Below are 242500 nucleotides of genomic sequence, written 5' to 3' on the forward strand. Positions count from 1 at the left end.
GGCCCAAAGGTAGCCAGTGCTTATAAGCCCAGAGCTGGAGGTATATGGAAATCAGCAAATCCTTAAAGCTCACTGGCTAACCAGTCTTGCCTTTTAGTAAGTTGCAGTGTCAGTGAGAGACTGTCTCAAAAAATAAGGTGAAAGGCTGGCAAGATATTTCAACAGGTAAAGCCATCTGCTGACAAGTTTGAAGAACTCGCTTCTATATTTTGTTCCCTGACCTCCACATGTATGGGCCATGGCATGCATTCATGCATGTGCACTTGCATGGGTACACACACACACACACACACACACACACACACACACACACAAAGCTAAAGACCAATTTTCCCAATGAACAGAGACTCTTTCAGCAAAATGTACATATATTATTATACTCATAAATATTTAAAAGCAAGATATACTGCAACCTGGTATTGTTTATTTAAACAATGTAAAGATGATTCAATATTTGAAAGTCAACCAATGTTATCTGAAAATTTGACAAGTTAAAAAAAATGATCATATTAGTTGTATGCTGAAAAAAAGCACATGACTGCATCCAATAGCCATTCACAGTAATAACTTTCAGCAAACTGGAGATAGAAGGGACCCCACTATCAAAACTGAGGCAAATGTGTCAATTCTCCTTTGGATTCATAAAATATGACCTGGGCTGACGAGATGGTTCAGCAAGTAAAGACACCTGCCACCAAGCATGATGATTTGAATTTGATGTCCAGGACCACAAGGAGAAAACTGACTCCTGTAAGTTGTCCTGTGGCAAGCGTGTGTGTGTGTGTGTGTGTGTGTGTGTGTGTGTGTGTGTGTGTGTGTGTGTGTACACTAGATATAAAGTCTTTTAAAATCAAAGACCTAAATAAATGGAAAGATATACTATGTTCACAGGTCAGAAGATTCACTATGACTCATACGGCAGTATTTGTAGAAAGGGATGCTTTTGTTTCCTTCATTTGAAAAGTAGCTTCTGGCTTGCTACTGAGTCCAGACAGAGACTAAATTTCTGAACATGGAACAGCAAGGGATTATGTGAACCAAACATCACAAACTCTGTGAATCAAGCATTGGATAATAGCGACTGGATCAGTTGGTAAAGTGCTTGCATAATGTGCACAAAGCCAGCACCGAATGAAACAGATGTGGTAGCAAAGTCTTGTAATCCAAACAGGTGGTAAAGGTGGGAGGATCATAGGTTCAAAGTCATCCTCCACTATGAAGTTCATGGCTAACCTAGGATCTGCAAGAGCCTTTCTCAATAAAAAAAAAAAAAAAAAAAAAAAAAAAAATGGATTATACAATGTTATCTCTGTGTTAAATGTAACAATTAATAAGATAAACCAAGGACTCAAAGGTACAAGTGAATTGTATACACAAGTAGTTCATTCGAATGGAATTTACCCATCTTGCTTCCACACATAATCATCAGCAGACCTCCCAGCTGCAGGGAGAGTCGCTTGAGAGCAGGGAGAAGAAGCAGCTGAGTAGTTAATAAATACACTTGAAAGTGTGGAATGTTACCTGAAAGCAAGGGATTGCTGTATCACAGCCCTCTTCAGGGAAAGAGGACCCTGAGAGGCTGTGATTTAAAAAAAAAAAAAAAAAAATGTATTCTAGGAGGCAGAAGGGGGCACATTCTTGTTTTCTTCACCTGAATATAAATATAACAAATGGCTCAGTGAGCCAATTGATAATCCAGGTCTAGGAAGAATATAATTGGAAAGTTAGCAAGGAGTTAACATGAATTATAAGGACTATAGGGTGTAGCTCAGTTGGCTGAATGCCTGCCTAGCATGGATGAAGGTCTGGGTTTAGCCTCTGGCACCCCATAAAGCAGGTGTACTGGTACACACCTGTCATCTGAGTATGACAGAACAGGAGAGTATGAATGTTCACAAGGGGATAGGGTATCACATGTAACCCAAACACAAAGTTTGCACTATTTATCCCTTTGACAGTCTATGTTGATCCATGAGCCTTCCATCACAAGGTTCTTCATAAACACATAGCTATTTGGGGTTTTTGAAAGGTCTTAGATATGGGCTTCAAGGGAAATACTGAGAGAGACAGTCTTTTAGGGATAAGAAGTTTGTTAGAAGAGTTGTTAATGCCATGGACCAAAAAGTAAGTAACAACGTAGTAAGACTCAAAGGAGTTCAGGCTCCAGTGCCAAACATAGACAGCATGTCAGCAGCTTGGGGAGAATTCAGGCCCAGAAAGAAAATGGGAGTTGCTTCTTGTAGATCTCAGAGGATACTATAGAAAGGCTGTCTCTGACTCCCCAGCAGGCATCAGAGAAAGTATGTGCATGTGTGATGTGTGAATGGTGTACTAGTTTCTTTTTGATTGCTGTGATAAAATATCAAAAACAACTTAAGAAAGAAATTCCAGATGGATAAAGTCCATCATGGCAGGGAAGACATAGCATAATGGCAGGCGCATAAAGGGGGCTGATCACATTTTTACCCAAATACAGGAAGCAGTGAGAGAGCAGGAAGCGGGTAAGACTGTAAATGCTCAAATCTGAACCCTATTGGTGTACTTCCTTCAGTAAGGCTCTGCCTCCTAAAGGTTCCTCCTCCAAACAGCACCACCAACTAGAAACCAAATGTTTAAATACATAATCCTGTAGGGGACATTTCTCATCTAAACCATCGCAGGTGTTGTAAAATGGCAGGAAAGAGAGACCATGGTGGGTTGGAGCCAATGGGCATGGGAGAAAGTCATTCACACCATGCAGGCAGCACGTGGAAAGTTTTATTAAGGGGGGGGGGTAGAGAGAGAAAATGGGCAGGGTCTGAGGAGAGAAGAAGAGAAAGGGAAAAGGAAGGGAGGAGGTACATGCTACCTCAGGGGAATAGAGGAGCGGGGGAGGGGTTTTCTCTTAAAGAGGACTTTACATACAGTCAGTACTCTGGGCAGGTCCCCAAGGGGTAGGTCTGAATGCTAACATTCTTCCCTTTTTAATTATTATAAAAGGGTGAGTTATGGATAGTAAGTGGGGCGGGGAGTGAGGGTGCCGAATTCTCGAGACTACTTCCTACTGATTTTGGGATGAAGTGGGGAGGGGAAATTTGGGAGTCGGGGTCACACACACTGGGAGGTGTGAGTGAAGAAGCATTCAGTTAGCTGTCATCATGAAGACCTCAGACATCTGTTCCTTGAGGGAGTTTAGAAGGCAGGTTGCTGGGGAAAAAATAGATTGTTATCATTGGCCTCAGGAGCAGGGCTAGCCATGGGAAGAGTGATAACTGCCAGAAAGAATGGAATGAAGAAGTGCCCTGGTTGTGCAGAGCAGGCAAGGGTGAATAAGGAAGACATGAGAGCAGATACGTCCTTCAACAGGTCTGCCAGTAGCCCTTTTTTAATGTGTTTAATGTGTCCCATATGTTTGTACACTCACTTGGGAAAGTAAGAAATCTGAGTGCCTGGGAGCTAGAGATTCAAGACAATGTAGGGTACAGATGTTAGTTCTTTGGCGGCGCTCTTACCCTTCGAGGAAATGTCACAAAACACGACAGAATCCACTAACAAGAGTTTTATTAAGATAGAAAAGGGACAGATGTGAACAGGCCTGAGGAAAGACACGTGAATCAAAAGAGAGAAGCCGGGAATATGGCACCGGCTTATAAAGGCTGGGCCACACCCGTGTACATGGGCCCATGTGGCAATTCCACGCATGTGCATAGATCACATGGTTGCACTGCATGCTTGATGCAACCACTCCAAGCCACGGGGTCCTGGTAACAGGAGATGTTTGGACCCAGAAATGGCTATTTTGCCCCGGAGATGGCTAGGCAGAAGTGTCTAGGTCTGCCGGACACACCTAACCGTGGGGGCATGTTGCAAATTTCTATCAACAGGTACAGGTGTAGGAATAAGAAAGGAATAGAGGAATAAGATAGGGTTATAGGAATAAAATAGGAATATAGGAATAAGCTTAAATGATGGAAACTGACAGCCATCAGCTTGGCCAGCAAAAAGAGATTAACCTTTAACTGGGCCCTTCCGTGTTTTATGATGGGCAGCTCTGTCAACAACCCAAATGTGAGTTGTTTTTTTTGTTTTTTTTTTTTAACTAAAGATTGCCTTTTGTAGTCCTTTGTGTAGTGGTATGGGGTTAGCTATTCTTCAATAACCCCATACCACTCACTACCAAAACCAAAGTTAACTTTTAATGAGTCTACATGACAACCTGCCTTGCATTGTTTTGTATCCTTCCCCGCCCCCATTTGAGCAAACATTAATCAACTGAGTCAGGGAGAGCTGCAGGGATGTACAAATATCATTTAGCTGAAACCCTCTAAAACCTTGTTAATGAGAAATTGTAAAAAACTAAAAACAACTTGTCTCTAAAAGTTTAACTTCAAAATTGTAAAAATTCCTTTGTCCATGCCTAATGCTTTCCTCTAACTAGAAAGAGGGGCTCATAAGCCCCCTCCAGCTGCCACAGCCTCAGAATCCCAGACACTGGCTGTGGTCTCAACTAGCTGGTAAGTTTTTGTGCCCCGTGGTGATATTTCCTTTTTTTTTTTTAATTGGTTTTTGGAATAAAGTCTGCTTCTGGTTTAATAGACTTTTGGTGGTCTGCCCCCCATTATTTCAACCCCAGACCCAACAGCAATCCTCTGAGAAGGGTGCTTGCCGGTCTCTGTGAGACAGTGAGGAAAGGGAAAGGCTGCTGCTGTGGATGTGCCAGGTTCTAGTGATTTTCTATTCTCCTTAAGTAAAGCCTGATGGTGACAAAAGACCCCTCGGCCACCTGGCATGATGGACACTCTACCAACTGAGCTATACCTCCAGCCCTAACTTCTGTACTCTACCCCTCCCCCCTCTTCCATGTGAGTTAGGATACAAAATGTAAATTTGTTATTTTATAAAAGAAATAACTAGTGTTAATATTGGCTAGTACGTTTTCTGTACACCAATAATAGGTTTCTCCACTGACCCAGTAAGCCAGATCAAGCCCAATTGAAAAAGTATAACAGGTTTATTTGAGCAAAGCAACTCCTGAGCGAATTTTCCAGTCCCAGAGATCGAAGCCAGAGAAGCTGCAAGACTTAACTAAAGCAGGGAAATATAGTTTGTGGGCAAGGGGCGATGATGTGTCCTCCACAAGCTGGGTTTGTACCCAAGTATGGTCAAAGCTGACCACTTTAGGCACGGACTTGGGCTGCTGGCAACTCCAGGGGAGGAGCTGCCTTAGTAGCCAAGAATGTGGACCTGGGCTTTTGGGTGCCTTTTCTTTATTGGAGATTCTCTGAGAGGGAGGGGTTTGGAAAGAGAGATACAGCGATGAGCTAGAGGTTCCAACCGAACATTAGCCAATGTTTCACGTATCTGTATTATGCCCATGTGCCCCTAATTTAAGAAAAACAACCAAAAAACACAAGGATGTTCCCTCAATGTCTCAGGTTTAAACACAGCAGCTCTGAGAGATGCATGATCTATTTAGTAACTATTATGCGTTGTATTTTCCCATTTTATTTATTTTTAAAAGGTTGGCTTTTTGTTTTGTTTTGTTTTATTTATTTATTTATTTTTTTACAGGGAAAGGGTTCTTGAAATAAATTCTGTTGTTTCCAAATACTTTTATGGTACTGTTGTACTCCATGTTTAAGTAACTTTAACGTTCCCATGATGTTTATTTAGGTTTCTCTGAATTTAAAGGGCACATTAATGGAGAGAGAATCCTTATCTCTTTTTGCCTTTAAACTGCAAAAATTCAAGCACACAAAACAGTAAAAACTGACAAAGTGAATATTCATCTGTAGCCATGTTCTTGGTATAAGAAAACATACTTTTGCCGGGCAGTGGTGGTACACGCCTTTAATCCCAGCACTCGGGAGGCAGAGGCAGGCGGATCTCTGTGAGTTCAAGGCCAGCCTGGGCTACCAAGTGAGTTCCAGGAAAGGCGCAAAGCTACACAGAGAAACCCTGTCTCGAAAAACCAAAAAAAAAAAAAAAGAAAGAAAAAGAAAAAGAAAAAAGAAAAGAAAACATACTTTTGCTGGGCAATGGTGGTGCACACGGAAAAACTAAGGAAAAAAAAGAAAGAAAACATTTTTTTTGTGTGTGGTTTTCTTTGAATAGTTTTTGAGGAAATAAATTGTAAAGTGAATTAGCAAAGATAATTCTAATGTCAAGTACTTTGTTGTGTATTCTTTTATAAGGATAAATATTGTTCAATATAATTCAGTTTAATATAAGTGTAATGTTTCTTTAATTCGTTTTATTTTATTTTATGAGGCAGAGGCTCACTCTGTAGCCCTGGCTAGCCTGGGCTGTGTGGGTCAGACTGGCCTAGACTTTGTGGCAACCCTCTTGTTTCAATCTCCCAAAATGTTGGGATTAAAACGTGCATGCCATCACCCTAAGCTGATTCCGTAAATTTCTAATTGCCAGCCCACATTCAGATTATTCCCGATGTTTTTGACAGCTGGTTTTCAGTCGGGATTTTGTGAACGACCAAGAGTTGTTTGGGGCTGCAGAACTGAAGTTTAGCCCTCAAATATAGTCTGGGGGTATGGATCCAGCTACAGAACCTTCCAACCAGCGGTGAAGGGTGAAAGTCTGTAACGTCACCTCCACAAGGCGAGGAGATTTATGGGAAGTGTAGTCTGGAATGCGCCTGGCTTAACTCCACTCCCAACCCCCATAGCTGCACTCCTGGACTGAGTTTCCTGGCCTCCGGCTCTTCTGTCCTAAGCTGTAACAGAGTGTGAGCGACCCCGAGGATGTGCAACTGCGGTGGGATGGAGTCCGGGGACAGTTTCCTTGAAACCCGGCCAAGTCCACAATGTCCTACAGCGCCGGGACGGGAAGCCTGGGGGCCCAAGCTTCAGCCACCTAGTGTGGGAGCGCTGGGGTGCTGGTGGGACTGAGTGCTCCGGCGGTCAGTGCAGCCTGGTGTGCAGGACCCAAAGCCTGCCCGACTTCGTGCTAGGAAGCGGGTCGGCCGGCAGACCCCGAGCTCCAGAGTTTAAAATCCCAGCAAATTCCATCTCTGTCCTAGGTAAGAATCCATTGCCCAGCTGGACGCGAGGATTTTAATCATTGACTGCATGGTCTTGTTTCGAAACAGATCACCTGCATCGGGAGACAAACAACCTTGTGCAGTTTCCAAAGTCCTGACTGACAGCTTCTGTTCTGTTTAGAAAACACGATGTTGTTTGCATTGGCAGTCTTACATAAACTTCCTAGCACTGTGAGGTCAGCATAGCTGTGCTCATCAAGGATAACAAGGTAGGCTCAGGTGGGTGGAAGGATGTGTGCAGGCTACAAGCTAGTGTTGAGGAAGCCCTGATTCAAGGGTAGGTATGATTCGCTTCCTGTCTCTGGCACGAAAGTCAGCATCTGGGCCTCCACAGTGACCTGTCAACATGTAGGTCCATGGAGGAAAATGGACCTCATGTCAGATGTTTTCTAAGAATCCTGGTGTGTCCTGTCAGGTCCTTAGCTGAGGCAAGTTCCTACCTCTCTAGTCAGTGCGTTGCAAGGCTGCATTTTGATATAGGAAGTTACAGAGGGTCAGTTTTGTGATACTAAAATGAGTTAGTTTTCTAGGCCCAGGTTTTAGTGTCTGGTAACCATTGTTGTTGAGCTTTGTGAGCTGTGAATTAGGAAGCAGGGAGCCACAGGAATCAGACTTTTCTCCAGAAGAGAGAGCAACCTCTTATTCTCTCTGACGAACAAGAGCAAGTCAGAGTGCCAGAGTTAGTTTGCTTTGCTTTGTTTTTTGATGGTCTTGCTCTGCATCCCAGGTTGGCTTCAAGCTTGCAATCCTTCTACCTCAGCTTCCAAGTGCTTAGATTACAAGTGTGTGCCATCACGCCTGGCTTCCATGGTCATTACTTCTGATTCATTTCAAACTTTGCTGAATGTCCCAGAAATCAAACACTCATTGCCTTGAGTCTGCCACAGGCATGATGTTCATATTTTAGTTCATCGTTTTTGATGAGAGGTAATCATGACATGGCTAATTCACATTTATTCATATGTATGCGGATGATTATTTCCAGTCTCAGAGTAATGGGGAAAGCTTATCTGAAGTTCTGCTAGAGTGGTGTAAGATGGTGGACCTTCTCAGCTGGCCACCTTGGAACTGTTCTGAGCAGTTTGCAGTCCAAGGCCGATCTTTGAGTGGTGTTGATCGGCTCAATGGCATTATTATGGACGTGGTAGAATCAATGTTGTGGAGGCCCCATCATCCTTCTGGAGACTTCAGAGATCACTGTTAGGAAAATTTATGGATCACTGTGGAAAATTTAATATCATTAATATCAAGACAGAAAGTTTAAATTTTAAGATAGTAATATATCTAAGGAAAGGTTCAAAAGATTCAAAAATAAGTATGGGGAGAAAGAGAATTGTGACAATAGATTTTGGTTTTCTTCTGTCCCACACCAGGTGGCTCTTCTGATAGGAGACAGAAACTCTAAATTTGTCTTTTGATAACACACTTGGATTTAGAGACCATGTCCATCAGGCCAGATAGCCCAAAGGTCATTGGCTGATCTGAATGAATTTCCACAACATATTGTTATTATTATTAATTGTGTGTGTGTGTGTTTGTGTGTGTGTGTGTGTGTGTGTGTGTGTGTGTGTGTGTACATGTACATGCTTGGGTGCACACGGACAGGCTTGTAGATGTCAGAGAACAACTTTTAGGAGTAGGTTTTCTCCAACCATAGGTTCCAGGGATCCAAAACCCAGGTTGTGCCACAAGCACCTTTATCCATTAAGCCTCCTGCTGACCCAAGCCCTACACCTTTACTAGATTCAATAACATCATTATTACCTCCTTTACATTTGATCCATTACATTAGGCTTTTAACAGTTTTTCAACTTGGTTTAAATTTGTCTTCTAATGTTTAATAATGAGCATTTGTTTGTTTGTTTGCTTGCTTGCTTGGGAGAAGTGCCCATTCAGCCCCCCCCCCTCCTGCCCCCCTATTTATTATTGATTTAAAGAGTTCTACATTCTATAAAATATTCCTCTGGAGATTTGTGACTGTTTTCCCACATGTTTTTTGAAGGAACCCTGGCCAGCTCTAGCCTGACAACATGGCTCTGACAGGCCTGCCCTTCTCCCCCATGCCCTCTGCCTTGATAAAAACAAAACAAAACAACAACAAAAAAAAAAACTGTTAGATTACATTCCTAAAGCCAGCTGCCAAGGTCTGTTCCCTTATTTCCCCTCCTCAGAATGACTACCAAGGTCCAGCTATCAAAGTATTAGAGTGCAGCAATCAAAAGCCCCCTTTGACTTACCTAATTAACTTGCCCAATCAAAATATACCACTGTATCCTAGCCCATTCTAAAACAAACCTTCCCTTTTTCTCGTCTTAAAAATTACACTTGCTGGGAGGCAGAGGCAGGCGGATCTCTGTGAGTTCGAGGCCAGCCTGGTCTACAAAGCGAGTTCCAGGAAAGGCGCAAAGCTACACAGAGAAACCCTTTCTCGAAAAACAAAAACAAAAACAAAAAATACACTTGCAAGGTCATTTGCTGTTGTTTTTTCCTGCTTGAGTCAGAAAGCAGCCACTTTAACTTTTCTTACCCACTTAATAAGGGATCTCTCTGTGAAAACAGGTATTTGGGTGTGGTTTGTGCCTAATCGGGGTCCTCCACTGTGTGGTGGTGGTGGTGGTGAGGTCTCCTTTATTTATCTTCATTAGACTTCCTTTCTTCCTTAGATAGGATCTCACTATGTTCCCCTGATATCAAACATACTGTCCTTCCACCTCATCCGCCTGAGTCCAAAGGCGTATAGGTATGTGCTATTGTACCCAGCTTTTTCTATTCTTTGTTTGTTTGTTTGTTTGTTTTGAGACAAGGTCTCACTGTATAGCCCTGGATGGCCTGGAACTTACCAAGTAGACCAGTCTGGCCTTGAACAGAGATATGCAAAGATATGCCTGCCTTTGCCTCCAAAGTGCTGGGATTAAAGGCATGTGCTACCAAGCTGGGCACCTTTTCTAGTCAGAGCAAGAGGTTTTGTGTGGATTAATTTTTCATAATTGTTTCCTCTTATGTTATTTTGCTCAGGTCACCATAACAAAATACCACAGACAGGTGACTTAAATAACAGAAACTTACATTCTTTAGTTTTGGTGGCTGGAAATCCAGAATTAAGTTTTGCAAGATTGGTTTCTGGTGGCCTCTCTCCTGGCTTCCAGACAGCTGCCTTCTCCCTGTGTCCTCACATGACCCTTCCTTTGTACTCACAGGGAAGGAGGAGGGGAAGGAGACAGAAAAGGAGGGCACTCTCTCTTATCTCTTTCTCTTCCTAGAAGGACACTAGTCCCTTCAGCTAACTTGTGGCTTCATTAGCCTTAATTATTCATAAACCTATCTACAGATAGAGTCACACAAGGGATTAGGGTTTCAAAATATAAATCTTACGAACACCTGTAATAAGAACCCATTCAAAAATAGGCAAGAGTTTTGTTGTTTCCACAAGTGACTAATCAGCTCACTAAAAATGCTCAGAACTGCTAAACTTTAAAGGACTATAACCCAAGTCACATTGAGATGCCACCTCACATCACTAGGATTGCTTATATGAAGAAGTACAACAGAAGCACTGTGGAGATGAGAAGAAATGGAAACCTCTCTGCACTGTTGGGAATATAAAACAGCAGCTGCTGTGGGCGCCATGAGTCAGTCCCTGTGTAAAAGGAAGCCTTCATCTACAGTAAAAGCAGCTCCACTCCTAAATACAGATGGTCTCCATCTTAGTGTTTCTAATTACATTTAAAAAAATTTTTATAGTGCTTCAAAGTGATGCACATTCAATAGGAACTGTACTTTGTATGCAGTGGTGGTGGTGTGTGCATATGTACATGTTTGTGTGGTGTGTGCATATGTACATGTTTGGGTGGTGTGTGCATTTGGTAGCCAGAAGTTGACATCAGCACTGGGACACTCAACTTTTTATTTTTTATTTTATTCATTTATTTTTGTTTTTTAGAGATAGGGTTTCTTTGTGTAGCTTTGGAGCCTGTCCTGGAACTCGCTTTGTAGACCAGGCTGGCCTCGAACTCATAGAGATCCACAGCCTCTGCCTAGGATTAAAGGCGTGTGCCACCACTGCCTGGCAACTTTTTAAAAAAAAAAAAAACATGAATTCTGGGGATCCAAAGTTAGGTCTTCACACTTTACTGACTGAGCCAACTTCTCAGTCCCAGAAACTACACTTTGAATTTGAAATTTGGTTCTTGTCCTGAGCTAACCATATGGGGAACAATACTCTCTTGTGATGATGGGAAAAGGCAGTATTTCCTAGTAAGCCACGGAATCATGACGATAAACATACTAGGTGGTGATGGCATACACTTTTAACCCCAGCACTCTTGGGGGCAGAGACAGGGATCTCTGTGAGTTCAAGGCCACCCTGTCTCAAAAAACAAACAAAAAGAAAAATCACTGTACTGCAGTGGAGTGTATCTAATAAATGATATGAGATACTTGTCGCCTTATTATAGTTTGTATTTGATTGTGTTACTCCTCTGTCAGGTAATATACATATTCTGAAGTATCTTTCAAGTAGGCCAGGACCAATGAGATGGTTCAGCGTGTAAGGGCACTTGCTGCCAAGAATGATTATCTGAGTTTTATTCCCAGGACCCATTTGGCAGAAGGAGAAAACTGACTCCTGAAAGTTGGCCTCTAACCTCCAAATGCATGCTGTGGTATGTTAAGTTAGATCTTGACATACAGTATTTCAAAGTCTGATGGGTTTTTTTCAGGACATAAACACAAGTCAATGAGCATCTGTGGGTACCCAAAGGAACTGAAAGCAAGGGCTGAAATATTTGTACCATGCCCATAACAGCATTGCTTATAGACGAGAGATGGAGGGTACAATACAAATGATCATCAACACATAAATAGATTTGTTTTGTTTTGTTTTTTCAAGATAAGGTTTCTCTGTGTAGCTTTGGCTGTTCTGGAACTCACTCTATAGACTGGGCTGGCTTCAAACCCACAGGGATCCACCCACCTCTGCCTCCTGAGTGCTCGGATTATAGCTGTATACCACCAGTGCCTGGCTTATAAATAGATTTTTTAAAGTGACACATACATTTTATGGTGTGTCATTGACCCTTAAAAGAAACGAAATTCTGACACATTCTACAATTCTGAAGACATGCTAAGTGAAATAAGCCAGACACAAACAGACAAGCATTGTATGATTCATTGATATGAAGTACCTAGATTATACAAATACACAGTCAAAAAGGAATAGACAGGTCATGGGAACTGGAGGAATTATTGTTTGGTATAATGTTCCTGTTATGGGAGATTAAAAATATATATATATGGAAATGGAACTAGAAAGACAGCTCAGCTGGGCAGTGGTGGCGCATGCCTTTAATCCCAGCACTTGGGAGGCAGAGCCAGGTGGATCTCTGTGAGTTTGAGGCCAGCCTGGTCTACAGAGTGAGATCCAGGACAGGCACCAAGACAACACAGAGAAACCCTGTCTCAGGAAAGAAAGAAAGAAAGAAAGAAAGAAAGAAAGAAAGAAAGAAAGAAAGAAAGAAAGAAAGAAAGAAAGAAAGAAAGAAAGAAAGAAAGAAAGCTTAAGAGCACTGGCTGCTCCTCCAGAGGACCTAGGTTCAATCCCCAGCACCACTTTTGGCCTCCATATTCACCAGGCCAGTCAGATGGTGCATATACATATATGCTATCAAATACACACATAAATAATAAACCTTACAAATAAAACAACCCAGAGTTATAATATGACCTAGAACATGGATCTATGCATAGAGAATTAAAGCAGACTCACAAAGAACATTGTGCACCCAATGTACCCAGCAGCTTTACTCACAGTAGCTGGAAGGTGGAAGCAAATGTCTTTTGATGGACAGATAAGCATATTGTGTTTGGACAGACACTGGAATGCTATTTAGCCTATAAGAGGAAGGAGATTCTGAGGGACTTTCAGAACCTTCCCCAGATGAAATAAGCCAGTAACAGATGAAACCTGTGTGGTTACACTGATACAACATTCCCACATTCAGAGTCAAGAAAGCTGAACAGTGGGTGGCATGAGGTTGGGGGCAAGGAGCAAGGAATAACTGTGGGTGGTCATCTTGTGCCTGTGCATATAACAGCAAAACTTTGCATTTCAGAGAATTGCGTTATTACTCTGTGTGCTGACAAATCTGCTTCAAGTTCAGTACCAGCTTAGATTTTTAGCATAAGCTTGATAATATTCATGGACTGTAAGACAAGTTGTAATTACACAGGTACATTTTTTTTAAGACAATGTCTTGTGTGTCCTAGGCTCATCTTGAACTTGCTATGTGACCAAGGATAAGTTTTAACTTCTGATCCTCTGTAGATGTAACCAACCGTCTTATTAAATAAGAAACACAGAAACAATGTAAAAGAGAAAGCCAAGAGGTCAGAGCTCAGAGCTAAATCTCACCCTTCCTTCTGCTGTCCCAGCTTCGCGAAAAGAGACCTACTTCCTGTCGGTTAGTTTTTTTAAAGTATGTTGTTCTGCCTTCTCATTGGTTGTAAACCCAAACACATGACTGCCTCGTCACCGTCTGAATGTACAGCCCCCTAGGTCTTAAAGGTATATGTCTCCAATGCTGACTGTATCCCTGAACACACAGAGATCTTATGGGATTAAGGGCGTGTGCCACCACCGCCACACTCTTGCTATGGCTCTAATAGCTCTGACCCTGAACACACAGAGATCTTGTGGGATTAAAGGCGTGTGCCACCACCGCCACACTCTTGCTATGGCTCTAATAGCTCTGACCCCCAGACAACTTTATTTATTAACATACAATCAAAATAATATTTCAGTACAATTAGATTACCACCACATTTCCCCTTTTCTATTTTAATAAAAAGAAAAAAAGCAAAAGGTTATAACTAACAAAAAAAAAACTATATACAAAAGTACAATAACTATATACAATATATACAAGTAATAAATACCTAAACAGGTATTTGACAAATCAGAGAAAATAATTCCATTTTCTATCCTATTTTGGTAAATCCAAGATGTATCTAATGCATTTTCTATCCTAATTAATTTTCAACTATAACTAACTAATCTTCAACCATAACTAACTAATCTTCAACTCCCTCAGAGACCCAAGAAGGGAATAATATTAGCTAACAAAAATAAAAACAGGAAGTGCATCCAAGCAACTTCCAAAAAATTTTGTGAGTTGACAGAAACAGCCAGCTGCCTGGGCAGTCACCTGAGGTTTCTCCGCAGTGTTGGGGCATCATCTTCAGCCTATAGGCTCAGTGTATCTGACAGACTCATTTGGAAGTAGGATGTACACAAGGTCAACAGTTCAACCTCACATTGGGTGAGAGCAGTCCACGTACCAGAAACACCTGAATTCCACTAGTGTTCTGTCATGATTCAGGATTTTAAATTCTGGAAATTGTTGACAGTTTTTAAATTCAACTGTCCATTCTTCTTGGCTGTGTATATATGGCTTCATCTCAGCATCCCCTTCTTCTCCACATCCCTCTATTAAATGCCAGTCTACTTTTGAGAGGCATGAGCTTTCAGCTGCTGTTCCATTGTACAACAGAATCCATCGGCCCTCTGCCTGTTAAGCTGCTTTGAAGAAAAGGGCACCGTACCTTTTCCGGATGCGAAGGCCATTTCAGGGATGGGGCCGTATTGTCCTGGCCTCAGAAGATGCCTTTTGATAAAGCCATAACCACACTTGTTTTGGCAAGAATCAGTAGTCCCTTGTTTCGTGTTCTGTCTGTCCATTTTGTCCTGTTGATTTGAGGATACTTTGTTGTCCAGTGGCTAACTTTTGCCACAAGGAAAGTTGACTCCATATGCAGTTTCTTCAATGCCCATATTTTCCCTGAAGTAGATTAGTACTGCCAGGAGCTGACATGTCTCAAAAAAGAAAATTTTTCTAAGTTATTAAAACATTTTAAATGCCATATTCTGTAGATCTCTGAAGGGTTTGAAGATGACCTGTCTAAAACATCTCTGCTTAATTTTTAAAACATATCTAATATGACTACAAGTTCTATGATAATGTCTAACTACTAGCTTTCATTTCTTTATATCCTAATAGTTGATAATAATAACATTCAAGGATCAGAAATTTGCATTACATTGTTAAATGGATGGAATAAATACAATTAGAAATATACATATAGCATTTTCTAACAATATCAGTTTCAAATTTGTATACAATATAAAACAATCCAATCCAATGTAAAGTATTTAAAATTAGTAATTGTCTTTTTCTTTTCTTTTCTTTTTTTTTTTTTAAACAAGAACCTTAAATCTAATCTCCTTTGCTTAGCCTTTTTCCTAACCCTTGACAATAACTTGTAACCAACCCCCTAAATACTGAAAATTATCCCAGACCCAAAACCCATTAAAAAGACCAAAAAACCACCCGCCCCACACCACCTCTTTGGGAATGTGGGCGTCGTATTCTTAAAATTGCTTCCTGCTGGGTATGGGCGAAGTTTTCTTTATCCTGAAAGAAAAATTTTAGGTTAATTGTCAAATTCTAGGAGAGGTAACTATATCCTTCATTATCCAGTCTGTATATAATGCCAAAGTTCAGGGTTTATCTCAAATCCTTATTCAAGTAGTCTTTGAGACTGGATCATCTCAGCTAGTCATCTCAAATTTGCTCTGAGCACCTTGTAGTTCAAAGCTGATCTATGGATGATGTTTGTCAGCTTAATGATATTATTATTGTCCACGTGGAATTGTTGTTGTTGTGGGGCCCCATCTTCTTTCTGGAGACTTCAGTTGATGTTAGGCCTGGCCGTGATTTCCTGCAGAAAACTGGTAAGAGACTCGAGCACAAAAACATATATATGCAGCTAGCCTTTTTTCTAGAATTAGTTAGTACTCTATGTGACCATTCATATCTTAACAAGTTTAAAATGTATATATATATTAATCTTGTAAATTTTGATATAAAATTTATACTTTGAGAAAAGTTTAAAGAATCAGAATAGAATCAGAGAGTTGAGATTAGTAATAGAATAGTCCCTTAATTAATTTTGCTTTTGTCCTGTACCATAGCAGAAGATGGCTCTTATTCTGGCATGATACAGGGAGTTTGCATTTTCCTTTTAACAACATGCTTGAGTTTAAAGAAGAAGAGAGCCATTCTCCAACTCCAAAGTCAGCTTTAAATTTTAATTGAACTGGGACTGTTAGAAGACCAATAGTGTTAAATCTTTAGAGAAAAGCAGAAACAAACATTTAGGAAGACATAAAATTTTTTAGATAATATATACCCATACACTGTTTCATTCTGTTTCTTGGGATAGATGATTTGTCACTTTTCTTCAGTTGTCTCATTTGTCCAGTGTTCTTCAGATTCCTTAACCTTCATTTTCCTAAAAGACAAAAACAAAAACCTTTCCCCAAGACTAATTTTGGGGATGTTTCCTTTTGACAAGTTATTATCTGATTAAATGAAAAGGCATGTGTTATTGATACAAGTTAGTTTAAATTGGATGTTCATGCTGGTTGATGAACTATCACCTCCTCAATTAAGAGGTCTCTCTTGTTCAAATCGAACCTTTATCAATTTTGATGGTACCCACAGCTTATCTTCTCCTGTGGAAACAAAAGCAAAACCACGTCCCCAATGTAATACATACCCTGGTTTCCATTCTGAGGTCAGCACATCCTTAAAGTATATAGGCTGATTTAATTCTGTAGTTTTTTCTATTATCCAATGTCTCTCTGCAGCTGTTGTTCCTTTCTCATTGGCATTCAGAAAATTCAAAGTTAGAAGAGCATTATGTAGTCTATTTCTGGGGGTTTTTGTTACCCATTTCTGTTTATTTAGCATATCCTTTAGAGTTCTGTTTGATCTTTCTATAACTGCTTGACCTGTAGGATTATGTGGTATGCCTGTAATATGCTTTATATTGTAATAAGCAAAAAACTGTTTCATTTTAACAGAGACATATGATGGAGCATTGTCAGTTTTGATTTGTGCAGGTATACCCATGATGGCCATAACTTCTAGCAAATGAGTGATTGCAGAATCAGCCTTTTCAGAACTCAAAGCAGTTGCCCATTGAAATCCTGAATAAGTATCGATAGTGTGGTGTACATATTTCAATTTTCCAAATTCTGCAAAGTGAAACACGTCCATCTGCCAGATTTCATTTCTCTGAGTACCCTTTGGGTTACATCCTGCTGGTAATGGCGTTTGATTGTAGACGGAACAAGTAGGACATTTCTTTACTATTTCTTTGGCTTGTTGCCAGGTTATGGAAAAATCCTTTTTTAAACCTTTACTATTGACGTGATGTTTTTTATGAAATTCTGAGGCTTCCAGCACATTTCCTATCAATAATTTATCAATCTCATCATTGCCTTGTGCCAGAGGGCCTGGCAGACCAGTATGGGATCGAATGTGAGTTATATATAAAGGATGATCCCTTTTCCTGATTGTATCTTGTAATTGAATAAATAGTGAAGTTAATTCTGAAGCATCAGGGATAAATTCTGCAGTCTCAATATGTAACACCACTCTTTCAGCATACTGAGAGTCAGTTACTATGTTGAGAGGTTCTGAAAAATCCATTAATACCAACAGAATAGCATACAATTCTGATTTTTGAACTGAATTATACGGACTTTGAACCACTTTACTTAAATTTTCTGATTTGTAACCAGCCTTTCCTTCTTTGTTGGCATCTGTATAAAATGTACGAACTCCAGATATGGGTTTTTGCCGTACAATTTGAGGCAAGATCCATTCAGCTCTCTTTATAAGATTAATTCTATTGCTTTTGGATATTTGCTGTTAATTTCTCCCAAAAAATTACTGCAAGCTCTTTGCCAAGGTTCACTTTCTGTCCATAATTTTTCAATGTCCTCCTTAGTTAATGGTACGACAATTTCTGCTGGGTCTATGCCTGCTAATTGACGAAGTCTCAATTTTCCTTTGTAAATCAAGTCAGAGATTTTTTCCACGTAAGTTTTTAATTTTTTATTTGGTTTATTTGGTAAAAATATCCATTCCAAGATAATATCTTCCCTCTGCATTAATATTCCAGTAGGAGAACGCCTAGAAGGTAAAATAACTAAAATGCAATCCAGCTTTGGATCAATACGATTCACGTGTCCTTCATGCACTTTCTTTTCTACCAAGGCTAATTCTTTCTCAGCTTCAGGTGATAATTCTCTTGGACTATTTAAGTCCTTGTCACCTTCTAAGGTTTTGAACAAATTAGTCAGTTCATCATTTTTTACCCCAACAATAGTTCGTAGATGAGAAATGTCTCCAAATAATCTTTGAAAGTCATTAAGAGTCTGTAGTCTATCTCTCCGAATTTGCACCTTTTGGGGTCTAATTTTTTGTAGCTCTATTTTATATCCTAAATAATTAATAGAATCTCCTCTTTGTATCTTTTCAGGAGCAATTTGTAATTCCCAGCAAGGCAAAATTTTCTTTACTTCTTCAAACATTATTTCTAAAGTATCTGCATTTGAGTCAGCTAGTAAAATATCGTCCATATAATGATAAATTATAGATTTAGAAAATTTTTTACGTATCACTTCCAATGGCTGTTGCACAAAATATTGGCACAGAGTTGGGCTATTCAACATTCCCTGTGGGAGGACCCTCCATTGAAATCTTTTAACCGGTTGAGAATTATTATAAGTAGGCACTGTAAAAGCAAATCTTTCTTTGTCTTTTTCTTGTAAGGGTATTGAAAAGAAACAGTCTTTTAAATCAATAACTATGAGAGGCCATCCTTTTGGTAACAGAGTAGGCAAAGGCATCCCAGATTGTAGAGAGCCCATTGGCTGAATTACTTTGTTAATTGCTCTAAGGTCTGTTACCATTCTCCATTTACCAGATTTCTTTTTAATAACAAATACAGGAGAATTCCAAGGGCTGGTTGATTCTTCAATATGCTGAGCGTTTAACTGTTCTTCTACCAGCTCTTCTAAAGCCTGGAGTTTCTCTGTTGTTAAAGGCCATTGCTGGACCCATACAGGCTTGTCTGTTAACCATTTTAAAGGTAGAGCTGTTGGTGTCTTTGGAAGATCATCAGTTATTGTGCCCTGTTCTTGTATAATATGGATGGCTGGTGACCACTCATTAGAACAATATCTTCTAATATTTCTCTCAGTAACATGTGCTAATTTATGATTTGTTTCTGAGATTGGAGGGATGTTAATCTGAGTATTCCATTGTTGCAACAAGTCTCGACCCCACAGGTTCATAGTTATGTTAGCCACATATGGTTTTAATTTTCCTCTCTGTCCTTCTGGACCTATACATTCGAGCCATCTTGCACTCTGTTTCACCTGAGATAATGTCCCAATTCCTAACAGTTGAACGTTTACCTCCTGAAGAGGCCAAGTTGGATGCCAAAATTCTGGTGCAATTATGGTAACGTCCGCACCTGTGTCTACCAGACCAGACAACAAAACACCATTTATTTTTATTGTTAATTTTGGTCTTTGTTCATTAATAGAAGTTTGCCAAAAAATTTTCTTTATGTTTTCTCCTGAATTTTTTATTCTCTCTGTTTCATCATCCTGACCAGCATGATTTATTCCAATAGGCATTTGGTTATTTAATCGCTCTCCAGAGCAGGCATTTCCTCTATGGCTGCAGGAAAGGTTTGAACTGGATTTGCACTGGGGGCCTGCGCGAGGCCCCTCTGGGAGTTTCCCGAAGACTGAGGCAAAGGATTACCCTGTCTGTCCTTTGTTGATCTACATTCGTTGGTCCAGTGTTTTCCCTTACCACACCTTCTGCATACTCCAGAAGGAAGGGGCCTTCTGTTGCCATTGTTCCTTGAATAAACATTGTTTCTGGGAATGACCTGTCTACAGTCCCTTTTCAAATGTCCTTGCTTTCCACATCCAAAACATCTAACACTCCTCAAACCTTTTGAAATTACTTCTCCTACCCATGTATCATCATGCTCATCAGCTTCAACATTAATTGTTTCTCTAATCCAATCTTCCATAGGTGCAGATCTTGCCCTTAATGGCCTGATTATTGTTTTGCATGCTGCATTCGCATTCTCAAAGGCCAAAGATTCAATTATTGCCTTACTAGCTTCTGAATCCGAGACCATTCTCTTTACTGCTGAAGCCAGTCTTTGTAAAAAATCTGTAAAAGACTCTTTTGGGCCTTGCTTCACCTTTGTAAATGACTCAGATTTTTTTCCTGGTTCCTCAACTCTGTCCCATGCATTCAAGGCTGCCGTTCGACATAAAATTAGGGTTTGGACATCATATAAACATTGTGTTTGTGCTGAAGCATATTGGCCTTCGCCCATAAGCTGATCCTGGCAAACTTGTATTCCTTTATCCCTCCATTGTTTTTCTATGTTTTTAGCCTCCTCCTTAAACCAAGTCAGAAATTGAAGTCTCTGGCTGGGTTCCAGAACACCTTGTGCCAGGTCCCGCCAGTCCTGTGGTACTATCCTATTATATGTTGACCAAGAGTTTAACATTTGCTTTACATATGGGGAATGCATGCCATAAGATACTATTGCCTCCTTAAACCTTTTTAAATCCAACATTTCAATTGGAGCCCAATTATTTTGTGTAGCCATTTGATCAGGCATCTGCTGTACGGTTACAGGATAAATTAAGGGTGACTGTGTGAAAACAGGCTTTCTTTCTGCAACCTTATGATCCCGACTTGAAACAACTTCACTGTTAATTTCTTCTGTCTGAATTTTTACAGGTTTAGCAAGTTCTTCTAAAGCTGTTATCCTGGCACTTAAATTGACTATCTTTTTAAATATTAAAATGTGGATTATTATAGTGATAAGGTGCATAATTCCACCAATACTAATATTATATAGTTGTTCCATTGCCAGACTGCCTAAAATTTCGAACAAAAACCAATTTTCTTCCAATGTACACATAAAACCCATTTTTTTTTAATGTGGAAAAAATTCTCTTTTAGATAGTTTCCTTTAAAATATCTGATATGTTATGACTTACCAAATCTGCGTAGAACAGTAGAAATCCGAGGGGATTTTCAAAGCAGCCACCTAGTGTCCCAGGTGTAAATCCAAAGAGAAAGAGAGAGAGAGAGAGAGAGAGAGAGAGAGAGAGAGAGAGAGAGAGAGAGCAAGAAAGCGTAGCTGGCTAAAGTTTAAATGCAGCCACGTGTTCCCTCTTGTGCCGAATCAAGGCTTGGGTCTGGCTTCCTTAAGCTCCGACCACGTGCGTTGGCTTTACAGGCAGGGCCCTGTTCGGCAGGGCGACTCTGAGTTGTTTGTAGCACCGGCTTTAAGCAAGCAGGATTTAAGCAAGCAGCTCACCGATAGTCCAGCCTGAGGTCAAGCAGAACTAGACCCAGGCTAAGGACTAAGAAGCCGATCGCCGCCGACCGCCACGTGCCGCCGCCGCTGCCACCGCCGCCGCGGGCCGCCTGCCGCCCTTGCGGGAAAGCGGACCTGCCGCCAAGCCAAGCAGTTTTTAATGGATTCTTGTCACGTTGGGCGCCAGATGTAGATGTAACCAACCGTCTTATTAAATAAGAAACACAGAAACAATGTAAAAGAGAAAGCCAAGAGGTCAGAGCTCAGAGCTAAATCTCACCCTTCCTTCTGCTGTCCCAGCTTCGCGAAAAGAGACCTACTTCCTGTCGGTTAGTTTTTTTAAAGTATGTTGTTCTGCCTTCTCATTGGTTGTAAACCCAAACACATGACTGCCTCGTCACCGTCTGAATGTACAGCCCCCTAGGTCTTAAAGGTATATGTCTCCAATGCTGACTGTATCCCTGAACACACAGAGATCTTATGGGATTAAGGGCGTGTGCCACCACCGCCACACTCTTGCTATGGCTCTAATAGCTCTGACCCTGAACACACAGAGATCTTGTGGGATTAAAGGCGTGTGCCACCACCGCCACACTCTTGCTATGGCTCTAATAGCTCTGACCCCCAGACAACTTTATTTATTAACATACAATCAAAATAATATTTCAGTACAATTAGATTACCACCACAATCCTCCCACTTCTACCACTGGCAAGCTGGGATTACAGATAATGCACTACCACACTTGATTTCTTTAGTATTGGGGATGAAACCCAGGCTTTTATGTATGTCAGGCAAGCACTCTACCAACTGAGCTGCCTCCACAGCCCTAGATATAAGATATTTACAATGAATGACTCTAAAGGTTTCTTGAGCAGGATAAAATTTATAAACCTTAATCTTCTCACATAGATAATAAAAACCTATATAATTGAAATCTAGGAACAGCTATGGATTGGACAGAAGCAAGGCAGCTTTGGGAAAATGGAAAAGCACTTTAAAAATGAGGAAACAAGCCAGGCAGTGGTGCCACATGCCCTTAATCCCAACACTTCAGAGGCAGAGGCAGGTGGACCTCTAAGTCTGAGGCCAGCCTGGTCTACAGAGCAAGTTCCAGGGCAGCCAGGGCTATGCAGAGAAACCCTGTCTCAAAAAACAAACAAACAGAAAAGGAAACAAAGAGACTGAAGCAGGAAGATAGAAATGAATTTAAGAGCAGCCTTAGCTGCATAGTGTGTTCCAGGCCAGCATGGAATACACAGAGAATTAGAGAGATGGCCCGGGGATTAATAAGAACACATACTATTTTTTTTTTACAAAAGACCCAATTTCAGTTTTCTTGTTTTTTTAATATTTATTTTTAATTGTGCGTTGGTGTTTTGCCTGCATGTATGTCTGTGTGATGGTGTGGGATTCCCAGGAACTGGAGTTAAAGACAGTTGTGATCTGCCATGTGGGTGCTGGGAACTGAACAAGGGTCCTCTAGATGAGCAGCCAGTGCTCTTAACCACTGATCCATCTCTCCAGTCCATGCATACATAATTTAAAATAATAAAAACTAAAATTAAAAAAAATAACAAGAGTAAAAGAGAATTAAAAAGGTTGAGACTGGGCTGGAGAGATGGCTCAGAGCACTGGCTATTCTTCCAGAGGTCCTAAGTTCAATTCCCAGCAACCACATAGTGGCTCACAACCATCAATAATGAGATCTAGTGCCCTCTTCTGGCATACAGTATACATAATAAATAAATCTTAAAAAAAAAAAAAAAAAAAAAAAAAAAAAAAAAAAAAAAAAAAAAGCTCTGTGGTACAGCACTTGCCTAGCACATAATGGGTTATGAGTTTAATTCTCAGTATTTAAAAAAAAAAAAAAAAAAAGCTAGGTGGTGGTAGCACATGCCTTTAATCCCAGCACTCAGGAGGCAGAGACAGATCACTGGAGTTCAAGGCCAGCCTGATCTACAGAGCTAGTTCCAGGACAGCCAGGGCAACACAAAGGAACGTGGAAGATCATTTGTCTATAATTGACAGGAACATCACCTCCCATGAATTTTGCAATGGTGGGGCTCTTGAGAAGAGATTGAGTGTGGGGCTGCTGAGTAGCTCAGCAGATGGAGGCTCCTGCCAATTTCTAGCCTGACAATGTACATTCCTTCCTAGTACACACATGCCAGCAGTGGACAGCCAATTCCCAAAGCTGTCTTCTGACTTCTGTGTTAGTGCTATGGTACACACACTCACGACAAAAGACATAATAAAATTAATAAAATATTTTTAGAAGCAATCAAGTATGATCTTCACTTTCCACAAGACATCCATGAGTTTAACCCAGGCCTCAGTCAATAATGCATTATTTTGCATATGTGTATTTTATTAGTACCTTCTAATAACTATAATGACTTCTAGTTGACCTTTAAGTACATAGAATTGTCTTGACCCACAATGTCTCTCAATGATTGAATCTGACAAACAGTGTAGTTTCTTTTCTTTTCTTTCCTGTCTGTTTTTAGATTGGGCTTGTTGTCCATCCTCTTCCTGCATTTGTATAACTTTCGTAAATCTTGCAGTTCTGGAAAAAGTTAATTTCAAATGAGCCATCATTTCGGAAGTGTCTAAATGTCCTTACTGTAGCAGTTCTAAGAATGAAAATGGGAACTATTGTTTTTTTCTTGGGTCTTTTGGGGGATCCCAAATAAATCACACACAGAGGTTTATTCTTAATTATCAATTATCAATGCCCGGCCTTAGCTTGGATTAATTTCTAGCCAGCTTTCCTTAACTTGAATTATCCCATCTACCTTTGCCTTGGGGCTTTCCAGTTCTCTTACTTCTGTAAGTCCTACTCTTACTCTGTGGCATGCTGGGTAACTGGGTGACTCCCCCCTGGCTCCTTCCTTTTTCTCCTCCCAGATTTCACCCTCTACATATTATCTCTGCCTGCCAGCCCTGCCTGTCCTTTCTCCTGCCTCACTATTGGCCAGTTCTTTATCAGACCATCTGGTGTTGTACACAGGCACAGTAACACAGCCTCACAGAGTTAAACAAACAAAACATAAACAAAAGTAACACATCTTAAAATAATATTCTACTACAGGGAACTATTAAGCAGCCTGACCAAGACCCAATGGGTCTTGTATTCTTTGCTGTTCATGGCCCAAATGCAGGGGACAGGCATATGGGGAGGGGGGAGCACATCATAGTCTGACTTCATGCCCAACAGGCTCAGGTCTTTGGTTTGATAGGGTCCTCTCTATCTTCTGTGAGAGAGGGAGGGAAGAGCCCAGGTTGCAGAGTTGAGATAGGGTTTGAGGGTGATCTGGCTGTGACATGTCACCCCATGGATTGCCAGGCTGTCTAGGTGGTGTCCTCAGGTGCCTCCCTCCAGAAACTGCAGTCAGTGGAAGAGAATTGCCTTTCACTAATAGAAAAGGACCTGTCTTTGGCCAAGGGTATACAAGTAATTGCTCTCCCCTGCACCAAACATGCTCTCAAGTAAATAAATAGATGTTTAAAAAAACAAGACAACAACAAAAACCTTCCTTATGTAACTTCACTTTTCACATACTTCCCAATACAGTAGTAATTTTCCAGTTGTTTCCAAAGTTCTGGGTCAGAAATGCTGTTATTCCATTCAGGACCCCATCAAAAGACTCCTTTGCTTTTGGTAACTGAGTGCAATTATTCAACCACTTCCATCTCCTACACAGCCTTTCAGAACTTTATCCTGAAGCAAACCTAAAGGCAGAAAGTGCTGAAAAGCACGGAAGTTTAGAGGAAATGTAGTTTTGAAACTTTGGAGGTTTTTGTTGTTTTGTCGTCGTCGTGTGTGTCGCCCCCCTTCACCCCCCCTCCCCCTCCCCCCTCCTCCCCCTCCCCCACCCACCCCCCATCTCACACCCCCGCCAGACTTCCTACTCCTCTGGCTTCTGGACTGGGCAAAAGTAGCTTGGCAGCCTCTTCCCGTGGTGGGTGCTGAAACAGAGGGTCTTCACCTGGGGTGAGTGCGCGGACTGCTGCTGGGAAGAGCATAAGAAGTTCCTGGGTCTCCTCCTAGCACCGCCAACATCCTTAAATACTGGTGGGCTTTAGGCGGTGGAAGGCTAGCGAGGAGGAGGCTCTTGGGTTGGTGCTGGATGTGGGTGGAGACCCTGAGCCAGGTCCAGCGGACGCAGACAAATTTGTAACCTCAACAACTAATGTGCAGGCAGGAGCAGTAGCTAGGTCTCTCAGATCTCTGGAGCCAGAAAGAGTCACTTCAGTCCCAGCTGCCACTGCAAGCCCGAGTGACCTGAGTAAGATTTCTGGTTTCTCATCTGAACATGAGGATGTCAATTGATGCCTCATGTGTTTGGAAATTTCTAGAGAAGTCAGCACCTGTAAAGCCAACAGCCAAGTGCAGGTTGCTGAGCCCTGAGTAAGACAGGTTGCTACCGTGTTTAGAAGACACCAGGTTCTTTTAAAACTGGAAGCAAACTTGACATCACTCTGAAGAGGTCAGCAGAACCATTGACATTAAAAAACAATGGAGGCACTATGGCTATAGCTTAGTGGGTAGGGTCTTTGCCTATCACACTAAAGGCCCTGGGTTTGATTTCCCACCACCTTCCAACCCAGGCACTGGCACACAGCCCAACAGAAGGATCAGCCAGCTTCTGGTCTCCCTGGGTTACCTAAGAATCTGTCTGAAATCAACCATCTGACAGAGAAGTTAGATCTTTCCTCATTCATCTTGTATACCTATGAAGATGTCAAAGAACAATACAAAACCTGAGGTTCAGGTTGTTGGAGGTAAGAGAGCTGGTTCAGGTTTTAAAAAAACGTGATGGGACTTCAAGGACAGGTGTGATCTATTTCTTGTTATCTAATGGAGCACCTGCCTAAGCCAGCATTTCAGTGGCTGTCCCCAGCAGACAGGGGCTGTAGGTAGAATCTTACCCTGTGTCAGGTATGTTCTGGGGCTTCTGATGCTCTTCACGCGAGTCCACTGGCTCAGGCTTCTGGCCCTTTCTTCAGTGTTCTCTCGCTCTTGTGGGGCTAATGTTATAATGAATACCAACAGTCAGATACTTGTCCCTAAAATGAATTTGTTTTACAGATCTGTGTCTTTGAAACAACAGCTCTTGGGGAGTAGGAAGCAGAAGGCCTCGGTGTATAGGCATTTCACCTGGAAGAGAAAACTCTCAGGATTCCTCTCAGACTCCTCTCAGAGCAGGAAAATAAGAGCCTGGAGAGAAGCACTTCCTGGATCAGAAGCCATTCTTGGTCGTCCAGCTCCATAAGACCCAGGCATGATGGCAGTGCTACCCCAGAGCTGCTGCAGTCTCTAGATGTAGGTCAGCTTTGAGAACAGCAGGGTGAGCTAAGGAGGTCCAGCGAAGGCTACCTGGGAAAGGCCAGGCCATTGCAGAGCTGGTGGTGGTCTACAGAAATGGGCAAACAGTCAGAGTTTTACCCCACTGTGCCTAGATAGCCCAGTCCCTTCTACACTCCTTAGGAACCCCACTTCTCTCACACAATGTCACATGTGACACTCATGATTTTACCCTGATATCAGAAAAACATTACAGGTCAAACTTTCCAAAGTTGCCTGTTTGACTCTGGGAAACTTAAAAAAAATAAAATAAAATAAACTTTTTTTCAGATGTAAAAGGTTTGCTGACTTTGCAAGGGTTTACTCAGTTACAACAGGAGGAAGGCACAGCAGTTCACTGCCTGTGAGCCACCGAAGGCATCTATCTAAAGATTTTACAATTCATCCTGTTAAAACAGAAAGTTAAAAATCCTTGCCTTAAAACATTTCATCTCAGTGTGTGTGTGTGTGTGTGTGTGTGTGTGTGTGTGTGTGTGTGTGTAAGTCAGAAAAAAAAATTCATCTCTGCCAGCAAAGTAACTCAGTGGGTAGAGGTGCTTGCTGCCAGTCCTGACAAACTGACTTCCTGGGACATGTGGTGGGAGAGGCCTGACTTTCACAGGTTACACTGTTATGTATACACACACATAATATGTAATAAATGAATAAATGTAAAATTGTTTTGTTTTAGTTTTGGTTTTTCAAGTCAGGGTTTCACTGTAGCTTTGGCTGTCCTGGAACTTGCTCTGTAGACCAGGCTGACCTCAAACTTGGAGATCGGCCTTCCTCTGCCTCCCAACCGCTGGGATTAAAGGTGTGCACCACCACCACCACCACCACCACCACCACCACCACCACCACCACCACCACCACCACCACCTGGCTTGAATAAATGTAATTTTTAAAAAACCATTAGGAGGCAGGCTGATCCAAGGCTTTCCCTGAAGCCCTGATGAATAGAAAAGGAGTATACTTCCACGTCTAAAACCAGGAACATGCTGCAATTCAGATCCTGGGTACCTAACTCTTCCATAGTAAAGGGTTATGGTTATCAGTCCCAAGGCACTTGGTATGTGACTAACTTGAGATACCCTGTGTTGCTTTTTGTACAACATTGCTTGACTAGCTTCCTGCTAACTCTGTCCCATTTCCCGCCCCCCCCCCCTGCAAATAGTATATAAGATACTGTACTTAATACATTTGCTGACACCAGTCATCAGGTCATAGAGACCTCCTGATTCCAGCTTTCTGACTTATTTTCTCATCCCTGGCCATCCCCGCGCCCCAACAGTATGATATTCTGGACCCTTATTCCTTCAAGTTCAGGTAACAAAAAAAAAAAAAAAAAAAAAAAAAACTCATCTCTTTTTGTAGGTTTTCTATGGATTATCTATGTCAAGGATGAATGACTCACACAAAGTATCTTTTTACGTTAATTTTGGATCAGACAAGATCAGGTACATTCAGAGTAGTTCAGCCTTATAGTTGGTTGGTTAATTTTTTTTTTTTTTTTTTTTTCGAGACAGGGTTTCTCTGTGTAGTTTTGGTGTCTGTCCTGGATCTCACTCTGTAGACCAAGTTGGTCTTAAACTCACAGAGATCCACCTGGCTCTGTCTCCCAAGTGCTGGGATTAAAGGCATGTGCCACCACCGCCCAGCTAGTTAGTTAATTTTTTAAAGATTTATTTTTATCGTTTTTTCTAAAATTATGTCTAGATGTGTGCATGCATGTGGGTATGAGCACATGAGTTCAAGTGTCCTTGGAGGCCAGAGGCATCAGATCCCCTGGAGTTGGAGCCAACTCATGTGGATGCTGGGAACTGAACCCAGATTCTCTGGAAGAGCAACAAGTGCTTTTAGCTTCCAAGCCATCTCTCCAGCCCCCACTAAGCTAACTTTAATGAACAGACAGTGTTTGATCATTCGGTATTCGTTAACTGAAATAGTCTTTATTTCATTATCTAGGAAGACATGTGCATCTTTGTTAATTCAATCTAGAAAAGTTTAGTTTTTCTCATTAAAGTAAGTGTGTCCCACAATCATTTCCAAGTTGCATAGAGATAATGCAACCTGCACATGATTCTTCTTACTGCCTTTTCAAGGCCTAAGGGTTCTATGTCTTTAGGGCTGCCTTGCATCCAGTTCTATAACATTTGGGAGAGTGAAGCTAGGAGCAGTGGTAAGCTGACTTGTGACTCCCTCCACTTTGTCTCTCCAACTGGGCTTTCACAGCTCTGTATAAGATCATGAGCCACAGACAATGAACCCACCTCAGGCGAGATCTTTGTTCATTCCCTACCTTGTGATGTATTGAACGTGTGAAGTTTAGAAGGGTTCATGCGATAAGTGGAAAAGGAAAAGTGGAGACTGAGTCAGTCTTCAGGGAAGATACAGGTTCCCTGTGAATTCTAAGGTTTGCTCTTTACCCTCTGTTAGGGAAAGTGGTTCTCTCTTGCTGTGGGATGGTCTGTATGTCAAATCTGTTGCTCTGATTGGTCAATAAATAAAACACTGATTGGCCAGTGGCCAGGCAGGAAGTAGGTGGGACAAGGAGAGAGGAGAATACTGGAAAACAGAAGACTGAGGCAGAGACACTGCTAACTGCCACCATGACCAACAGTATGTAAAAATGCCGGTAAGCCACCAGCCACGTGGCAAGGTATAGATTTATGGAAATGGATTATTTTAAGCTATAAAAACAGTTAGCAAGAAGCCTGCCACGGCCATACAGTTTGTATGCAATATAAGTCTCTGTGTTTACTTGGTTGGGTCTGAGCGGCTGTGGGACTGGAGGGTGACAAAGATTTGTCCTGATTGTGGGCAAGGCAGGAAAACTCTAGCTACACACTCTGGTTACACTTTTCTGAGAGTTCATGTTACTCATAAATGTGCCTCCAATTATGTAGAATGTGTTCTATATAGTTACTGAAGCAGAGTAGCTGTATCCTTTAATCTGTACATACAATCTATACATGTATATTAATCTATACATATACTATGATACAATATACTTTCTAATGATGTCTTGAAATGCTATAGACCCTAAACACTAATAAATGTGGTAAATTGTTTTTGACGTATTTCCCAAGCCTTTTTTCTAATACTTTATCTATTTTTATTTCTATATTCACAACTTTCAGTAGGCAGTCTTACAAAAAGAAAAAGAAACTGGACATGGTGTTGAAGGCCTTCCTTTAATTTCAGCCTCGAGAGTGGCAGGTGGATCTTTGGGTTAGAGACCAGCCTGGTCAACAGAACAAGTCCCAGGACAGCCAAGACTCCACAAAACAAAACAAAACAAAACAAAACAAAACAAAACCCTTTCTTGAAAAGCCAAAAGAAAAAAAAAGGGTTTTTTCTCCTTTCCTTTCTTTTCCTAATAATTTTTAAAGTAAATTTTGTTATATGTAGGTTCCTTGAAATTTGAATATAAATTTGGAGCTTGTAAGGACTTTCATTTTCTGATAAAAGATCTCATTTAACTCAAACTAGCCTAAATGCACTATCTAATTTAGCTTGGCCTTGAACTCCTAATCATCCTGCCTTCAGGCTTCCAAGTTTTCAGATTATGGACATGAGCCAACACTCCTATGTAGATTTTGATTGTTGAATCAATTTACTGTTTGATTTATTATTTGACTTATTATCATAAGCCTATATTAGAGTTATAGTTTTTCCATGTAATTTTTGTCATACTTTATAGAAAAGCATTTATTATTATTATTATTATTATTATTTATTTTAAATGTAGTACCATGATTTTTTTGTTTTGTTTTGTTTTTTGAAAATTCAAGCTTTATTGCTTTTTTGGGCACTGTAGTCAACAATTGAACCACTTAGGCCATTCAAGAGAAACAATAAACACCCACCACACAAGGCCCTCTGCAGTACACAAAGAGAGTCAATCTATTCCTAAAACAAATACCAACTTCCATCTGATATAGTCAGCTCCTCCTAATGACCAATGCATTTACTGCTAATGATCTTCAGCCCACATCTAATGCTGCAAGCCATATCTCAGGCCATCTTCATTTCTGTGAGAAAAACAAGGTACCTGATCTCATACAACATCTCCAGCTATCTATCCAGGGACCAAATTCCAGATCAAGAAGACGGAGAGCACTCTATAGTTGCATGTTCCTAGTCCTGATCCACATACCTGCTAACTTGATGCACTCTGAGATTCACTCCATGCCTCCATCATATATGTCCTCTGAATATAAAAGTAGTTTACAAGCCATAAAGTATAAAGTATTTTACCTCATACCCAGACTGCACAGAAGAGATTGGCCTCAAACATCACATGATACTTTAAGGGAATCTTAAGAGATTAACTCTCTGAGTATGTGTTTGAAAAGGGATGGGGCAGAGGGTGGACGTGAAAACAGTGGGCTCGCTCCAGGTCAGAGGGAAACAGATAAATTATCACCAACTTTCTGAAAGATCCTAGAGACAGAGGATGCAGCCAATTGCCCCTTCTTACATTTCCTATAACTTATGAAAGTAAGAAAGGCCAGCTCTGTTGCTCTGTCCATGACATCTACAGGAACTACCAACTCTGACAAGAGACTGGCAAAAGGCTGTGAACTATGACAATCTTAGTCATATGGTACAAATATCTATTAAAACACCCTTGCCGGGGCTGGAGAGATGGCTCAGCGGTTAAGAGCACTGACTGCTCTTCCAGAGGTCCTGAGTTCAATTCCCAGCAACCACATGGTGGCTTACAACCATCTGTAATGAGATCTGGTGCCCTTTTCTGGCCTACAGTCATACATGCTGTATACATAATAAATAAATAAATCTTAAAAAATAAAAAATAAAAAAATAAAATACCCTTGCCACGCTTGCACGGCAATTGGGCCCGAAACCTGGGAAGTCGGGATGAACACAGCACACACCAGTCAAGTTGCAAGCATCAGGACCCTTTTATTCTTTCTTTCCCATCTTATATACCCTTTCAGGAGGAACAAACAAAATTGTTTACCAAGCACCCAGGGTCAAGGAATGGTCAGCATGCCCCAGGAAGCCACAGCTGCCAAACCACGAGATATACCAAACACAAAACATCGGCAGAACAGCCTGACCTCAGCGCACTCAGAACAGGGGAGGTGGGGGCAATCTTAGAGGGTCAGAGCCATTCTGATCCCAACATCTCCTCCCTTTTTATTTATTTAAGCGGCACCTGTCTTAGGTTGACCCGGTAGCATGAACTTAACTGTCATAGGAAAGTGCCCTCCATACTTCCTGTCTTAGGCGCCCATGCTATCCTAGGAAGTTACCCGTCTCTGGTTACCGCTTATCAAGCTTCTGAATCCACACCTGAGTGGATTCAGTGTGTGCTGAGACAGCTAGTGGGGCCTGTTGGGTGACACCTGCATGAGTGGTGAATCGTGTTTTAAGTTGGCAGAGGGCCCAGAAGCAAACCCTGATTCCAAGATGTCCTAGGATTGCCTTAGCAAGCGATCCTGACCATTTTTGAAACCAGCCTCCAACCTGGGCCTCCCAACCCCACCATCCAATATCTGAAATTGGAACAACTCCGGCATCTTCAATGGCCTGTATGGCATGAAAAAGCTGCACAGTAAAATTTACAAATGTCATATTCCAGGACCCTGAAACATACCCACTCAGCCTCCAAACTTCATGAGAGGCATTAACAACCTTCCCCACACATAGATATCTAGGTGACCCCACACAGGGCCACACACATAGATATACATCTGAGAGCAGGTCGAATGTTGTTAAGTCCATAACAAATCAAATTGTTCTTGTGCCAACACCATCTGTTGATTAAGTGTTGGCAGTCCAGAATGTACATGTCCATTTATCTGATTTTGAATGTCCAAAGCATTAGAGACTCTTTTCACCACATCAGCTTGCTGGGTCTGTTGAGAAAGGGCAATTCCTGCAGTAGCAGCAGCAACAGCAGAAACAGCAACAGTAACAACGGCAGCCGTGATTCCAAAACCTCTCTTTGTTCTATGCAATCGTACAGGAAACTGGGAAGATGCTTCCATCGGCATCAGCAGGAATTCTTCATAACTAACGCATTATCTTCATCAAGCCAGCAACTGCTAAGGCTGCAATTCTGAACAGAACAATTTTAATAAAGCACCTCCTCCCGCCCCAGTATAATAAACAGGGAAAGGAGGAAATGCTAAAAATTTTCCCAGAATAATTGACTTTAACAGACTCCTCAAAAGTCAGGATGAGATGGAATAGAATCATTAAAGTTTTATCCATAGGTATACGAGCCAATGGACGGCCCATAGTCCAATTACTAGCACAAATAGAAGGAAAATAGGGCTATGTATCCCTACAGGCATCAGCACTGGGGAATTTTTTACCAGACTCCAATACACCGTCTCCGGCTTCACTTAACACATCAGAAGCAGCATTTCCATCAGCCATAGACATTTCCACACGACGAACACACCTGTCTGGAACCCACACTGGTGACTCAGCATCTCTAGGATAAACACACACTGCTCCCCTTACCCTAGCCAGAATCAGGGCAGGGTCTTTCCAAATACCTTTAGACAGATCTTTCCACCTGACCTGTGCCTGTACCATAGGCCAGCCCTGAAAATGTCGGGTCATGGCAGTAAGGCCCTGTTTATCAACCATTAAAAAAATTAAAATGTATAAAACAGATGGTAGTTTTACATTTGGTCCTGATTCTGGCCCCACAATCTCCCCCTCTTTTATTTTAATTAAATACTGCTTGATAGTAGCATGTGCTCATTCGACTAAAGCTTGTCCTTGAGGATTATAAGAAATGCCAGTAACATGATGAATAGACCAGGCAGCACAAAATTGTGCAAACCCTTTGCTGGTATAAGCTGGGCCATTATCTGTTTTTACTTGTTTGGGAACTCCGAGGTGAGTGAAAGCTTGAATACAATGGTTTTATATATCTTTTTGGCATTCTCCTCAATGTAAGGAAGCAAAGATAGCTCCTGAACATGTATCTACTGAAACATGCATATACTTAAGCACACCAAAGGAGGGCATATGTGTAACGTCCATCTGCCAAATATCATTGGGACAGACACCTCGAGGATTCACTCCCAGCACTGGAGAATTTAAAAAGGGGGCGCAAGTGGGGCAGGTGGATGTAATTTTTTGAGCTTCTTGACGAGAACATTTAGTATGGAACTGTAAGGATTGTGCATTTAGATGACATTTTTTATGCAATTGCAAGGCTTGATCATATACAGTGGCAATCATAATAGCTTGGATTAAGAAATCAGCTAAGGCATTTCCTTGAGCTAAGGGGCCAGGCAAGCCTGTATGGCCACATATGTGAGCCACAAACACAAAATGCTTGCAAGCCCACAATAGGGATTGTAATTGTAGTAAACATTCATGAATCCTAGAAATAGAGGCAACATAAGGAGAAGTCTCAAGGGGTCCTACTATTTGACTTGCATAAATACTATCATTATAAATATTAAGATCTTCATTGGGCATCCCTTCATGATAAAGGTCTTAGAGAGATCAGGAATACAGGGAACATACCTAAACATAATAAAGGCAATTTACAGCCAGCCAACAGCCAACATCAAATTAAATGGAGAGAAACTCAAAGCGATTCCACTAAAATCAGGAACAAGGCAAGGCTGTCTGCCCTACCCATATTTATTCAATATAGTACTAGAAGTCCTAGCTAGAGCAATAAGACAACAAAAGGAGATCAAAGGGATACAAAGTGGAAAAGAAGTCAAACTTTCACTATTTGCAGATGATATGATAGTATACATAAGTGAGCCCAAAATTCTACCAGGGAACTCCTACAGCTGATAAACTCCTTCAGTAAAGTGGCAGGATACAAGATCAACTCAAAAAAATCAGTAGCTCTCCTATACACAAATGATAAAAGGGCTCAGAAAGAAGTCAGAGAAACATCACCCTTTACAATAGCCAAAAATAATATAAAATTCCTTGGGATAACACTAACTAAACAAGTGAAGGACCTTTTTGATAAGAACTTTACATCTCTAAAGAAAGAAATTGAAGAAGATATCAGAAAATGGAAGGATCTCCCATGCTCATGGATAGGTAGGATTAACAGTAAAAATGGCAATCTTATCAAAAGCAATCTACAGATTCAATGCAATCCCCATCAAAATCCCGACACAATTCTTCACAGACTTGGAAAGAAAAATACTCAACTTCATATGGAAAAACAAAAGACCCAGGGTAGATAAAAGAATCCTGTATGATAAAGCAACCTCTGGAGGCATCACCATCCCTGACCTCAAGCTCTACTATAGAGCTATAGTAACAAAAACAGCTTGGTACTGGTATAAAAACCAACATACAGACCAATGGAATCGAATTGAAGACCCTGACATTAATTCATGCACATATGTACACCTGATTTTTGACAAAGAAGCCAAAACTATATAATGGGAAAAAAAGATCTTTGTTGGGAAACTGTTGAAGGGCCATTATTAAGGCAATAATCTCAGCCTGCTGAGCAGAAGAATGTAACACAGGTTGCCGAAAAATTTGTTAACCTGAGACAACCACAGCATAGCCATTATTAGAGGCATCTGTAAAAACTAATCAAGCCTCTTTGATGGGCTTATTCTTAACAACTTTAGGAAAAATAACAAGTTGATTTCGAAAAACATCCATGAATTGACTAGCAGGATAATGGCAATCAATATGACTAGCAGTGGCGCTAAGAAACCAGCACCACATATCATGTGTAATCTGTAAATATTGTATCTGTTGATTATTATATGGAAGAATAATTACATCTGGTTCTTTACTAAATATCCTAATACTCATAAGCTTGGCTTTACATAATAGTTGTGTTAGAGTCGGCGCTGATAACAGAAGCTTCCCTCCGATATCGAGTCACTCAGAAGCAGTTTATTGTACGTGTGCACACGGGTCAACAGTCAAGCTGAGGACTGCAGACCCCGAAGCTCAAGCTTGCAGGCTTATTATAGGTCAGTTTTACACGGGTGGGGTGGAGGGGTTACTCAGGGTTCAGCCACCTGGCTGAGTCTTGGGGGTTTTGGGTGGCTTTGGGTGGGTAAGCAGTTTCTGGGAAATCTTGGGTACATCTCGTGGTTTTTGAAAAACAGCTTATTTTTGCAAGGGCTGTGGGCAAGCTTCGCACCATGGAAGCTTTTGCAAGAGCTGTAGTTTTAGCTTAAGCAGAAACATTTTTTAAGTAAGAATATAGTTCCCTATTAACTCTTCATTCCCTCCTCTTCTTGTACTGACCTTTAATCCTAAAGGTCGGTTTCTGGTATAGGCTGATATCTTTGTCTCAGGACCATCATTTTAACCCCGTCTACCTGGGACCGAACGAAGCCTGAAATCCGATTCAGGACGCATGGTCCAATCATTAGTACTAGGAGCAGGACAATTAGGGACCCTGTGAGGGCTGAGAGCAGGGTGGTCATCCAGGGTGATTTTTCATACAATTCCTCTAACCAGCTCTGGAAGCCTCGTAGGGCCTTTTCCCTTGCATCTAGTCTTTCCCTGAGTTTTGTCATGGACTCCCTTACCACCCCCGTGTGGTCAGTATAGAAGCAACAGTTTTCCTTTAGGGCAGCGCAAAGTCCTCCTTCCCTTAAAAACAGTAAGTCCAGACCGCGCCTATTTTGCAAGGCCACCTCTGACAGGGAGGTTAAGGACTTTTCCAAAGCAGTTATAGATGTTTCTATTGCCCTCAGATCTTGTTGTATTGCGGCTTCTAAGATCCCTAGCTGTCTAGGACCTTCCACCAAAGCTGCAGTTTCAGTCCCAACCCCCGCCAATATACCAGCCCCTAATAGGACTGCCAGGGTGATACTGACAGGCTCTCGCGTGAACCGAGTTCTGCCCAGAAAGTGTCCCTCAAATTCTTCTGTTGAATAGTGAACTAACCTTGGGTAAATCTGAACTAATACACAGAAATCCTTAGAGATGTTAAAACTAGCAACTGAGGTGTGATCCCAGTATTGCATGCCCAGTATAGACCTGATGAGGGGACTATGTACTGGGATGTGTCAGATGAGGACACTGTCACTTTGCGTGCACAGAGCTGGCTTTCTAGCCCAGGGGAGTGTCCTAGGCATGTTCCTGACCCAGTCACCTCAGGCAAAGTTAGCATGTGCCTTGTTCCCCAGTTGCAGCTGTTGGAGGTGGTATAGGTGAAACTCCCATTAACAGCTATCCCTTCATAGTATGGGGGGCTTGCTTGGAAGCAAATCCAGCAGGATTCAGTGAGGTTGGGCTGAGTAGAGTTGAGGGCTTGATATCCCCCCTCAACTATCAATCGTTCTCCTGACTCTGGTAGGGTGGGATTTGCGACAGCCGGAGTGGTCAGTGGGGGAGTGGAGGGGTTCTGGTGGGTTGAGTTAGGTGGGGGGATCCCTCTTGGGGACACCTGTTTGTTTTTCTTGGGAGGAGGAGCCTTCTGGTCCTGCAAGACTTTATTAGGGCCTATTGGTTGAGGGTCGGCATTTATTACTAACTTAATTTTGAATAGGACTCCTGGATCATAGGCCGTCTGGTGATACACCCTCAGGCCCCATTGTCTACCCTTTATCCAGTCCCTTGATGCCTTTCCTGTCTGGGTGAAGGTGATATTCAAGGGGTTGCAGGCAAACGCTGTGCACGGTCCAGACCCGTACCATAGGGTTGTGACCGTCCTAGGTTTGCTCCGGCAGTAATCTTCAGAGAGTGAGGGTTCATCCCCACCTGCCTCCCTCTTTACTTGTATTAGATCCCAGGATGAGCTCGGCTTCCACCAAGCATCCCCCGTAGTTTCACATCCCCATGATTTACAATAATAACTTTCATGTTGCCCACAAGTGCGCGCCTGTGCCCTGCTCCTCCCATCCCTAGGGCATACATAGAACGGTCTCTTTCTCAGGGCTGCTCGGGCCCTTGGGTCCCGGCACCCTGCCGGGTAACGTGAACAGGGGCAGCGTCCACTTTGGGTGCACACTTCTGGCTCACCTGGGTTGGCCGGGTCAGTGGTGGGGATGTCAAAGTCTTTTGCTCCGGCCAACATGTGGCAAAGGTCAGGTTCTAGGGCAGGCCACCAAGTCCAAAGGGGGTGCCTACCAGTTTTTTCCCAGACCACATCCCCTTCCCCCGACAGTACTTGCAACGTTTGGCTCACAGGTTGGTGTGGGTTAGTCCGGCCGGTCTTTACGTCGGATCCGAAGCTTGAGAGGATTGTCAGTCCGCTCCACAGTCCAGTCCAAATCCACGTCCGGAGCAGGAGCAGGCTTGAGATGGGAGCCATGGATCCACGCAGCGACTCCGTCCACCTTAACTGCCGTCGGGGTGGTCAACAGGACTTGATAGGGACCCTTCCACCGAGGTTCCAAGGTCTGATGCTGGTGCCGGCGGACATACACGAAGTCCCCTACATGGAACCGGTGGGCAGGGCCATCTCCACTGGGCTGGTACGCGGCAGACAACTGTCTCCACAGGGTGTGCTGGATGACCGCCAAGGCTTGCAGTCTTCTGGAGTGTTCGGGTCCAGGTCGGACGTCTCAGGGGGAAGCGCTCATCAATGAGATTGGGGAGCTGGGTTGGCCGTCTGTCCAAGGGGAAGATTTAGGCGAGTCAGAGGTTTTGGTTAGAAGGAGGGGGGGTTGGTCAGTTGGTGGTGCAGACGGGCCAACCTGAAACGACCGGACCCACTTAGGTGGGTCCAGCACCAAGTCCTCCCAGACCCAGATGTAGGCTTGCTGGTCCGGATGTCCATGGGAGCCTGGAATAAAGATTTTCTGTTTAACTTCTCTAACAAGATTCAGATCGAAAGTGCCATCAGCGGGCCACTCCACGCCAAAGGTGGGCCATTCAGATGAGCAGAAAGTCTGCCACTTTCCCGTCTTCACTCGAGCCGCCAGGTTCGAGGCTCGAGCCGCCACTTCTGACCAATGGGTGAGGGTGAGAGAGAGTGGTGGAGAGGCAGTTTGCCCCATACCGAACAGATAAAATAAGACACCGAAGGACACGAACAAACTCACAGCACACAGAGACAGGACAAGCCGGCAAAATGGTACAGAAAATGAAACCAAAAGATTATCTAGCGGCCCAGGCCTTTTAAAAAGTTTCCTAGGCAAGAGGGTATCCGAAGGGGTCCCTCTTACAGGATCCCCACACTCTAGAGCGTCCTCCAGAGTTGCAGCCTGTGGGTTCTGGACACGTCTGTCCCCCACTGTTCGGGGAGTGCTCACGGGCAGCCCGGACAGCCGCTCACCCTCCCAAGCCGACTCACCACCAGACGTGAAGAGTATCTCGGTGGAACCTCCAAAATGTTAGAGTCGGCGCTGATAACAGAAGCTTCCCTCCGATATCGAGTCACTCAGAAGCAGTTTATTGTACGTGTGCACACGGGTCAACAGTCAAGCTGAGGACTGCAGACCCCGAAGCTCAAGCTTGCAGGCTTATTATAGGGCAGTTTCACACGGGTGGGGTGGAGGGGTTACTCAGGGCTCAGCCACCTGGCTGAGTCTTGGGGGTTTTGGGTGACTTTGGGTGGGTAAGCAGTTTCTGGGAAATCTTGGGTACATCTCGTGGTTTTTGAAAAACAGCTTATTTTTGCAAGGGCTGTGGGCAAGCTTCGCACCATGGAAGCTTTTGCAAGAGCTGTAGTTTTAGCTTAAGCAGAAATATTTTTTAAGTAAGAATATAGTTCCCTATTAACTCTTCAGTTGTAAAATTAAATCATAATATGGAGTAACTGTTCGATTTGGTGAAGCCAACCCATGAACCCAAAAGAGGGGGGCCTCTTGCCAAAAAACTCCTGTGGGACTAAATTGAGAAGGAAAAACTACAAAGGAAAATGGCAAATCATAATTAATGCACTGTGAATGAGCATTTTCCAAGGCTTCTTCTACTAGCTGAAGGGCCCTTTTGGCTTCAGCTATTTGAGCATAACCCCAGGATCATAAACAAGTTGTGCCGCTAAGGCAGCATACACTCCTGAGCCGGTCAGCATGTCTAAATTCCTCTGAGGAAACCTGACTTGTGCATTTAAACGGGCAATTTGTATACACTTTTCCTGATACTCTCCTCTCCACAGTAAGTAATCACCTCCAGACAAACAGCACGGCACAGCTGCTGCCAGTCGCTGGGTGTTAGGTTAGATGCCTGGTAAGGTTCTACCAAAGATAAAGTAAAAGGAGCCAAGGCACCGTAGCTGGATACAGCTTCCTTCATCTGCCTCATTTCCTTGAAGGTGAGGGCAACATGTTGTCTGATTCTCTGACCAGGGTTAGCAGGATCATCTGTCTCTATGACGGGGAATGCATGGGCACCTGAATTTTGGAAGGCTACTCCTCGATACTCTTTTACATTTGGCCATTTCCAATCCTCCTAGACCGGAGGTAGAGCATCCTCTTTGCCTGAACTGTCCTTTGGTTTCACTTTACATTGTTTTATTTTTTTTCTTTAACTCCTTGATTTCTTGCTTTAATCTCTCCTCCTCCAAGTCTTCTCCTTCTGATTCTGACAACTCGGTCTCCATGCCCCATAATACGTCTGATTTCTCATCAACAGCGCTTACAGATTTCTTAGTTTCTTCCTCTTGAACCTTATTTAAAAAGTCTAGTAGCCTCAGCTAATTGTTCTTGTACTTTAACTTTCTCTGTTAGCAAGGTATCTTTAACTAATCTCCATAAGGAAAATGTAGCTATAGGTAAGTTATCTGGGCCCCTCTCATAAAGGGCCCTTTGTAAGTCCTGTTTCACTTGTTCCCAATCAGGGATATTCAATCCCCCTCCAGTTAAAAACCAAGGACTGACTTCTGCAACAATTGTAACAAATGCGGCTGCGGTACTTTGCTTAATTTCTGTTCCTTGCTGTTTTAAAACCTTAGTGATCTCAGTGGCCATCTGAGATTTACTTGTAGTGTTCCCCATGGTACGTACCTTAATTACTCATATCCCCAGTTCACTCCGTTTGCTAGCCCAGGAGCGACCCCATCCTTCAAAACCCTCTTTCCAGGTCTCGGTGAGACCTCCACTTGCCATGCCTGCATGGCTATTGGGCCCAAAACCTGGCGAGGGAAGTCGGGATGAACACAGCACACACCAGTCAAGTTGCAAGCATCAGGACCCTTTTATTCTTTCTTCCCCATCTTATATACCCTTTCAGGAGGAACAAACAAAATTGTTTACCAAGCACCCAGGGTCAAGGAATGGTCAGCATGCCCCAGGAAGCCACAGCTGCCAAACCACGAGATATACCAAACAGCAAAACATCGGCAGAACAGCCTGACCTCAGCGCACTCAGAACAGGGGAGGTGGGGTCAATCCTAGAGGGGTCAGAGCCATTCTGATCCCAACACACCCTGGGGAAGTTCTAAATCTGACATGATTTCTTCCAAACCCACTGTCTCAGTTGCTTTATTGTTCCCCCTCCTGCAACACGATATGATGACTGATGAGAGAGGACATCAGGAGCGCCAGAAGGAGGAGGTCAGAAAGCCTTTGGGGACAGGAATCTCCCTGCGTTGCAAACATTTTTCCAAGAACTGCTTCAGACGTATGAAAGAACCCATCTGTCCTGAGCTTGTGATGGCTTCAATTCTGGGGAGGTAGTCCTCTTTGATGAGAAGTATCATCTTCCAGAACTGGACCTGGTACTGCTTCATGAGGGCATTCCCACACACCTCCAAGAAGTCAAACAGGAGAGTGGCTGTCACGTCTGGCAGAGGTTCCATGTTTAAGATCTGTGCCAACCAGCGCCAGCCATGATTTAAGCCATGAGGATGAGCCTCTTGCCGCTTTCCATAGGGCCACTGGAGCTGGATGATGGCAGCATACAGACGGATCATCCCAGACATTCGTTTTAGAAAGTGGTCCTGTTGCTCTACCTTTGAATCTGCCACTTGGTAGCCAAGCATCCGTTGATAGTCTTCCAAAGCCATCCCTTCCTTAAAAGCTGGGTAGAAAGGAACGGAGTAGGGACACTTCTTGTGGAGATGAGCAAGGATGAGGTCTCCCACTTTGGGGTGGAGCTCCCAGATACCAGATGCCACCACTGCAATGGGGAATGCTGCCTCATGGTGAGAGGCCACTTCCTCCTCACCTTGTTTCACAAATTTCTCTGCCAGTTTGTACTGGACGAAGTCCAGCCCCTGTGGGTTAAGAGTGACAGACACAGAGCGCCCACCAGACTCAACAGGCTTTCCAGAGAGCAGGCTATGGATCTTTTCAAAGACCTCCTTCAGCTTTGAACCTGCAATGGTAGAGATCTGGCTCACGGGGATGGTGGCTGCCTTTTGCAAGTCCATCTTTATCTTTTGGGCCTGACTGTCCTTACTGCTGGTCAGGCCCTCAAAGGCCAACACACATTTGGCAGACGCATCCTGAAGTTGCTGATACCACTGCATCGTACTGTCTTGTACCTTCACGGGCAGGTCTTCATTCTGTGTTCCTGCTGGGCCTGGGCTGGGCACAGGGGGTTGGGTGGGAGCCCCTGGCCCCTGCTGCACCTGTGATTCTTGCAGCTTGACCTGGGCCTCCTCTTCATCCTGCTGCTTCTTGACTTCATAGGCTCTGGTGATCTCCTGCTCCAAATTTGATAGGGGGTCCCGCATTTCCTGCAAGGTTCGCTCGGCCTCAGCTTGGTTCTCTGCTGTGGGATAACCACTCTCCAAGGTGGTGCGAATGATTCCGGAGATGAGGCTATACAGCTGGTTGCCCTGGGTCTGGAAGGCAGCCAGATCGACATTCAGCAGATCCTTGTGCTGATTGGAGGCAGCCAGCTGCTGGTTAAGCTGAAGGACCTCCTCTTGCAGGGTGTACAAGTTGCGTAGACGAACTTGGCCTTCCTCCTTCCGACGCTGCTCCTGCTCTGCCTGCTTCACACGCTGTTGCTCTGCCTCTCGAAGCTTCAGGTTGAGAATCTTGGCTCTGTGGCGATGCTCAGCTTTTAGCTTCTCCTGGTGGCCCAGGGCTTCTCTGGTACTCTTCTCCATCACTTCCTGTAAGTCCTGGAATTCCTTATGCAGCTTCAGTTCCTTCAGCTCATCAAACCTCTTCAGTTGTTCAGATGCCATCTCTGAGAGGGCTCGCACCTTCCTCTCCTGCTCCTCCTGCCTCTGCCTCAGGCCCTCTGTTCCTCTCATTCTGTGCGCCAATTCGTACATTCGGATGCAGCCTTCCACTTTGATTGCTCGGGAGGACAGAAGTGCAATAGGTTCTGTGCGCTGGCACTCATGTGTGATCTTGGTTCCATTTGGTGAAGGTGAGGAGGATTCTGGAGTGCTTCTGACAGGAGACTTAAGGAGTGAGGATTGGCCCAGGCCTGAAGTAGATCCAGAGGATGGTGAACATTCAGAGGAAGGAGAGTTCTCTTGCATGTAGGGTGAGGTGTTGGGTAGGATGTGATCTACCACCCATCCAGAGTAAGAAGATAGTTTTGGGAGAGATGTGCATTCTTCCAAAACATCCTCGTAGTGCACCAGCCACTCGCGGTGGTAAGGCAGGCGGCCTTTGCTGGAATTGCGCAGCGCCCTTAGAGTTTCCCAGCAGCGTCCCTCCGACGTCATGGCGGGCCACCTGCAGCGCCACAGAAAACTCTACTGACAAAACCAATAGAAAAGCATATATTATTATTATTATTATTATTATTATTATTATTTTAAATGTAGTACCATGTTTTTTTATTTTCATAATTGATTTCTAAATACATGAAAGTTTTGACAAGTTGTCAAACTTAACCTCAAAGATATAAGGGGAGATACATTAATTTAAGGAAGTTTACAAATAATAGCACTTTCTAGAAATTTTGTATCTAAAAAGCTCTTTCATCTGTAATATGAAAAGAATGAAACACAATATTGATTCACAGATATTCACTATGATAAAATGCATAAAAACAAATTTAGACTGAATGATGCTGAATGTGAATACTTTGAGTTGTCTTAAGGATATAAGCATGTCATTTGCATGTGGGGCATACATGGGCTGCAAAGAGGGTGCTGAAAGAAATTTAGATAAACAGAGCTTAAGCTTTAAGCTGTTTGTGCAGAGAGTGGATACAAATGGTACCAGAGAAGTTAGTTTAAGCTGTTTGTACAGAGAATAGATACAAAGGATGGCTAAAAGGAAGTTAGCTTGGGTTGTTTGTATGGAGATTAAAGACAAATAGTGAGAAAGGAAGTTAGCTCAAGTTATTTATGCTAAAAACAGGAGATGATGTCAGGACATAAACAACTTGTAAATAGGGTGACCTTTAAAATGATTGGTTGGTTCCTTCATCCCCCTCCTAGGGTTCTGAGGTGTTCTGGTATAAAAGTGGCTTACTGCCCATCAATAAACAAGTTCTTGCTTCTCCACTGTGTCTGATTGTCTCGGGGTAAGAGGGAGGCTGGGGAACGGGCGAGCGGCATGCACTTGCCTTTCCTCAGTTCCAGGCCACCTCTTCACAGGTGACCTAAGTTCCCAGTGGGGCAGGTTCCCACACTTGCAGATGTTCATTTTATATATGTTAGAACTCATAGATGTAAACAAATTATGTACCCCTTGCTTAATAAGTAATTCTGACATTAGTTGCAACTTTCCACATACATAATAATGACAAAATTTTCACAGGAAATATGAAATTCATAGTGCCCTACTTGTCCTGATGCCTTCTGATCTATGCACTTCAGATGGACAAATTACACTGCTTCTTTTCAAAGGAGCCAGTGTTTTCTGTATACTTTTATATTATTTTGGGATAACTAATGCATAGTCAGACCCTGTCTTTTCCCTTAGCAGTGTTGGGTGTACTAGTATCCCCTGGGAAGCAGTCCTTCATTTGTGACACTGTACTTTATATCCAGCATTTTAACTTATATGATCATTTCAGTTACCTAGCAATCGTGTTCTGTAGTGTTTGGCACTCTCTTACTCTACATTGTAGCATGAATCTTAAAGGTTCTTATTAATGAAAATAAAACCCGGAGCCAGGTATTGGGGTGAACACTGGAAGATCAGAGAAGCAGAACAAGCCACAGCTACCTCACCTTGCCAATTCCTCAGCTGATCCTGTTTCCTCAGACTGGAAGCCTCTGTGTCTTCATCCAAATGAACCTCAGCTGAACTGTTTCTCGAAAGCCTGAAAGCTTAACCTACTAAAAGCTTCTAGTTTCTGGTCGTCACGCTTTATATATCTTTCTGCTTTCTGCCGTCACTTCCTGAGATTAAAGGCTCACTTTCTGGGATTAAAGGCGTGAGTCATGCCTGGCTGTATCCTTGAACACACAGAGATCCAGGTAGATCTCTGCCTCTGGAATGCTAGGATTAAAGGTGTGTGCTACCAGCCGGGCGGTGGTGGCGCACGCCTTTAATCCCAGCACTCGGGAGGCAGAGGCAGGCGGATCTCTGTGAGTTCGAGGCCAGCCTGGGCTACCAAGTGAGTTCCAGGAAAGGCGCAAAGCTACACAAAGAAACCCTGTCTCGAAAAACCCAAAAAAAAAAAAAAGAAGGTGTGTGCTACCACTGCCTATCCTCTGTGTTTAATATTGTGGCTGTTCTGTTCTGTGACCCCAGATAAGTTTATTATCGTGCACAATATTTCGGGGAACACAATACCGCCATACTACATTCTGGTCAGCTTTTGCCCTGTGACTCACATACCTCAGTATTCAAGAAAAGCAGTAATCTACCCATCCCTTATCTTGCTTTATGTGAAAGAGTATGGTCCTTCCTTCTTCACACCCTCTGTGATACACCTGAAAGTCATCATTTGTCCCAGGGTAACTGGATAGGCAAAGAATAATTTTCAAAACTGGTGCTAAGATAACCAGATATTCATATATGTTTGTACACCTTGATCTTTAATATATAAAATTTAGCCAGGCAGTGGTGGTGCATGCCTTTAATCCCAGCACTCGGGAGGCAGAGGCAGGCGGATCTCTGTGAGTTTGAAGCCTGCCTGGTCTCCAAAGCGAGTTCCAGAAAAGACACAAAGCTACACAGAGAAACCCTGTCTTGAAAAAACCAAATATAAATAAAATTTATTCAGGGCTGAAGAAATGGATCAGAGGTTAAGCATATTTGATGCTCTTTGAGAGGACCTGGTTTCAATTCCCAGCACCCACATGGAAGCTTACAACCATCTCTAACTTCAGTTCCAGGGGATCCAACACCCTCTTCCTGACCTCCATGGGCACCAGGCATGCAAATAGTACACATATACACATGCAGGCAAAACATACATAAAAATTGAGTAACTCTAACTAAAAATTATTCAAGGTAAATTATATATGTTAGCAAAATTAAGTACAAAATTTGTTTTATAAAAAACTAAAACTAGTTTTGCTTTGTGGTATGCTGAATTTTTAAAAACAGAACACACCAAAAAAAGCATGAAATTAAATACAATGTTATTTAAATTTTTCTAGAATAAAACTACTTTTTAAAGTTATTATTGTTGTCCTATTTGTTTTCAGCAGAGTCTCATGTAGTCCAGACCACCCTTGAACTCACTATGTAGATAAAAATGATATTGCAGATCTAATCCTCTAGACACCACTTCTCAGGTGCTAGGATTACATGTGTGTGCCACTGAACTTGGTTGATGAGGTACTGGGATCAAACCCATGGCTTTGTGCTGCTACTCAAGCATTCACCAACTGAACTTCATCTCTAGCCTCCAGATTTATTTTTCCCCCCCGGAAAAAAAACCAGAGATCAGAAGAGTATATCTCTAGTGGGTATATCTGACAAAGGAGTAACATTTACATAGAAATAACATTTATGATAATACAAACTCAATTAATTGGGTATAAAAGGAAAATATTAAAATACATTTCATAGAAGTTGTCCAAATGCTCAGTAAATACTAGAGAAGATTCCCAGCCCAACTAGGCTAGTGGCATAGCATAGAAGCATTGACTTGGAGAGGAGCTGTATAGTCATGGTTTTAAAAAGACATTTTACAAGCCGGGCCATGGTGGTGCATACTTTAATCCCAGCACTCTGGAGGCAGAGGCAGGTGGCAGAAGGCAGAGGGCAGAGACAGGTCGATCTCTGAGTTCAAGGCCAGCCTGATCTACAGATCAAGTTCCAGAATAGCCAGGGCTACACAGAGAAACTGTCTTTAAAAAAAAAAAAAAAAAGGCATTTGATGTAGCATGAATCTTAAAAGTTCTTATTAATAAAATGAAACCTGAGGCCAATTATTGGGGTGAAATGCTGGGAGATCAGAGAGACAGAACAGGCCACAGCTACCTCACCTCGCCAGATCCTCAGCTGGTCTTGTTTCCTCAGACTGGAGGCCTCTGAGTCCTCATCCAGAATGGGTCTCAGCTGAACTGCTGCTCAAAACCTAAAAGCTTAACCAGGCCAAATGCTTAACCAGGCCAAATGCTTCTAGTTTCTGTTCCTCATGCCTTATATACCTTTCTGCTTTCTACCATCACTCCCTGGGATTAAAGGCGTGAGTCACCATGCTTGGCTGTATCCTTGAACAGATGGATTTCTGCCTCTGGAATGCTAGGATTAAAGGTGTGTGCTACCACTGCCTAACCTCTGTTTAATAAGCATTTGGCTGGTTAAGCTTTCAGGCTTTGGAGCAACAGTTCAGCTGAGAACCATTCTGGATGAGGACTCAGAGGCATCCAGTCTGAGGAAACAGATCAACTGAGAAGTTGGCCAGGTGAGGTTAGCTATGGCTTGTTCTGTCTCTCTGATCTTCCAGTGTTCACCCCAATAACTGGCCTCAGGTTTGGTTTAATTAATAAGACCTTTTAAGATGCCTGCTACATCTTACAACCTGTGTTTACTTTAAGAACTTAGCTCTGGGCATAGTGGTGCACACCTTTAAACCCAGTACTTGGGAGGGAGGGGCAGAAAGATCTCTGTGAGTTTAAAGCCATCCTGGCTATATAGTGAGAATCTGTCATTAAAAAAAGTAAAGTAAGCCGGGCGGTGGTGGCACACGCCTTTAATCCCAGTACTCGGGAGGCAGAGGCAGGCGGATCTCTGTGAGTTCAAGGCCAGCCTGGTCTAGAGAGCGAGATCCAGGAAAGGCACAAAGAGAAACCCTGTCTCGGAAAAAAAAAAAAAAATTAGGAATGATAGCAATTTTAGACTGTAAATTGTCTTCAATTTGCTTGTAGCTTGAATCCCTATGAAAATGATTTGTTGTAATATTACTGCAATGCCTGCCTGTTGTTCTGTGGACACTAGAGCTCCCTCTGGTGCCTGCTGTGTTCTGCCTTTCTCCTCTTCCTGGATTGGAGCTTTTGCTGCAGTCACTTTTGAAATATTCACCAATAGCAAACAAGTCAATATAGATATGCTTTTAGTTATTATCTGATCATTACTACAGTTTTTTATTCAAATAAAACTTGGAATAGTTCCTTTAGGTCAAGAAACAATTCCCCCCCCCAAAAAAATGCACAAAGAAATTTTAGGTGGCTGGTTGGAATTTTGTTGAATTAGATTGTTAGGCAGTTGAGATGGCTCAGCAGGTAAAAGCACTAGTCATGAAAGTCTGACAACCCAAGTTCCCATCCCTGGAACCCAGGCAAAAAGCCTGATGTGGCAGTATCTATAATCCCATCATTCCTACAGTGAGGTGGGAAATGAAGACAGGAGGGCTTCCTGGATGCTCTCAAGCCAGCTAGCCTGGACTGAACAGTGCTGCAGCAGAAACAAGAGACCCCTGCTTCAACAAGATGGAAGGTGAGAACTAAGCCCTGAGACTTGTCCTATGACCCCCTCGCACATGCTATGGCATGTAGGAGCCTGCACAAACAAGCACACATACAAAGTATGCTTTAAAAAAAGAAATTAGCCAGGCATGGTGGCACATGTCTTTAATCCTAGAATTCAGGAGTCAGAGGCAGGTGGATCTCTGTGAATTTGAGGCTAGCCTGGTCTACAAAGGGAGCTCCAGGACAACAGGGCTACATAGTGAGACTGTCTCAAAACAAAAACCAAAAATTAATTAATTAAAGCAATGATAGCCTTTTCTAATATGTTTAATGTTTTCCTTAGGACCCACATTAAGATTGTATTATTCTTACAATTTATTCACATAAATTGCACTAACTGGTCAGAATAATTGCTCCTTTTCTTGCTAATTGAACTCATTCCCTCACTGCCATTTAAAACACCTGACATAAAACGAAAGTATGTGTCTGCCTATGTGTGTTATGAGTGGTGAGGTTGTCATCAGACCTGCTCAGAGGTTTCCGATGCAGTTCCCAACTTTAGAAGGATGAGAGTGTTAGAGTTTGGAACAGCTGTACCTCCAAAAAGGCACAGTTTGCAGTGAGTCTTCTTATTTGAGGTTAAGAATGCTTTCAGGTATTTTTGTAGTATTAGATAACTTTCACTGCTGGGTGGTGGTGGCTCACAACTTTAATCCCAGCAATCAGAAGGCAGAGGCAGGCAGAGGCAGGCAGACATCTGAATTCCAGGACAGCCAGGGCTACACAGAGGTATCCTGTCTCAAAAAACAAAACAACAACAAAAAAGAGCTTTTATTATTTTTCCAGAGACAGGATCACAGGTGTTGTATGATAATAGTGAACTCAGTCTTCAAAATTTTGTTTCAATGTACAGTTTGTTCTCAATAGCTGTTCATGTATGTCTTCTCTTGGCCACTCTGAATTTAAGGACACTTAGGAACTGTGTTGCATGACTTCTTGGAGAGACCTGAACAAATGTCTATTCACCCCAGACAAAGCATCAACCACAGGCCAAAAGAGGATTCAGTTCTAGTTTGATGAATCAATAGAATTATTGGGATTACTTGCAGGAGCAAGAGTGACTCACCAGTTTCTACGTCACTGAAGAACCCCTTACACCAACATGGATGACAGCTCAAAAGCTGACATTCCTGGTGCAACATGCAAACAGACATGAAATAACCTTCCTTCCTCAAACAATTTTTGCTCTGAAGTTTTGTAGATCTCTTGAATCCTGGCAAGAGAAAATATTTCAATCTGTAGGAAATAGCTATGCAAAAAAATCACAGTCCAGAGTTTTCCCTGTATAGGCTTCATATTAAAATATTTTGGCCAAGGCCAGCAAAATGGGGCAAGATGGCTCAGAGGGTAAAGGTATTTTTAAAAATTTATTTAATGTACATTGGTGTGAGGTTGTCAGATCCCCCTGAAACTGGAGTTACAGACAATTATGAGCTACTGTGAAACCTCAGTAAACCCCCCTACCTATAGACAAAAAGAAGCTTAACCAGGATTCCCAAGTGTAGATCAGCTACAGGGACTTTAAAAAACACAGTCAGGATATTCAACCAAAAGACTAAAAAAGAAAGGCGGGTTATAAGGCGGGTTATGGAAAATAAATTATATGGTCTGTGCCTTTAAGAACTAGCCTCACAAAGAAAGGGGGGGGCGCTCCTTTCAACCTCCCTGCTGTGCCTGAGAGATTTGGAAGGAGCCTCCCTGCCAAGGGAGGCTTGTAAATTTAGAATACATCTTGCTTTTGCATTCTGTACCTAAAGTCTCCAGTGGCTTCTTTGGGGATGTGATCTGGGCATAACACAGGCCAGTTTGGGCTATAGAGATCCTGTCTCAAAACCAAATGGGATGGAAATATGGTGGCCTTTAATCTCAGCACTGGAGATAAAAGACCCAGACACAGTTTCCCCAGAAACCCAAAAGAGCTGAGGAAAGAGATATCTTAAAAATGAGTCAGTTCCCCCTTCCTGGAAAGGGTAAAGACAGGTGTTTTCAAAAGAACAAAGTCAGGATGTCTGGTGGTAACTATTTAACTACGAGATGCCCCTCTCCAGAGGGCCAGACCCCGGAGATGAGTTGTAAAACTCTCGACATGGCAAACAGATAAGGTAAAATAAGACAAAGTCCAGGCCCGGGAAAAACTGGACCAATCAAGGATGGACCTGTACTAACCCCTTCCCCTCTAAGAAATTTTATGGGTTTTGCCTATAAAAACTAACTTCCCCAAGAAAGAGTAACTCTTCCCTGCCTCACTGCGCTGAGGCCAATGAATGCTTGAGATGAGTTCCCTGTCGCAACTTGTAACAGATAAACCTTGCTTTTGCATTCTGGTATGCTCGTCCTTGGTGGTCTCTCTGGGGGTCACGATCTGAGCACAACACTACCATGTGGGTGCTAGGAATTGAACCTGGGTCCCTTGGAGGAGCAGCCAGTGCTCTTAACTGCTGAACCATTTCTCTAGCACCAGGTAAAGGTATTTGCTGCCAACTCTGACATCCTGAGGTGCATTCCAGCACCCACATAGTGGAAGAAGAGAACCCCATTACAGAGCTCCACTGGCAGGCACACACACACACACACAACCACACAAGTGCTTTACAATTTTCTTCACACAAAATGTGGAAAACAAGAAAAATGCCTATTCAATAGGTAGACGTGTATGTAATATCTATCCCAAAGGCATATATAGTGTGCTTGAAATAATTTAATATGCATCTCTAAGAAGTGACCCCAATTACCTACATAATCCCAGTACAATTACAAGTAACAAAAGTCAGGGTAACTTTCCTTAATATAAGTGGTGTAATATCCAGTCCATATACAAGCTTTCCTTATTGATCCTGGATGCATTTTGCAGCTTGGTCCTCTGTAACCAAGATGCTCTCCAGGACACACATTGCATTTGCTCCTGAGTTATAAAATCTAACCCATAGTCTCTGGGGCTCGGCAGACTTGGGCTTCAGGTATCAAGATAGACTTTCCATAGTACATTATTATTCCCTAAACCTTCCAAAAACACACACCAGGATGAGACGGCTTAGTAGACGTGGAGCATTCTGGGAGATGTAGTCTACGATAGCTAGGGTTATTGCGCAGCCTTCTGGGAATCGCATTCTCTCTTAGCTACGCAGAGGTGCAGGTTGCCATAGCCAGACCTCTTGTCTTGCCTGAGGTGAGGGCAGAGTGCTGCTGTGGGCTCCAAGGTTATGGGAGCTGCAAAGAGAGCCACGCCTCAGGGTGGGGCTGGCCAGGCCAGCTTAGTCACCAGAGGACTAATCCTGGTGGGAAGATGCTCCCCGAGGGTGGGAGGCAGAAACCGCAGGACCAGAGCACACAGTGCTGTGGAGGACAGCATAGTTGTAGCGTTGATTCGTAAACCTGCCACAATTGCGAGTGGGTCCCTTAAAGGCCCAGGCTCAGGATCTTTTTTATAGCTGTTTCATCACTAAAGAATGGGTGTTGGGGGCTGGAGAAATGGCTCAGGGGTTGAGCGCTGGCTGCTCTTCCAGAGGTCCTGAGTTCATTTCCCAGCAGCCACATGGTGGCTCCCAACCATCTGGTGCCCTCTTCTGGCCTGCAGGCATACATGCAGACAGAACACTGTATACATAATAAATAAAGTAAATAAATTAAAATAAAGTGTTGGATGAAGTCCCAAAGGGCAAGGGACTCAATTACACACACACTTCACTCCCCATGAACTTTCTAAACTCATACTCCTCAGGAAGCAAAGCAGCCAGCCCTCACGACACTAAACTGGTTGAGAAGTACGTGTGGACAAGACTCTCACTGGAGGGGAGCATTTTTGTTCTGGGCTTTCTGGAATGTCCCCAGAGCCTGCAATACACCGGACAGAGCTCTATTGCCAAAGAACTTTTCCATCCAAAAGAAGTACACCGTGGGGAACACACCTCTCAATTTGATTCCCAGGCCTGAATCAGCTTCTCCTGGGCAAAGGGGACTGTGTGTGGCAGAAGGAAGGAGCCGCAGGGAAGGAGTTCCACCCCAAAGAGAAGTCATTCCCCAAACAAGCAGTAAATGGTCCCCTTGCCCAGAGAGGTGGCAGACTTGGTGATGTCACACCTAGAGCAAATAGGTGCTGTGATGTGAATACTGCCGATGAACCTATAGAAGGAAGTAGAGAAAGATGGTGATTGTCAGGGTGCATAAGATAAGCCACTTCCCTGGAGGGCTTTCCCCTCGATATCTGGGGATGCAGTAATCAGCTACACATAGGAAATTTGCAGTCCTCATTACACCTCTTTCTTTATTCAATTATGGTTTCTACATTCTCAACTACTCTTGCATATCTGCCATAGTATATTTAGAGATATGCCAAGTTCCCTCTATGGTAAACATATTGTCACAGAACTACAACACAGAAAATATTATTTCTACTTTGAAACCTTAAAAATAATGCAGAATGAGGTGACAGTTTATCCACGGTCTGGGACTCAGCTAGGAGCAGGGCTCAGTGCTGTTCCCTCTCACAGCTGAGCTGCCAGAATTGTCTTCACACAGTGTTTTTGAGAAACTGTAGCAAAATGAAACATAAAAAGTTTTAAAAGCCTGACATGTTGATCCCAGCACTCAGGAAGCAGTGGCAGGAAGATCTCTGTGAGTTTGGGGCCAGCCTAGTCTACAGAGTGAGTTCCAGGACAGCCAGGGCTACACAGAGAAATCCTGCCTCAAACAACAATATTTATTTATTGCCTATGTGTGTCTCTGTGTATGTGTATATGTGTGTGAGTACAGGTGCCCTTGAGGGCTAGAAGAGGTTATCAAATCCTCTGGAACTGGAGTTACAGGTGGCTGTAAGCCGCCATGTGGGTACTGGAAACTGATCCCAGGTCCTCTACAAGAGCAGCAAGTGCTCTTAACCACTGAACTGTTTCTCCAGCCCCTGTACAGCTCAACAAATTCATGATTCATTCTTTAATACTAAATAAAAAATTAAAAGTGAACATTACCGTCTTTGTGTTGATCTCAAAAAGGTTCTCTTACTCTGCTTTCTGTCTTGTTCTGGAAGTAAGGATGACAGAAACCCAGATGTGCCTATAAACTGGGCCAACCAGTGTTTGAGAAAGGAAGAAAGAAATGTCTTGAGAGAGATCAGCTCTCTCATTTTCAGCTCACACTGTAGAGGAGAGGTCTCTACTCTTCCTCCTGGAACCATACTTACCAAAGAGAACTGCATGTCTGCCCCACCACCCAGGGAACCCTTGTTGGACAGCTCTACCTGTAGTTTCCAACTCTAAAAGGTAGGGGAGGGGCAAAACGGGCATGATTTTCTATCTTACTGCTGGGAAGGTCTTACCCAGACAAGAGGATGCCAGTGTATTCTCAGTTACACTAGCAGTAGCCAAAACCACCCCCAGAGATTTGGCCTTGTCTCCAAAGTCCCAGAATATTCATGGGAGCACATCTGTGCTCTACATGGAGCCAACTCTCACATACTCTCCCTGAGTCTTAGAATTTTGGAGTTCTCCTTTCCCACCTCCTTTCTCAGGAAGATTTCCTGGGGAGGCTTAACCCTTGCCCAGGGGGTAAGCCCCAAGCACAGCTGTCAGCACTTCCCATAGAAGCTGTGAAAGGCCAACTATGGCTCAGCATATATGTTCAATGTTCTTAGCAAGGTCTTCCTGTAACTGAATGAGTCCACTGTCTGCTAAGAAAAGTTTATTGCTAGAATATGGTGGGGTGGCCAAGGCCCAGGGGTCTAGGAACGACAGTCTACCAACATTCTATGTCATTTTGCTGCCAGGTCTATGTGAATATTTTTGACACTGCAATTTCCAAAATGAGAATGGTTAACAAATAAGGAACTAGGTCCCCAAAAGACTATTTTTAGCTAAGAGTTTCCTAAAGCAAAATGCAAATGAACAAATGTGCATTTATTAGTCTTCCACGTATAAATGTAAACAGTGCCATCTATTGGATATTTCCAGTAACTCCAACAAAATTCATTGTGAAACATTTCTTAACATACACACACACACCTTCCACAGCACCTGTTAGAGGTCAGAGGACAATTGGGAGTTCTTTTTCTCCTCCCATGTGCATCTTTATCAGCTCAGACACCTTGCCAGCCCCTTTGCAAAATATTGTATCTGGCAGTTGTAGGTAAAAACTGGTTCTTCTATGGAAGGTGGTGGCACACACCATTAATTCCAGCACTTGGGAGGCAGAGGCAGGTGCATCTCTGTGGGTTAGAAGCCCCCCTGATCAACAGAGCAAATTCCAGAACAGCCAAGGCTACATAGAGAAACCCTGTCTTGAAAAAAAAAAAAAAAAAAAAAAAAAAAGGCAAACAAACCAAAACTGGTTCTTCATACTATGTTGGCTTTTATCGTTTTATTTAGTGAATCACCCTGATATGTGAAATATAACATTAATTCTGATTCATGTTATATTTCATATATTCATATATATATATTTCTACCATGCAGGATTAATTCACAGAAATACATATACATAGCCGGGTGGTGGTGGTGGTGGTGGCGGCGGCGGTGGGCGGCGGCGGCGGCGGCGGTGGCGCACTGCTGCACTCCCAGCACTTGGGAGGCAGAGGCAAACGGATCAGTGAGTTCAAGGCCAGCCTGGTCTACAGAGTGAGATCCAGGACAGGAACCAAAACTACACAGAGAAACCCTGTCTCGAAAAACCAAAAAAAAAAAAAAAAAAAGAAAAAGAAAGAAAAAAAGAAAGAAAGAAAGAAAGAAAAAAGAAAGAGAAAAAGAAAGAAAGAAAGAAAGGAATATACTAGTATATTTTATGTGACTTCCGCACGATGAGCTGTGATTTTACTTTGTCCTAACATATCAGCTATCCTCTGAAGCTGGGCTTCAGGAGCTGGGGTTATAGAGAATGAAATACAGGTCAAGCTCTCCTTCAGAGTTATTGCACCCAGGTCACCAGCACTCAGAATCCAATTTCTATTCTACAGTTAGAGTGTTTTATTAAAAAGAGAGCATGCTAGCAAGATAGCTCAATGGATGATAGCGATCAAGAGATAGCTCAGCTCATCAGTTGCCAAGCCTAACAACCAGCCTGCAATCCCAGGTGTCCCCACATGATGGAAGGGCAGAACTGACTCCTACAAGTTGTCCTCTGGTCTCTAAGCAGGCACACATACAATAAATGCAATACTTTTTTTGTGTTTTTGTTTTGTTTTGAAAGATTTATTTTATGTATGAGTGCTCTGTCTGCATGTATGACTTTATGCCAGAAGAGGGCATCAGATCCCACCATAGATGGATATGAACCACTATGAGGTTGCTGGGAATTGAATTCAGAACCTCCGTAAGAGCAGCCAGTGCTCCTAACTGCTAAGCCATCTCTCCAGCCCCACAATCAGTTTTTCAAACAGAGGAACACGGAACTGATTGGAATAAAAAAAAAGCAAACTTTATTACCAAGATCCAAAGTTAACTCAAATAGAACCCACATGCAGCCCGGGCTCATCGAGAAATTAGGATATAAGCCTTAACTGCATTAGGAATTCTTTCTCTTTTATGTACTATTTTCTGTGTTTTACTTTCTCAGCACATTTATTTCTGTGGTTTCTGTGGTCTCCTTTCAAGCAGTAGGCAGAAGGGAGTTACTGCTCTGCCTGTGATGACTGGTCCTGATTACAAAGGAAAACTAACTGCGCTGCCACTCCACAATGGAGTAAGGAAGAGTGTCTGGATACAAGCTGTCCCACAGAGTGTATGTATTTAATGTCAATGGAAATGACTTTGGCCTCTGTATCAGGTGAAGACCCACACCAGCTGAAGTGGTTCCTGTGGGAAAGGGAAGGAGATAAACAAACACCAGGTGCTGAGCCTGGAAAACCGGCACAGTAGATAAAGGCATTTGCCACCAAGCCTGATGATCTGAATTCAATCCTTGGGATCTACCTGATGGAAGCAGAGAGCCAACTCCCAAAAGTCCTCTGACTTCCACACACAGACAACACACACATGAATACAGAATAAATAAAATGAAATTTAAATTTTATTTATTTATTCTTTCAAGACAGGGTTTTTCTATGTAGCTCTGGCTGTCCTGCAACTCGCTCTGTAGACTAGGCTGGCCTCAAACTCAGAGACTGGCCTGCCTTTGCCTCCCGAGTGCTGGGATTAAAGGTGTGCACCACCACCGCCTGTCTATTAATTTAAATTTATTAATGAATTGTTCTATTTTTAATTCCCTTCCTCCCTCTCCCTCTCTGAGTGCAGATGCCTGCATCCCCAAAGAGGGTGTCAGAAGTTACAGGCAATTGTGAACATCTGGTGTGGGTACTAAAAATCTAACTCTGGGTCTCTGCAAGAGCAGTAGGCATTGTGAACGGTGCCTATGGAGGCCAGAATAGGGTATCAGATACCCTGGAACTGGAGTTACAATTGTGAGCTGCTATGTGGATGCTGGAAACCGAATCCTGGTTCTCTACAAAAGAAGCCAGAGCTCTTAATCACTGATCTATCTTTCCAGACCCTTTTTAGTTAGGAAGTTTGGTAGGCAGTAAAAGAGGGACTAACACAGCCTCACCTCCCACAATCACACTCCTCTCCCTTGGCCACACCCACACCCCGCCTCCCGTAGCTCCGCCCCAACCCCCGTAGCCACGCCTCCTAAGGATCGCTCCAGCCCTGCGTAGCTCCGCCTCCTGAAAAACCAGCCCCTCTCCACCCTTGTGACCCCGCCTCCGCCGGTGTGGCCCAGCTTCGAACCTCAGCTCGACCTCGGCCCCCTCGGCCCCGCCTCCCGCGGCCCCTGGTGGACCTGAGCGGTCGCCCGCCTCCGCTATGGCCGCGCCGGTGACGCGGCAGGTCAGCGGCTGCGCAGGTCGAGTCCTGAGCCCGAGCGGCTCGGACACAGAGCGCGGGCAGCCACTGGCAGATGCCGTGGCGGAGCTGCCGGTGCTGGACGCGTCCGGGAGACGGGTGACGTTCGGCGCGCTGTTCCGGGAGCGGCGGGCCTTGGTGGTGTTCGTGAGGGTGAGCACCGGTGGGGCGGGACGGGAAGGGCCTCCCGGAGGCTGCCCAGCGCCTGGGTCAGTGTGAGTGCAGCACTTCGCCCGGAATCAAGCGCCTGAACCTTGTGAAACCTGGCTGCTGCCTTGCTGACGTGCTCTTATGCGTTGTTGCCTTTCAGCATTTCTTGTGTTACGTCTGTAAAGAATACGTCGAGGATCTGGCCAAAATCCCCAAGAGCTTCCTCCAAGTAAGTTTCTTGAGTGAGCGGCAGTGGCCAGTGCGATGGGGTGACCTGTGAGTGGGTGTCCCCTCCTCCATGCCCTAGTGGGGCGGAGACCTAATGCGCTCCTTTGCGCCCTCCTGAGAACGTACTATCATAATTTTTGTTACCTGTAAGCTGCCTGTGTCAAACCCAAATGTTGCATAAGAATGCAGGCACAGGCCTTTAGTCCCAGCACTTGGGAGGCAGAGCCAGGCGAATCTCTGTGAATTCGAGGCCAGCCTGGGCTACAGAGTGAGTTTCAGAACAGGCTCCAAAGCTACAAAATACAAAAACACAGTAACAACAACAAAAAAAGAAAAAACAAAAACAAAACAAAAAAATGCAAAATCAAAACAAAACACAGGCTTCAACTGCCTGATATTTTTGACCCTTTAATTTTATAACCCAAATAGTTATTCATTATAGGAAAATGTTGACATATCTTAGAAGTACGGATTTGTATTTGCCCATAAGTTGCAAGTTCCTTGACCCTGTTTTTCCTCAGTCCCCAGATATGGATGGAAGATGTGAGTGGAAGACATCCAGATATGGATGTGATGTGGATGTGGGAAGATGTGAAAAATGTAGATGTGAAGATGTGAGTGGAAGACATCCAGATATGGATGTGATGTGGATGTGGGAAGATGTGAAAAATGTAGATGTGAAGATGTGAGTGGAAGACATCCAGATATGGATGTGAAAAATGTAGATGTGAAGATGTGAGTGGAAGACATCCAGATGTGGATGGAAGATCTGAGTGGAAGACACTGGGCATTTGTAAAACAGATTTATTTTCACCACACATTTATTAATTAGGATGTATGAGAACAAAATTACCTCTTCTGCCTGTCCTTCTATTCCTTTTGTTTACAGTATTCTGAAACATCTTTACAATGTAAAGGCATTACATCAACCTAACTTTTTTTTTTTTTTTTTTTTGGTTTTTTCGAGACAGGGTTTCTCTGTGTAGCTTTGCGCCTTTCCTGGAACTCACTTGGTAGCCCAGGCTGGCCTGGAACTCACAGAGATCTGCCTGGCTCTGCCTCCCGAGTGCTGGGATTAAAGGCATGCGCCACCACTGCCCGGCTCAACCTAACATTTTTAATATTATTGACATTGTTGATTTACTTAACATACAATGGGTCTTGTGATATTTTCATACATGAATACTTTGTTCTTATTTGCTGCCACCCCTTCTTGCTTCTCTCCTCCTCCAGAGCCACACTGATCTTTTCCTTTGCTTTCTTGAAACATGTCTTTATATTCCTTTACCCTCTCATTCCCTCCTACCCCTAGACCTATCCTCTTAGCCTCCTCTTTACTTTCATACCCTACATAAATACATTCATATAAATCTAAACCTAGATTCTGCATGTGAGAAAAACACCACATTTGTCTTATGTGGCTCCTTTGAATTGGCATGATGATGTCCATTTCCACCCATTTCCTACAGTTATCATGACCTCATTCTTTATGGCTGATTGCATTTCCATTCTGTGTGTGTATGTGGTGTTTTCATTGGTGATGGTTTTTTGGGTTGTTGGGGTTTTGTTTGGTTGGTTTGGTTTTTCGAGACAGGGTTTCTCTGTGTAGTTTTGGTGCCTGTCCTGGATCTCACTCTGTAGACCAGGTTGACCTCGAACTCACAGATCCGCCTGCTTCTGCCTCCCAAGTGCTGGGATTCAAGGTGGATTCAAGCTACCACACCAGGCTATCAAAATACAAAGAAATTTTAAAGTAGATGTATTTTTGGTGATTTTGAAATAGACAGCACATTACTAGTCACTATGTCATTGTGCTGGACAGTAAATTTCTAAAATGATCCCTCTTCCTCATGTCTAGCTGAAATTGTACCCTTTGAACAATTTTCTGTATGCTCCACCCTCTTTCTCCCAGCCTGTGATAACCAGTGTTTTGTTCTCTACTTCCATGAGTTAGACTGTTTGAATCCATAGGTATCATAAGTAGAATGGTCTAGTACTTGTCTTTCTGTTCCTGGCTTATTTCACTTAGCATAATGTCCTCTGTGTTTTCACAAATGACAAAAACAACAACAACAACAAAAAACAAAACCAACTCCTTTTCCATGGTTGGATACCACACTTATCTTTATGCATTTCCTTGTCTTAGGTGCTGTTGATAGTGCTGCTGTGAACATGGAAGTGTGGGGTCTCTTTGCATGCGCATTTCCTTTCCTTTTGATGTATAACAACAGTGGCATTTCTGGATAATGTAGTAGCTCTGTCTTTAATTTTTTGAAGAGCCTCTGTACTGGCTGTACTAATTTATTCTCATCAACCCCATGCAAGGGTTGTCTTTGTTCCATGCCCTCATTTTTATCTCTTTTTGATTAGTAGCATCTCTCCTGGGGTGAAGAGATATTTCATTGCTGTTTTCATTTCCATTTCTCTAATGATTAGTGATGATCAATTTTTTTGTGTTGAGAGTATACAAATTTGTATGCATGTGTGTACAAGTTCATGTACATGGAGGCCAGAGGTCAACCACAGGTATTGTTCCTCAGGTGCCATTCACCTTATTTTTTATTTATTTGTTTACTTATTTATTTATTTGTTGGGGGTTTTTTTTTGTTTTGTTTTTTTGAGACAGGGTTTCTCTGTGTAGCTTTGAGCCTTTCCTGGAATCACCTTGTTTTTTATATAGCATCTCTCATTGGCCTGGAGCTTGCTGATTTGAATGGGCTGACTGTTTTGGAAGCCCCAGATCCACCTGTCTCCACCTCCCCATTGCTGGGATTACAACACATGCAGCTGCACTGGCTTTTTTGCATGAATTCTGAGGATAGAACTCAAATCCCCATGTAAGCACTGAGCCATCTCCCCAGCCCAAGAATTTTTCATATAGCTACTGACTGTTTGTATGTCTTCTGTCCTTTGAGAACTGACTATTTAAGTCTTAGCCCCCTCATTACTGGAGATCAAATCCAGACCCTGTGCATACTAGACAAGTCCTGATTCCCTAGCCCATTTTTGTCCATTTTTGAAACCAGGTTGTATTCTTGCTATATTTGAATTCATAGCATAGATTTAAATCTCTTGACAAGTGCATAATTCACATGGGTTTTCTTAGTCCAGTCAGTAGGTTGTGTCCTTTCTCTGTTGTTTCCTTTGCTGTATAGAATAGCACAATCTTCTTTGTATGTTTATTTTCGTTGCTATGCTTTATTGATTTATATGTACATGGTGGAGGTCAGGCAGCTTGCAGGAGTCAGTTCTCTCCTACCATGTGGGTCCCTGAGATGGAACTCAGGTCATCAGGCATGGTAGCATCTTTACTGTCTGAGCCAAATCATTGCCCAACAGTGATATACTGAGTTTCTCCCTATGTTTTCTTCTAGTAGTTTTTTTTTTTAAAGATTTATTTTATTTATCATGTACACAGTGTTCTGTCTGCATGTACCCCTGCCAGCCAGAAGAGGGCACTAGATCTCATTCTAGATGGTTGTGAGCCATGTGGTTGCTGGGAATTGAACTCAGGACCTCCGGAAGAGCAGCCAGTGCTCTTAACCTCTGAGCCATCTCTCCAGCCCCCTTCTAGTAGTTTTATGTTTAATGTTTAAGTCTTGAAATTCTTACATAGAGAAAATAAATCATCTGAATTACTCACATATTGTACCATATATTTCTTTCTACACATGCAATTTTGTTGTTTTCTATTCTTCTAGAAGCCTATAGGTGGCATTAGAACAAAACAAAAGAACTGCTTTAGGGAAAGTTCTTGAGACATACTTTCTGATAATATGTACTTGTCCCTCTTTCTCCCAAAGGAAGCAGATGTAACCCTCATAGTGATTGGACAGTCATCATACCATCATATTGAGGTAACTATCTAGCAAACTGAGGCACCAGCATGTTAAATATGTTTCAGATACAAAAATTGAATTTGTTGAGCCCATTGGCATAGTGTTTGTTGGAGGAAAGCTGGATTGCCATTACTTTTCTCTCCATTGTTCTTATAGAAATTCCAATTATTCTTTTTTTAGCCTTTCTGCAAACTAACTGGATATTCTCATGAAATCTATGTTGATCCTGAGAGAGAAATTTATAAAAGATTGGGAATGAAAAGAGGTGAAGAAATTTCCTCCTCAGGTAAGATGTTTCACATACAATTGTCTCAAACACTTGTGTGTTCTCACACTAGGGCATATGTGACTAGTGAAGCTGTGTTTGATACTTTTCCTGTTGCTGTGACAAAAAAGGCATCAGAGGGGCTGGTGAGATAGCTCAGTGGTTAAGGACACTTGCTGCGTTTGTAGAGGACCTAGGTTCAGGTCCCAGCACCAACATATTAGCTCACAACAACCTGTAACTCCAGTTCTGAGGAATCTGACATCCTCTTCTGGCATCCAAGGGCTCCTGCACATGCATACACACACACAGACACAGACCCCTACATATTATTTTTTAAATAATAATAACAATAAAAATAAATCTTAAAAAAAATTCTTAGCAAAGGGAATTTAAGGTATCAACACTGTTCAGAAGCCCAAAGGCCAGGGCTGGAGGGATGGCTCAGTGGTTAAGAGCACTGGCTGTTCTTCCAGAGGTCCTGAGTTCAAACCCAGCAACCACATGGTGGCTCTCAACCACCTGTAATGAGATCTGGTGCCCTTTTCTGGCCCGCAGGGACATATGTAGGCAGAGCACTGTATACATAATAAACAAATAAATCTTTAAAAAGAAGGAGAAGAAGAAGAAGAAGAAGCCCAAAGGCTCTTCTGAGATTCAGACCCTTAACTGTGAGCTCCCTGTAAAATTTTTTTTAATTTTACATATTTTATTAATTTTAGAATATACAATGGTACAGAGTAAACACTCCCAGAAAGAAAGAAAGGAAAGCTAATAGACAGCCTAGGATCACCTACCCAGGGGTGGCATACTACCCACAGTGCGATGGACCCTCCCACATCAATCATTAATTAAGAAAATTCCCCACAGACTTTCCTACAGGCCATTTTATGAAGGCATTTTCTCAGTTGAGATTCCCTCTTCCCAGATATGTCTGAGTTTGTATCAAGGTGACAAAAAACTAACAGGACAGCAAGGAAAGACCAGAACCCAGCAGGACTAGCACCAAATCCTGCAATTCCGTGTCTCAGATCTGGAATTCTTGGTGGAATCCTCTGTGTTCCAACAAGCATAGGCAGCCCCACCCATCCGGTTCTACTGTCTGCACACTTGTTGCCTTTCTGTTGAGCTGACTCCACCCCATGCCTGAGACTTGCTTTTTATCTATCTATCTATCTATCTATCTTAATTAATTAATTAATTAATTAAATGTATTCATTTATTTGCCTAAGGCTTTCCTTCTTTTTGGTTTTGCGAGACAGGGTTTCTCTGTGTAGTTTTGGTGCCTGTCCTGGATCTCACTCTGTAGACCAGGCTGGCCTCGAACTCACAGAGATCCACCTGGCTCTGCCTCATGAGTGCTGGGATTAAAGGCGTGCACTACCACTTGAGGCCTTCTTTAGCAGATGTCCCACAGTCCTGGCATCTTTAGTATTCTGGGATTCCCCTTGCAACTTAAGTTTCACCTTCATAACTCTATGCAATGGCCTCTCAAGCTACTTGCAGGAAATGTGACACTGCCACACATTGCCTGGCCCCAGTGGCTCTGTGGGACATTGGTGCAAGCTATCACAGCCTCATAACTTCTGCATTTCTTGTGTCCACAAAACCACATAGACAGTGCTGTGTAACTCTACCAGCTCAAATTGCAGAGTGGCTCCCTTCTACAACAGTGATGATGACTTGAATCTTAGTAGTTAACCTGGGCAGACACCTGAGCAGTTGTTTTTAGACAGAGAACCCTTCAGTAGTACTGTCAGTTCAGGCTCTTCTTTGAGATGGATTTACATTTTCACAAGTCTGAGGCTCTAGTTTTGGGGTCCTACCCTCAAAGCAGCATTCCTCTGTCTGTGAAGAGCCAGAGGTTCTATTTAGTGACCCCAATATCCTTAACAGTCATAGCTTTCTTCTTGCACTGGCCTTGTGTCTTTGAACTTACTCACATCCCCTTCTTGCTGTATCATATCTCTGCCCTCCCCCTCTCACTACAGAGCTGACTACGAGTAGTGAACGGTAGCCATGCCACTGCCTGGACATTACACTGTCATGAGATGACCTCTGCCAAACAACCTAGTCCATTACTTTTAAGATTGGGTCTCCTCTGTAGTCCCAGTCTGACCTTGAACTTGTGGTCCTGCTGTGTGCCTCCTGAGTGCAGGGATGATGGATTCATCATCAAGCCCAGCTGAATCGACCTGTTTGTCTTTTTGTAGGCTAGACTTGGTTTCTGAAATACTAGATATGAGAAGTCAGATTCCAGTCAGTCATTCTCAACAATTATTGTGTTCTTATTGTGACACCCATGTGTTGGATACTGCTTGAGGAAAGATGATAAAGGACAGCCTCTGCCTTCCAGGGATTTCAGTGCAGCTTAGAGGCCTGTGATGGAGGAGATGTGTGGTGATACATTTGTTCCCCAATATATTGTGTACCCTAATAAAACTTATCTGGGATCAGAGAACAGAACAGCCACTAGATTAGACATAGAGGCCAGACAGTGATGGCACAGGCCTTTAATCCTATCACTCGGGAGGCAGAGATTCATCTGGATCTCTGAGTTCAAGGCCACACTGGGAACAGATCCAAGCATGGGTGGTGCATACCTTTAATCCCAGCACTAACCATAAAGGTCTGGAGGTCTGTACAGACAGACAGGAAGTGACAGAGCTGGGCAGGAAGAGGAAGTGATGTAGCTGGGTGAAGAGAGGAAATGAGATGGCAGAACAGAAAGGCATATAGACATGGGTATACAGGAAGTAGGTCTCTTTGGCTGATGATCTCCAAGTGGTGAGAATATAGCTGACTTTTTCTCTGATCCTTAGATAAACTTTATTGGGCTACACAGATCAAATGTCACCACAGAGATGCAGGAGGGACAAATGCCTGTTTTGAGAATGTGAAAGAGAAAGGTCTAGAGGCAGTTGACTTTGGAGGTGAAATCCCAGCTCACCATGAAAGCTGCTGGTGGAGTGAGGATGGGAAGGGGTGCTCTAGACAAAGGCAGATGTCCAAAGCTTCAGAAGTTACACTCATTTGAAGACATGCAGGTACTTGTCTCTGGCCGAACTAGTATGAGTGACTGGATAGGCTGGGCTGGTTCACACTGAATTCAGGTTGACTCAGAGTTTGGATTTATCTTTGGGTAATCCTCTGGTGTTTTGTGGCAGCTAAGTGAAGGAGTCACAGAATGTGTGGAGGAGGAACTAGACCTGGCTAAGCCAAAGCCAGTGATGGTGACAAAGATGTACTCAGCCAAGGAGGCTTTACTAGAGATGGGGCTAGGAGCTGCTTGAGAAGCAGATGTGCCATGATATTATTATTACTATTACTATTATTATTATTAATGCATAAGAGTGTTTTGCCAGCAAGTATGTCACATGGGTGCCTAGTGCCCACAGAAGCCAGAAGAGGGTATCAGATCCCCTAGGTGGTTATGAACAACCATGTGGGTGTTGGGAATCTAGCCCTGGATCCTCTGGAATAGCAACCAGTGCTCTTATCATGAGCAGTCTCTCCAGCACCTATCCCCTGATTGACATGTTCTTTTGCTGGCGGTTTTATTTTAGTATACTTCTTATTTTGAGACAGTCTCACAATGTAGCCCTGGCTGGCCCAGAACTTTCTGTGTACACCAGGCTGGCCGCAAACTCACAGATATCCTCTTGCCTCTGCTTCCCCTAATGCTGGGAGTAAAAGTGTGTGACACCATGTTCCATCTTACTGCTGATGTAAGACTGCAACCTAAACTCAACTAAAACTGATGAGCCAGCACTCAGTTTTCACCTACTAGTGTAGGATCACAGGCCTCGGGGTTGGGCTCACGGTTTTCATGTGCGTTAACAGTCTAACCACGTGTAAAATGTGTTTGTAAACCAGGCATGGTGGTGTACACCTTTAATTCCAGCTCTTGGGAGGCAGAGGCAGGGGAATCTCTGTGAGTTTAAGGCCAACCTGGTCTACAAAACTAGTTCCAGGACAGCCAAGGCTACACAGAGAAATCCTGTCTTGTAAAACAAAACAAGCCAGATGATGGTGGCACATACCTTAAATCCCAGCGCTTGAAAGGCAGAGACAGGTGGATCTCTGAGTTTGAGGTCCCAGCCTGGTCTACAGAGTTCCAGGATAGCTGAGGCTACACAGATAAACCTGTAAGGCGAATTGCTAAAAGGTCTTATTAATTAAAAACAAAACAAACAAAAAAACAAACAAACAAAAAAAAAAACAAAAACAAAACCCAGAGCCAAATATTGGGGTAAAAACTGAGATCACAGGAATAGGACAAGCCACAGCCAGCCTCACGTCACCGACTCCTCAGCCTCCAGAGAGAGCCACATCCCGTATACCCAGGCCTATGTCCTTTCTTTCCCTGCCATCTCACTCCCTCTCTCTGCCCAGCTACATCACTTCCTCTATATGCCCAGCTCTGTCACTTTCTGTCTGTCTGTACAAACTTCCAGACCTTTATGGTTAACTAAGGCATGTGTTACCATGTCTGGGGCTGTTCCCAGTGTGGCCTTGAACTCACGTAGATCCAGATGAATCTCTGCCTCCCAAATGTTAGGATTAAAGGCATATGCTACCGTTGCCTGGCTCCCATGTTTAATATAGTGGCTGGGTTTTTCTTCGGATCTCCAAGTAAGCTTTATTTATTAGAGCACAGATAAAATATCACCACAGAAACCTCTATCAAAAAAAAAAAAAAACCAACAACAACAACAAAAAAGATACAAAACAAAACAAAAGGTCTGTGAGTTTCACTTATGTGACACTACATTTCTTGTCTCAAGACAGGAAATGTAAAGAAAATAAGTTAATTCCAAACCAAATGTATTTTATAATTATGAGAGAATACCTGCAACTTGTTTTCCACTCCCTTTATTTAAATATATTTCATATAGCATACAGTATGTATCATTTTATATAGCTTTGTCTGTGATACTGTTATATAATATGCATTATGTCAAAACAGATTTATATTAAGACTTTTACAATCTACAGTATATAAATATGAGCTATGCCAAATAAATACATATGCCTATGCATAATTATATAGTATAATGTATATATCTTTGGGTTTATAGTTAAGATATCATATTCTCAAATAGAAAATATTAGATTTGGGGTCATCAAAATGTCTCAGTGGGTAAAGAAACTTACAGCAAAGCTTACACTCGGAATTTGATTTCTGAAACCCACATAGTAGAAAGAAAGAACTGGTTCCCACAAGTTTTCCTCCACCTTCCATACTCACTTCATTGCACATATATGTATGCACACTCACACATATGCTCTCTCTCTATACATACACACTAAATAAATAAATGTTGCTGGAGAGCTGCTCTCCAGGTCCCACCAAGCCCTGCAGTCCCACAACCCATGTATACAATAATCACTCAAACGCTTATATTACTTATAAACTGTATGGCCATGAAAGGCTTCTTGCTAACTGTTCTTATATCTTAAATTAACCCATTTCTATAAATCTATACCTTGCCATGTGGCTCGTGGCTTACCGGCATCTTTACATGCTGCTTGTTCTGGCGATGGCTGGCAGTGTCTCCCCCTCCTTCTTCCTGTTCCCCCAATTCTCCTCTCTCCTTGTCCCACCTATACTTCCTGCCTGGTCACTGGCCAATCAGTGTTTTATTTATATAGAGTGATATCCACAGCAAATAAATATATACTTTTGTGTTTGTTATTGTTGATAGAGCTTCTCTGTATAGTTTTGACTGTCCTGGAACTCATTCTGTAGACTAGGCTGACCTCGAACTCACAGATCCACCTGCCGCTGCCTACCAAGTGCTGGGATTAAAGGAGTTCACCACCACCACCTGGCAAATACACACATTTTTAATAAAAAATATTGGATTCTATAAAGTAGGCCGGGCGGTGGTGGCGCACGCCTTTAATCCCAGCACTCGGGAGGCAGAGCCAGGCGGATCTCTGTGAGTTCGAGGCCAGCCTGGGCTACCAAGTGAGCTCCAGGAAAGGCGCAAAGCTACACAGAGAAACCCTGTCTCGAAAAACCAAAAAAAAAAAAAAAAAAAATATTGGATTCTATAAAGTAAATTTTTTTTTTTTTGAGAGAGACAGGGTTTATCTGTGTAGCCCTGGCTATCGTCGAACTTACTCTGTAGACCAGGTTGGCCTTAAACTCACAGAAATACACCTGCCCCTGCCTTCTGAGTGCTGGGATTAAAGGTGTGTGTGTAGACTGCCTGGCAAGATTTTATAAAGTAATTTTTAAAGATGTATGAGTATTTTGCCTATATGTACCATGTGCAGCATTGTAGAATGAATATTAAAAGTACTTATTAATAAAATCAAACCTGAGGCCAGTTATTGGGGTGAATATCAGAGAATTCCAGAGAATATCTGCTGGAAGATCAGAGAAGCAGAACAAGCTACAGCTACCTCACCTTGCCAGTTCCTCAGTTGATCCTGTTTCCTCAGACTGAAAGCCTCTCAGTCCTCATCCAGAATGAATCTCAGCTGAACTGTGCTGCTCAAAGCCTAAAAGCTTAACCAGCTAAAAGCTTCTAGTTTCTGGTCTTCATGCCTTATATATCTTTCTGCTTTCTGCCACCACTCCCTGGGATTAAAGGCTCACTTTCTGGGATTAAAGGCTGAGTCACCATGCTTGGCTGTATCCTTGAACACACAGAGATCCAGGTAGATCTCTGCCTCTGGAATGCTAGGATTAAAGGCATGTGCTACCACTGCCTATCCTCTATGTTTAATATTGTGGCTATTCTGTCTGACCCAAAATAAGTTTATTAGCGTGCACAATATTTTGGGGAACACAGTACCACCACACAGCATTTATGGAGACTGGAAGAGGAAATTGGATCCCTTGGAGCTGGAGTTTCAGACTATTGTGAATTACTTGGGGTGCGGGGAACTGAGCCATCTCTTCACTTCATAAAATGCTTTGAAAGGTTCTTCCTTGTAAGGAAAGCATAACTCTGAGAGTCATTCTTAGGATATTAAAAAACTAAACCAATTAGGGTGGGGAAATGGCTCAGTGGTTAAGATATTGGCTGCTCTTCCAAAGGACAGAGGTTCATTCATTCATCCACTTGGTGTCTCACAACCATCTGTAATTCTGGTTCTGGGGCCCTGATGCCCTCTTCTGGCCTCTGTGGGCACTGCATGTACCTGGTGCACAGATGTACATGCAGGCAAAATGACCATCCAAGTAAAGTAAAATTTAAAAAATTAAACCACTAAGATTATATTTTATGCTAAATGTCATGGCTTCATTTCTGTTGCTGTGGTAAAACATCCTGCCAAATGTGATTTAAGGGAGGAAGGGTTTACTTGGCTCACAATTCTAGATTGTGGGCTATCACTACAGGAAGGCAGTCAAGGCAGCAGGAACTTGAAGCAGCCAGTCACATAACATCCACAGTCAAGAGCAGAAAGCTTTGAGTTAATGCATGCATGCTAATGCTCATCCTCCTTTCTCTATTCATACATAATCCATGCTCCCCTAATCAGAGAATGGTACTACCCACAGTGGGTACACTAATCATGATAATTTCCCACAAACAGGTCTACAGGTCAATTTAATCTAGACAATTCTTCACTGAGATTCCCTTCCCAGATGATTCTAGATCATATCAAATTGAAAATTAAAATTAACCATCATAGACTACTTGAATTCTGTGAGTCACTCAAGAAAATTCATTATATTCCAAAAGGGCTTATGGGAATCCCACTTTATAGCCAGTTACAGTCTTCTGGTATGCAGACATATGTAACACCCATGATACATAAAATAAATACAATTTTAAAAAATTAAACAACCCAGGCTTGCAGTTAGCATCTGTATTAAGTATTAAGATCATCTTGAAACTTAGCCTTTCACCTGTCTGATCTGATATTATCTTCAGGTAGATTTTGTCACCACTGAGTTACTGCTTGTTTGGCATGTAGATAAAGGTGCCTACATGTAGCTGGAGTCAAACTGATCTGGGTCAGAAGAAAGCCGTAGGGGAAAGTAAGTTTGAGTCTGGGTGTTTTTTCTGTACAGTCATCAAAGTTTAAAGCTTAAAGTCAGACATAAACAAGGCAAGAATAAGAGAAAAATAGTTATAAGATGAGCAGAGACTGAGTTTCTCAGCTCAATGGGAGCAGGAATGTTAGTCACAGAGCAGACATATCAGTCACTGTGAAAACAGAAGTAGATGACAGGCATCAAGCAGCACTTCTGAGACCCAGCCCCTGCCTTCCTGGGCTCTGTCATTTCCAATCCAAGTTTTCCAAGAACTTGGAGGTTTTGGGAGCGTGGCCCAGAAGCAACACTTCACCCACTAACTAGAACATTACCACAGCTAATGTGAGGGAAACTGGAAAGGGTAACCTAGTCCTGGGCCCAGGAAGAAGAAACGGTGTTGACCATCATTTAACAACCTGTGCAAAGTGTGTCCTGGGGAAGAGCATGATTGCCTGTTAGCAAGGACCAAGCAAGTACACATGGGAATTAAGATAGAGGTAGTACAAATCTGAGACGTTCCTCATGATGTTCTCTGTAGCAGATGGTCCAGGCCCATCATCACTTCTTCCTTTAAGACAATGTCCTCAGCAGAGACATCACCCCCTCCCAGCATGTTTGTCCTTTGCTGGAGATATTTTCGGTTGTCCAGCTCAGTGACTAGTGTTACTAGCATTTAGCAGGTGCAGAAAACAAGGATGTTAGCCAGGCGGTGGTGGCACACACCTTTAATCGCAGCACTTGGGAGGCAGAGGCAGGCAGATCTCTGAGTCCAAAGCCAGCCTGGTCTACAGAGTGAGTTCCAGGACATCTAGGACTACACAAAGAAACCCCCGTCTTGGAAAAAAAAGAAAAAGAAAAAAAGAAAAGAAAAGAAAACAAGGATGTTGCCAAATGTTTTAAAAACTGTCCTAAAAAAGACTCCCTGAGCAAGTGTCAGTGGCAGGTTAAGCCATTGTTTCAAGGAAGAAAAAAGATAAATGAAAAGTCCAGGGCTATGCTTTCCTTTGAAGAGTAAGGAAAGGATGATGGGGCCCAATACAGAATCATTCTGGGGCTGGAGAGATGATGGCCCAGCCATTAAGAGCTCACACTGCTCTTGCAAAGGACCCAAGTTCAGTTGCCAGTCCTCACCCTGGGTACTCACAACAACCTATAACTCAACCTCCAGGGGATACAATGCCCTCTTCTAGCCTCCAATGGGCACAGCATGCACATGGGCAATCACACATGGATACAGACGCACACATAATTTAAAGTAAGTCTTTATTTTTAAAGAATGTTTTATTTAAGAACTGACATCTTGGGGATTTAGCTTAGTGGTAGAGCGCTTAAGGCCCTGGGTTCAGTCCTTAGCTCTGGAAAAAAAAAAAAAAAAAAACCTGACATCTTTTTTTTCTTTTCATTTATTTTACATACCAACCACAGTTTCCCCTCCCTCCTCACCTCCCTACAACCCCCCCCCTCCACCACTCCTCCATCTCCATTCAGAAAGGGGCAGGGCTCCCATGAGAGGCACATCAAGTCGAGGCAGGGTTGAGCTCCTTCCCCTGCATCAAGGTTGGGCAAGGCAACCCAGCATGGGGATTGGGTTCCCAAAAGCTAGCTCAAGTGCCAGGGATCTTGAGATCCTGATCCAAGAACAGGTCCTGATTCCACTGCTAAGAGCCCCATAAACAGACCAAGCTACACAACTGTCACACACATGCAAAGGGCCTAGGTTGGTCCCATGAAGGCTCCCTAGCTGTTGGTCCAGAGTCGGTAAGCTCCCATGAGCTCAGGTCAGCTGACTCTGTGGGTTCCCCTGTCATGACTTTGACCTACCCCCCCCCCACCCCCCGGCTTGTACAATCCTTCCTCTCTCTTCAACAAAACTCCCTGTAAATGGATGTTTCCTGTCCTGACCGCCCAATCCCAAATAAACACACAGAGGTTTATATGAGTTATAAGTGCTCAGCCAATAGCTCAGACTTACTACTAACTAGCTCTTACATTTTAAGTTAACCCATATTCCTTATTTATGCTCTGCCACATGGTGGTAGCTTTATTAGCACAACACATTCATCTGCTCCCTCTGCATCTGGCTGGCGACTCTTGACACCACCCTTCTCCTTCCCAGCATTCTGTTTGGCTTTCCCAACTAACTTCCTGCCTAGTTACCAGCCCACCAGCTTTTAATTAACCAATGAAAGTAATACATATTTATAGTGTAAAAAAGGATTATTCCACAGCAACTCCAGGAGCTCAGCCCAATGCTTGGCTATGGATCTCTGCATCTACTTCCATCAGTTACTGGATGAAGACTCTCCAAGACAATTAGGATAGTCACCAACCTGATTACAGAAGAAGGCCAGTTCAGGCACCCTCTCCACTATTTCTAGGACTGACATCATATCTTATTGGAATATAAAATGATAATACCTAAAGACAGTTTTCAATATTTCAGGACAGAGCCCCCACATAAAGTCCAGCCTGCTCTCGGGAAGCCTTCAGAGCCTGTGGCGAGCAGTCACTGGCCCACTTTTTGACTTCCAAGGAGACCCAGCTCAGCAAGGCGGAACCCTCATTTTAGGTCCAGGTGAGCATCAAGGATGGGTTGTGTCTCAGTGCCCTCCACAGTCTCAGAGCCACCCACTTTTCTTATGTGACAGACACTGAAAATGCCTGGCCTAATGCGGTGGCGTGCTTTGGTAAGGAGCATCTTTCATTTTCAGAGGTGTCTGTGTTTGATGAGGGTCCTCATCACTACAGAGTGAGGGCAGGGATTTGAGACACATAATTAAAAATAAAATAAATCTTAAAGGAGTTCAGTGCTCACTTTGGCAGCACATATTCTAAAATTGGAACAAAGATTAGCATGGCCCCTGCACAAAGGATGACATGCAAATTTGCAAAGTATTCCATATTTTTCCTTGGGCACTCAAAGAAATCTGGAAATCTACCATGAAGGAAATGGGGGATCCAGATGTGCACAGTGATACCAGGCTCAACAAAGCCGTCTGGCCCAAAGGAATAGGAATGCTCCAGAGTGGGTCTTTCTACATTTGACCAGAAAATGTAATGAGAATGAGGATTCACCAAACAAGCTCTACACTTTGATAATCTGCATCCTTATTAACACATTAAAAAAAATTACTGGCAGGAAAACAAACAGACAAAAAAGCAGAGTGGTGGTGGTACACACCTAATCCCAGCACTTGGGAGGCAGAGGCAGGTGGATCTCTGATTTCAAGGCCACCCTGGTCTACAGAATGAGTTCCAAGACAGCCAGGGCTAAAAAAGAAAGAAAGGAAGGAAGGAAGGAAGGAAGGAAGGAAGGAAGGAAGGAAGGAAGGAAGGAAGGAAGGGAAAGAAAGGAAGGAAGGAAGGAAGAAGGAAGGAAGGAAGGAAGGAAGGAAGGAAGGAAGGAAGGAAGAAAGAAAGACCCATACAGACAGTTAATATGGATGAGAATATGAATAAAGTTATGGAACTAAGTTCGATAGTGGCCCAGCCAGATAGCTCCCCAGGTAAAGACACTTGTTGCTCAAGCTTGGAGAGCTCAATTTTTTTTTAAATAAAAGAATCTTTTTTTTTTTTTTGGTTTTTCGAGACAGGGTTTCTCTGTGTAGCTTTGCACCTTTCCTGGGACTCACTTGGTAGCCCAGGCTGGCCTTGAACTCACAGAGATCCGCCTGCCTCTGCCTCCCGAGTGCTGGGATTAAAGGCGTGCGCCACCACCGCCCGGCAAAATAAAAGAATCTTTATTTTTACTAAGTAAACTGGGAGCCCCACACAGTGTTGGAAAGCAAGCCAGTACTGGGGTTAGCCCATTCCGAAGTAAGACCTGCTGTACGCCACAGCCTTCAACAACTGCGGTGACTGTGTCTGGGCCAGAGATGCCTCTGGCTGCACCCTCGTCAGTGTGGAAAGCTAGCTTTCTCCACATTCAAGTTCTGCAATAACAGACCAAAAAGTCACTGTGGCATAGGCAGGTGGTTCTTCATTCTTCTGCCTCTTTAAAATTAGACCTGCTAGTGACTTATTAAATTAACACTTGTATAAACCCCAGACTCTTGAAAGGACTGCTTTTGACTGAGTGTTTGGTTTTTTACAGCAGGCACTATTTTACGCATCTCTCACAAATTTAGATCAATTTTTTTTAAGCCTTTTGGGGCTGGAGTTGTAACTCGGTGGCAGGTGCATTGCTTCCTGGGCTCAGTAGTAATAAATAAATAAATAAGTAAATAAATGAGCCCATTTTGAGTTCTATAAGTTTACCCAGAATGCTACTGAACCACTTGGAAGCTTGTTTCTGGTGCTGGGGACTGAGCCCACTAGGGCAGGGCTGTACCTCAGCTTGGAGCTCCCCACTTTCCATCACTTCCCTTCTTTGCTGCTTTTTTTTTTTCTTTTTTTGAGATAGGGTCTCCCTAGGGATCTCTAGCTGTTCTGGAACTCACTATGTAGACCAGGCTGGCCCCAAACTCACAGAGATTCATCTGCCTCTGCCTTTTCAAAATTTTGTTTTAAGACAAGTTCTCGATGTGCAGCCCTAGTTAATGTAGAGCTGACTCTGCAAAGCAGACTGGCCTCAGACTCCCAGAGATCTGCTGTCCTTGCCTCCTGAGTGCTGGGATTAATCAATCATTTTGCATTTCTTTGTTTAGTATGTGCATGTGTTTGTGTGAGCATGCATGCATAGGGAGCAGGACACATGTGTCTTGTTGGTACATGTAAAAGTCAGAGGACAACTTAAGTCTGTTCTCTCACTCTGTGATGTGGGGTCCTGGGGATCAAACACAGGTTGTTAGGCTTGGTGGCAAGTGCCTTTACCCCCTGAGCCGTCTCACTAGCCCATATTCTTTCTCCGTGGTGTTGGGTATTTCACCCAGGGCCTTGTGTATTGTGTCGATGCTCCTGTCACTGAGCTGTACCCCAGTCTTCCAGACCCATATTTTTGAATAACTAATTTGCATTCAAGACCTGGAAGAGGTTGTTGGTTTTTACCTGGTTCCTCAGTTCATGTCACTGAGTCACTTGGCCATTGTCTTAGGGTTTGTATTGCTGTAGAGATATCATGTCCACGGCAACTCTTATTTAGGAAAACATTTAATTGGGGCTGGCTTACATTTCAAGTCTAGTCCATTATCAACATGACAGGAAGCATGGTGGCCTGCAGGCAGACATGGTGCTGGAGACCAGGTAGCTGAGAGTTCTACAGCTGGTGTGGCAGGCAGCAAGAAAAGAGAGCCACTGGGCCTAGGTTGAGCTTCTGAAACCTCAAAGCCCACCCTTGTTGACATATTTCCTCCAATAAGTCCACACCTACTCCAACAAGGCCACAGTTCCTAATCCTTTCAAATAATGTCACTCCCTATAAGAGAGATCCTGTCTTAAAACAAACAAAAATTCTGTTTTTTAGTTCAAGGTGGAACAAACAGGACGTATATGATAAATTAACTTGAGTGGATAGGATTGTGGATGTCTAGGTGTACTGTAGCTAGTTGGCTTTCTGCCTTCTCTTCTAACATCTTAGCTTAGTTATAAAACATCCTATGAAATCAGTGTTTTTCTTTCCTTCTATTTTTTTTATTTTGGCAGTGCTAGGGATGACCTAGATCCTCATGAATACTGCACCCCCCCCACCAGCCCCAGAAGCGAATTTTTGAAGCAAATAATTTATTAGTTCATGTGCTTAGGAAATAGAAGTAATTTCCCAGCTGATACCTATGTTAGTTCCAGATTCTGCTTGTCTGGTTGGTTGTTTTATTTAATTATACTTGATGAAACTGAATAGAAGGGTATAATTTAGGATGCTGTCCCCTCGGAGCTCATAACGTGTTAAGTAACACTCTTATTCAACCATTGCCTTGTCGTGGTTAATTGCCATAATGCAGAATTATGGTGGCATTACATAGGGAATATAATGGACTCCAGGTAATTAATTTTTCCCTTTGGACTAATTAGGAGCTGAAAGGCTTCCTTGATCCTGATAAGCAGTAAATCTAAAGACTAGTGCGTCATTTGCCCTCAGCATTTTTGTCCTTGTTCTCTTCTAGGTAACAGCATCCACTTTGTGCACCGAGACAGGAATAGGTTGGATCACAAACCCATAAACTCTGTTTTACAGCTTGTGGGAGTTCAGCCTGTGAACTTCATGAGCAGACCTACAGTTATCCATGTGTGACTTCACGTAGGATCTTCTACTTGTGAATGGGCCCTTGAAACGTGAGCCAAAATGCCAGGCATCATGGCTTCACGAGGTCATGAAAACACAAAGCTCATGTGCCTATAGAACTCTATGCTGAGAGGCATCAGTTGTCAAACATGGGATAGGCATTTTAAATTGTATAGCCTCTATAATTATCCATTCAATAAAATATTTTTGGCAACTAAATAATTAGAAGGAGGACTGGAAAAATTGTTCAGTGGTTAAGAGCACTTGCTTCTCCTGCAGAAGACCCAGGTTTGGTTCCCAAAACGCACAGGATGGCTCACAATTATCTGTAACTTCAGTTCCAAGGAATCCAACACCCTCTTCTGGCCTTGGGGACCAGGTACACATGTAGTAAACAGGCATAAATGTAGGGAAACACTCTTGCACATAAAATAATAAATAAATCACCGGGCAGTGGTGGCAGATGCCTTTGATCCTAGCACTTGGAAGGCAGAGGTAAGTGGATCTCTGTGAGTTTGAGGCCAGCCTGTTCTACAGAGTAAGTTCCAGGATGGCTAGGGCTGTTACAGAGAAACCCTGTCTCAAAAAAACATTAAAAAAAAAAAAAGGAAAAAATAAATCTTATAAAACTACATACATATATGCATGTGTGTCTGAAGGGAAGGTAAGAATGGGCCAGGTATGATAGTACAGGCTTGTAATCCTAACACTGAGAAGTGGGAACAGGAGTGCATCCTGAGCTGTATGGGGAAGAGCCTTAGAAAAATGGTCAGTTAATGGAAGGGGGAAGGCAACTCACCACAGTTTTACTTAGTAGGTGAAAAAAATAAAAATAAGAACAGATTGTCAAATTCTGTAAACATTGTAACCACATATATGTGTGGTTTTTTTATGTTCTTGGAGAAAAGATAGCAAGCACAGCACAACACTGCTAGTAGGGGTGTGTGTGTGTCTGTGTGGTAAGGTTATAGGTGTTTCTGCTCGCTTTCCAAGTTCTGTATTTCCCATGTTTTCTTATAAGCTCGGCTGATTTGGGGGTGGGGCAGGCATGAAAGGACAAATGCCTGCCTGCATCAAACTCCAACACCATGCAGGTGACAGTGGTCGCCTCCCATGTGAGGAGTCATTGGTCAATGAAAATAAGACCTCAGAGATAGCAGAGGGCCTGGTCAGCACACACTCACATCTATTGCACTAGGATTGTTTTGGTGGAATTAAGTGAGTTGAGGGAAATACTTGATTTGGCCTAGGGGCTGCGCTTGGGGATCAAAACCAAAGTTTTCATGCATGTGAACACATATTCTTGTATCACTGAGCTGTATCCCAGTGCTGACCATATTTTAAATATTTAAATATCTATAACAAGGCACCTAGAATGTGTGCAGCTCTAGATTTTATCCCTAGCACTGCGTGTACACACACACATACACACACACACACACACACACACACATATAAATACCACTCAGCTAAGAAATTGTCCCAGAAATTTTCATGCAAACTATCACAAAATCAAAATGTTGGTAATCCATAGCAACTGTAATACTACTATGACCTTATACTTTCATATAAAGCATATTAAGTCACAAAACTATTTTAATGTATTTTCACATGAGTATATATGAACAGTCATGTTAAATCAATAAAAATGAGAATTTTCAGAATTCAAAATTAAATTTTTTTTTTGCTGTTTTTTGTTTGGGATATTTTGTGTGTTGTGGGGTTCTTTGGGGGTGAAGGAAAACAGTGCCTCACCATGTAGTAGGCTGACTTAGAACTCTCTAGCCCATGGAGAGATGGCTCAGATGTAAAGAGCCTATGTTCCTTTTATAGAGGTCTGGGTTTGTTTTTCTGCACCCATATCAGGCTCCTCACAAATGCCTATCTGGCCTCATCAGCACATGCATACACATGGTGAACATGTACTCTGATACATACACATATACACATCAAATGTAAGGAATAAATCTTAAAACATCAGCCCTCTTTAGGCTGGTCTTAAACTCAATCCTCCTGTCACAACCTGTAAGTGCTGGGATTACAGGTATGTGCTGTCACACCCAGCCTGTTCTAATATGAACATAAAGAGTAATAACCAGATCCCTTTTTGCCAGTTTTAACAAAAATTTATATATTTGCAAATATAAAATGTTATTTACATGGCTTTAGGGAGGTAAAATTCCAGATGGTTGCCACCCAAACAAATACATGTACTACCAAGGCAATAGCTGGGTGTGGTGGTGTCTTAATCACTATTTTGATGTGAAGCAACCTCATGACCAAGGCAACTCTTTGTTGTTGTTGTTGTTGTTGTTGAGACAGCCTTGGCTGTCCTGAAACTCGCTTTGTAGACCAGGCTGGCTCTACCTCTACTTCCCAAGTGCTGGGATTAAAGATGTGAGCCATCACTGCCCAAGGCAACTCTTAAAAAAAAAAAAAAAAAAGTATTTAAGTGCTTGAATTGGCAGCATATGTACTAAAATTTGATGGAGAAGATTAGCATGGCCCCTTCACAAGGATAACACACAAATTTGTAAAGCATTCCATATTTTTGGTAGAATTCTGCACTTAAAAAAAGGCATTTAATTGGGGGCTTGCTTACAGTTTCAGAGGCTCAGGAGATCATGGCAGGGAGCATGGTGGCACATAGGTGTTGTGAGAACTTTACATCCGGATCTTCAGGCACAGAGAGACAGAGAGACTGGGCTTATGTGCTTTTGAAACCTCAGAGCCCACCCCCAGTTATACACTTCTTCCAATAAGGCCACACCTCCTAACCCTTTTAATCCTTTCAGTCCCATTCCCTGGTGACTAAGCATTCAAATATATGAGCCTATAGGGGACTATTGTTATTCAATCACTGGAGCCCAGGACCAGCCTAGTTTGTGTGTGTGTGTGTGTGTGTGTGTGTGTGTGTGTGTGTGTGTGTGTGTGTTATAAAATTATCTGCTGGCCGGGCGGTGGTGGCACACGCCTTTAATCCCAGTGCTCGCTCGGGAGGCAGAGCCAGGCGGATCTCTGTGAGTTCGAGGCCAGCCTGGGCTACCAAGTAAGTTCCAGGAAAGGCGCAAAGCTACACAGAGAAACCCTGTCTTTAAAAAAAAAAAATTATCTGCAATGCACACTGAACTATATAAACATACTCCCAGGTCCAAGTCATGATTATACTAGGACTGAAATCCCTTTCTGTGAAAGCCATGGAAATTGTAGATAAAACAGTAATATTGGGCTGGGGGAGTGTAGCTCAGTACTTGCCTAGCGTGTTCAAGGCATTGGGTTCATACACAGCACCACTGAAAAGCGAAACAAAAACGCATTTTGTGGTGCTGTGTTCACCAGGTGTTACCTATACACTCTGCATGCTGTATGGAATTACTGTTATAACCATCATCCATAAAACACATTTCACAGGGAAGACAATGTGTGAAGCCGTGGATCACCCAGGAAGCAGGAATTCATTCCCAGCTTAGGAGAAAACTGTTCTTCAGCCAGTTCAAACACCAGGCAGTAGAGTTCAACTACAACCCTTGCATGAAACCCTCTGAAGACACACGTGGGGCATGAGACCCATGGGCTGCACCTTCTCAGAACAGTCAGCTCTCTCCATGGGCCTAGACCCTAGGAAGGAATTCACTGGGAGCCTTCTGCAGTGAACTGCTGTGGAAACAAAAACCTTGATGAGATGACTACAAATTTTGAAAATCATGACTGAAAGCAAGGAACAGTCAAGTAAACTGCAGTTCCAGCTACTCAGAAAACTGAAGCAAGGTCTATTAAGCCCACAAGCCCTGGCAACAGCAGCATCCAGCTAATAAAGGAAAACAAAACAAATCAGGCTGGCCTGTAGCTCAACGACAACAGTATTTGTTTAGCATGTGTAAGACCCTAGGTTCTATCCACAGCACTAGGGAAAAAAATCATGCTCAGATTTTTCTTTTAGGAGATGGGTATGTATGTAGTTCCATGATAGAATGCTGGCCTAACATGTCCATCCCTAGAGGCAAAGTGAATCTTGTTTGTTTTGTTTTGAAATGGTTGAGGACATTGTGTTTACCATGTACACCCGTGAAAAACAAACCAAAAGTGTGCATATCTGAGAGGCTGTGTCTTAGTTTCTTTTTTATTGCTGTGAAGAGACTTCATGACCAAGAACTTAGAGGAAAGTATTTAATGGGGCTCACAGGTTCAGAGGGTTAGAATCTGTGACTGCCATGGCAGGGGAGCACAGTGGCAGTCGGCAGGCATGTGCTGTAGCTATAGCTGAGAGGTCACTGTGTTAAGACAGTGAGACAGAGCTGGGCGGTGGTGGCTCACGCCTTTAATCCCAGCTCTCGGAAGGCAGAGGCAGGCAGATCTCTATGAGTTCGAGGCCAGCCTGGTCTACAGAGTGAGTTCCAGGACAGTCTCCAAAGCTACACAGAGAAACCCTGTCTCAAAAAACAAAAACAAAAACAAACAAACAAAAAGACAGTGAGACAGAGAGCCAACTGGAATGACATGTGCTTTTGAAACCTCAAAGCCCTCGCCTGTGACATACCTCCTCCAACAAGGTCACACCCCCTACTCCCCAAACAGTTCCACCAACTGAGGACCAAGTATTTAAATATATGAACCTATAGGGGCCATTCTCATTCATACCACCACACAACATGATCCCAGAAAACAAAGCAGTTGTAGAAAAAAATCCTTTATATACATACACACATTTAAGTATATATATTTATATAAAATATAAATAGAAAATTATAAAATATATATATATTTAAGTGTGTGTGTGTGTGTGTGTGTGTGTGTGTGTGTGTAGTTTTTGCTTTTTTGTCTTGTGAGACAGGATCTCACTGTGTAGCCCTGTTTGGCTTGGAGCTCACTATGTGGATTAGACTAGCTTAAAATTTACATAGCTCTACCTACTTTGGCTTCCCAAGTGCTAAGATTAAATCATGATGAACTGAGTTTGATACCTGGGACCTGTTTGGTGGAATGAGAGAACTAAGTAGTGCAAGTTGTTCTCTGACAGTCCCCCAACATACACACACACACACACACACACACACATGCTGAGGCACACATATGTGACTACACACTGATATATACTCACACACAAAAACAAATAAATGTGATTTTTAAAAAGAGGGCTGGGGAACACAGTTCTGTTGGTAGAGTGGCTAACGTCCATGAAGCTCAGATCCCCAGTGCTGCATAGGCCCAGGCATGGTGGCACAGCCCTGTAGTTCAACCACTGGAAGATGGAGGCAGAAGGATCAGAAGTTCAAGGTCATCCTCAGCTACATAGTGAGTATGAGACCAGGCTGGGCTACATAAGACCCTGATTCAAAAAGAAAGTACGAAAGAGGACAATAAATGAATGACAAGTGTCCCTTTGCACAGTGTAAACTGTTTCACAGGAACTGGAAAGTCCTGGGACTGCAGTCAGTTGAAGCAGTGCAGAGGTCTGCTCTAGAGTTCTCCACAGCAGCTCCAGAAAGTACAGACTAGTCTTGTTCATCACAATGAGAGTTAACGAAAGCACCTACAGAAGCCAAACTTGTTTCTAGAAAATCATTTTAAATATGCCAATCATTGTATAATGACTTAAAAGTATAGGGAGGTAGTCAGGATATTTCAAAAGGTTCTTTGTTGATTGTTACAATTTGCTGTTATTTAGTTTTATTCAACTAGCAATCTGGAATCGGTGAGTCACTGACATTTCCAAACTTCAACCCTTAAGGACTTACAGTGCCATACGTGAACATGTTTACTGACTCGATGTAAATAGAGAACAGCTTTTTATTTCCAAGCAGTGTGTGGGGACATAGGCCTGCGTTCTCACCTATGCAGTACAGAATGTAAGACAGACTAGCAATGTGATACCAGTCCAGGCAGCTTAATGAAACCATCTTGACTGACGAGAGGACTAGGGTGCAGCTCATGGCTGTGCAGCTCATGGCTGGGCTCTTGCCTAGATCGCCTGTAACTATCACTTTGCTCCTCAGAACCTCAAACATGTCTGCCCACACAAATGACCCATATTTGTTAGAATTTTAGGAAATTAAAATTTAGCCCCAGAAACATGTCTTCCTGGTAGGAGACATGTCACCACATTTAAACACCATAAGAGTATGGAGACATGTCACCACATTTAAACACCGTAAGCATCTGACACTTTTGGAGGAGAGAAGAAAAAATGTGTCATTTCCCTACACTAAAAACTGAGTTTGTGAATGGAGAACCCACGCTTTCAATTAAATCACACAAAATCCATTAAAATCCCAGCACTCAGGAGGCAGAGGCAGGGCTCTATGAGTTCAGGCCATCCAGGGTTACTTAGTAAGACCCTGTCTCAAACAAAATAACAACAACATACCCAAAAAATCCAGTAGGGATGGGGATGTAGGTTAGTGGTTGGATATTTTGCTGGCATAAGAGAAAACATGGGGCTGGACAATGCTAGCACATTCTGAGTTAGAGGCCAGCCTGGTCTACAGAGTGAGGTCCAGGACAGCCAGGGCTACACAGAGAAACTCTGTCTCAAAAACAAAACAAAACAAAACAAAACAAAAAAAAAAAAAAAAAAGAGAGCACAAATGAGAACATGGGTTCAGCTCCTAGCATCAACATCCCCCAATAATATGTATCAAATGTATTATATATACATATATATAATTTCTACTTGTATGCTTTTTTAGGTTATTTTGTCCTAGAATTGAAAAATAGACCAGAGTTGAGTGTGGTAGTATACATCCTTAGTCCCAGCAGTCAGGAGCCCGAGTCAGGTGGATCTTTGAGAGTGGAGAAATAGTAGGAATCATCTGCAGAAGGCAATATATGTCCTAGAAGGGATGTAAGGGTGGGGGCAGGCGGATCCCCAAAGCTCATTAGCCAGCCAGCCACTGAATCAGATGAACTTCAAATTCAATGAGAGACCCTGCCTCAAAAAATACAGCTGGAGAAGCTAGAGAGATGACTCAGAACACTGGCTGTTCTTCCAAAGGACGAGGGTTCTCTTCTACACGATAGTTCACAGCTGTCTGTAACTCCAGTTCCAGAGGATCTAATGCCCTCTTTGACCTCCACAGGCACCAGGCATGCAAGAGGTGCCCAGACATACATGCAGGCAAAACACCCACACACATAAAATTAAAAATTTAAAAATTAGTATAAAAAAAGATGATTGGTTGGGGAAAGACACTTGTCAACCTCTGGCCACCACACACACTGGCATAACAGCATGTGTACGGTACACACACACACACACACACACACACACACACACATACACACAAGCATGCACTCACAAACTCACTCAAACATAGGCATGCACAAGACATGATTCACTTTCACTAATTTTCAGAATTAGATTGCCTATGTTATGGGTTCTTTAATCTTTGGATATTTTCCTCTTCCATGGCCTCTAACTTTGGATTAAAGGATTCCCTGTTCATGTGATTGCATTTAAAAATAGAATGGGGGCTGAAGAGGTGGCTCAGCAGTTTTAAGTGTGACTGCTCTTGCAGAGGACCAGAGTTCATTTTCCAGAACATATATGTATTGGATTACTCCTGAAACTCAGGTTCCATGAGAACTGAAGCCCTCTTCTGGCCTTTGTGGGGAAAATGAGACCAAAGGGTGTGCTAGGATTCCCTCTCCATGAGAGGGCTTGAATAAAAAATACACAGAGAAAATCAACATATTAGAGTTGGTAGTTAATTCTCTTCTCAAATCGGAAAATCTTGGAGAATGTTCTTCCTAGCCCCAACAGGAGAAGAAGAATAAATTGCTTTTGCATTTTTACAGCCTTGGAAGAGACTTTATATTGTTGCCTTTCAATTACTTCTGCATCAATAAGGGGAGAGTTAGATAAGAATCTTTCTTGTTGTGTAATAGTTGGCAAGAAAAATGTGTGTAGTGTGAGTAAAGGAGGTGGTTAGCTATCTCCAATTACCTGATTATCTTTGCCGATTATGACTGTGAAGCTTGCTGTGTCCTGCCCTGGGAGGAGGCCTGGTTTGGCAGCTGTGCCCACAGGCAGAGTCAACTTGGATCTGCAGCCACTTCTGAAGTGTCCAGGAGAGATTGTTCAAGCCCTGTGAGTCTAAGAATACCTGGATTCAGCCAGAAGAGCTGGTCCAACTCGGTCAGGATGAGAGAGCCTGAAATAAATTTCAGAATCCAAAATATTGTGCCAGAAGATGTATCTGACATGGAGAGCAGAAAACAAAGCCAGGAGAGGGAGTTGGAGGCAGGGGAATGGCTACAGGACACGGTCTGGATAGAGGGAATCATGCTCATGTCTGTGTGAGGGTTAGCTCATGGCCTGTTGCTGTGTTTTACAGAATACCAGAGGCTAGGTACTTCAGAACAGAGGTTTGTTTCACTCGCAGTGTTGGAAGTTCACTAGTATAGCACCAAGCCAAGAGTGGTGGCACATACTTTTAATCCAAGCACTGCGGGCTTGGCACCAGTATACACTGGATAAGTGGTGGCTGACCTCATGGTGGACAGCTTAACAATGGCAGCAGTGTGACAGTAACAAGTGATACACACACAGAAGAGAGATTCAAGGGAAGTGCCAATCTCTCCTAACCCATGTTCTTAGGGGCTAACTTCTATCCAGGAGACCTGTACTAATTCTTTCTGAGGGTGGTGCCCCCGAGACCTACTGACTTCCTACTAATTCCTTTTCTTAAAGGTTCTATCACATCAATACCCCATTTTGAATACCAAGCCCTAACACAAACTTTGGAGATATGCTCAAATCATATTTAAACTACAGGAGTTGGTATTTAAAAAGACTCACTGGGAGCCAGGCATGGTATCCCATGCTTCTAATACCAGCACTCAGCAGGCAGAGGCACAGTGGTTATCTGCCATATATAATTTTCTAGCTCACTGAACTAATACCTACTATTTTAGCTTTCCATTTCTGTAAGAAAATACCTGAGATAATCAACTTAAAAAGAAGAAATGTTATTTTCGCTTACAGTTTCAGAGGCTTAAGCTCAGTTGGCCCATTGCTTTGTGGCCACTGGTGAGACAACAGATCATGGCAAAAGTACCATGCAGAATAAAGCTGCTTACTTCATAGTCAAGAACTGAAAGAACAAGGAATCCCCATGTCTCACAGTTCCCTATGATGGCATGCCTCCAATGACTGAAAACCTCTCACTAGGCCCTACCTCTTTGGTTCCTACCATTTCCCATAGTCCTTAGGGGGGGACCAAACCTTTAACACATGAGCCTTTGAAGTCCACTCAAAGTCCTTGTGTAATCTTTGTTTTTAATCATTTGCTAATTGTAGCTGGAAAGTTTCTCTCCAGCTCCTGCCAAACCCCAGCAGTCCCGCAGCCCACTTATAAAATAAACACACAGACTCTTATATTATTTAAACTGTTTGGCCTAGTGGCTCAGGCTTTTAGCTATCTAGTTCTTACATCTTAAATTAACCCATTTCGATTAAATCTATACCTTGCCACATGGCTCGTGGCTTACCAGTATCTTACATGTTGGTACTCATGGTGGCAGCTGGCAGCGTCTCCTGACTCAGCCTTCCTGTTCCCAGAATTCTCTTCTCTGCTTGTCCTGCCTATACTTCCTCCTTGGCTACTGGCCAATCAGCATTTTATTTATACAGAGCAATATCCACAACACTTCCCCTTTTCTTTTTTTTTTTTTTCAAAAAGGAAGGTTTTAACTTTCACATAGTAAAATTACATATAACAAAACAAAACAATTATCAAGCAAGAATTACAGTTACAATATCTAGTCTATTTATAATATCTAGTCTATTTGTATTTGGCAAAATTAAAGAAGATATCCTATCTATCCTATATTTGTGAGTCTAAAGTTTCATATCTAACTTATATTTTATCATAACTAAGGAAAATTAAAACTATCTAGTCTTCAACTACATCAAAGACCGCAGAAGGATATAATATTACCTGAGAAACAGGAGGGCGCAAGCAACTTTCAGGAGTCTTGTGAGAGTAGACAGAGACAGCTGGCAGCCTGGACAGTCATCCAAAGTTCCTCTGTAAAGTTGGGGCATCTCTCTTCAGCCCACAGGCCTAGAGTCTTTCAATCACTTTTCTCTGTGTCCTGCAGAATATCTGGCAGTTTCCTCTGTGAAGCAGGAACCTGAAGGACCATTTTGCCAAGCAAAGTTCAGTGGTCACCTTCCTATGTGCCCTGCATGTCCAGACAATCAAGCAGTCCAGGCAAGAACAGTTTCTTGCCCAAATGGCTATTTTTGCCAAGGTAAAGATAAACTCTATATAGAGTGTTTTCAATGCCCATCCTCCTCTCTGAAGTAAATCCGGTGCTGCCAGGAGCAGACATGTCTCGCTGTCCAGAAAGTCTAAATTTTTCAAACATTTTAAATGCCATATTCTGTAGGTCTTTGAAGTGTTTGAAGATTACCTATCTATCTGAAATATATCTATGTATATCTAGAAAACTTAACTAACATGACTATGAGTTTGACTATCAAAGAAGACTAATTATTAATCTGTATTTCTTAATTATCCATTGCAATCTAAATGAGTTACATAAACATAATACCTCGAAGGAGAGTAGAAATATATATATACACAGTATAACAAAATTAAGTTTAAACTTGTATCAATAAACTAAAATCCATAGCAATGTAAAACATTTCTAAACAAGTTGTTACTCTTTAAAAGTAGGTTCATTAATCTACCCTTTCATCCTATCATATCTAAACTATCCCTTTTCTTCTTTAGAAAGAGATTGCATTTATAATCAACCTGCTTTAAATAAAAATATTGGTTTTACTCTGTCCCACATCAGAGGGCTCTTCTGATATGGGACACAAGAATCTCTCAACCTTTTCTTTTAGCAATGTGCTTGGGTTTAGAGAAGGAGTGAGCCAATTCCATCTCCAAAACCAGCTTGGTATATTTGGGAATTTGAGTGTAGCTTCTCTTACTACTTCCTGCTGGAGGGGGGTACTGTATCCTATGGGGACACAAAGAACCTGCCTGGCTACTGGCCAATCAGTATTTTATTTATACAGAGCAATATCCACAGCAGCTAATCGTACTTTTGTTTTTGTTTGTTTGTTTTGAGACAGGGTTTCTCTGTGTAGCTTTGGAGCCTGTCCTGGAACTTACTCTGTAGACCTGGCTGGCCTTGAACTCAATGAGATCTGCCTGCCTCTGCCTCCCAAGTGCTAGGATTAAAGGCATGCACCACCACTGCCTGGCAAGCCTTATGTTATTAAAACATTTTAAATGCTAAAATTCCATAACTCTTTGAAGTGTTTGGAGACCATCTATCTAAAATATATTTCTGTATGACCTTGTAAACATACCTAATATGAGTGTAAGTTTGATTGTCATAGATGACTTAACTATTAACCTGTATTCTTTTTAATATTCTAAATAGCCTTTAAAGACTAAAACTTTACATAACCTTTTTAAATGAGCTGCATGGGTATAATACCTTAAGCAAGAGTAGAAACATATAGAGTATAACAAAAATAACCTTAACTTTGTATCAATATGCAAAAATCCATACCAATGTAAAATATTTGAGACTAGTTGGTTAAAAGTAGACTTAACAATCCACCCTTTATTTCAACATTTTCATACTATATCTCCTTTTTTAGTTCAGAAAAAGACCCTTGAATCTAACTCCTTTGTTTAGCTTTTTTCCTGACCATGAATAATAACAACTTGGAAACAACCCCCCTAAATGATGACAAACATCTATAACCCATCGAATAGCCAAAAGCCACCCAACCCATCTCTTGGGAATGTGGGCATTGTGTTCTCTAGAATGCCTCCTGTTGTTTGGGGGCGCTGGCGTCTTTAGGAAACCCTGGGAAAATTGGGATAATGGTCAAGTCCTGGGAGAGCTAGCTATATTATTTGTTGTTCAGTCTCTGTGTAATGGGAAAGTGCAGGACTTATCTGAAGTCCTGGAGTAATCTGTGAGGCTGGACCATCTCAGCCAGCATCCTTGAAGCTGTTCTGGATACAGAACTCTGAAGAAACTGCAACAGTTACTCTGAGATGTTGGATCATCTGGGCCACCTATTTTCATTGGTGTTTGGTCCCCATGCTGTGAAAATACATAAACTTTCAAAGATAACATACATATCTGCATTAACACAAGTATGGAATGTGCAGTGCACACAAGTAGTTAAAAGATGATTTTTTATTTTCCGTATGAGCAGGTAAAAGACATCTGTTAACTTTATAAGTCTGTTTGGACTGTATAATCAAACTGTAATATAGATCTCTATGCATGCCAATGAAAGGATGGCATGTAATAATAAGTCATGAGGACTCTGTAGCCAATAAGATTTATCATGTCTCATCTCAGAGCTGTTCCCATGTCAAACGATCAGCTTACACATCACTTATCCTGTAGTTTTTTTGGCTCACTCCCATATGTCTGTAGCCAAGATATTCAGGAGGTTTCCCCCAGTCAAATCTGATCTCTAGTAATCTGGAAGGAATCCACAGCCTTTCGTTTTCTGTGGAAACAAAAGCATAACCTCTCCCCCAATGAAACACATTATCTGACTTCCATTTTGAAGTTAAGACATTTTTAAAATATATAGGTTGGTTTAATTTAGCAGTTTCCATAATCCAATGTCTCTCAGAAGCTATTGTTTTTTGTACATTAGCATTTAAAAAATTTAAAGTTAACAAGACACCATATAGGGTCCAGACTCCCTGTGTATTATTTCATTTTTATGTGGCTTATTTTTTTTAGTACTTTACTCTCTTTAAAGACTATTATTTTTAAGCAATTTATTTTTTCTATGACTGTCTATACCCATTTTTTCTTAAGCCTACATATATTGTTAAACACACTGTAACCTGTTTCGATTTTTTTTTCTGTCTGAATCTACTTTACTGCATATCTGTAACCTTTTCTGTAAACTTGCCATGAGACTTATTTCAGGGTGCACTGGTGACTCAAGAATGCAGTGTGTCTCTATACTGCGGCTGGCATGAGAGACAAGAGACTAGGAAGCTGCATTGGGCTCTATTTTTCTGTGTTTAGAACTTTTTTTAAGGCTTTCTCAGGTCTTATGTGGATATATGTGGCTGGATGTTGGGCACCATTAGTAGTGAGTCTTTCTCTGTAGTGCCAGCCAGCTCTCAAATAACTACACAGAGCCTTCTTAATTATGAAAGCCTGGCTGATAGCTTAGGCTTGTTTCTAACTAGCTCCTATAACTTAAGTTAAACCTATTTCTATTAATTTACTTTCTGACTCATGGCTTTATTACCTCATCTTCATAGTGCCCATCCTGCTCACTCTGCATCTCCTGGCATCTCCATCCTTTTTCTTCCCAGTGCCCTCTCTGTCCCCAAAATCCTCCCTAGCTATTGGCTATTCAGCTTTTTTTCTTTTTTAAAGATTTATTTATTTATTATGTATACAGAAGAGGGCACCAGATCTCATTACAGATGGTTGTGAGCCACCATGTGGTTGCTGGGAATTGAACTCTTAACCTCTGAGCCATCTCTCCAGCCCCTCAGCTTTTTATTAAACCAATCCAAGTGACATATTCACAGGGTACAAGAAGACTTCTCCATGACAGGCTGAGGCAGGCAGATCTCTGTGACTTTGAAGCCATTCTCATCTACAGAGTGAGTTCCAGGACAACCAGAGCTACATAGTAAGACTGTCTCAGAAAAACAAAAACAATCAAAATTTACTTTGGATTTGGGAGATAATGTCTCACTCTGTATTCCAGCTGACCTGACGTTCACTAGGTGGCCCAGGCTGGCCTTAACCTCGCCGTACTTCTCATGCCTCAACCTCCCAAGGACTGGGGTTAAAGGTGTGTCATGCCCAGTAGGAATCAGTTTATTTATTTAAAAAAGTTTGATTTTATGTGCATTGCTGTTTTGTCTGCATGCATGTCTGTGTGAGGGTGTCAGAGTCCCTGGAACTGGAGCCAAATTCTCAGAACCTAGTAGACAGTAGTGAGCCGCCAAATGGGCACAATTTAACCCGGGTCCTCTGGAAGAGCAGCCAGTGCTCTTAACCACTGAGCCATCTCTCCAGCCCCATGGGACCAGTTTATTTTTAAAAGATACAAAACATCGTTAGCCCTTGATAATATTTCTATATAAAAGAAATGCATTCTCCAATTTGAACCTTTACAACAAATATTGTGCTGGAATTCTCTTGTGTGTGTTCATGTGGGTGCACAAGCACATGTATGTGTATGTAGAGGCTAGAGGTCCATGTCATGTGTCTTCCACAGATTCAGATAGACTGGCCACTGAGCCCAAGAAATCCTCCTGTATTTGCCTCCTCAATGCTGGGATTATAGATACTTACTTATCCATGGGTTTTTTATTTACATGGGTGCTGGGGATCCAAACTCAGGTCCTCATTGTTACAGGGCAGATACTTTACACTGAGCCATCTCCCAGTTTGGAGCTCTTTTGTTAAAACAAACAAAAAGATTTATTTGTGTGCATCATTGGGTAGGTGCATAGAGTGCAGGTGCCTAGCCAGATCCTCTGGAGATGGAGTTACTAGTTGTGAGCAGCCTGACCTGGGTGCTGGAAACCAAACTGAGGTACTCTGCAAGAGCAGTGTTCAGTGACCTCTCCAGTCCTAACCTGAATTTCCTGAGTCTCAGCTGTTGACACACTTCAGTCATACTCCCGAGCAAGGGGCTTCTTCTCCTTCCCAGGTCCCCATAATGTTCCCTTTCTATCTTGACTGACCACTACTGTGTTCCCTGTCCTCACTGTCAAAGAAGAGGTGCTTTCAAATTCTACAATTCTATGACCAGTGATCAAACAATGAACAATAATGTACTCATGCAAGCAAATTCAGACACTTTCCTGTAGCCAAATTCTCAGAACCTAGAAGTCAGCTCATTGATTAGAGAAATTAGACAATTCAAAGGAAATGTCACACAACAAAGATCAGCTAAGGTATTTTCTAAACATGACAGAAAAACAAAATATAAAGAGTTTGAGGTTACATTTACTTATTTCTTTAGTATGTGTGGAGGGGGTATGTGTCAGAAGATGGCTTGTGGAACTGGTTCTCTTTTAATGAATGGGTTCCCAGGGATTGAACTCAGGTTGTTATACTTGCTGGCAAGTGCCTTTACACTGTGCTTGCAGTCTGACTGGCCTTGAATCTTTTTATTTGGAGACAGAATCTGGTTGTAGCCTTGGCTGCTGGCTTCCAACCCCTTATAGAAGAGGATGACCTTGAACTCCTTATCCTCCAGCTTTCATCTTCCAAGGGCTTATATTACAGGCCTGTGTGGCCACACCCAAGTGATGAACATATTTGTAACACATGGACTTCTAGTTCCCAAGAATGAAAGACATGTCTGAATAATTAGAAGGTATAATCAAAGCCAGGTGGTGGTGGCGCACGCCTGTAATCCCAGCACTTGGGAGGCAGAGGCAGGCGGATCTCTGTGAGTTCAAGGCCAGCCTGGGCTACAGAGTGAGTTCCAGGAAAGGAGCAAAGCTACACAGAGAAATCCTGTCTCGAAAAACCAAAAAAAAAAAAAAAAAAAAAAAAAAAAAAGGTATAATCAAAAGCCTCAATTTTAAAAATACTATTTCAGCAAGATCACAAAATTATGAATTGGCAAAATCTGAAAATGCTTACATGGTATAATTATGTATATGTAAGCTTTCCCCCCTTTATTTAAACCATATGCATTTTGTTAGAATTTCTAGCAGCCAGAATCTAGCCCAAACATTCTATTTGTTTTTGTTTTTTCAAGACAGGGTTTCTCTGTGTTACAGCTCTGGTTGTCCTGGAACTCACTCTGTAGACCAGGCTGGCCTTGAACTCACAGAGATCCGATTGCCTCTGCCTCATGAGTGCTGGGATTAAAGGTGTGCACCACCACCACCTAGCTCAATCTTTCTATTTGAAGGTGAGAGAAAATGGGAACTACTTGGCTCTTAAAACGTTTAACTAAGCCAGTCTCAAAAACCAACGAGAGCCAGGGATTCGGCCTACTAAGAGATCATTTGTCCTGCACCTGCAAGGCCCAGATCCTCAAAAAGCAGAACACACTAGACACATGCACAGAGAAAACCCGGCAAGGTGCCTGTGGTGGCCCACACTTGTGATCCCAGCACTGGAGAGGCAGATGCCATTTTGAGGCCAGTCTGGGCTGTGTAGTCAGACACAACAAACAATCTCTTAGAACACTTTCTTCTCTGTAATCCTAGGGACCCACTGGAGTAACCCTCATGTAATGATTAAAAAAAAAAACCTTAAAATTTCTGATTGTGACACGTGGTGGCCTTTCTACTATGAGCCCTGGAACAGTGTGGAAAATTTCCTCCTCCAGGTCAAATGTTTTTGCTACCACTGCAAACATGTAGAACATTTTAAAGGTAAGGCCTTCGTTGGTATCCTTATGGAAAATCGAAAGATGAATACGAAACCAAGCTAGTTCTTAAGCGGTTCCTGGCTAAGGAAAAGCTGTCCTACACCCTTTCTTTTCCTACTTAGCTGGCTTAATGGAACTCTTTAAAACAAAAGCCAAAACAACCCTAGGACGAGGAACTCTGTGAAATCTGCATTTCTGAGAGGTTTCTGGGGGGAGGGGCAGAAATTCATCCCTGACTCTGGCTTCCCTTGCAGAGTAGAAGTTAAATCGCTGTTGACAACAGGAATTGGCCTGCAGATGGAGAATTTGGGACCACGACTCTAAAGACTGTTTCCAGTTTCCTCGCTCATTGAGATGCCACGGTGGAGCTAGGCCCTTCAAAATGGCAGCTGTGGTCAAGTTCCAAGAAGGTCTGACATCTTTTTAACACACTAGCAAAATATGGGGCTGTATCCCGGCAGAACTGAAAGAGAAAAGTCCGAGGGCTCAGCTGGCCACGTGCTGCTACACTTCGTGTTACATCGGACCGTGTTAAGTCGGCACCCGGGCTATGCACAGCAAGAGTTAGCGCAGCTCCAGGGTCCCGGGGTGAGATGCCAAAGGAGCAAACCAACATGGTAAATCGCGTCTCCAGGTGGTTTTTACCGACTCCAAGATGCCTTCATTGCTCTGCTCCGATAGGTGGAAAAAACAGCGGTGGTCTGAACTTCTAAGTTCTTAGGTCCACTCGGCCTTGTGTCCACAGAGCTGCGGACCATTTCAGCAGGCTATACTCCCCCAGTAGGCGGCCATGACAAGGCTCCCTTGGCGCGAATTACAAGGAAACCCACGAAACACTTAAAAAAGAAAATTCCATCCCAAAGACCCGGAGTGGAGTTACTGGGGAAGGGCTATACAGGAACTTGGGGACTCACTCGAGGAACTGGGGACTGGGGCGTCGCACCTGGACACAGGAGACAAAAGTTAGGGGGGTCCCACCAAGGGGTCGCCAGCACGCTTTCTGCCCGATTGGCGGAAGCGCTCAGACTTTTCTTTATGGCGTCACCGAGTACCTGCCTGTAGGAAGGCCTCAGCTGCGTGACGTCACGCCGCACTGACCAATGAACGGCCCGAGCCGGCGGGCCCCGAGGAGGGTTGTGGGCCCTTCTTTTTGTGAATGAAGCTCCACGGAACATCCCTCCTGGGGGTCCCCGGGAGCCGCGGCCCGCTAAGCTCGGACGCCCAGGCAGCAGCGTCCCAGGGCGCGCGCGCTTTGCCCCAGCCGCCGGCCAGCGCTGTGTGGCCCCCGGGGCGCGGGCAGCGGGAAACGCAGCTCGAGGACTCGGGCCGGGCTGCCGGGCCATGGTCGCGGTCCCCTGACGGGCCGCGGCCGCCTCCATGAAGCGCAAGAGCGAGCGGCGCTCGGCTTGGGCTACCGCGCCCCCCTGCTCGCGCCGCAGCTCGTCCGCCTCTCCTGGCGTGAAGAAGAGCCGCAGCTCCACGCCGCAGGAGCTGCACCGCCTGGAGCAGCAGGACGACCTGTACCTGGACATCACGGGTGAGCCCCCGCCACACCCCCACGAGGTTCGCGGCTCCTCGCGCCTCCCGCCGCCCGCGCGCCCGCGGCTGCAACTTTACCCGCGATGGGCCGAGGGGTCACCTCTGTAAATGCACCCAGCCTCCGGAGGCGGCGGAGGGCTCTGCCCTCGAACCCACCTCTTTCCGGGATAGCTGGCGCGGTTGTTCTCACGCCAATCCGAGCCTCTGCTGAGCTCCGAAGGCGCTGGTCTTGGCTGGCCCGAGGGCCCAAGCCCCGCTGCGCCTTAGTCACGCGTGGGATCCCTCCTGAGCTTGCCCCCCTCTTGCCCACGCCCTCCTCAGGCTTCCTCAGGGATCCTTTGCCCTCCCTCGCGCCTCCAGAAAAGTGTCACGGTGATGGCGTTTGAACCACCTAGCATTCTAAGAGCCCAGAGGTGTCACTTTTGAGAAATCCCCGCCAGCCCGAATAGGTAGAAAAGCAGCTTTCGAGGGTGATTTTTCTTAGTGCTTCAGTTCTTGAAGACCAAAGAAATTAATTTGGCAGCTGCTGGGTTTGCCGGGATTGGTGTCGAAGCCAGAGCTTGCCTTCGGTGTGCTGCTGTACATGGAAACGTATTGTCAGCTGCATAGCTGTCTGCGCGGTTGACGGATTGTGCCGCGTTTTCTGGGGCGGACTGTGTCCACCTCTGCGTGGGGTTTTAAGAAACGGTTTCCAGGCCCTGGACTTGGACTTTCCTAGGTGGGCTCGATTGGTGACAACATTTATTGATTTAGGAAGTGTTTAGACAAACATAGAAATTTAGTATAAAGTGTATTTCTAGATTGATGGGCATTTAGAAAATAAAACCGATTTTAAAGGAAGCTGAGAGGAGGGGGAAGGTTTCTTAGTGTTTGAAGGAGGAAGAGGAAGGAGCTGCTTTAAGTACAGCCCCTGGCTGGCTTCTTCCCAGATCTACGGGTGACCCTGCAGGAGGATATGCCAGCTTGCCCACGTTCCTTCCAAAGAGACTTTGTGCTGGTGGGATCTGCACATTCCTTCTGTTCTCTCTTACACGTCTTAAAATGATTTTTGGTTAGGGCTGTTTAATATGGGGAAAAGTTAATCCTTGTATAGCGCTGAATTGTAGAGGTACACAGGAGTATATTGAGAAAAGTTGGTGGCAAAGACACAGGAGTGTCCTCTAAGTGTAACTGATGTTGCCAATTTCTCGTGAATCTTTCCAGAAATATCCTGGACCGGCACACATATGTCTGTTCTTTGCAAACCCATGCAGGATGGCTCACAGTTGATTTTTGCATTGCTTTGCACAGTACTTCAAGGCAGAGTGCTAGCCTCCAATTGGTGTGTTCAAAACCTCATTTGATTTTAATTACTACCTAGGCCAAAGGATGTGTGGCTTTAAAGGATAGAACCATAAAAAAGGTTTATGGAATTTAAACACACTTATAGATTTAAATGTTTTATGAATTTAGACAGTTCTCTGTTGAATATTTAGGTGGCCTTTAATAAAAGTGGTAAGGCTGGGTATGGTGGCACATGCCTTTAACCCTAGTAGCACTCTGTAAGCAGAGTCAGGTGGATCTTTGTGAGTTCAAGTTCAGCCTCATCTATATAGTGAGTTCCAGGACAGCCAGGTATATGTAGAGAGATCATCCTGTCTCAAAAAAAAAAAAAAAAAAAAAAAAAAGGAAAGAAAAAAGTTATAAGATTTAGGTAGTTGTTTTCATAAGAAAAATTGTTAGTGGCCTCAAAGCTGGCATTCAGGGCCTTGTGCATGCCAGGCCAGGTCTCCAACACTGAGCTACAACCCACCAAAAGATTTTTGACAACAGTAATTGGAGGAAATTTTTCTCATTTTTTGGGGATAAAGTGTAACTTGGCAAGCCTTCCAGAGGAAGCCATCAAAAAATTAACCTTAGAAGATGTCAACAATTCTGAGAGAGCTGGTGCAAATATGCACAAAATCAAAATACTGTCCAGTTACAAGCTCTGGAAGTGGGTTGGTCCAGCCACAGTGTAAGATACTAACTAGCTCTAGGGGAACAAGGATTGCAGCCCTTCAGTGATAGCCTCAGCTTCATGAAAGAAAAGAGAAAAGAAAAAAGACAATAAAACAGTCTGTTTCTGTGTTATCTGCAAGACAGTTGAAGTACTAAAAAATTTTAATCTAAATTATTTAATTTTGTGTGTATGTGTGTGTGCCTTAATGCATATATGTACACCACAGGGTGCAGTGCCTGAAGAGGGGGCTGGTGGCCACCTGAAGAGGCCCCGGTGGTGGGTGCTGGGAATTGAATCTGTAGAGCCGTTTCTTCAGCACCCCCTCATAGGGTCTCATATAGTCTAGGTTAGCCTGCAACTCGGCAACAACCCACACCAGCCTCAAACTCAATAGCCTACTTACTGTCTTAGCCTCCTCAGTGCCGAGGCTATAGGCATCAGCTACTATGCTGTGCTGATCTTAAAATTGTAGAGTTCAGGCCAGGTGGTTGTGGCAAACACCTTTAATCCCAGCACTCAGGAATCAGAGGCAAGCAGATCTCATGAGTTCCAGGACAGCCAAAGCTACACAGAGAAGCATTGTTTCAAACAAACAAACAAATAAACAAACAAAAACAACCAAAAAATAAAATAAAAACAGAACCAAAAAAAAAAATTGGAGCGTTCAGATTACTTTTAATTTTATTTCTTCTTTTGTGTGAGGTGGTGATGGAAGGGGGGAGGGAGGAAGGTATAAGGCTTTGTGCTTAGCAGATGGCAGCTGGTCCTTTCATTCCCAAATTGTTTTCCCCTCAGTCATTGTTTTGTTATAATTTGCTTTTTGAGATAGGGTCTCACTCTGTAGCAGGCTGGTCTGGGGCTCTGTAGATAAGGGTGGCCTTGAACTCACAGAGATCTTTCTGCCTCTACTTCCCCAAGTGCTAGGATTAAAGGGATGTGCCACCATACCCGATACCTGATAGTTTTCTTAATTGTTTTAAAGAAAATCAAACATTATTACAGAAAGTTTGGTCCTGTTTTTTATTCTTCACTTTTCTTTTAAAATTTTCTTTTTTACTTTATTTGTGTTGGGAGAAGGGGGGGAGGAGAGGGAGGTGGGTTTAATTGATTTCATTCTTAACAGGTCCGTGTGCACGAAGTCAGGACGGCTTATGGGAGTTGGTTCACGTCTTCCACCATGTGGGTTTCCAAAATGGAACTCAGGTCATCAGTCTTGGCTGTAGGTTCTCTTTGCAGCTGAGCCATCAGGATGCTCTCTTTTTAACTGCCCAGTGCTATCGTGTTGTATGGCTGAATCATGATTTCTTTAGCAATAGGAAGTGGGAATTTGAGAATGTATTAGTTTCTATTGCAAATGGCAGCAGAACCCATGAGGATGGAGTCTGTGTACATGTGTGACTGCATTTATAGAGTGAGTTCTGGAAGTAAAAATGTTGGGCCAGCATTATACAACTTCAGTGGACTATCCACATTCATGTGCAGGACATGCTTTCAGCTCCTTTGGATACATAGCTGGAAGTATACTTTTTGGGTTGTGTGGTAGCTACATATTTTTACCTCTCAGGCAGCTGCCACACTCTTGAAAAGTGCTTTGGCTGTCAGCTTTTTACCCTTGAAGTGCCACTCTTTTCTGTATCTTTACCAATACCTGTTACTGAACAGGAAGACTCATAGCAGACTTGGTTTGGAAAAATTAAGGCTGTTGTCTGTTTGCCTGCTCTGCCCCTAAAGCTTTTTTTTCTTAGCCTGTTTGCCTCAAGCTTGCTGTGTGCTGAGGATGACCTTGAACATCTGACTGAGCCTTCTGCTCCCATCTGAGTTCTGGGATTACAGGAATCACTACCTGGTTTTATATGGTACTGGGATAAACACAGGGTTTTATGCATCCTAGGCAGGCACTGAGCTACATCTCTAGACCCCAAACTTTTTACCCCCAAAGACCACACACACACACACACACTTTTTTTTTTTGACACAGGTTTTCTCTGTGTAGCCCTGGCTGGCCTTGTAGACCAGGCTGGCCTCGAATTTACAGAGGTTTGCCTGCCTCTGCTTTTCAAGTGCTGGGATTAAAGGTGTGTGCCACCACTGCAGGGCGACCCTTGATACTTTTATAGCAGCCTATTCAATCTGTAAATTGAATTCCTGCCAGGGTGTTTCATTGTGTGCTGTTCATACTGGGTGTTTGTGTGATCACTCTTGTTTGGTCTAGAGGCTGGTTAACCTCACTGTTGTGCTGGGGGGGTTACTCTTAACCAGGAGCTGACCAACTCAATAGCGGCTTAATTCTCACCCCAACCCAATCAGTATGTTTTGTTGTTATTGATTTTTTTTTTTTTAAACTTGAACTGTATTTCTGGTGTACTATGAAAACCAAATCTCCTAAAGACAGGTGAACTGTGTAGCTGATACCCTGAGATACTAAAGCTCCTGTTGAACGAAACAGGGAGGAAAGAGGACTTGAGTTTTCAGTGGGTTGAAAACTGTAAGACTCAAAATTGGGGAAATACATGAGAAAAAAATGATTGGATGAAGGCAGGAATTTTATTTTTCTATGAACCTCCTTGGTACCAGAGTTCCAAAGCTTTTTTCAACTATCAAATCATTAAATATTGCCTTCCATTAAATGACCATGCAAAGCTTCCTTTTTTGCTAATAACAAGGACAGTCTCCCCTGCCCCAAAATGACTGTTTTGTGTTGGGATGGGTGTTGATGACAGTCTCACTGTACAAGCCTTGAGCTCCATATGTAGACCAGCCTTGAACTCCTAGAGATTTGCCTGTCTCTGAGAGCTGGGAGTAAAGGTGTGTGCCTGAGCCACCACTGCCGCCACCACTTAGCTGATGGGAGACTTTTTTAAGCATTCCAACACAGCTGCAAAATAGGATCATTTTCAGGATCTAATAGTTGATGCAGACCTTTAACTTATTTCACTATTTTATCTTTTAAGTTTCTAATTATTGAAGAAAATTAGTAATAGTTGCTATTGACAGAAAGTACTTTGTTTTATTTGTTTGTTTTTTAGAGACAGAATCTCATTCATGTATTTCAGTATAGCCTTGAAGTTGGTATGTAGCCAAGGTTGACTTGGAACTTCTGATTCTTCTGCCTTACCTCCCTAGTGCTGTGATTAAGGGCCTGGTTTATCAGTGTTGGGGATCGAGCCCAGGGCCTTCCGCATGGTAGGCAAGCACTCTAATGACTGAGCTACATCTACAGCCCCTGTTTGAAGTTTCTTTATTCTCCCTCTGTTTAAGTTTCCCAGTGTCTATATCATAATAGGATTTATTGGAGAAACTCTAGCTGAGGTCAGGCTAGTCACTTCCAAGCACTAGTTAGCAGCAGCACAGGCTACTCACCAAATGAAATCAACAGAAGCAGCACTTACCCCCTCCCCTTTCCCTGTAGGATCTTTAAAATTCACAGCAGATGTCATTAGGCTAGAGAAATTTATTCATTAATTCAAGAAGTGTTTATTGAATGCTTACTATGTAAAATCCTCATGCATATTCATTGTTTGCCCTGATGGGAGTGTATTTTTCGGGATAGAAGAGGAAATACTGTGACACAGAACACTGAGCCAGAGGGCAAAATAAATCCATTTTCATGGCTTCTGTTGTAGTTGAGGTGGCTGAGTTTCAGGAACTGAAGCTCTGTGAAATGTTCACTTGTCTTTCCACCCGCGACGAGTTTCTGCACTTTTGCCTTTGTCTTGTTTGCTCTGCTTCCTACCTCTTCTGCTGATTTGCTTCTGATCAGTCACGGCACTTGTCTTTAAAACCTGCCAGCTCAAGCATTTACATCCCCCCACAGGTGAAAAGTTAAGCCTCAAATGTTATCCATTTATGGCCTTAGAGTGGCAAGGCATATAGGTGAGGGGAAAGTGGGTAACTGCTGCAGGACCAGTCCTAAAGCTAGGGAATCACCAGTCAGTGATCATTGCTGGTTCTCTGTGTTAATAAATGGGGTTGGAGCCGGCAGGGCCAAAATCACACTGTGGTTTCTTAGGATGTAGATAGAAGACAATGGTACATGCAGATAACAGTTCTTGAAAAATTCTGATGACCTGTGCATTATAGGAAAGGTGCTGTGTGAGTGCAGTTTTAACATTTTAAATTATGTTGTTACTGGTGTGTGTGTGTGTGTGTGTGTGTGTGTGTGTGTGTGTGTGTTTGTTTGGGATGGGTGGACATACAGCAGTCAAAGGACAGCTTGCAGGAGCTGGTTCTTTCCCTCCACTGTATGAGTCCTGGGGATTGAACGCAGGTCTTCAGGCTTGTGCAACAAGCACTTTTACTCATGGATCCATCTTCCCAGCCATATGTGTGGTTTTAAATAATTTCAAGTGGTCATCTAGAGATAATGCAACTCTCTACTCACCCCTTGAGGATGCCAGCCAATGCCAGAGATTGGTGATTGGCCCAGTGAATGGTTTCTGTTTGGTAAAGCCATGACTGCCTGACTTTTCCTTTTTCCAACAGATAAAACTATTCCATAGTTGTACAAAAATTATTTGTCATGTTGAACATTTAGTAGCTCATCCTGTGCCACTTAGGCAAGTAGACTTGTCATGATGGGCACTCGGTGACCCTTACCTGCAAGGTTAGTGAACTTTGACACATGCACAAAACAACGCAATATGCGGGTCCTCCCCAGTGCATGCTGTTTCCCAAATTGACCACCAACATAGCCCCAACTTTTCAGACATGTCATTCATTCAGCAATACCTCAGGTGCTACAATTAAAGACACATTACCAGGACACCTCTGGGGTGTGTGTGTGTGTGTGTTAATTGAGAAAACAGAACTTGGAGGGTGAAGGTGAGAGAGAGGATGGCAAGTGTGTGCTGAGCTTGAAATCTGTGGGTCAGTTTTTGAAGAGTGAGGTCTGTGAGGCCAAGGTTTTGGAAGGCGTAAGGACTCAGGAGAAACCTTACTTGGCCCTGCTACCACCTACTGGGACTGAGTGCAGGCTGATTTTGTTCAAAATTTTTTGGAACCTCAATTCTCTGGTGTGTCAGAGATGAAGTGAAAGGGATGCCTGGGAACACCATGGCCTGTTGCCCAAATGCTGAGGCTCCAGGCTGCACCATGCTCCAGGGTTTCCCGGGTGACAGTGGTGGAGTGTCAGGGGAAGAAGGTCATTATGTTTGAAGGCTCCTCCCAGCTTAGAAGCATGCAGTCCCCTATCTGAATCAGCACGGAGGTAGCGCTGTTGGCTGAGAGCTCCCAGCTGCTGCACGGCTGTCACAGGATGCATCAGAGCCAGCGGTGAGGCCAGCCTTCAGAGACGCTGAGGAGTGTTACAGACGTCAGAGAGTAGCACTACACCAGCTCTGATTTCATGTCTGAGCTATTATCCCGGAGAGCTTATAGGTTGCTAAGTTTACATGTGTCTTCATGTGGGAGCCACAGGCAGAAGGTTTTAGAAAGCAAAACAAACACATACTGAGCCAACAACCATTTTTCAGGATGGTTAATTGCAAGCATGATTGAGTCCTATCCTATCTGTATGTTTAGTATTCCACAGATGGCCTCTCAAGGGTTTGATCTGGGATTGCCAGTTTACTGGGAGCCTAGTCTTAGTTTGCTCTTTTATTTTGTAAAGCAGTTGCCTTTCAGAGGCCCTTCCATTACTTCATGCATAGCAGAGACATGTTATATGGAAGGGTCAAAAGCCAGAAAAAGATTTTTAAAAAATTATCATGAATTACAATTTTTTTTTGTTTTTTGTTTTTTTTTTTTTTTTGGTTTTTCGAGACGGGGGTTTCTCTGTGTCCCTTTGAAGCCTGTCCTGCAACTCACTCTGTAGACCAGGATGGCCTTGAACTCACAGAGATCCGCCTGCCTCTGCCTCCCGAGTGCTGGGATTAAAGGCGCCACCACCGTCTGGCTACAATTTTTTTCTTTACATTTATCTGTGTGTGCCTGCATGCACATGCCCCCAACATGTCTTGAGGTTAGAGGACAACTTGTGTGAATCTGTTCTCTCCTTCTACTTAGTAGAATCTACTGTCTGGGTTTTGAGGATTGAACTTAGATCACAGGCACCTTTATCTGCTAAGTCATCTTCCCAGATCCCAAATTAATGTCTTTATTTTTATATTTATTTATTTGAGACAGGGTCTCCCTGTGTATCCCTGGTTGGCCAGGAGCTTGCTATGTGGACCAAGCTGACCTCAAACTCAGAGTTCCACTTGCCTCTGCCTCCTGAGTGTTGGAATTAAAGATGTGCTTTATTATGCCTAACTAAAATTTTAAAATTAATATTAAGTTAATTTTAGTAGACAGCATTTTATTTTCATTTGTACCTTAGCTACAGAATATTTTTCACCCAAGTCCTCTGTCCTCTAAGATTTTTATATTGGAATCATCTTTTTTATTTTGGGAGCAAAGAACTGAACAGATTTGTTTATGTGAGCATTTCAAAGCCATTTGTCACCTGGAAGGTACCTTTACCAGTTGCATGCGCAACTGTTGTGAGGAAACTGTACTAGACATAGAAAATTGGAGTCTGAGAAGGTGACCAGTCATTCAATCTGACTTTTTTAACATCCTTATTTTTTTAAGCTTCCAAAGTTAGTTATTTAGCTTTTAGGTTTTGTTGTTTGTTTGCTTGTTTGTTTCTTGAGACAGGGTTTCTATGTGTAAACAGTTCTGGCTGTCCTGAAACGTTCTCTATAGACTAGGCTGGCCTTGAACTCACAGGGATCCACTTGCCTTTGTTCCCCAAGCGCTGGGATTAAAGGCATGAGCCACCAACACCCAGCTGTAGTTTGATTTTAATTATTTTTTATGTGTAGGAGTGTTTTGTCTGCATGTGTGTCCACGCACCACCTGTGTGCTTGGTGCCTGCAGGACCAGAAGTGGGGATCAGATCCCAGATCTGGAGTTGTGGGTGCTGGGAGTGAAACCTGGGTCCTCTGCAAGAGCAGCCCCTCCTGGTGGTTTTCGTTTGTTTGTTTTTAGATGATCTGGCTTACACTACAATATTATTGGTGGATTGTTGTAGAAAACATTTTCAAAAATAAATTGATTAAAAACAAGGCAGGCGAGACGGCTCAGCGGCTAAGATTGTGCAGTGAGTGTCCTTACAGACGGGGCTCCAGCTCTGGGGGTCCAGTGCCCTCTCCACACACGGTGTACACACAGACACACATACAGTGTACACACAGACACACACACACGGTGTACACACAGACACACACAGTACACAGACACACACACACACAGACACACACACACACAGACACACACACACACGGTACACAGACACACACACGGTGTACACAGACACACACACACGGTGTACACACAGACACACACACGGTGTACGTACACACACACACACACACACACACACACGGTGTACACACAGACACACACATAGTTAAAAATTAAAAATAAATTTTAAAAACCAATTTTAACTATCTCAAAGTTGAAGATATATATTTAAATTTTTAAATTTATTTTTCTTTAGTGTGTGTGTGTGTGTGTGTGTGTGTGTGTGTGTGTGTGTGTACACATAAACAAGCATAGGTGCTGGAGAATTGGTTTTCTCCCTTAACAACATGTGCCCCAGGGATTGACCTGTCACGCCTGGTGGCATCAGGCCTGGTGGCCTTTACAAGTTACTGAAGAGTGATATGTACATCTCATCTAGACCCTGTTTCGATGGAAGTTTTATGCCCTTTTCTCTCTTTTTTCTATAGCTTTTCATGGATACTGCACCAACAAAGGTATTCAGATCCTTGCCTACTTTGTGGTTCTTTCTGATACTTTGAAACAGTAAAATCTCACCTGTGAGTTGTGATTCTTGGTTGTGTCTGATTCTGCTTGTCTGTCCTTGGTTTAATTTGAGTGGCAGATTCAGCTCTGACTACGGATTACTGTCTTTACAACTGAATCTGAAACTGGTCTTATGAGAAGAGTTGATTTCTGTGTATGATAACACCAAATGTGATTCCAGGTATTTTATTAATTATGAATGCTAAGTGGTGAATATTTTTGGTAGTACTAAAATTTGTCTTTTGTAATTGAAATACCTTTGAATGTGCTTTCTGAAAAATGTTTATAATTAACTGTTATAACAGCTATTCTTTTTTATTTGTTTGTTTTGAGAGAGGGTCTTTAATCTTTCCATTTTCTAGGTATTTCTGAGCCTACTGGGCAGATTTATATATTTTTGTTGCTAATTTTGTTTTTTGTTTCTTTCATGAAGCAGTAGGAAAATTTCATGAAATACTCATTTCAATTTGGGAATGAATTGAAGCTCAGGGAAGGGCTTTTATGTTATGTTTTGGGTTCAGACAGGGAATCAAGCTGAGTGCCAGGGATCAGTCCCAGGGCCTCATGTTTGATTGGCAAGTGCTTTACCACAGACAGAGCTGCAGAGCTCCAGCATTAGTCACTCTGTTTTATTTTAAAAATTTTAAAGTATTCTAATTTATTTTGAGTTTTGAGTTGCTCAGAAAAGGAGCGAGTGATCCCATACATATAATAGTATATATTTCAAGTATTCACTTTTTCTTTTTATATGTATTTTTTTATTTTATATGTATGAGCATTTTGCCTGCATGTAAGTGGACCATATGTGTGCGATGACCAAGGAGGCAAGAAAGGGCCATCAGATCCCCTCACCTGAAGTTACAGATGGTTGTGAGCTGCCATGTGGGTGCTAGGAATTGAACACAGGTTCTCTGCAAGAGCAGCAAGTGATCTTAACCACTGAGCCATCTCTCTAGCCCTGTACAGTTCTTAGTATCATTTATATTCCAGAGGAGCAGTTCTCTTAGAGGATGTTTTGTTCGCCAGTCATATTTTGTCCATTTGTCTGGAAAGCAGAGGAAGCTGGGCTGGAATTAATTCTAGACCCCCATCACTAACTGATTCCATTTCCAAGGTAGTTCACTTTTATCCCATTAGAATTCTGTTGGCAGCCTACTTTTCACAAAAGCAAAACATCTTGTTCCTGATGTCACTGGAATTTGTTGTTCCTTCAGGTTCTCATTTGAAAGTGAAATTATTCTCAGCTCTGCTGTGCAGTTTATGACATTGATCTTTTTATACCCAATCCATAATTCTTTAATATCATTTACGAATTTCAAATTCTGCAAAGCTCTCTATTTTAGGACTGTCTCCGCTGAATCATTCTCTCCATTTTGCTCATCTGTATGAATTATTCTATGGAATTAATTAAAATATCTATTTAATAAGGATTTATCGTACAATTGCTATGAGTAAGGAATTGGACTAAGTGTTACTGAGGGAGGAGGGCAGAGGACTGGAAGATTTATAATAGCATGTCCCTTGTCTCTGAACACAAGAGCTGTAGATTCTTAGTTATCTCAGTGAAGACAGGTAACAAGGACTTAACCATGTGGCTTTGTTCTTTAACGTATCAGCTTGAGACAGTTTTATGTTGGAAGTGTCATTTGACTGTTCCTACATGGTGTCAGTTATTTTTCCAGTGTCTGGTAAAAAAGACCTATTTTATGGTGTATCTTCATGTGTGTTTCTTTGTGTGTGTTTTACTTTAAAAATTATTCTTTTTTGCTTTACTTTTGTCCTTGTTAGACACAAACTAGAGTCATTTGAAAGAGGGAATCTTAATTGAGGAATTGTTTTCATCAGAGTGGCCTGTAGGCTTGCTTGACTGTGGGGCATTTTCTTCATTAAAGATAGATGTGGAAGAACGTGTCCCTTATCTCTGAACACTGAGAGCAGTAGATTCTTAGTCGTCTCACTGACGACAGGTAACCAGTACTCAACTGTGTGGCTTCAGATTTTCCATCAGGTTTTTGCCTTGAGTTCCTCATCTGGAAATGTAAGATGAAATAAACCTTTTCCTCCCCAAGTTGCTTTTGGTCTCTAAATATTAAGTTGCTAAATATTTCAGTAGCTGAGCAGAAAAATACCCTAAGTTTCACATTCTTTAGGGCGCTGAGGGAGAATTGCTTTGACAAGCATGTGTGATGGAATTAAAGTTATATTCTTAACTTTATGGAAGATGTTCTTAAACTGCATTTGGAATTTATTGTTGAAATACTTTCTAAGTGGCTTGTTGGAAGTGAGTGCCTCATACATGGAGCTGAAGCATCTTAACATGCTTTTCTTCTCTTTTTGATAGTGAAATATCAGCAAAGCTTAGTTTATAAAGCTAGGAACACAGCTGAGCGTGGATTTTTAACTCCACTGTTAATGTGTTCTCATTTTAAATCATTGAAACTGAAAGGGCTTAAAGCACAAATTCAATCAAGACACATTTGAATGCATTTTCAGTTTGATCCTTGCAATGGCTGCAGGGAGAGCTGCAGCAGAGACTGAGCAAGGGAGCTGGGAAAGACTTGGTGTGGCCTGGTGCTGCTCTTGCTGTCTGCAAGGGGAGGGGTCTCAGAAATGGATGCCTTGGGATGATGGGATACCTGGAAGTTTGAGCTGGAGTTTCCTTCCTTCCTTTTTTAATTTTCTTTCTTTATAATTAAAAAAGGTTTTTTGAGACAGGGTCTCACTATGTAGCCCTGGCTGGCCTGGAACTTGCTTTGTAGACCAGGCTAGCCTCAAATTCACAGTTCTGCCTGCCTCTGACTCCTGAGTGCTAGGATTAAAGGCATATGCCACCACACCCAGCTAGACATTTTTATTACAGTGATTTAGTGTGTGACCATGTGCAAGCATATACACACATGCAGAAGTCAGCTGTCTCCTGCCCCGAGGGTCTTGGGTCAGACTCAGGTTGCCAGGCTTGGCAGCTGCCTCTACAGATTTTCTTACTATCCCTCTAGAGCTAGCAGGAACTGATTTTATTTTTTTCACTCATTTAACTTTGAGACACGTTTTGTGTGCCCATGCTAGCTTCAAATTGAATAGATAGTCTAGGATGATCTTGAATTTCTGATCCTCCTGCCTCCACCTGAGTGCTGGGACTGCAGATGTATCTCCCCAGGAATTTTCCTTAATCAGAAAATTTTGATAATTTCCAAAATGAAAGTGAGATATTTTGAAAAGTAACATACACTTGGATCCATTTATTCATTATTGTAATAATTATTATTACAGTTATTATTATTTTGGGCATTACTTTATAGCCCAGACTGGCTTCAAAATCATAATCCTCCTGCCTCAGCCTTTCTAGTGCTGGGGTTACAGGCATGCTTCTTTAAATTTTTAATTGAAGTTTTACGTTAAGAACTCCATTTTTAAATGATAATGGGTGCTGAGAGTGTAACCTGTAGATGGTATTTGCCTAGCAGCATACTTGAGTCCCCAGGGTCAATACCCAGCACCCCTCTAATAGGAATGCTGTTTTTGTTACTTTGCTTTCAAGTTGGTTGACTTTGTGTAGGAGCTGTTCTTAATCTTGTATATCAGTCTAATTTTAGTTTATGAGCTAGTGAAACAAGCATGAAATATGAGATTTATGCTTTGAGTAATTCTTAATAAGGCCATTTTTGTAAACACAAAACCCTAGGCAGTGTTGCTTTGTTGCAATTACATTGTCTTTGAAGAAGTCTACTGAAAATAACAGGCATGTATGGAACTGTACCCAGTGCCATTGTCTAGCAAGTTGTTGCTGTAGAGACCTGGAATCCAGCTTTGGTTGGAGCCTGCAGTTACCAGAGTGTCCAGGGGCCTCTTATGTTTATACTCCAGTAACTCAGTCGTCTGAGGGCTACTGGTGACAGAGTTTTCAGGGACTGTCACATTGGGCCAAGCAGTCTCCTAGGTAGAGAAAGCCTTGAAAGGAATGTTGATGCAGTTGAATTGTGCTGGAAATGGGAAGGGGATTAGGTTTTTCTTTTTTAGACAAGGCCTTATGTAGCTCAGGCTAGCCTTGAACTCACTATGTAGCTCAATGTAGCTGAGGTTGGCCTTGATTATTCTTTTACTTGTGGAAACTCACTCTATGACTAAGGCTGCTGGCCTTGAATTCAGAAATATCCAACTGCCTCTGCTTCCCAAGTGCTGGGATTAAAGGCCTGTTCTACCACTCCTGGCTTTTTTGGGGGGAGGGTAGTACTAGGAATTGACTCAAGTTTTTATATATGCTAAGCTTGTACTCTACAGCTGAGCCAAAATGCCAGCCCCTGAATGAGGTTCTTAAAGTACTTGCTGCAGTTATGTAGTTAGGTTTTCTCTCCCTGTTTTTTATTGTGATACTTTAACTTCTTATTGCATGTACCCTCTGCCCCCAGTAAATGTGATATCGTCATTGTGTTGGGTCTTGGTAGTAGGCTTTTTCTTTTTTTCTTTTTCTTTTTGTTTTGTTTTTTTTCCAGACAGGGTTTCTCTGTGTAGCTTTGCGCCTTTCCTGGAACTCGCTCTGTAGACCAGGCTGGCCTCGAACTCACAGAGATCTGCCTGACTCTGCCTCCTGAGTGCTGGGATTAAAGGCGTGCGCCATCACCGCCCAGTGCTAGTTGGCATTTTGGACCAATGGGAGAATACCAGGCTGGATGTTGACAGTGCAAACCTGACAAGGCTCTTTTTCAAGTATGCATGTGTGCTGGTTTGTTTTTGTTTTTCCATCAACTTGACACAAGCTAGAGTCTTCTGAGAAGAGGGAACCCCAGCTGAGAAAAATGCCTCCATTAGATTGTCATGCAGGCAAGTCTGATGAATGATTGATGATGGATATGGGAGGGCACAGGCCACTGTGGTGCCACCCTGCTCAGGTAATCCTGGTAGGTATAAGAAAGGTAGCTGAATGTGAGCCTGGAGAGTAAACCATAGTGGTGTTCTTCCACATTCTTCCATGGTCTCTGTCTAGTTCCTGCCTCCAGATCCTGCCTTGACAACCCTCTGTGATAATCTGTAAGTTGAAATAAAGCCTTTTCTCTCCAAGTTGCTTTTGGTCATGATGTTTATGTTATGTGATGTTTATCATAGCAAGAGAGAAAACTAGGAGAGATGATCAGTGCTGTTTATGTGATAAATTGAATTAAGAATCTGTGAATAGGGGCTGGAGAGATGGCTCAGAGGTTAAGAACACTGACTGCTCTTCCAGAGGTCCTGAGTTCAATTCCCAGCAACCACATGGTGGCTCAGGGCCATCTGTGGTGAGATCTGGTGCCCTCTTCTGGCCTGCAGACATACATGCAGACAGAACATTGTATGCATAATGAATAGATAAATCTTTTTAAAAAAAAAAAGAATCTGTGAATGTTGTGTGACAAAACTTTTCCTAGGGAGATACAACACACAAGTCTACTCACCCTGGATAGGGAACTCATGACAGACTAGAGTATGGAGTCTTTAGTTCAATTTGATGAACCAATGAGTTTTATTGGGGTTATTTACAAGAATATGGGTATAAGTGTTGCAGCACTGAGGAGAAAGGTTTCCTAGCAGTTGGGAGCCAAGGAATACCATAAAATCACACTGTGCAACAAACCTCACACAGGAAGTTTATTGGGAAAAACTCAAGAGGATGGCTGCCTCTCTTCAGCAGAGAAGCAGAAGCGAACTGAGTGGAAGGCAGGCTTTATATTGGGTTGTTTGGGGAGGGAGGTTCCGGGGTGGGAATGGTGGGATTTTTGAGCTGGGGGTTGGTGGATTTCCAAATCCAGAAGTGAAGTCAGATCTTTTACCCTATATTATTACCCTTTTTTCTTTACTGTTAATAAACAATCAGGGGTTAGCAAAGGCAATGGCATTATCATTAGACTACTTCCTGTTGATTGGGGGGCATCAAAGTACTTGAGAAGAAATGACTTAAGATCAGAGCCTCACCAAAGCCCCTACCCTAACGTGGGTAATCACATAAGCATGGCAGCTCAACAGGTTGGAGATTGCCCTTTCTAGGTGCCTCAGTTGGTCTAAACCTCTTTCAGGCAGCCAGGCTAGTTTGTGCTTGTTCTGGGCAGCTTATCTGGTTTCAGTCTTCTTTGCAACTTGACTTCACTTTGTCTGAGAGGGTCACTCAGCTTTTGTTTACTCTAGCAGAGAGGGTCCTAGTTAATCTGATCAGTTTTAGGGACTTCCTGAAGTTATTTTGAGTTGATTACCTTCCTGTGTTTGTTTTTGGTTCTCTGTTTAAGTCTGGAATCTGGAACTCACTCTGTAGACCATGCTGGCTTCGAACTCACAGAGATGTTCCTGGCTCTGCCTCCCTAGTGCTGGGACTAAAGGCCTGTGCCCAGCTTTTGCCTTCCTGTTTTTAAAGCTTCCCTGCAGGATCAGATGTTTCAATCTGGGAGGATATGTTACACAACAGTGAATCAAGAGGTTAGGAGGGCAGGGAAAACAGAATCTGTGGGTTCTAGTCCATTGGGGCTGGACAATCAGCTGTGATTAACAAAAGACCGCAGTTGGTTGAAGCGAAACCTTTGGTTTACTGAAATAATCAATGTTGTTTGCTGGGGCTGAAGAATCAGCTGCCATGAATGAGACCTGCATCGATGAGGTAAAGTCTTCTGTGAAGTGTGTAAGGAATCAAGGTAATAAGGACTTAAAGGTGTCTTTTTACAGAAGGTCTTGTAAACATTACTGTGGCTTGAAGGTTCTGTTAGCAGTTGTGTGAGGCATCCAGAAGGTTGATGAGCAGGCAGATCTTGACTGTGGTGAATGTGGTAGGACTGGAAGAATCAAACCATTGCCAAGGTGCAGTGCCAGGAATGGATCTCCATGGAGACTCAGTGGATTCAGAGTCAAGTTCCATTTCCAGGAACTCTTTGTTCTCAGCTAAATGGAGTGTGTGCAAGTGTATGAAGCCAACCTTAAATCTGTTTTCTAACAAGCGAGATAACAACTGTTAGGCATTCTTGGAACTGTTGCAAGATATACACCCTCCAGGTTTAGCTGCTCAGGACTTTGATGGGCTGTGTGACAGGTATGTATGAAGTTATACAGCTAGGAAGCAGGACTGTCATGGGTTACAGGATGTTAGTAACTAAACATGGCCTTCCACTGGTACCATTTTGGTTGCATTCTCTTACCAAAGCCTTGCATGATACCTTGTTTCCTTTGGGAAAAATTCATTCTTTTCTTAGTACAAGGAAAATAAACTTACTGCACACCCTGTCAGACATGTAATTGAACAAAACTGAAGCTCTCTCCTGGGGTCCAGATTCAGAGACTGAAGTCTTGACTTTGGAAGCATGAGAGATAATTTTTCCTTAGTCTACTGAATATCAGTTGGCAGTTTTAGAATTATTATATTAATTAGTGCTTCTCATCATACCCAGCCCTTTAAGCCTGTCCCTGAACTAAGGGTGCAATTATTATTCTGGGTTCTTAACACATTATGTGTGTGAGTTCATGGTGACTTCTGGTTACACTTGAAGGTACTGCCTGGCAACTATTAAAAGAGACAAAATCGGGCTGGAGAGATGGCTCAGCTGTTAAAGGCTAGGCTCACAACCAAAAATATAAAAGAGACAAAATCGCCCCTAATAATTTAGAAATATTTAGGGGGTTTTCAGGGACAAGTTTGGAAGCAATAATGGGAACAGGAGGGTTGCAAGTTAACCACGTGAGACCCTATCTCAGAATAAAGAGGCATGTGGATAGCTCAGTGGTAGAGCACTTGTCTAGCATGCACATGGCTCTGGGTTCAATCCCCAGTACCATACACACACATTTTTCATGCTTGTTCTTTTTAAAAATTAATTACATTTATTTGTTGTGTATTGGTGTGTGGGTGAGTATATCATGGCATCCTCAGCAATGAAGTCTAGTACTATTATTTGAAAAATGGTCTCTTGGGGATTGTTGGGAGCCAGGGGATCGTCACAACTTAGATGTCAGAGATGTTTCACATGGGCTACCTCTGCATTGTCACATCAACTTGAAAAATATATACAGAGCTGTTTGCCCTCAAAAAATCAAAGCATGCACACAGCTCGTCTTAAGAGCCGTTGGCTTCCCATTCTTGTGGAGCTGATGCCAGGCCTGTGCAGCACAGCGGCTGTGGCAGGGAGCTAAACGACACCACAGGGAAATCAGTTGTAATTAAGTGACCTGTAAGTAAAGGTGGGGACGCCTGACAGAGCAGCATGGCTTGGCTGTCTGGGTTGATGATATAGGGCTCTTGGTGGGCACCCCATCTGCTTCCTTCTGCCTTCACTCTACTGGAGTCACGGTTTCCTCAAGACACAGAGAACTTGGGGAAAGCTCACATGCATGGATTTCATTGCATCTATCACACTGTCTTTAAAAAAAAAAAAAAAAAAAAATCTTGCATGCCATCTGATCCAAAATAGGCAGTTTGGTGTGGGATTTGCTTCCCTGAGCTACTTAATTACTTACCACCAGGCATTCACAGAAGTCATGCTGTGATGCAATAATCAGAAATGAGCTGAGGACAAGGCATAGTCAGTAATGCATGCACAAAGCCTGGAATTCTACCCTTAGCACTGTGTCAACCAGTCAAGGTGGTACCTGCTTGTACTCAGCACTGGGAAGGTGGAGACAGGAACATCAGAAATCAGAAATCCAAAGGTCGGGCTGAGCTACATAAGACTGTGCCAAAAAAGAGAAGAAGCCTTTTTCCTTAGCCCTAGCTGCGTCTGCACATGCCCCTCCCCCTGAGTTAGTTCTGACCACCTAGGGTGGTTCTGTGGGGTCACAGCTTTGATTTACCTACCCAGATTTCACAAGCCAAATGATGTTGCACAGTTACTTTGTCTCCCTCGATGATTTCTTCTGTTACCTTATTTATTAGGTTCAGTGTCTGGGTCCTGGCAGCCCTGAGAAGTCAGCCTTGGCCACCTGTTCTCAGCAGGCCAGTTAAACAAATGAGTCATAGTGAAAAGCAGAAAAAGAAATTCATTCAGTATGGCCACATTGAGAAGAGGAATAAATAAAGAGGTCACTGGGGCCCCCCAAGTCCATGTCCTAGGGTTCTGATGTGAAATTTAGGTTTAAATAGAGGTCCAAGTTTGAGAGGTACACACCTTTAATTCCAGCACTCTGGAGGCAGTGGCAGGTGCTCTGTGAGTTCCAGGCCAGCTTGATGTATGTAGTAAGTTCTACTAGGCCAGCCAGGGCTACATAGTGAGGCCAGGCCCAAGATATGCTTAACTAAGCAAGACTGGTTGAGATATGGTCCACCTCTAGACTGGAGTTTCTCCGTCTTCCCAGGAAGCAGCCATTTTTGATAAAATAATCACCCAGAGGCTTAATATTAATTACAAACTGTTTGGTCTATGGCTCAGACTTATTGCTGACTAGCTATTACATCTTAAATTAACCCATTTCTATTAATCTATATATTGCCACATGGTGTTACCACTGGTCTGCTGGCATCTTGCTCCTTGGGTGGCTTGATGACATCTGCCCCTGACTCTGCCAAAGCAGCTTTATTTATTAACCAATGGGAGCAACACATACGGGGTTGGGGATTTAGCTCAGTGGTAGAGCGATTGCTTAGGAAGCAAAAGGCCCTGGGTTCAGTCCTCAGCTCAAAAAAAAAAAAAAATCACATTATACAGAAAGACCATCCCACAGCACCCACCCATCATCATTCTCTATGAAGGCACAAGACACCCCAAGACCAAATTCTCCACACAAAGGAGATTTGCCCCAGAGGAACAAAGGGCAGGGAATAAGAGACAAAGACAGGAGATAGAGGATGAGGGGGAAGGGGAAAAGGACAGGAAGTGGGGGAAGGGATGTTTTTCCTGGGTGGGGGTGGCAAAGGACTGCCTCTGAGTAGAGAGGAGACAAACACCGCCCACAGACAAATGGCAGTTTATAAAGGTAAAAGGGAAATTCCATGTTAGGATGAGGTACTAAATTTTGATTGGGCATGTTAATTAGGGCAGCCAAAGGGGCCTTTTGATTGCTGGACTTCAATACTTTGATAGCTGGACACTGGTGGTCAGCCACAGGAGGAGGAAGTGGCCAAATAAGGGAATAGACCTTGGTGACTAGCTTCAGGAATGTAATCTGTTTTTAGCAAGGCAGAGGGAATGGAGAAGGGCAAAGCCTTCCAGAGCCATGTTTGCTGTGCTCAAGCTGGCTAAGAGTCCCTTCAGTCTAGTTCAGTTATCAGAAAGTTTCTCCTGGCTAGCTCCAGACTTCAGTTTCTCCCTTTTCTCAACATGGAATTTCTAGGGAAATCCCAATTTCTTGGAGTGTATAGTCTGATAGCCAAAGGGAGGGGCATGGTGTCTCTTTATTTTCACTCCTGCCAGGATGGTGACAGTCCCTGTGTGAAGTGGGGGTGACTGTGCCTTTATCATTAGACTGCTGGATGCTGAGGTGACCGCGGTTAGTGCTTAGACCAGGGTGGACTCCATTAGGGTTTCTTTTTGTTCAGCTTTACTTGTCTTTCCATCTGGTCACTAAACCGGTGTTGGTTAAGTGCCTGTTGTGTGCTAGGTAGGGGATCCCTAAGGCTGAGAAGCTTAGTGTTAGGGGCTCAAAACTCATGTTGGTTAAGTGCCTGTTGTGTGCTAGGTAGGGGATCCCTAAGGCTGAGAAGCTTAGTGTTAGGGGCTCAAAACTCATGCCCCAGAGGCCTTCAGAGTGGCAGGAAAGCCCAGCTCCTTGTGTTTGCTTTGCTGACCAGGGAGGCTGTGGGCTTCTCACTTCTCGTCGGTTATAAATTAGAACTGAGAGACCAGTTGCCTGCTGTGCACTAGAGCGGCAGACAGGCAGAATAGGCACAGGCACCATCTCTGCAGAGGGCTGTGCTGGACCCTGCAGGTGTGGGGTTCTAGTGCACAGCTAGACGCCGAGGAGTGAGGCTAGAACATATGAAGCCACATGTATGTCCTCAGCAGAGCCACTGTCTCCTTATTCTTAATCTAGTTCACCTTTTAAATAATAAATATATAGATAAAATGTGGTTAGCATGTAAGGAAGGGCAGATAATCCTAAGGAAAAATAGTTTAGAAGTCCTGGGCTGTAGCTCAGTGGTAGCCTACTTGCCTAGCATGTACAAGGTCCTGACTCAGTCCCTACCATTCACTGCCCCTCTCCACAAAGAACACCTTCGTGAAGACCACAGCACTCTAGTCTCTACTTTTTAAATTTTTCTATTCCTATTATTGTTATTTAGAACAAGCAGTTTTGACTGAAAATAGATAAAAAATAATATTTTTATTATTTTAATTTGAGACAGTTCTCTCTATTATGTTGGTCTGGTTGTCCTGGAACTAGGCTGGCCTCAAACTCAGAGATTCACCTGCCTCTGCCTCCCAAGTACTGGGATTAATGACGTGTGCCACCATGTCCTGCAGATAAAAATACTATTTGAGCAGTGCGGTGGTGCATGCCTTTAATCCTAACACTCTGGGAGGCAGAGGCAGGTGGATCTCTGTGAGTTCGAGGCCAGCCTGGCCTACAAAGTGAGTTCCAGGAGAGGCACCAAAACTACACGGAGAAACCCTATCTCAAAAAGACCACCACCACAACAAAACTATTTGAAGAATCTTAAATTATTTTTCTACTATCCTTAATGTGTCTTCTGGCAAATCTTTATGGGGTCTCTGTAGCCTAGGCTAGCCTTGGAATTCAGCTGAGGATACCCCTAACTTCTGGTCATCCTACCACCATTGCCCAGTGCTGGGTTCCCAGGTTTACATTCCACGCTGGTGTCAGACAGTGCTGAGAAGCCAGCCCCAGGCTTCCTGCATACTAAACAAGTGCTCTTCAATTGAGCCTCATTCCCAGATAATTTCCTTTTCTAGTTTTAGGCTGCAATATAAATTATTATTTATGATGTTAATTAGGTTAAGATTATCCTTCATTGTGTTCAGTATAGAATACTTTGTTAGTACTTTTTTCACAAATCCATAGTAGTCAAGATTCTTTATTTTTTAAATGTAATTTTTCAGTTTATGTGTAATGTATGTATATTTGTTTGGTGTTTCCATATGCATGTGGCTACCCTTGGAGGCCAGAAGAGGACACTGGACCCCCTGGAACTGGGGTTGCAGATGGTTGTGTACCACCTGATGTGGGTGCTGGGAACCAAACTCAGTTTTAACTGCTGAGCTGTCTCTCTAGCCTCTGAGATTCTTTCTTAAGCTATTCTCACCTCCTGCCTCTTGACCTTATAAAATACAGCTTACATACAGTCAAATGTGTGAGTGTTTTCAGGGTTACACTCAGGAGCCACTGCTGTCAACTTTCCCCACATCCACCTCTGGTAACTGTCGATTTCTGTCTCTGTGGGCCAGTTTTACCTGTGGTTGAACTTTGTGTGTACAGAGTCCTGAAGTGTGAGCTTCTCTGTGCTTGAGGCTAGAGATGTGGGTGTTGGTGGAGCATTGTGCACTTGCTCTTGGGTTGTTGCTGGAGTAGTGTTCCATTGGAGGAGTCCCTGCTCTCTTACAGATGGTCTCTGGGTTGCTTCTAGTTGTTGTCTATGGCGAAGCTGCTGTGAATATTTGTGTGCCTGTTCTTTTGTAGACACTTGGAACTTCTCTTGAGAGTTTACATAGAGATAGAGTGGCGAGGTCAAAGGGAAAATTAAGTAACTTGCAGGAGACAGCTAAACATTTCCAGTGAGGTTCTATGTATCTGTGTGTACACATGTGTACAGGTGAGCATGCAGGTGTGTACAGGTGGGTGCAGAGGCCCGAGGCCAATGTTGGGTGTCTGCTTTACTCTTTCTCCTCCAGTTTACATACCCCACACTGTCAGATGGGAGTTCTAACAGGAAGTTTTCTTTTTTCCTGTGTCTTCCTTTCTGTTACTAGGATTAGGGAAAAGTGAGGTTAGGTTTGAGTGTTTTAGTTTGCTTCTTTGTTGCTGTGATAACATCACAACCAAAATCAACTTGGGGAGGAAAGGGTTTATTTCAGCTGACAGGTCCATCATCCAGGATAACCTAGGGCAGGAGCTGAAATAGGAACTGAAGTAGAAACCATGGAGGGGCTTGCTTAGTTACCCTTCTTACACAGCCCAAGCTCCTTGACCCTTCCAGTGGGCCTGGCCCTTCCACAGCAGTTAGCAGTTAAGAAAATGTCTCAGATAACACAGGCCAACCTGATGGGGACAATTCTTCAGTTGAGGTTCCTCTTCCCAAGTGATTCTAGGTTTATTTCAAGTTGACAGCTGAAGCTAACAGACAAAGGGCACAGAATTGGATTGTCCTTCTGGCAAAAGGAACTTGGGAGGACTGAAGTAAAACTTAAGCCAGTTCGGGGAAAACAAAGGATGTTCTAGGGAAAACAAAGGATGTTCTTTTAAGGTCTTTTTGGGGGTAGGTTGTGTGTGTGTATGTTGTGTGTGTTGTGCCATAAGATGTGTAAGATGTGTGTATGTGTGTGTGTGTATGTGTGTGTGTTGTGCCATAAGGAGGAAGTGGGTCCAAGGTCAGTTGACATTATCAAGTTAGACTAAGAGACACTGTGTTCTTTGTGGTTTGGGTTACAACAGGTGTTTGGAAAGTCCCAAGGACATTGTTGGATAAGGGGCTTCTTACATTCCACAGAATATTGAACCTGATTAGTATATGACTTATGGGACATGACAGTAGTCAGGCAGCCCTGGGCCTGAACACAGGGAAGCTGGATGTGTTTTTTCACTGCCCTCAGCTTTTCCTTTGAGACCTTTGTTACCTGGAAGGCTTGTTTGCAGGAGGGTCAGGCTCCCACTTTGATACTTTTCTGTATTAATAGACATTACTATTATATTATGGTTCTTAGCAGTATAGGACTATGATGATGACTCTACATCTTTTTCAACAAGTAGTGTTGTTATTTCCAATTTCAGCGTTTCTAAGTGGATGTGCTTCTTCATTGTGAGTTTAATTTGCATTTCTCTTTTTTTCGTATTTATTTATTTGGTTTTTCGAGACAGGATTTCTCTGTGTAGCTTTTGTGCCTTTTCCTGGAACTCACTTGGTAGCCCAGGCTGGTCTCGAACTCACAGAGATCCGCCTGCCTCTGCCTCCCGAGTGCTGGGATTAAAGGTGTGCGCTGCCGCCGCCGCCGCCGCCACCACCACCACCACCACCACCACCCACCACCCACCACCCCCCCACTCTGTATTTCTTTTTTATGATCTATAGGCCATTTATTTTCTTTGGCCAACTATCTTCAAGTATTTTGCCCTTGATTCCATTTTTTAAAATTAGGGTGGTAGTGGTGGTGATGCATGGATGCAGAGGCAAGCAGATCTCTGAGTTCAAGGCCAGCTTTTTTTTTAAAAAAAAAAAAAAAAAAAAAACCAAAAAGACCTTGTTTCTTATAAAGAAAGGCTCAGCTTTCTTTTTTGGGTTTTGTTTTTTTTGTTTGTTTGTTTGTTTGTTTGTTTGTTTTTGGTTTTTCCAGATAGGGTTTCTCTGTGTAGCTTTGGAGTCTGTCTTGGAACTCCTTTTGTAGACCAGGTTGGCCTTGAACTCAGAAATCTGCCTGCCTCTGCCTCCCGATTGCTGGGATTAAAGGTGTGTGCCACCACTGCCTGGCAAGGCTCAGCTCTCTAATCCGTGGGGTTCAGCCTCATGTAGAGCTGGGTGGCTGAACGTCAAGGTAGCTAAAAAATAGTAATGGTAAAACGTTTCTAAAGTGTACAGTGAGCAAATATTGATTCAGAATCAAGCCAGGCTGACTGAGGTGTTCCTGGCGGCCCTTGCTTGCGCTGTGTAGCCCCACTGCATCTTTGGTTTACAGCAGAGTGGTTTCCACTGTGCATGCCTCTCTCTATGCAGTAGAACCAGCTGCCTGGAGCACCTCTCGGATTGCAGGGTTTTGCTGCACATACCGTTCTCTTCTCTCCCAGACATTCTGTTAAATTATAGAAAACAAGGACTTTAGAAGTATTCCGCTGCCATCCTCTGCACAATCTTTGGATTGTGTTGTGGTAAAATAACTTGATTTTAAAAATTGCTGACTTGTGTTTGTTTAAACAAACAAACAAAATCTTTGAATGAGTTTTGCCTTGAGATTAGGACAGAATTGACAGTTTCTGAAATGACTTTAAGCATATTTATGCCATTTTGTACTACATATATATGTAAAATGGCATGTGTACTCAGGAATGATGACTGTAAAATCAAAATGTTGATGAGCTCTGAAAAAATCTTGAAGATGCTTTATGTCCTGCATTAACAGAGATCCACCCAAAAATTCATTCTTTATGTGAAAGTAAGCAAGCACATCCATCTGATAGGCAACCATGGCTTAGCCTTTAATGGAAAGTGTATATACATGCCAAATAACTGCTTAAAAATCATTTCCTCCTGATTCACCAGCACATATTTGATTTGCATGCCTATTTATACACCCATGACTGATGTAGGTTAATATAAAAAATTCTGTGGGCAAAGAGGTCTCAGGTGGAAAAAGTTTAACAAGGTGTGAAGTAAAGTTTGTTGAATATGCTCCTTTGGGCAAGTGTTTGTCTTAGAATGAGGCAAATATTGAGGCAAATCCCTTCTGAAATTACTTAAATAGAAAAATAAGAATTGTTAAAATTCCTGGCTTGTAACCCTAGATGAGTATCCATCTGCCTAAAGTGCCTGTTCTGTAGCTTCTCCCTGGGTCAGCACTGACCATTGGGCCTGCTGGGCATGGGACCTTCTAGTGATATAATCTGACCACACTGCCCTGTCCTACTATGTCTGACCTGAGTCAGTGTTATAGTGAGAGTTTTATTGCTGTGATTAATACCATGACCAAAAACAACTTGGGGAGAAAAGGGTTTCTTTAGCTGAAAACTCAGGTTAAATTATATCACTGAGAGAAGTCAGGACAGGAACCTGGAGGCAGGAACTGAGACAGAGACCATGGAGGAGCTCTGCTTGTAGCTTGCTCCTGTGGTTTATTCAGCCTGCTTTCTTATACAACTGAGGACCATATGCCTAGGGATGGCACCACCCACAGTGAGGTAGGCCTTCTGCATTAATCCTCAATCAAGAAAATGCCTCCACAGACTTGCCTACAGGCCAGTCTGAATAAGGCAACTCCTCAGTGGAGATTGTCTTTCCAGATAAGTCTACATTTATATCAGTTAAAAACCAACCAACATATTCATCTTTTAGGATGTTCTTTTTTTTTTTTTTTAAACAATCATTTCTAGCCGGGCGGTGGTGGCGCACGCCTTTAATCCCAGCACTCGGGAGGAAGAGGCAGGCGGATCTTTGTGAGTTCGAGGCCAGCCTGGGCTACCAAGTGAGTTCCAGGAAAGGAGCAAAGCTACACAGAGAAACCCTGTCTCGAAAAACCAAAAAAAAAAAAAAAAAAAAAATCATTTCTGAAAAATCTTGAATAGAGGAAGTTTTAAGTTTAACACACCCTCACCCTTGCTTTGGTTATTGATAGTTAAAATCGGTGCTGGTTACTGTGTGGAAAGGTCACAGTCACGATAGAATCCAGTGGTACTTTTAGAGCCTTATTAGGAGGGAAAGGTGGCGGGGGGTGGGGGTTGGGGGGGGGTAGCCAGGCCTGGTGGGGGAGGAAAGCGTGCAGAGCAGAGAGCAAAAGACACACAGAGAGAGTGGGGGAGAGTGGGGGTCCACATTCGGCTTTTTAAGGCACAGATTGTGTGACCACGTAGTTGCCAGCACCCGCTGATGATGTAAGAGGTAAGACACAGGACCCCGAGCTGCGCATGTACAGGATCCTAATAGTTATACTCAGAGATCAGGTTCTCTTTGGGTAGACTCCACAATATTTCATGTATAGGATTGTTACTCTTAGGACTAGTACCACTCAACTGGTACTTCATAGCCAGGAGCTTGATGGGAGGGGACTGACTGCATGGGTAACCAGGCTTAAGTCCCAGACATGCTCCCTAAAATAACAGTCTAACTGGACTGTGTGTGTGTTGGTAATGGAGCCACAGGCATTTTGCTGCTCAGTAGCACTGGACTATACCTTACCTGAAACTAAGGTCTTGTTTGCTTTTGAGACAAGGTCTTTGTCTCCCAGACTGGCCTTGGACCTATGTAGCTAAGGATAACTTTGAACTACTGTTCTTCCTGATTCCACTTTTCTGGTTTTCAAAACAAGGATTTTCTGTGTAACAGCCCTAGCTATTCTAGAACTCAAACTGCGTAGACTAGTCTGGCCTCTGATTTACAGGTCCGCCTGCCTCTGCTTCCCAAGTGCTGGGATTAAAGGCATGGACCACCACTACGCAGCAGATTCCACTTTTCAAGTGTTGATATCACAGGTGTGGGACACCATGCCTAACTTTATGTGGTGCTGGAGATCAAACATGTGCACAGGCAGTGTGTCACTGAACTGCATCTCCAGCTGAAACTAGAATATGAACTGGAATTTTTCACATAGCCAGAGAGCATGTGAGACATGCTGGGCAGATCCCCCCAGTGAAGTTTCAGGGTTCCTTGCTTTAAAGGATAGGGGTCATCATTTTCTCTCTCTTTGTCAGTGGGCATAAACTTCACAGGAGTCACAGAAGCCTGAAGGAGTGGTAGCAAAGGCAACTGGCTAGAGGTATAAACACATTTCCCATTGAGAGACTGAGTGTTTGGTGCTTTATTTATCCTTGAGGCTGCATGGATAGATCTTGGTCAGCTGTAAGTGCTGCCAGAGCATACATTAATGGGGGAGTTGAGCACACTCAGGCAGATGGGGAAGAAAGCTTCTTTTCTATCCTCACTCACCCTAAAGGAGTATGTTTTTCCATGGTAAACTAATTCCAAGATGTTCCTTAATAAGTCTGGACATGGAGCTGGTGGTAGGGCACTCACTTGATAATGCTTGCAACCAAGATAACTGGTTTAATTCTTAGCTCCAAAGAAACCAGCAAATACAAAAAAACCAAGACTTTTTGTTGTTGCTGGAGACAGAATCTAGATTCTCAACCATATTAGGTGAGTGCTCTGTACACCCCTAGACTCCAAGACTTTTTTATTAAATGGTTGTATGTGCATGTGCCTGCATGCCTGTGCATGCTTGTAGAGGTCAGAAGGTGACTTTCAGGAGTTAGTTCTTTCCTTCTACAATGTAGATCTCAGGAATTGAACTCAGGTTGTCAGGCTTGGTAGCAGGTGCCTTTACCTGCTAATCCATTGTTTAATGGATAGGTGGTGGTGTCACATGCTTTTAATCCCAGCACTTGGGAAGCAGAGGCAGCAAATCTCTGTGAGTTCGAGGCCAGCCTGGCTTGGAGCTAGAATAGTCTATGAGGCTGGATCATCTCAGCTAGCTATCTCAAAATTGTCCTGAGCAGTTTGTAGTCCAAAGCTGATCTTTGGGTGATGTTTGTCAGCTTAGTGGTATTATTATTGTCCATGTGGAATCGTTGTTGTGGGACCCCATCATCTTTCTGGAGACTTCACATTCACTGTTAGGCCTGGTCATGATTCCCTGCAAAAAACTGATAGAGACTCCAGCACAAAAACATGTATAGGCAGCTAAATGAAACCTTTTTTTTTTTTTTTTTAAAGAATTAGTTAGTACTCTATATGACCATTAATTTCAAGACAAAAGTTTAAAAATATATATATCATATATATCTTATAAATTTTGATATAAATTCATACCTTAAGAAAAGCTTAAAGAATCAAAATAGAATCAAAGAATTGAGATTAGTGGCAATCTGACATGATACTGAGATTTTGCATTTTCCTTTTAAGAAACATGCTTGGATTTAGAGAAGGAGAGAGGCATACTCAAACTCCAAAGCCAGCTTTAATTTTTAATTGAACTGGGACTACATAAAGACCATTTGTGTTAAGTGTTTGTAGAAAAGAGCAGAAACAAATATTTAGGAAGACTTATGAAATTTTATATGTGATACACCAGTAGGCCAATTTACTTGTTTTCTTGGAACATTTCTTTCTGGATGATTTTTCTCTTTTCTTCAGATGTCTCATTTCTCCAGTGTTCTTCAGATTCCTTAGCCTTCATTCTCCTGAAAAACAAAAGCAAAAACCTTTCCCCAAGACTAACTTTGGGGAGGTTCCCTTTTGGCAAGCTATATCTGATTAAATGAAAAGCATTTGTTAGTTGTATAAGTTAATTTAAATTGGATGATCATGCTGGTTGATGAACTATCACCTCCTCTAATTAAGAGGTCTCTCTTGTTTAAATTGAACCTTTATCAATTTTGATTGTATTCATAGCTTTATTTCTCCTGCAGAAACAAAAGCAAAACCTCATCCCCAATGTAACACATACCCTGGTTTCCATTCTGAGGTCAGCATATCTTTAAAGTATATAGGCTGATTTAATTCTGTAGTTTTTTTCTATTATCCAATGTCTCTCTGCAGCTGCTGTTGTTCCTCATTAGGACTGAAAAAATTCAAAGTTAATAGAGCATTATGTAATCTCTTTCTGGGGGGTTTTGTTGCCCCTTTCTGTTTATTTAGCATATCCTTTAGAGTTCGATTTGATCTTTCTATGTCTATAATTTTCCTTGGTTATGATAAAAGATAAATTAGATATGAAACTTTAGATTCACAAATATAGGATAGAATATTTTCTTTAATTTTGCCAAATACAAATAGACTAGATATTGTAACTGTAATCCTTACTTGATAATTGTTCTAGTATATGTCATTTTACTGTGTTAAAGTTAAAACCTTCCTTTTTGATTAGATAGAAAAGGGGAGGTGCTGTAGAATGTTCTGTATGTTGTGAATGTGTGTTGCTCTGATTGGTTGCTGATTGGCCAGTAGCCAGGCAGAAAGTATAGGCAGAGTAAGCAGACAAGGAGAATTCTGGGAAGAGGAAAAGCAGAGTCAAGAGTCTTCAGCCAGACACAGAGGAAGCAAAACAACAAGGCAGAACTGAGAAAAGGTACCAAGCCATGTGGCTAAATGTAGCTACTGTTTTCCTGGTCCTGCCTGACCCACGATCAGGACAAATCTCTCTAACCCGCCAGTCCCACAGCCACTCAGACCCAACCAAGTAAACACACAGAGACTTTTATTACTTATAAACTGTATTGCCATGGCAGGCTTCTTGCTAGCTGTTATTATATTTTAAATTAACCCATTTCTGTTAGTCTATAAGTTGCCATGTGGCTCGTGGTTTACCAGTACCTTACATCTTGCTAGTCATTGCGGCGGCTGGCAGCGTCTCTCTGCCTCAGCCTTTCACCTCCCAGAATTCTTCTCCTTGTCCCGCCTACCCTATCCTTCCTACCTGGCTACTGGCCAATCAGAGTTTTATTTATCAATCAATCATCCACAGCAGCTGAACATAAATAAGAATTATGGGTTAATTTAAGTGTAAGAGCTAGTCAGTAACAAACCTGAGCTAATGGCAAAGCAGTTATAATTAATATAAGCTTCTGCAGGGGGCCTGGCAGACCAGAGAAAAACTTCCAGCTACACAAAAAAATTTGCAATTTCCAAAGATTAGAAAGTACACACAGGTTTCAGTGTGTGGAAAGGGCCCCTTTCAGGCATCTTCATAAAGTGTTTCACATCTTAGTAGGGATTTAGCTTTGAATAAACATTGTTAGCCTGCAAGCTTGTTTTTCAAAATGTTGCTCTTTTGAATATATAATATGTAACCCAAAGTTCAAAAGCTATAAAAAGGCATAAATCTCTCTCTCTCTTTTTTTTTTTTTTTTTTTTTTTTTTGGTTTTTTTCGAGAGAGAGTTTCTCTGTGTAGCTTTGCGCCTTTCCTGGAACTCGCTTTGTAGACCAGGCTGGCCTCGAACTCACAGAGATCCACCTGCCTCTGCCTCCCGAGTGCCGCCCGGCTGCATAAATCTCTCTTACTCATTTTTGTTTCGTGTCCAGTCGCCTGCTCTAAAGGTGTCCACTGCTGACTAGATTTTTGACTTTAAAGATATCAGTAGTTGCATGTAGTTTGATCCCTGGAACCCACAAGGTGGCAGGGGAGAATGGACTCCAGAGAGAAGTTCTCTGCCACACATACAAAACAAAGAAATGAATAAAAAGTCTCAAACTTTAAAATGGCATTTCTGTAATTTTTACAATAACATAATTGAAATTGGGTATGCTTGATGAATTTAGAGTATTCTTTTTTTTTTAAAGATTTATTTATTTATTATGGTCACAGTGTTCTGCCTGCATGAGTCCCTGCAGGCCAGAAGAGGATGCCAGATCTCATTACAGGTGGTTGTGAGCCACCATGTGGTAGTTGGGAATTGAACTCAGGACCTCTAGAAGAGCAATCAGTGCTCTTAACCGCTGAACCATCTCTCCAGCCAATAGAGTATTCTCAACAGCTTATTCCCTTGACTTGTTTGTGTTTATTGCTGCAAAAACTGTTTTAAAGTATATTAATTTACGGGTTGATTTTTCTGATGGTGCTTTGATCTGAGAAAAGTCTTCCCCAGGTCCAAGTATGAAAGGAATCCACCCCACTGGTGTGTGTGTGTGTGTGTGTGTGTGTGTGTGTGTGTGTGTATCTGCGTCTCTGTCTCAATCTGATCCATCTGAAATTCTACAATAAGGTTAAGGACTATGCAGGTCTTTAGGAATTATAAATAATGTGTCATTTTTTTCCTAAAAAATTATTTTCTAGACTTGCTGTTTTTCTTTCTTCCTTTCTTTCTTTCTTTCTTTCTTTCTTTCTTTCTTTCTTTCTTTCTTTCTTTCTTTCTTTCTTTCTTTCTTTTTTTTCAAGGGAAGGGCATTGACAATTTTTCACTCCTTGGTGCTTTTCTGTAGAAAACTTGGAAAAACTTGGGAAGAAATAAAAAAGATCCACAAGACATAGATAGCATCATATGACATACTTACAAAAGTGCGAGCACACTCCTGTACGTTAACTTGTTCTCTTGAGATTAAGGACATAGACTGAAACTGTTGAATGGTTGCTAAGAAGCATATTAAACATTTTGCTTTTAGACTATTCCCATACCTTTAAAATAGCAAGTGACCTGAGTATTAGGTTTATTTTTAATTTGAAAAATAATAGTGTTTGTGCACGGACATGCGTGCATATGATGTGTGGGGAGGTCAGAGGTCCAGTTGGTTCTTACCTTTCCACCACTATGTGTGTTCTGGGCATTTAACTGGTAATCAGGCTGCATCCTCGAGGGGTAAACACCTCTACCTGCTAAGCCATCTTAACCCCTATTTATTGAGAGACTCTCAGCTTAGGTTGGCCTTGAATTTTCTTTAGGTGAGACTGACCTTGAACACTTGATTTTCCTTCCACCTCTGCCTCCCAAGTGTTGGGAGTCTGCTCATGCCCAACTCTAGCAGGCTAAACTCACCTTGCAGTTAGTTCTAAAGTTTCTTGCAAAACCCAGCGCGACCTGTCTGGTCCAAGCTGTGACGCTCAGCGGTGTGGGCCGCGCAGCGCCCCCTGGTGGTGGGTGGCGGCGGGGGAGGCGGGAGTTCCCAGCCTGTGGTGGAGGCTGGCGCCGGCCTGTCCCCAATTCCTTCATCATGCGCGCCTGGGTCGTGCGGGCTGGTGGGTTTTGAGCTGGCCCTGTGTACTCTGAGCTAGCTGAATCGCCGCATTTGTAAAACAGCTGGCCACGAGTGCCTGTATGTCTGGTTGCTTCCTTTGCCGGACAGCTGGCCCTAGTTGCGTGTGCTCGTGGGCCAGGTCTCTCTTTTTGCAGGGCATCTGACCCCTGGTCGCGCGTGCCCGTGGGTCTGGCCTCTTTTAAAGGACACTGGCCCCTGGCCACCCCGGGGACGGCCCAGAGTTTGAACTTCCGGGGCTGGCTCTCAGTCTGCTGCTTGTCACCCGCCAGGGCGTCTCCGTGCCCATGCATGGGCGAGGCTCTTTAAACTTCACTGTTTTTTAAACTTAGGGGGTGTGGCCGCCCTTGCATTCTTCTTCCCGTGGCCGGTCATCCCGGACCCGCTGGGTCCTTCTCTTGCCCTGCCTTCCAGATGCTTTGGAGTCATGAGCCGGGAGGGCGCGGGGACCCCTCGGGTGGCCGAGGTGATCCGAGGTGAGTGCTCAGGGCAGGGTAGGACTCGGGCTGGCTGGAGTAGCGATTTGCTGCCCAAGGATCCCAACTGACCTCCCCGCTGGGGCTAGTGGCTTTGGGGCGAACCGACATCTTAGTGTGCTTATGACCTCTGTGCCCTACACCCTCTCCACCCACGCTTGGAAGCTAGTGAAATGCACAGGCACTGAACACCACGGATCAAAGGTCATTTGTGGTTGGAAAGGACTAGCCGTGTCACCCATTTGAATGTGGCTGCTAGAAGTTTGTAGTTGCCTTTACTAGGACATACATGCAGGGACTGTGAGAGTGGAGGAACAGATAGAAAAGTCTAAATTACCATTTGGGGAAAAGGATGTACCAGCTTGTGTTGTTTCTTAGCCCTAACAAGTTGGTCTGAAAAAATATATATATTTCAAAGGCTGTCCTTGATTTTTGCCATGTTTTGAGTGTAGGCATCTAATTACTATTAGATATTGCCCTTTCTGGGGTTGGGGAATAAGAGTAGAGCCTTAGAATATTACTACCCTTCTTGCTAAACTCCACAGCACCCTGACTGCATTCATGCAGCAGATTCCATCCTTGTTGGGCCTCCCATTGCTTTGGTTCTAACAGTAATCTGTGAGAAACTCAAAGCCATGGCCATCTGCGAAAAGAATTGTATAAACACACCTTCTTGTGTTCTATAGCTGTAATCAGCAATATTGAAAGCATTCTTTGTTTTTACTTAAAAAGGTTGTTTCCTGCAGCATGTCTTTTCAGAGTGTCCTCATAAACTTGATGCATAGCTACAGGCTAGCCCTCTGATGCATGCTGTGTGTTCCCTGCGATTTCTTAGTTGCCTCAGAAGTCAAAACAGTATCACTGCATGAAATATCACCTACCACTGTAGAAGCTTACAGATTAAGGTGATTTCTTCTTTAAGACTTTTGCCTATTTATTGTTATTCACCAAAAGAGGCTGTTTTGAAATTATATATTGTCACCTTTTCAATCTGAAGGAGGAGGGGGTGCACACGGACACAAAATCAATTAAAAATTTATACATTGTTATCTTTGCCATCTGAAACATGGGGTGGGCGGCATGGACACACAAAGTCGATTAAAAAAAAAACCTTCCATATTTGAATTCATCAGGAAAGAATTGGGTCTTGACTTGGGACATATTTTTTAATAGCTTGAAGGAAGGAACATTGCAATTTTTCCATTTCAGATCGCCTTTGTTTTGCCATTCTCTACAGCAGACCAAAGAGTGCGTCAAACGAACATTATTTCAGCATAGATAATGAACTTGAGTATGAGAAGTAAGTATTGCCTCTTAAAAGACTGAGACTTTTAAACTGTCTTCTGAAGAATCTCTTGGTATGAGTACAGATGGCATAGCCTTGAGAAATCATATATCTGATCACTTACAGCTGGGTACTGTTTCAGATTCTTGGTAATAAAATAGATCTTTGAGGATACAAAGAACCTCCGTTTAAGCACTGAGATTTGATATTGTAATAGTTTGCACTGCAGATCTGTGTGAAAATAAGAACCTGTAAGATACTGGTTTTGCTAGTGGGCAATATATGCAAAAACAATTTCTTAATTGAGGTTAGAGTCAGTCTACACCTCTGGGGTGTGTGTGTTGTGTGTTAGGGGAGGGCAGCAAGGTCTGTCTGGTGCATGCTAGCTGAGCTCTCTCCACCAATGAGGTACAACTCTGTCCCATTTGTTGCGTATTTAAATGGGTGTTGATTACCAGAATATTTCTGTTAGTATTAATAGGACAGGACCTTAGAATTGTGTGGCCTGTGTTAATTTGGTTGGTGGATGCTCGCTTGCCATAATTTGATTTTAGGAGCATTTACATTCAGCTAATTCATACTTGTTTCTATTCATCTTTTAAAGCTTCTACGCTGATTTTGGACCACTCAATCTGGCAATGGTTTACAGATATTGTTGCAAGATAAATAAGAAGCTCAAGGTAATTTTTTTTTCATTTTATATACCAACCACGGTTCCCCCTCTCTCCCCTCCTCCTGCTCCCCCCTACCTCTTCTTCACCCCACCCACCATCTACTCATCAGAGAGGATAAGGCCTCTCTTGGGAAGTCAACAAAGCCTAGTATATCAAGTTGAGGCAGCACCAAGCCCCTCACCCTGCATCAAGGCTGAACAAGGTTTCCTACCATAGGGAATGGGCTCAAAAAGCCAGTTTATGCACCAGGGATAAAGCCATAAGACTATCAGAGGGCCAGTTCGGTCCCATGCTCCCCAGATGTCAGTCCAGAGTCCCTGAGCTCCCACTGTCTTAGGTCATCTGTCTCTATGGATTTCCCTATCATGATCTTGACACACACACACACCCTCATATAATCCCTCCTCCTTCTCTTCGGCTGGACTCTAGGAGCTCAGCTCAGTGCTTAGCTGTGGATCTCTGTATTTGCTTCCATCAGTTACTAGATGAAGGTTCTATGACAATTAGGGTAGTCACCCATCCGATTACAGGAAAAGACCAGTTCAGGCACCCACTCCTCTATTGCTAGGAGTCTTAGCTGGGGTCGTCCTTGTGGATTCATGGAATTTCCCTAGTACCAGGTTTCTCCCTAGACCCACAATGGCTCCCTCTATCAAGATATCTCTCTCATTGCTCTCCTTCTCCATCCTTCCCCCAACTCAACTATACTGTTCCCTCATGTTCTCAACCTTCTAAGGTGATCCATGCTTGTCCCTCTTAGGGTCCTTTCAAGGTTAATCTTTTCATTCAAGGTTTGACTGAAGTGATCACTCAGCAACATTTTAGAGAGTAAAGCAAAGGAGACCTACCTCCTTTTAAAAAGTATTTAAAAAATTCAGATTTGAAAGAATGCTTTCTCTTACAAAACAAAACAGTTTCAGACCAGGCATGCTGGTGCTAGTGCACATCTGAGCATTCAGGTGGGGATCCCAAGTTCAAGGCAAGCCTGTGCTAGACAGAAAGGTCTTATTTTTAAAAAACAGAAAAGGCTTACTAAGAAACTAGTTTCCTACTGAAGCGTGTCTTGAAAACATACCAAGAGTTTTAATGGTGTAGTGGAATGCACCTGTAATCTCAGTGCTTGGAGGAGGGTTGTGAATTCATTGCTGTACATGACTGTATAGCCTGACCTACATTGTGAAAGTTTGTCTCAAAAACAGGGTAGGATCTTGTTTCTCATTGTAGCAGTATTTAAAATATATATTTTTATTTTTCTGAGTCTGGAGAAATGGCTTAGCAGTCAAGAGCACTGGATGCTCTTTCAGAGACCCACATGGTGACTCATAACTGTCACAGGAGTTCTAGAGGATATGGCACCCTCTTCTGGTCTTTGTGCACCAGGCAAACACATAGTACACATACATAACGTAAGCAGGAAAAAACACTTGTATATTAAAAAATAAAATAAAATAAAATATTTTTTTTTTCTAAACTTACACTGCATACATTTTATCCCTGGAGGTTTTTCTGGGCTTTGAGATGCACTTATGTGTAACCCATACTGGCCTCGAAGTGTGCATCCCCTCATGGATATGATATGCCAACACACGTAACTTGTTTTCTATTCTAGTTTTAATGGAATGGGTTATATTTGGGTTATTTGATTCTGGTTTGGATTGAAGATACTCAGAGTGAAAGGCAGTTAGTTAACTAGGTCCCTTCTTATCTGACCTAATGGGAACTGAAGCTAGGCTTTGGCCATCATTCTTCCTACCTCACTTTTATTTTTTATTTTTATTTTTGGTTTTTCAAGACAGGGTTTCTCTGTTTAGCTTTGCTCCTTTCCTGGAACTCACTCTGTAGCCCAGGCTGGCCTCGAACTCACAGAGATCCACCTGCCTCTGCCTCCCGAGTGCTGGGATTAAAGGTGTGCACCACCACCCAGCCCTGCCTCCCTTTTAAAGAGGAGCACTGATGAGTGGAAAGCAGACTCTACTTTGTTCTCTTAGCTGGAAACTCACATAGTGTTGCATGAGTTGCTCTTCAACTTGGACCCTTTATACATCTGACTGGGGAGTGAGAGAGCCAAGGGTCATTGGCGTGTCCCTGAGGCCGCCTCACTGAGAGCACACCGTGTGAACACAAATCCCATTTTTTTATTTAGAAACTGAATTACTGATCAGACACTTAAGGAGTAACTAGCTGGGCGTGATGGTATATGCCTTTGATCTCAGCACTGGGGAGACAAAGGCAGGTAGATCTCTGCAAATTTGTGACCAGTCTGATCTACATAGTGAGTTTCACGCCAGCAAGGATTACTTAGTGAGACCATGTCTCAAGTTTTAAAAAAGTAACTAGTCATCATAAACTATCAAGTAGAAAATACTGAATTTGTTGGCAGGAATTAAAGACAAACAAAAACTTATTGATGGGTTACTTACCAGAGAACTATGCAAAACAAAAATTTAACTTACTGGCTTTTATTTTTGCTTAACATCATTAAAAGTTTATGAGTAAGGGAGTTATTTTCCCCTCCATCCAGAGCGTCAACTCTGTTCACTTAGACATGAGAGCAGACTTCTTCCCAGGCCCTCTTAAATAGCAGAGTCAACATCTGTGGCCTATCTTTGGGTCCCTCTCCCTTTCCACTTGTCAGTGGCTCTTTTGTTCCCACAGGGCCAAGAGACTAAATATAATTCCCTTTCCTCTCAACTATTGTTTCTTTGCTTTAGTTTTGAAAGAGTAAGTCTATGTGTGTGTGCACCTGTGCATGCACCTTCATGCCTAGCCTGTTAGAGACTTTTATTCTTTGTGTCACCAGAAATGAGTGCATTCCTTTCTAATGACTTGCTAGAAGCACTGACAAGTTGAACACCAGCCTGTCTGAAACCTCACTGCCCATATAACTAGTGAGATTCAGAGTGCCTTGGGTGAAAAGGGTGCCTGTGCTGCCAATGGCTGGTTAGTTTTTGTTTCTATTTTTCATTGATTTAGGTCTCTCAGTCCATGTGAATCATTAAAGGAAAAATAGTACACATTGATGGTAGAGACACTGGGACATGCAGTGCTTTCATTGAGCTAGAACATCCTCTGTTCCAGCCTTGATGCATTTCACATTAGTGAAGTACCACTGGGGAAGTGCTGGGTGATGATGGCTTCCTTTTTTTTTTTTTAACTTCCTGTTGAAATATAACATACATAGAGAAACATACACAGATTCCCCACTATACACTTAATTTTCATAATTAAGAAGAGGCCATTCAGCTGCTGGCTCATGGATTGTCTTTGTTCTGTATATCCTTTTAACTTACTGGCTATATGTATGAGTATTTTTCATGCATGTGTATACAGTGCCCTCGGATATCAGAGGATATTGGATCCCATGGAACTGGAGTTACAGACAGACATGAACTATCATGTGGGTGCTGGGAATCAAATCCAGGCCTTCTTCAAAAGCAGCAAGTGCTCTTAATCACTGAACCATCTCTCCAGTCCAGGATTGGAGATTTTTTTAGAAAGCAAATAGATCAGGATTGTTGGTTAACGCCTTTAATCCTAGCAATTAGGAGGCCAGTGGGTTGCTGTGACTTCAAGGCCAGCCTGATCTACATAATGAGCTCAGACCAGCCAGGGCTAATAGTGAGACACTGTCTCAAGCAAACAGGAGGGGTTCTTCAGCCAACCTTTCCAGCTTCTTATATCTCCTGTTATAGGAAGCCCTGCTTTGTTGATGATTTTTCACATTGGGACCTTTATTCAGTTTCCTACGCCTGTCACTAGTTGTGGATAATGCCATAATCTTATGTCTCAGACAAACATGGCACTGTTGAGTGACAGTGGCCTTCAGGGAGAACTTTAGTCCCCATAGACTCTGGATACATCAGTTTCTATTCTTAGTGTTGCAAGTTCTTGGCTTTGTCCATAGCTTTCCGAAATGACCGGGAAGTTGGCCCATCTTTAGGAATATAGCTATTCACATTTCCCTTTCTTCCTTTAATTTTAAGTCATTCTAATGTCACAATATGTCTCATGGGAAGGCACCTGATATTTCAGGGCATCAGTGTTATTCTGAGAGGTTTTGATATCTAGATGCTTATGCATGTGAGATATAGAATTTGTCACAAAATAGAATTTTAGGAAACTTGAAGTGGTCAAGATAACTAACAACAGTTTGTTTTGCTGTAGTCCATTACAATGCTGAGGAAGAAAATTATACATTTTACCGGCACTGATCAGAGAAAACAAGCAAATGCCGCCTTCCTTGTTGGGTGTTACATGGTAAGTGTTGCTGGGTCTGAAGATTGGTCAGTGTGCTCCACTGTGCTGTTTTACAGTCAGAGTTGAAACTGCTCTTTCCTAAGATACTGTCTTGGTTTGTTTCCAGAGGGGATGTGTTGATTTGCTTTTTGAAAACGGTTCACCTCAGGGAGACTTGCTCATGTTACTGGGTAGTGTGTATGAGTCTCTGTCTACTCAGTTTTACTGTGAACCTAGAACGTTAAAAATTTTTTAATTAAAGTTTTTTTTGTTTTTTTACTGATTACAATGAAAAAGTTGATACCTTTTAGCCTTTAAGGTTAATGAATAATGTTTCCATAGCTGTTTTTCTTAATTCATGAACCAGTTAGAGAGTTGTAAAGTCATTTTACTGGGGTCAGTTCCAATGTAGATTTTGTGTGTGTGTGTGTGTGTGTGTGTGTGTTAGAAGATGACTTTCAGGAATTGTTCCTCTCTTTCCACCTTGTGGGTTTCAGGTTGTCAAGCTTGGTGATGAGTACCCCTACATGCTAAGCCATCTCTCCAGATACCTCTGCCCCCCTTAAAGACTTACTTATTTGTGGGACCATTTCTTTGTGAGTGTATGAGCATGTGTGTGTAGCTTTGTGCACACTGTGGGGCATTAGATCAGGCATTTTGCGTTTACACACACACACACACACACACACACACACACACACACCCTGTGTATTACCTGAATGCTGGGATCCGAACTCAGGGCCACATGGTTGTGCAGCAATGCAGCAAACGCTCTTAATCAGAGCTATTGCTCCTGCTTTGATAGGTTTGTTTGCTTGCATCTGTGATGTTGATCCCAGGCCCTTTTCTCAGGCTAGGTATCTCTTTTTCACTGCGCTGCATCCCCAACTTTTTACCACCTCACACTCCTTTAAAATTATCTCCGGTTACACAGTTTGGTAATCTGCAATTTACAAAGATTGGGTCAAAAAAAATGTGGAGCTAGTTGAAATTGCACCTCAAAATTTGATTTCTTTTACATGTTTAGTGTGTCTTGTTACCAGTTGCTTAGGTCTTTCAGTTTGTTGTCTTTTCTTGGGAAAAGTATTGTAGAGAAATATATCAGAGGAAACTTCAAGCTTTAGTATCTTCATCCTAGAAGTTATAAGATGCAGGAGGTGGATTGTGTCTGTTGAAGTCTGAATTCTTCAGCCGAGTTGTTTGTTTAGTATTTGCTCTTCTTTCTTTTTATTGTTTGGTTTTTATTTTGTTTTGTTTTGAGACAGGGTTTCTCTGTTGCCCTGGCTGTCCTGGGACTCACTCTGTAGACCAGGCTGGCCTCAAACTCAGCCTCTGCCTCTTGAGTGCTGGGATTAAAGGTGTGCACCTCTGCCACCACCCATCTATTTATTTATTTTTATTTCACGTGTAATGGTGTTTTGTCTGCAAGTGTATCTGTGTAAGGGTGTTAGATACCTTGGAACTGGAGCTATAGATAGTTGTGAGCTGTCATGTGGTTGCTGGGAATTGAACTCAGGTCCTCTGAAAGGGCAGCCAGTGCTCCTAACCACTGAACCATCTTTCCAGCCCCAAGCTGGGTTGTTCTTATCTCTTGGTGTTTCTTGTGCTGGCAGCAAGTCTTTAAACAAAAGAAAAAAGAAAAAAAGAAAAAGAAAGGCCAGAGAGCTTGTTGCTCTTGCAAAGGACCCTAGTTTGAGTCCAGAACCCATGATGGTTGGCTCATAACTGCCTATAACTCCAGCTTAAGGGGACCAACATCCTCTTTTGGCCTATCGGGGCACCTGCATGCACATGTATATGTGCATAATTAAAAATAAAATAAACTTCTCTCTTTTGAGACAGAGTCTTACTGTGTAGCCCTGTCTGGCCTGGAATTCACTGTATAGACTAGACTCAAACTCACAGAGATTCCCTGCTTCTTTCTCTCTCTCAATAACTAAAACTTTATTATTATTATAAAGAATTTGCAGATAAAAATTTATGCAGCAAAATTAGCCATTTTTAAAGAGTGTGTGTGTGTGTGTGTGTGTGTGTGTGTGTGTGCCGGAGAGAACAATTGAGCATATGTGCCATTGCACATGTGTAGAGATCAGAAGACATCTTGCTGGAGTCAGTTCTTTCTTTCTACCATGCAGGTCCTGGGAATTGAACTCAGGTGGCAAGTGCCTTTAGCTGCTGAGCCATCTTCATGGCTTGGCAGGTGGATACTTTAACTATGAGTTTTGGTTCCGTCATTTGGTCAACTTATCTGGGGAGGAGAACCTTGACTAAATGACACCTTTACAGAGAAAGTGACACAAATTAGTGTTATCAGGGTTTGTGAAACATTAATGGCAACCTGAAGAATCAGTCCTTGGTGTGACAGCCAAACTTCTAAACTGTTTGTGGGGTCTTCCCTATATATTGTCCAAGCGAAAGTCTGGATGGCCAGGGCAGTTCCACCTCAGGGACGGGGCCCTTGCACATGAATTCTCAACCAAGGTTGCCTCTGGATTGATCTCTTGTCCACTGTCAGATAAAGCACTAATGGCCATGTTATGTGGAGCCAGCTGCTGTAATTTCAGGGTGGAGAATTGCTCAGAAAAATGGTCCAGAAAGAAAGTACTGGATAATTTTATAAACATGAAGCTATTCTTGCTATGGTGGGTTTTTATTTTTGTTTTGGTTTCATTTTAGTTTTTTGAGACAGGGTTTCTCTGTGTAGCAGTCCTGGCTGTCCTGAAATTCACTCTGTAGACCAGGCTGGCCTTGAATTTACAGAGATTCTTTCCTGCCCAAGCCTCCCCGAGTACTGGGATTAAAGGTATGAGCCACCAAACCTGGCTCATTCTTGTTTTTATTTGGTAGTTCTTCTGATTAAACACAGGGCCTCCAGTATCTAAGGTGTTCTAGCATCAAGCTGTACATGGGTTGGTATTTTTCCACAGAGAGAAAGATAACTTCTTGTATTTATGGACAATGTCTTGATGGATTTGATCACAATCCGATGCACTGTTGACTTTGCAAATGGTTGTATTAGCAACCTGTATGGACACACAGGCCTGGTTTATCTTTATGTTTTCATAGTTAATATATCTGGTTTTAGAATTCCTCTGAGAGGTTTACCCTTGCACGTCAATGCTGATTCCATGGTTAAGAATTTGCTAGGGAAAGCTGGATAGATTTGGATATTCACCGAGTTTATTACTCCGCTCAGATAAAAGCTAGTTTGTGGGAGGATTAGTGTGTGGCTGTGACGGGTGCCTTTGAGGCCATGGTGGGTGGGCGAATAGGGGAGCTTGGAGTGGTTATAATACTTGGTGGGGAAGCAAGAGAAAGACTTCCAAGAAAAGAAAGTTATTCATAGAAGGAAAGAGTGTTGACATGTGATAAAGACACTTCAGAAGATAAAACACCTCAGTGATCAAGGCCTCTTTTGCTTAAAGCCAATTTAGTTCTCTGGTTAAAGTACTATAGAGATGAGTGCTAACCCCTGTGAACTGAAGTCTTGATAACTTTTTCTAGAGTTGTTGAAATTTGGAGGTAGTAAAGCTTGAGCAGTAATGTTGAAACAAAACCAAAAATATGGAAAGAATTTCCAGCTCAGTGGTAGATTGAACACGTGGCCTAGTATGCAAGGGACCCTGAGTTCCATCCCCAGCACTGCAGGAAAGAAAATCAACAACTAACAAGAAACAGAACAAAGAAGAACTGAGGAGATGGAGCAGTAGATAAAAATGCTTACTGTCCAAGCCTGAGGATCTGCACTCACATCTTCAGTACCCATATAAACAAACTGAGCATAGCTGCCTGTCCTGATCGTGTGCCTGTAGATAGCCCTGACACTGAGAAATGGAGACAAATGAGTTTCCAGTTTAGTGAGAGACCCTGTCTCAAGGAAGTAAGTTAGAGAGCAATACAGGAGACACATGATGTCTTCCTCTGTCCTCTGCATATATGTGCACAGGTGTGGTGTTGGTATTTTATTCTTTTGGGGGGCCCTCCACCCAGCTCCCAAATAAATTGTACACGGAGGCTTAGTCTTACTCTTACTCTGTGGCTTGCTGTGTAGCGGGGTGGCTGGCCCCTGGAGTCCTCATTCTCTGGCTCCTAGATCTCTTTCTTCTTATTCCTCCCAGATTTCTCCCTCTATATATTCTGCCTGCCAGCCCCACCTATCCTTTCTCCTGCATCAGTATTGGCCATTCAGTTCTTTATTAGACCATTAGGTATGTTAACAGCTTCACAGAGTTAAACAAATGCAACATAAACAAAAATAACACATCTTAAAATAATAGTCTACTACACAAGTGTATACTCACACACTCATGTGGATAATACATACACATATATACATTTGCACACATAGGCACCTATATATGTATACATATACAAACACATAAACATGCACATATATACACACAAGCACACATACACATATAAACACACACACATTTATACACAGCAATACTTCCATTTATTTTTTTATCTTTTTAAAAACCTTTATCCATCTAAGACTCTTTGGTCAGCTGGAAGCCAAATTTCCTAAGGAAAAGGCAAAGTGAATAGCATTTTCCCTTTAATTGCTGGTTGTACAAATAAAATATTTTTTTAGGCCAGGCAGTGGTGATACACACATTCAATCCCAGCACTTGGGAGATAGAGGAAGGTGGATCTCCCAAGTTCAAGGCCAGCCAGGGCTATACAAAGAAACCCTGTCTCAGAAAACAAAACAAATATGTTTTTTAGTAGCTACAAAACAATTTTAAAACAGTTTCCTGTTTTAAAATTATTAAACAAGGATCAGTGGTTTTGAACATATTTGCTCAACATTTTACAAAATGCCCATCAACTTCCTATTTTTTAAAAAAGATTTATTTATGTATATGGATGTTTGCCTGCAGGTATGTATTTTGTTCCATGTGTATGCCTGGTACCTTCAGAAACCAGAAGATCTCCTGGAACTGGAATTATAGGTGGTCGTGAGCTGCCCATTGTGGGTGCTGGGACCTGAATTTGGGTCCTTTGGAAGAGCAACAAGGTTTCTTGACCACTGAGCCATCTTCCCAGTCCCCAAGCTTCCTTCCTCTCAACCCCCCTTAATTTGGGATTGAACCTAGGATTTAATGCATGCTGGTTAAGTGTCTACCATTGAGCTACATTTATTTATCTTATTTGTGTACTTACGTGCTTTTGCATACCATGGTACACGTTTGGAGGTCAGAGGACCACGTTATTTCTCTTCTTCTACCACCCAGAACCCAGGGATCAAGCTGAGACTCTCAGCCTTGGTGGCAAGCGCCTTTACCCACTGAGCCATCCTGCTGTCTTTAAATGAAACAGTTACCGTTCTGTCCTGCACAGCTTTTCTACAGGCTGTGTCATCTCCTAGGCCACACATACTTCTGAGGGCAAGACTTCTTTTTGTTTGTGTGTTGGCTTTTCAATACAGGGTTTCATTGTGTTGTGCAGTCCTGGCTGTCCTGGATCTCACTTTGTAGACCAGGCTGGCCTTGAACTCAGAGATCCTCTTGCTTCTGCCTCCTGAGTGCTGAGATTAAAGGCCTGGCCACCACCTCCCGGCTATTCTAACATTTTTCTCTGTAAAAAATAAATTCAAAGCCTCCGAGTGTAGACTCCATGACACAGCAGACTTCTTACCCTGTAGCTTGCAAATTTTTCTCCTCTGTGGTTAATAAATTACTCTGGAAGAACTAATTGTGATAACTTGTAGGTTCCTGGTAAATATTTGTCACTATATTTTTTAAATGGTCTTTACAGTCTTACAGTCTTTAAAATAACTTACCTAAGCATTCACATGGAAAATTATGGTCCTAATTAATTCCTGAGAATATTAGCTTAGAAGTCTGTGAGTAGAATCCCACACAGTCTGAGATTGCCTTAGCGGTCAAACTGAGAACTTTTAGGACTTTATTTAGTGGTGGACTTTTGGACCCTCTGGTCCACTTTTTAAGGGATTTCATTATTTTGGACTCTCAGTACCCAGTTAAGGTGGCTGCCCGGCAGAGGGATTGGACAGGATAGGTGGAGGCTGAGGGTCAGGTTGCAGTTCAGCCAGCAGTGCAGACCATGGGGTGGAACCAGATGGGATGGTAACAGGCTCTGTAAACACTCCTGGGTAAACCTCCTTCTTGGGTATTAAAAACGGCAGAGAGAGCAACCAGGCAACTGTAAACATAGCAGCCAGCCCTCAGCAGTGCCAGGGTGGAGGCACTTGCTGCTCCCAGCTCATGAGGCTTTCTCTGTCCTTTCTAGTAAGCACCCCAGACACTGTGGCCCCTAGGATACTGGCTGAGTGGTATTAACTTTGACCCTTTGAGCATGTGTGATGGTTTCTTGTCTGTAAATAAGGGCTGAGCAGTGGCCTCCTGTCAGTTACAAGCAGAGTGACCCAGGATGAGCAGTTAATGCCACCTTTGGAGAAGAGCAGCCTTCGAGGGTTATGTAACTTACAGAATATTGTTAAATGGTTGTAGCCCTCCACCCTCACCTGTGTTTAAAAATTGAGTTCACAGGGCTGGGGATATAGTTCAGTTGGCAGAGTTCTTGACTAGCTTGCAGCAAGCCTTGGGTCCCTAATCGGAATAAACCTGATGTGATGGTACTTGCTTATAATCCTTAACACTTGGGAATTGGAGGCAGAAGGATCAAGAGTTCACGATCATTCTTAGTTACATAGGGGACTTGGAGTCTAGCCTAGGCTACATGAGACTTTATGTTAAAAAGACCTTATGGAGTCTTTCTTTTAAAGAAATTAAATGTGCTGGGCATGGTGGCACATGCCTTTAATCAAAGAGCTGGGAAAGGCAGAGGCAGGCGGATCTTTTAACTTTTTTAGAGGCCAGCCTGGTATACATAGCAAGTTCCAGGTGAGGTAACATAGTGAGATCCTGTCTCAAAAAAACAAACAAACAAACAAACAAACAAACAAAAAAACGAAGCCAAAATGACTAAAAAATTTTATTTACATGTATGAAACTTCAGGAAAAAAATGGAAAAAGAATTTTTTTTTCCTTTTTTTTTTAAATAGTACCAGTGTGCAGGTCTTACACACAATGCCAGTTCACTTATTTTTGTGAACTGGCATTGATAGAGGCATATATACATACATACACATACACACATATACACATGCATACATTCATTCATTCATCCATCTGTCTATCTACCTATCTATCTATCTATCTACTTATATATTGGGTGGGGAGGGTTTCTTGGTGTAACAGCCCTGACTGTTCTAGAACACACCTTGTAGACCAGGCTGGCCTCTGGTATGTGCCACTACATCTGGCTAGTAGAGAGCTTTTGATATTCTAGACTTAGAGTTCCTATACCTAAACTAAGGACCTTAATGTCAGCTATATGAATATAAGTAAAAGTAATTTACAAGCTAAGGCTATTTAAATGTAAGGGCAGCTGATGTTTTTATTTTTTGTTTCCTTTTGAAGCAGGGCAGAGCTTTGTAGCTCAGGTTGATTTCAGACTCTGAATCCTCTTGCTTCTGCTTCCCTAGTGGTGAGATAACAGGCCTGTGCCACCATACCTGGCTACCATCTGATTAGTTTTTAAAAAGCAAGTTAGTGCCTGGACTCAATTGCTAAAGTACTTCAGGATTTGAGTTTTGATTCCCAGAACCTGTAAAAATATTGGGCATGGTGTTAGGCTTGGAGACAGGATTACTAATCACCACTCTAGCCTAATGGGTAAGCTACAGGACAGTGTCTCAAAGGAGGTGGAAAGCCTGGGGGAGGGTGACACACATGAGATTGTCTGCCAGCTTCCACATGCACATACACATAAAAAGAAAAAAATAATTGGGACATTTTTCTCTTGTTAGTATTTATGTAGGTCTGTGAATTACATATATTCTATGTACCTTTTTGCAGCTAAATATGAACCTTTATTGATTTTGTACACATATTGTGGTAATTTGGAGTTGTTTTTTTTTTTTTTTTTAAATTCAGTCAAATTCTTGGCACATGAAGGACTGTGTCATCTGGCTGACATGTGAAAATAGTTACAGGAGCCTTTAAAGGCTGCAAACATTGTGACATTTTCTGCATAAAGAATATTTGCAAATAGTTTATTGGTTTCTCCTGTGGCTGTGTTTGTTGTTGGGATCCAAATGCCTTTTGCTGTTCTTAACTCTGACTGGTGTGATGTTTGGCTTGACACATTATCAGAGCCTCTCTAAGTGTGCAGATGAAGCTTCAAAGTGTATATAAGAACAGAAATAAGAAGCACATGCTCAGCTGGGTTTTTGTTGCCAGAGGCTGGGCTTGTCAGAATTAAAACCATACCTAATAGAGTAGGGATGCCTTTTCTAGGTCACTGAGTCTTTCTGTCACTTAGGGGCACCTTCCAGTATTCCAGTGTCACAGGTCCTCACAGGACTCAGAACTTGTAATCAAAGTCTTAAAAAAAAAAAAAAAAAAAAAGACGTAGTGAGGTGGTCTAGAAGGAACCCCCATCTTTTTTTTTTTGTCTGTATCAGAGACAGAGTCTTATCATGCCACTCAAGCTGGCCTTGTGCTCCTGTCCTTAGGCTTCCTGCTTCCAAGTAGTTGGGACCACACACACACACACACACACACACACACACACACACACACACACACACACACACACACACACACACACGCTCTTGAGCACACACCACCCCACCATTCTTGGCTGGCTGTGGTTTGACTTAAAAAGGACCTTACACAAGGACCTTGAAAAACCCTACTGTCTTTCTTAAGCATTTCCTACAATACTTTATTATGTATATTTTACACACACACACACACACACACACACACACACACACATGGAGGTACTGGGGATCAAAATCAGATTGTCAGGCTTTGTGGCAAGCACCTTGACCTTCAGTACCATCTTGCTACAAGTACTCAATTCTTTCTTTGGGACTTCTGTTGCTGCATAAAAATTACTGATCATATCATATCTCTGCAATGGTCATGTAATTTTGCAGTTGTTTTGTTTATCTAGTCTTATAAACTGAGTTATTTCCTTACTACTGGGTTTGCTACTGTATAACCTACTTTTGCCTAAGTTGCCTCTAGAGTTGGTGACTTAAAACAATAGTAAATGATCTGGTGTTTGTTTGTTTGTTTGTTTGCTTTGATAAAGGGTGTCATGTAACCCGGTTTACCTTGAATTTGCCATGCCCTGTTTTGTGTGGTGCTGGAGACAAAGGTCAGGACTTGGTGCATGCTAGACAAGCACTCTTTGCTGAGCTACATTCCCAGCAAGTATTCTCTGAAGTTTCCTTAGGTTAGGAGTTGGGAGTGGTTTCTCTTGGGTGTGTCTGGTTCTCAAGCTCCTAGTCTTCAGTTATCTCGAGGATCTTCTCCAGTAATAGCTCATTCACATCCCCAGCAAGTCACTGTTGAACTTTGGCAGGAGGCACTGTTCACTATGTGATCTGGTGAGACACTCTCAGAATGACAGTTTGCTTTACCCAGCATGAGGGATCCAAAGAAAAGCAAGGCAGAGCTGCATTTTCTGTGACCTCACCTCAGAAGTCTTACTCTGCTATTCTTTTTTCCCTCCATTTTAGACACTTGTATTTATTTATTTGTTCATGTGTATGAGTGTTTTTTTCTGCATGCGTCTGCATGACATGTGTGCTGTGCCTCGGAGTCCAGAAGACAGCATCTGATCCCTTGGAACTGGAGTTACAGGCCATTTTGAATCACAAAGTAGATGTTGGGAATAAAACCTAGGTCCTCTGGAAGAGCAGCTGGTGCTAACCACTGAGCCCTCTCTCCAGCCCCACACTCTCGTCATTTCTGTAATTTGTGATGGTTACTGTGAGAGAGGGCAGGTTAAAGGTGGAAATACAAGGAGCTGAAGTTCTTTGGGACTGTCTTGGAATCTGGCTGTCACAGTGTAATCTTTCTTTTGGTAATCATCTGTTTCTTGGCTTCAGAATAGCATCATGACATTTGAGTGGACATTCTGTATACACAGCTTCTGATATAAATATCCTGGAAGAATTTGCCAATGCATTCCTTGTGTCCAAATAACCAACAGTGATATATTATGAAATTATGTTGATATTTGATAATTTTTGCTGGTCTGAGCATTTGTGTTAATATAGAAACCACTTAGGGTTCCTCCTAACAGCCACATTGAGAATAGCTTCACGTGGTAAGGTCTTCTGATCGGAAACACAAGTAGGTATGAAAGCAAAAACTGCAGATGTTAACAGATTTTTTTTTAAAGATTTGTTTTTATTTTATGTGAATAAGTGCTTGCCCGAATCTAATTATGTACACCATGTGCGCACAGTGTTTGTGGTGGCTATAAGAGGGTGTCAGATCCCCTGGATCTAGAGTTATAAGTGGTTGTGAGCCACCAACTGGGAACTGACCTGAGTTCTCTGCAAGAGCAGCCAGTGCTCTTAACTGCTGAGCCATCTCTCCAGCCTGCTAGCAAATATTTAATAGTTATGTACAGAGGTTTAGATTAAACCTCTAAGTTTCTTTCAGCTTATCTGATTAAGTCTTACATTATCTATTTCTGTATAGTCATTTCCCAAACAGATTTTAAAATTACAGTTTTTTAAAGTTCATCATTGGGAATCTGGAGTTTTCCCTTACCCCCACAGGGAAAAAATGCATTGTTCTTCTATTCTTTGAATTGAACTTGTGTTCCAATACTAACCCACAGTTTTTTTAATGAATTAAAGGCTGTTTTTCTTTTGAAGTTTAGAAGGAAATCAGGGCATTACTATTTTGGTATTTAAAGAAACCATGAAGCTACAGTCTGGCAGAATAAAAATTACCTTAAATTGATGTTTAAGAAAAAATGTATATAGTTTTATATAAAGAAGGTCTTGGAAAGCTAGAGAAATTCTGAAAGAAGGTTCTCAGGATTTTGTTTAGCTTGTTTGAATTATGTGTATATGCACATGTGCACATGGATACACAGCAAATCCAGCTCTCTCATCCCACTGACTTATGGGTACTTTAGTTTTATATATTTGTTCGAGTGATTCATTAAGGAATACAATGTCTTAGTTTTTTTTTCTTGATAGTTCTGTTTATTATAATTCTTGTAACCTTCAGGAGATCTCTTCTGAAGTGTCTTATGTATTCAGGAGTTTTATAGCATGAGGTCTAATTTGATCACTAATAAAAGTTGCAGTGAAGGGCTGGAGAGATGGCTCAGAGGTTAAGAGCACTGACTGCTCTTCCAGAGGTCCCGAGTTCAATTCCCAGCAACCACATGGTGGCTCACAACCATCTGTAACGAGATCTGGTGCCCTCTTCTGGCCTGCAGTCATACATGCTGTATACATAATAAATAAATAAATCTTTAAAAAAAAAAAAAAAGTTGCAGTGAGCCAGGAGCCTTTAATCCCAGCAGTCAGGAGGCAGAGGACAGGAGGATCTCTGAGTTTGAGGCCAGGCTGGTCTATATAGAGAGTTCCAGGCCAACCACCAGGCTACATGGTGAACTTTTATCTATGAATGAATGAATGATGAACGAACAGATAGTTACAATAAAATAGTAGCTATGATTGTCACCCTCTTGTTACATGAAAAGGGGATAACTGTCCTATCTGAAAGAAGAATGTTGCCTTATCCTAGGTTAGTCAGAATGTCCATGAGTCTCTGCTATGACTCAGAAGGTGGGTGGCATCACCAGTTTCCCATTGCTTTGGGCTCTTCACACATATCCACCAAGGCTTTTTACCACAAAGAGAGAACAAAAGGACCCAGAGACTATGGGCTAAACCTCCCCAAATTGAACCAAAGTAACCCCACCCCCACCCTACCCCATATAGGATGATTAAAACACATTTCCTGTGACACAAACTTAGGGGGCATTGCAGGGTTTGAAGATGTGGGCTGGAGAGACGGCTCAGTGGTTAAGAGCACTGGCTGTTCTTCCAGAAGTCCTGAGTTCAATTCCCAGTGAGAGTTCCAGGCCAACCACCTGTTGGATGGAACGCTAACTAACACAGTTGCAAAGCCTAGCACAGAATTGTATTTTTCAACCATAAATCGATGGCCTACCACCCCATAGTCAAAATCATCTGACTTCTAGAAGGCCACTGGGAAGTTGCAATTCATGGGTTGAAGAGGCTCCAAGAATGCATTGACAGTTTCTAGTTCTCATATGTTGCAGCCAACAGGCTCTGTATCCAAAACAGTGACAAGGCCCTGTTTTGAGGGCAACGATAACCTGATTTTGATTTTAAAAAAAATTTAAGAAAACGAGCATATAGGGGACCCCTGGGTTTTATTTTGTTTTGGAGGCAAGTAGTTAAGGATTTCATGTGGCAGCCCAGCTTAATGCTTGCATCTTTTTTTTTTTAATCGTACATTTTTAAAAAAGATTATTTGTTTATGTATTTATTATGTATACAGTGTTCTGCCTGCATGTATGCATGGACGCCAGAAGAGAACACCAGATCTCTCTACAGATGGTTGTGGGCCACCATGTGGTTACTGGGAATTGAACTCAGGACTTCTGGAAGAACAGCCAGTGCTCTTAACCACTGAGCCATCTCTCCAGCCCACATCTTCAAACCCTGCAATGCCCCCTAAGTTTGTGTCACAGGAAATGTGTTTTAAAGTCACTTTTCCCTTGTTCAGTTGGTACTTGCCGTTTTGTCTGTACCAATGAGCAGATGATCCATAGGAAGCAGTCATTGTGGCGGGGTTTTTAAATTGAGTTTGGGGTTTTGGTTTAAGGGACTTTTTTTTTTTTTTTTTTTTTTTTTAAGTAGAATAGAGAAAAGATAAAACTTTATTAGAATTATCTGGTGTTAGTCAACTTTCCAGTACTGAAACATACCTGAGACTGTACCTTGTAATGAGGAGAGTTTCACTGTGGGTTGTGGCTTTGCCTTTATGCCTATGGTCAGTTGGTGCTGGAGCTTTGGGGCCTGTGATGAGGGGACGGTTGTTAGGACAGTGAAACAAGGTGCTACCTCGTGTCTGTTCAGAACTAAAGAAGACACTGCCAAGTCCCAAAGTCTCCTTAAAGGCTGTACCCTCAATGACATAAACCCTTTTGCCTCCTTCTCTATGGCAGCAAGCTGAGAACCCAACTTTTGTTTTGTTTGTTTGAGACAGAGGTTCTCTGTGTAACAGTCCTGGCTCTCCTGGCATCTGCTTTGTAGACCAGGCTGGCCTCGAACTCAGAGATCCATCTGCCTCTGCCTCCTGAGTGCTGGCACTAAAGGTGTGTGTCACTATTGCCAGGCTTGAGAACCAAACTTTAATATGATGCAGGCCTGTGGAAGCCATCCCAGGTCCACATTAAAGGACTGGTTAATCTTAGCAAGAGACAGGAGACACCTTGGAGATCGTAAGAGTTTCATGTCTGTTGTAATAAAATATCTCAACAAGCAAATTAGAAGAGATTTGACTTAAAATTGCAAGTTACAGTCCATTATTGAGGGGAGGTCAAGGCAGGAACTTAAATCGCATCCACAATTAAGAGAAAAACAAATGCATATATTCTTGCTTATCTGCTTGCTCTCAGCTAGCTTTCTTCCTTTCACTGTTCAGGATCCTCTGCCTAGGGAATTGGTGTCATCCATAATGGGCTAGGTCTTGCTGTAAGTTAATAATTGGAATAATCCCACATAGACATGCCCTTAGCAAGGCTCTCTTCACAGGCAATTCCAGGTCCTGTAAGCTAACAGAACAAAGCAGCACAACAGGAATGAGATGTCTTTTTAACATATGCTGGAGTTGTTTTTTTTTTTTTTTAATTTATAGTTTTTATGAAGTAGTGATATCTTGTTTTCCTAAATAAATAGAATAAATAGTTATTATCTGCTTAAAAGATGTATGTGTAAGAATGAGTCAGTGAGTGAGTGAAAGCCTAGATAATATCCCTGAGATTGGTTGTTGTACTTGAAAACTTGATGATGTATGGGTAAGATTTAAGAAACATTTCTGCTGGGCGGTGGTGGCACACACCTTTAATCCCAGCACTTGGGAGGCAGAGGCAGGCAGATCTCTGAGTTCGAGGCCAGCCCAATCTACAGAACTAGTTCCAGGATAGCTAGGGCTGTTACACAGAGAAACCCTGTTTCGAAAAACCAACGCCCCCCCCATACACAAAAGAATACATTTCTTTGTTCTTGGGATTGATTGATGTTATGTTAGACTTTTTCATAATGCTACTGAAGATAAGTAAATGTTTGAACATTCTGTTAGTGTATGATTTTCCCATTGCTGCGACTAATTACATAACAAAAACAATAATAGAAGGATTTATTTTGGCTCATGGTTGAAGAGAGTTCAGTCCATCGAGGTGTATGTAGTTCATGATGGGGTGTGGCTGGGATTCTTCACTTCTCAGCTGACAAGGACTCAGGGCAGGGAATCCTGTCTAGTCCCCACTTTGCCCTTTTTATTTACTCAAAAACCTCAGCCCATGGAGGGCAAGTCTTTTATCTTAGTTAAACCTCTCTAGAAATGCTTTCAGATACAGAGGTGATGTGTCTTCTAGATGATTCCAAACCCAGTCAAGTTGATAGTGAAGATTTACCATTACAGTTATAGTATGTGGTCTTTTGAGAGTAAATGGAATAAAATTCTAGCAAGAAACAGTTCAGACATTGGGAAGACAGTCCATTTATAACTGTTAAAACAGAAAATAGTTAAAGTGTCCTCTGGAAGCTATCAAATCTTTATCATTAGTTCTAAGATATAGGTTTATGCTTAAAAGATTCTTGCTAGATTTATTCATTTGTTGTTGACTTTGTGTGCGTGCGTGTGTGTGTGTGTGTGTGTGTGTGTGCGTGCGTGCGTGCGTGCGTGCGTGCGTTTGTGCGTGTGTGTGTGTGTGTGTGTGTGTGTGTGTGTGTGTGTGTGTGTGTGTAGAGACCAGAGGTAGACATGTGTGCCTTCCTCCATCATTTTCCACCTCATTGTTTGAGGCAGGATCTTTCACTGAACCTGAGCCTCATCAGTTTGGCCAGTCTATTGTGGCCACTGGACTTCAGAAATCCTGTCTTCTGCTCCCCAGCATTGCAGTTACAGAACTGCACTGCCTGCTGTGTTCTTCTTTCACATGGATCCTGGGGATCTGACTTGGAGTTCTCATACTTGCATAGTAATCACTTTACCTAATGAATCCCTTTCCCAGCTTTGGTCTTTTAATCCTTTTTTGTCTTGTTTTATTTATTTCTCTATGGAGGCCTGGCTGTCCTGGAACTCTCTCTATAGACCAGGCTGGTCTTGAGCTCAAGAGATCCAACTCTCTGCCTCCTGAGTACAGGGACTGAAATCATGCACTACCATGTCTGGCTTTGTTACTATTTTTTCTTAAATAATTGCTTTTAATCCAGTGGTAGACTTACATTTAAATTAATGACTTATGAACTATTGTAAGTGTTCCTTACTATCATAAATACATTGAGTTCAACACAACAGAGCTTCAAAGTCCATTCATTTATGTTTGAACCAGGAATTAAGTGATGGAAGATAAGACCTTCACTTCAGAGTGCCTCCAGCCTTGAAAACAACTTCCACATGTAGTATTAAGTGCTGGAGATAAGAAGCTTGTAATTAGGGGCTGGAAAGATGGCTCAGAGGTTAAGAGCACTGTGTGTGTGTGTGTGTGTGTGTGTGTGTGTGTGTGTGTGTGTGTGTGTGTGTGTGTATTATAATGAAGTGGGAGAACTAGAGAGGTGGCTCATTAGCTGATTTTACAGGTGATCTGGGTTCAATTCCCAGCACCTATGTGGCGGCTCACAATTTTATGTAACTCCAACACCCTCTTCTGGCTTCCTCAGTACTGCATGTACATGGTGCACACATATACTCAAAGGCAAAACACTTATAGCATAAAAATAAATTAATTAATTTAAAAAATAGTTTGGGACCAGCAAGGCATAAGTCTTTGGATCTGAGTTTGATCTTTGGTTTTCTCCTTTCTACCATGTCAGTTCCAAAGGTAGTAGTACTGATGGGGATATTCACACACAATGATAATGATGATAATAATAACAAGTAAATAAGATTTGTCAGTCCGGCTTTTGGATTACCACCTCCTCCCACTCCTCTCCCCAGCTCCACTTTCACTTTTGAGGATATTCAGGAAGGAGAATTAAAACATGTTACTCAAACACCTAGATCTGGAAAATGTGTCTTTAAAGCGCTACACTTCTTAGCACAGGTTGTTTGAAGTGTTGGTGCACTCAGCGTTCATGTGGCGGCGGGGAGCACTCTCTGGCAGGTTGAAACAATTAACTCACTGATAGGATCCTGGAGCCTGAGAACTTGGTTCTGCTAATTGGCTAGAGCTTGTGTAAAAATTGCTTCTTGGTGACAGAACTGTGTCATTTAGAAGTAAATTGCCCTTTTCTTTTCTTTCCAAATATAGGTTATATATTTGGGAAGGACTCCAGAAGACGCATATAGAACACTAATCTTTGGAGATACAGCCTATATCCCTTTCAGGTAAATGTATAGGTAATGATCAGACCCTTACCAGGAGCTTTTTGGTGATAATTCTTTTTCTTTATTTTTCTTAAATGATTTTTTAATTAATTAATTATTTACATCCCAACCACAGTTTCCTTTCCCTCCTCTTCTCCCAGTCCCCCTACCACCTCTCATCCCCCTCATCCACTCCTCCATTTCAATTCAGAAAAGGACAGGCCTCCCGTGGATATCAACCAAATATGGCATATCAAGTTAAAGTAAAACTAGGAACTTCTCCTCATATTAAGGCTGGATAAGGCAACCCAGTGGGAGGAATAGGGTCCCAAAGTCTGTCAAAAGAGTTAGAGACAGCCGCTGCTCCCGCTGTTAGGAGTCCCACAGGAAGACAAAGCTACACAACTGTAACAAATATGCAGAGGGCCTAGGTCAGTCCCATGCAGACTCCCTGGTTGTCAGTTGAGTCTTAGTAAGCCCTGGTGAGCCCTGGTTAGTCGATTCTGTGGGTTTTCTTGACCCCCCTCCTATAATCCCCCCTCCACTTCTGCAGGATTCCCCGCCTAATGTTCGGCTGTGGGTCTCTGTATCTGTTTCTACCAGTTGCAGGATAAAGCCTCTCTGATGTTAATTGGGCTAGGCACCAATCTATAAGTATAGCTGAATATCATTAGGCATCATTACATTGACTCTCCCCCCTTCCCCCCATTCGTGTTTGGTTCTATTCTAGGTCTATCAGTTATCCAGCCTCTGAATCCTGGTGCTCCAGTGTCAAGTGTGGGCTTCTCCTGGCATGGGTCTCAGGCTGGACCAGTCATTGGTTGACCATTCTCACAATTTCTGCTCCTTCTTTACTCTAGCACATCTTGTAGGCAGGACAAATTGTAGTTCGAAGGTTATGTTGCTGGGTTGATATTCCAATCCCTCCACTGGAAGTGTTGCCTGCTTATAGGAGATGATCAGTTCAGGCTACTTATCTACTGTTGCTAGGAGTCTTAGGGTCAACCCTTGTAGATTCTTGGGAGTTTACATTGCACTAGGTTTCTACCTCACCCTGAAATGCTCACCCCGTTTTCTAGTCGTCTCTTCCAGTACTCTTCCCCTCCCCCTCCCCTCCCCCTCCACCTCCATCCTTACCCCCATACCCTAACCTGATCCTCCTATTCCCATCCCTACCTGCCCCTAGACCATCTGCAAAATCTATTCTATTTCCCCTTCCCAGGGAGATCAAGCATCCCCACTTGAGCCCTCCTTGTTATTTAGCTTCTCTGAGTTGGGTCTGTGGATTGTAGCATGGTTATCCTTTACTTTACAGCTGATATCACTTATACAGTGAGTACAACTATGTTTGTCTTTCTGGGTTCAAGATAACTCCGGATGATTTTTTTTCTAGTTCCATCCATTTGCCTGCAAATTTCATGATGCCATTGTTTTTAACAGCTGAGTAATACTCTATCATGTAAATGTATCACATTTTCTTTATCCATTCTTCGCTTGAGGGGCATCTAGGTTGTTTCCAGTTTCTGGCTATGCTGCTGTGAACATAGTTGAGCAAGTGTCTTTGTGGTAAGATGGAGCATCCTTTGGGTATATTCTCAAGAGTGGTATAGCTGGGTCTTGACGTAGATCGATTCCCAGTTTTCTAAGAAACTGCCATATTGATTTCCAAAGTAGCTGTACAAGTTTGGACTCCCACCAGTAGTTCCCTTTGCTCCATATCCTCACCAGCATGAGCTATCACTTGTATTTTTTATCTTAGCCATTCTGACAAGTGTAAGATGGAATCTTAGAGTCATTTTGATTTGCATTTCCCTGATGGCTAAAGATGTTGAACATTTCTTTAAATGTTTGTCGGTCATTTGAGATTCTTCTGTTGAGAGTTCTCTGTTTAAATCTGTACCTCATTTTTTTTTCTTTCTTTCTTTTATTTTATTTTACAATACCATTCAGTTCTACATATCAGCCACGGGTTCCCCTATTCTCCCCCCTCCCACCCCCTCCTCTTACCCCCAGTCCACCCCCCCACCTCCACCCCCCATTCCCACCTCCTCCAGGGCAAATCCTGCCCCCCCCCCCCAGGACTGCGATCAACCTGGTAGACTCAGTCCAGGCAGGTCCAGTCCCTTCCTCCCAGACTGAGCCAAGTGTCCCTGTATAAGTTCCAGGCTTCAAACAGCTAATTCATGCAGTCAGCACAGGACTTGGTCCCACTGCCTAGTTGCCTCCCAAACTGATCAAGCCAATCAACTGTCTCACCTATTCAGAGGGCCTGATCCAGTTGGGGGTCCCTCAGCCTTTGGTTCATAGTTCATGTGTTTCCATTCATTTGGCTATTTTTTTTCAATAATTGAGTAAAACTGAAATTTATTATAAGCCACAGTCGTCCTAGGGACCTCCATGCTATATATATAGCCTCCATGGTTCTATGGGTTGTGGTCTGATTGTTCTTTATTTTATATCTAGAATCCACTTATGAGTGAGTACATACCATGACTGTCTTTCTGGGTTTGGGTTACCTCACTCAGGATGATTTTTTTCTAGTTCCATCTATTTGCCTGCAAATTTCATGCTTTCATTGTTTTTCTCTGCTGAGTAGTACTCCATTGTGTATATGTACCACATTTTTGTCATCCATTCTTCCGTTGATGGGCATCTAGGTTGTTTCCAGGTTCTGGCTATTACAAATAGTGCTGCTATGAACATAGCTGAGTATGTATCTTTATGGTATGAATCAGCATTCCTTGGGTATATGCCCAAGAGTGGGATGGCTGGGTCTTGAGGTAGTTCGATTCCTAATTTTCTGAGAAACCGCCATACTGATTTCCACAGTGGTTGTACAAGTTTACATTCCCACCAACAGTGGAGGAGTGTTCCCTTTGCTCCACATCCTCTCCAACATTGACTGTCATTGATCGTAGCCATTCTGACAGGTGTAAGGTGGTATCTCAGAGTCGTTTTGATTTGCATTTCTCTGATGATTAAGGATGTTGAGCATTTCTTTAAATGTCTTTCAGCCATTTGTGATTCTTGTTTTGTGAATTCTGTTTAGCTCTTTAGCCCATTTTTTAATTGGACTGTTCAGTATTTTGATGTCTAGTTTCTTGAGTTCTTTATATACTGTGGAGATCAATCCTCTGTCAGATGTGGGGTTGGCGAAGATCTTTTCTCATTCTGTTGGCTGTCTTTTTGTCCTGTTGACAATATCCTTTGTTTTACAGAAGCTTTTCAGTTTCTTGAGGTCCCATTTATTAATTGTTGAGCCTGGTGCCTACTCTGTTTGTGTTCTGTTCAGGAAGTTGTCTCCTGTGCCAATGCATTCAAGGCTATTTTCCACTTTCTTTTCTCTCAGGCCCAGTGTGTCTTGAGGTCTTTTATCCCCTTAGACTTGAGGTTTTATGCAGGGTGATAGATGTGGATCTATTTGCATTCTTCTACAGGCTGACATCCAGTTATTCCAGCACCAGTTGTTGAAAATACTTTCTTTTTTCCATTGTATAATTTTGGCTTCTTTGTGAAAAATCGAGTGTCCATAGGTGTGTGGATTTAAGTCTGGGTCTTTGATTTGATTCCCTTGGTCAACCTGTTTTTACACCAATATGCAGTTTTTATTACCATTACTATAAGTGTACAGGTAATGTGGTAGATCTATTTAATCATACCCTTACCAGGAACTTTTTGGTGGTAATTCTTGGGGGGGGGGGGAGTAAGTCCTGACAGGAAGGTATGTTACGTGGCATGACACCATAGATCCAGGAGTCCTGGCAGTGACACCTTTGGAATGTTGTCACTTCTGACCTCTTTGCTGGATGCCAGTGACTTCCCTATCCCCACTCCTGTTCTCAGAGTCTCAAATGTCTCCTGACTTTACCTTCTTTCTGACCCTAGAAATGATAGCGGTGGAGCAGGACTTTCTTGGCTGAGAAACAAGCTGTGATGTAGCCAGGGGAGAATCCTAATGGTACTGTGCCCAGTAACCCAGGCTCCCATGCAACCCACCTGGGAGTTCCCCTACTTCACAGGAGGAACTTTCTGGGGCAGCACTTGACCCCTTTCCCCAGGAGTATGGCCAGCAGAGGTGCAGGTGTGGCTGCTGATGTAGACCCACCGCAGACTGTCAGGCAGCTGTGTGTGAGGGTGGCAGGTGGCAATGCTCCTCCTCTGAGTGGACAGCAGCCTCACCTCCAACCTACAGTGTGATTGTCTTGAAAGAATTTTAAAGAAAAAAATGTTTAAAAAGCTGTAAGCTGATGAATATGGCATCTTGTAGATAAACTCTAGAGTGTCTCCCTAACTGAAGGCAGTTTCTTCCTCAGGTTTCTCTGTGGAACCCTCTCTACTCCTTGAAACAGGGCTTCCATTGTTTTGGCATTGTTCAGAATTCAGTGATATAGTGGTGGAGAGCCATGGCTGAGCTAGAATGCCCCTTCCTTGTTGCCTCACGGACTATCCCAAATGTTCTGTGATTTGAGGTGGGTAGGAACTGTAGCAGGAATCTTAAAAGTTCTTATTAATAAAATCAAACCTGAGCCAGGTATTGGGGTGAACTGGAAGATCAGAGAACCAGAACAAGCCACAGCTACCTCACCTCGTTGGATCCTCAGCTGGTCTTGTTTCCTCAGACTGGAGGCCCCTCAGTCCTCATCCAGAATGGTCCTCAGCTCAACTGTTGCTCAAAAGCCTGAATGCTTAACCAGGCCAAATGCTTCTAGTTTCTGATCCCTCACACCTTATATACCTTTCTGCCTTCTACCATCACCCCCTGGGATTAAAGGCGTGAGTCACCATGCCTGGCTGTATCCTTGAACACATGGATTTCTGCCTAGCTCTGCCTCCCAAGTGCTGGGATTAAAGGCATGTGTTACCACTGCCTATCCTCTATGTTTAATATTGTGGCTGACCCCAGATAAGTTTATTAGGGTGCACAATATTTCGGGGAACACAATACCACCACAAGGAAGAGAGAAAGGCACTGAGCTGAAGTAAGTCACTCATCTTCTTAACTTGTAAGAGCAACTGTTTGTGTCTGTTAGAAGCATTTCTTCTATCTGTGATCCCTGAGAGGCAAACATTTAGATCTGCTGCTGTTGCACAATGGTGACCTTGCTCCCCAGAATTCTCCAAAGTGTTAATCACTTGTTGCTATTCTCACAGCTTACAACACAAGGACCCAAAATGCAAATGGGCTTACTTCCTTGCTAGACTGTAGCACAAACAGCCTCAACTCCAGTTCCTACTGTGGCCTCCCTAGGTAGTTCTAATTTGCTTTTCTCTCATTATATCTTTATTTTATTTATTTATTTTCTGAGATAGGCTCTTACTATGTATGTCTTGCTGACCTGGAACTTTCTATGTAGACGAGGCTGGCCTCAAACTCAAGAGATCTGCTCACCTCTGCCTCCTGAATGCTGGAACTAAAGGTGTGTGCCACCATGCCTGGCCTATGATTATTTCTCCTCCTCCTCTTCCTCCTCCTCCCAGTCCTCTTCTTCCTCTTCCTTCCTCCTCCTCTTTCTTCTTCTTTCTTCTTTCTTCTTCTTCTTCCTCCTCCTCCTCCTCTTCCTCCTTCTGCTTCTTCTTTCTTTCTTTTTTTGAGACAGGGTCTCTACAGCTCTAGCTGTCCTGGACCAGACCACCTCAAACTCACAAAGTTCCTCCAGCCTCTGCCTCTCAAGTGCTGGAATTAAAGGTGTGTGACACCACACCTAGTAGCCTATGATTTCTTCTTAAATTATGTCATTTTTTCTCTGTCTTAGTGAGAAAAAGCAGTCTAAAGGAGTATACTTGTCTTACTCTAGTCTATAGAAATACTCTGCCTTCTTAGTTTTTGTTGTACTTTTTGTAAGTGTGTCTCTCTCTTCTCTTTGTTTGGGATAAAGTTTGCATTCTTCCCTGATCCTTTTTGTTTGCACTTCCCAAATGCTAGGGTTCTAGGAATGCACTACTATGCCTGTCTTGTGGTCATTAATAGCATGCTTTGGTTATCAGAGAACTGACTCTCAGCTTTGCTTGTTGCTGTCTCCTTTACAGACTTAAGTTTGTACTCTGAAGATAGAAACTATAGTACTAACTACTTGCAGAGGTTATACACATAAAAACAAACAAACCATAGTGCTTTCCCTCATTCAGTGTTTGCTCAGTATTCATAGCCCTTTCTCCTTTTTAAAAGTTGATACATACAATTTGGAAAGACAGCACTAATGTTAGAAAACCAAACATTGCATACATATGTGTGCATGTGCACATGGATGTGTGCCATGCTTAGGAATTGAACTCAAGCATTACGCAAGTACACATCACTGAGCCTGCACCCCAGCCCAAAACACTAATCTGAATTGTACAGCTAAGTATTACACATGTAGTGTGACGGCCACACTTTGGGATATAGAACATGGCTCTTACCCCTGAAGAATCCCTCCTGCCCTCCGCAGTCAGTTACCATCCTCTCAGAGATCTCTCTTGTTACCTTTCTGCTGTCACTTAGGCCTGTTTGCTTTTGAACTTCATGTGTCTGGGATCATCTAGTATGCATCTTGAGGGGATGGCTCAGTAGTTATAGCACTTGCTACACAGGCCTGGGGACCAGAGTTTAGATTCTACACAGCCCATACACAAATGCTGGGTGGAAATGACAGCCTGCCTGTAATTCCTGCCTTAGAAAGCAAAGACAGACAGTGTATCTATCCCTAGAGCAAGCTAGGCTAGCAAGGTCAGTCATATTGGTGGCCTCTGGGTTTGCTGAGAGATCTTGTCTCAATGAATAAAGTGGAAGAGCAATTGAGGATGGTTCCTAATGACTTAGGTCAGGGTATTCATGAAGCAAGCATGTGTGTTCAGATAGTGTGAGGTGGGACTTAAGTAGGGCATGCCTTGAGCCATGATAATTCTTAAAGAAATTATTTGAGAATTCTTTGCAAGGTTGAATCAGTATGCCTTTAGCTGGGTTGAAGAATTGTCAGTCACATTAGGAGGTCAGTGGTAGTAGTCAACGGTTGCCATCAGAGTCCTTACACTGCTGCACTTTGAGAGTTCAGCTCTTTGCATTGATGAATACAGCTGGTATGATACTTGAGTGGCACCACCTGTTGGCTAATTATGCTTTTGTTCAGGTGTGGAGTGGTTTTACCAAAGGTTTAGATGCTTTTGCTCTTGTGATTTTATTGGAATTTTGACCCTTAAGAATTAGAAAGGGGGCTGGAGTGTTGGCTCAATGGTTAAGAGCACTGGCTGCTCTCCAGAGGACCCCGGTTCAGTTCCCAGCAACCACATGGCAGCTCACAACTGTCTGGAACTCCAGTTCCAGGGGATCTGACACTAATGTACATAAAATAAAGCTAAATAAATAAATAAATAAATAAATAAATAAATAAATAAATAAATAAAAGAATTAGAAAAAAGTTATCCAGTTAAATTTGAATATTCTTGTATAACTGTGCTATAGAGATCATTGGACATTGAATTCTAGTCAGCTTTGTCTTGGGGTGAGTATGCTGTAGAGCATTAACAGAATAACACTTTGGGAATTTCAGAGACGCTGCCTACGGAAGCTGCAGTTTCTATATTACACTCCTGGACTGTTTTCATGCAGTAAAGAAGGTGAGTGTCTGGAGAAGATAAGGTGTTGTTCTACACAGCTCTGTTAGAATTTCTTCAGAAGAGATGTGTAAGGTCAGAAGTACTCCATTTCCAGTTAACATTAAAGTGACCCCAAACCAATAAACAGCTCATTCTGAATTTCTCATTGCTTCTGTGCATGAACAGGATGGAAAAGGCACAGACAGGAGACAGGAACAGGCTGGGGTTGTCAGTCAGTTGATTGAGAACTTGTTTAGCATGGGAGAGGCCAAGGGTTCAACCCCAGCATCACAAAAATAAGACACAAGTAAGAGAGTTAAGTAATTTGGTTCTAGATACAGTATTAGTTATGAGTGTGTCTGATTTAAAAGAAAAAGTTGAGTTCTTTTTTTCCTCCAAGTTTTGTTTATATATCTACAATACAGTAACTGTAGGGCTGGGATGCTACTCTGGCAGTGTCCGCTTAGCACATGCAGGTCCAAGTTCCCATCCTGTACCAACAGTACAGTAACTTCCTTCCAGGCACCGGACTTTGAGTTCAGCAGGGTAATTTGGACAGCAATTAATTTGTTACAAAGTTTTATATAAAAATAAGTGGGTCACAATTGCTTTGTTACACAGTTTTAGGGCTGAGAGTGTGGTATAGGGGCCCAGCAACAAATAGGTGAACAAAACTCCCACATCCTTAGAAAATGCTCAACATGAGTACAGTAATACTTGCTAGGACATTTCCTGGTGCTTAGTAGAAAATTGGGTAGGAAACTGGCCTTTTATTTACACCTTTGTTCTTAAAAGTTTTCTTTGGTATTTTAGGCAATGCAGTTCGGCTTCTTTAATTTCAACGCATTTAATCTCGTTGAATATGAACACTATGAGGTAAGTTCCAGGTTCCTCTTTTCAGTCTCCCCACTCCACACTTTACTGAGGTGTCATTGACCAACATTATCTATATTAGATACAAAATTAGGTACGAAATAATGCTTTTAATTTGTTATTATTGTTACTGTTGTTATTCCTTGTATGTGTATGATGTGTATCGGTGAGCTTGTGAGGTCAGAGGATATCTTAGCAGAATCAGCTTTCTCCTTTCACATCTACATGGGTTCTGGAGCTCAAACTCTGGTCATCAGGCTTGTGTGGCAAGTGCTTGACTGTTAAGTTACCCTGCTGGCCCAGATAATGTTTTGTTGAACATGTGCTTGTGAAATGGTTCCCAGAGTCAAGCTCATTCACATGTATCTCTGCAGTGTGTGTACTGGGGACAGGTAAGATGCAGGAACCGCTGGGTGGTGGTGGCCGGTGGTGGCTGATGGTGGCCCAACCTTTAATCCCAGCACTCAGGAGGCAGAGGCAAGTGGATCTCTGTGAGTTCTAGGACAAACAAAGCTACACAAAGAAACCCTGTCACCAAAAAAAAAGGGAAAGAAAGAAACACAAAACAAACAAACAAAAAAAGATGCAGGATTAGCCTGATTAGAACTTATTAGTGGAAATTTGAGTTATAACCAGAATTCTACTATTTGCCCACACAATTTCCCTCTTTTATCCTATCTAAAAGAATAAGAAGTTTTTTTTTTTTGTTTTGTTTTTTTTTTGGTTTTTTCGAGACAGGGTTTCTCTGTGTAGCTTTGCGCTTTTCCTGGAACTCACTTGGTAGCCCAGGCTGGCCTCGAACTCACAGAGATCTGCCTGGCTCTGCCTCCCGAGTGCTGGGATTAAAGGCGTGTACCACCACCGCCCGGCAATGTGTAGCCCAGGCTGGCCTCGAACTCGTGATCCTCCTGCTTCCGCCTCCTTCAGCAAATCCTACCGGCGTGTGCCACCACCACCGGCTTTTATTTTTTTTTATTTTATTTTATTTTTTAATATTAAGTAATATATATAGCTGGGGAGATGCTTCAGTGAGAAATGGAGTTTGAATGCCCAGAATCCACAGAAATACTTAGTGGGCATGGTGCCCTGTCTGTGTATCAAGCTCTTGGTTCAGCTGAGAGACCCTCCCGTAATATGTGAGCAATCAAGGAAGACAACTGATGTCAGTCTTCTGTTTTCACATGCTTGTACCACACATTGTCACACATACATGCGCCCAACATACAAACATGCACAGACATGCATGCACATAAGGAAAAAAAACAAAATGAAATTGAAAGGTAAGAAACATCACTTCTTTAACCCTTACCTTGGTTCTTCATTCATGATTATTTTTTTTTTTTTTTTTTGGTTTTTTCAAGACAGAGTTTCTCTGTGTAGCTTTGCGCCTTTCCTTTGTGGAATATTATTCTAAGGTGTGTTACATCTCTTTATGCTGTGGAACACTTGTTTAATGATGCAAAGATGTGTTGCATTCCTTTATATTGCATTTGTTTAACTCTGTGAAGATGTGTTACTTTGTGTAAAACACCTAATGGTCTAATAAAGAGCTAAATGGCCAGTAGCAAGGCAGGAAAAGGGATGGGCAGGGCTGGCAAGCAGAGAGAATAAATAGGAGAAACCTGGAAGGATAAGAAGAAAGAGGAAGAGAACAAGGAGAGGAGGATGGTAGAGGCCAGCCTTCTAGCCACACAGCCAGCCATGGGTGAGAGTAAGATATACAGAAGAAAAGGAAAAAGTCCAGAGACAAAAAGTAGGTGGGGTAATTTAAGATAAGAAATACTGGCTAGAAATAAGCCAAGCTAAGACCAGGCATTTATAAGTAAGATTAAGCCTCCGTGTGTATTTATTTGGGAGCTGGGTGGTGGGTCCCCCAAAAGATCAAAGAGCAAAACCACTAACAACAGTTTTTAGTCTTGGTGACCTTCTGTAGTGATGAGGATACAGGTTTGGAGTCCTCGGTGTGGGCACAGAAAGGTGATTAGTTGCAGTGTCTAGTGTCTACCAAGGTATACTCAGCTGTTGTTATAGCCTGTTTGTATTGTCTGAACACTTCTGTTTCAAGTTATGAAAACTAAGTACAAATAGCCAGGCCTGGTAGCAAACACCTTTAATCCTAGCACTCAGGCAGCAGCAGTAGGTGGATCTCTGCAAGTTTGAGGCCAGCTGTCTACATAGTGAGTTTCAGGCCAACCAGGGCTACATAGTAACACCCTATCTAAAAACAAAGAGTCCCAAATGTTTTAAATAAAAGTGAACATTTTACTGGAATCTGCAGATTAAAAATCCAGGAGCTGAGCTGGGGAGATGACTCAGATAAAATGCTTACTGTGCAACAACAAGAATCTGGTTTTAGATCCCAGCACCCAGGAAAAGAGATCTATAATGCCAACACTGGGGAGGTGTAGAGAGCAGTGTCCCTGGGCTCACTGGTCAGCTATTTTAGCTGAAATCAGTAAGCTTCAGATTCAATGAGAAAACTTGTCTCAAAAAATAAGGTGGAAAAGAAGCTGACCTTTGGCACATGCACACATGCATGCGGACACTCATGTGGGAATGTGGATTATTATTGCCTGACTGAATTCTCTGGCCCTGTCTGGCCTACCTACCCTATCAGAAGAAGCTGACGGGGCAGGAGAATGTGTCCAGGCAGGCAAATTCACAGATATCCTCTTATATTTTTTTATCTTAAAGATTAAGAAAAACAAAAAATCCTTGACTCGAGGTGCCCTCCTCTGAACAGATGAGTAAGATACTGTTTTGAAGGCCCTTTGCAGGCAGGAAAACTTATAGACTCTTGCCTTTGTGTCCTGTTGTAGTTATTTTGAGCGAACTTCCTCAAAAGGAGAGGAGGCTCTTCAGACAGCACTCCATACATTCATATCCCAAGTCCACAGATAATTAGCTTTTGCTATCAATTTCTAAAGAACTTTTTATTTAGAAGTCTGAAGTATAATTGAAGTGTTTTGATGATCTGGGCTGTTTTTGTGGCAAAGATAAAGCATATCCTGAGATTCACTCGTGACAACTGTATACTTCTTATAATGCCAATCTGTTTCTGAAGTGCAGTCTCTCGCTACGCCCTTCGGTGACTATATAACTAAATTACATAAAACTAAATGTGTAAAATAAAATATACTTTCTTGGGGCTGGGGAGAGGGCTCAGTGGATAAAGTACTTGCTGTACAGAGTTTGGATCCCTTGAAGCCACATACAAGCCAGGCAGGTAGGCATATATGTCTGAGACCTGTAATCCCAGCACTTAAAGAGACAGATGATCCCTGAGGGGTTGAGCCAGATCAGCCTAGTAGCATCTGCAAGCTCTGACTTTAGCAAGAGACCGTGTTCCAATAAATGAAGTGGAAAGTGATTGAGCATCAGATGCCAATGTTAGGCCTTCACACATATGAACATGTACACACAGATGTACACCATGCACACTTAAAAAATACTTTTTCTGGGTATATGAAATACTAAAAATAGCAGTTGGCACATGAAGCACTGTGTGTTTCTATTACCGAAATTGTTAAGTGATTTTTCTCTTTTGGCACTGATTCTCTCCGCCACGGTCAATTGCCTTTTATTTCTTAAAGGTTTTGTTATACAGGCATGATGGCTCATGCTTGTAATCCCAGCACTTGGAAAGCAGTGGCAGACAGAGCTCTGTTGAGTTAAAGGGCATCCTCGTCTACATAGCATGCTAGTTCAGACAAGCCAGGGTTACATAGTGAGACCCTGAGTCAAAATTATTTTACATCAGAAGTTACTTTGTCTGTTTAGGATACTGGGTGGGGGACCTTCTAGAGTCCTCACACACACTGGAAAAGCTTGCTCGCTCTCGCTCTCTCTCTCTCTCTCTCTCTCTCTCTCCCTCTCCTTCCTTGTTTGTTCATTTGTTCGTTTGTTTGTTTATATATGGTTTTTCGAGGCAGGGTTTCTCTGAGTAACAGCTCTGGCTCTCCTGGAACTCCCTATGTAGACCAGGCTGGCCTCAAACTCACAGAGATCTGCCTTCCTCTGCCTCCTGAGTACTGGGATTAAAGGCATGTGCCACCACCACCTGGTGAGCTTGCTATCTTAATAGGAATTAATATCCTATAATAAGAATTTATTCAGGGGGCTGGAGAGATGGCTCAGTGGTGAAGGGCACCAACTGTTCTTCCAGAGGACCCGGGTTCAATTCCCAGCACCCACGTGGCAGCTCACAACTGTCTCTAACTCCAAGATCTGACACCCTCACATAGACATGCATGCAGTCAGAACACCAATGCAAATAAAATAAAAATAAATTATTTAAAAAAAAAAAAGAATTTATTCAGATAACCAGGTAATTGAAATATAATAATTGAGTACAGAATATTGGGTACAGAGTATGTTTTCTAGGCTGATGACCTAAGCAAAGAAACACTATGTATTTATTTATTTATTTATTTATTTATTTACTCATTCATTCATTCATTTTATTATTATTATTTTTGTTTTGTTTTATTTTGTTTTCGAGACATGGTTTCTCTGTGTAGCTTTGGAGCCTGTCCTGGAACTCACTCTGTAGCCCGGCTGGCCTCGAACTCACAGAGGTCCGCTTGCCTCTGCCTCCCAAGTGCTGGGATTAAAGGCGTGCACCACCACCGCCCAGCGAAACACTTTTAAAACAAAGTGATTGACAATAGGAAGGTTAGCAATCCTTTGGAAATTCATTAGTAAACAGCTGACATGCGAAAGCCAATGGCTTTGAACTCAGAGTATTGAGAAGGGAGGTAGAGAGAGATGTGGTTCAAAGGTTAATTGTGCTGGTTTTCATTGGCAGAAAGCAGAAAATGGAGATTTCAACTGGATAATACCAGAGCGGTTTCTTGCCTTCTGTGGACCTCATTCAAGATCCAGGCTTGAAAGTGGTATGCAAAACTGTGGAACCATTATAGCCTTGTCTTTTTCCTTTTGAACTAGAATGGCAAGCTGGGTACAGTAGTGTGAGTCTGAGTGAGGCAGGAGGATACTTCAAGTTCTGAGTTCTGGTGTGCTATACGGTTGGGTGTCTGTGATGGGCTCAGCATTGCTATGGTCACCTCCTGGGAGTGGGGCTCCTGAGTTACCTTTGGAGGGGTGACCCAGCCCAGGTTAGAAAGACACCAAAGAATTCAGAAAAGCTTGACTCTGTCTTTATGATTTAACCACTCTTGGTTATTTGAGCATGTTGTTTTGCCTGGGTGTTAACTTTTTAAACTTTTGTTTTTTACAGTTATAATCAAATTGGTATTCAGTCCCCAATCCAGACACTGTTTCCACCCACTTTCAGGTGAAACTATTTTCCATTATTTTCCTCCTGCATTTTACAAGATGTGGTACATTTCTTTATGTAGGTTACCACCAACATTCTCCTGAGACTTACATTCCATACTTTAAGAATCACAATGTAACTACCATTATTCGTCTGAATAAAAGGATGTATGATGCTAAGCGCTTTACGGATGCTGGTTTCGATCACCATGATCTTTTCTTTCCGGATGGCAGCACCCCTGCTGAGGCAATTGTCCAAGAATTCCTGGAAATTTGTGAAAATGTTGAGGGTGCCATTGCAGTGCATTGCAAAGGTAAGCGGCTAGGTTTAGTTACAGGCAGTGCACATGTGTGAGGATATGTGTAGATACGTGTTGTCTCTGTTTGTGTTACATGGAAAGACGTGACTGTAGCTAGAGTTTTCCTGCCTGGCCCACAGTCAGGACAGATCTCTGTCACCCGTCAGTCCCACAGCCGCTCAGATCCAACCAAGTAAACACAGAGACTTATATTGCTTATAAACTGTATGGCCGTGGCAGGCTTCTTGCTAACTGTTTTTATATCTTAAATTAATCCATTTCCATAAATCTATACCTTGCCACATGGCTCATGGCTTACCAGCATCTTCACATGCTTCTTGTCATGGCGGCGGCTGGCAGTGTCTCCCTGACTCAGCCTTCCACTTCCCAGAATTCTCCTCTCTCCTTGTCCTGCCTATACTTTCTGCCTGGCCACTGGCCAGTCAGTGTTTTATTTATACAGAACGATATCCACAGCACATAACCCTGTATTTTTGAAAGAATGATTTAAAGTTTTTCTATGACATTATCGTGTGTGTGTGTGTGTGTGTGTGTGTGTGTGTGTGTGTGTGTGTGTGTGTTAGAAGAAGATTTGTGAGAGTCCATTCTCTTACCATGTAGTTCCTGGGGATGGAACGCACGTCATCAGACTTGGCAACAAGTGCTTTTCCCAGTTGACCTATCTCAGTGGCCAGAAAGAATGATTTTAAAACCCTAAAATCATATGAAAAGCATAGTAAATTATTTTCATGAGGAAGCCTACAAAGGCTTATTGCCTTTGTGTGTATTTATTCAGATGTCTGTCATGTGCCTATGTGGTAAGTCCTTTGGTTGTCAATGACAGAACAAGGTCTTACTGCAGCTTGCTATATGGAGAATAAGATCTGACAAGATGTATTTCAGCAGCTGTAACAATTTCTGATACTAAATGTTCCATGAATGACTAAATGATGCATATATGAATATAGTAGAGTTTATTTAACTTAAATGTGAGCTAGTCTAGTTAATTAATGGGACAAGGGATATAATCACTAAGAAAAATTTAATAGTAAGATAAAGGAAAAAATTAATTTCTAGAGTTAGGAATGTAGCTATAATCACAACATCCAAATGTTCATTTTGCAGTGGAAGATGACAAGGCATACCAAAAAGTAAAGTGGGAGGGGATCCAGGAGAGTATAAAAAAAAATCCACAAAAATTATCCTTGAGCCAGGCAGTGGTGGCACACGCCTTCAATCCCAGCATTTGGGAGGCAGAGGCAGGCAGATCTCAGTGAGTTTGAGGTCAGCCTGGTTTACAAAGAGAGTTCCAGGATAGCCAGGACTGTTAGACAGAGAAACCCTGTCTGAGGGGAGATAGGATGGACATGGACTATCCTTGACAAGGATCAGATAGATTTAAAACAGCTACCTCAACTGTGCTCATGTTGAAAAAAAAAGTGGGGGGAAAGAAGAAAAAAAGTGTGTGAGCAAAATCCAAGTATCAGTAGAAGACAAAAACCATAAAAAGTGAACCCAAAAAGCAATTCTGGAAATAAATTAAAAAAATTATTGGCAGGGTTCCAAAGCAGACCTGCTCAAGCAGAAGGAATAAGCAGTGACTGTAAAGAGCAGAGCCATTAAAAAGTCACCAGGTCTGAAGAATAAGGAAAAAGGAGTCAGGAAGAGAAAGGAGAAAAATCTGGCAGAAGACCGGCAGACCAGATATGCCTGGTGGAGAAAGGAGGTAGACTGTTTTCCTGGAAGATTTTCCCACTTTGATGAAAGACACGATTGTAAACATTCTCCAAACTCAGCAAACTCCAAACAAAACAAACTCAGGAAACTCACATGAAGATATTTTATAATGAGAATGTCTAAATACAGAGATACTGAAAGAATCAAGAGAGGAAACTCTAATTACCAGATCTTTCATCAGAAACCGTGGAGGCCAGAGGCAGCGAATTGATAATAATTCAATTATTGAAGGAAAAACCCTACAACCAAGAGTCCATTAAGTCTTCAAAACTTTCTCAAAAACAAGGAGAAATTAAACTACCCTCAGATGGTCATGTGCTGGGGGAGTTGTTACAACTTGACCTGTGCTGTGTTAGGTGAAGTGGAAGGACCCCAGACAGTGGCTCAAAGCCTTATGAAGAAGCAAGTATTTCTGGTAGAGGTAAATATGCACACAGACAGGTTAAAGACTAGTAATAGCTTTTTAAGTATTGTTGCTATTGCAATACAAATACTATAACACACAAAAAAATAGGAAACCAGTAAGAAATCAACAAAATCCAGGATTGGTTCTTCACAAAATCTAACAGAAATCACAAACATTTTTTTTACATTGGTGAAGATAAAAGAGAAAATTATTACAAATTATTACAATGAGAAGTGACAATGGAAAGTGTGGAAATGATAAGAGGACCTGATCTTGGATCCACATGTAAAAAGTTAGGCATGGCTGTATGTACCCATAACCTCTGCATTGGGGAAGTGGGGGATGGTGTTGGGGCAGACAGAAAGATTGCCGGGCTTAGTGGCCTGTCAGCCTAGCTGAAACCAGCAATCTCTAGGTTCTTTGAGAGACTCTGTGTCAAGGGGATAAGGTAGAAAGTGATGAAGCTGGACACCTGTGTGTGTGAACACATGTGAACAACCAGTAAGAGATTGCGGTGAACAGTTGCAGAACAAAAGGTTGGATAATGGAAATGAAGTGGAAAGTTCCTGGAAACACAAAACTACCAATGCAGAGTCACCATGAAATGTAGAAGGTGGGTTTAAAGTTCAAAACACTGAGAAGGTAGAATTGAAGTTCCTGATGAAGGAAAACGCTGGACCAGATCATCACCCGTGACTAACACCAGCTCTCAGAGACGTACTCAAAACTTAATAGAACAAAGACCTCATAAGCTGTATGAGGCCAGGATTCCCTTGCTACCAAACCAACCGAAGCAAAGAAACTGTCAGTGTCGTAAGCGTGATTAACAAAGTGTTTACCAGCTGAATTCAGTAGCACAGTAAATGGGTTCCAGGAAGCTGGGTCTCCATGGCAGAGGGCTGGCTTTGCAAACGAGACGCCCTGGGTTTGGTTGCAGCACTGCATAGCCCGAGTGCCATGTGTACACCTGCAGTCCTGGCGCTGGGTTCAAGATTACCCTCATCCACATAGTGAGTTTGATGCCAGTCTGGGGTACAGGAGACCTGTCTGAGATAATACAATATAGTAAAATAGTATTCACTCTCTGAAGCACTTGCCCTGGAGTTACAGAAGTAATACAACATAGAAAAAGTCAGTGTGAATCTCCACGGTAACAGTGAAGTCCAAAAGCCACATTGTCTCTGCTGATATAGGAATGGCGTTTGGCAGAATTTGGCATCTCCCTTTTGTGATAAAACCACTGAGAACAAAGTAGGGCTAGAAGGGAACTATCTCCACATAATAAAAACCATGTATAAAAAGCCCACAGCCACTGTCACACTGTGGGTGGCAGGAGACTGAAACTGTTTGTTGCTTACTCTCGTCTGGGGTGATTTTTCCTAGCAGCTGCCTCAGTTCTTTCCCATACATTTCCAGTTCCAAAGCCACTGCCACAGTTTTATGTATTTGCTTCAGTGGCACCCCTTTTCTAAATTGTGTGCATCAGGGAGGGTCCTCTAGCAGTCGAAAGTAATAGCATGTTTATATATAGAATGGTTTATTAAAAGAAATTGTGGAGTCAGTGAATCCATCATCTGTGCTATGAGCTGCCTGCCTAGAGGCATGAAGGCAGACCTGCTTTTGGATGGAAAGCTAGTCCTTTTTTTTTTTCTGTTCAGACTTTGAATGGATTGGGAGAGGACTGCCCACATTATGGAAAGCAGTGTGCTTACTAAAAATGGCACCAGTTGAAGTGCTGATCTTAACCAAAAATTCCTTCCAAGTTGACACAACATATTAACCATCATAGGAGTTAATTATAATGGTCTCTATAAGAGGAGAAAAGGGGGCTTAGGAGATGTTTCAGCATCTAAACTGCTTGTCACGCCAACTGTGAGACTGGAGTTCAGATCTCCAGAAGACACATAAATGCTAGGTGGTCATGTAGCCCATTGATAGTTACAGGGAAGGAAGAGACAGGATTTCCAGACCAGACTAGCTAGCCAGACCAGCCATGTGGGTGAGATCTTTCAGGTTCAATTCAGAAACCCTGCCTTAGTGAATAAGGTGGAGAGCAGTTAAGAAAGACTCTTAGACTTCTGCTTAGGGCTTCTTCGTGCTCCCTCAAATACAGCCATATGTACACACCACATACAGAGACACATACAAAACAGAAGGAAGAGTTCCAGAAAAGGGAAAAGGTTGAGGCTGTAGTTAGGCAGAGTGCTTGTCTAACATGTCCTCCCCTAAAACAGAGCGTGAGCAGGTTCAGACAGACGTTGAGTAGGAAATACTGTTGGATTTGATAGCAAATGTAAGGCTTGAGCAGAAAACACTTTAAAACTTTTTATTTTTATTTTTTGGTTTTTTGAGACAGGGTTTCTCTGTGTAGTTTTGGTGCCTGTCCTGGATCTTGCTCTGTAGACCAGGTTGGCTTCGAACTCACAGAGATCCGCCTGCCTCCCGAGTGCTGGGATTAAAGGCATGCACTACTGCTGCCTGGCTAAAAATTATTTTTATTTATGTGCATGTGTGGTGTGTGTGCCTGAGTGAATATGTGTACCACATGCATGTAGGTGCCTTTGAGACAGAGGATGTCTGATCTCCTATAGAAATGGAGTTACAGGCAGTTATGAGCCACCTGATAGTGGGTGCTGGGAACTGAACCTGGGTCCTCTGTAAGAGCAATAAGTGCTCTTAACTGTTAAGTCTCCTCTCCAGCTCCAAACACCACATTTCTTAAGAATCCCTGTTCAGAACATGATTCTCAGTCTTTGGCTTCACATCGAATCCTCGGGGAATTTTAGAAGGATTGAGTCTCTGCTCCTGGGCTGCATCCCACTTAGGTCTTGAGGGTGAGCCTTCATGCTGGCCTTCTTACACCTCTTCAGACTCACTGATGTAGAGAGCCTCTGCAGAGGGAACCAAAGCCCTGGGGAGGCTTTAATTTTTTTGTTTTTTCTTCCTCTTGTTCAGAAAATTCTGGAGAATGTGCAACCAGGTTTCATTGATTGGTTTGTTTTTCTAGCTGGCCTTGGTCGAACAGGTACTCTGATAGGCTGCTACCTCATGAAGCATTATAGGATGACGGCAGCCGAGAGCATTGCCTGGCTTAGAATCTGCAGACCGGGTTCAGTGATTGGGCCCCAGCAGCAGTTTCTGGTCATGTAAGTACACCGGAAGCTTGTCTCCTGTAACCACAGGAGTGTGGGGTAAAGATAGGGGAAGAGGGACGTCCTTATGGAAAGTTGTGTTTTGATGTTGCTTAAACACTCTAGGAAACAGTCAAGCCTCTGGCTGGAAGGCGAATATTTCCGTCAAAAGTTGAGAGGGCAGGAGAATGGACCCCTCAGAGCAGCCTTCTCCAAACAACTCTCAGATGTTGATGACATTTCAATAGATGGGCTTGAGAATCAAGACAAGCAAGAGCCTGAGCCGGTAATGGAACCGTCCCGATCACGCTGTTGTTATTGCTGTAAATGCTGTTGAGATCCTTGTAGGGCATGGAGAAAATTATAGGTAAAGATAATAAAGTGGTTTTGAAGGGGCTATCACCACACAGTTGTGTTTAGATACAATCCTCTAAAAATGTTTGACTGAAAAGAAAGTTGTGTGCTTGTAGAATGTTTACTTCCTAAACACAGATGGAAATTAGCAGTAGGGAGTAAGCTCTTCGCACGGGTCTTTCTACTCCTCTGCCTCACTGCCCCATCCTCATCTCAGCCACTTTAGTAGTTCAAATGGAGAACTTCCAAAGAACCACAGTTTTAGCAGGCAGCAATACTAGGTTAAGGGGTAATGAATGGATGTTCAAACTTTTATAAGTTCTAAAACCAAAAGCCCATCAGGGATCTTTACTCCTTTATAAAAAAAAGAGATCTTTGGGTCTGGTGACTGAAAATCTGCTTTGATTGTCTTGAAATATAGCTGGTAGTTTGATTTTTGAAAACTGTTGTAGCATTCAGAAGAAACTTTTAAGTGTGTGTGTGTGTGTGTATGCACACATTGCATGCATGCCTGTATGTGTCTAGATAAACAGCCACTTCACTTCAGTTGCAACCGAAGTTAATAGCTTTCTTTCTGTTTTTTATTGTTTTAACTGGTACAGTATAGTGATGATGATGATGATGAGATCAATGGAGTGACACAAGGAGATAGACTTCGGGCCTTGAAAAGTCGGAGACAGTCAAAAGCCAACGCTATCCCCCTCACGTGAGTGATTTCCTTCACTGTGGTCACACTTGTCTATTTTGTGTGGGTCCCTTAGGGACATTTTTCCTTCATACTTTTCTCCCTAGCTGCACACCTATTACTTTGCAATGATCACTTGTGTGGTTTAAAATCTAGAGGTGCTCAGCTGTTCATTTCTCTCTGTTCTCCTGTAACCTCGGGAGACATGATAGGTAAGAAAGCAGTATTAGGAAAGCTTTTGTCCATAGTCAGTCAGCTTGACACCCTCAAGAGAGTAACCGCAGATGTCAAGACCAAGATAACAGTTGGCCATAGTTATCAAGCTGGTTACATGTCAGTCATCAGTCTGCACACAGTAGAATTGAGTCAATTGTCGAATGATGTCTTAAAGTCATTATATCATCTCAATATGCTATATATAATGATAACCTTATACCCAAATTATTTATATATATATATATATATGTCTGGAGAACTGAGTTTTAGTTGTAGACAAGGAGCACAATAAGAAGTTTCATAGTAGGTGTTTTTATCCCCACATGAACTTCTTAAGCATTTATCTTAATTTGATCCAACTACGGGGACGTCCACAACTGGTGTTCAAATCCTGGACTCAAACTGTGTGCCTTCCTGGCAGCCCTCCTAGCTGAGCTTTGCATCATGTGGGAGTGTCATGTGGGAGCTTACCTTATAATGCAGCTTCTTGTTGGACTGCGGGGTGGGGAGGGGGGAGATCGAAATTCTTACTTCTAGCAAGCCTCTTTGCCTGCCATTTGCTCCTGGCAGAGTGAGAAGTGGGGCACAGCGCCCTTTGAATTGCAAGTTCTAGGAAGGTGATGCTTTTGTGGGTTACACACACTTTTTGTGTTAAGACTGTCCATTGCCAGTTTATATCTTAGTAGGTTGTTTTACCCTACTTTCAGAAGCCAGGTTAGAAGTTAGGAGATACAAATTCTGTTTGGTCAAAAGTTCTTGTTAATCAGCTAGAGAGACGAAAGTGCTTGCTGCTCTTAACGAGGCCCCAAGTTTGGCTCCCAGCACCCAAGCAACACATAGTCACCTATAACTCCAACTCCAGGGTGTCTCTGCTCTCTGCAGGTGCCCATGCACACACACAAATAAAAAGATATATAATGTTCTTGTTAAATAGAACTTTCAGGAAATTTCACCTTCTCCCCTCTATTTAGAAATATATTTTCTGGAACTCATTATTTAGTGATAATTTTTTCTTAGGGAAGCTGAGATTATGCAATTGATAGCCTTGGGTATATGGTAATAGAAAAGCAAATGAAGACTAAAATTTAAAGACCCTTGGAACTGGCAGATGATTTCAGATGTTCCTCACTCAGCAGAGTATGTGAGGCTGTCTGAGCTAAAAGTCTGATGCTCTCAGTAATGGCTGAATGAAAGCAGCTGGAGGGTTTGGGTAGAGCTCAGTGGGAGAGTGCTTGCAGGGGCCTGGGATTTAATTCTCTTCACTGCTGGAAAGAAAGGGAAGGAAGGAAGCAAGGAGAGTGAGGGAGCTGGAAAAGACTAGGTGAAAGGACTCATTTGTTTAGTTAGTATACTTCCCCGACCAGTGTGAAAAAAGGAACAAACAACGGTGAGTGCTGAAGCACTCTCCAGTGAACTGGATCTTACTGAACACCCTCAAATTGCCCTCTTCTCCATATGGATAGCAAACTTCTAGGCTCAAATTTTCCTAATCTGCCATTTAGTGGTTAGAAAACTGGAGTCTTTGGGGGGAGCATGGTAATCCACTTCCTTCTGTCCCCACCGGACTCATGCATTGCTGTTGATAAATTATTTGCCTCCATATTGGTACTTGGACATAGGAAAATACTCAAAGAACCAGATGAATCCTAGGAGGAGGTTACAGTTAGATATTAAATGTCTCTCCTAGTGATTGGTTTTTTTTTTAGGAAATTCCAATATTGTAGAGAAGTTTGTTTTATTAGAAGTTGTACAGTAGCCCTTTCATTGGAGAGCCTGCCCGATGCTGACTTCCGTGAGGTTGGTAACTCATTAGCACCATGGCATCCACCTTTAGGACTGGATGGCAAGTGTGTTTTCCATGTTAAAATTGACTTGCTGGCTTGTTAGTAACTAATTCTGTTTGTATTAGTTTTCCTGTTGCTGTGGTTAAAGTACTGGAGGGGGTGGGTGTTATTTAGGCTTACAGTATAATTCATCATTGTGGAAAAGTCAGGCAGCAGGAGACTACCTGGTCACACCTCATCTGATGCGTGTATGTGCTCAGCCCACTTTCTCTTTTTTGGGATGGTGCCACTCAAGGTGGGTTTCCCATCTCAGTTAGTCTAACTCACAGACATGGCTTGTATCTTGAATAATCTATATTCTGTCAAGTTGACAGTATTGACACCAGATTGCCCATCACTCTGTGTGCCATGAACTATGTGTGTTAGATCAATAGGAAAGAATGCATGGAGGGTAGGGTTGTAGTTGTGTCCTACATGGTCATTAGATAGAAACATACAGTTACTTTAGAAAAAAATCACTTAAATCTAACAGTGCAAAAAAGACAAGTGAGCATTTCAACAAAGAAAAACAACTCTTAGGCTTTGAGTTTACCAGAGGAACAAATGAAAATCAATAGTGCAGACATCCCATTTGCATGCCACTACCAACTAAGAAGACATTGTAGTCAGTGACTATAAATGAAAATAAGGTGGAAAACAATTGAGGAAGACCCTGGCATTGACCTCTTTCTGCCACGCACATCCATACATTTATGTGTTCACATGTGAATACATACAACACACAAAAAACACCAAGCCAAAACTGGGTATGTGGTACATACTTGTAATCCCAGCACTTAAGCACTTGGAAGGTAGTGGCAGCAAGATCAGAAGTTCAAGGCCATCCTCAACTACATAGTAAAGTCAAGGTCAGCCTGGGCAACAAGAAACCTTGTCTTAAGAAAGAAGGGAACAGGCCGGGCGTGGTGGCGCACGCCTTTAATCCCAGCACTCGGGAGGCAGAGCCAGGCGGATCTTTGTGAGTTCGAGGCCAGCCTGGGCTACCAAGTGAGCTCCAGGAAAGGCGCAAAGCTACACAGAGAAACCCTGTCTCGAAAAACCAAAAAAAAAAAAAAAAAAAAAAGAAAGAAAGAAGGGAACAGGAGGTGACAGGAAAATAAATATCAAAGTTTGAGTGTGTATTAGTTACTTTTCCATTGCTATGATACTACACCATAACCAAGGCAACCTAAAGAAGGAAATGTTTACTTGGGCTTACTGTTCTAGGGGGTTGTCCATCAACATCACAGGAATGCGACAGTGTGCGTAGTGGCAGCCCTGGCAGCTGGAACCGGAAATGGAAACTCAAATTTGAGCTGTAGGCAGGAAGCAGAGAGCCACCTGGGAATGGCAAGAGGCTTTGAAACCTCAAAGCCCACCCCCAGTCACATACTTCCCCCATCAAGGCCACACCTCCTACACCTATCCAAACCATTCACCAACTGGGAACTAAGTGTTTAAATGCCCAAGGCTGTGAGGTCCAACTTTCAAATCACCTCAGGTTGTGTAAAGAAAACAAGGAAACATACATAGTGTGACTACAGTAATGAAGCTGATGGTGTCTGCTCAGGTGTGCTTCTGCAGTCCATACTGTCGAGTGTGCAGTTCACCTGAACTCCTAACTGACGAGCTCAGTTCCTTGTTCTCAGTCATACCTGCTGATCGTACCAGACAGTCTGGGCTGTTTCTGCCTCCTCCTCTCCCTGTACTCAGGTGTAGTGTTTTATATGAGCATACTGTATATTTGACTGTGGCCAGCTTAATTATTGGAAATCAGTATGGTGGGGTGGTTATCCAATAGAGATGGAGTCTTACCATTTGTTCCTGTGTGTTAAACTAAAGTCAGCATTTTTGTCTCAACAGAAATCGGACCACCACCACCACCACCCTTGTTTCCCACCCCTTTGCCATCACAGTTGCTGCTCTGGGTCTTTTAGGGTATCTTAAGCCACAGGTGGCTCTGTGTATTTTATTACATGATTTATTTTGGCTTCCCAATTTGAACATCTGTTCTTTCCCCTTCCGCCCTTTCCAGATGCCCCCTAGCTGTGCTGACCTCTGCACTGTGTAGTGTTGCCATCTGGTGGATTGTGTGTGACTACATTCTTCCCACCCTGCTGTTCTGTCTTGATGGCTTCAGAACACAGTAGCCATCCGGACCCTTTGACAGATAGTTTGCTGTGTAAGTTTCCTGTTCCATATCTCTCCTACCCTCCCCTGTCGTCCAGTGTGGTTCTCAAGGTGCATGTGTTTCTCCTTCTGGCTTTCCTGGCTATTTTGGTTTGCTTCTTTTCCAGGGTTCTCTTTCTGAATCTTTTCAATGAATGGGATGGTAGCAGTGGGTGAGAGCCTCAATGATGATCCTTTTAAGCCAAGGATGTTAAAAATAACATCTATTTTTGAAAGTTGTACTAGTTATTTATAAATATGGACATTAGAATAGTTTTCTTTCCTGTCAGAAATGTTTAGTTAGTTGGGCTAATTAGTTTGGTCTCCTTTCTACCAGGGGCTGTGTACACCTCTCATGTTCTGTGCCTTGAATATGTCCCCAGTCAAATGGGTTTTCTCACCATTTCTTCTTTAAGCAAAGATTGGGTTTTGTAGCATTGAGGGCTACAGCCTGTTTTCTGCCCATGGAGCAGCTCTCAGGTCACCTGCTTTGGTGTGCAGAGCCGTCCACTCCACGTCACACCTTCCTCTGTGTTAAGTGAGAATAGGAGGCAGGGGCTGCTGTCGACTTCATGCTCATGCTTCTTCCTGCTGTGCAGTCTCTGCACTCTGCTCTCTTCTTTTCCCAAAAGTAGCTAGACTGTCTTTATTAGATTATATACACAATTGCTGTATTCTCTTGAGATCTGTCCTCTTCTGTTCAGAATGTCGCAGGAAACGCCCATGTGGAACCCCACAGTTAAGGCCCACAGAGGGAGACTGTGTCCCACAACAACAACAACACCCCATATCTGTGTGTTTTCCGTAACCTTTCTTCTGTTCATTCCAAAAGTGATTTTTCTTGTCCCAGCTTGGACTTAGAAATTACCAAAGCATGCAGAATTCCCTTCTAGAATTTCTTCCAAAGTAGAAGCATATTGCAACCAACCCTGGTCCTTTGTGGTTCTGTTGAGTGTTTTCATATGACTGAGAAGGATAAAAAATGAATCCGATCCCACTCTTTAATATTAAAGAAAACCCACTGAACACATTTTTATTTATGGCAATTCCTTGACTATCCTAGGTGAGTTTATAGTTTCATATTCACACTCAGGTTTCTATATTTTTTTCTACCTATTGACTGAAGGACAGTGATACCTTTTATAGTTTATTCTTCTCAGACTGTTCCAAGTGGCCAAGATGTTCTGAATGGGTGGGGTTGCTGCTAATAATATTTTTCGTCAGGCTCAAATGTCTTCAGCTTAAATGTTGCTTCTGCTGGGGATTTCCCCCTCCATGTCCTCTGCAAGATAGTTAGGTCGCCTGTGGCTGGTGTCACCACCACATTTCAGGACCCAAGCAGGGCATTCCATTTAGCCTGCCTACTGATTTGAACTTACAAACGCAAAAAAACTTTCTGTAGCTGAGGTAAGTAACAAGTGTGATCTTTGTAGCCACTAGTTCCTGGTCACTTTCTTCCAAAGAGGCTTAATTTGTGAGTGACAGACAGTTTTCACTGCTCCACTGTGATGAGTCATTGCTGTGAGCTGCTGGTAAGAGAGCCATGCACAGCAACCACTCAGAATCCAATAGCTGGTGGCCTGGAGCATAAGACCAGAAAGCATTTAATGTTCTGTGCCTGGTGCATGCGTGGGGGATGGTGCCACTAGAGAAAGGTGAAGGATGTTGTGGGGCATCATACAAAAAGCTCTGTGGCAGTGGTCCCTTAGGAAGACGTCCAGGCATTTGGAGGTCAATGTCTCACATTGTCACTGTCCAATATCTGGAGCTGCTGAGGCTCCAGAGACACCACAGAGAGGGCAGTGGTCTATGGTTTGGGCACATACTAAGGAAGACCAATGCAAATTTCATCAGGGCAGATAGAGAGGAGAAAAGTGTATATTCTGCATATTACTTGAGAAAACCATGTGAGAAGGGCAGGTGGCGGTGAAACCCCACTTGAGTTTGGCTTCCTTGTCCTCTCTGAGTTACTTTTGCCTCTTGTTGGTAATATGTAAGTGTAGTCCTGGAGCTTTCCCACTGCATTGGTGTACTAATACTCACTCATGTCAGATAACCTTGAGGCTTCCCTGGTGTGGTTAATGTATACTAAATTTCCTTTTGTGTTTCAAAGCTCCACAGAAATTAGTAACCACTAATATGATTATTTCCACTATTTTATAGAAAAATTAATGCTCTAAAAATATTTTTTCAGCCAGCCTAAGAAATACTTCTTGGTTGAGTTGTAGTTCTTTGTTTTGTATAGCACTTAAACTTTCAGTAATTTAAGAAATCAGAAGCAGATTTCCTGAGCAGGCAGTGCCCTGATTTTTTTTTTTTTTTTTTTTGTGTGTGTGTGTGTGTGTGTGTGTGTGTGTGTGTTTTGTGTGTGTGTGTGTGTGTGTTAATGACCTTATAGTATGATAGCTATCCATGCTTTTGACTTCAAATGATCTGAAATGGAGGAATGACGTTTCAGAAAAACCCTTTGTCAAGAAGCAGCAGAGGACAGTCAACTGTACACACTACACAGAGACCTGGGAATCAGCAGATGGGTTTGGTAGACTTTATGCAAAATTCTAGATTCATATCCTTAAGAAGGATAAATAAATATTTCCTCATTGATTTGTGTTAGCAGAAAGAAATTTTAGTAGTTGAATGGGAGAAGTAGCGTTAATGTTCCATCCAGCTCATTACAGAGTAATTGTGATTGACAACTAAAAGAATTTTTTAAGGAGAGGGGCCCTTGAAGGTTCACAACATTAGGGATGGTAATGAGGCCCTGGATGAACCAACTACTCCATCTTATTGTTATGTATTATATATACATATTGAAGTGATTCCTTATGCCCAATACATGTGCATGATTATTACATGCATACTAAATTGTTATGTCATTTCTTAAAAAGAACTTTTCACTAAATCCTATTTTGGGGAGCTGGGTTTATGTCTTGGACAGTTGGTTCCTTCTTGAGTCACAATTGTGTGTACATCTGCTATCTCTACTTAGAGAATTTCAGATCAGTTTCATGACATGGCAGATTCAGTCAGGGCTGTATTGCCTGTGAAGCTGCAGAACTTTCAGAACAGTGGTGGGCTAACAGCTCCCCATTCTCACACAACTGGTAAGCCAAGCAGTGAGGTGATTGGCTGCCCTTGCTGTGAGTAACCCACCATCATCAGAACTTTGGAACCTTTGCTACATTAGAAGGACCAGTAGTGTCAATCACCCTGGTCATGACAGGCCTGTAAAGCAGACTCTTCCTTAGTTGAAATTACTTATTTTTACTCTCATGGAGCTGGGCTCTTACAGATTGTTATTGGCTCTCCCGATTGTAGTTTGACTCCAAAAGAGGAAGCTGTTAAGTCAGTGTTTTCTCCTTCCTCTAGCAAACACTGAAGGAAATAAAGGAGTGCATGGGTTCTGAAGCAAAGACTGACCTGCCAACATCTTTTGATGTTTTCTGTTTTTTTCCTCTGACAGTTTAATAGGAATTACTTATAGAGAGCATGCTCTGTGTGGCCTGTTCTTTCTGATTTATGATTTTTCATTCTGAGCAGTCTTCTGTCCTGGGAGGTTTTAATTAAGACAAGTTTCACGGCATTTAAGGGATAAATTCAAGATTTGGTAAATAGTTATGAGGCAGACAAAACTGAAATTTTGCTTGAATGTATTTAAAATTTTCATTGGCGTATAAAATTATTACTTTGTTGTTTATTATATCTACTTTCTGCTCTGGCCAGTGAATATTATGTAGCTGTTTTGCTAAGTTTATATTCAGACACTAAAAAATATGGGATTTATGACTTGTCTTTGTGTTTGAAATCTGAGACTCTACTTGGACAGGTTTGACTAGTAGATTTCTTTGGTTTGTGAATTGCATAAAATGCCAGGCCATTCATTTCCCAAAAACCGAGCACCTGAGTACCTCCAAATAACCTTCAAAGAAAAAGGAGATGCTTGGTGTAAAACGTGCTTCAAGGTTGGTGTTTGTGTAAAAGTGGCAAATGTGATTGTGGAAAATTCTTCAGTTTGCAAAACAAATAATTATACCAAAGTGCAAAATTGCCTTCCTCTGTCAACTATTGAAAAGTTGTTTTAGTGAATATAATCTTGCCTTTTTCCAACTGTTTTCAGAGTAATTCTTCAGTCCCGTGTTCAGAGCTGTAAAACCCCTGAACCTAATCTTTCTGGCAGTTCAGGCATTACTAAACGAACCACCAGATCTGCTTCGGGGAAAAGCAGTCTTAAAAGGTGAGAAAAGTCCAAACTCGGGGAAGTTCCCGTTTGTTTCCAGTTTACTCTTTTGGACCCTGCTCCTGGGACTGATTCATGTCCCAGGAAGGTGGAGGCTTCTGTGTTACTCGCTGTCCAGAGGAAATTCTTTGTGTTAGAAGTGTGGTCCCTGGCATGATATGGGAAAGTTGATATGGGGAAGCTGAGGGCGTTGCCCTAGAATTTCTCCCGAGTGCTCCGGGCTTGGAGGAAGCCCCTTGGTGTCTGTTGGGTACAGCTCAGTGAGTCGTGGCACAGCCTGAGGCTCTAGACCTGACACCAGGCTCAGTTGAGAACATTTTCCACATGTAATTCTTAAGATAATTCTGAGACCCAGCCGCTGATGAGGGAAGAATAGACCACACCACTGCTGTTTCCCGGCCGTAGAGAGCAGGCGCCCCGGAGCCATCCCCTGGCAGTGGTGGTGTGCTTCTCTTCAACATGGATAGCTCTGAGGTTAATCTGGGCCATGTTCTTCTACATCATCCTTGCTGCTTTTACCAGGTGCATCTCCGTTCGTTGGAGGCTTTCACCCATATTACTTAGTCAGTGTAAGTTCATCTCAGGTGAACTCCACTGCCACTGTGTCCCAAGAGCTCTGAGTACTTGCGGTTCTAAGGAATGCTTTGAGTTTTGTTGTTTTTCCTTGTTGCTGAGTCTTTTGTAAAATTTCACTATGGAGCTAGAGTCTCCTGAGAACAGAACAAAGAACCAGCGTGGGTCCCTGAGAATTGTCAGGCAGGCACTGACTCAGAAGTTAGGGATTTTATATGTGTGGAGTGTTGGTGCCCACAGAAGCCAGGGAACATTAGACTCCCTGGAGCTAGAGTCCCTGCAGCTGTTCAGACTGAAGGTTAGGTCCTGTAGAAGGGAAAACCCCTGTTTTAAATTTTTAGGTAATTAGTTAAGCATTCATGTTCCTTTTATTCTGTGGTTCTAACTTGACAAGAAAATTAGAACACTGACAAAAGGTCAGATTTAGGTGTATTATAGCGTCCAAGTGTTATAACAGAAAAATAGGAGATGGGTTGAGTTGTGCCAGATGAATCAGGAGCCATTTATTTACTGATGGATTGATTGATAGTGCTGGTGCTAGAACTCAGGGTTTCATGTGGACTAGGCAAGTCCACATTTACTGAGATAAATCCCCAACCTGGGTCATGTCTTAAAAGAAAATTTAATGACTTAGATAAATGCTCCTGAAAAAAAGAAAGGAGAGTAAATAAGTAAAAGTCCCATGTAAAACTTGGAGGTATAGCTCCAATTTGTAAATACACATTATGCCATATATAGAGAAATGTATTGTCATAATTATTTACAGTATGCAAATTTTTAAGTATGCATACAAATGAAACAAGCAAACTCCTGTGCTTCTTGATTCTGCTTGGTAGGACAGTTAAGATTTTAGATTCCAACTTTCCCATTAAGTTGAGGAAATAGGCATATCTTTTATGTGAAGTCAGACTGTCAAAAGTGCCCTGGGAGTGCTGGCCTTTAATCCCAGGAGGCAGGGAGCCCAATCTACATAGCACGGTCCAGCCAGCCATGGTTACACAGTGAGACCTTATCTCAAAACAAAACAATAACTGGTCAGAAGGCATGGTGTTGATGTTGGTATCGTCCACACCTTCTTTAGGTCTAAGTGACCAAGCTTCCATTAACAGTCCAACAAGACTTGCTCATTTGATTCTGAGAAGTAGAATTCTAGCCAAGCTTTGACTCACATCATACCATATTCCACTGAGGAGGGTTGACTGTGCATTAGTCTTTCTGTCTAGGTTTCTTGACTTCACATACCCTTCCTGTGACCTCCACTTTTCCTCTCTGGAGAGTGGTTTCTGTTTTGTTTTTGTTTTTGTTTTTGTTTGTTTGTTTGTTTTTTTTAGTGAGCTGCTCCCAAGGGCCTGGACTGGATGCTTTGAGTATTCTAAGCTGAGCTAAATGAACTGTCCCAAAGTGCCTTTCAGGAATTTGGGGTGGTATTGGAAACCAAAGAAATTGGGACTGGGGTTGCTGTGGCCTATATTCATATTACCTTAACTATTATCACCTCCAGCTTACAAAAGAAAGGCACACAACTGTGTATGGCATTCCACAAATTCTAGGAAATGAGGAGAATCAGAGACTTCCAGGCCACAGCCTCTTGTGTTTGCTGAATAAAGTTCAGCTTTTGGTTGGAGGATATTAAAGAAATTAACATTGGTATATAATGTAACCCAGGAAAAACAGGCTCATAGTCCCCACCCCCACCCCCTAAAAATGAACCACATTCAAAATAAAAATTACGCTCTCTTTCAGTGTCCATCAGTCTTCCCTTGGGGTGTAGGCTCACCAGGTCTCCTGGCTCTTTTGTGGGAGAGGCCCTGTCTGTTACAGGTCCACGTACTCATGCATCTCTGCGGTGGCCCATGGAAACGTCATTCCCACATGCCCATTTGTTTTCTGAGGCTTCCAGGATGGAGATTCTCCCAAACATCACTTTGTACTGAGTTGACTCATGAGTTTTGACATTTTACCAAGAGACACTTCAACTTCAGAGACTTTTTCCCAACGCATTCTCTTAAAAGACCAGGCTGAGAAAGGTGGACATGTTAGGATGGAGGTGTTTGCTTTGGGAAGAGAACGGCCACTGTGCTTCTCATGTCAGCGCCCATCTTATGTCGTGTGTCCATTTGGACAGAAGCCACGTCCAGACATCGTGGCGCACACAGCCTATGTGGGATGGAGAGGTTCGGCTCCCACTGATGATGCCTTGTGTGGCTCCTTTTCATTTGTCAGATTCAGAAGGAAGTTTGTGGGTTTCCACACTTTCCACTTCCTACCAGGACCATAAATCCATTAAAACAGCTCATAATTGACTAAATTAGTTAGCTTTTTTTCAGTGTTTCCACACTAACTCTGAAGCATTCTCAGAATGAGTCTTGAACACTATCATACCTCCAAGTGGAAGACTTGCAGATTCCTCAGTTGGACAGTACACTTCATCGCTGCCTGTTTCTAGAAGCTTCTAAAGTTTCTTTTTGAACCTTTTTTTTTTTTTTTTTAAGTTATTTCATCTCATTTTCTTAAGATCTGTCATGTCCAAGTGACCTTTATGTTTAAAGTGTGTCTTTGGGAACCATCACTCTTCCCCTGCCTCCAAACCACCCTAATGCTTGTAGTTATCCTGTTACATGGTGTGATGCCCAGGGTCCTTCATCACTCATCCAGACCATAAACACGTGTGCCTTTGTAAGTCCTCACTGTGAAAGTCATGGCCGTCTTTCCTGCCTTTGCACCACAGCTCTCGGGATCTCAGCCGCTGGTTCCTGTCCCATTGCTTCCAGGGTTTCTTATTTCATCTGCTGTTATCTCTAGGAGTCCCAGGATGTTATCTCTCTAAGTGCTGGTCCCCTCTGGACTTTGAAATAATGTCCGTTTGGAATTCCAGATGTATTTCCATTTGATTAGCTCTGCCAGTTGTCTGTGCACTCAGTACTCTCTGCTCGTGTCTGTAAAAACTATACACCCGATTCAGATGAGTCTTCTGTTAGCCAAGTGAGGGTCACCTCCAGATCAGGAGTAGTTTTGTGAGTGGGTTTGTCTTTTTGTTTTCTTTTTCTTTTCCTCTGAAAGTTGCTGATGAGTTTAAAGCATAACAACACATTGAGGAGGAGGGAAGAGAGGAAGGTCGAGTCAGGTTGATTTCTGATGAGCCCAGAGGGGCCCTTGGCTGTCCCTGCCCAAATCTCCTTACAGACAGGCCAAGCACTCTGAGAAGGAGGGGCTGCCAAAACTAGAAACTGCTTGAGGCGCTGGAGCTTTTTCTGTGATCAAATTCTGACCTTGGAACCACTCAGTAACCCTCTTTATCTTTCCGTTCTTTCCTGTCCCCACAGCCTGGCTCCTTGGAGGGAAAAGAGGAGGAGCGCTTTGCAGCCAATGCCCATGCTGGCGTTATGGTACCTTGCCTTGCTCTGCTGCCCGCACCTGCTCATGCTTGTTTTTGTTTATTTCTATTGCTTTTTTTTTTTAAATGAAATTTGGACTTCCTCTACCCTGCCTTCCTCTCGTGTCTGATTGACGTTGTCCTGTCTCTGTAAGAGTGTCAGAACTACACCAAGTACGAGCTTCTTCGCATGCCAGTACTCTCTTTATGTTGCCATCCTCGTCTTTGAAAACTCCCTCTGGGACACTTTTAAATCTTCATGGTAAATCTTTTTCTTTTTTCTCCTCAGTCCAGCTGTTTCAAGGACTAAGAGTGTCTTGCGTTAAAGTAAAAACCCAGTGACCATCACTCCAGGGAACTGAAAACCCCAACAGGATTTAGCCAGTCATCTGAGAACAAAACAGACTCTGCAAAAGCCTTAGTTTCTTTCCACATGAGAAGTTCATTCAATGAAGAAAACGTCACTGGCCCCTCAGCCACTCACTGACTTTGGGTTGTGGCTGAGCCATTTGAGGGCTGGACTCTCCCTTCTGTAATCTCAAGTTGGATGAAAGCTGCTGTTATAAGTTTAGTCTCAGGTGTCAATACCCAGCCCTCTGCCACCAGAGAGCTGTCTGGTGAGTGTGGTATATGTGTGTTCTTGTGATGGCAATCGTGTTAGCTGCTGGCCTTCAGGAGAGTGGAGGGTGTGCTGGAGGTCTCTTGGTATATTTATTTTTTGTTCAGCCTGTGACCCCGTCCTGCAGTTTATAAACATGAAAGGAGATGAGCATCTCTCCAGTGGTACCCTCCTTTTTAAGATATGATTTGGTACAATCAGCTTCACTTTACTCTTGTTAATACTGTTGTGATGTTCACTGTGTGAATTACCCAAGCTGCTTGTCTTTCACCAAAGAGTGCTTTAATAACAGTCTGTGAAAACTGCATTTAAACACTGTTATGTGTTGTTGTGGTTACTAAAACCTGCTAAAGAATGTTGATAGAATATTTGAACCTTTTCTCAGTTGAAAGGTTACGTAAGTCCTTCCTGTGTCATTTAGGATGAAGATTTCGGGACTGGGACGTTGGGTTGCTCAGTCACACATTAGAATTGTGTTTCCTCCAGTACATTAAAACCAAACAGCAGTGCTGCTTGTCTTAGAAAAGCACCCTAAATAATGGTGGCTTTAAAAACAAAATTGTCAACCCTTTGTAGAGTGTTTCTCTGTAATGCTGTGGAGTTGTTTTTTTTTTTTTTTTTTTTGTAATTCACGGTTTGATTTTAGCGACAATTGCTTGCTTCTGGAGTTAGGCTGTTTGTGTAAGAGAACTCACTGTTGCCTTGGGTTAGGGAATACGACTAGAAACTGTAGTGTGCCTTCTCTCTTCACCCCTGCTGGAAGCCAGCCGGACCTGTGCCATGAAGCAATTGCAAAGCCAGAATTTATCTGCTGCCAAAAAGAAGACAGAGAATATCAGAGAATACTTTATGGTTATCTTAGTTACGTCCACAATAGAGAATAATGGTTTTTACTCTTCCCAGTTTGAAGACTGGAAAAATGAAATGTTGAAAGCCATTGAGAGCCAATGCCTTCCTAAGACAGATGAATGTGCCAGGCTTCCCGCTTGAAAAGCAGCCTTCCTTGTAGTTGTAATGAACAGGTTAAAGTCTGGTAAATTTAAAAAAAAAAAATAAAAAAGAAAGGAAGAAAGAAACACAGTGGGTCCCCATTTCAGTGTTTCTCTCCTCAAACTGTGGCATTGGCTGACATTGGGTTGGGGGCCTGGGAATGTCAATGTAGAATCCACACAAAGAGTCCCTCCCCAGTTAAACACTGGAGAAAGGCAGCTAAGACCTAGGTAAGAGGACAAACATTTCATTTACTGATAATGTTCAATCAGACTGTACCTGAGTCTAAAGTAGCAACTTCTTAGGATAGTTCTTCCTCCATCTGAACCAAGCTGGATTTGTCCTGTGTATCAGGATGAGTGAACAGGGCCTGCCCACTGTGGCTCATAGTGATTGAGTTTGGGAATAAACCACTTGGGCTTCAGTGATAACCATAGTGCTTTTTAGAAATCGCCCTTTTGTGTTGGCGGCTCCATTCAGCTAGAATTGCTACTACTGTGGCTCTTGCTAAAATTCCCTCTCTTGCTGAAGTTACTTAGGAAACGCGAGTTGGTGAGGACACATTCCCAGGAAAACCTACTCCAGATGCTGAGGTGATAACTCTGGGGATGGACAGTCACCAGCACTGACTGGTGACACCTAGGACCCAGGAAGTCTGGGTCTAACTAATGGAAAATCCTTCCTGCTGTGAATTAGTGCACAACCCCTCCCCAACTACAACTACCCAGAACCTGCTGGGTTAGAAGACCCTGCTTCTACAGGGCATGAACCAGTGATTGTTGATTGCAGGGGCCCCTTTAATTTAAGAACTTTAAATAGCTTTGAAAGTGCATCAGAACCTCCTCTAGCAGAATTAAAATTAGAAAGTAAATGTATAGGTGCCCTTGAAGCTTTTGGGTGACTGAGACCACCCAGAGTTCAAGAGGAATGTCTGCAGAGCTGGATTTTAGGACTCACAGATTAATACAGTTCTGAGGCCCAACTAGAACTCTGTTGCCATGAGACAAGAAGGATGGGCCCTGAGCAGCGCCACGTTCAACGGCAGCAGTATTTGTCTCACATGGCCGTGTGCTGCTCTTCCTCAAAACTTCCCAGCTGTAACTTGACCCCCGAGACCAGCCCTAACCATTGTCCCGCCCCATCACCTCACCCCACAGGTGGCTTCTACCTCTTGACTTGGGTCATAGAGGCTTTCCCAAGTGTTCTCATGAGGCTCTTGGAGTATTTTTAGGTCTAACAGACCTTTCCAGCTTTCTGAGTAACTTGTGCCTAGAATTCCTTAGGCCTCTGTTAGCTTGAATCGCTGTCTATGACAAATATTTGTTCATTTGGTGTGTGTCCTAGAAGTAACAGCTGCTTTTCTTCATATATTTTCTAAAAGTTCTTGCCACATTTTAGAAAGCAGTTGGCCAGAAACCTTAAAACCTATTTTCTTTAAGATTTATTTCTCTTCCACTGAAATGTCTTGCATCTCCCTTTAAATCTGAGTGTTCCTCATATCACTGAATGGAAATACTACAGGTGTGTTAAAAAGACTTGCCTTTACTGTATAAGAAATTACCTCCTTAACGATCCAGTAGAACTCACTGTGGATAGACATGTTCATCAGATTAGAGTACTGCAGTTTTACATCCATTGTTTGAAGACTTTATTGTACACTCATGTACAGATGATTAAGTGAAGTTTTAAGGTGTAACTGATGAATCAGTATTTGATCAATCATTGTCTTGATATTTTATTAAATTGTATATTTCTAATCATATTTTTTAAGCTGAGAGAACTGGTTGGATGTTTATTCTCCTGAAGGTATTTTTAAGATAAAGCTTCACCCTAGCCTGTAAACTTGGCACATACATGTAGTTTTTGATACTTCTTGTTGCATTTGAAAATCTTGTGTATTGTAAAATGGTTTTATACAAAATACTAAATGGTAGAAATTGTATAATTTACAATCATAATTAAAAATATTGAACAGTTTTTTGGCTTATTGCATTCACTTACTGAGCATGTCCAGTAGATAGTAACTTAAATATAAAGTGGATCTAATTCTTCGATTGCAAGGGACATCATAACAAAATACTACAGCCTGGGTGGGGCAAGTAGAGAAAAATACATTCCCTTAGTGCCAGAAGTGGGAAGCTCAAAAGACCAAAATGTCAGCAGGGTGGGTTTTCCTTGCACCTGCTGTTCTTGGCTTGCTGATGGACTCTTCTCACTAGTCTTCACGTGACCTTTTCTCTGTACCTGCCCATCCCTGGTGTGTCTTGTAAGGTTACCAGTGAGAATGGACTAGGCCCACTGTAATGGCTTGTCTTTAAAGGTCCTGCCTCTAGATGTAGCCAGTTGTAAGGTACAGAGGGGTTAAGACTTCAGGACTTAAATTTTAGGGGTCACAGGAGGTGAGTGAGTGAGGGGTGCCTGCTATGAAATCACTCCACATGCACCTCTGTGCCAGCCTGGACAACTCGGAGATTAATGGCCTGGAGGACAAGACCCAGGAACAGTAGGCTGTGGGGCCTATAGGCCATGGATCATGGATTACAGCTTGGCCAGCCACATAGCTGGCAGGACTGGGGAAAGATGGGAATGCCCTTTACATCTGATGTCTTAGCTCCCTGGGTTATCTGCTTTCTGTGTGGCCTAGAGCCACACTGTCTCATCACCACACACGCATATTCGATCTATACTTGAAGTGTGGATTTAAAGAAAAAAAACCTCCCCCTAGTTAGTGAACCAAATCAACAATTCATACAAAGAATGGGGCACAGATTTGCATAGGTTATTTTGTACCTTTCAGCACAGGTGAATGTCTAATAAAGACTGATTGTAGACTATGGCCCTGTTTCTGATCCTTTTCATGTGTAACCTCATGTACCTGAATGGTGTGATTAGCTCACATTATCTTCTGAAGGTGGAAATATACCCAATGCAGGTAAGTCTGTGCAAGTGGCTTGTTCAGAGCCCTAGGGAAGGGATGTGAGTGGAAAGCTAGGCAAAAGGGCTATCAAGATGGCTCAGCAAGTCAAGGCATTTACCAGACAGGCCTGGTGGCCCAGGTCTACCCTAGAACCCGTATGAAGGTCGAAAGAGAGAGCTGACGTAACTGTCCTCAGCCCTCTACAGGATGTGCATGCCCCATCCCCAACACACACAGAAACGTTTTCTTTTAAAGAAGCAAAGCCAGCTTTCATGCCTGTGTTAATATTCTGCATGGAGGAGCAGTTTAATGGAATCATCCAGAGCCCAGACTGAATATAAAACTTGGCTCTGACCACTTTTGATTGGGGCTGAGTCAGCCTACCTACATCTGTTTCTACTTCAGTAAGATGGGGATGGTAATAGTCTTGCTAGGATATGAGATGAATTAATACCATGAGCCACTCAGTGCAAGTGCTTTGCATGTACTAATCTGTATTATGTTCAGTTAAAAAAATGAAAATAGCCAGGCGGTGGTGGCACACGCCTTTAACCCCAGCACTCGGGAGGCAGAGCCAGGCGGATCTCTGTGAGTTCGAGACCAGCCTGGGCTACAGAGTGAGTTCCAGGACAGGCTCCAAAGCTACACAGAGAAACCCTGTCTCGAAAAACCAAAAAAATAAAATAATAATAACAATAATAATTTTTAAAAAGAAAAGAAAATATTGCTATAATGCTTTTCAAGTGGACAGTGACACCTCCCATTAGCAGCTGTTGAGACATGGATGAGCAGGTTAGTGAAATAGCAAGACATTCCCCCCCCCCCCCAGCACTGAGGTCATGGAGTCTTTTCCTTCTTTTATCCAGATTTGAAGTTTTTTGTTCTTGGTGATTGGCACAGTATAACCCTGTTTCTATCCAGTTTGTTCTGAGAGAAAAATGGACCCTTCTGGGCAGTCTGCACAGTCTCCTCCCCAGCTCCCTTTTTGAGGGGATTGGTCATGTGTGTGAAAGTCCTTATGTGCCGCCCTGTACCACACCTGCAGCCTTTCCTTGTTTCTAACTGAGTCTCTTCTCTTTGTCTGCAAGTGTGCATGGTGATGACGAGCTCCCCGATGACCAGTGTTCTGTCCAAGAGGAAATGTCCAGGTAAGGAAGCCTTTGGCCTGGAGGGCCAAATCTCATAGGGTTGCTTGCCACCAGTGTTCACCAGCATCCCCACAGAGCAGCTCAGTTGTAAACACAGGCTCTGGGTGGGAGAAGGCAGAGGAGGAGGTACAGGCTGGGTGCTGCCTTACTGGGAGCGTGCTTGTGGAACAAATCTTTTCAGACAGGACAATTCTTCCTCGTGTTAGGACTCTGGATAATGCAGGGTGTCTGGCAGCCCCATCCACACCTCAGTGCCAGCCAGGCTCCCAGCCATTGGACAGCCTCAATCCCCTCCTCCATTTCTGCCAACTTCAGAGGGTTCTGCTGCCCCCATCCCCTCCCCCCAAAACAGCTAAGTGCATACAGAGCTTTTGTTGGAAACATCAAAGAAGCTGCCCAAGCACTCCAGGGATCCTGCTGAAATAGGGCTTCCTTGCCCTTTCTGCTCTGGCCCAAGACTAGGAAGAAGGGAAAAGACCTCACTTGGAGACAGTGGAGAAGTGGAGCTTCTAAGGGCCACGATTCCAGGGTGGGCTTCAGGTTGTCTAGTCAGCTACCTTCCGGCCTGACCTTAGATGTCTTCATAGTAACCCGTGTCTGTTATGCCTTGAGGATGGGGAAGGTCTGCTGAGGTCCAGCTGGAGGACATTGGCAGGACAGGATGGGAAGGGGAGGTGGCGGTTGGTGGCCACTGTAGGGTTTTACTCATTTGGAGTGACAGTTGTGCCTTGCCATGAGTGCAGTGGCTGGGCCTGGGCCAGGGATAAGAACATTGAGAACAGCTTAACCATCTCCTCCTTTTCCAGTGATGGCTGGCTGTCTCGGGCTGTAACCTTTCTAGACCGGCTTTTGATGTGGCTCGGGGTCCGCAGGGCCTAGGCCTCTGGAAGTCTCTTCTGACTACAGTGCTGCTCTCCCTCCTGGGAATCCTCTCCCTGTGCAATATAAGCCTGTTTTTTCAGGCTGGTGCCTCAGCAACCCAGCAAATGTGTCTGTCTTGTTCTTCCAGTATTTCCACTGGGTGTCCTATCAGCTCTGTTGGTGGGTGAGGAGGGGGCCAAATTGACAGCCCTGGGGTAGAGCTGCTCAATTCCAAGTCCAATAGGACTGTGCCACTTGAGCCCTCTCAATCGAATGCCTCCTGTGAGCGAAATACTATCAACTTCCCCGGCAGCATGGCTGGGGCACAGCATGCCTGGGAGACACCATTGAGGTATGTATACAACCCCCACTTCCCTGTTACCTCAAGGCCTTTTAGGGATGCTCTGAGAACATCCCCAACAGTGTGTTCACATCGGTCATGGTTCACTTCCCTCAGAGGCCACCTGGTATTATTTCTTTTCTCCCCTTCCAAAAACCTCTCCATGGCCCCACTGCCAATTTGCATCCTGAGCACTTGGGACTTTATTCAAGGCCATCAGCTGGTGTCTCAGTGGGCCGGCCACCAGTGCAGTTTTGCAGCTCATCACGAATGAGTGCATTGGTGCCCTTGGTGCCTTTAGTATTTGACAATTCTCAGGAATGCCCCTCTATTCTCCTTGATTTACAAATGCTTCTATGGAACTGGGCATTCTTGCAAAGAAAGAATGCTTTGAAGGCATCTGTAATTCTGCCCTATTGACTGGACCTGCCAGGTCCACAAGGGTGGTTTTCTGGGTTGTAGGCACCTCTGTGTTTTGATTAGGGACATTTCTGTTACCAAGTCACTAGCAGCCTGTGGCCTGAGCAGGTGGTTTTGGAGGAGACAGGCAGAGATGGATGGGGCTGAGGCAGCAGGCTCAGGCCTTGAGCCTGAGCTCTCCCTTAGCCCCTAGACTACCCCAGTATGTCTCTGGTGGTGGCCCTTGGGGTAGCTAAAAAAGCATACCACAAATACTCCATGAATTCCTGTGTCCCAGTGAGGTACACGTGGCTCTGTCTTTTTTTTTTCTTTTTCTTTTTTTTTTTTTTTTTGGTTTTTTGAGACAGGGTTTCCCTGTGTAGCTTTGTGCCTTTCCTGGAACTTGCTTTGGAGAACAGGCTGGCCTCGAACTCACAGAGATCTGCCTAGATCTGCCTCCTGAGTGCTCGGATTAAAGACGTTCGCCACCACTGCCCGGCTGTGGCTCTGTCTTTCAGTTATAGTGCCTAGAAAGGACCCTGGGCTCAGGAACAGGGCCTTTATCTGCCTTGGGCTCCTCCCATCTCTGGGTAACCGCCTGTGGGTGACCAGGCATCTACAGGGCAATGTCCTCCTTTAAGACAACCCACACTAATGGCACAGGCAGAAGGGCCATCCTTCAGATGCCCAGAAGGTACAGCTGGGCATGATGGGGGCACCATGCCTGTGGGTCTGAGGTGCACTCAGTAGTTCTGGTGGGTCAGGATAGGATGCCTTGAGGGAGAAGGGACAGTACAGCCTGAGGGAACGTGTCTCGGTGTGGACTCTGGTCATCAAGAGTTCTGCGTTTAAGGAAGGTTTCAGGTGACCTGGTTTATTCTTCTTAAAAACAAAGGTGACTACAGGGCAGTGCCCAGCCAAGCTGTCAGTGCTCGACATCTACTCAGGATGGTCCCTTGGGCTGTGCCCAGGGCCACAGTGGGATGAGATTGGACCCTGGGAGGTCGATCTTCACAGGAAGCTGGGTGGGAGGCAGCAGTAGCAGGAAGAGAAATGGGCAGACCTTGCCTCTCCTCACAGTGCTTCATGGTAAGCCTGCAGTGGACAGCACAGTTCACAAGAGGGTATGGTCAGTTTGTCCACCTTGAGGCAGGGTCTGGCTCTTCCAGCCCTGTCAGGATAGTGTGTGCCGGGCCGAGTGTCCAGGAAGGAAGCCCTTGCAGCAGATGTCCCTAGCACAGCCGCAGCTTCTGGTTCACAAGTGCCCTGTTGTTGGGGGTTTTTACTCTCTTCTGGGGGGCCCGCCACCCAGCTTCCAAATAAATGAATGCCTGGCCTTAGCTTGGCTTAGTTTCTAGCTAACTTTTCTTAAATTAAGCCATCTACTTTTTGTCTCTGAGCTTTTCCCGTTCTCTAACTTCTGTAAATCTTACTCTTACTCCATGGCTTGCTGTGTAGCTGGGTGGCTGGCCCCTGGAGTCCTCCTCCTTCTCTGGCTCCTAAATCTTCGAATCTTAGACCTCTCCTCTCAGTTTTCTCCTGTATATTCTCTCTGCTCGCCAGAACTGCCTATCCTTTCTCCTGCCTTGCTATTGGCCAGTTTGTTTTGTTTTTTGTTTTTGTTGTTTTTGGTTTTTCAAAACTGTTTTGTTTTGTTGTTTTTGGTTTCTCTGTGTAGTTTTGGTGCCTGTCCTGGATCTCGCTCTGTAGACCAGGCTGGCCTTGAACTCATAGACATCCGCCTGGCTCTGCCTCCCAAGTGCTGGGATTAAAGGTGTGTGCCACCACCGCCTGGCCTATTGGCCAGTTCTTTATTAAACCATCAGGTGTTTTAGACAGGCACAGTAACACAGCATCACAGAGTCAAACAAATGCAATATAAACAAAAGTAACACACCTTAAAATATTTTACTACAGTGCCCTAAGTTGTCATCCATCTAGAGACACAGGAAAGAGCTGTTTTAGCCACACTTGACTATTCAGACATCTTGGCATGGCTTATGCTCATGCCCCAGCAAGGCAAGCAGAATTCCTTTTGCCAGGCTGTTTGACAGCCCATGGGCCCTCAAACCACTTGCTTTCAGAAGTCACACACACACACACACACACACACACACACACACACACACACACACACACCACCTCTGACTGGCCTCCCACTTCTAAGAGATGAGGTGTCTTTGGTGTGGTTAAATACCAGGCAGAAGCGCCTGCCCACTCCATTACACATCTAGCACCCAGCCATCAAAGGAGTCTGGCAGGCAACTTGGAGCTTAGGGCCTGCAGAGTGATCTTGCTAATGGCTTTCTCTGCCCTTGACTTGTGTCCTGCCATCTTCTCTGGAACACTCAGACTGTGACCTGGGTACAAGCAAAAATTATATCCACTTGCCCCATCAAATCAGCAAGGTGGCCCCTGTACAAAAGTTTACAGCAAGCAGGGCTGCCTATGGTCTAACCATATGACTCGAGGTAGCATGGCTACAAGCTTTCCCAGTGTCATTCACAACTCAGATGGGAATGTTCTTAACAGAAAGCCTTGCTTTGTCAACCTTCAAAGCCAAGGGAGGACTTCATGGGACCGTGCCCCAGCGACGATCACAACTAAAATCAATGCAGGCTTCTCCAGTCAGACCACAGTACTTACAAGCAGTATGCTAGCCCCAGGGAAAAGGAATGAACAAGGCAGTCAGTTAATATACCTTTGTACTCATTGATTTAATAAACATGGGATCAGAAGCAGGAGGGCACCCAAAGCAAACATCCTTGGTAGTAACATGTCTAGAGGTTCAACTTTGATGATTCAACCAAACCCCAAGAGTTCAGTTTTTATACAAAGTTCAGAGGGAACACCCACCTTCATTTATACCTGGGTTCCAGTTCAATACCATCTAAGACTACGTGGCCCAGTGGGGAGAGCACAGGTCTTGGGAGCAAGGTTTCATCATACGCAAACCAGGCCAGCCTCCCTCCCCATCTCTACAGCTATCCAATAAATAACTTGGCAGGTCCCTCCCCCACACAATGACTCTTCTCTGATTTTGCCAGTGGGTTCGTAGCTTGGCCCTAGGTCTCAAGCTGTTTGGGGTGGGACTCCAAGCTGAATGACTGAGCCTCTGAGGTGATCCCTAACCTCCACCAGAGGTGGTAAGAGCAACACAGGACCTGGGGCACGGCCCAGAGGAGGAGCCTGCCCATGGTGTTTGCAGTTGGTAAATGGGTTTGAGTTATAAGTCAGTATGCTCAGAGTAACAGTACTGAATTTTAATAATAGTTTTCTTGTTTGTTTGTTTTTGTGATAGAGTTTCACTATGTAGCTCTGGCTGTCCTGGAACTTGCTCTGTAAACCAAGCTGGCCTCAAACTCACAGAAATCTGCCTGCCTCTGCCTGAGTACTGGGACTAAAGGTGTGCACTACCACTGCCTGGTGACACTAGTTTTAAGAAAAAAAAAATATACATGTACCAGGAAGCCTTTTCATTTGATTAGTGAGTTAAATAACACAATTTTAAATCATACTTAACAACCATCTGAGCACTAAGTATGCACACATACACTAAATAAGGATGTGCGCACAGACACGTTCCACGAGGTAGTTTTGATCACCACTGAAAGCCAGTACTTCCTCTGCCTGACAGAGTGGTTGTTACTGGTGCACAATGACAGTTTAAAGTTGGAATCTTCAGCAAAACTGAACCATTATAGGGGAATGGTATGAACACTAGGCTGTGACTGCTTTAAATGAACAGTTCCAGTTGTACCTATGTCCTGAAATGCTAAAAGACTTGCCTAGATAACTCCCTAAGTCATCTCAATAGGTGGTAGTGGTTCTTTGTTTTGTTTTGTTTGGATTTTCGAGACTCACTCTGTAGACCAGGTGGGCCTCAAACTCGAGAGATCCACTTGCCTCCCAAGTGCTGAGTCTAAGGCATGCACCACCATGCCCAGCAGTTCTTTGTGACTGACTTTTCTCTGAACTTCTGTGGTGGAACTGTTAGGATCTATGTACACATTTTAAACATCATTCCTTACAAAAGTCTCCATTCATCCGTGGGAAGTGCCTGACCCTCGTGGGAACCTGCACTAACATCCCACAGAGTAAGAAAGTGCAACAAGTTCACACGACACAGGAAAAGCAACATCTATTGTTCTTAGAGTCTGACTCTTCTCGAGGCAAGGAAAGTCTCTTCATAGTGCTGCTCTGCTGCAGGGGAATGGCTGTTAGGCCAGGGCGGGGAAGTCCTCAGGATCATCCGGGTTGGGAGCGACATCTTGTGTCTAAAGAAAAGAGAGGTTTTAAATTGACTGCCCTTCCCCCACCCAGCCATGGCCAGCATTAGATCACTTACTGTGTGGCCCAGGTGGCCCCATTCCACCCCTGCTAGCCCAGGGAGGAAATGATGGAGCCACAGTGGCTGTGACTGCTTTAAATGAACAGCTCCAGTTCTACCTATGTCCAGAAATGCTAAAGGACTCTAGATAACTCCCTAAGTCATCTCAATAGGGCCTGAGGGCCACTGTCAGGAGCTGTCTTCCTTTTTGCCCTCTGGATCTGACACTTTCTTGTCCCAGTAAATAACTGTTTAGGGCTGGAGAGTTGGCTCAGTGGATAAGAACACTGGCTGCTCTTCCAGAGGACCAGGGTTTGATCCCCAGCATTCACATGATAGCTCACAGTCATCTGTAACTCCAATTCCAGAGGATTCAATGCCCTCTTCTGGCCTTCAAGGGCACCAGATATACAGGTGGTGCACACACATATATACATAAAGGCAAAATACTCATATACATACACATTTAAACCTAAAAAGTAACGGTTTACTACATGCTAGGTACCCAAAGTAAGCAGGAATGAATTCACACAGTTTCCTACACAGAGCTCAAGTTCTGGGGAAAGACATGAAGTGGGGAACTTAAGTCACAGGCATAAGCCCAATACCAAGCAAGGTCTTCTGAAAAGAGTTCTCCCTGAGACGAGCCTCGGCACAGGACAGGGACGGACGTGACACCTGTGGCCTGCGTGAGGGAGACTAGAGCAGCAGCATGGGTTTGCAGTGGGGTTGCCAGGACTGCACTGTAGCTCATGTAACTCAGCAGGAGCGGACGTGTGCTGTTCAAAGGACACATCTTTTTTTTTTTCTGTCCCTGACTTCAAGTGGCTATGGAAGAAAGTCTTTTGTGTGTTAACAAGCTACAGGCCCTTAATCCCAGCACATGGGTGGTGGGCAGCAAAAGGGCCTGAGGCCAGCCGGGGCTGGGCTGGCTACAGCCTCCTGGTGGGTAAGAGGCTATGTACGTGCTCAGGAGCCAGCACTAAGTGAGGTGTTACTCCCGTCCACTGGAGAGCGCAGCACTGATGGGTGGTCATGCAGTAGGAGACACAGCAGGAGAAAGGATTCGGAGGAGAGAAAAGTCTCTGCTCAAAGACCTTGACTGCTCTAGGAGGGGTGCCATGGATAAAAGTGCAGACTTGAGATTGGCAGGTGGACAAAACAAACGGTGCAAGGCAGGCAGAGTGGAGGATCTGGGGTGTGGCCTTGCTATTCAAAGAGCAGCAGTTGCTGAGCAGTGTAGGCAGGGGGGGGAGGGGCGCACAAGGTCCCTAGGGTTGGAAAGACTGTCCTGATGGTACTGTTCCAGCAGAGGCTACACAGATGGTTAATAAGCTCTGTCTAGTGGACTGAATCCACCTCAAGCCCAGGGATCTTGTTTTATGCAGATTTAGTCACTGGGGCCAGGACTACAGGAATCATGTGACTTGTGTCAGATAAGGTGACGCTGCTCCAAATGGCTCCAGACCACTGTAGAGCGAGCAGTTGCCCTCTCCTTCAGAAGCCATCAGGACTTAGAATGCAGCCACTTACCACCACTTCTGCTCTGGGGCCATAGTTTTCTGTTCTTCTGATCCTTCCTCGCCCTCCTCGGGCACCACCTCTGGCTCCCCGTCCAGGGCGAGGGAGGTTACCAAAGTTAATCTCCAGCTGGGATGTGATGTCATTGGCGGCTTTCCGGAAGACATGGGACTCATCCTCATAATCATCCTTCACCATCTGAAACACAGTGCCAGGTCAGACAGGTACATACATGTACGGCCATTTCCACAGTCCCACAGCCCAGGTCCTAGCAATGAACCTTTTTAATATGTTGCACTGGTGGCCTGTGTGACCCTGTAGACTAGGAAGACCTTGGATGTGTCCAGCCCTGAGCAGCTGGGCTGGACACCAGACACTGGTCTAATACAAGCAAAACTATGTACCTCAGGCTGACCTGGAACTTACGGTGATCCTCTTGCCCTCAGCCTCCCAAGTACTGGGAATATAAGCATGGGATTCTACTTCATCTTCATCCAAACATCTTTAAATTTACTATTACTTCAAGTAAAACCAAAATCTTGTTGGGTATGGTGACTCATGTCTTTAATCCTGGCACTCAGGAAACAGAAGCAGGTGGATCTCTGTGAGTTTGAGGTCATTCTGGTCTACATAGTGAGTTCCAGGACAACCAGAGCTACATAGTAAGACCCTGTCTCAAAATAAACAACAACAAACCCCAGTCTAGGCAGGTTACGATGTAAGATTTTACTAGCATGTTTCAAATGTGTTTGAGGTTAAAAAAAAAAGTTTTAATTTCTGCTTATCTTCTGTTTACTTAGACAGATATGAAAATATTGCCTTCCAGGAATTGAACTTGATGGAGAAATTCCTTTCTGTGTAGGTGTGGATGCTGCCATCCACATGCCATGTGTGGGAATTCCAAAGGATAGAACACAGTCATATAAGCATCACTGCCATGCTGCACAGAGATCTCAAGCCACTTTTTTGTTTTGTTTTCTGAGACCGGGATTCTCTGTGTAGCCATGGCTTTCCTGGAACTCACTATGGAGACCAGACTGGTCTCAACTCAGAGATTCGCCCACCTTCAGTATGCTGGGATCAAAGGCATGTGCCACTATGGCTGGCTTTAGCTCAAACCACTTTTAACAGTGGCTCTTCTTAAAATTCTTTGCATTTTAAGAAGCCCAAGTAAGTTCTTCCTATGATTAAAAAAAAAAATTATAATAAATAAGTCTTATGACTTCAACTCATAATCTTAGATAAACCAAAACTCCTCAAGTGAACGCTCAGCCTTCAGAAGTGAAAACAGGATCAGTGGTCAGATGGCTTGGGAAATGGTTCGGTCCCTAAAGCACTTGTGCAATCATGAGGACCTGTGGCATACACCGTGATCTAGCACTGCAGGGTGAAGACAGGAGATCCAGAGCTCACTGTCCAGCCAGGCTAGCTAAACTGGCAAGCTCCAGGTTCAGGGACAGATGCTGTTCAAAAGAAAAAAGAAAAGGTAGAGGGTAGAGAGTGAATGAGGAAGATACTCCACTTCAACCCCTGGCTTCCACACATTCTCATGAGGGCAAGTGCATCTGCACACAAATGTACACACCCATTCCCACACATGTATACACTCCCACACATGCACAAAAGCAGACAAAAGCTAAACATTCCTATGAATTGGCCAGAAAACAGAAAAACTTCCTTGGGCTGTATGTTCATTATAGGATCAAACTCCCCTTCAGACTTACTAATTAAAAGCAGAAGTTTGAGGATAATGGACCCTTTAACCTAAATTGGTGAAGGAAAGAACAGGTGGGACACACGAAGACATAAGAGACAAAATAATGAACTGCCCGACTCAGAAAATATTTGGCTATCAGCATGTCCTAGGAGGAAGTGACTGAGGTCCAAGGCTAGCCCATACACGGCAAGTGCAAGGTCTGGGCTCCTCTCTCAGCTGCTGATCCTAATCAAAGTGCTCACTGCTGAGCTGCTTTAGGTTGATTTGCACACAAACAATACATATTATTGTGGTGATATCTGTGCTTTAATAAAGTTTGCCTGAAGATCAGAGGAAAGAGCAAGGAATTTTAAGTAAACAAAGAAGTCAAGGCAATAGTAGCACAGGCCCTTAATCCTATCACTTAGCAGGCAGGATCTCTGTGTGTTCCAGGCCACACTAGGGAACAGACCACACACCTTTAATCCTAGTACCAACCGTAGAGTTCTGGAGGCCTATACAGACAGAAGTCACAGAGCTGGCCAGGAAGAGGCAGTGATGTAGCTAGACAGCAAATGAGATGGCAGAACAAGAAGACATATAAGCCTGGGTAGACAGGAAGTCGCTGTCTTTGGAAGCCGAGAAATTGGCAAGGTGAGGTTAGCTTGTTGTGTCTCTCTGATCTTCCAGCTTTCACTCCAATACCTGGCTCCTGAGTTTTTTTTTTAATTAATTAGACCATTTAAGATTCATGTTACATATTATTCTAGGACTTTTTTGGTGGGAGGTCTCTTAAGGCACCAAAAAACAGTAAATTAGCAAATTTGGCTCATGTTGCTTTAAGAACAATCCCTGGCTAAATTCTGCAATGCCAGATTAACAAGGACCAAAGACATTTACTTTATTGAAACCAAACTAACCAAGCTCAATGACTCAGCTAACTTTAGTTACATCAAATATTCCAACAGATTTCTGCAGCCAGGGAAGAGGAATCTGATGTGGTTTGAGGAATCAGCTTCTATTTTTAACTGTTTCCCAGCTTTACATCACAGTGGATTCACAGGAAGCTTTATTTCTAATGTTCACAAACAGAAAAGAACAACAACAAAAGACATGCTGTCTACTTTGCTATCTCCGGCCTCCCATATCTATTGAAACTTACTAGTAAAGTGTCTTAGACTTTGAGCTGACCAAAACAGGAGGCAGAGTGGATATACTATGTCATCAACAGCCTTCTAAATGAAGTAGTCAAAGAACATAACTCACCAAAGTGCACATGCAAATTGCTATGACTTGGATTGCAAAGGACTCATAAATAAAGGCCTGTGTACCCACCTGTGTGGTCTTGGCAGGTGGTGGAATCTTGAGGAGGTGGGGCATGGTAAGAGGAAGTGGGTCATTGGGCTGTGTCCTGGATGGAGACATCATCAGGACTTCAGCTCTTTCCTGTCTGTTTTTCTGCCACAGTGAGGCAAGCAAATATGGTTTTCAGCCATCTGCTTGCATTTTGGGTGCCCACAACCTGAGGCTGAACCAAAACTTTCCTCATTATAAGTGATCTCAGGCATTTTGTCACAGCACTGGAAATCTGACTAACAGAGAAACAGACAAAACTACGGTGTTCTGAACTGACTGGAAGTCATCCAGTCATATCCAGCAGGGAAGATGATTTTGCTCCTCACCACAGTCTGCACTGTTTTGTGCTGTGACTGAACAACAGGAATTCTAAATTCTACACCTGGGCGATTCAGTGTTCCTTTAGGTTCAGAAACAAAAAGAAGGTAATAAGTGATCAGCCTTGTCATTACAAACTGATATTTCCCTGGAGCATCTCTGTCCAGGCATCTGGTAAAAGCCCAATGCTGGGTTGGGAAGGCACAGCCACACTGGTAAAGTGCTTGCAGAAAGCATGAGGACTTAGAGTTTGGATCCCCAACACTCATGTAAAAAGCTGAGTGTGGCAGCGCACATCAATAAACCCAACACCAGGGAGACAGAGACAGGATTCTAGGAGCTTACTAGCCAGTCTAGTTGAATTGGTGAGTCCTAGGTTCACCAAGAGACCCTGTCTCAAAAAACAAAGTAGAGAGTGATAGACACATGAGCAAGTGACACACACACACACACAGAGCTAGACAGAAAACATGAAGAATAAGGCCTGCACAACACGTAATGACAATGCCCTCAGCACAGATGGTGCAGCGTGGTGCTGACCATGCCATCATCAATGTAGGAGTTTCTCAGCAGTTTCTAGAGCTAGACAAAGGGAGGGAGCAGTGCTGTTAAAATACTGTAACAAAGGGGTCACAGAATACAGGTTCCCAGGTACTGCGTCAACTGATCAGCTGACCCAATGCAATGCTCACCATGAATGAGACTGGAAGATAAGGACCGTGGTGGTGCACACCTCTAATCCTGGCCCTCAGGACGCTGAAGGAGGAGGATGGAGAATGTGAGGCCAGACCAGGCTACATACTAAAGACTTTGTCTAAAACGAAACAACTGGAGAGGATGGCAATCTAATCATCAAAATACAAAGTCAGTAACCTTTGAAATGGCTGCTCTGTGCCTCTCTCACTAAGAGACCTTGGCACTTGTGTCTTTCTGGCTTACTTTCAAGGCTAGCAGAGAATGTACAGTATTCAGCTGTCAACACACCAAGTTCTATTCCTTTTTATCATCCTTGATGATGCTTAAGCAGAAACAAGAATGCCAAGTGGAAGGCTAGCAAGATGGCTAAGAGGGTACCAACCCTGATGACTTCAGTTCTACTTCTGAGAACCGCAAGTTATCCTCTCACCTCCACATGCACACCACCCACATACAATATATATATTTTTTTTTGCAGTGGGGGGTGGGGGGGATAGTAGCAAGGTTCTGTTTTCACATCCAATGAGAGAGGTCTACTTTGGTGCAGATTCCCCCGAAACAGAGGCTTACATCGTCTCTGTATCTGGACTTGTGAATCACCACTGCCTTGGAAGGAACTGTGGACTCTGGCTTCCGGATGTTGAACTCAGGCTTTGGTCTGGTTTGCTCTTGAAGGTTTTTCCACTCATCTAAGGTCATCTCTTGGACTTGATTTTCCTCTTCTACCTCCAACTCAGGAACTCTGTACATTACAACAAAGAAATTTTTTGGCCAATGGGACCAAATGTCTACCAAAAAAAGGTTATACTTTTGTAGCACTGTATCAGGAATATAAGGTTAAAAGTAATCATGGAGTCACATCTTCTGGGTTTTATCTTTACCATCCTATTCTATCCTTCACTGCAAACAGTAGTCTGTGAAAATGATGTTATCACCCCATGTCATTTCCATCAGTTACACCATCGTGCACCTTTCCTGAAGGCAGATGGACAGACAATATGATATTTGGGGAAGAAAATAAGATATGCTGTGGACACAAAGTCATAGGAAACCAGTCTTAAAACAATGGGTCACAAATGTACATTTTGATAAATATCCCCCTCAGTTGGTTCTAAAAGCAATCGAATATTATTTCAGACTCTCTCTAGGCCCATGCTCCAAACCCTGTTCCTCATTATGCCAAACTATTTTTGATCACATTATACGTATTGGTTTTCTTATGGACCTCATTATATTTCATGCTTACTTCCACATTTGTCCGATAACTTCATCATGAGAACCCGTTGAAAACTTCATATTTTACTCTGTCCTATGACTCAGTTTTGAGTAAGGTTTTTTATTGTAGACTTTTTTGAAGTGTTGTGGGTGGAGCTCAGGGGCTCGCATGTGTTGAACAAGAACAAGTGTTCTATCTCCATCCTAGCTAACAGTTTAAAATGTTTAAAAGCAGGCTAGGAGGTGGCTTGCTCTGGAAGCACAAAGACCCAAGTCCAAATCCCCATCACCTACAGCACCAGTTCCAGGGCATCTTGTGCCCTCTTCTGGCTTCCAAAGGAAGTGCATGCACATACACATGCAGGCAAAATAGACACATTAAAGACTTTCCAAATGTCCAGTATCATTAGTCATCAGAGAAGGCCGGCTCGGACCACAAGCAGTTACACCATTCCACACCTGACAGGACAGCTGGTGTCAAAAAGGCACTTTGGGCTGGAGATGGTTCATCAGTTGAGAGCACCCAGGGCTCTTGCAGAGGACCTGGTTGGGGTCTTAGCATTCACTTGGTGACTCACAACTAGCTGCAGCTTGATTCAGGGGACCCAAGGCACTTTTCTGGACCCCATGGGCACCAGGGACTTATGTAGTATACATACATACATTCATGTAGGCAGGCAAAGCACTCACACATACAAAAATAACTATTTTTTTAAAAAAGAAAAAAGGTGGGGGCTGGAGAGTCGGCTCTGAGGTTAAGAACACTGACTATTCTTAAGGAAGACCCGGGTTTAATTCCCAGCACCCACATGGTGGCTCACAACTGTTTGTAATTATAGTTCCAAGGGACTGGACACCCTCACACAGGCAAAAATACCAATGCATATAAAATAAATAAAAATTTTAAAAAAGAAAGAAAAAAGGTGTCTTTAAAGGCATTTAACAAGTGTTTACAAGGATGTCAAAAATTGGAGCCCAGGTATATTGCTGAGGGAATGTGGTGTGTCAATTTAGAAAACAGTTGTGCCTCACCCAGCACTCGGGAGGCAGAGGCAGGCGGATCTCTATAAGTTTGAGGCCAGCCTGGTCTACATAGGGAGTTCCAGGACAGCCTACATAGAGAGAGCTTGTCTCAAAAAATTTTTTTCTAACAGAGCTCATATATGACCCAGTAATTTCACACCTGAGAGAAATGAGAGCATGCATCCATATCAGAACACAGACATGAATGTTCACAGTGATACTACACAGAGCAGCCTCAAACTAGAAACTACCCATGTGTCTATCATCTGACAAACAGATAAGCAAAATATGGGATTAAAAAAAATAAATAAAGGGCTGGAGGAATGGCTCAGAGGTTAAGAGTACTGACTGTTCTTCGAGAGGTCCTGAGTTCAACTCCCAGCAACCACATGGTGGCTCACAGCCATCTATAATGGGATCTGGTGCTCTCTTCTGGCCTGCAGGCAGAATACTATATACATAATAAATAAATCTTTTAAAAAAATAAAAATAAAATAAAGTCTGGGCATGGTGGCACATGCCTTCAATCCCAGCACTTGGAAGGGAAAGGCAGGTGGATTTCTAAGTTTGAGGTCAGCCTGGTCTCTAGAGTGGGTTCCAGGACAGACAGGGCTGTTACACAGAGAAACCCCGTCTTGAAAAAACAAAATTAATTAATACAGGTCATAACATGACAGAAATTTGGAAACATGATGAAAAGTTTCTCTTTTCTGTGTAAGGTTCCACTTCTCTGAGCTCTTCAAGAGAAGCAAACTCAGAGTCAAGGCGGTCAGAGTGGCAGATGCCCTCAAACATCAGAGCACTGTGATGAGGAACTCTTCAGCTGCTGCCATAAAGCAAGGCGAGGGAGAGTGCAATACACCAGTACACTGGCTCAGCTGGAAGAATAAGTATGTATTTCAGGTTGTGCTCTAAAACACTGGTGTACAGGACTTTAAGCTCTTCCATCAAGAAGTTCTAAGTCTAAGAGGTGAACGGAAAGTCCACTATGGCTTAATCCTGAAAGCCCCCACGTCAGATCAATCAGCCAGAGCTGCGAACGACACATTGCTGTGAGAGATTTCTGTGGTTTTGAAGTCTGACAGGGCCAAAGAAACAAGAGCTCCTCAACACTGGCCAACAACAGCTCTGTGGGGCAGCACCTGCAGTTCCCACAGCGGTTTCACATTCAGCCAGTCCGCACAGAGAGGCACAGTGGGCAGCCTTGCTCAGCCACCTCCGATGTTAGTCCACCTTATTTTGTCTAATCTAGGAATGCCACAGTGTCTTCATTCTGTCAGTGAGGATGATGAAGCTTGTTGGTTTTCAACCTTAGTGTACCCAAACATGCACAAACGTTTACTGCCTCAAACAATTTTTCCCTGAAGATTCCTACATAATTCACTTTCCCAGCTCATAGAAATTATACGTCTCTTTAGTTAGCACACTGTCTAAATAGGCACATTAACTATGAATCCTATTTTAAAAACACATTCTTAGTTGTTTTGAGCAGTAAATTCACAGCTGTCACAACTGTCAGTCACTGTCACTCTTGTAAGAAGCCAAGATGATACTTGTAGATACTTATATAGCAACCAAGTTCTGGGCTCCACTCTAGGTGCCCCCTCCCTCTCTTCCACTAGTGGATATGAACATAGCTGTGAACACAACACAATCTTCACAACTCCATGCTGTGGGCAGCTTTTTATCTCCATTTTACAAATGAGGGCAGATTAAATAACTTGATCAAACTGGCTCAGTCTACTCTGGCAGCCGAAGGTTGTATAAAGGAGAGCCAGCAGCAGGGTGGACAGCAAGAATTCAGCAAACACACAAGCAAGCAAGCTTACAATTGCCAGTGAGGTGAGGATAAGGTATATTCAGAAACATGAAGTAGGGGCCACAAAATGAATCCCAGGAAGGCAAAAGATTAGTCAAACTTGAGGGTCCCAGAGGGGCCAGGCCATGCAGGACTGTGCACGTCAGGGTAAGAGCAGAGTAGGACCAGGAAGCCACTGGAGAGGGTCTTAAGGGGTCAGAGGACATGATACTCGGCATGCTAGTGTAAGAGCCACTCTGGTGCAGATCAGAATGCAGAGGCCGTCAGAAGCTGCAGCAACAACCAGACAACAGAAGCTCAGGCTATGCTGGTGACAGAGATGGTGAACAGTTAGAGGCAGAGTGAAGCCTGCATTTGGGGGTGGGAGAGGACTGAAAACAGGACTTCCAAGGGAGACTTCTAAGCTTTCATTTGTGGAAGTTGATGAGTGATAATGCTGTTCCAGAAGACAGAGACACCTGGTGAGGCCAGACGTTCGTGCAGAAGCAAGCATTTCAGTCCTGCTGAACATGCAAAGCAAGGGGGATGCTGGGGAAGGTATGCAGCAGACAGATACACATACCTCATATTGATGGATGAAGCCAAAGATCTGTATTCTGGTGTCAACACACACATGACAATTTAAGCAGCAGACTTAAAGATCCCATAAAGACTCAGAAAAGGAGAAGAGGCCTGAGGCAAAACCGTAATGAGTTGCAAAGGAGATGTTCAAGGCAGAGGGAAAACAGAGCACAGTGAGCCAATGAGCCAGAGAGCCACCCGAGCTGAAATCAACATAGATCCAGAATGAAATGGCATTAAGCCTGGAGACCCTGGGGAAGTACTCAGAGGGTAACGACAACAGGAGGCAGGTCCAGAGTTTAAAGAACAGGAGTGGAAATGAGCATGGCACAGTGCAGGGTCAAGAGGAGACAGACTTCAGTATGAGAGTGCACACATAAACTGTCCAGAAGACCAGAGCTGGGGAGGAAGAAGGGAACAAACCGACAGTTTGAGGAAACCAGTGGGAACAGACTCAAAACTATGAGAGGTGGGAGAAGAGATGGCACTGTGTTCTGCCACGAGGAAAAGAGGCTCAGGGCATATCTTTGAGAATGGGAAGACCACCGACTTCCCATCTAGGGCACTGCATTTCTCTGAGGTGTGGCAGCTACTGGAAAGCACTGTCGAGGCTTTGAAGAATCCATGACATTGAGATGCTGGAGTATTGACTGTTCATCTCCGAGTTCTAGCAATCGGCGTGTCACAGAGGGCTGGTGAGATGGCTCAGTGGGGAAGGTGCTTGTCACACAAGCCTAGCAACCTGGAATTGACCCCTGGAATTCACATAAAGGAGGAAGGAGAGAACCAACTCTACAGAGTTCTTCTCTGACCTCCAAATGCACATACGATGCATACACACATAGTAATGGTAAAAATAAAACCAAACCAAACAAGAACAAAAACCTTTCAAAGGTTCCAGTTACCCTGCCCTGTGACTTGCTTGGCTGTGGATTCCGGGAGGGAGAAGGCTGAATGAGGAGTAGTCTAGGAGACAGGAGGATCCTAAGAATTCAGTGGCCAGCACCCTGGCTCATTCACAGGGAAAGGAGGCTTAAAGCTTCAGTGTGCTATGTATGGACCAGAGACCCAGTCTTCATGGGAGACAAGGAAGACAAGAGAATAAAGGGACAAAAGCAAGAAGAGGTCGGGGCAGAGGGACCACACTCGAATTTCATCTATTCTCATTCTTAAAAAACCTATCAGATTACTTAAAGTAACTAGTTTGATCATTATGCATTAACAAACAAGATCAACCCAGTATGATATAAGAAGTGGCTCAGCTTTTAAAACCATTAAGACAGGGGCTGGAGAGATGGCTAAGAGGTGAAAAGCGCTGGCTGCTCTTCCAGAGGTCCTGAGTTCAATTCCCAGCACCCACATGGTGGCTCACAGCCATCCGTTGCCCTCTTCTGGTCTACAAGCATACATGCAGGCAGAACACTTACAAACATTAGCAGAAAAGGCTGGAGAGACGGCTCAGTGGTTAAGTGTGCTTGCTCCAGCCAGGTGTGGTGTGTGCACCCTTAACCCCAGCACTAGGGGCAGAGGCAAGCGGAGCTCTGAGTTCAAGGCCAGCCTGGTCTGCATACTGAGTTATAGTACGCCAGGGCTACATAGAGAGACAGTCTTCTTTTTTTTTTTTTTTTAGAGTACTTGTAGTGAAAACATGAAGACCAGAGTATGAATGTCCAACACCCACATAAAAAGCCAGGCTTAGCTGGGTATGCATATAAACCCCAGCACTGTGGAGTAGAGACAGGAGGATCCTAAGAGTTCACTGGCTGGTCAGCTTAGCTGAGATGGTGCGCTTTCATTTTTTGGGGACCCTGCCTCAAGGTAATAAAGTACAAAACCAGGAGGAGGACATCTGGTACCCGGGTCTGGCCTCCATGTTCACACAAGCACTCCTACACACACACACACACACACACACACACACACACACACACAAACCCGCTGGCAGGACTTTGTGCTAAATAAACATAATGTTCAATCTTAGAGAGAGAAAGAGACAATGAATCGTTAATAATCATTAGAAAAGATAACCCATAAGCATAAGAAGCAGCTGCCTACTTGGCTAGAGACTCCTCATCCAGGGTGCCCTGGGACTCCTCCATCATTGAGATCTCTTCCATGGGTGCAGGTTGCTCTGTGTCACTGAAAAGCAGCAAGAACATTCATCACACAATCTGTCATGCTCACCAATGCCCTCGTCTAGTTAAGTCCAAGGAAACACAATTTACGCCTTGTTTCTTAAGGGGATGCCCTTGAAGGGACTACATCCACATCACAGTGAAAGAAAGTAGTATGGGTTGCTTAAAAATACATTATTTCCCACTTGAGAGGCAGAGGCAGGAGAATCTCTGAGTTCAAGGCCAGCCTGGTCTACAAAGCAAGTTCCAAGACAGCCAGGACTACAAAGAGAAACCCTGTCTTGAAAACAAAAACAAAGAAGTTAAAAGTTATTTCCGAAATGTCAAAGATAAATATAAATGTCCATGAATGCTCTAAAATTAAGAACAGACATTTATTTTAAAAAAAAAAAAAAGATCAGGAAAAAAAATCCAAACTCTGGAGAATTATACTAGAGAATCAGCTTTTTTTTTTTTTTAACACTTTTTATATTATTTTATTTTTGAGAAAAAGTCTGTGTATCCCTGAGTGGCTTAGAAATCACTGTGTAGACCAGGTTAGCCTCAAACTCACATATAAATCTACCTGCCTCTGCAATGCTTCCTCCCTCCAAGTGCTGAGATCTAAGGTATATGCTACCAAGTCTGGCAAGAATTCCAACTTTTGGGGGTTAGAGAGATGGTTCAGTGGTTAGGAGCATTGGCAGCTCTTCCAGAGGTCCTGAGTTCAATACCTAGAAACCACATGGTGGCTCACAGCCATCTATAATGGGATCTGATGCCCTCTTCTGACATGCAGGTGTACGTGCAGATAGAGCACAATATACATAAAATAAATAAATCCCCAAAAATTATATAAAAAAAGGATTCCAACTTTCAACTTTTTTAAGGCTTATTTTCTGTGTGTGTGTGTGTGTGTGTGTGTGTGTGTGTGTGTCTGTATGCCTGTATATGTACCAAGTGGGTGCAGTGCCCACTGAAGATAGAAGAGGGATTCAACGCTCCTGAAACTCAAGTCCCTTTTAAGAGCAGCAAGTACTCAATTTGAGACAAGGCTTCATGTTTACCAGGCTTTCTTTGAACTCATTATACTGCTGAAGATAACCTTGAACTTCAGAACCTGGGATTACAGGCATTCACCACCACTCCCAGTTTAAACAGTGCTGGGGGTCAAGCCCAGAGTGCTGTGCATACTAGGCAAGTACTCTTCTAACTGAGCCACATGTTCAGACCCTGCAAAGAACTATACCAAATAAAGATCTGTAAGAACTTTGGAAGCTCATAGAAAAATAAAGTACAGGTTGGGTGTAATGCATATGTCTATAACCCCAGCACTTGGGAAGCTGAGACAGAAGGATTAATGACAATCTGGGCCAAATAGTGAGACCCTATCTCAAATATAAAAAAAAAAAAAAAAAAAAAAAAATTCATTCTGAGATGTGCAAGTGTGCCACACCATATGCTTAAAATATATGAACATATATGTGGCCACCTGTCAGGTATAACTTAGCTAAGATAAAATAATAGACCTTTGGGGGTCAGGTATGGTGGCATATGCTTTTGATTGGGAGGCAGAGGTAGGATGATCTCTGTAAATTCTGAACCAGCCTGGTCTATATAATGAGTTCCAGGCCATCCAGGGCTATATGGTGAGACTCTGTCTCAAATAAATAAAGTAACTAAATAAACAGACCTTTAAAACACAGTTTTTAGTCTAAATAAACATAACTATGTTTTAAAAAGCTTTCTCCTGATTCAGTCAATCCCAGGCGTACACACACACACACACACACACACACACACACACACACGCTCTAAACAACAATCCAAATCAACCTCTACTTGACAAACAGAACCAGAGAGAACATAGTTTTTAAAAAGCCACGGTTCTGAGACTCCCATTCCTGCAGGCTCTCAGAACACATCCTTATACCTTACCTAGTGTCTTTACCTGATCCCCAGGGGCGAACACCACAGCCACCCATGCTGTCCTCCATTCTGTTTGCTCTGAAGAAACAAAGAATAGTCATATTAACTTGAGGTGGAGTCTGCTCCTCATCAGTCTCCCAATCAGAAAGCAATGCCCCAGAGTGCATACTGCTCTTACAAAGGACCTGAGTTTAATCTCCAGTACCTACATCAGACAGCACCAGGGAATCTGACATTGTTTCCTGGCTCTGTCACAGTGCACTCATGAATGGGGCAGCCCACCCACACAACACACACACAGATACACATAATGTCCCCCCTCCCCCAGACAGTGTTTCTCTATGTAACATTCCTGGCTATCCTGGAACTCGCTTTGTGGACCAGGCTGGCCTCGAACTCACTGAGATCCGCCTGCCTCTGCCTCCAAATGCTGGGATTAAAGGTGTGCACCACCACCGCCCAGCTAAGATACACATAATCTTTAAAAAAAAAAAGCAAATCTTTAAAAGAATAAAATCCTGCCCCCACAGGAATGACAGACAGCACACTCATAGACAGACCAGCACAGCTGGTCATCAACAGACACACAATCTAAAGTGGAAATGGCATAGGCAAAGGAGCTTACACTTTATCATTGCTACTGTATCTTTCAAAATCTCGTTTCCCTCTTTGGTCAAAGGAGTCAAAAACTCTGTTCCCAGGACCACCTCGGCCTCTGCTCCTCAGGCCTCCTCTGGGGCCTCCACGTCCTCTCGGTGGTCTGTCTCGATCAAACCTGTCAACTGGTCTAGGAAAAGACAGGTATAATGAAAAGTGGTGAAATGGACTTAAAAGATCTGAAACCTTTTTGAGAAAAACACACAAACTTTAGAAGGCAGTTATGGCTATAGTCTATCAGAAAGCATGGTGGCTTGACTAAACTGATAGTTAACCACTGAACACACTGACCCTGGTACTGCTCTGAGCACGCACTTACACATAGCATTTTAATTCTCACAACCAAGTCTGGTATATAGAGCTGCTGTTAAAGAGATGGGAATTTGCCCAAGGTCACATGGGTACCAGGTAGGGAGCACAGGTTCTGGTTCTCAACTGGTGAGGGCATGGCTTTCACTCTGTAGATCCAGTTTCCTCATTTATATACAATGATTGTGCTAATGTGAAGGTTCTTTCCTGTCTTGGTATTAAACATTTAATGAGGAATATTTTGTGTAAGAAAAATGCTTCAACTTTAAATATTGTCCCTCCAAATCTCTCTTCTAAACACACAGCCAGAAGGTGGTATTTGGAGCTGAAATCTTTAACATACTGAACCTTCTTCTACCCTGTGACCATGACAGTAAAGACTTTGGTGTGTCTTAAGATTTATTTTATTTATTTTGAGACAAGGTTTCACTGTGTTAACAGCCTTGGCTTTCCTGAAACTAGCTCTATAGACCAGGCTGGCCTCAAACTCAGAGATCCGCCTGCCTCTGCCTCCCAAGTGCTGGGATTAAAGGCATGCGCCACCACTACACAGTGCTTATTTTATTTTTATTTATGTGTATGCCTGTGTGAATCTATATCTATACAAACATCCCTGTGTGTGCTCTTGGAGGCCAGAACAGGGCATCGGATCCCCTAGAGCTGGAGTTACACTGCCTGGTAAGTGTGCTCACAAACTCAGTTCCTCTGGAAGAACAGCAAGTGCTCTTACCTGCCAAACCTAATAAGTCTATGTTCAGAGGGTTCAATTAAGTTCATTAAGAGGCCTAAGGAAAAGCTTCTGCTTCGCTGAAAGGAATATCTGCATCCCAGATCCACACACACCAACATGACTGTTCTCTGCATCTGATCCTGGTTCGGTCAACTCCTCACACATAGGATATCGCTTCTGAAGGAAAACATGTGTTCTGACTGTACAACATCCTTGTCAACTAGCTGAGACCAGAGTCACTCCAACTCTGGATATCTGTTTTCCATCTGTAAGTTGAAAGGGCTGAATTTAGACTCTTTTAAGATAAAAAAAAAATTATAATTCTGTCTAGTAACATGAATCAAGAAACATGAATCAAGAAATTCAAATAAGCAAAAATCAACCTGGATTACAGCCCAGTTTGCAGAATATGCCATGGAGATGCTATCTACCACAGATAAGTGACAAAGCAAACTGACAGGTAGTTAGGACAGTGGTTTGTCACCTGGCCCCAATTTTGTCTGTTTTTATACCATCTCTATTCATCCAATTTTGTACTAAAGCCAGAGGCAGATATAGGTCACCTGCCTGAGAGTCACAGCTTTACAACCTCAACTGGCACTCTAATTCCAGGACTCTACTGAGGAAATGTCTTACACAGATCAAAAGCTGCTTCTGCTCCCAAGCATCATTTATAAAGCCTAATGCTGAGCCAAGCACAGGCCTAGTAGCACTAAGCAAGTGGTAACAAATGATTCATCCAAATAATAGGTCACAAGACAGCCACTAAGTGCAGTATGCAATAACACATCATGTGGAATTAACACACAACTGAAAACACTGAGCAAACACTGCTGATCATCACATGGGAAACCCTCATAATATGTCAAGAAGAAATGAAAGGGTATGGCATGGTCAGCATGTATGCATTACCATCTGTGGTTGAATGAGAATGGCCCCCATAGGGTCATATGTTTGAATGCTTGGTTTTTAGTTGGTGGTGGAACTGTTTGGGAAGGACCAGAGGTATGGGAAGAATTAGAAGGTGTGGTTTTGTTGAAGGAGGTGTGTGTCATGGGGGATGGGCTTTGAGTTTTCAAAAGCCCTCACTAGTCAATTGCTGCCTCAGTTAGTTTGATCTCTGCCTTGTGGTTACAGATCAGATGTGAGCTCTCAGCTACTGCTCCAGAACCATGCCTGCCTGCCTGCCTGCCTGCTGCCATGCTCCCTGACATGATGGTTAAAGACTCACACTCTGAAACTTTAAGACCCCAATTAAATGCTTGTTTTTTTTTTTTCATAAGTTGCCTTGATCATGATAACTCATCACAGCAATAGAAAAATAACTAATGGGGCTAGAGAGATGGCTCAGCAGTTAAGAGCACTGACTGCTCTGCTCTTAGGACCTGGGTTCAATTCCCAGTATCCACATAGCAGCTCACAACTATCTGTAACTCCTCTTCCAGGGGATCCAACACCCTCACACAGACACAGATGAAGGCAAATCACCAATGTACATAAAATACAAATAAAATTTTTTAAAAAGAGTAAATTTTTAAAAAAAAAAAAAAGAAAGAAAGAAAAATAACTAAGACTCTACTTTACCACCTTGGTAGATTAACAGATGGGAAAATAGGGGCTGGAGAGATGGCTCAGAGGTTAAGAGCACCGACTGCTCTTCCAGAGGTCCTGAGTTCAATTCCCAGCAACCACATGGTGGCTCACAACCATCTGTAATGAGATCTGGCGCCCTCTTCTGTATACATAATAAATAAATAAATCTTTAAAAAAAAAAAAAAAAAAAAGATGGGAAAATAGGCCAAAGCCCGAAAGGTGGTCATCTCAGACGGCAAGATGGGTGGGTATTTACTGGTTTTGTTTTTTCACATTTATTGTTTGTTTGTTTGTGCATGAACACACATGCACCACAGTGTACATGAGGAGGTCATGGGACAACTGCTAAACTCACTGTAATTATATCCCTACGCCCAAAATTAGTTTCCTAATCTAACTTCAAAAGAATTTTTAACCTGTTCAACATACTTTGTGTGTATGTGTGTGCGTGTGTTTTGTTGTTGTTGTTGTTTTAACATGAGGGTTTTCAGGGGTCAGAGAGATGGTTCAGTGGTTAAGAGCACTGGCTCCTCTTCCAAATGACCTGGGCTTGATTTCCAGTACCTACATGGTGGCTCACAACCATCTGTAACTCTAGATCCAGGGGAGCTGATTCCAGAGTTCACATACATACACACAGGACAAATCCACAAACATAAAATAAAAAATTTAAAAAGGCCTTTCATATGTAACCCAAATACTCCTTCTGTGCTTTGAACTTTGTGCATGGTAGGCAAGAGCTCAAACACTGAGCTACACCCCAAGCCCCCATTTTTTTTTCAAGACAGGGTTTCTCTGTGTATCCCTGGCTGTTCTGGAACGCTCTCTGTAGACCAGTCTGGCCTCGAACTCACAGAGATCTGCCTGCCTCTGCTTCCCGAGTGCTGGGATTAAAGGTGTGTGCCATCACCTGGCCACAATTAATTGTTAATTGTACAATCATTTCCTGAACTAAGATATAGGTAAATGGAAGATCCTTCATGTTCTACAGAAGGCAACATGACTTGAGACTTACCTTGGCAAATTATTCGTAGGACTGCCACCACAGAAATGTCACAAAGCCTAGTAGTTATCTGGCAATCTCTGGGGCCCCGGCCACCCTAACCAAGGACTGAGGTACATACTTTTCATCTGTAAACTTCTCCGCTGTCCAGTCTGCCTGCCTCTCAGTGTCATCGAGTCGATGTTCCCTGTAGGACCTCCGCTCTGCTCTATCAGACACGTCTGTCCCCCGGCTGCCGTTCCATCCCTGCTGCTCCCCTCTTCTAGGAGTCCGCTTCTGGCCTGCCAGGAGAACCACAGCAAAGCTGGAACACAGCATCCACAGCAGTACGGTATGGGGTGGGCACGAGGTGTAGAGTTTTCTACCAGAAATCAGTCACTAGTGAGTGTTTCTGAGAGAAACAGTCTACCACTGCCTCCTCTGCTAACTATCAATAAACGTCACCAAGTCCTAGAAGTGACAGGGTTAACCCATACAAACTACAAATTTACAGGATGTTACCATGGAGCCTAGGCCAGCCTTGAACTGATCCTCTTGCCTTAGGTGTGTGTCATCACGCTTAGCTAGTTTGACATTTTTTCAGTGCCTCTGTGACTGCTATTAGGTATCTTTTACTGGATGGATGGCATTTCACAAGCACAGCTTTACCAAGTCGTAGTGATAAAGACCCATCTAAGGAAATCAAAGGATAAAAACCCTGCACCTCAGACTACACTTTTAGAATCCATCTGCAGCTGAACTTGGTGGCCCATGCCTTTAATCCCAGCACTCAGGAGGCAGAGGCAGGTGGATCTCTGAGAGAGTTCTAGGACAGCCAGGACTAACAGAGAAATCCTGTCTTGAAAAACTAAACAAAAACCAAAAAACCAAAACAAAACAAAAAAGAATCCTAGCTGCAAACAAACTAAGGGCAACTAGTGTCTGTCTTCTGACAAAAAGGTGAGTGTTTGCTTTTAACACAGAGGTATGCATGATTATTTAGTTTCTTGCTTTTTGATATGATTCATATGTGACAATACTCATATCATACATATTCCCTTACCCATTTAAGAGGCAGCCAGTACTCAAATAGGGTGTCTTTTTGTTTACTAAGAACCCATCACCCAGCTGGAGCAGGGGCTGCCATTTTCTCTCCCCTCTCCTTTTTGGTTTTTCAAGACAGGGTTTCTCTGTGTAGCCCTAGCTGTCCTGGAAGATGCTCTGTAGACCAGAGATCCACCTGCCTCTGCCTTCCGAGTGCTAGGATTAAAGGTGTGCTCTACCACTGGCCAGCCCTGTTCTCTACATTTTATGCTTAGCTTTTTAAATCCATGAGTTTGAAGCTATCTAACTTCTAGTGATGTTATGCAGAGCTTCACCACTTCTTAGGTCCTAAAACAGTATGTGCAACTTCTGTTCTAATGGCTTTTACTTTTCTTAGTAGAAATTATTCTTCCCATTGATTATATAGCTATAAAAGGTTTAATTTCTTCAAATAGGTACATTTTTAACTGTTAAATTTCTCTCATAGACAACATATATATGCATATTTGTATATATAGGTATATACACATATACTCTTAGGAAATACAGGCATATGTGTATTTTCACAGTAGCATTTACTACCTAAGCTTTAAAGTCTAGCACTTGTATATATTATCAGTTCTTAGTTTGAATCAAAAATTATGTGCTGTGGATATTGCTCTGTATAAATAAAACACTGATTAGACAGTAGCTAGGCAGGAAGTATAGGCAGGACAAGCAGAGAAGAGAATGCTGGGAAGTGGAAGGCTGAGGCGGAGAGACACTGCCAGTTACCACCATGACAAGCAGCATGTGAAGATGCCGGTAAGCCATGAGCCACGTGGCAAGGTATAGATTTATAGAAATGGGTTAATTTAAGATAAAAGAACAGTTAGCAAGAAGCCTGCCACGGCCGTACAGTTTGTAAATAATATAAGCGTCTGAGTGATTATTTTATAAGTGGGTTGTCAGACTGCGGAGTTGGCCAGACTGGAGTGAAGCCCTCCAGCTACAATTATGTCTGTGATATTCCTAACATGAAACTGTAAAGTAGTTGGTTTTTTTTGTTTTGTTTTTTTTTTTGTTTTTAAGATCTATTTATTATGTATAGTGTTCTGTCTGCATGTATGCCTGCAGGCCAGAAGAGGGCACCAGATCTCATTACAGATGGTTGTGAGCCACCATGTGGTTGCTGGGAGTTGAACTCAGGACCTCTGGAAGAGCAGTTGGTGCTCTTAACCTCTGAGCCATCTCTCCAGCCCCGTAAAGTAGTTTTTTAGTGTGAAAAATTACACCACAAACCTAAGCTCAATCTGTCTCTGTCTCTTTGAGACAGGATTTCACTGTGTAACCCTGGCTGGCCTGGAACTTCCTATGTACACCAGGCTGGCCTCAAATTCACAAGCAATCTACTTGCCTCATAGTGCTCGGATTAAAGATGAGCACTATCATGCCAGGAAGCCTAATGTTTTCAATGTCCCATGACCAGAAATATTTAAAAACAATTTGCATCACTCAGTGAGTTCACAATCTGAGTTTGTTATATGCTTAGAACACTAAAAGACATAATAGAGCTTTTATTAGAAAAATTTACATTACCAAGAAATCAAAATTGGGTGCTGGAGAGATGGCTCAGTGGGCAAAGTACAAATATGAGGCCCACAGTTCAGATACCAGAACCTAGAGAAAAGCCAAGGGTGATGGAGTATGCCTGTAGCACCAATACTGGGGAGGCAGAGAAATTCCTTAGCCAGCTAGTATAGATACATAGTGAGTTCTGGGTTTATTGAAAGGCTATGTCTCAGGCAGTGGTGGCACACAGAGGCAGGTGGATCTCTGTGAGTTCAAGGCCAGCCTGGTCTATAAAGAGAGTCCCAGGACAGCCAAGGCTACACGGAGAAACCTGGGCTCAAAAAAAAGGATGAAAGGAAGGGAGGGAAGGAGGGAGCGAGGGAGGGAGGGAGGGAGGGAAGAAAGAGAGAGAGAGAAAGAGAGAGAGAGAGAGAGAGAGAGAGAGAGAGAGAGAGAGAGAGAAAGAGAAAGAGAGAAAGAAAGAAAAAGAAATAAAGAAAAGACCATGTTTTTAGGGGGCTGATGAAATGGCTCAGCGGTTGGGAGCACTTACTGCTCTTCCAGAGGACCTGGGTTCAATTCCCAGCACCCACATGGCAACTCACAACTGTCTGTAACTCCAATTTCAAGGAATCCGACACCTCACACAGACATATATGCAAGCAAAACACCAATGCACATACAATAAAGTCATTAAAAATTTTTTTTTTAAGTTGGGCAGTGGTGGTGCCCAATCTCAGCACTTGGGAGGCAGAGCCAGGGAAATGTCTGTGAGTTCCAGGCCAGCCTAGTCTACAGAGCAAGATCCAGGACAGGCACCAAAACTACACAGAGACAGAAACCCTGTCTCAAAAAAAAAAAAAAAAAAAAAAATTAAGACTTGGTTTCAAAAAAATAAGGTGAAAAGTAACAAAAGATACCCAATATTGACCTCTTGCTTCCATATGAGCACTCATGTGGAAGAGATGATCCACTATATCTAAGGCTAAGGGAACATTACAGAAGATTTGGAAAGATAAGCCAGAGGACCATGATATCTGCTGCAAGACAGTATCTTCTAGACATGACAGGGATGCTGTAACCATGCAATCTACACAGGAACTGCATAGTGACACCAGTTGACATACCAGTGTGGATGGGGACATCTCATAAAGCCTCACTCCTAGATGAACAACTATAGGTACTCAATGGACTCTGAGAATCCGTTTTCTCCAGGGACAAGCCGCCTTGATAGGTTATTCAATCCCAAGTGGCCAACCCTAAATATATGCACATTTGAGCAACTAGTAGAGTGTGTGTGTGTGTGTGTGTGTGTGTGTGTGTGTGTGTGTGTGTATGATATAGAAGAGGTCATGGATTTGAGAGGGTTGTAGAGGCACAGGAAGAGTTGGAAGGAGAAGAAAGGAAAATATGTAAATATGGCACTCATGTGGAATTCTCAAAAATTTTAAGTCTAAAAAATTGGAAGAGGTGTTTGAAATATAAGGGATAAATTATCATCATTAAAACTAACAAGCTGAAAAATGTAGGTCTACCCATGACACTCCATCCTCAGCACTCATCCCTACTTTCCTTCAGTATAAAAAGAACCATTAGAACTAGAGAATGAATCAGCAGTTAAGAGGATTGGCTGTGCTCACAGAGGACCCAGTTTGGTTCCCAGCACACACAGAATAGCTCAAAACTAGTCTCCAACTGCAGTTCTGAGGATCTGAAGCCCTCTTCTGGCCTCTGCAGCCATCAGACAGGCATGCGGTACACATACACACATGCAGGCAAACACTTGCACACATCAAATAAAAATGTATTTTAAAAAAGAGAGCTAATGGGGCTGGAGAGATGGTTCAGTAGTTAAGCACACTTGTGGCTCTGGCCGAGGACCTGAGTTCAGTTCCCAGCACCCACATGGTGGCTCAGAGCTATTTGTAACTCCAGTTCTGGGAATCTGATACCCTCTTCTGGCCTCTGTGGGCACGGTATGCATGTATACCATATATATACATACATGCAGGAAAACATGCTTACACATAAAAAAAACTTTCTTTTTAAGAAAAGAACTACTATTTTAGTCAGATTCTGATTTCCTACTTGCAACTCATTTTTTTTTAACTGTGTATCTCTGTTCAGCTACAGAATTGCTGAAGTGCTTATTCTCACTTCTTTCTGCTTCCTCTTAGTTATTTCCAATTGTATCAATTAAATAAAGTCTCTTCCAGGGTCCCTGTGTATAAACTGAAACTATTAAATGTAATTCATTATAATAATTATGAGTACCTTGCAAACAATGCATTTTTCTAAAACCCCAAAAAAGGGTAATCAGAGATTTCTAGTCCCCTACAACTTGGTTCTAGGAGACCAAGATGCAACTGGACCTAGCTTGCTTCTCTGTGCTGAATCAGGCAATGCAGATGCTCCATTTCTCTAACCCTTTCCAATAAAGAGCTGGCTCATAGGGTCTGATCACTTGTTAAACTAAAGCCTGGAGTAAACAGAATTTTTACAGTAAATTTTAAACAGTAAAATTTACAGTAAGACTTCCTGTAAGACAAAACTGAATCCTGGCTTATCCATCACAACCCTGAAATCTATGAAAACAAGGATGGAGGCTGGGCGGTGGTGGCGCACGCCTTTAATCCCAGCACTCGGGAGGCAGAGCCGGGTGGATTGCTGTGAGTTTGAGGCCAGCCTGGGCTACCAAGTGAGCTCCAGGAAAGGCGCAAAACTACACAGAGAAACCCTGTCTCGAAAAACCAAAAAAAAAAAAAAAAACAAGGATGGAACAACTAATGAGTCAAGAATGAATTTACTGGGCAAGGCTCACAGATAAGAATGCTAAAAAAAATCTATATTTCTATGGGGAAAACAATGACTGCCACATCGTTTTGAGATCAGTGACTGGTTCTATTGCACAGCAAATGTGTCTGTCTTCACTACACATGCACTCAGGACATTCAACGCTTAAATTGTTTTCCTTTTTCTTTTTTTTTCCAAGACAGGGTTTCTTTGTGTAGCCTTGGCTGTCCCAGAAGTAGTTCTGTAGACCAGGCTGGCCTGGAGCTCACAGCGATCTGCCTGCCTCTGCCTCCTGAGTGCTGGTAGATTAAATGCATGTGCCACCACTGCCTGGCTAAGTTTAATTTTTTTTTTTTTTTTTTTGAGTGCAGAAAAGCATGGTCTTTTGTGTTAATTAGTGATAATGACACTTATAGCCACTCTTTGCAGCCCATCAGATACATTTAAAACAGGAGCTACAGGCATGGAAATCATGCACACTTGAAAAAAGAATTCTCATTACGAAATTTCCATCCTAACAACATCAACTAGGTCTCAAAAGCCAGAATGCCTAGACTGTGAAGTGACAGGAAAAATAAAGTTCTAAGTATACTAGCTTACAGCTCTCAGTGAGAGCAGGTTACAAAAAAAGAAACAGCAGTGTACCTGTGTGCATGCATGTATGTATGTATGTATGTGCCAGTGTGCAGCTGGATCCAGAAGCCAGAGGTAAACCCTGGGTGTTCACACCTTACTTTCTGAGACCAGGCCTCTCTCTGGGAGTTGGGAATTCAGGTAGGGATGGAACATGAGGTCCTCATGTTTTCAAGACAAACATTTTGCAGATTGACCTATCTTCCCAGACCCACACTGTGTTTTCATTATGTAAATATATGTACATAAATGCATAGTGCTAGTCATAATAAAAGTAAGGGACCCTTTTTCTAACTTCATACATTTTTGAGATTGTTTGAAATCTCTGTAACAAGAGGGGAGGTTGTTGGGGGGAGGTATGAGCTCAGTGGTAAATCACTTGCCAACATGTATGAAACACTGGATTCATCATAACAAAAATATTTTTAATTTTAAAAAGGCTAAAAATCAACATTTTAGCTGGGTATGGTGGTGCATGCCTTTAATCTCAGTACTTGGGAGTCAGAGGCAGGCGTCTGTCTATAAGTTCGGTCTACAACTCAAGTTCCAGGACAGCAAGAGCTGTTACACAGAGAAATCCTGTCTCAAACAAACCAACAACATATCAACATTTTAACTGGTACTCTTCAGGGGCTAGTGTATTTTCACTTGATAAAAAAGTAATAGGTAAAATAGCCTTTCTCCCTTCCATTTTTCTAAATACGTTTAAGAGAAACACATGATCCATACATAAGGTACAGTATGATGCATTTCAATAATTTTTAAAGATTTATTTATTACGTATACAGTGTTCTACCTGCATGTTAGAAGAGGGCATCAAATCTCCTTATAGATGGTTGCAAGCCACCATGTGGTTGCTAGGAATTGAACTGAGGACCTCTGGAAGAAAGTCAGTGCTCTTAACCTCTGAGCCATCTCTCCAGCTCTTCATTTCAATTTTAAAAGGAGTCCTACACCCACTAAGGTATCCATCTTTATTGTAATAATTTCCTGATTCTCAAGCAATGTCTCAAATTAACTTTACAGATAAAGGTAAACATTACCTAGCCAAAGCCTCAAACCTAAAGCTATAAGTGGGGCAGACAGTTTTTCTCAAGCAAGGACAAGCAATAATGCCCATATAAACACCTGCCTACTCTATGGTCAAACTACACTCTAACCTCAACAGCCCTTCTTGCCAACCTTAATGTCACAGTCTTTTTATGGAGAAAACAGGGTAAGCAGGAGGCGAGAGCTTTGCTGCAAAAGCCTTGACGCAGTTCGGGTGACAGCCACGAAGTCTGAAGCGGCCTCTCGTGCAGACAGCACACCCAGCGGGGGGTTGGCTCTTCTGCTAACCAGAAAGGGTAACTTTGAACATTCTGATTGCAAAGGTTAAAGCCGGTTCTCCGTTAAAAACAGTATTCAATCAATCACAGTTACACTCCCCACCTGTATACACTATTTGTTCCACCTGCAGTCGATGCCACAGAAGCCACGATATGGGGAAAGAGAAAAGGGATAAGGCGCAGAGGAGCGGGACCCCAAGTCCACCCCACTCACCCGGGGCTCAGGTTTGCCGTCCCGCGGCTCCCGCACCCTCGAGTGCCCAGGCCTCCCTGAATGTCGAGGCCTAGAGTCTGGGATCCCTGAGGGTTTCAACTGCGTGTCGCCTATGGAGTTGAATCCTGCAGAGGCCCGTGGGGAGGATAAAGGATGCAGCCAGGGACAGGCTGTCAGTGCCCGGCCCCTCCAACCAACCAGGACCGCCAGGTCTCCCGTGCTCACCCCCGGGCCTTCTTGTCCATCAGGAACCTCCAGCTCAGCCCACTCCACGCCCGACCCGGAACGGGTCCACAGGGACAAGGAGCCTCCCATCCCTCCTCGTAGACAGGGACCCTAGGAGTGTGACCAAGGGCCCTCTGTCCATCAAGATTCACGGCTCTGCTTACTCTCCCCCAACTAGGATGAGCCCACTGGGAGTAAGACCCTGGCCCTTATACCGAGACAGGGTGACCCAGGAAAGTGGCCACCCAGGAGGGTGGCCCTGGAGGGTCATGATCCTGCAAGAGTGGCTCCCGGGAGGGTGACCCCGAGGAATTTGACTCTGAGAGGGTGACCCTGTAGGATAACCCCTGGGAGGGTTATTAGGGTGATTACTCTGGAGGGGGGCTCCCGGAAGTGTGGCCTCAGGCCCTGAGCCCATCAGGACTCCCAGCTCTGACTTGACTCGCCCACGCGGGACCAGTCCCCGCGAACCGAGTCTAGCAGCGGGAGGGGTGACCTGGGTGCCCACGGCGTACCTGGCGGCTGCGGGCCCCCAGGGCTGTCCGGCTGCTGTGCGCCCGACGCCGCGAGGCTCTTGCGCTCCTTCTGCGACTCCCTGCGGCCGGCCGCGCCGGGTCTGAATCCTGAGGCCACAGCCGGGCTCCGGCCGCCGCGGTGCCCGGCCCCGCTGGCCGCCGCCGCCGCCTCGTCGCGCCGCTTGCGCTGCAGCTGGCGCCGGTGCTCGGCCTCGCGCAGGATGTCGAATGGGTCCGACTCGTCGTCCAGCAGCTGGTGGAAGCGGTTGGCCACGACGCAGCCGAACGTCTCCTGCATCGCGGCGCCCGCGGCGGCCACCGGGCTCCCCAGGGCCCCCTTCATGCCGCCGCCGCTGCGGGCGCCGCGGGCAGCCTAGGCCAGCGAGGCTCAGCGAAGCCGCGGGCGAGGACCCATGCTGCAGCCGCCGCCGTGCTCCCGGCCCGCGGTCGGCCCCGCCCCGCCAGAGCGCGCCAGCCAATCAGCGCTCGCAGACACGCCCTCCGGCCCCGGCGCGCACGACGGTCCAATGGGCGGTCGCTGTCTGTGACGTCACGCCCCACCTTATCCTCCCCTCCCCCCATGGCCTGTGGGCGTGGTGGGATGGGACTGGGGCGGAGCTACCACGAGAGGCAGCAGGCGTTAGCGCATCTCTGTTTGCGCCTGTTGCTACATCGCTGCACTTCACCTAGATGACCTAATACTAGCCCTTCAGCGGCCTGCTTGTTTTGGGGGAGCGCTGCAGACTGAGTGAAAGTGCCTGGGGGAGAGGCAGAGTTCTCAGCAGGAGATGTAGGTATTGCAGGGAGCTGACCCAGTCAAGAAGCTTGGAGAGAGGTGAGAGGCAGAAGATTAAAACAGCCCATTCAAGTGCCAAGAAACAACCCTGAGACTCTCTGTGATGAGGTGATGAGTGCAGGTATAGACAGGGTGAGGTTTAGTGGTTGTTTTCATTTAAGACATTCAGTTAAGGCCTGGTTTCTGGTCATCAAACTCCAAACTAGGTGTCAGGCTTATTGGCAAGTGCCTTTACTTGCTGAGCTATTTCTCTTGTCCTGAAAATTAATTTGTAAGTTATAATACAAAGTAATGGTTCCGTGGCATATGTATGTGTTTATATGTGTGTATATATATATGTATACATATATATATGATGTAGCATGAATCTTAAAAGGTCTTATTAATAAAAACAAACCAAGTGCCAGTTATTGGGGTGAATGCTGGAAGATCAAAGAAACAGAACCAGCCACAGCCACCTCAGCTCGCCAATTCCTCAGCTGATCTGGTTTCCTCAAACAGGAAGCCTCTGTGTCCTCATCCAAATGGATCTCAGCTGACCTGCTGCTAAAAGCCTGAAAGCTTAACCAGGCTCTACTTCCTGGTCCTCACGTCTTATGTACCTTTCTGCTTTCTGCCATCACTTCCTGGGATTAAAGGCGTGAGTCACCATGCCTGGCTGTTTCCAGTGTGGCTTTGAACTCACAGAGATCCAGATGGATCTCTGCCTCCAGAATGCTAGTATTAAAGGTGTGTGTGCCACCATTTTCTGGCCTCTATGTCTATCTAGTGGCTGTTCTGTCCTCTGACCCCAGATAAGTTTATTAGGATGCACACTATATTGGGGAACACAATACCACCACTATATGCCATTACACTTTGTTCAGAATTGTACCCCTCCCTCATTTGTCCATACCCCACTGCTGCCTTCTGGTTCCCTTCCTCTCTCCCAAGTAGTTTTCATTTCATATCACATGTAAAAGGAATAGTTAAGCCCCGTGTTAAGAGGTCTGAGTTTTACTGCTATTCTACTTTGTACAAAGAAGTCAAAAGGTGATTTTTGTCTCAAATTGTAGTTACCCAGGTTTGCTATTCAGGCAGCTGATAGGTTCTCTGTAAATATTTGTCGAATTGACTAGAGATTTTAAGATAGCTGGTCATTTCCTTCTTTGAATTAAAGATTAACACCTGTATTTTCTATCAAAAAATTGAAATAGTTATTCAAATGAAAACTTGTATCATTCTCAGAGGTGCCATTCATAATGACCAGAAGGTCGAAGCAACTCAAATGCTCATTAGCTGGTTGATGGATGGTAAAGTGTGGTACAGCAGCAGTTTGTTTGGGGGCAGAAAAAGAACTAGTGTTGCTACACACTGCAGCACAGATGAACCCTGGGGCACCGGGCAAGGTTCAGATGATGTCAGGAATGTGTAGGTCCATATGGTTTGGTTACCTTTGCATTGCTGCATCCACAATACCATACCAGACACAAACAACTTAAGGGGCAAAGATTTTTTTTTTTTTTTTTTTTGGCTCCCAGTGTCATGTTGGAGGCCTGGGGTGGAGGCTTGAGCACAGGCTGGGCAGGTAGAAGTTACCTGCTGGAGTACCTGATCCTGGTTCAGCAGCACTGCCCAGGTGTTTTCTCTGTCCAATAGGGTCTTCATCTTGTTTTTGCTCAAATGGGTCATGCATGGAGGAATCTCAGCATATATCGGGTATGGGAGGTTGGCATGACCATCCGGTCCCCTAGTATATATGCTTGTCTTCCTTGTTCCCAGTCCGCCCCCATTTTCTTTGCTAGCTCATGGTCTTCTGGGCTATAGGGCATGGGGTCTCTCTCAGGCTGTGGTTCTTGTATGGCCATCAACTGGCTGCTCCCTGCTGGCTGGGAAGCCACTGTTCGGGCAGTCAGATCCGCCAGCCGATTCCCTCTGGCTATCGCAGAGTCATCCTTTTGATGCCCTGGGCAGTGGACAATACTGAGTTGGAGCGGGAGGAACAGGGCCTTTAGGAGGTCTAGGATCTCTTTTTTGTTTTTGATTTCCTTACCCGCGGACGTCAGCAGGCCTCTCCGTCTGTAGTTTTCCCCGTGGACATGCGCAGTGGCGAAGGCATATCTGCTGTCAGTATAAACTGTGAGCTTCTTACCTTCTGCCATCCGGAGAGCTTGGGTGAGCGCAATCAGTTCTGCGCGCTGGGCCGATGTCCCGGGCGGGAGTGACGATGCCCATACCACTTCCGATTCGGTGGTTATAGCTGCCCCGGCTCTGCGTTCCCCTCCTCCAGGAAACTGCTCCCATCTGTGTACCAGACAGCGTCTGGATCCTTAAGCGGCTGATCTGTCAGATCAGGGCGGGTGCCATGTGCTTCGGCTAGAATCTGGAGGCAGTCATGCTCCTCGGAGGGGCTAGGCAGTGGCAGCAAGGTAGCAGGGTTAAGGGAAACTGTCGGCCCAAAATTTACCCGGTCTGAGTCCAGTAGTAAGGCCTGATAGTAAGTCATTCTGGCGTTAGAAAGCCATCTGTCCGGTGGTTGTCGGACCAAGGCCTCCACTGCATGGGAGGCCAGCACAGTCAACGGCTGTCCCAGAGTCAGCTTCCCAGCATCCTTGAGTAATACGGCAATGGCTGCCACCATGCGAAGGCATGGTGGCCATCCTGTAGCCACCGGGTCCAATTTCTTGGACAAGTATGCTACAGGTCTCCTCCAAGGTCCCAGTCTTTGCACCAGTACCCCTTTGGCAAAACCTGAGTTCTCATCCACAAACAGCTCAAAGGGCTTGGTTAGATCTGGCAGACCCAGAGCCGGGGCCTCGAGTAAGGCCTTCTTGATCTGTTGGAACGCTTTCTGATGCTTCTCCTCCCATTGGAACATGGCCCCTGGTTTAGTGAGGGGGTATAATGGGGCTGCCAGTTCGGCAAAGCCAGGAATCCAAAGGCGGCAGTACCCAGCCGTACCCAGGAACTCTCGAACTTGGCGGGGGTTCCGAGGAGGGGGGATGGAGATTATCGTCTCCTTCCTTGCTCCTGTTAACCATCTTTGCCCCCCGCTCAGGGTGTAGCCCAGGTAGGTAACCTTGTCTCGGCATACTTGAGCCTTTTTGGCTGAGGCTCTATAGCCCTTTTGTCCAAGTCTGGCCAGTAAGGCTCGAGTGCCCTCCAGGCACTCGGTTCGACTCCTGGCCGCCAGGAGTAGATCATCCACGTACTGGAGCAGAGTCAGGGTTGGGTGTTCCACCCGGAATCCGGCCAGATCTGCATGTAGGGCCTCATCAAAGAGGGTTGGGCTATTTTTGAAGCCCTGAGGGAGCTGGGTCCAGGTTAATTGTCCCGAGAGCCCTCTTTCTGGGTCCCTCCATTCAAAAGCGAATAGCATTTGACTTTGAGGGTGCAGTCTTAAACAAAAGAAGGCATCCTTCAGGTCTAGCACAGTGTACCAGACGTGGGTCGGTGGGAGGGTGCTCAGAAGGTTATAGGGGTTGGGCACCGTGGGGTGTATGTCCTCCACCCGCTTATTGACCTCTCTCAAGTCCTGGACCGGCCTGTAGTCCCCTGTCCCCGGTTTCTTAACAGGCAAGAGAGGGGTGTTCCAAGGGGACTGGCAGGGCTTTAGCACCCCTTGGTCCAGGAGCCTTCGAATATGGGGCTTGATCTCCTCATGAGCTTCCCGTGACATTGGGTATTGTCTGATTGAAACGGGAGTCGCGGAGGCCTTTAGTGAGATCACCAGCGGTGGCTGATCGTGTGCCAGCCCCAAGCCCCCAGTCTCTGCCCAGGCCTGAGGAAACTCTCTCAGCCAGTTCTGTAGCTCCTCAGGTGATTTCTCCGGGGGTTCTGGCTCAAACAAACGGTATTGCTCCTCTAAACTGAGGGCAAGGATTTGTAGAGGGTCTCCTTTAGGACCCATGACCCTCGATCCCTTCTCATCAAAATAGATTTGTGCCTTCAATTTGGTTAATAGGTCCCGTCCTAACAGCGGATGGGGGCATTCAGGTATATGCAGAAAGGAGTGAGTTACTTGCCCTGATGCCAGTTGGACTTTTCTCTTGGCAGTCCAATAATACCTCTTGTTTCCAGTTGCCCCCTGCACCAGTGCAGAATGCCGGCTAAGAGGCACTCCGGCATGGGTTAGGACTGAATGTTCGGCACCAGTATCAACCAGGAAGGTCACGGGCTGCCCCCCGATCTTGAGGGTTATCCTAGGCTCGGGGGGGGGGGGGCTCCTGGCCTCGACTCCCCTAGTCCTCCAGACTAAGGAGGTCCACGGTCTTGGGCTTGGGCCGGCGGGGTCCTTGTGGTTTCTTGGGGCACTCTCGGGCCCAGTGTCCCTTCTCCTTGCAGTAAGCACATTGATCTTTATCAAGGGGTGGCCTTCGCTCTCCCGACCTATCTCCCTCTCTCTGCTGTCCCTGAGACACAACGGCGGCCAAAACCTTTTTCAACTCCCTATGCTGTTTCTTGTCCCTTTCCTCTTGTTTCTGCCATCTCCTTTCCTCACGCTCCTCAGGAGTTTCTCTCTTATTGAACACTTTCTCTGCTTCCTTCAATAAGTCTGGCAAACCTAGCGCCTGTAAACCTTCCAACCGCTGCAATTTGGTTCTGATATCTGAGCTAGACTGATAGATAAATGACAGGATGACACCTGGTGCTTGCCCTGGGTCTTCTGGATCATACGGAGTGTACATCCTATAAGCCTCCTTCAGCCTCTCTAAAAATGCAGCGGGTGTTTCTTCCTTTCCCTGTATCACATTCCTTACCTGAGCCAAATTGGTAGGCCTTCTGGCGGCCGCTCGGAGACCCGCTAAGAGCAACTGGCGATAGAGACGTAGATGCTCCCTACCTTCAGGTGTATTGAAGTCCCAGTCTGGGCGGGTCAAGGGAAAAGCTGCATCGATGATATTTGGGAGTTGGGTTGGCCTCCCGTCATCGCCTGGAACCTGCTTCCGGGCCTCCAGGAAAACTCTCTGCTACTCCTCTACTGTTAAGAGGGTCTGCAGGAGCTGCTGACAGTCGTCCCAAGTCGGCCTGTGAGTCACTAGGATGGACTCAATTAGGCCGGTCAAGGCAACAGGATCCCTGGAGAAAGGGGGATTATGTTGTTTCCAATTATAGAGGTCTGAGGCTGAAAAGGGCCAGTACTGCAACTGATGATTCGGCCCCTCTCTGAGCAGGAAGGCCCTGGACTCATTAGGGGGGTCATCCCGGCGGCCGCGGAGGCGGCCGGCAATGGGGGACGGGGCTGCGTCCTCTTCTTCAGCCCCTTGGGTCCTGCGAGTCGAGGTGACTTCCGGATCTGCCATGGGCACGGCCGGGGGCGCCGCCACCGGGGCGGCGGCTGGGGCCGCTTCGGCCGGCTCTCCAGGTGGTCCGGCTTGATATGGTGGTGGGTCCTCCGTCAGGAGATCTATAAGGGGGGTATGGGGGTCTGGGGGAAGGACTGGAGGCTTAGGAGTCTCCTTGTGAGGGAGCACGGGGTAAAGGGAGGAGTCCGGGTTGGGGGGCGCAGAAGGCCCAGAGACTGGAGGGGGCTGTGGAAGGAAAGGCTTAACCCATGGAAATGGGTTCTCGACCAGTGATCTCCAGATGGCGATATATGGGACCTGGTCAGGATGCCCATAAGGGCTAGGGGCAAAAACCTTGCCCTCCACCTGTGAAATAAGAGAGAGGTTAAAAGATCCCTCTCGCGGCCAGCCGACATTCATCATGACCCATTCGGCCTCGCAGAGGGTGATCCATTTGTTCTTCCTGATGATGACACCTTCATTGTTTCCTCGGGCCTTAACATCGGACCAGTGGTCCGTGGTTAGGCTCAGTGGGGTGGCGATAGCCTGTCCCATGGTGGTCTCTAAATAAAGAAGGGTTAGACACACAACGAGAAACAAACAGACAAGACAGACCACAGAATTTCGCGCTGCGCGGCTCCGGCGTAAAACCGAAAACAAAAACTCAGATGGGGACGCGGAGTGTTTGAATTCTCCGTCCCCTGCCAGTACCACGTATCCTTCTGATACGGGGGTGGCCCCGAAAAACCGTGCCCCAGAGGGGACTTCAGATACCCGTGGAACGTCTTCCAGGGTTTCGGTGGGCGAAGTCTGAGCTCGTCAGCTCCTTCAGCCCCCACCGACTCAGACCTGACTTAGGACGCCCGACGAAAACGAAAGACAAGTAAACAGACTGAGACAATACAGACAGACAGTGGCCGGCCAACTTACCTCCTGACAGTGGGTCGGCGGTCCCGAGGCGGGGGGTCTCCGATCCCGGACGAGCCCCAAATGAAAGACCCCCGAAGGTAGTCTTCCCTCTGGAGAGACCCTCGCCCAGAGATCACACCGAGACCATAAGTCAGATGCAAACAGCAAGAGGCTTTATTCAGGAACACGGGTACCCGGGGCGACACAGTCACTCAAGAGGCTCAAGAGACTGGCACGCCGATGGGCTGGAGTGGAGGGTTTTTATAGGGTCGGGCAGCAGAAGGGCGGGTACAGAAGCGAGAAGCATGGTTTACAGGGTTCTGATTGGATGATTCATATGAGGCCAGGTTCAAACTCAGGACAGTTCGTGGTTTTTCCCCGAGCTCGACACGCCTGCTGACTTGGCTCTTATCTAGGGTACAAGTTGTTTTTCTGACCTTTTAGTTCCCTGTTCTGGGGCCAGGTGGCCGACCGCAGATACCCTGTTTGTTCCTGTGCCCATGTCCTCTAACTGAACTTTCCCCATACTTTTCAGGCCTTGCTCAAAATGGCGTTAGGCTAAGCAAGTATGCTGGGGTCTTTCAGGAAGTCACCTAATGCTCATCAACTGATGGCTGCAAGAACTTTTAAGAACTTTAAAATGTTTTTGTTTCTCTCTCTGTGTCTCTGTCTCCCTCTATGTGTCTCTCTGTCTCTCTCTGTCTGTCTGTCTGTCTCTCTCTCTCTCTCTCTCTCTCTCTCTCTCTCTCTCTCTCTCTCTCTGTGTGTGTGTGTGTGTGTGTGTGTGTGTGTGTGTCTGTGTCTGTGTCTGTGTCTGTGTGTGTCTGTAAAGGCCAGAAGAGAATGTTGGATCTTTTGGAACTGGAATTACAGATTGTTGTGAGCCACCTGGTGTGGGTACTGGAAATCAAGCTCTGGTCTTCTGCAAGAACAGTAAACACGCTTAATTACAGAGCTATTTCTCCAGCTGCATTTTTATAACATTATACTAAGTAAAAGAAGCCAGACACAATATGCCAAAGGCATTAGTATTCCACTTATGGGAAATATCAATTATAAAGTTCATACAGACAGAAAGTAAATTAGTGGTTTCCAAGGGATTGATATTATCTACATATTACAAAAGTCTTCTGTTTAATTTTTTTAGATTTAAATTTTTTATGTGTATGAGTTTTGCCTGCATGTATGTGAGTGGGTCATGTGAGTGCTTGGTACTGGTGGAGTCAGAAGAGGGTGTAGGATCCCTTAGAACTAGAGTTATGGATAATTGTGAGTCATTATGTGGGTGCTGAGCACCAAACCTGGGTCGTCTGCAAGGGCAACCAGTGCTCTTAACCCCTGAGTCACTTTCCAGCCCTCAAGTCTCCTGTTGTAAATTTAAAATTCTACTTAATAAACTTAAAAATATGTGCACCATCTTTACAGTCTAGTTTTTGAGCTTTTTCCTCCACTTCAGAAGATGCCTCTGGCCAGCTAGTCAATCCCCTTTCTACCTTTAGCACAAGGCAACCACTAATTTGTGTTCTAGCTATATTGTTAAATATTTTTATTGCTTTTGTGGAGCCCTCACAGTGTCTGTCTTAGTGTTCTATTGCTGTGAAGAGACACCATGACCACAGCAACTCGAAAAGAAAGCATTTTTAACTGGGGCTTGCTTATAGTTCCAGGAGGTTTATGTCATCTGTTGTTATCATGGTGGGAAGCATGGTGGCATACAGGCAGACGTGGTGCTGGAAAAGTAGCTAAGAGTTCTACATCTTGATCCACAGGCAGTAGGAAGAGAGAGCCACTGGCCCTAGCTTGGGCTTCTGAAAACCTCATAGCCCTCCTCCCCCAACCCCCAGTGAGACACTTGCTCCAACAAGGCTACACCTCCTAATCCTTTCAAGTGACCTTCCCTGGTGACCAAGCATCCAAATCTATGAGCCTGTGGGGGCCGTTCTCATTCAGATCACCACAATGCCCTCACATATAAATAATATTATATATTTAACCTACATGAGATCACCTGATTTGAGCTTAGCAAAAAAGGTGATTCACTCACTAACCTATTTTTTTTTCAACTATTGTACATGGACAATGTTGTACATGCAAGTAATTTTAAGCATCTATCCCTCTATATAGTTCACATTTTTTTTTTTATATTTTAGTGGGGGAGAGGCTTGCATGCCACAGGGAGAATGTGGTGTCAGAAAAACAAATTGTAAGACTCAGTTCTTTCCTTCCCTGCTGAGACCAGGCATTGACCTCAGGTTGTCAGTCTCGGTGGCATAGGCGCTCACTGGCTGAGCCATCTTGCTGGCCCCACCTCTATACATTCATAGGTGTTAATTTGATCTTTAAGTCTAAGTTGTTCAAATCAAGAATGCCTCCTGGGTCCAATTGTCTCTGTATATTTGTTTGCTTTGTTTTTCTTGCTGTCTATCATGTGGAACTTCTACAATTTCAGCCACACCTGCCCTGAGAAGGGGTAAACAAGGGGCCCCCCAGTTTTCTATTGTGTCTTTATTTCTCACAGACTGTAGTAGAACACATCTGTCAGAGTGTACCAGACTTTACCAAATGGTTGGACTAACTACATAAAAGAACTTGAAGTTCCAGGTGAGAGTACTTAAGTTCAACTCTCCTGTGGTGGTTTGAATAGGTATAGCCCCTGTGGACTCATGTATTTTGAATGCTTGGCTATAGGGAGTAGTACTATTGGGAGGTGTGGCCTTGTTGGAGGAAGTGTGTCACTGTGGAGGTGGGCTTTGAGGTCTAATACATGCTCAAGCCACGCCCAGTGAGACCGACTCCTTCTACTGCCCACTGATCAAGATGTAGAACTCTCAGCTCCTTCTGTAGCACCATGTCTGCCTGTATGCCGCCATGTGATAATGGACTAAACCACTGAAACTGTAAGCCACCCCCAATTAAATGTCTTTCTTTATAAGAATTGCCATGGTTATGGTGTCTCTTCACAGCAATAGAAACCCTAACTAAGACACCTCCACAGCAGTGGCTTGCTTTCTTTTCCTCTCTCCCCTGTCCCTTGTCCCTATCCTTCACTCTTCCTTTCTTTAAAACAGGGTCTTATATAGCCCAGGGTGGCCTCAAACTCACTATGCAGTCAAAGATGGGCTCTTCAGATCCTCTTGCTTCCACTTTTGAGTGCTGGAATTACAAGTTTGTGTCACCTTTCTTGAGTCAGGGACTTTTTTTTTCTTGCTCTAATCGTTTGCTTTCCTGTCATGGGCTACGCTTTACTATGAAAGGGCTGCATAATTAACCCTGCCATACAGGTATCCTCTTTAAATAAGCCTCCTTCCTACACACAGGATTGTGATTTTTCAGGATCTTAAGTTTTTCCTAGAGCGAATTAAATCCTCAAATATGAGTTAGTCCATCTAAATTAGAATAATATCCCAAGGATTGGGACTGGGACACTGACAACAAGTTCTACAGAAGTTTACTGTATCATAATGTAAAAGCTGCTTCTTAGGGCTAGAGAGATGGCTCAGAGGTTAAGAGCATTGACTGTTCTTTTTTTTTTTTTTTTAAAGATTTATTTATTTATTATGTACACAAAAGAGAGCGCCAGATCTCAATACAGATGGTTGTGAGCCACCTTGTGCTTGCTGGGAATTGAACTCAGGACCTCTAGAAGAACAGCCAGTGCTCTTAACCCCTGAGCCATCTCTCCAGCCCCACATTGATTGTTCTTCCAAGAGGACCTGAGTTCCATTCCCAACATGGCAATTCACAACTGTAACTCCAGTTCCAGAGGATCTGGCACCCTCACAGAGACATCATAAAAATGAATCTTTTTGTCATTGTTGTTTTTGTTTTTGGTTTTGGTTTTTTGAGATAGGGCTTCTCTGTGTAACAGCTCTGGCTATTCTGGAACTCACTTTGTAGATCAGGCTGGTCTCGAACTCACAGAGATCTGCCTGCCTCTCTGCCTCCCAAGTGCTGGGATTAAAGGCCTGAGCCACCACTGCCTGGCAAAATAAATATTTTTTTTTTAAAGCTGCTTCTTGATCAATGGAATCTGCCTTTGACATTATTTACTAGATGTTGTAATATGAACAGTGTTTAAGATTCCTTCTTCTTGTTGTGATAAAATACCCTGAAAAAAAAAAAAAACAACTTAGGGGAGGCAAAGTTTTTTCATCTTATACTTCCAGGCCACAGTTCATCATTAAGAGAACTAAGGGCATGAATTCAAGGAAGGAACCTGGGAGCAGGAACCATGGAGGAATATTGCTTGCTGGCTCACTCACAGACTCATGTTTTGCTAGCCATTTTACACAGCCTGAGAACACCTGCCCAGGGAAGAGTTCTGCCCACAGTGGGCTAGGCCCTCCTACATCAGTTAACCTAGACAATCTCCCACAAAATTACCCCCAGGCAATCTGATCTGGACAATCTCTCAATTGAGACTCCCTTCGCAGGTGACTCTAGGCTGTGTCAAGTTGATAGTTAAAGCTACTTAAGGATAAATAGCATTAGTTCTTTTATCTCCCTTCTCTTACCTATCCTTTGCTTTCAAACTGTGACCTCTCAGGTCTTCTAAGAAAACAAAGTAATCCTGCTGTTGGCCTGTAACTCTTACTGGATGCTTCTTTAGCTGTACTGGACTAGACTATAAAATCAGTGCTTTCTTGTTTTTGTTCATAGACTCTTGACTAAGATAAGTCATATAGTCAGTCTAGACAGAGGCCATGATCCTGTAGCTATAAGTTTATATCTTGTGCCTCATTGCACTTAATTTCCATTAGCCCATTTACTAAACAGCTCACAGATATGGTGGTACTTTGGTATCCTTTACTGAATGATGCCTCTAAATATCACCAACATGAACTGTTGATTACATCAACTATGTAGTGTTTGAAAGCAGAAGAAGGTAAGTGTTGCAGGGATCTTAAAAGGTCTAACTAATAAAAACAAACCTGGAGCCAGGTATTGGGGTGAATGCTGGATCAGGGAAGCAGAACAAGCCACAGCCACCTCACCTTGCCAATCCCTCAGCTGATCCTGTTTCCTCAGACTGGAAGCCTCTGAGTCCTTATCCAAATGGATCTCAGCTAAACAGCCTCTTGAAAGCCTGAAAGCTTAACCAGGCCAAAAGCTTAACCAACCTAGTTCCTGGTTTTCACACCTTATATACCCTTCTGCTTTCTGCCCTCCTTCCTGGGATTAAAGGCATGTGTCACCATGCCTGGCTGTTTCCAATATGGCCTTGAACTCACAGAGATCCAGAGGGATTTTTTCCTCTGGAATGTGTGTGCTACCACTGCCTATCCTCTATGTTTAATATTGTGGCTGTTCTGTTCTGTGACCCCAGATAAGTTTATTAGTGTGCACAATATTTTGGAGAGCATAATACCATCACAGGTAAGACTTATTGAAAATGAGAAAATTGCTTTAAAATAGGTCTTTTAATCTAGGGATTTAATTAGAATCTGGTAAGGATCAAATAAAATTGTTCAGGATTAATGAAAACAAGAGGAGTGTTTGTAGATTGGCGACTAAATGAAGCTAAAGCATATATGTACCTGGAGTTTTCTCCAGTCCCACCCGGGCCCGCAGCCACTCAGACCTAAATAAACACATAGAGGCTTATATTAATTAAAACGGTATGGCCTATTGGCTCAGGCTTCTTGCTGGCTAGATCTTACATTTTATATTAACCCATTTCTATAAATCTATACCTTGCCATGTAGCTTGTGGCTTACCATTATCTTTACATCTTGCTTCCTCTGTGTCTAGCTGGTGACTCATCACTCAGCCTTCCTGTTCCCAGAATTCTCCTCTCTCTTTGTCCCACTTATACTTCTTGCCTGTCTACTGGCCAATCAGCACTTTATTTATTAACCAATCAGAATAACACATTCACAGCATGCAGAGTGATAACCACGGCACTTCCTCTTTTTCTTTTTTTTTTTAAAGGTTTTAACATAGTAAAATTACATACAGCAAATCAATTATCAAGCAAGAATTATAGTTACAATATCTAGTCTATTTATAATATCTAGTCTATTTGTATTTGCCAAAATTAAAGAAGATATCCTATCTATCCTATATTTGTGAGTCTAAGGTTTCATATCTAACTTATCTTTTATCATAACTATGGAAATTTTAACTACCTAGTCTTCAACTACATCAAAGACCTCAGAAGGACATAGTATTACCTGAGAAATGGGAGAAGGATGCAAGCAACTTTGGGAGACTTGTGAGAGTAGACAGAGACAGCTGGCAGCCTGGACAGTCATCTAAAGTTCCTCTGTAAAGTTGGGGCATCTGTCTTCAGCCCATAGGCCTAGAGTCTCTCAGTTACTTCTCTGTGTCCTGCAGAATGTCTGGCAGTTTCCTCTGTGAAGCAGGAGCCTGAAGGACCATTTTGCCAAGCAAAGTTCAGTGGTTACCTTCCCATGGGTCCTGTATATCCAATTGATACATTTTATCAAGCAGTCCAGGCAAGAACAGTTTCTTGGCTATTTTTGCCAAGAAGAAGATAAACTCCATATAGAGTGTTTTCAGTGCCCATCTTCCTCTCTGAAGTAAATTGGTGCTGCCAGGAACAGTCATGTCTCACTGTCCAGAAAGTTTTAATTTTTAAAACATTTTAAATGCCATATTCTGTAGGTCTTTGAAGTGTTTGAAGATTACCTATCTAACTGAATTGTGGGAGCCCGTTCTCGGGTTCCTCATGGCTTTACCCAGCAGGTCCACATAGAGGATGATCAGGATCACGGGCCTGAGTGCAGGTGTCTGAGATGATCTGCACTTGGCTGTGCTGGGAGAGGAGGTCATTTGCTCCACCCCTTGGTGTCTCTATAAAAACCCTGGGCCAGAGACAGTCGGGACCCATTGGAATAGGTTCCAAGCCCTCTCAAGGCTATACTTTATTTTCTATCTGTTTATCTCCGCAAGATTCTCCGCTATAAATCCTTCTATCTAATATTTCCTGCTGATTGCACTCAAGAAAACTCTGGGGAACTGTGGGGGTGGTGGGTAAACGCCCCACACTGAATTATATCTATGTATATCTAGAAAACTTAACATGACTATAAGTTTGACTATCATAGAAGACTAATTAATCTGTATTTTTTAATTATCCATTACAATCTAAATGAGTTACATAAACATACTATCTCAAATGAGAATAGAAATATACAGTATAACAAAATTAAGTTTAAACTTGTATCAATAAACTAAAATCCATAGCAATGTAAAACATTTCTAAACAAGTTGTTGCTCTTTAAAAGTAGGTTCATTAATCTACCCTTTCATCCTGACATATCTATACTATCCCCTTTTCTTCTTTAGAAAGAGATTGCATTTATAATCACCCTGTTTTAAATAAAAATATTGGTTTTCCTCTGTCCCACATCAGAGGGCTCTTTTGATATGGGACAGAAGAATCTCTCAACCTTTTAGTTTTGTTTTTTTTTTTCAGCAATATGCGTGGGTTTAGAGAAGGAGCGAGCCAATTCTATCTTCAAAGCCATCTTGGTATATTTGGGAATTTGGGTGTAGCTTCTCATATGACATCCTGCTGGATGAGGGCACTATGTTTTATGGGGACATAAAGAAAATTTTAGGATTATGGTCAAGTCCTGACTGGAATAGTCTGTGAGGCTCTATTTTCTGAGCCATTTGCCTTGAAGCTGATTTTGGATGTTGGATGATATGGGCCATGGTATCGTTGGAGACCTTTCAGAGGGTCTTGGCTGGTCAAACCTGATATATCTTAACCTGGAACAAATCCATAGCCTCTTGCTTCCTGTGGAAACAAAAGCAGAGCCTCCTTCCCAAAGCAACATATCCTTAGATCCAAATTTTGAAATCAAGATACTTTTAAAATATACATATCGCTTTAACTGAACAGCCTTTACAATCAAATGGCTTTCTGCAGTTAAAAATATCAAAGACAACACAATCCAGATTCTCTGTGTAATATCCATCTTTACATGGTTTATTTTTTATATTACTTTTACTTTCTCTTTAAATACTTTATTTTTTAAAACTATCTATTTCTTTATATAACTGCATATATTCCCTTTTCTCTCTCTTCCAAGCCTACGTACATTTTTATACACACTGTAAACGATTCCATCCGAATCTACCTTATTGTGAATCTATTGCTTTAAACTGCAGCATCCATACTAGGACTGAAATGGCAGCTTCGACTGCTGGCTCCGCCCACCTCAGCTTTCCAACATGGCACAACTATGTTTACCACCAGCTTTGGGGGATCCATGCTCACCACCAGACTCTGAGAGACAGTGGGGCTATGCCTCTATCAAAGCAGCGTATAGCCCAGAAACTTTGGGGGAGGGGGGGTACTAGCAAAAGCTACATCTACCATGCAGCATACTGCATGGCTTGGAAGCTGCCATGCTGTAGGCCAAGCTCACACACCATGAACCCGCCATAGAGTAGCTCAAGCCCGCATGTTGCAGTGTCTCCTGCCCGCATGAGACATAAACAGGAACCTGTTTTTAGCTCCACTTAGAATTGCTTATTAAATATTTTCAGGTTTTAGGTGGAAACTGGAGCTGTTGGGTTGAGAGATTCTTGTGTCCCATATCAAAAGAGCCCTCTGGTGTGGGACAGAGGAAAACCAATATTTTTATTTAAAACAGGTTGATTATAAATGCGATCTCTTTCTAAAGAAGAAAAGGGGATAGTATAGATATAATAGGATAAATAGTAACAACTTGTTTAAAAACATTTTAATTGCTATGGATTTTAGTTTATAGATATAAATTTAGAGTTGATTTTGTTAACTATATATATATAACTATATAACATATATATATACATACACACACTCTTGTTTAAGGTATTATGTTTAAGTCATTTAAATTGTAATGGATAATTAAGAAATAGAGATTAATAGTTTTCTATGATAGTCAAACTTATAGTCATGTTAAGTTTTCTAGATATACATAGATATAATTCAATTAGGTATACATAGATATAATTCAATTAGGTAGGTAATCTTCAAACACTTCAAAGACCTACAGAATATGGCATTTAAAATGTTTTTAAAATTTATACTTTCTGGACAATGAGACTTGTCTGCTTCTGGTAGCACTGATTTAATTCAGAGAGAAAGATGGGCGTCGAAGATACTCCATATGGAGTTTATCTTTTTCTTGGCAAAAATAGCCATTTGGGTTCTTGCCTGGACTGCTTGACAAAATGTTGTATCGACTGGACATGCAGGACCCATAGGAAGGTGAGATGGTTCTTCAGGTTCCTTCTTTGCAGAGGAAACTGCCAGACATTCTACAGGACACAGAGAGAAGAAGTGACTGAGAGACTAGGCCTGTGGGCTGAAGATGGATGCCAACATTGCAGAGGAACTTTGGATGACTGTCCAGGCAGGCAGCTGTCTCTGTCATTCTAGATTTTTGGAAGTTGCTTACAATGCTCTTCCTGTTTACTTAGGTAATATTATATCCTTCAGGGGTCTTTGATGTAGTTGAAGACTAGATAGTTATAATTAATTGTCCTTGGTTATGATAAAAGATAAATAAGACATGAAAATTTAGACTCACAAATATAGGATAAATAGAATATTTTCTTTGAATTTGCCAAATATAAATAGACTAGATATTGTAACTGTAATTCTTGCTTGATAACTGTTCTATTATATGTAATTTTACTATGTTAAAGTTAAAACTTTCCTTTTTAATTAAACAGAAAAGGAGAAATGCTGTGGGATAATGCTTTTGTACACTGGTTTAATAAAATGCTGATTGGCCAGTAGCCAGGCAGAAGTATAGGTGGGATAATCAGACAGAAAATCCTGGGTAGTGGAAGGCTGAGTCAGGGGAGACACCAGCCTGCTGTTCAGGGGCCAATATGTAATGGCACATAGAAAATGTGGCAACATATAGATTAACAGAAATGGGCTGAGTTTAAATGTAAGAGCTAGTCAGTGGTAGGCCTGAGCTAATGGCCAAACAGTTTTAATTAACGTAAGCCTCTGTGTGTTTACTCAGGACTGCGGGACCGCAGGAGCTGGGTGGGACCAGGAAAACTTCAGCTACACACACACACACACACACACACACACACACACACACACACACACACACACACATTGTATATTGGTGTGCCAGGGTCCAGAAGAGGATGTCAGATCCCCTGAAACTGAAGTTTCAGATAGTTGTGAGCCACCAGACATGCATACTAGGAATCAAACCAGGATCCTCTACAAGAGCAGCAAGTGTTGCTGAGCCATCTCTCCAGCCTCCTAGAAGGTGGCTTCTTGTACATTTTTAGATGACAATAAATCACTTTATGTATTTTTTAAAATTACTATGTAGCCAGTCGGTGGTGGTACATGCTTTTTAGTCCCAGCCCTCAGGAGGCAGAGGCAGATGAGTTTGAGGCCAGCCTGAGCTACACAGTGAGTTCCACAACAGCCAGGGCTACACAGAGAAACGCTGTCTGGAAAAAGACAAAACAAAAACAAACAAAACCACCACCACCAAAAAACCCAGAAGTTTAGTGTCCCAAACTTAGGATAAAAAATTTTTTATTAATAGCAATAAAGTAGACTTGTGGTTCTTTTTTTTTTTTTTCCGAGACAGGGTTTCTCTGTGTAGCTTTGCGCCTTTCCTGGAACTCGCTTTGGAGACCAGGCTGGCCTCGAACTCACAGAGATCCGCCTGCCTCTGCCTCCCGAGTGCTGGGATTAAAGGCGGGCGCCGCCGCCACCCGGCTAGACTTGTGGTTCTTGATGTAATATATCATATTACATTTTCAAGTTGAAAAACCTTTTTTACTTCCATTTTGAGACTTCAAGGTGCATTTTAAAAGACTTTAAGGTGCATTTTTCTTTCCATAGTGGGTTCTGAGGACTGAGCCCAAAGCCTTACACATGTCTAGGTGTGCCACTAAACCACCCTCTCAGCCCCCACTAGGGACTACATTTTTTAACAATGGGACTAACTGAAATAATGTAATCAGTATTCTGAGATTTTCTTTTTTTTTTTTTTTGAGACAGGATTTCTCTGTGCAGCCCTCGTTGTCCTGGAACTCACTGTGTAGCTCAGGCTGGCCTCGACATTATCTGCCTCTGCCTCCAGAGTGCTGGGACTAAAGGCATGTGCTTCCACCACCCTGCCTGAGATGGGTTTTAGTGTGTCTTCAGAGTTATTATACATCATTAGGCTGTTTGTTAATTATATCCAGGACATAACAAAGACACCAGGAATATAACCACACATTTCCTATGGCTCCCTGGTGGCATGAGAACAGAACCAAAAGCAGCTCTAGGAGTGATCTCAGTTCTCCACAATCAGTCAGGTGAATCCCCACATTCCTGGAATGTTTTTCATTCTCCTGTGGCTGAAAGCCAGTGGAGTTGGCCAGTCACCCTTGATCCAGGGCGATTTTTAGAAGCATTAAGTCAGTGTCCTGCTTTCTATGTGATTCATCTTGCATATGGGCATATTGTGAATGCTGAGTAGTAACTACTGGCCAGAGTTTAACCTGTTGGGCTCTTGCCCAGTCCCTAATTCGAGTGTTCCTGATAGCCATATCACTTTTTTCCTTTTCACTATCAACTATCAAATAGAGGACTTATAGTTCCCTTTTAGTAAATTCCAACAATTGTAGTAAGGTTTTGTTTTTAAAATGCAAAACTTTTTTGTTGTTTTACAATTTTATTACATTAAGGGAAACAAAAGCTGAACTTTCAGTTCCCAGATTGACTATTAAAGTATCAAACTGAATTTGCCCCCACACATACAGTAGATACAGTCTATGGTGGCCAGCCTCCAGGAAAGAAAGAATACATATTATGTAAAATTTTAAATGTGTACGGGTGTTTTGCTGCCTCCTATGTATATCATGTGCATACATTGTTCTAGGAAACCAGAAGAGGGAATCAGATTCCCTCGGACAGGAGTCACATGCTGCCACCACTGGGTGCTGAGAACACAACTCAGGTCCCTTGGAAGAGCAGCAAGTGCTCTTAACCACGGAGCCATCTCTGTCTGCCCAGTTCTTTATTTTTTGAAAGGATAGTTTCACTTGTCCTACTTTAAAGATACAAATTATTCAGTGTATCCTCTTGAAATATTTTCACCTTTGTTCCCAAGTTACTTTCTCTCCATGAAATCAGATTTGTGTATCTTGCCATATATATTGTTTACCCAAAAATAAAATGTAATTTCTCCACTTAAAAAAATAAAATAAAGCAAAACATAAGACTCACAATATTGGCTGCTTTGATTTGTTAACTTGGGCAGTTTCCTTTAAAACAAAACAAAATTGTGGCTAAATTAACTAGGCATAGCTTTGTATTAAAAGGTTTAGTTAAGTGTGTTATTTTGCACTTATGTTTACTTACCAGTTCTATCGCTTGACCACTGGATAGTCATTCAATATATAAAAAAAAAATCTTTACTGAACCTTTACTAGGATTAGGCTGCCTGGAAAACACAGCAAAAGAGCCACAGTTACCAGTTTTATCCTTTAACCACTTAATAATTTATTCATTGATTCAAGCCTTTACTTTGAACTGCTACCAGCATCAAACTGCCTGGAAAACACTGGAAGCAAGTGAGCCGGAGCCACGCTTGCACCTTCCAGAGAGAAGGTGGGCCTTTGATTTGCCTCGATTCCAGTGACAGGGTGCAGAGAGAGGAGGGGAGCGGGCGGCTCCTATGAGCGCAGGCCGTTCGGCCCCCACCCCGGTCCTGAGCATGGCAGCAAGCTCCAGGAGGCAAGGAACGCTGCAGGACTCATCCTTAGCGAGGCTGGTCACAGGACTCCACTAAGAACCCTACCCATAGGCGGGCGTGATGGCGCACGCCTTAGTCTTAGCAATGGAGAGGCAGGGGAATGTGCGAGTTCGAGGTCAGCCTGGTCTACATAGTGAGTTCCAGTAGAGACACTCGTCTCAAAAAAAAAAAAAACGGTGCCGAGCTCAGGGGAGGGCGGAGGGCCCGGCCCGGCCACGGCCCTTTAAACAGGCTCCGCGCGGGAACCACGGCCCAACAGTCCCAGGCACGCTACAGGCGGGCGGCGCCCCTTCCTGCCCAGCAGCAACCCTTCCCGCAGCTTCTCCAATCAGCAAACTCCTGCCCCAACCTCTTCTGGTGGGGGCGGGGCCGAAGATGCTCTCCCCCGCCCACCAACAGTCTCCACGCCCCTTCCCCGCAGCTTCTCCAATCAACAGCCTCCTTTCCTCCCCTCTTTTGCGGGACTCATCCGGGGGGCGGAGCTTCCGACGGGTGTGTCAGGAGGAGACGCGCGCTCCTACAGACTTTCGAATGCAGTTGGCCCTCAAGACAAAAAAATATGAGAGCGTCGGCCAATGACGCGGCAGTAAGGACCCGCGCTCGGACTTGGTTCCGCCCCCTCCGGACGGAACATATCCTGGACCCTGCTATTGGTCCGCGCGACCTGTCACTCGTCGCGGTGGCCAGCCGCAGGGTCCTCGCGGTGACTGGTTCCGCCCAGGCGCGAAATGTAACGCGGGAAAAGCCGGAGCAGGGACCGCGGCGGCAGGTTGTTATTCTCGGGGACTGAGCGCTCCGCGTTCCGTTTTGTCAGCGCCGCTGCTGCAGCCTGAGCGTCCAGAGCTGCCTGTCATGAGCCGGCGGCTGTGAGGCACCGAGGCACAGCAGCGCGGGCGAGCAGTCGAAGCTCAAGCGGAGAGCGCGAGGGCTGCAGACGAGCCAGCATGATCCGCGGCGCCCCGGCACCCATGGCGGAGCCGCCGCCGGTCATCTTCTGCCACGACTCCCCGAAGCGCGTGCTGGTGTCAGTCATCAGGACCACGCCGGCAACGCCTCCGTGCAGCGGCGTGGGGGAGCCCGAGCAGCCGCCGCCGCTCGTCCCCACCAGCCCCGGCTTCAGCGACTTCATGGTGTACCCGTGGCGCTGGGGCGAGAACGCGCATAACGTGACGCTCAGCCCGGGGGCGGCGGGCGGCGTTTCGGCTGGGCTGCCCGCGGCGGCTGAGCTCCCGACGTTGCGGGGTGCGCCACCATCCACCACCTCGGTGGCCGCCGCGTCGGGCGGGGAGGACGAGGAGGAGGCGAGCAGCCCAGACAGCGGCCACCTCAAGGTGAGCGGCGCAGGCGGCCGGGGCGCGGGGCAGCCTGGGGCCCGTTAACGGCGCGGCTCGGCAGTGGGGCGGGGCCGGGGAGGAAAAGCGGGGCGGCGGGGGCGGTGGCTGACAGGACGCTGACGTCACTGCCGCGCGCCAAAACCGGACGGGGGGCGGGGCGGTCACGTGACGGGTGCGGCTCTAAGACCGGGCTGAGGGTAGCAGGTGCAGCGGGGTGAAGAAGGGGAGGCTGGCAGTGTCCGTGGTCCAGACGCCCCGCACTGCTGTTTGTAATCTCCCAACCGTGGGCTTCTTAGATCTGGGAAAGGATGTGAGCATCTGGCTCCAGCCTACATGGGGGTAGGGGGCATGGTATCACTCTGTAGCCCTGGCTGGCCTGGGACTCAATAAGTAGACCTCGATCTCTCAGAGGTCCACCCTCCTTTACCTTCTGAGTGCTGAGATTCAAGGCTAGCGCCACCATGCCCCAATGTACACTTTACATCCGGAGCAGGGGTTTGTTAAAGCGTCTTCATTAAGATCGCATAGCTGGCTAGTGGGAGTGCTGGTCAAGATTTTGCGGCTGGGAGCCTTGCTTGAGTGTTGGTACACGGTGACTGCTTGGATGGACCCGATACTATATCCGTGGGGCTAGACTTTAATACTTTCAGTCATCAGCGCTTTATAAAGGTGCCGGTAAATTTGTGTGTGGAATAAATGTTGCTAATACAGAATAAATATTCAGGTTCTGTTGGTTGGGTGCCTGAGTAACATAATTTGCTACAGATGTAGCGAGCAAATCACCTAGTGGATAAAGGGATACCTCGTTTATAAATTGAAACAAGTTTGGCCACATGGTCATCAGCTAGAGCGTTGAAACTGTTTTAGCGAATGAAACAGTCTTTACTAGTGGCATTGTTATTATAGAGCAGTAAAGTTGTAAGACTGCTTTGACATACTTAAAGTATTGAAACTGCACCTCAGTGTATATTTGAAAGAACAGTAGAGATGTTGGTAGTAGTACCTGTGTTGGTGTAGGGAACAGCTGCTGTTGCTGGCTTTAGGTAGCCCCTCCTAAAATGTCATCTTAGGTGCCTTAGGTACTTAGAAAATGCATTGTACAGTTAAGCAGTGTAAATACTTGTTAATTGTTAATTTTTAATTTTATTACTTTATGTGTATATATGTTTTTGTTGCATGTATATCTGCACATGTGTATGCTTGGAACTGGAGTTGTAGACA

General features: G+C 43.4%; 6 protein-coding genes, 1 long non-coding RNA gene and 2 pseudogenes across 24 annotated transcripts in view; 6 read left to right on the forward strand and 3 right to left on the reverse strand.

The window, feature by feature from the left end:
• Window positions 1-6392: 6392 nt before the first annotated feature.
• On the forward strand, window positions 6393-27157 carry LOC119087983. Its single transcript, XR_005091529.1, has 2 exons — window positions 6393-7015; window positions 26406-27157. It is a non-coding gene; the product is annotated as an uncharacterized LOC119087983 (long non-coding RNA).
• A 13745-nt stretch (window positions 27158-40902) lies between these two features.
• Window positions 40903-43258, reverse strand: LOC114708421 (nucleoporin GLE1-like). The gene has a single exon (XM_037205630.1). It carries the CDS (start codon window positions 43186-43188, stop codon window positions 41089-41091), a length of 2100 nt encoding a protein of 699 aa, XP_037061525.1. The 5' UTR covers window positions 43189-43258; the 3' UTR covers window positions 40903-41088.
• A 13745-nt stretch (window positions 43259-57003) lies between these two features.
• On the forward strand, window positions 57004-92570 carry Prxl2c (peroxiredoxin like 2C). Of its 6 annotated transcripts, none has more exons than XM_028891711.2 (6): window positions 57010-57323; window positions 57481-57549; window positions 61352-61405; window positions 61568-61673; window positions 72095-72226; window positions 79220-79988. In XM_028891711.2, exons 1-6 carry the CDS (start codon window positions 57132-57134, stop codon window positions 79276-79278), a joined length of 612 nt encoding a protein of 203 aa, XP_028747544.1. In that variant the 5' UTR covers window positions 57010-57131; the 3' UTR covers window positions 79279-79988. The 6 variants fall into 6 exon arrangements, with proteins under 6 accessions (XP_028747546.1, XP_037061534.1, XP_028747544.1 ...); XM_028891712.2 differs by lacking the exon at window positions 79220-79988 and adding an exon at window positions 92435-92527 and having other exon boundaries at window positions 57012-57323; XM_028891710.2 differs by lacking the exon at window positions 79220-79988 and adding an exon at window positions 75690-76036 and having other exon boundaries at window positions 57017-57323.
• Window positions 72459-72558, forward strand: LOC114708437 (annotated as a pseudogene).
• Window positions 78261-78361, forward strand: LOC114708438 (annotated as a pseudogene).
• A 965-nt stretch (window positions 92571-93535) lies between the features above and the next one.
• On the forward strand, window positions 93536-188454 carry Cdc14b (cell division cycle 14B). Of its 13 annotated transcripts, none has more exons than XM_037205631.1 (15): window positions 93536-93717; window positions 127670-127760; window positions 128350-128425; window positions 132584-132676; window positions 149018-149094; window positions 156600-156666; window positions 157459-157521; window positions 162326-162413; window positions 162879-163109; window positions 168245-168383; window positions 168495-168654; window positions 169325-169428; window positions 177733-177849; window positions 187413-187472; window positions 188279-188454. In XM_037205631.1, the coding sequence occupies exons 1-15, from the start codon at window positions 93558-93560 to the stop codon at window positions 188349-188351; spliced, it is 1599 nt and encodes a 532-aa protein (XP_037061526.1). In that variant the 5' UTR covers window positions 93536-93557; the 3' UTR covers window positions 188352-188454. The 13 variants fall into 13 exon arrangements, with proteins under 13 accessions (XP_037061526.1, XP_028747533.1, XP_037061527.1 ...); XM_028891700.2 differs by lacking the exons at window positions 187413-187472; window positions 188279-188454 and adding exons at window positions 181749-181811; window positions 182088-185384; XM_028891704.2 differs by lacking the exon at window positions 93536-93717 and adding an exon at window positions 126308-126460 and having other exon boundaries at window positions 127698-127760.
• A 3316-nt stretch (window positions 188455-191770) lies between these two features.
• Habp4 (hyaluronan binding protein 4) lies at window positions 191771-220666 on the reverse strand. The gene is made up of 8 exons (XM_028891684.2): window positions 220225-220666; window positions 212064-212223; window positions 208276-208437; window positions 207660-207728; window positions 205663-205746; window positions 199560-199731; window positions 194936-195121; window positions 191771-193349 (listed from the first exon to the last, which is right to left on the reverse strand). The coding sequence occupies exons 1-8, from the start codon at window positions 220565-220567 to the stop codon at window positions 193293-193295; spliced, it is 1233 nt and encodes a 410-aa protein (XP_028747517.1). The 5' UTR covers window positions 220568-220666; the 3' UTR covers window positions 191771-193292.
• A 1129-nt stretch (window positions 220667-221795) lies between these two features.
• On the reverse strand, window positions 221796-227266 carry LOC114708416. Its single transcript, XM_028891680.2, is given in 3 exon segments — window positions 221796-223277; window positions 223280-225224; window positions 225226-227266. Coding segments are annotated over 3 exon segments (4149 nt in total). The 5' UTR covers window positions 226840-227266; the 3' UTR covers window positions 221796-222687.
• Window positions 227267-240690: 13424 nt separating this feature from the next.
• Znf367 (zinc finger protein 367) overlaps window positions 240691-242500 on the forward strand; it is a 19579-nt gene continuing 17769 nt past the window's right edge. The window contains exon 1 of the mRNA XM_028891687.2: window positions 240691-241276. Coding sequence (XP_028747520.1) covers window positions 240890-241276 — 387 coding nt within the window. The 5' untranslated portion in view covers window positions 240691-240889. The remainder of the gene's footprint in view (window positions 241277-242500) is intronic.

Source organism: Peromyscus leucopus, chromosome 5, assembly GCF_004664715.2.
Source record: "Peromyscus leucopus breed LL Stock chromosome 5, UCI_PerLeu_2.1, whole genome shotgun sequence".
NCBI lineage: Eukaryota > Metazoa > Chordata > Mammalia > Rodentia > Cricetidae > Peromyscus > Peromyscus leucopus.

Excerpts from the sequence above, each read along its gene's own strand:
- LOC114708421 (XM_037205630.1), bottom strand. The coding sequence starts at position 43,188 with ATGACGTCGGAGGGACGCTGCTGGGAAACTCTAAGGGCGCTGCGCAAT.
- Prxl2c (XM_028891710.2), top strand. The coding sequence starts at position 57,132 with ATGGCCGCGCCGGTGACGCGGCAGGTCAGCGGCTGCGCAGGTCGAGTC. Across the intron at positions 57,324-57,480 it reads CCTTGGTGGTGTTCGTGAGG|CATTTCTTGTGTTACGTCTG; the intron begins GTGAGCACCGGT and ends GTTGCCTTTCAG. Across the intron at positions 61,674-72,094 it reads TGAAGAAATTTCCTCCTCAG|GACAGAGCCCCCACATAAAG; the intron begins GTAAGATGTTTC and ends TCAATATTTCAG.
- Cdc14b (XM_037205631.1), top strand. The coding sequence starts at position 93,558 with ATGAAGCGCAAGAGCGAGCGGCGCTCGGCTTGGGCTACCGCGCCCCCC. Across the intron at positions 128,426-132,583 it reads AGATAAATAAGAAGCTCAAG|TCCATTACAATGCTGAGGAA; the intron begins GTAATTTTTTTT and ends GTTTTGCTGTAG. Across the intron at positions 168,384-168,494 it reads CAGCAGCAGTTTCTGGTCAT|GAAACAGTCAAGCCTCTGGC; the intron begins GTAAGTACACCG and ends TAAACACTCTAG.
- Habp4 (XM_028891684.2), bottom strand. The coding sequence starts at position 220,567 with ATGAAGGGGGCCCTGGGGAGCCCGGTGGCCGCCGCGGGCGCCGCGATG. Across the intron at positions 212,224-220,224 it reads TGGGGGCCCGCAGCCGCCAG|GCCAGAAGCGGACTCCTAGA; the intron begins GTACGCCGTGGG and ends TTCTCCTGGCAG. Across the intron at positions 208,438-212,063 it reads GAGAAGTTTACAGATGAAAA|ACCAGTTGACAGGTTTGATC; the intron begins GTATGTACCTCA and ends GTCTTTTCCTAG.